Source organism: Mytilus californianus, unplaced genomic scaffold, assembly GCF_021869535.1.
Source record: "Mytilus californianus isolate M0D057914Y unplaced genomic scaffold, xbMytCali1.0.p SCAF_7, whole genome shotgun sequence".
In the NCBI taxonomy this organism is placed as follows: Eukaryota; Metazoa; Mollusca; class Bivalvia; order Mytilida; family Mytilidae; genus Mytilus; species Mytilus californianus.
Window position 1 is genome coordinate 104,010,925 of NW_026262723.1, and position 244,734 is coordinate 104,255,658.

The 244,734-nt window shown below is 32.5% G+C and overlaps 7 protein-coding genes and 2 pseudogenes across 10 annotated transcripts; 6 read left to right on the plus strand and 3 right to left on the minus strand.

Annotated features, from left to right (window-relative positions):
- Positions 1-15,491: 15,491 nt before the first annotated feature.
- Positions 15,492-49,089, plus strand: LOC127709792 (nucleolin-like). Its single transcript, XM_052215432.1, has 11 exons — positions 15,492-15,584; positions 22,807-22,926; positions 24,056-24,116; positions 27,881-28,399; positions 29,503-30,195; positions 30,728-30,766; positions 31,252-31,387; positions 40,864-41,009; positions 41,863-41,992; positions 42,375-42,532; positions 47,409-49,089. The coding sequence occupies exons 1-11, from the start codon at positions 15,543-15,545 to the stop codon at positions 47,585-47,587; spliced, it is 2,223 nt and encodes a 740-aa protein (XP_052071392.1). The 5' UTR covers positions 15,492-15,542; the 3' UTR covers positions 47,588-49,089.
- Positions 49,090-70,918: 21,829 nt separating this feature from the next.
- LOC127709796 (eukaryotic translation initiation factor 4E-like) lies at positions 70,919-89,538 on the plus strand. Its single transcript, XM_052215439.1, has 7 exons — positions 70,919-70,964; positions 79,223-79,431; positions 81,772-81,835; positions 82,423-82,536; positions 83,295-83,434; positions 84,390-84,444; positions 85,157-89,538. Exons 1-7 carry the CDS (start codon positions 70,941-70,943, stop codon positions 85,214-85,216), a joined length of 666 nt encoding a protein of 221 aa, XP_052071399.1. The 5' UTR covers positions 70,919-70,940; the 3' UTR covers positions 85,217-89,538.
- Positions 89,539-102,970: 13,432 nt separating this feature from the next.
- LOC127709603 (toll-like receptor 3) lies at positions 102,971-104,726 on the plus strand (annotated as a pseudogene).
- Positions 104,727-116,515: 11,789 nt separating this feature from the next.
- LOC127709604 (toll-like receptor 3) lies at positions 116,516-118,588 on the plus strand. The gene has a single exon (XM_052215206.1). It carries the CDS (start codon positions 116,516-116,518, stop codon positions 118,586-118,588), a length of 2,073 nt encoding a protein of 690 aa, XP_052071166.1.
- A 765-nt stretch (positions 118,589-119,353) lies between these two features.
- Positions 119,354-121,412, plus strand: LOC127709605 (toll-like receptor 3; annotated as a pseudogene).
- A 3,355-nt stretch (positions 121,413-124,767) lies between these two features.
- Positions 124,768-151,098, plus strand: LOC127709795 (evolutionarily conserved signaling intermediate in Toll pathway, mitochondrial-like). Its single transcript, XM_052215437.1, has 5 exons — positions 124,768-124,845; positions 145,152-145,799; positions 149,351-149,574; positions 150,123-150,342; positions 150,764-151,098. The coding sequence occupies exons 2-5, from the start codon at positions 145,166-145,168 to the stop codon at positions 151,033-151,035; spliced, it is 1,350 nt and encodes a 449-aa protein (XP_052071397.1). The 5' UTR covers positions 124,768-124,845; positions 145,152-145,165; the 3' UTR covers positions 151,036-151,098.
- LOC127709793 (uncharacterized) lies at positions 134,966-137,815 on the minus strand. 4 transcript variants are annotated; one of them, XM_052215436.1, is made up of 3 exons: positions 137,750-137,815; positions 137,648-137,698; positions 134,966-137,554 (listed from the first exon to the last, which is right to left on the minus strand). In XM_052215436.1, exon 3 carries the CDS (start codon positions 137,335-137,337, stop codon positions 135,763-135,765), a length of 1,575 nt encoding a protein of 524 aa, XP_052071396.1. In that variant the 5' UTR covers positions 137,338-137,554; positions 137,648-137,698; positions 137,750-137,815; the 3' UTR covers positions 134,966-135,762. The 4 variants fall into 4 exon arrangements, with proteins under 4 accessions (XP_052071396.1, XP_052071394.1, XP_052071395.1 ...); XM_052215434.1 differs by having other exon boundaries at positions 134,966-137,698; XM_052215435.1 differs by having other exon boundaries at positions 137,648-137,815.
- A 5,027-nt stretch (positions 151,099-156,125) lies between the features above and the next one.
- LOC127709791 (uncharacterized) lies at positions 156,126-196,129 on the minus strand. Its single transcript, XM_052215431.1, has 27 exons — positions 195,947-196,129; positions 192,274-192,531; positions 191,742-191,962; positions 190,494-190,599; positions 189,336-189,452; positions 188,524-188,659; positions 187,036-187,216; positions 186,220-186,496; positions 184,022-184,208; positions 183,506-183,717; positions 182,028-182,260; positions 180,337-180,490; positions 178,412-178,590; positions 177,937-178,080; positions 177,506-177,674; positions 172,969-173,110; positions 172,259-172,380; positions 171,532-171,671; positions 170,338-170,485; positions 168,846-169,049; positions 166,597-166,800; positions 165,034-165,783; positions 164,237-164,449; positions 162,825-162,920; positions 160,833-161,161; positions 159,487-159,688; positions 156,126-157,754 (listed from the first exon to the last, which is right to left on the minus strand). The coding sequence occupies exons 2-27, from the start codon at positions 192,293-192,295 to the stop codon at positions 157,477-157,479; spliced, it is 5,166 nt and encodes a 1,721-aa protein (XP_052071391.1). The 5' UTR covers positions 192,296-192,531; positions 195,947-196,129; the 3' UTR covers positions 156,126-157,476.
- Positions 196,130-196,257: 128 nt separating this feature from the next.
- Positions 196,258-225,876, minus strand: LOC127709606 (uncharacterized). The gene is made up of 18 exons (XM_052215207.1): positions 225,673-225,876; positions 225,302-225,457; positions 222,578-222,926; positions 221,522-221,816; positions 216,447-216,573; positions 216,023-216,247; positions 214,116-214,316; positions 212,508-212,779; positions 210,088-210,211; positions 209,558-209,776; positions 206,441-206,640; positions 205,744-205,762; positions 204,843-205,043; positions 204,173-204,302; positions 202,860-202,894; positions 198,085-198,226; positions 197,664-197,878; positions 196,258-196,659 (listed from the first exon to the last, which is right to left on the minus strand). Exons 2-18 carry the CDS (start codon positions 225,452-225,454, stop codon positions 196,477-196,479), a joined length of 3,090 nt encoding a protein of 1,029 aa, XP_052071167.1. The 5' UTR covers positions 225,455-225,457; positions 225,673-225,876; the 3' UTR covers positions 196,258-196,476.
- Positions 225,877-244,734: the final 18,858 nt, after the last annotated feature.

Genomic DNA, 244,734 nt, shown 5'->3' on the forward strand with positions numbered 1-244,734 from the left:
GTATTTTTTATTATTTGATTATCTTGTTTAAAAAAAAAATTAATGATTATGTGATTATATTGGCAAAACATTTGTGATTATGTGATTACTTGGATACCCCCATGAGGGGCCTCACATATATACAAAACATCACAATAAACAAAGTTTCATTAAAGACAAGTACACATAAGCATAAAAATATTAGCACACATAATGCATAAAATAAAATAAGGCATGAATAAACTATCAGATTGAAATAAAACAGAACACAGTATGGGGCATAACACGTAAAAAATGTTACATAATCACATAAAACATGATTTAGAACAAAGCAGAGAGGTTATAGCAAATTCAAACTTCACAACTTGAGCAGAAAATACAGCAAGACGTGTATATCTACAGTTGTTGTCCATTCGTTTGATGTGTTTTGTCATTTGATTTTGCCATGTGATTAGGGACTTTCCGATTGAATTTTCCTCGGAGTTCAGTATTTTTGTGATTTTACTTTTTCTAATAAGTATGTATTCACGTTATAGCAGTTAAAAGGACAAGGTTCACTTTACGCCAAATATGGCTTTGAATTTCAACTTTATCATTAAATTTCAAAATGGCCATAATTTGGTTCATAAATGTGTCTTTTATTTTCAAAAGCCTTAATTTTACTACTAGGTTAAACAAATCTCTACATTAGACGGTACATTCTAGTCTTCAATGGAAATCGACCTTATGCAAGGGCCCCTACACATGTACATTTGTAAGACTTTGATTGATTTTGGGACACTCGAATACGAAATAAAAGATGAATTTTGGTCTGTTTTGTAGATTTTCTGATAACAGATCAATTTTCTAACAGTTACAGACTTTCCACAGAGATCTTTTCAACTCTAAAAAGGTCAACAGTTGTATTGATATTCATTTGCATAAGGTCGAATTCTATGCGATGCAGCTCATATATTGCAAAAGTACAATGATTGTGTGCATTTTTTCGGACCTAAAAGCTTTAAGAAACCCTTGGCCGCAACCTAGGATCCAAAATATTCTGTAGCAAAACGTTGCCAATGATGATATTGAATCCCTAGACACAAAAAAAACTTTCTGGGTCAGAAATGGCGACCAAAGTAAATTATGTGAAAAACTGTTAAGAATTATTGAAAATTTGTCTGACGTTAAAAACACAAATAATGCATACAATTGTGAAAATTGCTAAATTTTGAAGGTGAATTTCGATTAGCGGCAGTTAAATTTATATTAGGAACCTATTATTATACTAAGTATAATAGTCCCAGTAGGAACGCGGTTTTTTAAGCACGTGGATATTCGAAGTGTGGAGAGGTTTTTTGTTATTTTATCGTTTCTTAAAATCATGATATTATATTTTTTAAAAGTAGATAAGTAAAAGAGACCGAAAGTCAAAGCTTTGAATTAGGAACATAATTACGGGATGAGTAGACCTAAGTAGTGCAGTCGAAGAATTCTAATGAAAGCTGTAGCCATGTTTCCCCTTTGCCAATTTTTCAGGGGAAATGGGGGGGGGGGGGGCTGGATCGATCTTGTTCCTACCTGGAAAAATTGGCATGATCCCTCCCCTCCCCCCCCCCTGGCCCCTCATCGTCATGGCGGGGGACAAGGATCTGGCCTATTCCCCCTAGTAGCACGAGAAGCTCATGTTTCCCCGTTACAGTAACGTCAGTGGAAAATTGTAATCCATGATAACATCCATTCTCCTCCGTGAACCCTTAAATTAAATATGTGTCACGTGACATTCTGTATAAAAATGAGGAGATGTGGTATGATTGCCAATAAGACAACTATATCCACCATGCAGATAGTTAAAATGAAGTGGAAGTAAGCAAGTATAGGCGGTCCTATTGGCCATCTTACGGCCTTCAACAACAAGAAAAACTCATACCGTATAGTCGGCTATAAAAGAAAGGAGAAGACGTAATTACGGACCAATGGTCAAACCCGCATGGCACAGTCTAGTTGAAGCCCACATGAAGAAAAAATGTGGCCGGATGGTGAAAGTTGTAGGAATGTTGGAGACATATAAAAGTTGATATAATCTCTCTCTTGTTGATCAAATTTGATGACATCTTAGAAATATATTAATGTCTACTTGTTTAACTGTCCATGTTGTTGTATCTTTGAATGATGAGGTAGTCTCAGTATTTGCTGTAAAAGTTCTGGTTGTTGTATCTTTGAATGATAAGGTAATCTCAGTATTTCTGTAATAGTTCTGGTTGTTGTATCTTTGAATGATAAGGTAATCTCAGTATTTGCTGTAATAGTTCTGGTTGTTGTATCTTTGAATGATAAGGTAATCTCAGTATTTGCTGTAATAGTTCTGGTTGTTGTATCTTTGAATGATAAGGTAATCTCAGTATTTGCTGTAATAGTTCTGGTTGTTGTATCTTTGAATGATAAGGTAATCTCAGTATTTGCTGTAATAGTTCTGGTTGTTGTATCTTTGAATGATAAGGTAATCTCAGTATTTGCTGTAATAGTTCTGGTTGTTGTATCTTTGAATGATAAGGTAATCTCAGTATTTGCTGTAATAGTTCTGGTTGTTGTATCTTTGAATGATAAGGTAATCTCAGTATTTGCTGTAATAGTTCTGGTTGTTGTATCTTTGAATGATAAGGTAATCTCAGTATTTGTCGTAATAGTTCTGGTTGTTGTATCTTTGAATGATAAGGTAATCTCAGTATTTGCTGTAATAGTTCTGGTTGTTGTATCTTTGAATGATAAGGTAATCTCAGTATTTGCTGTAATAGTTCTGGTTGTTGTATCTTTGAATGATAAGGTAATCTCAGTATTTGCTGTAATAGTTCTGGTTGTTGTATCTTTGAATGATAAGGTAATCTCAGTATTTGTCGTAATAGTTCTGATTGTTGTATCTTTAAATGAGAAGGTAATCTCAGTATTTGTTGTAATAGTTCTGGTTGTTGTATCTTTAAATGATAAGGTAATCTCAGTATTTGCTGTAATAGTTCTGGTTGTTGTATCTTTGTATAAGGTAATCTCAGTATTTGCTGTAATAGTTCTGGTTGTTGTATCTTTGAATGATAAGGTAATCTCAGTATTTGCTGTAATAGTTCTGGTTGTTGTATTTTTGAATGATAAGGTAATCTCAGTATTTGCTGTAATAGTTCTGGTTGTTGTATCTTTAAATGATAAGGTAATCTCAGTATTTGTTGTAATAGTTCTGGTTGTTGTATCTTTGAATGATAAGGTAATCTCAGTATTTGCTGTAATAGTTCTGGTTGTTGTATCTTTGAATGATAAGGTAATCTCAGTATTTGCTGTAATAGTTCTGGTTGTTGTATCTTTGAATGATAAGGTAATCTCAGTATTTGCTGTAATAGTTCTAGTTGTTGTATCTTTGAATGATAAGATAATCTCAGTATTTGCTGTAATATATAGTAATGTCTGCATTCAAGCTCCACATTCATAAATGGTTTATATACAGCAAAATTCTCAGCACCCTTCAGTGTAAAGTTCTGTCTCCTGTAGATTTATAGGTCCATAATTCTGTTACATTCAAGTACATATTTGCATCTATTGTAATGAGACTTCGATGTAATATATACCGTCGGAAGCAATGACGAATAATTCTTAGAACCTCTTGTGTACTTGTGCTATCTTTAGATGCCCGAGATATTATCTTGTCAGCCAAAAATAAAGTTAAAGTCAGCAGACAATATAGTTTTGTGTCATGCATGGATGGATACCCCATATCCTTTGTTTTTCTATAATATAGTAACATTTATATACACCCTGAGACAAAAAAAGAGAAAAAAACTTTTTTGTGCTTTTATTGATTTTGCTAGAGCATTCGATACAGTTTGGAGATCTGGTCTTTGGTCAAAACTCGTATTACATACGGTGAATGGGAAGATGTATAATACTATATTTAATATGTATAAAAATGTAAAGTCCCGAATTTTCAGTGATGGTGAATATTCAGATCACTTTCCATGTAATGAAGGTGTACGACAGGGAGAAAATTTATCTTCTATACTTTTCTCTATTTATCTATATGATTTGGAAAGTTTTTTTCAGAACAAGAATATAAATGGTTTGAAATCTTTGTGAGATCAAATAGAGAGCGAGATAAATATGTACTAGTATTTAAAACTGTTTGTTGTACTGCACGCAGACGACACTGTACTTATGTCAGAAACACACGCATATCTACAAAAACAATTAGACGCTTTAAAAGAATATTGTGAGAAATGGAAATTGAAAGTCAATGTCCAAAAAAGCAAAATAGTAATTTTTTCTAAAGGTAGACCCTACAGAATGTTATTTTTAAATATGCTGATATTGTGTTAGATATTGTTGAAGAATTTACATATCTTGGTGTATTATTTTCAAGAACAGGAAGTTTCACAAAAGCGAAAAAGGCACAAGCTGAAAAAGCAGCAAGGGCTATATACGATATTTAAAAAAAGGGGATATTACATAATTTGAAATGTCAACTAGAAACTCTCCAAATGCTCTGAATTACAGATTATTCAAACGCAGTCTAAATTCGAAACCTACTTTGATATTCTAGATAACAAAAATATAGCTTCTTTTTGTAGATTTAGAACTTTGAACACAAAAATTCCTATTGAAATTAGAAGATGGCAAAATATTCAGAGAGAAAATCGTATTTGTACTTTATGTAATTCCGGTGATATTGGCGACGAGTTTCATTGTGGTTTAGAATGTTCGACAATAGACGAAAGTGGACAAACGCTGTTTAAGCATAATCTTGTAAAAAGACCAAATATTTTAAAATTTCAAGATCTCATGAATAGCAGCAATCCGTATGAACTGAACAAGCTGTGCAAATTTATACGAATAATTATTAAATGCCTATATATAGAATCTCCTGGGTAACCACTTTATGTCTCTACTTAATTTACATTTGTACTTAAATTTTACAAAATTGAGAATTGAAACGGGGAATGTGTCAAAAAGACAACAACTCGACTTAGGAGCAAAAACAGCCCAATGCCACCAATGGGTTTTCAACACAGTTTCTCCGCACCCGGAGGCGAGCTTCAGCTGGCCCCCTAAACAAAAATGTGTACTATAGTTCAGCGAAAATGCATGGCTGTCACACTAAACTCCGAAACATATAAATGAACCAAAATTTAAAAAAATACAACAGACTAACAAAGGCCAGAGGCTCTTAACTTGGGACAGGCGCATACATGCGGCGGGGTTAAACATGTTTTGTGAGATCTCAACCCTCCCCTATACCTCTAGCCAATGTAGAATAAACAAACACACATCAATACACACAGTAAAACTCAGTTTAAAAGAAGTTGCTATGTGTGTTAATTTGTTTGTATGTGTCTCTATACCATTGTACTGTTTTACGAGAATAAAGATATATATAAAAACAAAAATAAAGATATATATATATTCATAACGGATTAACGTTCCCTCCGAAGTTTCGGGTGTTTTGTTTGTTTACGAAGTGTATACGAAGACCAATTTTAGTCGTATTGTTATGCGGGAAAGAGGGGGCAGGACAGACTAAGGCAGTTGCCTCCCCTCTCCCGCTGAAGGTTAATGTTGTCGTCGCTCTTGTGTTTACATAGTCTCTGTTCGCTATCTTAACTACGACAATTTGGGGGACTGTCGTTCGCGTTCTTTCGAGGCCTCCTGGTGAATAAAACAAAGATATCTATATATGTTTATTTCGAGTCCAACCATAAGAGTAATCAGTCAAAATACATTGATATGAAATAAGAGTTTGATTCTTAAAATGAACTAGAATTAACAATCATCAAAATACTTTATTAATTAATTAAAATAGTTTATCATGATATTTATGGTAACTTTAATAAAGAAAGATTTCTATTATAAAATTGTTACATTAAAACATTACTAAGGTAACGTTTAATTTTTCATTTAACAAAAATTATAAGTTTACGAACCTGGTGAATAAAACAAAGATATCTATATATGTTTATTTCGAGTCCAACCATAAGAGTAATGTTTGATTCCTTATGGTTTCCTATTTTAAACCCTAAGAACACGTGCTGGTTGGACTTGTTTTATTCACCAATCAAAATGACTTTTAGAATACTTATTTTTATAAGAACAGTTTCTATTGGTTAGATCTCTTTTACCTTATTCACATTTTTACATAATTTGGGGTTACTATTTTTAATTACTAAATACCTTGTTTTTATGACCATTAGGGAAATCCGATTATTTTGGTTAGATAGAATTCTATGTGAACAATAGAAAAGAATTAATATATTTGCTAAAGGAAATACTTCTAAGAGTTTAAGCTGTCAAACCTTATTTATATTCTAAGTGACAAATAGGAAGAATTTCACATCAAATACTTATATATCAAAAGTTACATAACATTATAGACTTTCTAATTATATCTTTTTATACAAAAAGCTTTATACAAGAATTAGTTATTTTCTACAATTCCATAGAAGATTCACTTAGTTTTATATGAAATATTAAAATTTATTTCTTTAAATATTTTACCTCAATTTACCATCATTATAGTATCACATATATATATCACGCCTGGTAAACCATCAAATCTCAACTAAATGGTTAAGCGAGAAAAAAGTTACTGGCACTTCCTGTTGAGCTTTTCTGGTATGAAATATCAAAAATATAGATAGGATAGGTCGACTTTTCGTCAATTTATTGTCAATCTGTGAATATTTTTTTAAATAGGAGAATGTCATGCCATGAATAACTAAGTGAGAGCTTGTCTCGTTTATTACTCGGATCAATATAATATAAAATGACATCGGAATCACGTTTTCCCCGCAGGTAAGTGAGGCCAGCTCAGTGAGTTTTTGACAAAATGACAGTAGCTAACGTATACATCAGTATATATTAGTGTTTTTCTTAATCAATATGAACGCATAATAACAGTTTTTCCTATTTCTGTACGAATATGATTTTGATAAGCTGAAATTGCTATTAATTATGTTAGATTGAGATTGTCTGGTTGTGATTTTCTGGAACAATGTTGAGAGCTTCTGTTGATTAAAATTTTCAACTAGCAAATTACCGTCAAAATTCACGAACCTTCTAAATAGTGATTGTCATTTCAACTTGTTTCTAGTTTTGACGTTGTTTTGTATGATCGAGCCTTGTTTGTCTAATACAGATACTAAAGAGTGGTGATTTAGTCTAGAAAACGAGATGGAAAGTCTAGCGCGGAGTGTGAAGATTTAAAGTCTATATATATATAGCTAAAGATGCAATGTCCAGCGCTGGAGAAGTAAAGTCTAGTGCACAAGATGTAAAGTCTGGTGCTCAAGATCTGAAATAGAAAAGCAAAGGATATGGGGTATCTATCCATGACACAAAATCCGTACACGCACAGCAAAAACCCCAAAAGCAAAAGAACAGCACTTTTATTGCTGTTCTTCATCTCAAAGTCACAGTGAGGCCTTCAACACGGAGCAAAACAACGTTCACCTCACTGCAAGTTTAAGACGTTCCCTAGCACCGGCTTGAGCGTAGTTCTTTGCAAAAATATATCGGATAGACTTTGTAAGATGAAACACCACCTCATCGGGCCAGGTAAAAAAGAACATACTAGAAAGTAGAAACTAGAAAGTAATTTATAGGTATCAAATGAAAGGTGAAGGCCTGGTGATCCTTGTAGAACATATTTTGACTGATAATTTTGAATAAAACAAAAAATGTATGAGTGAATTCTTAAAATTGAGGGCAAATATTGCCTGTTTCTCAGATATGAAGTACCTGGTTTGTTGAATCAAAAGTTCAGGTATAACAAGTACGGTTTGATATGTAAATAACGGTATATTGATCTCGCTGCCCCCCCCCCCCCCCCCTCCTTAATGTTTGAGAGTGAAAAAATAACGTGGAAAGGATTTGGGGCCAAAAATAGTGCATGGTGTGTGTCTTATAAAAATTTTAGTACACAAACTGGCCTAAAATTGAGAAAATGATGTGGCACACATATAGAAGAAGTTAAAAGTCTAGCACTATATATATACCAAGTCGAGAGCTGTAGACATAAGGTGGCAACACACAGTTAGGAGTTTGATTTCGCATTTTTGGCTCTAGTTAATTTTTCAACTTTGAAAGTTATTGTGCAATACAATTAATTATTAAATAGCTGAAGAATAATAAAGTCTTCAAAGAAGGTTTATATGAACTAAAGTCATCAAGATATTTTGTTTACATGTTTTATATGTCATTTTCTATTTGACAGTCCGTTTTTCACATTCGTACCGGTTATAGGCCTATATAACCAGAAATTTTTGAAGTGTTTTCCAATAAACTCTTTGCGCTCGAACTTTTCAATACAATTTTATCGAAAAATGAGGTGAAATGCATGTTTTATTTTACATCTTGATAAATAAATGTCAATGGTTTCAGAAAAAGTATCGTTCAAATGGATTGAAATTTTAATTTGGGTCAAATTTTTAGGACATTTGTGACATTTTAATCCCCCTTTTTGCAATAATTTGTATCAAATAAATGAAGATTGTTGCCATGGTTACACCAAAAAGAGATTACATTTCACCATTTTAACCTGTTGAAAATGCTGTTTTCATACATATGCATATCATAGTACATGACATTTGTTTTTAACAGTAAGCCTTATTTGTTAGAAAGGTAGGGAGTGGGTAAAAATTATGAGTGTCATTTTAATTTTTTTCCTAACTCTGTATTGCTACCTAAAGTCAAACGCTGGGTATGTAAAGTCCAGCGCCAAAGAAGCAAGTCTAGCGCTGGAGAAGCAAGGTCAAGCGATGGAGATGTAAAGCCTAGCTCTGTAATTCTAAAGTCCAGCCCTGGAGATGTAAAACCCAGCGATGTAGTCCAGCGGACAGTAATAGTGGACGACTTCTCCAGCGGTGGAACATTGCTTATACGGCTCTGAAAGTTTAGATCTACAGACTTAACATCACCTGCGCCGGACATTACACGTACAGCGCTTGACTTTATATCGACAGCGATTGTCTTTATATCTTCTGCGTTAGATGTAACATCTCCAGCGCTAGACTTTCCATTTCAAAACCACTACATAAAAAGATTATGAATTTTGACAGTCGTATCCGACACTTCGCTAGTAGAAAGTTTTATTCGACAGAAGATCTCAACTTTGGTCCAGAATATCACAACCGATACCAGACAGTCTCAACCCATACTTTTAACTTATCCAGCTAAATAGAATCATTTTCGTAAAGAAATAGAAAAAAATGTTATTAAACGTATTTATTTATTAAGAAGAATGTTTATATACTGATATATACGTTAGCTTTATTAACGAATGTCAAAAACATTTAGAGAGCAACATTTAAAACGTCCGTGTTTTTCAACAAATGGTCCGGGTTTTTTGAACAAGAAAGAAGACATGCATTGGCTTAAAAGCTGACTTTTTCAAGTTTGTAACTGTAATTTAGCAAAGGACAAGGTTATATATTCTTAATGATTCACAAAAACATAGTACTATGTTGATCAAATTCAAACCTTTTCAATTTAATAATAACTTTCTGTTCTGAAAACATTTTACCATAACCCTGCAGTATTACGTTACATACGAAGTCGATGTGTCCTTTTTAAAACGGTCTAAGGAACCGCGTATACAGGGACTCATAATTTTTTTCAATTTCATTTCATGCTACCTTTGTTTTAACCGTCAATAATATTTTACGATTGATATATATTACAGTGACGAAAAAACATAGGAGCAAGAAAACTAAGGAAAAGGAGTAAAATTCTGACGAGACGTGGCAGCTGCGTACTGGAACATCCTGCACAGCCAAACGGACATCCCGCTTTGGCAAGGGTTTAACTGCCGGTCGGAAGAGGACCTAAGTGACCATATTTCTATTCCCCAGTCCCTCTTGGAGGTAAACAATTTTAGGAAGGTTTGTCATAAATCATGTCAGTACCGAAGAACTGACTACTGAGCTGATGATAAACTCCGGGACTTATCCAATGAAATCCAAATCGGTACACTAACATGAAGATTTCTGATTGCAAATGAACGATGTCAATTTATGAAATTTACGTGCTAATACAGCATAATCAAACTGGTTTAATAGATATAGGAAGATGTGATATTAGTGCCAATGAGACAACTCTCCATCCAAGTAACAATTTATAAAAGTAAACCATTATAGGTCAAGGTACGGCCTTCAACACGGAGCATTGGCTCACACCGAACAGCAAGCTATGAAGGGCCCCAAAAATTACTAGTGTAAAACCATTCAAACGGGAAAACCAACGGTCTAATCTATATAAAAACGAGAAACGAGAAACACGTATGAACTACATAAACAGACGACAACTACTGTATATCAGATTCCTGACTTAGGACAGGTGCAAACCTTTGCAGCGAGATTAAACGTTTTAATGGTACCAAACCTTCTCCCTTTTCTGAAACAATAGTATAACATCACAACATAGAAAGATACACTATAGATTATCAATTGGAAGGCTTAACTCAATCAAAAAACGTAAATGCATTGTTTCGTGCTTTGAAAAGTATTTTATTTGAACCTTTACATTGTTAATGTTTATTCTTTTAATTTCTGACAATGGTGCTTCATTACTGTGTGACCAAGCATACCAAACGCTTGACCTAACTCCTATTGACAGTAGGTGCATTTGAAAATTTCCGTTTCTATGACGATAAAACATATTACCATCAAGACAAATAGTAAATGAAACATTTAGGATATATTTTCTGTTAAAAAAACACACATATGTACCCGCTTTACACACTACGTATACGTACGTACGTCTCAATCCAACATGTCTGAACTCACATAAAAATTGTTAACATCATGAAATATTTACTGTATGAAATCCATATCGGTACTACACTAACATAAGGATTTCTGAATGCAAATGAACGATGTCAATTTATGAAATGCACGTGCTAATACAGCATAAATGATTATCAAACTGGTTCAGTGCATTGTGACGTGCTTTGAAAAGTACTTTATTTGAACCTTTTCATGTTTTTTTAAACGTAAATGCACATTTTAAACCATAGGAGAAGTTTGTTTTTCACTCGATAAAACAAGGACGCACTCGAAAAAACACGGACTGCTCTCGAAAAAACACGGACATATAAAAATGAATTTACTCTCCAAAATGCCCTTTTCAATGCAAAAACAAGAATTTTTGTAAAGTAAAATTTATTTCATATTTTATACTAGTATTCCATTTTGATTTCAAAAATTTTCTGGTTTGGTGCTCTAAGAGTTATATGGGACTTTACTTCAAATTTGAGTAAATATTTCACAGGCTGTACCTTAACTTGAGTACGCTTAGACTGATTTACTAGAGACTTTATATAATTGCTAAGGGAACAAACTATAACATAAATGTAACATTTTAACATTTTTTAATAGTATGGTGTTTTGTTTTATTGATTAACTTTATTTCCAATGGATATTAAATTCCCCTTATTTTCAATTTTCAAAGGCTACTTTTTGCACGTATATAGGCAAAATGTTGTTTGGACTGTTGCCATAGCAACGCACATTATACATGGAAATTAAAGACATCATTTTACTCATCTACCCGTATTCTGATTATAAAGGACCACAAAAATGAATTTTGTCACATTCATGATTCTTCCATTGGATTATAGTCAAATATCTTTTTTTTTGTTTTGTTAATTAAACATCAAGTTTCCATCCGGAACAATATGTATACATTTAACTCATCGTTCATTCTGTAGACCTTCTTTGAGTTTTTGATAATAAAAAAATATCATCTGCATATAACAAACTTAAGATGCTAGTTTAATTAGCATCACCAATTATTAGTGGGTGAGTATTTGCATGGTTTATGTCATTAACAAGGCCGTTTGTATAAAGATTAAATAACATGGGCCTATAAAGAACATCCACAAGTTTTTACTACAAGTCCATATAAATTATTTGCTTTAGCCATTTTGAAATTTAATTCTACATTTAGTTTGTATGTAGTTTTATAGATTAAAAAATAGCACAGTGAGAGAAATTTTTAAGTGATAGTTTTTTTTAATTCTTTTAAGCCAAGCGAGTAAATATACGGACCAAGCATGGTGGAGGGCCTCATATCACACTAAAGGCCTGGTTTTTTTACACTGTTTTTTTTTTAAATCAAACTAGTTACTGGTTAAAAACAACCTGAAATATGTTTAAGCTTAAACCATAAACATGTTAAAAGGGAGAAAAAAACGCAACGGTTGAAGAAAAATGTTTAAGCTATAAATCATTTTGAAAATATCTAAAACATGCTTTTGATCCCGGTTGAAATGTTCTTTAACCATTTAATCGCATGGTTAAGACCGACCCGTCAAAAAACTGTTAACCATAAAAATGTTTAAAACCAGGTTAATGGTTCAGAATAAAAAAAACAAGCCTAAACTTGTAAATGGTTAAAAAAAAACCTGCTATAAACCATAAGTATGTTCAAGAGAGAAATAAAACACAACGATTGAAGAAAAATGTTTAAGCTATAAACCATTTGAAAATATCTAAAACATGCTTTCGATCCCAGCTGAGATGTTCTTTAACAATTTAACCGCGGGGTTAAGACCGATCCGTCAAAAAAACCTTTTAACAGTTAAAAAGTTCAAAACCAGGTTAATGTTTCAGAATTAAAAAAAATAGGCCTCTAATATTTATTATTATGTAAATTGAACATTTGATCTTTCTTGAAGAGTTTGTAAAAGAACTGCTCAAAACGTAAAGATAGTACAATGCTAGTATGCATGTTAGGCTGATTGGTCTGTAGGAAGAGGAAGAGTAATAGCTGGCTTAATTTCCCAGGGTTTCTTAGGAATTTTACATCCGATAGTGCCATTTTCCATTCTGTTGGTATTTCCCCTTTCTGTCATATGTTGTTCATCATTACCGCTATAGCTTCTGTGTTCATCCCCTGCATGCTTGAAAAATTCAGCAAACTGCTGATCCGGGCCTGGGGCATCCCTATACGATGGCGGTATATAACGCGGCTTCTACCTAGTCTTTGCTGATTTCTCTATCAAAGCCATCTCTGTGTTGGTCTGTTCCACTACCTGGGGCGAACGATAATAGGTCGAAACGTCTAAGATAAGGGTGATACTGAAATGTTTGCAATTGGTTTATCGTTGAGCTAATTGTGTTTTCTCTCTTTGTTATATATATCTTTATTTCTCAACAAACCATTTACAGTGGAATGGTACAGAGAACACAATATTAGTAACAAATCAACATATATGAGAGAGATGTCAGCCCGGATCACACAACACCTTATCAACAATTTTGATAAATTTACAGAGTTTCGAAAGTATCGATTTTTTTACAGGTCATAAGATCTCCACATTTAAGTGTATTTGGACGTTTTGAAAATTTTTCTCGGATAAATAAACGTCGAATGTTGGCAAATTTTCTGCATGACATTATGTAATGAAATTCGTCCCCAATTTCATTCAAGTCGCAGAATGGGCAAAATCTTTTTTCACGTTGGATATTTTGCCATCTTCCTTGTTCAATGGGTAGCTTGTGATTTGTTGTCCTAAACTTGCAGAGTTCAATTATTTCGTTGGTTTCTAAAATATAAAAATAACTTTTAAATTCAAGTTTTTGTTTGAATAGCCGGTAACAAAGTGATTTTGACGAGTTTTCCATTTCACTATGCCAATTTTGTTCATATTGATCTTTCATACTTTGAACAACTGTTTTTACCAACCATCCCTTGTTCATAAAAGTTTGTGTGTTCCATACATATGTCAATCCACAATTACTAGTATTGAGTATACTCGTTATACTCGATAACCATGGAGACCTAGTCCAGCCCTGGCCTCAGTGACTTATTTTCAACTTTTTTTTTTTTTTGTCACTGACAAAAAAAATAAAAATTGAAAATAAGTCACTGAGGCCAGGGCTGGACTACATGGAGACCCTACATTATTGACAATTTTCAATTGGTAAATCAGTTTGTATGTTATAGAGGACAGTTTCGAACTTTCACCCTCAATTAATTTTGCCCAAAATTATAGAATTCTTGTTTTTATTTGTATTTCGAGAGGAAACCTTCCAAGTTCGCCATATACCATAAAAGACCGTGTTGACGATTTAAGTTGTAAAAGCATCTTACAAAACTTTAAGTGAACCCTTTCAATGATATCGTTGTTACCTGTTCCCCATATTTCGCAACCGTACAAAAGACGGCGGGCATCACCATTTTATCAAATAGGTCTAACTGTATTATAATAGACATATTGTGTAATCTTTCTAGCTTTAAAACCTCATACATGGATTTTCGGCTTTTACGAGAGGCTTCTTCCTTTGCTTTTTTTTTAAAGTTTCCATTACGGTTAAGTAGAACTCCCAGATAGTTAAAATCTTTAACTGTCTCTATTATGTCTCCCCTATACCTCTTTTGAAATTCCCGTATTATTTCATAAAAAACACAGATAGAATAAAAATTTTACTGAAGGTATTTCTTGTCCAAATTGAATGATTTCCCCCCCTTAAGGATGTACTTAGGTGAGGTTTAGGAATTTGTGTCAGATGTTCGGACTCCTTGGTTTTTTCCTTTAATACAGGGTAAACTATTTTGCCCCATAACCCCCATTTTTCTTTTCATTTAAGACTTCAATAGCTCATTTCAAATGTAAGCAGATTCTTGATTTATTTTCTTTCGATTTGAGACCCAAATAATACCAATGCAAATATAAGGTCTTTTCCCGCCATTTAAAAAACAAATATCTCGAAAAGGAGCTCCATAACATATCAATATTTTTTGCTTATTTTGATCCTTAACTAATGCTCTTATGACTTATAGTATCAATTTTTTTTTGATTTCACCTTAGTACATCCTTGAATACAGAAATTTCTGCAGTTTCTTGCAAACCAAGGAATTGTATATTTAATATACAATTCCTTGTGCAAACTTATGAAATATTTATATGATTTACATTTTTAGTGAAATCAAGGATTTGTATAGTATGGTTTATAGCTTAAACATTTTTCGTCAATCTTACTATACAAATCCTTGGTGAAATCACTGTTTAAAGACAAAAATAAATTTCTGAACGAAGAAATCATATGGTTATATAGGGAAAAATTGCACTTAATTTTAATATTCATATACAAATATTGATTTATCGGTAATGACCGTGATGTCTTAAAAATATTTCATAAACAGAGACATATACAATATGTGTTTCATATGAATTCATAGGGGGATTTAGGATTGGTGAAACACTTTTGACCCTAGACTGTACAAATACCGACTGTAAATCGTTTATCGGCATATTTCAATGAACTCCATGTGATGAAAATCTCAGTGATCATCGGTTTATCGGATTGTTTTTATGTTTTTTGTGCTGAAAACAATTATGTTTCGTTCACATCCAAACCACATAGAAACTTAGCAGTTTCCATTCCTTGCAATTTCTTTAATTTTGTTTTGTTGTAAACTTTGATTAATTTTTTTCTATCGGGACGAAACGACCTGTGGCGAACAGGAATATTACGACGGAATTTGGGACGAAACGAGCTAGTTCGTCCCCAATACACACGTGTAGAAGAGCACATGGTGAAGCACACAAAATGGTTAAAAAGAATAATAAAACGCAGTCATTAAAATCTAAGGTAAAAGAGTTCATAAAGGAAGTTTATAAATCAAATACGAATGGAAACAAGTCGCCACGACGTGACTAATTCAAAATAACCATGTTTTTTGAAACTCAAACTTTTATTTGCACAAACCCATTTGTCAATTACATTAAATGGTTATGAAATGAAATACAAACAATAACTGACAATTGTACAATTAGCTGATTTTTTGTAAAAGATAATGATATTCACTTGTGATTAATAGAATAATAGTGAACATACAGGTTTGAATCTATCGTCAACAACCTGAACAGGACTTGGGGGTTATCCCACAGGCACTTGTCTCTGATTTTTTTACATATACACCTTAATATAACACAAGGTACCCAACTCACATTTCTGAGAAATGACACTCTGTGACAAACTTACTTTATATTTGATTCCACGGCTGTATATCCCACTGAAACTTGTTATGTTGTAACTCTAAATTGAATTGTCTACAAAAGGATGTACATATGACAGGCTTATTTCTGCTGTCAGAATCATTCGTAGAAGGCCTTCCAAGTTGATAACTGTTCAGTTTTGGTGTTTCATACTGATGAATGTGTTTTGTTTTACCTTTAAGGGAAGCAATGCTATCACACTTCACCTACCTGAAGAGTAATCATTCCATTATGACTTACAACACATACCCTGGCTTTTGCATAAAAAATTCCCAATTGGGATAAAAATTCCCAATTTGATGGTCAAGGGACCCATGTAAAAACAGCTGGTATCATCCCTGAGTCCCCACAAATTACTATCACCGGTGAGCACTGCAGCGCGGCGTGAACTAGCTAGAAGGATCTGGGGGCATGCCCAGAAAAATTTTGAAAAATTTTGATGCAAAATCATGCATTCTGCATGTTCTGAGAGCTTTGAGAGTCATGTTTGGAAGATACCAAATATATAAATTCTATAGGTGATTAGTAATATTGAACACAATAGTATCAGGTCCGTTTGCCCCTGGGTCTGTTCGCAGCCTATTTTTATTCAAATACCGATTGAATTATTATATGTTTTTTAGATACATTTTCATTAAATAAATTTAGGAATTTCAAAATGAAATTTTTTTGGGGGGATTTGATTTGATAAAGACTGTATAGACCATCAGGCAAACCAGTTGACGATTTTCTGCCACAGTAGACTTTGAACTTTGATTACAATTGTGACTGTTATAACTAAAACACGATTAAAAAATTTTTCAACACAAAACCAATAAAAAGGGTGCGAACGTGAATTTGGGCGAACGTACCCAGATTCGAACACAATATATGTTTTCTTCATTTATTAAATCAATCTCTTGTAAATACAACCACGGTCTGTCCTTGGTCCAAACATTGAGATATTTACGTTCTCTAACCTCTTCATCGTATTTGTGTTTTGAAATATGTCTGTTTTAAGTTGATGCCGGTATTTTAATCGGCTTACCGGCTGGGCACCTTTCACACTTCAAAAACGACACCATCATGCCATGATTGTCAACATTCAAATATTGACCAATCAAAGAAGCTGATACAAAATGTATTTATCTTCAATACTGTAAGCGATAAGTTTAAGGGGCCTCGTTATAAAGAGTAAAGGGGCAGTTCACCAGGATACCAGGTTAGCCCCGTCTGTTAAAAACGACTGGATTTTTAGGTACGCGGACAGTGACGAAATACAAATACACGTCAAACCATTGTAAATTTCCTAACACAGAGAGTTGATTCTTCTGTCTTTGGCCTTAAAGAACTGGGTAACTGTAGGTTGAAGTATGCTAACAAAAAAAAATAACGGTAATGAAATTGAAGAGAATGTATTTGTTCACTCCTAACCGGGCCAACTTTTCCACAAAACTGATTATTAAACAAGAATTTGTCCATAGTACACAGATGCCCCACTCCCACTATCATATCCTATGTTCAGTGGAAAGTGAAATTGGGGTCAAAACTCTAAATTGGCATTACAATTAAAAAGATCATATCATAGGGAACATGTGTACTAAGTTTCAAGTTGATTGGACTTCAACTTCATCAAAAACTACCTTGACCAAAAACTTAAACCTAAGCGGGACAGACGGACGAATGGACGGACACACAGACCGAAAAACATAATGCCCTAGGTTGGGCATAAAAACAATTGTAATGGGCAATAAATAAAGGATAATTTGACCATCGGAATGAAAATATTTCTATTTAAATAAAATTAGTGAAAAATCTTCGGAAACAATGCACAATTAACTATCTTTTAAATATAACGTCTTTTGCTTTTTATTAAAAATAATAATGTTCACGAAAAATGATTTGTATTGAAAAAAAAAAAACAGCGTAAATGCCGACTTATTTCCGATTTTTATCGTGAAAAATAGTTCTATTCTTTTTATTAAAGTTGCAATTCCTAAATATCCCCGTAAAAAAATCATTCTTCCTCAAATAAGATATCATTTACATCAGCGTACTTTCAGACTTGTGTATGATTCGAATCTAAAATACACATAAAAGGTCAATCGATTTTTAGATATTGTTTATACAACTTCCTAAATATTCCTCAAATAAATCATTCTCATTTTATTTGAAAGAAAATTCTGCTTCCAAATTAGATAGATCGAAATTAAACGTTGAAAAAACCAAATGCAAAATTGAATTGTCCCACAGCTACATCAAGTTATTTTAAGATCTCGTAGCTATTTTTAGTTCTGTCAAAGGTCATGATCCCAATGGTCACGTTGTACGTAGTTATACTTTCCAAAAAATAGACGATCGTCGGTGGTAAAAATATTATATTTTAATAGTTAAAAAAATGGCACGTACCGAGTTGAGTCTTTGTTGAAGAACGATCTGATAGACGAGTTTGTCTTTACGACTTTCTGCTTGTTGCTCACAAGTTGAGACTGACGATGTTTCTTTGAAGGCATAGTTGTATTTTAATGATTTAAAATCTATTCAAAAGTCAATATTTATACACTCTTCCGCTGTGACATTGAGTTCTGGTGCTGAGATCAAAAATGCCGACCCAAGCCTAAAACACACGCTGACATATCAAATTTAAATTCAATTATGATGTTGACAACAAGGTTAATTGTCTTAATTACCTAGTAATTATCACCTTAGAAGTCTTATACTGTAATTGATTATAATGACATGATTAACCTCGGGGCAATCATCAGGTGTCATGACAGTGATTTTCCTGCCTTTAATTTGGGTATGAATATCGGCCCCGTTCCCAATTAGAAAAAACCTAAATTTTCCCCAAATGAACATGTAAAATTCCCAGTTCAATCAAGTTGTAGCGGGAAGATAATTGATAATTTTATCGTTAGTATGATTTGGTTCAAAAAATAGGTTGTTGTACTGTTCCCGAAGAAAAACACGTCCGTAGACAGATTATCATCATATTTCGGGAAACAGTTTAAAGTTCTGCATGGTTCATCTGAAAACCGGAAAAACGTCAATAACCATGATCTAAATTTTCAAAGGAAACAATTTTAATTCTATGAAAGTTTGCTACTACGGTCAATTATTTTTCTTCCAATAAAAGTATTGAAAGTATGATTACTATTAATTTCGATTAAAAAAACATTGAGCATAAATTTATTCTAAATTTAGTTTTTGTCTCCATAAAATGCGCTTAACTGTCTTTGTTAATTTTTTGGTCTTTGATTTATTTATAAATTGCGGCAAAATGCTTTTTTCGCTGTTCAGTACATTATTTTCTTCTGTTAGTTGTGATGATAATATCAATTAAACAGTCAATCAAGCTACGGAAGTGCATGAAATGGTATTAATTAAATTCATGTACCATAGACATGATAGAAAATATAGCAGTCCATTTACACTCGGAATTCACAGGAATAGAAACGAATCTTTAATTATCTCCTTCTAATTTTGATGATTATTAAAAGTGGTTAAATCAGTTGTAATAATTTAAATGTGAATTGTTCTACTAGTCTGTGTAGTGTATCCACATTTGATGATTCTTTTTGTTGTCATCATGGAGAGTATTGGATAGTACATGTACCTTCCCGTTTTAGTATATACTTTTTACTAATATATGTATGCATATGTTCTCATGGCCCATTCATGTTAAAACTTGTCCATTCAAATTTATATGAGGGAGCCCTTGGCTCATAGAGACTAAATGTTTCCAGATCACTGCATACAGACTCTTAATGGAGATGATTAAAAATAAATTGTTTTGTCTCTACATTTTATTAGCAAACCAGTTAATTCATCATGAAAAACATCTGGAAATGTCCAAGATCACATGATATAGCTTCATTTATTTTAAAATTTTCTGGTGGGGGGCATGCCATCAGACACCCATAGCATGAGTCCTGCCAATGGCAGAACTTGACGGGCTAGCAGAGTTGAGGGAGGACTTTAAAAAAAAAATAAATAGCCCTCTAGGCTAGTAAAGGAATTTAGTAAGAGTCAAACCCTGGATATGTATTACCGGTAACATGCATCAAGAAAAAAAATTTGATATGTTCAGAAAATCGGAATCCTAATAGATAACCTCATTAAGATATGATGAAAACAATGTTTTATTTTTTTTCCCAAATAACACGTTATATATGACACATTTTTATACGACCGCAAAAAAATTTTTGTGGTCGTATATTGGTATGACGTTGTCGTCGTCGTCCGGCGTCGTCCTGCGTCGTCCGAAGACACATTGGTTTTCGCACTCTAACTTTAGTTTAAGTGAATGGATCTTTATGAAATTTTACCACAAGGTTCAATACCACAAAAGGAAGGTTGGGATTGATTTTGGGGGTTATGGTAATAACAGTAAAGGAATTAGGGGCCAAAAAGGGGCCAAAAATAAGCATTTTTGTAACTTCCAGACATAACTTGTGTGTTAGTGTATGGATCTCTCTGACATTGTACCACAAGGTTCCATATCACTAAAGGAATGCTGGGATTGATTTTGGGGGTAATTGCCTCAAAATTTTAGGAATTAGGGGCAAAAAAAGGGGCAAAAAACAAGCATTTTTCTAGTTTCATGACAATAACTTGTGTGTAAGTGTATGGATCTTTCTGAAATTGTACTACAAGGTTCCATATCATAAAGGGAAAGCTGGGTTTGAGTTTGGGGGTAATTGCCCTAAACGTTTAGGAATTTGGGGCCAAAAACACATTTTTTTCTAGTTTCCAGACAATAACTTGTGTTCAAGTGTATGGATCTCTCTGAAATTGTACTGCAAGGTACCATACCACAAAGGGAAGGCTGGGATTGAGTTTGGGGGTGATGAATCATAATGGGGGTTCAAAAAATTTTGGGGGGGGATTTATTTTTTTTAAATTTTTTTCCTTTTTTGTTTCTTTTAAAATTTTCCATTTTAAGTTGGTTATTTCTGATTTATATTTAAAATCAAATAATAATGATATGGTAGGAGATACACACCAAACAGGATGTGTAAATTATTATATAATAAGTATTGTGCAATAGCAAGAAATTTTCAATTGCACAGTATTGCACAATAGCAAGAAATCTTCAATTGCACAGTATTGCGCAATAGCAAGAAATCTTCAATTGCACAGTATTGCGCAATAGCAAGAAATATCCAATAGCACAATATTGCGCAATAGCAAGAAATTGTCAATTGTACAGTATTGCGCAATAGCAAGAAATATTTAATAGCACAGGATTGTGCAAAAGAAGATACTTCCTATAAATTGCTTATTTCTTGACCAATTTCAATGGGGTTTTATTCTTGATTTCATGGGGTTCTTTAATATGCTGAATCTAACCGTGTATTTAGTTTTTGGATTTTGGGCCCCGTTTTTAAATTGGTCCACATTGAGGTCCAAAGGGTCCAAAATTAAACTTTGTTTGATTTCATCAAAAATTGAATTATTGGGGTTCTTTGATATGCCGAATCTAACTGTGTATTTAGATTCTTAAATTTTGGTTCCGTTTTCAAATTGGTCTACATTAAGGTCCAAAGGGTCCAAAATTAAACTTAGTTTGATTTTAACAAAAAATGAATTCTTAGGGTTCTTTGATATGCTGAATCTAAACATGTATTTAGATTTTTGATTATGGGCCCAGTTTTCAAGTTGGTCCAAATCGGGGTCCAAAATTAAACTTTGTTTGATTTCAACAAAAATTGAATATATGGGGTTCTTTGATATGCTGAATCTAACCATGTATTTAGATTTTTGATTTTTGGGCCCCGTTATCAACTTTGTCCACATTGAGGTCAAAAGGGTCCAAAATTAAACTTTGTTTGATTTCATCAAAAATTGAATTATTGGGGTTCTTTGATATGCTGAATCTAACCGTGTATTTAGATTCTTAATTTTTGGTTCCGTTTTCAAATTGGTCTACATTAAGGTCCAAAGGGTCCAAAATTAAACTTAGTTTGATTTTAACAAAAATTGAATTCTTAGGGTTCTTTGATATGCTGAATCTAAACATGTATTTAGATTTTTGATTATGGGCCCAGTTTTCAAGTTGGTCCAAATCGGGGTCCAAAATTAAACTTTGTTTGATTTCAACAAAAATTGAATATATGGGGTTCTTTGATATGCTGAATCTAACCATGTATTTAGATTTTTGATTTTTGGGCCCCGTTATCAACTTTGTCCACATTGAGGTCAAAAGGGTCCAAAATTAAACTTTGTTTGATTTCATCAAAAATTGAATTCTTGGGGTTCTTTGATATGCTGAATCTAACCATGTATTTAGATTTTGGATATTGGACCATAATAGGTGAATGTCCAATTTAAAATTTTTAAGTTCTTAGACCACATTCAATCTGTGTTAGAAACCTATGCTGTGTCAAATATTTAATCACAATCCAAATCCAAAGCTGTATCAAGCTTGAATGTTGTGTCCATACTTGCCCCAACTGTTCAGGGTTCGACCTCTGCGGTCGTATCAAGCTGCGCCCTGCGGAGCATTTTATTCCCAATTGGCTAGGGTCCAGGCCCCATTTGAAAAAAGGTAGGAAAATCACTGCATGAATGTAATTTAACTTTCTGATAGGAAATCGATGACACAAAAAGGCAATTTTATAGTACATTGCAAAAACGGCACAAGGGCGTTTTGGAACAAGGCGGCAGGGCAGATTGGCGCGGTTGAGTGCACCAAGGGCGCAGCGCCCTTCTATTTTGGGCTAACGAGACCACTGTATCTAATATAAAAATAAGAAGATGCTAATCTTCTCTCTTCTCTAAAAAAAATATTTTTAAGAACGTGACTTAATTTTTCTGACATTTCTCTTTCATAGACACCTCCAATATCACAGAGAACAAGACAGAAAACTAAAGATTATCCTAAGTCAGCTCCTCCTCCAAGGAAGAAGACAGCCTATGAAGATAGTGATGGTAGTGATAGTGGTGAGGATCAGGTAAGACAACCTATGAAGATAGTGATGGTAGTGATAGTGGTGAGGATCAGGTAAGACAGCCTATGAAGATAGAGATGGTAGTGATGGTGGTGATGATCAGGTAAGACAGCCTATGAAGATAGAGATGGTAGTGATGGTGGTGATGATCAGGTAAGACAGCCTATGAAGATAGTAATGGTAGTGATAGTGGTGATGATCAGGTAATACAGCCTATGAAGATAGTGATGGTAGTGATAGTGGTGATGATCAGGTAAGACATCCTATGAAGATAGTGATGGTAGTGATAGTGGTGATGATCAGGTAAGACAGCCTATGAAGATAGTGATGGTAGTGATAGTGGTGATGATCAGGTAAGACAGCCTATGAAGATAGTGATGGTGGTGATAGTGATGGTAGTGATAGTGGTGATGATCAGGTGATCAACAGATATCTGTCAACAAATTTTGTTTTATTACTCATCCCCAAGGTCTATCAATATTGGCCAACAAAAATCTGGTAAAATCTCTGCTGGACCAACAAATAAGTCAAACAAAATGTCCTGCAAAAAGTTTTGAACATGAGTTGAATTATTACAGGTAGAATAAATTCTTAACTGAAAATCATAGCCAAGAATTACTTTACATGATGGCAATGGTTTCGGAGTTAACAACCAATTTGAGACAAAGTTGAACTCGGCTTACAATGTATATAAACATGGTGAAAGCCGTGTCGCTGTCCTAGTGTTAGGATGTCAACATTTCAGTTTCCAAAAAAGAATCTTTCTGGCCATAAGGAATAATTGTTTTGACAAACTTGGCTTGATAATGCATCATGGAAAGAAGAAAACCTCTTCTGATTTTGGGGTCAATAGTTCAAAGGTTGAGATTGCATTGCTATTGATAGAATGAATTTGGGCAACAATTTATAAAAATATGCTATACCTATAAATTGTAGGATTAACCATCCCCTTACTGAAAAGCCAATGACAAATAGAAAGAAGAAAGCAATATACTTTAGATAGAAGTCTACTTTCTCAGGAGAAAATTTTTAAATACACTCCAGAATACTACAGTACTGATTCTCTAGTTCAAAATTTTTCTTGAGCATATTGTACAGATGAAATGCTGTAATATGGAAAATTTATTTGTAGGATTTGTTGAAACCTACCGATTTGTTTCAAAATGGAAAACATGAAAGTAATGAAGATGCAGGTAAGTTAGGCCACACAATTTTAATTTAGAAGTGTTTTTTGTTGTTTCGGGAAACAAACAATATGTAAGCAAATAAAAAAAATAATTTCAGAATGCAGTCCTAATTATCCTATTTTTATACGACCACAAAAAAATTTTGTGGTCGTATATTGGTATGACGTTGGCGGCGTCGTCGTCCGAAGACACATTGGTTTTCGCACTCTAACTTTAGTTTAAGTGAATGGATCTTTTTGAAATTTGACCATAAGGTTAAATACCACAAAAGGAAGGTTGGGATTGATTTTGGGGGTTATTGTACCAACAGTTAAGGAATTAGGGGCCAAAAATAAGCATTTTCTAGTTTCCAGACAATAACTGTGGAACGGTGTATGGATCTCTCTGAAATTATACTACAAGTTTCCATACCACAAAGGGATGGTTAGGATTTGCTTTGGGGGGTTATGGCTCAAACCTTTTAGGAATTAGGGGCAAAAAAGGGGGAAAAACAAGGTTGTCCTGGTTAATGGACAAATACTTTAGTACAAAACATAATTTAAAGCAGTGTAAGGGAGATAAATCAAATACATCATTGAAATTATCTCCCTTACACTGCTTTTAAATTATGTATAAAGTAATGGTTAATGAACAATAAAGATAATTTAAAACAGTGTAAGGGAGGTAATCCAAATACAACGTTTTGGTTACTTCCCTTACACTGCTTTTAAATTATGTTTAAAGAAATGCATATTTATAAAGGAAGACCAGTAAAAATATCTGCAAAAAAATCCATATGAAAGATTTGACACTATATTTTTAATTCTATTATAAAATAGATTAAGTTAGCACTATGGTAAATTTAAATGGGTAATTATGGTTGCCAACTCCATTGGAAATTTGAATTGAGATTATGACCATATCTTGAGGGAAAGAATTTTTTTGGGGAAAAAAGGGGGGGGGATAAAAAGAAATTGTGGGGGGTCAATTTTTTCTCATTTCAGATTTCAGAAATTAAAAAGAATTATTCTTCAAATATTATTTTTTTTTCAAATTTCAAATATTGAAAAATTTCAAGAAGTAATCTTTAATTGCACAGTATACGTATGGCGCATTAGATTTGTAAAATCTTTGATCACATTTATTTATTTGTTATGCCGAATCTAACAGTGTATTCAGATTTTTAATTTTGGGTCCAGTTTTCAAATTGGTCTACATTAAGGTCCAAAGGGTCCAAAATTAAACTTTGTTTGATTTTAGCAAAAATTGAATATATGAGATTATTTGATATGCTGAATCTAAACATGTATTTAGATTTTTGATTTTTGGCCCAGTTTTCAAGTTGGTCCAAATTGGGGTCCAAAATTAAACTTTGTTTGATTTCAACAAAAATTGAATATATGGGGTTCTTTGATATGCTGAATCTAACCATGTATTTAGATTTTTTATTTGTGGACCCCGTTATCAAATTGGTTCATATTGAGGTCAAAAGGTTCCAAAATTAAACTTCGTTTGATTTCATCTAAAATTGAATTATTGGGGTTCTTTGATATTCCAAATCTAACCGTGTATTTAGATTTTTAATTTTGGGTCCTGTTTTTTAAATTGGTCTACATTAAGGTCCAAAGGGTCCAAAATTAAACTTAGTTTGATTTTAACAAAAATTGAATTCTTGGGGTTCTTTAGTATGCTGAATCTAAACATGTGTTTAGATTTTTGATTATGGGCCCAGTTATCAAGTTGGTCCAAGATAGGGTCCAGTATTTAAACTTTGTTAGATTTCAACAAAAATTGAATATATGGGGTTCTTTGATATGCTGAATCTAAACATGTATTTAGATTTTTGATTATGGGCCCAGTTTTCAAGTTTGTCCAAATTGGGGTCCAAAATTAAACTTTGTTTGATTTCAACAAAAATTGAATATATGAGGTTCTTTGATATGCTGAATCTAACCATGTATTTAGATTTTTTATTTGTAGGCCCCGCTATCAAATTGGTTCATATTGAGGTCAAAAGGGTCCAAAATTAAACTTTGTTTGATTTCATCAAAAATTGAATTATTGGGGTTCTTTGATATGCCAAATCTAACCGTGTTTTTAGATTTTTAATTTGGGTCTCGTTTTTTAAATTGGTCTTCATTGAGGTCCAAAGGGTCCAAAATTAAACTTAGTTTGATTTTAACAAAAATTGAATTCTTGGGGCTCTTTGATATTCCAAATCTAACCGTCTATTTAGATTTTTAATTTTAAGTCCCGTTTTTTAAATTGGTCTACATTAAGGTCCAAAGGGTCCAAAATTAAACTTAGTTTGATTTTAGCAAAAATTGAATTCTTGGGGTTCTTTGATATGCTGAATCTAAACATGTGTTTAGATTTTTGATTATGGGCCCAGTTTTCAAGTTTGTCCAAGTTGGGGTCCAAAATTAAACTTTGTTTGATTTTAACAAAAATTGAATATATGGGGTTCTTTGATATGCTGAATCTAACCATGTATTTTGATTTTGGACATTGGACCATAATAGGTAAATTAAAAAAATTCAAGTTCTTAGACCACATTCTTTCTGTGTCAGAAACCTATGCTGTGTCAAATATTTAATAACAATCCAAATTCAGAGCTGTATCAAGCTTGAATGTTGTGTCCATACTTGCCCCAACTGTTCAGGGTTCGACCTCTGCGGTCGTATCAAGCAGCGCCCCAGCGAAGCATTTTATTATATTATTGACTTTTGTCTCTGGTGTATATAATTTTACAACAGGTTACCTACTCTGTGAAATCTGTGGTAAGACATTCTTTTGTATATAATTTTACAACAGGTTACCTACTCTGTGCAGTCTGTGGACATTCTGGTACTCGGTCAAGTAAGAGAAACTTAAAAAAAGCAAAATCAAGCTTACAATCGGTGCAATTTGGGGAAAATATTAACTGTTTTCTGATGATTTTGTTATTGTGTAAAGAAAACATTAATCAGTTCATATTTTTCCCAATGGCACCGATTGTAAGCTTGATTTTACTTCTTTAAGTTGCTCTTACTTGACAGAGTACAAGAATTTCCTACCACAGTGTAGGTAACCTGTTGAAAAATTATAAATTTAGGAGTCAAAAGTCCGTAATATGAAAATGATCTATTGGTGTGAATTAGTTTTAATATCAACAAATGATACCTTTCCAATGCTTACAACATTTGTTCCGCCTATAATTTTCTTTGGGTATCCTGGAAACCCGAAAGTTGTAGAAGTTAAACACAGAATAGTTTTGTTATCACCAAAACCAGATAGGACTGAACAGTAAATAAAACAAATATAGCAAACAATCTGGGTATCTTTGTTTCAAACTAGTACAAAATACTCAATTTTAAACTGAAAATTTACATAAATGAAAGGTTAAAATTTAAGCATGCCTGTAATGATAAACTACCTACCATGTGGATGGTACTCTCCAGGACTGACAATCCATCAACAAAGGAGATAACTTAGTAGTAGTAATATAAACAACAGATAATTTAGTAGTTGTAATATAAACAACACATACAGATTTCAATGTCGGACACATTTCTGGAATTTGTGTTTGGTGTAAAAAAACATCTAGAAATAATTTTATAAAGATATCTATTTGTAGAATCTCTTTGCTTTCATATATAATAGAAACTACCCAAAGCTTATAATTTTGTCCTTTTATAACCCCCTGTATATGACAGCAGTTTTAAACACAATTGCATAATTTTTGGCTCAAGGCATCTAATGCTGCCCAGTTTAGAGGATATACATTGTAGAATTATATTTTTGTATTTTAGAAATTGAATTTAAACACAAAATACCACAGAGAGGAAATACACCTGCAGCACAGAAAACTCCAAAAGTTCAACCAGATTCTGGAAAGAAACGTAAAGAAACACCTGTCACAGCTAAAACACCCAAAGGCCAACAAGAAAACAAGAAAGCTGCAGCTGGAAAAACTCCAAAAGGCCAAGGAACCCCAGTTGTAGGGAAAACTCCTAAAGGCCAAGGAACACCAGTTGTTGGGAAAACTCCAAAAGGTCAAGGAACCCCAGTGGTTGGGAAAACACCAAAAGGTCAGCCAAGTACAGCATTGAAAACCCCATCTGCAGGGAAAACACCTAAAACTCAACAGGTTGTAGTAAAGGGTACACCGACTGCTGGTAAAACTCCCAAAACCCAACAAGTTGGAGTAAAGGGTACACCTCCAGCTGGCAAAACACCAAAAGATCTTAAACTTAAAGAGCAGTCCTCACCTACAGCTGGGAAGACTCCACAAAAACAAGACAAAAAATTGTCAGCAACAACACCAAAAGGTAAACAATTATTACGAACTTCAAAATTTTAAGAACTTCAAAATTAAAGTTCAACTTACAATCAGGAACATTATGTTTTCTGGTCTGTGCTTTATACGTCTGTCATTCTGTCTCTCCGTTTATTTGTCTGTCGCGTATCAGGTTAACTTTTTGGTAAAGGTAGTTTATGATGAAGTTGTAGTGGGATCAACTTGAAACTTAGTACACACTTTCATCATGATATGAACTTGACAAATGTTCATTATGATGTTAACTATTTACAAGGAACATGATAATGTGGGTGGGGCATGGTGTCCTGTGGATTTAAATGAAAAATGGCAACTATGATCCATATCCCCTCACCAATGTCCTGTGGATAGTATTGATATAAGACTTGAATATGTGATAATGAATTTATTTTTCCAAATCCTCATTGATAAGATAGTGAGAGGAGTTCTAGTAATAAAATATTCAGGTTTTTTCACCACTAGAGATGATGCCCATTGAGGTCATAGAAAATTTCTGACACCATCTGTTGAATTCCCATTTGTAGTAAAAGCTGTGATTCTATTATCAACCTTTTATCCCACTTTCTTTACAATCTTTCGCTATATACTGGATACTGTATATGTTTCAGCCTTTTTTTAAAGCTGTAAGTGTGAAATTTAGGTCTAAAAAAGGCAATGAGCATAAACAACTATTACAGTGTTTATTAGACATCAAATATCATTATAAGTGTGAAAGGAGTTTTACGACAATGAAATTTTCAGTTTTATACATATATATACAATTTTTTGTCCAAGATGGCTCTTATACTACCTTGTTGTCTGTAAGATGGAATTAGATATCTACTTATCACATCAATGCTTTGTTCATTAGAACTTGCTATAAAGGTCACCTCAATTCAGCAAAAATCTGTCTTATAACTCTTGTCAAGTCTTCTTCTAATTATACCTAAACATTTTGAACTGTAATCCAAAGGTCACCTATCTTATAAGTTCAGATTTCTCTGGCCCAGAATATGAACTGTATTTTAAATTAAAAAATGGTCAAATTATATAAAAATGTGAGCTTCTCAATATTTGAACAGCCCTGTGAAAATTTAATTATGTTTGAATTTTTAGGTGGGAAAACACCCAAGTCACAAACTCCAGCTCAGAAAACACCAGCTGGGAAAGCTAAAAAGAAAGAGGAGTTGGAGGATGATAATGAGGACGATGATGATGATGATGAAATGGAGGATTTTGAATTTGATGATGATGATGATAGTGATATAGATATAGATGAGGACGATGATGACGAGGACGATGATGACAGTGAAGATAATGAAAGTGATGGCACTAAACAATCTTTACTGGAAAAGTTCAAACAACAATTACAAAGTAAAATGAAGGATGGGGAAGATGATGATGATGATGATGATGAAGATGATGAGGATTTTGATGAAGATGATGATGATGATGAAGATGAAGATGATGAGGATGATGATGATGATGATGATGATGAAGAAAGTTTTGATGAAGCAGAATTAGAAAAACTGTTATTGGAAAAAGCTATGGCAAATGTAAAATCTGGAAAGAGCACAGATACAAAATTGACAAAGTTAAAACAAAAAGTAGACTCTGATACTGATTCAAAAATTGAAAAAAAAAACTCTAATGAAAGTAAAAAACAAACAATGGGAAAGAAAGTGCAATCACAAAATAAAGTGACAATTTCTAAAAGTGAAACAGCATCAAGTGGAAACAAAAATAAATCTCTAACAGAATCAAGTAAAAAGGAACCAAGTAAAGAGAATGAGATATCAAATATTAAAGGTAAGTTTGATGAATAAAGCCTTCTCACAACTCATCAGCTGAGGTTACTTCTAATTACATATTAGTTATTGGGCTGTTCTTGGAATTTTTGTAACTTTTGACCTTAGGTCATTTTGGGAATGAAAGCAAGTAGCTACATGTATGTCCACTGTTCATGAAACACTTAAAACAAATTAACAAAGTTGAAAACAATAATTAAGAACTGGACGGAGATATAAAATAGGCACACTTACCAAAAAGTACAACCACAACAACAAAAAAGAAGAAAAACAAAATATAGAAGTTAAGAAAAAACAGCAGCTTCTACTTGTGAAAGAGCGCTTTCCCATAAATATGTATGAAGGGTTGTCACTTGGAATAAAAGATGTTTGTTACAGGGATCAGTTTTCAGAATTAATATGCTTGAAAAGATGAAATATTTTTGTTCAAAAGTCTCTCAAGGAGTGAACTATCCATTATATAAAAAAATCATCTTTAAATAAACATAATATTTCGTGATATGGTGAAATTTTCTCATTTTAATTCTTTTCAGGGACAGAAGTTTATAGCAACCAGAATGCTGAAAGACGGGGTAGGTTTTTTTTTTGTGATTATATTGATTTAAATAATTTCAATATTCCTCAAACATGTCAAATAATGGAATATTCTGACAATGTTGTCTTACAGGTGTTTATAATTTTTCCTTGTTTACAAATCTGAATAAAATCTTAACTTTGGAATTCTTGAAAAGTCAGTTTTAAAAACAAGACCACAAGACTTAATGTTTCCTCCTTTAGGAAACAATAACAATATTAAGGGTGGTGTGTTTTCTGGTCTATCTGTACATATGTTCAATATTCTGTGTGTCTTGTTTCATGTTTATAGTTTTTGGTCAAGGTAGTTGGTAAGGTGTCATTAGATTAATTCTGTATAGTGAATAGAAAGAAATATCCAAAGAGTAAATCACTGAACCATGTGTTAGTGTATGATTTTCGATTGCAAAAAAAAATAAACAACCAATAAGATCCTGCAAGACCTAGTATTTTGGTTGGTCAACTGTCTGTTTTCTTTTTTCAGCCGAAATGGACAAGAGAACTCTGTATGTTGGAAGATTTAAGTCTTTTCCAAATGAAGAAGATTTAAAGAAACTGTCGAAAGACATCCAGAGTGTTAGAATTAGACGGAGTTTTCGAGCTAATAGACAAACCTTTTGGTAAATTTATCTTGTAAAAGACCTTACTGTAAATTCTGAAATGATTGCAAGGTTTTTATTAATGTCAATAATGTGACTGAGTGAGTATCACAATAATAAAAATTTGCATTCTGACATCTCATACAAATATCAGTATAAAGTTTTTACTGAAATTGCAATAATTAAGTCTCCCAAACGAAGTTTGGGAAGACTTATTGTTTTTATACGACCGCAAAAAAATTTTTGTGGTCGTATATTGGTATGACGTTGGCGTCGTCGTCGTCGTCGTCGTCCGGCGTCGTCGTCCGAATACACAATAGTTTTCGCACTCTAACTTTAGTTTAAGTGAATGGATCTCAATGAAATTTTACCATAAGGTTCAATACTACAAAAGGAAGGTGGGGATTGATTTTGGGGGTTATGGTACTAACAGTTAAGGAATTAGGGGCCAAAAGGGGCCAAAAATAAGCATTTTTGTAACTTCCAGACATAACTTGTGTGTAAGTGTATGGATCTCTCTGACATTGTACCACAAGGTTCCATATCACAAAGGGAATGCTGGGATTGATTTTGGGGGTAATTGCCTCCAAATTTTAGGAATTAGGGGCCAAAAAGGGGCAAAAAACAAGCATTTTTCTAGTTTCATGACAATAACTTGTTTGTAATTGTATGGATCTTTATGAAATTGTACTACAAGGTTCCATATCACAAAGGGAATACTGGGATTGATTTTTGGGGTAATTTCCTCCAAATTTTAGGAATTAGGGGCCAAAATGGGGCAAAAAACAAGCATTTTTCTAGTTTCATGACAATAACTTGTTTGTAAGTGTATGGATCTTTATGAAATTGTACTACAAGGTTCCATATCACAAAGGGAAGGCTGGGATTGATTTTGGGGGTTTTCCCTCAAAATTTTAGTAATTAGGGGCCATAAAAGGGCAAAAAAAACATGCATTTTTCTAGTTTCAGGACAATAACTTGTGTGTAAGTGTATGGATCTTTATGAAATTGTACTGCAAGGTTCCATATCACAAAGGGAAAGCTGGAATTGAGTTTGGGGGTAATTGCCCTAAACGTTTAGGAATTTGGGGCCAAAAAGGGGCCAAAAAACAAGCATTTTTCTAGTTTCCAGACAATAACTTGTGTTCAAGTGTATGAATCTCTCTGAAATTGTACTGCAAGGTACCATACCACAAAGGGAAAGCTGGGATTGAGTTTGGGGGTGATGAATCATAAGGGGGTTCAAAAAATTGGGGGGGATTTTTTTTTTCATTTTTTTTCTTTAACATTTTCCATTTTAAATTGGTTATTTCTGATTTATATATAAAAGCAAATAATAATTATATGGTTTGAATAGGCATACATGTGAACCTCCCGACGGGAGTACAATAATTCCGTTTTCAGGGGTCTCCTCCCGACCTCCCGTTGAAGAGGAAAAAATCCCGTGTATGAAATTTTTCATGAATGAAAAATTTCTGCCCAACATATCATCTCAGGCATCTGGTGTAACTGACATTACCTGAAGTTATATTTTACCTGTAAATCAATTAACATGCATAATTATATGACTTCAATTGTCAGCTTGGGTGTCAAACATACTGGTAATCAACGATTTTTACCTCAGGCTAACTGCCGTTGTGTAACAAAAACTGTGTATTTATTGGGTTACTTCCCTTGATTTATCCTGTTTTAAGTTACTTTCCTTTTAATAATGAAAATTTTTAAAAGAATATAAATAAAATATAAATTGAACAAATAATCATAAAAGGATGGTTATTAAATGATTTTAAATGTCTTAGGACAAATAAAAAAATAATAATTTGAAAATTATTTGAGGATTCTATACTTCCTTTCAAGGCTTAAATTGAAATTTATATAATAACTATGACCCTAATTTTACAGATAGAATGATTTTCTGAGTTTGCAAATAAAAACTATTTGCAAGAGAAAAAAAACAAAAAAAAAACATATTTGCAGATAGCTAAACAAATGTTCTGGTTGCAATGATTGTTTTTATACGACCGCAAAAAAATTTTTGTGGTCGTATATTGGTATGACGTTGGCGTCGTCGTCGTCCGGCGTCGTCGTCGTCGTCGTCTGGCGTCGTCCGGCGTCGTCCGAAGACACATTGGTTTTCGCACTCTAACTTTAGTTTAAGTGAATGGATCTCTATGAAATTTTACCACAAGGTTCAATACCACAAAAGGAAGGTTGGGATTGATTTTGGGGGTTATGGTACTAACAGTAAAGGAATTAGGGGCCAAAAAGGGGCCAAAAATAAGCATTTTTGTAACTTCCAGACATAACTTGTGTGTTAGTGTATGGATCTCTCTGACATTGTACCACAAGGTTCCATATCACAAAAGGAATGCTGGGATTGATTTTGGGGGTAATTGCCTCAACATTTTAGGAATTAGGGGCCAAAAAAGGGGAAAAAAACAAGCATTTTTCTAGTTTCATGACAATAACTTGTGTGTAAGTTTATGGATCTTTCTGAAATTGTACTACAAGGTTCCATATCACAAAAGGAAGGCTGGAATTGAGTTTGGGGGTAATTGCCGAAACGTTTAGGAATTGGGGGCCAAAAAGGGGCCAAAAATAAGCATTTTTCTAGTTTCAGGACAATAACTTGTGTGTAAGTGTATGGATCTTTCTGAAATTGTACTGCAAGGTTCCATATCACAAAGGGAAAGCTGGGTTTGAGTTTGGGGGTAATTGCCCTAAATGTTTAGGAATTTGGGGCCAAAAAGGGCCCAAAAAACACATTTTTCTAAATTCCAGACAATAACTTGTGTTCAAGTGTATGGATCTCTCTGAAATTGTACTGCAAGGTACCATACCACAAAGGAAAGGCTGGGATTGAGTTTGGGGGTGATGAATCATAAGGGGGTTAAAAAAATTTGGGGGGGGGGGGGGGTTTCCTTTTTTTTCTTTTTTTCCTTTTTTTTTCTTTTAAAATTTTCCTTTAAAGTTGGTTATTTCTGATTTATATTTAAAAGCAAATAATAATAATATGGTAGGAGATACACACCAAACAGGATGTGTAAATTATTATATAGTAAGTATTGTGCAATAGCAAGAAATTTTCAATTGCACAGTATTGCACAATAGCAAGAAATCTTCAATTGCACAGTATTGCGCAATAGCAAGAAATTTTCAATTGCACAGTATTGCGCAATAGCAAGAAATATTCAAAGCACAATATTGCGCAATAGCAAGAAATTGTCAATTGTACAGTATTGCGCAATAGCAAGAAATATTTAATTGCACAGTATTGTGCAAAAGAACTTCGTATAATTGCTTATTTCTTGACCAATTTCAATGGGGTTTTATTCTTGAATTCTTGGGGTTCTATAATATGCTGAATCTAACCGTGTATTTAGTTTTTGGATTTTGGGCCCCGTTTTTAAATTGGTCCACATTGAGGTCCAAAGGGTCCAAAATTAAACTTTGTTTGATTTCATCAAAAATTGAATTATTGGGGTTCTTTGATATGCCGAATCTAACCGTGTATTTAGATTCTTAATTTTTGGTTCCATTTTCATATTGGTCTACATTAAGGTCCAAAGGGTCCAAAATTAAACTTAGTTTGATTTTAACAAAAATTGAATTCTTAGGGTTCTTTGATATGCTGAATCTAAACATGTATTTAGATTTTTGATTATGGGCCCAGTTTTCAAGTTGGTCCAAATCGGGGTCCAAAATTAAACTTTGTTTGATTTCAACAAAAATTGAATATATGGGGTTGTTTGATATGCTGAATCTAACCATGTATTTAGATTTTTGATTTTTGGGCCCCGTTATCAACTTTGTCCACATTGAGGTCAAAAGGGTCCAAAATTAAACTTTGTTTGATTTCATCAAAAATTGAATTCTTTGGGTTCTTTGATATGCTGAATCTAACCATGTATTTAGATTTTGGATATTGGACCATAATAGGTGAATGTCCAATTTAAAATTTTTAAGTTCTTAGACCACATTCATTCTGTGTCAGAAACCTATGCTGTGTCAAATATTTAATCACAATCCAAATGCAAAGCTGTATCAAGCTTGAATGTTGTGTCCATACTTGGCCCAACTGTTCAGGGTTCGACCTCTGCGGTCGTATCAAGCTGCGCCCTGCGGAGCATTTTATATAGAATATGAAGTAAAAAATTTAAAGAACATACTGGAAAAAAACAATGTTAGATTGAACATGTAGAATATAAAGATGGAGAAACTTTATAAGTACAAGGGTACTATAAACATAATAAATTGGATGGAAAGTTGAAGAAAACACACTTTAAAAGACCATTTTTACAGCACACGGTTACATTTACAACAAAATTAATGTCGATTAAAAACCTCCTGATCTGAGTCCTAATCTCCTGACCAAAATTTCCAAATCTCCTGATCTGAGTTTCACAGTCCATCACATGTATGAATAGGTAAATTGAAAATTTTTAAGTTCTTAGACCACTTTCATTCTGTGTCAGAAACCTATGCTGTGTCAAATATTTAATTACAATCCAAATTCAGTGCTGTATCAAGCTTGTATGTTGTGTCCATACTTGCCCCAACTGTTCAGGGTTCGACCTCTGCGGTCGTATCAAGCTGCGCCCCAGCGGAGCATTTTATTGCTCAGTTCTTATTATTATTATTATTCTTCTTCTTCTTCTTCTTCTTTTTCTTCTTCTTCTTCTTCTTTTTCTTCTTCTTCTTCTTCTTCTTCTTCCGCCGCTTTTAAATTTGAACTTGTCCGCACCCGTTCTCCAAAACCGCTTGTCAGATTAACTTAGGGTTTCACAATATGTAAGACTAACATGTCTAGTGGTGCAATCAGGGTTTTGTTTGTGCAATGGGGTTTATAAAGGGGTACTTTGAGGGGCAAAAAGAAAAGAGGGTTTTACTATAGAACCCTATGGGATTTTATTTTTTTAAATTTTCAAATGATTATAAATTGAAAACCGTTTGTGATAGAAACAATCTTTTTAATTGAAAATGTTCTAAATGATGAAGTCCATTAAATGAAATACAGGGTTAGTCCCCAGGGGTCACCCCCACCCCCTGCCATTTAAGAAAGTTCTAATACCTTGTAAATGGTCAAGATCCCCACCCCTGAACCATATATATTCTGGTTTGTCATGCTAAGATGGTTTGATTGATATACAGGGTTAGTCCCCAGGGGTCATCCCGACCCCCTGCCATTTGAGAAAGTTCTAATATCTTGTAAATGGTCGAGATCCCCACCCCTAAACCATATATATTCTGGTTTGTCATGATAAAGCACATGAAATGAAATACAGGGTTAGTCCCCAGGGGTCACCCCCACCCCCTGCCATTTAAGAAAGTTCTAATATCTTGTAAGTGGTAAAGATCCCCACCCCTAAACCATATATATTCTGGTTTGTCATTCTAAGATGGTTTGAATGATATACAGGGTTAGTCCCCAGGGGTCATCCCGACCCCCTGCCATTTGAGAAAGTTCTAATATCTTGTAAATGGTCGAGATCCCCACCCCTAAACCATATATATTCTGGTTTGTCATGATAAAGCACATCAAATGAAATACAGGGTTAGTCCCCAGGGGTCACCCCCACCCCCTGCCATTTAAGAAAGTTCTAATACCTTGTAAGTGGTCAAGATCCCCACCCCTAAACCATATATATTCTGGTTTGTCATGCTAAGATGGTTTGAATGATATACAGGGTTAGTCCCCAGGGGTCATCCCGACCCCCATGCCATTTGAGAAAGTTCTAATATCTTGTTAATGGTCGAGATCCCCACCCCTAAACCATATATATTCTGGTTTGTCATGATAAAGCACATCAAATGAAACACAGGGTTAGTCCCCAGGGGTCACCCCCACCCCCTGCCATTTGAGAAAGTTCTAATATCTTGTAAATGGTTGAGATCCCCACCCCTAAACCATATATATTCCTATTTGTCATGTGTCGAACATTTGAATGATGTATACGGTCAGTCCCCAGGGGTTCCCCCCACCCCCAATGTTCTGATATCTTGTAAATGGTTGAGATCCCCACCCCTAAACCATATATATTCCTGTTCGTCATGTAATGAACATTTGAATGACGTATAGGGCCAGTCCCCAGGGGTTCTTCCCCACCCCCAATGTTCTAGTATCTTGTAAATGGTTGAGATCCCCACCCCTGAACCATATGTATTCTGGTTTGTCATGCCAAGATGATTTAAATGATATACAAGGTTAGTCCCCAGGCATCACTAATGCATATAACTTTACTGGACCAAACCAATTTTCACTGGAAGTTGCCCAATGTCAGGCGACCCTGGGAATTACGAATTATGGGAGCTTCGTTTGGGAGACTTCGTAACAGCATCCTGTTACAATCATTTCTTGTTTATCTGTCATTTTTGTTCAGTCTTGCAATTATAAATGCATGCAATAATTTCTGAATTTACAGTATCATTCGACCTAAGAATTTTGTTTGATCCTATTCTGTACATATCACCATCATCAGCATCACTTTGAGCCTGAATATTAAACACTTATTATTTATGGTCAAGCAGTGATGCTACATTAACATGTGATTAAAAGATGGTACATGGTATCTTGGATCATTTACTGTCAAACATCACATTACAATGTTATTTCTGTTATTTATGCTATAGTTATGATTTCTTTTTAAGAACATATCGCACCCCAGAAATGTTACTATAAACAAAGATTTACAATAAGTTCAAAATTGTTACTGTAAACGAAGACTTACAATTTGTTCAAAATTTGAGGATTGAAAAAATCTACAAACACCATCAGCTTCAGAACTTGATAAAGTTATGATCCCAATTTGAACTGTTATTATAAATGGATATAAGAATATTTAAAGAATAGTTGTAAGCTCTACCTGACCATTGGTGATTAAGTGTTAGTGAATGGTTTGTGGTCATAGTTCACATTTAGGATTACTTACCACTTGACCACTTGATAATGCTATAAAACAACAGAACTTATCGACTATTACTTAGGCGCAGAAGCTTGTTCAGCAATACTAATTTAATAGCTCAATTTTTTTTGTAGAAAGGCATACATAAGTGTATATTCCTACTGTTTTTTTTTATTAAGTTGTCAGTTTACTCTCTCTCCATTTCTACATACTGTAGATTCATCAAAACTCTTATAAACTGGCTTGATAGTAATATATCCAAACTTCATCTCTTTCCTTAAGAGTTCAAACAACATAGTGCTTTGAGGTAATTATTTAAGTCACAAAATGATGAGTATGCAATGGTATGTGTATAACCATACCTGTCAAATAAACTATATTATATAAAATTACATTAGTTGTTAAGTTAAATAAAATTGAGAATGGATATGGGGAATATGTCAGAGAGACAACAACCCGACCAAAGAGCAGACAACAGCCGAAGGCCACCAATGGGTCTTCAATGCAGCGAGAAAATCCCGCACCCTGAGGTTGTCCTCAGCTGGCCCCTAAATAAAATTGTGTACTAGTTCAGTGAAAATGGACGTCACACTAAACTCCAAAACATATAAATGAACTAATATTAAAAAACATACAAGACTAACAAAGGCCAGAGGCTCCTGACTTGGGACAGGCGGAAAAAATGCGGCAAGGTTAAACATGTTTTGTGAGATCTCAACCTTCCCCCTATACCTCTAGCCAATGTAGAAAAAAGAAACACATAGCAACAAGCATCACTGATAAGTTTTTTCTAGAACTATAGTGTGTTTGGCTTACAAAATTATAAGCCTGGTTTTTTCATTGCAACCATTACATTTCATTGTGCACAAGCACTTTCATTTGCTCACCTGGACCTTTGATCACCTGGACCAAAAAGAGTTACAGTCAAAATTTAAGTTTAACTGAAGTCGTAGATATGTATAGATATCACTATTATCAGCATCACTTTGAGCCTGAATATTAAACACTTATTATTTATGGTCAAGCAGTGATGCTACATTAACATGTGATTAAAAGATGGTACATTGTATCTTGGATCATTTACTGTCAAACATCACATTACAATGTTATTTCTGTTATCCATTAAGACATTCAAATTGGCAGGCACTAAAAATTCAAAAATTATTGTCATATTTTGATTCTTTATAGAAATTTACAAGGAATAAGTGTTATATTTATCACATTCAGGTTTTTATGCCCCACCTATGATAGTAGTAGGGGCATTATGTTTTCTGGTTTGTGCGTCCGTTCGTTCGTCCAACCATCCGTCTGTCCCGCTTCAGGTTAAAGTTTTTGGTCAAGATAGTTTTTGATGAAGTTAAAGTCCAATCAACTTTAAACTTAGTACACATGTTCCCTATGATATGATCTTTCTAATTTTAATGCCAAATTAGAGTTTTGACCCCAATTTCACGGTCCACTGAACATAGAAAATGATAGTGCGAGTGGGGCATCCATGTACTATGGACACATTCTTGTTCTAAGCTATTATTAATTTACCATAAAAAAAATTTAAGGTTTAAGTTCATTTTCTAAAGGTAGAAAATATCTCATTTTAATTTATTTGCTACTGTTAAAAGGCTTGTATAGTCCGCGGTTTTATTCTCCAAAATTGAACCTGCCAGCAGGGGTGGGGACTATAGAGTACAATAAGCAAGAAATAAGAGAAAAAAATCAATTTCGCAAGGTGGTTTATTTTCGTTCCGCCATGTTTGTTATTGATATTGTAGAGGGCGCTCTTTTCATTTTTCAAACTAATAATTTTACCTAATAATCCATATTAATAAGTTATTATTATTCAATATCAAATTAATATTGATAAATTCAAAAATTAAACGCTTCATAACAAATTTCTCGTTTCTTTTCAATCATTGCTTATAAAATAAACTGGTATCTGCTTGAATGAAACTGTACAAAAAAAGTAAAAAAGACAACCGTAAACCAGCTTACGATGTGTTAATTACAAAACGTAATCAATTATTATACGTTCCGTTTTGGTGTTTCATACTGACTAATATGTTGTTTATTAGCTTATAACCCTTCAAACATTAATGTGATAGATATATTTAACACTATTGTACATCAGGATGGAACTGTTTTACTTTCAAAGTCGTATTATATTGATATCTAGTATGTACGGATTTCAACTCTCACCATTTTTTCTCTTCTTTTACACCTGCTTTTCAAACTTCCAGTTTAAACATAAACAAGTTTCTTAATTGTTTTTTGTGTGATTTAGACTTATTTTAACAATCGTGAAGGCTTTTAGAATCATTTACAAGCAGTTTTAGCTTCTGTTTGTTGATGGAAAATAGGTTTTTCCAAGAAAATACCGCATACAACCACACACGATTTGAAATTACCGGAGTTTCATTAGACCTTTTCTAACAGTTACAAAAAGTTTTTTTACCAAAAATTTGTGGTGAGAAGGGGGTGCGGACTATGTACCAGTGCAAACTATACAAGCCTGATTACGGTAATTAAAATCATAAACAGTTGAACAGTATGTTGGTAGATAAATCTTAAAATTAAATGACAATTTTTCTTTTCTTTTAGTTATGGTTTTCTTGAGTTTGCCAGTGAAAAGTTAGCTGAGAAAAACTTCAGTCTATTAAAGGATATCAAAATTGATGGAAATGAAATATTTGTGGACTATGTTGGCAGTAAAAGTTTGAATAATAAGTCGTTATACAAAGATCAAGGTATGACCCATTGCAAATATGATATATGTATTAAAGTAATGTTGGCCTCTTATTATGGGTGTAGATTGTTTCTATTAAAGACAGTTGTTGTTCAATATATTATAAGGGCCCTGTAAAGAAAATTTTGATGCCCTATGGATTTCCTTTTTTTTTTTGTCTGTAAGCACGTTTATCTGCTTGTCTGTTCATCTGTCCTTCCAAAATTTTAAACACCATTTCTCCTACAGTATGGTCTGGAACCCCCATCCAATTCAGTAGCACTTTTTCAATTTTGAGCAAGCAAATATGGTTCTATGTCTTCACTCCCGATTTTTAGATTGGATAGAATTCTGAACTAGTGGTTAGTAATTAAACCATATGAAAACTGATGAGATATTTAAATGAGGTGTAGAAACTATAAAATACAATTTCAATTGTTTGACACCATCTTTTATATGTTATATGCCCTTAAATGAAGCAATTAGGTTTTCAAAGAAGAGTCAATTTTTATACGACTGCAAATTTCATATGTTAGTATGGCTATGTTTGCAACGTCTTTGTTGTTGTCCAAACACATTTGGTTTCCAGACAATAACTTGAATATAAGTGAATGGATCTGTATGAAATTGTACTACAAAGTTCCATACCCCAAAAGAAGGAAGGTTGTTTTTATGCAAACCAATTTAACAGTATGTTAAACTTGCTGAATACATTTGGATACACAGTGACAGTAAACCTTATTACTCATTGTTAACAAATTGATACTGAAGCTTATGCCAGATCAAGGTTTCACCATGTCAAAAGAATGATTAATTCAGCAACCTAATTTCATATGTAATAAAAAACATTTGTTGATTATATCATTCTACTTTAGGTACCCTTGATCCATTACGATTATATGTCTCTGGGTATAAAGTTGGTACGACAGAACCTCAGCTGAGAAAACTTTTCCCTAAAGCCACAAGAATAGACATTCCTAAGAGAAAGGATGGTAAACACTTTGGGTAAGATTTTCTCCAAGCAAACATCTTAAAGCCAAAATTTAAACTCTTTTAATTTCATTACTTGATCAGCATCATACTGTAGATGTCCTAGGTAAGCAAAAAAAAATCTCACTTAATTCTAAGGCCAATAGCAAATTAAACAAACTATGACAAAAATAGTATTTCCTTAAAGATCTCAAATTACATATTTTTGCAAGTCAGAAATTTTTGACTGAAATGAGCCAAATATCAGAATATGAATAGCCTGAATATGGCAAACTGTGGCTGTTTATTTTTAAACTTTAGAAGAAATTGAATAAAATAATTTAAGGAAATAAACTTACAATTTTTTGAGCAGGATCTATCAATACCTAATATTACATGTATATATTTTTCTTCACAGTTACTCCTTTGTTCATTATTCTTCTGTGAATACTGCTAAATCGGCTTTTGAAAAAATACAAGGACAAGAATTAGATGGCTATAAAGTGTGTGCTTATTTTGCCAGAAATAAACCTACATTGGAAGCCAAGAAAAGGAAACTTGACACAGATGTCAAAGGTACTAATTGAATTATGAATTACGTATAAAAGAAAATGGTGATTTTATGTTATGTGTTGTTATATGATATGTCCAAGAGATATATTAAATGGTGGATAGGAATACACTGTTTGTTAGTCATATTTTGGTTTGGTTTTTTGTCTTGAGGGCGATGAAAGTGGCTGAAAGCAAGACATAGGTTTTGCTTTTCCAGCGGCGACAGCAGAGGAGAATACTTCTTTTCTACTTAAGTCACTTTGAAAGGAACTACTTGTGATAGATCAAAGATAATTTGTATAAAGTTGCATTTCTATCAGTACATATCAGTTTGACTTCTATTTCAAGGCCCTGCCCCTTAGTTCAAGGTCCAGCAACTTTCAATTAAGGTAGCACAATACAAAGATTTTTTCACCCCTAATCAGACAACTTTAAACTGATGTAATTACTCTGATATAGCTCTGAAATTGATAAACGAGAAACCAATGGAAAGAAGGAAGATTAATCTTTCAAATGGTTATAATTTTTTTGATGTCTTCAACATTTGATAAAAATATATTCAACCTTTGCCTACAAACAAAATACAATAGGTGTTGTTATTATAATTATTAATTGATAACAGGTAAAATACAGTAAGTATTTTTAAGCACTTACTATTACTCTTGTTATTCATTGAATCCCAAAATTTTTGAAAGATTCTTGTGCAACACAGTTTGACCATTAAAACCGTGTCTCAGATTTTTCCTATTGTATTTCATTCTTTCATAAACCTTCAATCAAGTTTCTAACCTTTATTCATAAGAAATCACTAAATTTAATTGGCTGTAAAATGTGTTCTATTGATGTTATTGTAAATCTCAGACACCGTTTTGAAGGTAACTGGTCAAAGAACAACATGTGCTAAAATCAGTCGTATAGGGGCACCCTTCTAGGAGCTAATTTCATTTAAACTACATTTACATGATGAAATGTATGTGTCACAATTGAATAAATAAGGATTTTCCTAATTGAACCTCATTAACTTCAACATAATTCACATATTATCATGGGGATACTTCAGGATTGGCCTTTAATTATAAATCAGTTATGTTTTGACCAGTAAGAAAACATTCCATCTCAGCAATTCTAGATATATAAAGAAAATGCACAACTTGTGCTTCAAAAATCAGATCTGAAGAGGGAAATTTTATCACAATTGACCTTGATCTAAGTCATTTGCTACTGATATGGTCAACGCTCCGCCCACCTGGATGCACATCAACTATTGATAATCTCAGAAGTTTATTTAAACATTGCATTTGTTTTTTCTATTTGGATTTTATTCATTCAATACAAAAAACAACTTTTAACATTTTCCCAAAAAGAAAGTTATGCATGTGTACATATAATGATCAGTTGGTCAGTCTAGAGGATTCATGGGAGATTTCTAGAATTATTACTGTATACAATGAAATATGGTGTTTAGCACATCTTCAAAGTAGATTTTTTTTATTTTTGTAGTATGAAAAAAAAATGATTGTGTTTTGTTTTAAATTTTTTAAAATTGATTTATATTTAAACATTCTTCTCTAGTTAATCTTGATATTAGAATCAGCATTAACTGTTGCACAATAATAATATTTGTTTAATACTTGTATATTTATATTTTAGTTCCCTCTATAAGCACCAAATATTTTTTTTATGCCCCCGCTGTAGCGGAAGGGGCATTAAGTTTTACCCTTGTCTGTCTGTACGTCCATCCGTACGTCCCAAAATTGGTTTCTGTTCTCTTACTTTAGTTTGCCTCAACCAAATACTATGAAACTTATACACAATGCCTATTACCAAAAAATACAGATCATATTTGAATTTGGGTGGCGTCACTTTTACCGTTCTAGAGTTATGCCCCTTTACAAATGGAAAAAATCCTGAATTTTTCGTTTCCGTTCTCTAACTTAAGTTTGCCTCAACCAAACGTTATGAAACTTATGCACAATGCTGATTACCACAAAACACAGATCAAGTGTGAATTTTGGTGGCGTCACTTTTACCGTTCTAGAGTTGTACCCCAAAGACATTTGATTTCCGGACAATAACTTTAGTAAATGTAAACAGAAATCTTTGAAATTTAAACACAAGGTTTATAACCACAAAAGGAAGGTTGGGATTGATTTTGGGGGTTATAGTCCTAACAGTTTAGGAATTAGGGGCCAAAAAGGGGCCCAAATAAGCATTTTCTAGTTTCCAGATTATAACTTGTGGAACGGTGTATGGATCTCTCTGAAATTATACCACAAGTTTCCATACCACAAAGGGATGGTTAGGATTGGCTTTGGGGGTTATGGCTCAAACTGTTTAGGAATTAGGGGCAAAAAAGTGAGAAAAAACAAGGGTGTCCTGGTTAATGGACAATTAAATAAAAGTACAATGTTATGTTTGTATTATCTCCCTTACACTGCTTTTAAATTATTTAGCCTGGCAGCTCTAATATATATATGAATTTATTTGGAATTTTATTCTCTTCTTTTTTCTATGCACCCCTTATCTACCTTTTTTTCCATAACTGTTATTCATATAGCTGGTCAGTGGTCATAAAGCTATTAAATGATTCTATTGATTTCCACAAAGCACTGCCCACATGTTGTTATCTTGTATCAGTCAGACACGTGCATTTGTTTACAAAACTTATTATCATCAAAACTCATTAACAGTGTTAGATAGGAAAATATATTTTTCTTCTGTGGTTTTGTAATATTAAGAAGTAACAAAAACAGCTGAAAATGAAATTTTGATAAAATTTTGATGTTTTTGTATTGTACTACCTAAAGAAATTTTCAATGTGAAGTTTTCTGTGTAAGTTAGTTTGATAGGGTCTACTTGTGATAGATCAATGATGTTTTATATAAAGTTGCATTACTATCAGTACATATCAGTAAGACAGCTATTTTGGGGCCCTGCCCCCTAGGTCAAGGTCCAGCGACTTTCAATTAATAAGCAATTTTCAATGTTAAGTTTTCTGCTTGATAAGTTAGATTGATAGGAACTACTTGTGATAGATTAATGATATTTTATAAAGTTGCATTACTATAAGTACATATCAGGGTGATGACTATTTCGAGGCCCTGCCCCTTAGGTCATGGTCTAATGCCTTTGAATTGTTGCAATGTTGCTGTCCATCAGATTGGTTTTTTCGAATTTTCTGCAGACAAGCAAGACATATTTCTATGTCAACAGTTTATTTTAAAAAAAGGGTAGGGGGGATGGTCAAAAGACCATTGTGAAAAGAAAATAAACTGATTTCATTTGAAATTGCATTTATTTAATCATATGAAAATTTCCTATGGACTTTCTACATTTTGTAATTGATGAGTTATATTAGATCCTTTCCAAAATCAGATAACTTGACAAAAATGTATAAGATTTTGCAGAATTTAAGACAATTAAATTTCTTGCATTTCCCGGTTTATGCATACTGGTTGAAGACCAGTTACCTTCACCATTCATTTTTAATATGCAGCAAGGGACACCTATCATAAATAAGGCATGCTGCTATTATCTCCATACAAGGATTTAGACAAGGAAATACCAAGTTTTGCGTTTTTTAACTCATCTTAAGATACGCCTGCAGGGACATGACATCATCACTTTATTCATTCCTTGATTGAAGAAAACTTATTCTGTTTAGATTTAGTAATATCAAATAAAATTGAGAATGGAAATGGGGAATGTGTCAAAGAGACAACAACCCGACCATAGAGCAGACAACAGCCTTGCTTTAGAACACATTACTTTCATAATAATAAGAATGGTTTATAAATTTGAAAATCAAATTCTATGCTTCTCTTCAATACTGTGTTACTTGTTGATTTTATTTGACATAAATTCACAATCAGTTCAGATTTAGCAAAGGAAGAAGAACTTTGAATTAAAACGGACCCAATGGAAAAAAAATATATAAAAAAAATTTAAATTTATAAAAAATTGTGAAACTTAAGTAAACAAATATTTTAATAAAACAATTCCTTTTGAAGAACTGACTAAGTTATTTTGATTATGATTGACAAACCTGTTTGAGTATGGTTAGTTTTAGAGGAAAACAATCGCAAGAAGAATCATTTAAATAGTCATCTTAGTCAAATTAAGCAGGACTGTTTTGACAGTGATATCAATTGAAATAACAGACGTGCAACTTCACTTACAAAGATGATTTCAAAATTTGAAATATTGTCAGGTGTGAAAAATAGAGTTCAGGATATGAAAAAGATACCTATAGAAAAATACTGCCTTGGTGATCACATGGTAATAACTTGAAAGGAGGTCATGAGTTTGATCCCTGTCCAGAGTCAAACAATAGATTTGAAAATTGGTATTTGCTGCTTTTCAGCTAACCAGGCAGCTTTTAGGGGTAAAGGCAAAGACTGGTTTACTCGGAGTAAGAATAATGTGTAGGTTGATATGTCTTCCTTGAAACTATTAACCATGAACTTAAACGCGACCTACAGTTGCGTACATCTGCATCATTTGGTCTCTGGTGAATAGGTGTCTCATTAGCAATCATATCACATCTTCCAATTTTATAGTACAAAGTAGGGTTCATATTCATATCACATTAACATATTCTTGTCCTGATATGCATGTAATATTTGCCACTGGACGTTAAATACCAGCCCATTCATTTGTCCATCCTATTACCAACTATAACTTTTGTCACAATAAACACATTCTTCATTTATTTATCATTCAGTTATGGATCCTTAATATGGAATATTGTATTAATCATTTGTTAATGAAGTTACTTCCATAGAAAAATTGTTGAGATGTATGAGTATCAGACAGGAGTCACACAGGTTTGTTTACATGAAATCTTAATCCCACCCCTTATCATCATTACTTATATAGATACAATAAAATTTCTTTAAAGGTCCACAGGTTAAAAAAGCTAAAGTAGATGATGAAGATGATGATGATGACGATGATGATGACAGTGAAGATGATGATGATGATGATGACGATGATGAGAGTGAGGGAGATGAAGATGAAGAAGATGATGATGATGATGACGATGATGACAATGATGATAGTGAAGAGGGGAGTGAATAAATGGATTAAAGGATTAAAAGAAATCACCTTCTCTTTTGTAAATAAGATCATATAGTATGGCAGAGCATTGTTTTATAATTTTAATGTTTGAGTTTATCCAGAAATTCTATAAATAAAAAAAATGAAAAACTGATGTAGGGGGCGAGAGGTAAGGAAGTTCGGGTTTCTTACATATCATCAAATGGGATTTTAATTCAAAATAATTTATACTGTGGATTCATTTATTTTTAGTGGATACCAATTTTTGTGGATATTTTATTTCGTGGAATTGCCAAGGTTTGCTTACAAGCCTTTTTAAAATGTGTTGTACTTCATTGAATTTGTGGTTTATAGACATAATATTGTCATGTGACCGTGACATCATCAATGTTTTTTCATTATTTACTCCTTAAAAATGGAATTTAGAATTAAATTATAAGGAATGACTAATATTTTTTCTGTCTATTTGAAATAACTCCAAAAATGTGGTGCACACTTTTAAATAACCTGCTACATGGGTTATTCAGTGTGCACAACATTTTTGATGTTATTTCTTCATAGACAGAAAAAATATTACAGTTATTCCTTATATAAATTATTTGGAATAGTATATCTACAGTAGTACTTTTAAGTTGGAGATCAAGACTTGTCTCCATGACCAATTTTCAACTTTAACTTTTTTTTTGCTTAGCTGTTCATAATGTGATTTGAATAATTCATTTATAAGAGGCTATATGTATATATCAATATAAAGGTAACTACCAGAACATATATATACATTTCAATGTGTTTTTGTTTAGATGAATTATATTGTGCATTTTCCTATTTATGTTGATTGGAGTTTTTAACGACCTTGACTGGCTATACAGCCCTCACACGGTCGGTTTATTTCCTATTTTATGCAATTTTCTTTAGAGTCTTTTTCTCAGAATGTTGGTTTATGGATTATGCCTTTAAGAATGTTTTAAATCCTTGATAATAAATAGTCAAATATTTTATATATAAATACAATTGATATATCAAATTTACCAAATGACAAAGTCAATGTAAAATTTTAAATAGAAAAAGATGAAACTATTATGAATATCTAAAATCATATTTAACTTTTTGACATAATTTTATCAGTTGTTTTTTTGTTTTTTTAAGGCATGTTGTGATTGTTAAAAAGAGTAACAAGATCTTTTAATTAACTTATACATTTGTTTTAATTATTTGAATGAACATTAATGCTTAGATTGTAGATTCATTGTCAAATGAGTGATTCAGTTGTCTTTGAACCTCTAATTGAATCATTTCACTTTTTACCTATATATTATTATATATGTTGTCAGCATCTACCCAATACAATGTATCACATTTTTTAAGTTTAATCTTTTCAGAGTTCTTTAAATTCATTTTAAAAAACTTGATCATGATTAATGTTTAGATGCCATCAAAGAATATCACTGTTTAGATCATTGCCAATTTCCTTCTTCATAATAAATATTATCATAAAATATCAAATAAAATGTTACATACTCTCAGTCTGGTTTATTCAGTATAACACACAGAACAAATGCTCCACGGGGCACAGCTTGATACGACCGCAGAGGTCGAACCCTGAACAGTTAAGGCAAGTATGGACACTACATTCAAGCTTGATACAGCTCTGAATTTGGATTATAATTAAATATTTGACCCAGAATAGGTTTCTGACACAGAATGAATGTGGTCGAAGAACTGAAAAATTTGAAATTGGACTTTTACCTACCCGATATTTTACATATTATCATTTCTCATTAAAAAAAAAAATTTTTTGTCCCAAGTGTAACGCGTTGCGGGGGACATGGAAATACCGGGTGTCCGTCCGTCCGTGTGTCCCTCCGGTCTTGTTAGCACTCTCACGGGTACAATTCTTGCCAGATTTTTATACGACTGCAAAAAAATTTTTGTGGTCGTATATTGGTATGACGTTGGCTGCGGCGTCGTCGTCCGAAGACACATTAGTTTTCGCACTCTAACTTTAGTTTAAGTGAATGGATCTCAATGAAATTTTACCATAAGGTTCAATACCACAAAAGGAAGGTGGGGATTGATTTTGGGGGTTATGGTACCAACAGTTAAGGAATTAGGGGCCAAAAATAAGCATTTTTGTAACTTCCAGACATAACTTGTGTGTAAGTGTATGGATCTCTCTGACATTGTACCACAAGGTTCCATATCACAAAGGGAATGCAGGGATTGATTTTGGGGGTAATTGCCTCCAAATTTTAGGAATTAGGGGCCAAAAAGGGGCAAAAAACAAGCATTTTTCTAGTTTCATGACAATAACTTGTGTGTTAGTGTATGGATCTCTCTGACATTGTACCACAAGGTTCCATATCACAAAGGGAATGCTGGGATTGATTTTGGGGGTAATTGCCTCCAAATTTTAGGAATTAGGGGCCAAAAAGGGGCAAAAAACAAGCATTTTTCTAGTTTCATGACAATAACTTGTGTGTAAGAGTATGGATCTTTATGAAATTGTACTACAAGGTTCCATATCACAAAGGGAAAGCTGGAATTGAGTTTGGGGGTAATTGACCAAAAAGCTTAGGAAGAAGGGGCCAAAAAGAAGCATTTTTCTAGTTTCCAGACAATAATTTGTGTTCAAGTGTATGGATCTCTCTGAAATTGTACTGCAAGGTACCATACCACAAAGGGAAGGCTGGGGTTGATTTTGGGGGTAATTCCCTCAAAATTTTAGGAATTAGGGGCCATAAACGGGCAAAAAAACAAGCATTTTTCTAGTTTCAGGACAATAACTTGTGTGTAAGTGTATGGATCTTTATGAAATTGTACTGCATGGTTCCATATCACAAAGGGAAAGCTGGGTTTGAGTTTGGGGGTAATTGCCCTAAACGTTTAGGAATTTGGGGCCAAAAAGGGGCCAAAAAACAAGCATTTTTCTAGTTTCCAGACAATAACTTGTGTTCAAGTGTATGGATCTCTCTGAAATTGTACTGCAAGGTACCATACCACAAAGGGAAGCCTGGGATTGAGTTTGGGGGTGGTGAATCATAAGGGAGTTCAAAAAATTTGGGGAGGGATTTTTTTTTCCTTTTTTTTCTTTAGAATTTTCCATTTTAAATTGGTTATTTCTGATTTATATATAAAAGCAAATAATAATGATATGGTTTGAATAGGTAAATTAAAAAATTTTAAGTTCTTAGACCACTTTCATTCTGTGTCAGAAACCTATGCTGTGTCAAATATTTAATTGCAATCCAAATTCAGTGCTGTATCAAGCTTGAATGTTGTGTCCATACTTGCCCCAACTGTTCAGGGTTCGACCTCTGCGGTCGTATCAAGCTGCGCCCCAGCGAAGCATTTTATTATAAAACTTATGCTATAGGCTAATATCAGCAATATCTCGGACAAGTTGTATAATGGTGGATGATCGACTTTTTATGCCCCCGCCGTAGCGGAGGGGGCATTAATTTTTACCCTTGTCCGTCTGTATGTTCGTACGTCCCAAAATTGGTTTCCGTTCTCTAACTTGATTTTGCCTCAACCAAATGTTATTAAACTTATACACAATGCTAATTACCACGAAACACATATATCCAATTTTTGTTGAAATCAAACAAAAGTTTAATTTTTGACCCTGATTTGGACCAACTTGAAAACTGGGCCAAAAAACAAAAATCTAAATACATGGTTAGATTCAGCATGTCAATGAACGCCTTAAGGCGAAGTATATGTAATTGCATGCCTCTAGCAGAATTTGGGATAAAAAACATGTGTCAATGGTTACGCGAGTTATCTCCCTTACTCAAAGAAAGGAAAAATGGGCACACGAAAAAATAAATGACCCTGCGGTTTATCATGAATCCAAACAAATATACTTGTGCTGTTTCAAAACTTCAAAGAAATTTATCAGAAGGACTCCAGTTAGAAATCTTAGTATCCTATTGTTAGTTATCCTGACTCTATTACCACTGTTTTTATTTTAGACACGCAGGAGAGGGTACACAATACGACTCGTGTTTATATAAACAGAAAGTAAAAACGCCTAACAACAAAATTATAACAAAATAAAAGAATAAACCAGTGACAATTCTGCTTCTATTCGTACCAAATTGATTAAAATCAAACCAGAATTGACCCCACAATATTTTTTTGAAAAGCCGTAGTTTTGAATGAAATACACACAATAGCATAAAATTGTAGGTTATGAATAATGATATGACATGTGAATTTGTGTGTTGAACTAGAAAGTCGTTGACGTGTTCGTTTTTTATGCAATTGAAAATTTTAGGACATGATTATACGACCGCAAAAATTGAAAATTTTTTGGTCGTATATTGGTATGACGTTGGCGTCGTCTCCGGCGTCGTCCGAAGACACATTGGTTTTCACACTCTAACTTTAGTTTAAGTGAATGGATCTCCATGAAATTTTACCATAAGGTTCAATACCACGAAAGGAAGGTTGGGATTGATTTTGGGGGTTATAGTACCAACAGTTAAGGAATTAGGGGCCAAAAATAAGCATTTTTGTAACTTCCAGACAATAAATTGTGTGTAAGTGAATGGATTTCTCTGACATTGTACCACAAGGTTCCATATCACAAAGGGAAGGCTGTAATTGATTTTGGGGGTAATTGCCTCAAAATTTTAGGAATTAGGGGCCAAAAAAAGGGGCAAAAAACAAGCATTTTTCTAGTTTCATGACAATGACTTGTGTTTAAGTGTTTGGATATTTTCTGAAATTGTACTACAAGGTTCCATATCACAAAGGGAAAGCTGGAATTGAGTTTGGGGGTAATTGCCCGAAACGTTTAGGAATTGGGGGCCAAAAAGGGGCCAAAAATAAGCATTTTTCTAGTTTCCAGACAATAACTTGTCAAGTGTATGGATCTCTCTGAAATTGTACTGCAAGGTACCATACCACAAAGGAAAGGCTGGGATTGAGTTCGGGGGTGATGAATCATAAGGGGGTTCAAAAAATTTAGGGGGGGGGGATTTTTTTTTTTTTCTTTTTTTTTTCTTTTTTTCCTTTTTTTTTCTTTTAAAATTTTCCATTTTAAGTTGGTTATTTCTGATTATTTATATTTAAAAGCAAATAATAATGATATGGTAGGAGATACACACCAAACAGGATGTGTAAATTATTATATAATAAGTATTGTACAATAGCAAGAAATTTTCAATTGCACAGTATTGCACAATAGCAAGAAATCTTCAATTGCACAGTATTGTGCAATAGCAAGAAATCTTCAATTGCACAGTATTGTGCAATAGCAAGAAATATCCAATAGCACAATATTGCGCAATAGCAAGAAATTGTCAATTGTACAGTATTGCGCAATAGCAAGAAATATTCAATTGCACAGTATTGTGCAAAAGAAGATACTTCCTATAAATTGCTTATTTCTTGATCAATTTCAATGGGGTTTTATTCTTGAATTCTTGGGGTTCTTTAATATGCTGAATCTAACCGTGTATTAAGTTTTTGGATTTTGGGCCCCATTTTTAAATTGGTCCACATTGAGGTCCAAAGGACCAAAATTTAACTTTTTTTGTTTGATTTCATCAAAAATTGAATTATTGGGGTTCTTTGATATGCCGAATCTAACCGTGTATTTAGATTCTTAATTTTTGTTTCCGTTGTCAAATTGGTCTACATAAACGTCCAAAGGGTCCAAAATTAAACTTAGTTTGATTTTAACAAAAATTGAATTTTTAGGGTTCTTTGATATGCTGAATCTAAACATGTATTTAGATTTTTGATTATGGGCCCAGTTTTCAAGTTGGTCCAAATCGGGGTCCAAAATTAAACTTTGTTTGATTTCAACAAAAATTGAATATATGGGGTTCTTTGATATGCTGAATCTAACCATGTATTTAGATTTTTGATTTTTGGGCCCCGTTATCAACTTTGTCCACATTGAGATCAAAAGGGTCCAAAATTAAACTTTGTTTGATTTCATCAAAAATTGAATTCTTGGGGTTCTTTGATATGCTGAATCTAACCATGTATTTAGATTTTGGATATTGGACCATAATAGGTGAATGTCCAATTTAAAATTTTTAAGTTCTTAGACCACATTCATTCTGTGTCAGAAACCTATGCTGTGTCAAATATTTAATCACAATCCAAATTCAGAGCTGTATCAAGCTTGAATGTTGTGTCCATACTTGCCCCAACTGTACAGGGTTCGACCTCTGCGGTCGTATCAAACTGCGCCCTGCGGAGCATTTTATTTATATTTATATAAAAAGTAAGAAGATACCAAGGGGGTAATCAACCACTTGTGCAACATTTACAAGTCCAAGAACAAAGACAACAACCAAAAAAAACATCACACAGAAACTAAGAATTGAACACTTATCTCAGAGTGTGTAAAAACGCTCCGTTTTCAACTTTATCCACAGGTGCAGAAAATAAACAGGTGTCTTCTATTTCGTGCGCAATTTTCTGGGAAAGTAAAATCTAAATTTAGAACCATGGTTGAAACTGAAACTACACATGTATGATAAACATAGTTGTTATTTCTTCTTTATCAGATCCCAATTTTGAAGGGATAGCGAAATTTGTTTTCTTTTATTGTGCTTTTGTGTTATCAATCAGAATAAGGGAATGCAATTTTCAAGTCAAATTTTTCTTCTCAAATCTCAATTCAAGATTAAGACTGAATAGAGTATAAGGTAAAAGGGCGGGGGTCAAGAAAATAATGTGACACTTATAAATGCAATTTAATATTTTGTGGAATGAGAAGTGACTTACATTTTGATACCATTTTAAAGACTGAATTGTATCAATTTTAATAAACTTTGCAGAAATACTTCTAAATTCTACTACAAGGGATGTTAAAGGACCTTGATTATCCATGAGGATCTTGTACGGTCAGCTCTATTCTATCACCTAGTTCAAAATTTTACAAGCATTCAGGAGCCTGTGGTTCAGTGGTTGTCATTGGTTCATGTCTGTCATATTTGTTATTGGTGAAATGTTTTCGTATAAATAAGCCGTTTGTTTTTTCTCGTTGAAATTGTTTCACATTTTTCATGTTGGGGCCTTGTATAGCCGACTGCGGTATGGTTTTTATACGACCGCAAAAGTCGTACATTGGTATGTCGTTGTCGTCGTCCGAAGACACATTGGTTTTCGCACTATAACTTTAGTTTAAGTGAATGGATCTCTATGAAATTTTACCATAAGGTTAAATACCACAAAAGGAAGGTTGGGATTGATTATGGGGGTTATGGTACCAACAGTTAAGGAATTAGGGGCCAAAAAGGGGCCAAAAATAAGCATTTTCTAGTTTCCAGACAATAACTTGTGGAACGGTGTATGGATCTCTCTGAAATTATACCACAAGTTTCCATACCACAAAGGGATGGTTAAGATTTGCTTTGGGGGGTTATGGCTCAAACCATTTAGGAATTAGGGGCAAAAAAGGGGGAAAAACAAGGTTGTCCTGGTTAATGGACAAATACTTTAGTACAAAACATAATTTAAAGCAGTGTAAGGGAGATAAATCAAATACATCATTTGAATTACCTCCCTTGCACTGCTTTTAAATTATGTATAAAGTAATGGTTAATGAACAATTAAGACAATTACAATTTAAAAGCAGTGTAAGGGAGGTAATCCAAATACGTTTTGATTACCTCCCTTACACTGCTTTTAAATTATGTTTAAAGAAATGCATATTTATAAAGGAAGACAAGTAAAAATATCTGCAAATGTTGCATCTTTCTTTTTTTTACAAAAAAATCCATATGAAAGATTTGACACCATATTTTAAATTCTATTATAAAATTGATTAAGTTAGAACTATGTTAAATTTAAATGGGTAATTATGGTTGCAAACTCCATTGGAAATTTGAATTGAGATTATGACCATATCTTGAGGGAAAGCATTTTTTGGGGGAAAAAGGGGGGGGGGGGTTAAAAAGAAATTGTGGGGGGTCAATTGTTTCTTATTTCAGATTTCAGAAATTAAAAAGAATCATTCTTCAAATATTTTTTTTTTCAAATTTCAAATATTGAAAAATTTCAAGAAGTAATCTTTAATTGCACAGTATGGCACATTAGATTTGTAAAATCTTTGACCACATTTATTTATTTGTTATGCCCAATCTGAATGTGCTTTAGATTTTTAATTTTGGGTCCAGTTTTCAAATTGGTCTACATTAAGGTCCAAAGGGTCCAAAATTAAACTTAGTTTGATTTTAACAAAAATTTAATATATGGGGTTCTTTGATATGCTGAATCTAAACATGTATTTAGATTTTTGATTTTGGGCCCAGTTTTCAAGTTGGTCCAAATTGGGGTCCAAAATTAAAGTTTGTTTGATTTCAACAAAAATTGAATATATGGGGTTCTTTGATATGCTGAATCTAACCATGTATTTTGATTTTTGGGCCCCGTTATCAAATTGGTCCATATTGAGGTCAAAAGGGTCCAAAATTAAACTTTGTTTGATTTCATCAAAAATTGAATTCGTTGGATTCTTTGATATGCTGAATCTAACCATGTATCTAGATTTTGGATATTGGACCATAATAGGTAAATTAAAAAAATTTAAGTTTCCGTTCTCTAACTTAAGTTTGCCCCAACCAAATTTTATGAAACATATACACAATGCTTATTACCACAAAATAAAGATCAAGTTTGAATTTTGGTGGGGTCACTTTAACCATTCTCAAGTTATGCCCTTTATAAATGGAAAAAAATGCAAAATTTTTAGTTTCCGTTCTCTAACTTTTTGCCTCAACCAAATGTTATGAAACTTATACACAATGCTTTTTACCACAAAACACAGATCAAGTTGAATTTTGGTAGCGTCACTTTAATCATTATCGAGTTATGCCCCTTTATAAATCGAAAAATTGCAAAATTTTTAGTTCCCGTTCTGTTACTTAAGTTTGCCCCAACCAAACATTATGAAACCTATACACAATACTTATTACCTTAAACCTTAGATCAAGTACAAATTTGGGTAGCGTCGCTTTTATCTTTCTTGAGTTATGTCCCTGTATAATGTTGTATGCAAGTGGGGGCATCATCTGTGTCCATGGGGACACATTCTCCATTTACTATATTATATTATATTAACAATAGGCACAATTCGTATGGTACTGCACTAGGTGAATTTTTTTGCATCATACTAGATACATTCTCATAACATCGCCCTTGGTACATTCTAATAGCATTACACCAGTACATTTATAGCATTACACTATACACAATGCTGTAACATTACACTATACACAATGCTATGGCATAACATAATGATCCTGTAGTAAATGCACTAGGTACATATCAATCTTTAAGTATCATATTAGGTGTATGTTTTCGTCTTGAATATGAATAAAATATGTGCTACGGTAAGTTATACCAAAAACTCTGATCTGTTCCATTTTGTTAAAATTCATATGCGGGTTCTTCTTTTGACCTTATTACAGCCATGAAAATTCTCATATGCAGATGCAGTTTTCTTATTTTTTGGAAGCTGTGCATGTGGATATTTAACAAATAATTGTACACAAAATATTTTCCTTTGTTACTGAAACTTTACTCAGCCAGCAAACATTATATCATGCTTTGTTGTTTAGTTTAAGAAAAGGGGAAGCGATCTAGACAGGAACTTTTGTAAAACTATGTCACGTGCATGTGTGAACCAGACAAATAAAATGGGCTTTGATGTAGACTATATTGCGTGCAATACATCGAATAGCACCGGAAATGGTGGCGATGAAAAGATTCAGAAAATTAGGTTTACTTTTTTAATACAAACATGCAGAAATAAGATTTAGAAAAGACGTGTATATGCGAACCAATTAATTAAATATGTATAGAACCATTCTGTCAACGCTGTGTTAACCAGAACAAAAATAACATTTAAAATAGACGTGTATATGCGAACCGATTAATTAGATATGTATAGAACCATTCTGTCAATGCTGTGTTAAACAGGACAAATTCAAACTCGATATTTGATTCATTAGGACAATACAAGATGCGGAAACCTATCTCATTTAGAAAAGATGGAGTTAAAGCCTACAGTAACCTTTTCTCACTTGCAGTACATTTGCCAATTTCGATTTTTTTTTGCGGTAAAAATAGCCTTGAAAATTAGTCACTTTATTTCCTTATCAATTGATTAAGCTTGAGCATTTGAAATAATAAGAAAAAATGGTTGATACACACTCATGAATTTGTTAAGACAGTGTACAGTATAATAGCGTTATAGCGTAGAAGTTGTGATGATGTTACTGTAGACATCAATAAAGTCACAGAATATTTTCAATTTTTTTCCGCTAAAAATCAAACTTCCCCATGATATTGCTTGAAAACTAGCACAGTTGCTAAGGACTTTCTTTGCACAAATGGATTCGTCGTTCATTTTTAAATCGTATATTATTTTTTTTTTAAATTCTGTGGACCAACAAAAAAGAAAATCTTGATAATGTAAAAATATCTGCTGATTTTTATGATTTTCCTGATGTATCCTTTTTATTCGCCCGTTTACGGGACGTATTATGGTATATCGTTGACCGTCTGTCCGTCGTGAACATGTCGGATATTACCTCAAAAACGCTTTACCCAATTTGCATAACACTTTGGTGAATTATATATATCTATTGACAAAAGCTCCCTTTCGTTTTTCATAAATTTGAGATTTTACATTTCAGAGAAATGGGGTTTTATTCATTATAAAAAGGGGGGTTCCAGTTTTCGGACAATAACTAAAGTCTAAATAATGCTTTCTCCAATTTGCAAGAAACTTTGGTCAATTGATTTTTATAAATTTTAGATTTTACGTTTTCGAGTTATGGGGTTTTATTCATAAAAAAAGGGGGATTTTCCAGTTTTTTTCGGACAATAACTCAAAAATGCTTTCAGCAGTTCTCATGAAACCTTGGTGAATTGTTTATATCTATTGATGTAAGCTCCCTTTTGATTTTTATAAATTTTAGATTTTTCGTTTACGAGCTATGGGGTTTTATTCATTAAAAAAGGGGGATTTTCCAGTTTTTATACGCTCGTTTACGGGTCGTATTATGGTATACCGTTGTCCGTCCGTCTGTCAGTCCGTCCGTCCGTCGTCAACATGTCGGACAATAACTCAAAAACGCTTTAACCAATTGGCATGAAACTTTAATGAAATGTTTATATCTATTGACGTGAGCTCCCTTTCGTTTTTTGTAAATTTTAGATTTTCAGTTTCCTAGTATTGGGGTTTTTTTCAATTAAAAAAGGGGGATTTTCCAGTTTTCGGACATTAACTCAAAAACAATTTAACCAATATGCATGAAACTTTGGTGAATTGTTTATATCTATTGACATGAGCTCCCTTACGTTTTTTTTTTTTATAAATTTGGGATTTACCGTTTCAGAGTTTTGGGGTTTTATTCATTAAAAAAGGGGGATTTTCCAGTTTTCGGACAATAACCCAAAATAATTTCACCAATTTGCAAGAAACTTTGGTGAATTGTTTATTTCTATCGACATGAGCTCCCTTTTGATTTTTATACGACCGCAAAAAAATTTTGTGGTCGTATATTGGTATGACGTTGGCGTCTTCGTCCGAAGACACATTGGTTTTCGCACTCTAACTTTAGTTTAAGGGAATGGATCTCTTTGAAATTTTACCATAAGGTTCAATACCACAAAAGGAAGGTGGGGATTGATTTTGGGGGTTATGGTACCAACAGTTAAGGAATTAGGGGCCAAAAATAAGCATTTTCTAGTTTCCAGACAATAACTGTGGAACGGTGTATGGATCATTCTGAAATTATACAACAAGTTTCCATACCACAAAGGGATGGTTAGGATTTGCTTTGGGGGGTTATGGCTCAAACCGTTTAGGAATTAGGGGCAAAAAAGGGGGAAAAACAAGGTTGTCCTGGTAAATTTAAATGGGTAATTATGGTTGCAAACTCCATTGGAAATTTGAATTGAGATTATTACCATATCTTGAGGGAAAGAATTTTTTTTGGGGAAAAAAGGGGGGGGGGGTAAAAAGAAATTGTGGGGGGTCAATTTTTTTCTCATTTCAGATTTCAGAAATTAAAAAGAATTATTCTTCAAATATTATTTTTTTTTCAAATTTCAAATATTGAAAAATTTCAAGAAGTAATCAATTTTTGATGAAATCTAATAAGGTTTAATTTTGGACCCTTTGGACCTCAATGTGGACCAATTCAAAAATGCGGCTCAAAATCGATATGTTTAAACAGTGGAATAATATAAATAACACCATATCTTTGATTGATGATAAACAGTTTATAAATTTTAGTGATTGAAGACAAAACAGTTTAATAATTTTAATGTAATTATAAATAGAGAATATCATATGGCTTTTTCAATATCACATCCGTATCAACCCGAGACACCAATATCATCCCAAGAGCTCTGCTTGAGGGATTATATTGGTTGAGGGTTGATACGGTGTGTGATATTGAAAAAGCCATATCATATACACTTTATTATATACATGTACCTCACGTAAATGTTTTTTATGTGACATGACGTCATACATATAAGGGGATTTGAAATGACGTCATACAGTTAGAGGTTTGACATGACGTCATACAGGTTAGGGGTTTGATAAAGCCTTTGCAACAGTGACTGCAATCGATGACATGACGTCATGCAGATTAAAGGTGTGATAAAGCCTTTGCAACCGTGCTGATATCGATATCATCACGGGTGGCTGATACAGCACGCTTGCCAATGACTGTATTACACATACAATTTATCTGTATTTACTACTAAGTATATAATAAAGCATATTAAAGAACCTGAAGATTTCAAGACTTTGAATTAAACTACATTGAAATTGCTCAAGAAATAAGCAATTTATACAAAGTATTAGAAAAGTATTGTTTTTGGCCCCTTTTTCCTAAACATCAGGGTCATAACCCCCAAAATCAATCCCAACCTTCCTTTTTTGGTATGGAACATAGTAGTACAATTGCAATAGAGATTCATAGGCTTATACTCAAGTTATTGTCCGGAAACCAGAAAATCCTAGTTTTTTAGACCCTTTTTGGCCTCTAATTCCTTAACGGTTTGGGACGTAACTCCCAAGATCAATCCAAACCTTCCTTTTGAGGAATAGTACCTTGGGGTACAACTCCATAGAGATCCTTACACTGAAACAGAAAAATGCTTCTTTTTGGCCTCTAACTCTTAAACTGTTAAAACAATAACCCCCAAAATCAATCCCAACCTTCCTTTTGTGGAAAGGAACTTTGGGGTACAATTTCATAGAGATCCACACACTTATTCTCAAGTTATTGTCTGGAAACCAAATGTCTTCTGAGGACAACACTGACAACTTCATAACATTATAGGAATGCAAAAATGTTGCTGTCGTATAGAATAGAATAGAATAGAATATTTTTATTTCCCAAATTACAGGGCCCATAAAGGGCATAAAATCAGATACAATTGATTTACATAATTGGTAACAACAACAATAATAGTCACTTGAAAATTTATATTTAGTATATTAGCATTGGTCAGAATTAGAGCCAAAAACCACATATATTGTGAATAAAAGAATAAAATTACATTATATGCATTCATTCTCAAATCATTTACTTGACTTAGTGTCAATATGCATACCTGATCTCCTTAATTCAAAACAGTCACAAATATAACAGCCCAGTTTTTCCATAAGAGTTACATTTTCTTGAGTCAAGAGCCATAAAAATTTAGAAGATAAATAGATATAAAAATAGATAAATAGACTAATAGTTAAACTGTACTTAATATAAAAATTGTATGATTGCCAATGAGACAACTATCTGCCTGAGTTAAAATGAAGTAGTAGTAAGTAATTATAGGCCACAGTACGACCTTCAACAATGAGAAAAACTAGTACTGTATAGTCAGCTATAAAAGGTCCCAACATGAAAAATATGAAACAATTCATATGAGAAAACAAGCCCTAATTTATAACAACAATTTACGAAAAAAAACAAACATAACAAACATGAACCAATTATAACCACTGTATTACAGACTCCTGACTTGGGACAGTCACATATAGAATGTGGTGGGGTTAAACATGTTTGTGAGCACTCAACCCTCCCTAGAACCTGGGACAGTGGTGTAACAGCACAAGATAAGAACAAACTGTAAAATTCAGCTGCAATTGGCTCAACTCATAAGATTGGTACAAGGCACAACAACGACAACGAACATAAAAACAAGACACATAGCACAAAGCACATAAAAAGAGTTTTTTGCAGTTACTGAAAGCTAGTTCAAAGCCAATAACAACACATAAATAATTCTTGTTCTCCCAGACTTAAGTATCAACCAGTACACATCCGATGGATTTAGTGTAAAGATGTCATAACCAGTCAGAGAAATGCATGCATTTGTTCAATGTCAAAATATAAGTATACAGTATTGCCAGGATGTAGGATCGTGAGTTTGAATAACTACATATATAGCAATATATATTTAGTTGTGTTTTAATTTAAAAAAAAAACAAAATCAATTTTAGTACATTGTACCGATAAAACAAATATTTTTAAATTTTACTACTGTGTGAATTGATAAACTAATTAGTTTAAATGGATTAGGTTTAAATTTACGGGTTTTATAAACAACATCACCGTAAAAAATTAGGATGTTATATCATGTTTTTGATAATACAGACAAACTTTCTAACCAAATCTATAAAACTGATTTTTATAGTTTGTTCTTATGTTGTACTGTTACACCACTGTCCCAGGTTAGGGGGAGGGTTGGCGCCTTCAAACTAGGTTAACCCCGCCACATTCTGTATGTGCCTGTCCCAAGTCAGGATCCTGTAGTTCAGTGGTTGTCGTTTGTTGCTGTGTTACATATTTGTTTTTCGTTCATTATTTTGTACATAAATTAGGCCGCTAGTTTTCTCATTTGAATTGTTTTACATTTGTCATTTCGGGGCCTTTTATAGCTGACTATGCTGTATGGGCTTTGCTCATTGTTGAAGACCGTACGGTGACCTATAGTTGTTATTTTCTGTGTCATTTGGTCTCTTGTGGCGAGTTGTCTCATTGGCAATCATACCACATCTTCTTTTTTTATATTTGGTACAGGTTGATTTACCAGTTATACATAAATTATGTTTATTGAAATCTAAAATGTGACTACAGACACTGGCATATCGAAATTAAGTTGTGAAATAAACACACCATAAGAAGGGGCCATCACTGTCCAAAAATGGTAAATTAACAATGGGGAATGAAAAATGTCATAAATTTTAGTATAGAGTTTAAATATCCAAATCTAGAAAAAGGACACATAATGCTGCGTGATTTATTTAAAGAAGGTTTCTTTGGGTAAATTTCAACAGTAAAATTAGAAAATTCTTGATTATTTAAAGCAAAATTATCAAGGTTACGCCCGGTAAGTGTTTTAAAATTTTCAATTTCATGTAATTGAGACAGATCTTTAATGAGTTTGGCCATTAAACTGATTCATCACAATACAGGAACAAGTCAGCTACTAAAAGCAGAGGCGGATTTAGAGGGTTTTCCAGGGGGCCCGGATCCCCCCTTTTGTGGGAAAAATTTGGTTGATTATTTAGGGAAACACTGAAACATGACTGGAGCGGGCCCCCTGTTAGGCAGTCAGTGGCCCCCCCCCCCCCTCTTTATGAAAATTGCAATTAGTGCCTATGGGAATACCTACAACCTGTCATTAAACCTTATTGCAGAAACACTCACCGATATTGTCAAAGAGAAAATTTACAGCTTTAATAGTTTCATCGCAGTTCCAGTAAGAAAATCGTAAAATATTTCCCTTTTTCATTACCGAATAAGGCTTGATAAGAGTTGCAGCAAATAAATCTACCAGATTTTTCATAGGACCATTTAATTAGATAAAACTTCTGTTTGATATGATTGTGTGGTAGTGCAGTGTACAGACAAAGAATCATAACTTTACATTAAACAGCTGCACATAACAATACACTTTATCCCTATTTTTCATATGGTTTCATTGCTGGAAATAATTCAATTTTATGACACAAGAGAAATGTCTGACGCTTAAGTGCAAAAACAATTATTGAATGACATCTACCGGTATAGGTCATGTGTCTCAGATTTTCAAACAGAGAGAAAGGTCAATTGTTACATCCTTTTAAAATTGTGAGCCGATGGCAGTAAAGAAGAGAACTATTTAATGCTTCAAACAAAAGTAAATTATTGACCTGTCAGCTTTCTGAACGATAGCAACACCAATGCCTTATTCTGTTGTGCCAAATGTTCACTTTTAGCTCACCTGGCTCAAAGGATCAAGAAAGATAATCTCATCACTTGGCGTCAGGCATCTTTCACCTTTGTCTACTAACTTTTGCAAAAATCTTCTCCTGAAACTACATGGCCAATTGAAACCAAATTCAGAGAACAACTGAGGGTCTTTTCATCATTAAATTTTCATTCATTGATAAGAAAACATTGGTGAAATATAGTAATTCTAAATTAAAATGTCACTCTCAGTGTCAAGATAGCTTTTCTTAAACTGATTTAAAAAATATTTAGTTTATACTTTTTGTCGAGCCTGTGACTTCTGTCGCAGAAAGCGAGACATAGGGATAGTGATCCGGCGACGGCGGCTTTAACTAACTACTTAAGAGCTTAATATTTCAGAAGGTAGAAGACCTAGAGTCGGTTTTACAAAAAATACTTACGACTAAGGCCGTGTTCACATTGAGCTAAACTCGGTGTGGTGTAAGTGTACTCTACACTTGAACTAAACTCTATTACGTTCCCATTGATAAAAATCAATGTTTACATGTAGTTTAAAACAGGTTTTCACTACACGCAGTCAATAGTCAATGTAGGCCTTGTGTGGGTTAAGTGTTCATAAAACTAGATATTAAGAACGTGGATTTTATTGTGAATATTTAAGGAAGTTACAAATATTGAAAAAAAAGTTATTATAATAATGATATGAATTAAGTTATTTACCTATTTATATGACAAAAACTAAAAAAATGTTCCGTTAAAAACAGGATTAAATTCAATTGGACCATTTGATTTTCAGTGGGAAAAGGGGGGGGGTGGTTGTTGCTGATAGAATATTCATTTTACACACCGGTTGATAGTACGGTTTATTTATTTAGCGCGACAATCATTTTCATTTTTTGTACACAACTATATTTCTTGCAAAGTCCAAAATATTCATTTCCATCATGTCTTGGACAAGGTTATTTTTACAGTAAGTACCAGTCCAGACTATTCATTTCCAAAATCACCCCATGTGTAAATGTGGTCACTTGGATCTTCTTCCGATCGGCCGTAAAACCCTTGCCAAAGTGGGGCGTCCGTTTTGCTGTGCGGGATGTACAAGTACTCAGCCACGTCTGATCAGAATGGAACATTAAATTTGATGCCTCGTGTAGAGAGAGTGTCAAGATATCTGCACGTTAAGAAACTTTGCAAAAATTCTTTGAGGAGTCCGTATGTGGCCTGTTGCAAGGCTAAATTTCTGTCCCTATCAAATATATTCTCAGTTTTCAATGGCCTCTATTATAGGACCTAACTATCGTATTTATTGTGAATTTATTCTCGTCCTGACTATGCATGAAATATTTAGCCCTGGATGTTAATCAATCAACAATCAATCAATCATTTTGAAAATCCTTTTTGGGGCTATTGTTACGTTGTTTTAGTCTGCGTAATCGTGACAACTTTAGAACTCTCAAAGTTTTCCAAATCAAAAGAACGATTTGCTTAAGGTACACACCATTCATCTCCGTGGGACAAACCCTTTGTTTTATTACTTTAATAGAAAAAAAATGCAATAACCGTTTACAGGATCATTTTTTGAACTCCATGCTGAAATTACTCCCTCCTCCCCGCCCTTTATTTTCAAGGAATCAAACACTTTTCTCACTTCCCTCCTGAAACAAATATATTTTTTTCTTTAAAAAGTATGAATTTAAACAATTTATCTCACCTCACCCCACGCCCGGTCTCCAAAAAAATATTTAGAATTGGTTTACGCCTTACTGGTACAAAAATGTACAGAGGAATTTTTAATTCAATTCTATGTAAAGTACTAGTAAATGTAAATTACGTGTACATGTTGTACACTGGTGTGAACGTTACAATATTCATATACAGGTGATTAAAACCGATGTACAGATGAGAACAAATTTAATGTGAAACCAGTGTTCATTACATGAAACTAATTGTAAACAGGTTTACAGTACGCAACGTTTGGTGTGAACACGACATAAGATTGACGGAAATCATGAACAATTCAGTATACTTACGATCAATCTTAGTCGAAAGTTTTTTTGTGAAACCGACTCTTGGATGCTTCATACTCTGTATATAGATGCCTTCCGTCTTTCATATGTCCAATGTTCTTGACCTCATTTACATGGTTCAGTGACTACTTGAAAAAAAAGGTAACGTTTTTGTAATATCAATTTTACTCTTATCATGAGTAAAAGGATAACTATATAAGGTCCTCATGCCTGTCAGACAGTTTTCACTCGACCTCGACCTCGACCTCATTCCAAGGATCAGTGAACAAGGTTAAGTTTTCGTGGTCAAGTCCATATCTCAGATACTATAAGCAATATATCTACTATATTTGGTATATGGAATGATGGTAAGGTGTACATGTCCAACTGGCAGATGTTATCTGACCTTGACCTCATTTTCATGGTTCAGTGATTAAAGTTAAGTTTTTGTCTAATGATCTGTTTTTTTCTAATACTGAATGCCATAGGTCAACTATATTTGGTGTATGGAAATATTTTACGATGTACATGTCAGTCTGACATGTTTTATTTGACCTTGACCTCATTTTCACGGTTCATTGCGCAATGTTAAGTTTTTGTGTTTTGATCTGTTTTTCACGTACGATAAGCAATATGTCAACTATATTTGGTGTATGGAATGATTGTAAGGTGTTTATGTCTGTCAGGCAGGTATCATCTGACCTTGACCTCATTTTCATGGTTGATTGGTAAATGTTAAGTTTTCCTGGTAAAGTTTATTTCTTAGATACTATAAGCAATTATTATAGGTCAACTATATTTAATGCATGGAATGATTTTGAAATGATTGTAAGGTGTACATGTATTTCTGGCTTGGTTTATCTGACCTTGACCTCATTTTCTTGAATCATGTTAAGTTTATGTGATGCATGTAGTAAAACTTTATATTTAGGACTATCAACATAAAATCAATGGTCAGTAAATGTTTCATGGTAAAGCAGGCGAGAAATTTCAGCGTGTGCACTCTTATTTTGAAATAATAAAGAAAACTGTGCGGATTCTTAAAATATATGGTTTCTATATACTTTTGACTGTAAAAAGGAAGATAATTTGCTTCTTCCAGTTTAAAAATGTAACTTCCGGTTTTATATGATGGCTTTCTTTACACTGATTCCAAATATATATAGTTTCTATATATAGTTTTGTTTCAACCGAGGGAGATAATTATCTACTTCCTGTTTACAAAAGGTTACTGTCTGTGTCAATTGATAGGTTACTGCATGCTGATTCGGCGAAAAAAAATTGGTGTCTATGTACTTTTCACTTGAATAAGTGCAAAAAATGATTACTCTGGTTTGCCAAAAGTCACCCATCCCTTTGAAAAAGATCCCATGCATGGCTTTATCATGTACCAGTATGGAGTAATAATCAATTAACATAAAATTTAAGCTTTTCAGGTGCATTAACTCCTATAAGATGTCCCTGGGTTGCTTCGGACCAAATGCAGCATATGTTCATTTCCATAACCCAAACATTTTGCATTAGTTCTATTGTATCTATGTTTTATAGTTTCAGAGGAAATGTGCTCACAATCAATGGTCAAAATATAATACACGACCTTGACCGTTCACCTCAATTTTCAAGTAATGGCTCACGGATATTAAAACCAGAAGATCTTGGGTCTCTACAGCTTACAGCGTTACACCAAGTGGCAACATACTGCTTAGTAAAGGCAGTTAATTTCATTGATGTCACCAGATCGCTTTGGTCAATATTGACCAACAATTTCTGAGGATGTCATAAACAATTTGATAAAAGAATTTTGTTGATATTTTTTGGGGGTTACAGAGAAGATACAGACAAGATCTACAAAATAAGTCAAATGGTCTTAATCATCCAGTGACTCCTTATTGGAATAATTGCTCCTATTTAAAATGACATTTTTTTTATGAAAAAAATGTAAATTTGAAACTTGTAACTGTGAACATGATTTCTTGTAATTTAAAAGAAATTGTTATAGAATTTTATTGACTTACTAACATTGACAAAAATTAAGCTCATTTTATCTTCTGGAGAAAAAAGTCATTAAGTTCATTGAGGACTTTTCAGTAAGTTTATTTTCCTTTCTTTGTGGTTCTGTTCCGTTGAATCATTGTTAAAGCGTATACATTTCTCAGAATGATGGATGTGTGTTTGTGTGTTTAAAATGACATCTCAGTTTTTAATAAACTTACTTTTTACACTTTGTGACTTGGATGGAGAGGATGAAATTTGAAAAAAAGGCATGACAGGAGTTTTTAGTAAAAAAAAAAGGCAGAATGAGCAACTTGGCAACAAAAAAATGCAGGATGACAATTTATGTAAAAAAAGTCAGGATAAACTAACAAAAAAAAAAAGGCAAGACCGAATAGAATGAAAAATAAAAAGGCAGAATGTTATTCAGGGTTATATCTGGTCTATATACCAGCTTTGATAAGTGTTTGGTATAACTATAAATTTTTACTTCGTACTATGAACATCAAAATTATTTATTTTGTAGTAGTATTTCCTTTCTCTATTGGTACTGTACACGTATACCTAACAACAAAATTATTTTCATTTACCTGTGTTTAAAGTCATTGCAAATGGATGGTATTTTTGTTCGAGCATATTGTTTTTCTTTTATTGTTTAACATTTCTTACCTATATAACATGTTACTTTTATTATTCTTCCCTTAGTTTATTTATTTTGTATTCTAAATTATTTATTTTGTAAAAATATTTCATTTCTCTATTGGTACTGTACACGTATACCTAACAACAAAATTATTTTCATTTACCTGTGTTTAAAGTTATTGCAAATGGATGGTATTTTTGTTCGAGCATATTGTTTTTCTTTAATTGTTTAACATTTCTTACCGATATAATATGTTACTTTTATATTCTTCCCTTAGTTTATTTATTTTGTATTTACATTGTGTCATAGGTCAAATTTATTTGTTCAGTGTATGTTCAATGGTGTTAATATGTCCTTTGATTGAGTTAAGCTATTTCAGTTGATATTTTATAGTGTGTCGATCTTTCTATGTTGTGATGTTACACTATTGTTTCAGAAAAAGGGTGAAGGTTTGGTACCATTAAAACGTTTAAACCCGCTGCATTTGTTTGCACCTGTCCTAAGTCAGGAATCTGATGTTCAGTAGTTGTCGTTTGTTGATGTGGTTCATAAGTGTTTCTCGTTTCTCGTTTTTTTATATAGATTAGACCGTTGGTTTTCCCGTTTGAATGGTTTTACACTAGTAATTTTATGGGGTCCTTTATAGCTTACTGTTCGGTGTGAGCCAAGGCTCCGTGTTGAAGACCGTACTGTGACCTATAATGGTTTACTTTTATAAATTTTGACTTGGATGGAGAGTTGTCTCATTGGCACTCATACCACATCTTCTTATATCTATATATAGGATAAAGATTACAACTAAAAAAAAATGAAGGACAAAATTTTTCATCCTAGCCCCCCATAAAAATCAAATGGTAACTCCCTAAATCTATCATGGGCTGAGATTACTACAACACGTGTGTTAGGGGGCAACCATTTAACTTCAATGGGGGTGGTTATGTTTTTTTTGTCTGAGTCAGAAATTTTTCTTCTTCAAAATTTAACACTATAAGGTATGGGGAAAATATGGATTCAGAATATTTTTTTTTTTGTCATCTGCTTGACCACAATATTTTTTTCCCATCAAATTGGGGATCAGAATATTTTTTAGGAAAAAAACATAGCCCCCCCCCCCCTCCCTTGAAGTTAAAATTAATGGTCGTTCCCTGATACACACCGAGTATCCCGATCCGAAACTGCGGAGGGATCTGAATCTCGCAGGAAGCAATCATAATGAAAAGTTTGTAACGGTGGACCGATTCCCATGGAGGAATTATATGCTCTTAGGGAATCGGATCCAAATTTTACCTACCTACCGTTACAAAGTTTTCATTAATTGCTCCTCGGTGTTCGGATCCCTCCGTGGTTTTCAAATCGGGATACCCGGTGTGTTGTAGTTATCTCAGACCTTTTCGCTTAACACTTTTAAGGCCACATTTCTCTATGTTGCACAAATATGTTATATTGTGGGAAATTTTCTTCATCAGAATAACCGACATGTGACTAGAAATATTAATCAATTAAGGTGTTATTGGTGTCTTCCGCCGTCTTGGATTGTATAATAGCAGAACACAAAAGGTCTAGAATTTTAATTAGGTCAGCAAATGTCGTTGCAGGAATGCAGCTTACTAATACGAATTTTCATTTAAATGAACAAATTATTGTGATCTAAGGTTATAATCACTCATAATTTTTACAAAAGTGGAATATTTTTGCTGTATTTCATTTTTTTTTAAACTTTGTATATTAAGGATCTCATTAAGGGGGAGGTAACTCAGAAAAAGTATGATTGAGGGGGGGGGGGGGGTAGGAGGGGTCCTGATTCCGAAATCCCGGGCTTAAAAACATGGAATCCCGAGGTCCCGATTATAAAAAAAATTAAATCCCGACATCCCGAAATTCGAAAAAAGAATTCCCGGATCCCGAAAGGATCAATCCCGAAATCCCGAGCTTAAAAACACCCGATCCCGGAGTCCCGATAAAGGTCCTACCCCCCCCCATTGTGTCATTTTTTTCACAACCTGTAGCCAAGGATTTGTATACTATACAAATCCTTGCTGTAGCTGAAAAACAAGCTTGATGTCAGATGACCTATCATTGTGTACAAAGTCATACCACAATATATACATTTTGGAAATGAAGCTGATATTCAAGTTAAGATGGAATGGCGGACGGTTTACAAATTTCAAATACAGCAAATTTGGTACATATTACAATAAATCTTATATTTTTCAAAATTAAAATTAATTTTGCGAAATAGGCGCACCATAAATATTAAAGGTTACGGTTATGTCCCCCTGATTTAGGCTTGCTGTTTCAATTTCTCTAACAAACTGCGTTTATTTAACTTTTAAATTCTTAATAAAACAAATTATTCACTTTTTTGTAAAATAAAATCCCTTTTATAGGTATTAATTGCGTATTTTTGCCAAGAAACTGACATAATGCAATATTCTACACAGCCTCGTTTTCGATGCCGGTAAAACCATGTGATTAAAAATCCATATTGGATTTCAGACAACATGGCATCTGTTGAACCTCAAGAGGTACATAACACGTATTTATAGTTTTATAAATGAAAAAGGCATTGTCAAAAGTTCCATAGAACATTGCTAATGATTAAAGAATAAGTCTGATTCCCAGATGGTTTGATAACTCTTCCTATCAGCTGAACCGGACAAAACAAGCTAGGCCATAGTGCAACATATTCATGTAAAAATTTCCAAATTTTGTCAACACGCACGAAGGCAAAGCCTTTTTAAATCATTTCATCAGTGGTAATTGAATTCTTAAATTTCCCGAAAAAGTTTTAGAATGATGGAAGATAAAATTGAGAGGAACAACATTGTGTTATCACCTTGCCAGTTCTGCCAACTTTTAATAATGCAAATGCGTGAGATTTGGCCAAAATCGTAAAGATCAAAGAGAAAAAACAGTAGATCAAAGGAAAATGCTGCCAAATAGGCATGAAAATGCGTGAGTCTCGCGCTAAATGCGTGATACTTGGCAGCCCTGCCTTGCTCTTTGTGTAGCGGTCCTTCCCAATTACCTAGTAAACATATAACTGCCCTTCATTAGCTGCACTAGTGGAGTATTAGAATTATAGTTATCTCGTACCATTGTAATCTCGTACCAAGGTCAACTCGTACCACTAAAAAAAACCTCGTACCAATGCAAACTCGTACCAATGCTAACTCGTACCACGGTAAATTCATACCATTGTAAACTCGTACCAACTTATTTAAATGTATTCAAATGGTGTTTAATGATGAATATATAGTTTAATTTCACTCAATACCTCTTAAGTCTGTAAAATAAATATATACTGAAATTACACTGACCAATTTATGCTAATTTTCCTTGTCTAATTGGATAGAGAAAACCGTGGCAGATTGGCTTTGTTGTCTCCCTTGAACAGACCCTTTTTTTTACTTTTACTGACAACTATTTGATTTAATTTTTAATCATTCCAAATAAGTGACATTGAATAGATTTGGGTATTTTTCTATTGTTTCTAAAAGGAATTTTATTTAATGAGAGAATTTATTACTTGTGTTTTAAAGGTTTAAAATTGGTTATGACCAACAGTCAGAAAGTATGAAATTTATTTTTATACAATATTCAGTTCATTGTTGCACAAAATCATGATTAAGACCATGCTTTAATTCATATAATCAAAAGGTCATTATAATTTTCCCGATTTATATACATGTATAACACCTGTAGCCGAAGATACACCTCGCTCCAGCAACAGAGGAAAATAACTGATATCTGAAAAGGCACCTGAGATCACCCTCAGTTTCAAGTGGGGTTCGTGTGGCTTTTAATTCCAAGCTGTTAAATTATATAACAACAATCAAAATTTAATAATATGATTAACAAGTTGACTAGTTAATAATAACCCAATAAACATACAATCAAAGGAATTTAATATATCAATTAGCATGGTAATTAAGGAATTACATTCGTATTTTTGTCTAAGTTTTCATTAAAATCTGGTATAAAATTCAAGTAATTCAACTTTTTTATTAAGATTACAAAAAAAAATCATAAAACATTCGTATTTTTGAATATATTTTTAATGGTACGAGTTTGCAGTGGTACGAGTTCTGAATGGTACGACTTCCCAGTGGTACGAGTTTACGTTGGTACGAGTTAACTTTTTTGGTACGAGTTTACAATGGTACGAGTTAACTTGCTTCCGAGTATTACTTTAGCTCAGTTTGTAGAGCGTGGATTACTGTACCAGGAGTTGGGCTGATCCAGAATTTTTTGATCCCCCCTATTTTATAATTTTATAGTGTAAATCATTTTATAATTTATTGTCTGTAAATCTAAAATCATATATATGCCTAGTGCCTATATTTTTATGTCATTTTACTTTATTGTGTCTGTTTATTTGGATCTCCTGTACTAGGCGATCACAATACTGGTATACCAGTATATGAGTATTGGCTATTTCTCAAATCATGTCTCACCGGAAAAGGTCGTCATTTATGCACACCCTTATTACGTCATTTACCATATAGAAGGTGCACCTGTATCCCTGCACTATTTAAGTTTCAAGCATCTTCAGGATCGCCATTCTGCAGGGTAGTCTTAGAAAATTATTTATGTTCCGTAAATACGTAATCTGAAGGGATAAAACATTCAATTTCTTCCTTTTCTCCAGTCCTTTCATATAGAAGGAATATATATTAAATTAAGTTTTGAACATTTTGGGATACTTTGATAATTTCCCAGCTTTGTTTGAATCAATCCATAGTTTAAAAAATGCATTTGATTTTATTATATGACAATTGACATGCGTGAGCTAAGACTACTTTGTAAATGTACATTGTAATAGTCCCAGGTATGAGTAAATTGTAAAAAATAATTGCTTCCAATCATATTGCTAAATAAACATACTAAGGGGGCATGTCCCTTACACGAGTATAAATAAAAAGGCTAATTATTGCTAAATAATCAAATCTGTGTAATATGAATAATTACTTTTTCAATTAATGTCCAGATGTACAAATAACTATGCTAAAATTTCACTTTTAAGCAATGATGAAAAATTTAAACAGAATGGTAATTTGATAAATATTTAGAAAAATTATCTATTTGATAAATAGTGTGAAACCTTTCCATAGGAATAGTTTGCTCCTCTTAAGATAAAGACCTCTGAAAATTTGAGACTTTATTTGATGGCAATTGCTCTGCAAATATGAGTATTTATGCTGAAATTTTTTTTTCATATTATTTATTATCATGATTACTACTTGTGTATTTTGTGCTTCAATATGATAAAATTGTCATGTCATATTTCATTTATTATGTTTTGCCACCTGATATTTATTTTTTCAAAAACGCAATACTGGAACAAAATTTTTATTCCAGTATTGCGATTGCCAAGTACAGGAGATCCGACAATTTCATTCCTTTTATCTTGTATAAATACAATTAGTATTATAGAAGACATGCAAGTCAAATTTTTTTCTTAATAATAATAATAATAATAATATTTTATTCAATAAAATATCAAGCATATGAGTTAATACAATACTCAATATATACGATACATAAAGACATTACTAACACATACTAACTTTGTAAAATATAATGGTATTTTATGAGTGTAGATAATCTTTAACTGCATGGAAAAAATTTGCTGATATTCTTAGGAAATATTTATGGATTTTGCAAAATTTACTGGATTTCCACCTATTTGTCTAATCAAATTATTGTCTTAAATCTAGAAAAATCTGGAAATCCAGTATCTTCCATAGGGTTTGAGAAATAAAAAAAATTGTTTGGAATTCCAAAATCTTCCATAGGAGGTGGGAATCAACTATTTCTGGAATAGCCCATTACAGGATAGAAACCAGGATGGGACAGTTTTGAATTTTGGCAGTCAAATCATGTTAGCCGGCTACAATCGTAGTGGACAAATTCAGAAGTTTTAATTAACATCCTTGTACATTACTTTCCTTTGGTCAGCATCATAAATGACATTTTGACCAATATCAGAATATCTCAATAACAGTATAATAGTATGCAACAAGCATTTTTCTTCAGCTGAATATACGATGTATTAAGGGTTGTGTACCCCAGGGCTCGTGCTATTGGGCAACTGGGGCAAAGAAGTTGCTTTCATGTTTGTTAAAAAGGATATCTAGTCGCTCCGGTGTTCACAACAGTCGCTCTCCACATCAAAATTTTTTCATTTTTACCAATTGATGAAATGGTTATTTTCATTTATAAATGAATTCAAAGCCATCGACAATTTATTTCATAAAAAAACTTTGTGAAAGCATTGACTTTGTAGACTAGTCGTATGCCATTTCAAAGAAACAAATATTTATGCAAACAAATCAGTATTTTCTTTGACATCTGACACTCTTAGTGTAAATCAATAATATGATTTGTTACTACTATTAACAGGGGTTTAAAGTGGAAAAATCAGTTTTGCTAGACAAATAATAATATTCCATCATCGACACTTGTATTTTCATATTTATGAAAGTCCATTTTACCCATTTAATAACACTGAATAACCCTTATTTCTCTGGTCCTGAGTAAAGATGGACAAAAATGAATGCACAGAACTGTCAAAAGTTCAGCAAGGAATGGGGTAAATGAGCAAATATGGATTTGATCAAAGTAGGAGATATACAGTAATGGAACGCATTTCTTTCAAAAGTCCATAATCAGTAACTGGAAACTAATTGCCATGGACATGGACATGGCATCATTTTTGTTGGTAATTTATTAAGTAAGATGGTTCCTGGCAGAAACTTTGAAATAAATTATGAATTTGACGAAAAAACCTCTATATGCTGATATACATTTGTACTGTTACAGTACTGTGCCCAAATAAAATTACCTGTAGCAATACAAAGATCACATAAAAACATAGGTACAATGTATGAGGTCGTTCTGGCCCAGAGTCGATCATTCCTAAGTACATCTGGCGGCCCTAGTCCTTCTGGCCCCAAGTTGATCCAGCCCCATATTAAAATAACAAATAATTACTATAAAAATCAGAGGATTTTGTGACACACATGATTCATGGTAAGTGGAATTTGCACATGACAAAAATTGTTTAAATTTCGTTTTTACACCAGTTAAAAGACTTGTTCAGATCTGAAAGTCGTTTGAGAAATTGCTGATTAATGTTTATGGTACTAAACTACTGTAATATATGTTTTAGTAAATGCATACACAATAGTCTTGAAACAACTAATAAAATCATAATCAACATACATGCTTTATACTGCATAATCATCCATACTCATTGAGGGGGAAATGTTGATTTGGATATAAAATTTTACATTAAAAGAAAATTGTAGTTTTGAATATGCGTCAAAGGCACATTTTTTATGATTTATCGTCCAACTTTGCTAATATTATACTCAAAATTCATTAATATGTATGAACTACAAGTCTAATATTTTTAATTTTCATCCCTTGTAAATATTTATTTATTAATTTGTGGCCGGATCGACTTTAAATATGAGTTGGATCGACTTGGGCTGGAAAGACTTGGGACGAATCAACTTGGGCAGGATTGACATGAAAGCAAAACATACATGTAGCAACATAACATGCTCCTTGGGCCTGACAATGACTCCTTATCTTTTTTGTATCCAAGCATGTTCATGCTCATCAAAATACCGGGCAAAAGGTATCCAAAGGAATCAGAGTTCGCGAAAATCGTTGGTCCTGTCTGTCCTGACCGCCAAAATGAGTCTAGGACCGGTATTTTGATTGCTAGCGGCGGTCCTGATGGCCAATGCAAAAACGGCCGTTGCAGTGCATATGTCGGCACGTTTTTTACATCGGTCATCAGATGTACCCACGGCTAATTTCCAGTTTTCGAGAACTCTGAGGAATAACTGTAAATTACTGATGAATGTAGTTTCATCTTCACCTTATATAGCTACATGTAGGATCAACATAATAATTTGAGTACAATAGGTTTTAGTTGAGCCTGTAACATTTATGTCGCTAAAGCGAGACATAGTGATCCTAGATTCCGGTGATGGCGGCTGCTGCCGAGGCGTCAACAATTAGGTTCACTCTGTGGTTAAAGTTTTTTTTGTTTTACATTTAACATTCAGATTTAATCTGAGGTTAAAGTTTTTCAGTCATCAATAACTTTGTCAGACTATCATGGAATTTTGGAAATTTGGACAAACTTGTTTGTAGTAACTATTCGTTAAAAAAAAACCGTATGATAGTTGGAAAAATTACAGAGAAAATTCTATGTAAGACTCATACTACATATACATGTACCATGTGTACTGTGACATTGCAAACCTCAAACATACAATCTGTGAATGTCAGTACTAATGTACAGAGTCTTCTTATGGGCAACATTGATGTACAGAGTTCCCTTCCTGGGAAAATGATTAATAATTTACAGATTTCCCTTACTGAAAACTTGCAATTGTCTGTGCCGGTTTATAATTCCTATTTGGGAAAATTTGAAGGGTCAATGTCCTTAAACATCTGCAATCAGATGGGAATTTACAGGGTTTTAACCCATTCATGTGGATATGCAATCCACTAATGAGTCATCAAGGTCACTTACATTTATAATTGATAAAAGGGTGTAAGAAGCACTTGCTGCTGATTTGCAGCATAAAACAAAAACTTCTACGAGCACTAGCTCATCAGGGTCACAACAAAAAATGTAACGAGTATTGGTACTTCAGGGGTCACAACTGTTACTTTGACATCTACACCTACAAATGTATACATTGTTCATGTATATAGATTGTTGGAAACTTTTAATCGTACCAAATAAGGCTCAGACTTCCTTGACGAGAGTTAGGCTTCCACTTGAAAGAATGATTTTAAAAACTACATTCAGTAGATAAGGAGTTTCAGTCAAAATGGGTTTTGAAAGCATTCAAAGCTAAGGTCGCTGAAAGTTGTTTTAAACACCACCACAGTGATCATGTGACAAAAGTATTATGGCTTTTAATCTATGTTTTTTGTTATTTGTTATGGGTTACATCTCCCTCTAGTCATTAGAAACATCAGCATGTGCTGTACATCATATGCGTTATGTAATACAGTCCGTGTAAAACATTTTCAGTTCTTATCCTCATTACTAAAATCTAATAATAAATAAAACCTGTTCATTTTAACAAATGATCAAATATTTGTGTGAATGCAGATATTTTCCATCCTTTCAGGAGGTTTTCATGTATACCATAATGATATTAATTCTTTTTTTAATCATTTCTGTCAGAAAATTATCACTTCTGAAAGTTTTTTTTTATTGTTAATAGAAATAGGATGTGGTATGAGTGCCAATGAGACAACTCTCCATCCAAGTCACAATGTGTAAAAAGTAAACCATTATAGGTCAAAGTACGGCCTTCAACACAGAGCCTTGGCTCACACCAAACAGCAAGCTATAACATGTATAAAGGGCCCCAAAATGGCTAGTGTAAAACAGTTCAATCAGGAAAACCAACGGTCTAATCTTTATAAAAAACGAGAAATGAGAAACACTTAAGTACCACATCAACAAACGACAACCACTGAAACAGGTTCCTAATGTTTAATTGTAGAAGAATCTCAAAATTTAGGTCTTTATTGTTTGATGTAGTTAAAAAAAAAATTTGGTTCGCAAGTAGGACAACATAAGTTTTTCATTCACAAGTCTAGAAATGATTGTCATGCCCAGAAGGGATATTCTTGTCAGGTCACAGTGGTTGGTATGTTGGTACATCTGATATCAAGTATTTAACTGTCTTACAAGGGATTATAATATGCTATACCACCTGAGTCTTAGCGGAAAACTAAGGGTAAGATGAAAATGTTTTAGGAGGCATTTTGGGGGAATGACATTTTTGACACAAAGTAATCTTGACAGCCAATCTAACGTATGTCTATTCAGCATGTTCAGATTTTTATAGCTCTTTCATACATCATGTGTACATATTTTTCTATTAAAATTATGATTCATATTTATACATTTTAATTTACCATTTTTTTAAGGTCTTGCTTTGACAAGCTCATAAACCCTTAAAAGACCTTATATTTATATAGAATAAAAGACTTCCTTTGTCCGATTTTAGTATCATTTGCAACAAGTACTAATTTCATATGGGTTTCTCCTTTGAAAGTGGTATAAAATTGCAGTCATGGATTACTTGAAAGTTAAAGTAAGTTAAAAGTTATTTTCACTTACAATTATTGAATTCTGGATGCATCTATTTTTTTGTTGGATACATATGCACATGTACATGATGTAGGTACAGAAAAAATATAAAATTTCAATTAAATCATTTATTTCTAGTTTTGAAACATCAACTTTTTTGGAATTTTGAAGGTACAGATATTTGTTACAAATGTACCAACCAAAGAAATGAATCCACTATTTTTGTTTCTGGGGTCTAAAATAAGATTTTTACATTTGAATGCTATTTTCCCTCTGTGGGATAGATTAAAATGCAAAGGCCCTTTGAACTTGCTGAGAAGACAAGGCGAAAGGACTGAATGAAATATAACTTGATTTCTTGTGCTTGAAAAATAAATAAAAAACTACAACAGTCAACAGGTTAGACATTGCTTTCACTTTATTTCTTTAACGAGAAACTGCCTTATGTTTTTGTATTTCTTTACTTTTAAATGAAAATTTGTAACATGAAATTGATATGGAATGGAAAGTTACAGATGACAAGCAACTGTGAGTACAGCATTATACCATGGAATTGAGGTCTTGGAATTTTTTTTAATTCATTACTGACCAAGATGGACTAGGTACTCATTCTGAACAATAAGATATACATTTATATTTCAGGAGTTACGGAATGACACAGAAGAACAAGTTGATGAAGTAGAAGAAGTTGAAGGAGAAGAAGAAGATGAATCTTTATCACCAGAACTCTTAATCAAACATCCACTTCAAAACAAATGGGCCTTGTGGTTTTTCAAAAATGACAGAACGAAAGAATGGACAGCGAATCTAAAATTGGTTACGGCATTTGATACTGTAGAAGATTTCTGGGGGTAAATTATTAGTTAAAATTTAAGATAAAACTCAATTTTTAGTATAAGTGAAAATAGATTTTATATAGTATAGAGTATTTGTTCAAATTGTTTTTTATATAAATTTTTGTAAAATTTTGAACAGATGTATCATGTTATGGAGGGGTATTTGCGAAAAATACCAGTCAAGGGACGGTGAAATTTCCCAAGCCGCTAGGCGAGGGAAATTTGTTCCCAAGACTGGTATTTTTCGCAAATACCCCTCCATATCATGATATATCTGTTTAATTACACCGAATAGATTTTGATTGAAACTGTCTGTACATGTGAAGGGAAATCGTAGTACCACGGGTATATGCGTTAGTGCTGTCTTTTTGTAACGTCATGGTATCTATGTGTGTAAATGTCATTGTTATTCCATCATTAAATCGTTCATTTGTATAGAAATTTTTTCGCCTGTTTATATGTATATTTCTGACAGTTTTCGGTATAACTCAATCAATAGTGCTTAACCATGTTGTCAGGATAAAGTTAGAAAGGTTCCGAATAATTTTGGTGGGAATAGGCTCGTGAGGGTAAAAAAGGAATATCCAAAATGGCAAATACCACGGCAGAGAGGGGAATTTGAGGCAAATTCACCGGCAGTGGTGAAAAAAACAGGCAAATTCGTTTGAAATGAGGAAAAAATGCTAGAATTTGCGAAAAATACACTGGCTAACAACCAATCAAAATCCGGCATTCTTATATAAGGTGTAATTATAATTAAAATTCCATGTTTAGAGAAAAAAAGAAGTACAGTTATGAAAAGATTTTATGCACACAAGTGATTTTATAATACTATTATATACCGCTCCAAAGGCGGGGGGAGTATACAGGTTTACCCCTGTCTGTCCATCTGTGTGTTTCTCTCTGTCTGTGTTTCCATCCATAAACTTCCTGATAACCAATCACTTATCAATTAAAGGCCATGTTTGAAATTTTTGTCCCATTTTTCTGAGGATCTACAGATCAAAGCTTTGTAAAATTTGGTATCAAGCTTTTTGTGAGCATGCTACATGTATACTCTATCAAGCTTCTTGTGAGCATGATACATGTATACTCTATCAAGCTTCTTGTGAGCATGCTACATGTATACTCTATCAAGCTTCTTGTGAGCATGATACATGTATACTCTATCAAGCTTCTTGTGAGCATGCTACATGTATACTCTATCAAGCTTCTTGTGAGCATGCTACATGTATACTCTATCAAGCTTCTTGTGAGCATGCTACATGTATACTCTATCAAGATGTAAAAAAATACATATAGGGAAATATTTTGCAAATTGTAATTATTTTTTAGCTAGAATTAGTAATCTTATACATGTTATATGAATTTTCAAAGATTGTTCTTATTTGCATGTACAGTCTTTATACTGTGAAAACTGCATCTATATCGTGTTTTAATCGGTCATCCAACATGTCCAAACAAAAACCAAAAAAAATAATTTGATAGTGCATTTTTTTTTCATTAATGAATGTCAAATCAGTTTTAATTACATGTAGCAGGAATGTAAGAATTACATTAAATGTAAAGGAATTTATTTTGAAGTAAAATGAACGCATGAATGCACTGTAAACAAAATAAATATTAAAGTAGTTAGTTTGTTAATTAAAATGCAAGTCACAGGTTATTTTTGTGTCAGTAAAGCATGAAAACTTAGAGAAAAGGTATATATAGTAGGATCTAAAATAGAATTTATCTGTCAGAAATGGTTGTGTTGTGACTGGGTTGTCAACATTTGATGGATTATACCATTTAGTATGACATGTCTTCTAGCCCAGTAACCTATAACCAATTTTTTTTTTCTTACACAATGATAAGGAAATCTTGCAATCAATATTGTCTAAATATGAATTATCATAAAATACTGATATTGGAGTCCTTTTAACATGTTAAATGATAGAAGGCTAAGGAAAATACTTGTTTTGAACAGTTATATTTATTTATTAGAATTTCAAACTTTGCCAGACACACCCAGAAAGATGATTATGCATATAGACCTTGACATCAAAAATTAACAGGTCATATCCACGATGTTCAGGATATCTGTATAATTATTGTAGGCTTATTCACATACTCTCCTTCCTCTGCCCTTTGGAAAAAAGGAGATAAAGAACTATGAGTAGAATAAAAATATAATCATATTTCTGAGTTTGAAGCTCAAGTTTGAAGTCAAGTTTAACCTTTAAGGTTGTTTGGTTATGTTAAAAGACATTCAAGTTAACGATTGTTATAAATTTCACTTGGACAAAGAGTTTTGTATATAAAACATAGATAATTTATTTTGATTTTTAACATGTACAATGTTGATGATTTTAGATTATATAACCATGTACAGAAAGCAAGCAAATTGCCCTCAGGCTGTGATTACTCATTATTTAAGGTAAATATTGAAGGAAAAAGAAGTTATATCCTTGTTAGCTTTTATTGCATGTATAATGTAAGCATTTTAACTCTATATGTTGATATATCTACCAACCTGTGATATTATGTGAACATGTGCTTACCTGATCAGATAACATTGTCTGTCATATATGCTGATCTGCATACTATCATTAGAAAATTCATTTAAACATAAAAAATAAATACATTCTGAAAATGGACTACTTTGAACAAAAACTTTGTCTGGATGGTCCTGAGAGTAATCTGAGACTTGATTCACCACAAATCTAGTAAACAAAATGTTGGTGCCAGTGGAAAATTGCAAATGTTATTTATGGTTCAATAGAGTGATCTCCCTTTGCCAGCTTCTTAAGAATCTAGTTTGTTAACCTAAACAGCCACTTTTACAATTGCTTCCTATTAAGACAAATCACAAGTACAAGTATTTCTGGAATGTATTTATATGTGGTCCTCACAAGGATGATTTCAATTTGAATTAGGCTGTATAGTTTAAGGTATGTTTGCCATTGATGTACTTATTTGAATTATCCTGAATTTACGAGTAAAAATTTTTCCATTTTTTTAAAGGATGGTATTCAGCCAATGTGGGAAGATGATGTTAATAAAGATGGAGGAAGATGGTTAATAAATTTAGAAAAAAATAAACGATCAACAGATTTAGATAATTTTTGGTTGGAAACGGTAGGTATTTTAATACTTGGACTGGTCCAATACCAGTTAGTTTCAGAAATGAACAGATTTACATTCATGTTCTTTAACAAAAAGTCTATTGGTAAATACTTTAAACAGACAAAGGGTTACCAAATGTTAAGTATAGTACCGCAGACTCTTAATAAAAACTGTCCTATTCATCAACTTAAAACTAAAAGATGGACACTGTTGTACTGATTTCGACTTGATATTTGGGGCATCTGTGGTTTGGGCTTTTTACTTGCGGCATTGGAATACTGTTCTTTTATTGTTTATATTTTTGAATAAACTAAGCATCTGAAATTTTCTAACAAAACTAACAAAAAGTGCAAGTGCATGGTATAGCTGTTGCTTGCCAGCCATCTGTCATCTTATTGTCCACTTTCATCTTGCTTAAAAAATCTCTGAAACATACTTGACATTCGTGATCTTTAGTTGGGCTTAGAATTAGATTTTTTACCATGCTTCATTAAATGCATGTGTCTTGGTGAGGAAGATATAAAGACAATCATCCAGAAGGGATCAAGTTTAGATGACCTTTTGTGCAAATTTTTTATCAACTGTTCATTTCTAGTGACACGCTGGCACTTGAATTAGAATATTTTTTATCGGAAAAAGATTGACACCCATTGAATTGAAATCTCACAGTTATATTGATTTGATGTTTCATTAACTTTATAAGATAAAGTAGGGGGTTTTCTGAAATCATTTCGAAGTGACGATTATCTAATATTTAATTTTTATTTCAGTTATTATGTTTAATTGGTGAAGCATTTGAAGATTTTAGTGAAGATGTTAATGGTGCTGTTATTAATATTAGAAATAAAGGAGACAAATTGAGTTTATGGACGAGGGATAGTAGGCGACAGGATGCTACCATGAAAATAGGGTGTGTATACATATAAAAGTCTAGCAGTGCTTTAAATTTGTAATGACTGATCAATTTTTTTGATTGATTGAGTAAACCCTTTGCACATTATACATTAGAGCGATGATATCACATAAACTATTGATCACTTGATAGCAGTGGATTGAACACTAAGAAACCATTACCAGGGATTTTTAATAGATTGAACACTAAGAAACCATTACCAGGGATTTTTATTTGATTGAACACTAAGAAACCATTATCAGGGATTTTATTTGATTGAACACTAAGAAACCATTATCAGGGATTTTTATTTGATTGAACACTAAGAAACCATTATCAGGGATTTTTAATGGATTGAACACTAAGAAACCATTATCAGGGATTTTTAATGGATTGAACACTAAGAAACCATTATCAGGGATTTTTAATGGATTGAACACTTAGAAAACATTATCAGGGATTTTTAATGGATTGAACACTTAAGAAACCATTATCAGGAATTTTTAATAGATTGAACACTAAGAAACCATTACTAGGAATTTTTAATAGATTGAACACTAAGAAACCATTACTAGGAATTTTTAATAGATTGAACACTAAGAAACCATTTCTAGGAATTTTTAATAGATTGAACACTAAGAAACCATTTCTAGGAATTTTTAATAGACTGAACACTAAGAAACCATTACTAGAAATTTTTAATAGATTGAACACTAAGAAACCATTACTAGGAATTTTTAATAGATTGAACACTAAAAAACCATTACCAGGAATTTTTAATAGATTGAACACTTAGGAAACCATTACTAGGAATTTTTAATTGATCTCATTGGGGCAATTGAAATAGATTCTTTATGTTTACTGTTATTAAAATAGTTTTCTCTACAAACACAGTTGTAAAGCTAAGCTATTCATATTTTAATCATGGGTGTAATTGCTTCGTTAAAGTTCCACATTTATCTTTTTATTGCAGAAGAAAATTAAAAGAGAGACTACGAATACCAAACAAATTAGTAATAGGATTTCAGGTAAATTATGTAATTTTGAATTTATGACATATTTGTCGTTGGAACCTAGCTGCTGCTAATAACTACAAATACTTTATTTAGTTTATTTTGTTATCTCCCCTCATAATGCATTTAATAACACAATACTGTAAACAAAATGACCGCTTTAATATAAATACAAACATGAAAAATATAAAATATTTACCAATTTAAAAGAAAATTTGATATAGACAAAATTGAATTATTTGATGTTTCAATGTAATTGTTCAATTCCCTAATTTTGCATTTAAAAATCCTACTGAACATTCAAGACGTCTGCCACCACCAAACAGCATACTTTTTTCCGATAAACTGCAATAGATACAATGGTACACAGAAGAACAAAGACATTATACAATGATACAAAGGTACATATGATGATAGCAAAACATGGACCAAACCAAACATGACAAATGATGTTGGCCATTTTGCAACCAAAACTCATAATCGTCTCAGTGTAACATTCATAGAATCTTTAAGACTTGTTGGTTGTTCCTACCCAAGTGACGTCAACTAAATGCTCAAAGTCAAATGGTAATCCTTATTACTTAACACCATTGTGCATCTATTACTTTTTTTATTTATTTAGTAAAACCAAAAAAAAAATAGGAACCATCTTTGATTGTTACCATATTCAATTTCCTTTTCTTTTTATTGCTGTAGTTTCAATATGTTTTGTTGATGTATATTTCAGGCACATAGAGACACCATCTCAAAATCAGGATCCACAGCAAAAGATAGATACAGAGTATAACAGTAGCTTTTCCGTGGAGGAGTGATTGTTTTGTGTGAAAGATGACAGTACATCTCTTTATAGATAATATTTATTATACTGTAAACCAAATGTTGATTTAATTGTATTTTATGGAAGATAAAATGTATCAATGTCTTTGTTGTTAAACAGTTAATGTTTATATGAGGAATGACAAACTGAAATTTTATTGTTTAAGGTGAAATGGATCTCTGGTCTCATTCCATACAATGAAAGAGAAGGATTGATAGGTTGGCAAAAAACCTAATTTTTATGACATTTTATATAAATTAAATTTAAAAAGGATTATGACTTCAGTGTATCTCACAAATACAAATGATATGATCAGAGTAGGTATAAAAAATATGGGAGATTAGAATCACTGGTTTATTTTGTATGACCAACATGAAACAATATAAAGAATATTGAGTAGATTAAAATTTAGTATTTAAGAAATTTCTTTGCGTCATATTCAGTATGCATGGCATCCATGTTAAAAAGAGTTCACACCTTTCTTGTTTTCCATTTTCTCTTGTTTTATTAGCCTTCTTTCACATCCTATGAGAACACAATATTTCAGAAAAAAAAACAGAATTTGAAATAACTGATTTTTAGATTAAATTGTTATTAATGCATACCTGTATTTTCTGTAAATTTAGGATTTAACTAGACATTTTTGAAAGTTTCAAGCAACAGGAAATAAGGTGAAAAAACACATTTTCAAAATATGCTTCATCCCTGAATTTTATGCTGCCTGGAAACCTGCAATGGCTGCCTCCAGTTTCATAATAAATATATGCAGAATGTAAGATATTGAATTATCAGATTATCAATTTTAAACAAGCCATAGATTATAGACAACCTTCATTTGGACTTTTTCATTTTAATTTCTGTTTTCTATCAAGATATACTTTTTGTTGGTGTTTTTAATTTTAATCGTGTTTCCATATAAGATCGATCATGTGTTTGCTACTGCAGTTAATGTATATATTTGTCTATAAAGAGATGATTGTGTAAGATACGTGGATTATAAAGTCATGTATAAAATTATCATTGGAAGAAGTTACATAATGCTTGTTATTTAAGGATACAGTGAAGTGGTACATTCTCTTTTTAAGTGCCATTTGAAACTGCATTTATTCATTTCTTCATTTAAGAATAACTCTTCCTATTAACAATAGGTTATTTAGTTAGAGTGTTTTTGTGGAATTATTTATTATTAAAGATTCTTCCTTTCTGAAATTTCATCTAATTGTGTGTTTTTTTTTTTAACTGATTCATTTTGATTTTAAGTAAGTCAGTATTTATCTTGTTAGATTGCACATAAATGAGAAAGAATGTTGATCTCTTTTAACTTTTTCGCTACTTTATCATTAACGAGTTTGTAAAGCCTGTTTCCAATGTTATAACCTTTTTTCTAAAGAATTTTTTTTAATAAACAGGATCTTTCCAATCTACTTATACATTTAATGCTGGAACAGCCTTTACAACTTATAAATTTATGATATTCAATATTAAAGATAAAAGTTTTAGGATCTCACAATCATAAGTAAATTCTTTTTTCAATTTTCCACTTCTTCTGTTTTTCTTTTTTCTTTTCAAAGTTTTCGAACTTCATTCATAGAAATATGTATTTTCCCTCAAAGCTAGATGGTATGCACTTTAAACTTAGTTTTGTTGTATTTTCACAACTGCTATTTGGGCATATCATGCACTAATAATGCAACTGTTTATGAAAATATCTGACAAAATCTTCTAGTATACACTGTTTGATTGACTTTTATAAAGCATTCATTATTAGCATTTTAGGAGGTAAATTTCTCAGAAATTTGATTGCTTGTGATAATGAATATATGTGTTATGTAAAAATCAAGCGTAGAAAATCAAATGAGTTCATCGATATTTGAGTTATATCATATTTTCATGTCACTTCGCTGTTAAAAATATTTTGTTCATTAATTTGAATATTGTATTTTTATTTGTATATTATGCTGACATATTTAATCAGTCGTGATGCTTTTTAGTTTGTATGTGACAACCTTTAGAAATAGGACTGTTTATCTTGTAGCTTTGGTTAAATGTTTATTTTTTATGTCCTATAATGTCCATCTAGCATTAACATGGCACTGTTTAAAGGCAATTTGAAATATTCCCTGTTTGTTAGTGTCCCAATCTTTTTAATTGACTGGATAGTTATATTTAGGCTTATGAATTTCTGGGAACCAGGTAATTAGGGTCTACAAAATGAAGTTAGTGGAAGTCTGAATAATATTAATTGAAAAAGCAACCATGTATTTTTGAAACTATGACTAAAACATGGGCATGTGATAATGGAGGTCCAAGTGGACTTTGAAACAGCAGCTTGTTACAATCAGTACTTGTTGTTTTTATTTTATACCTGGAATGTTGGAATTTAATACTTTCTGGTATCCTGGCTAACCATAGAATCTTTATCTAAGAGATATTGACATGTTTTTTTTTTGTAAAGATTTCATATTTGGTTGAAGTTCCAGGTATAAAATAATTCTGGAAACATAAACTATTTTGAATGTAATATTTACATTTATATTGATATCTCAATAAAAATGTTCTACTTCCTTAAGGAATATAATTGTCAAGAAAATTTTTGATTTGTAGGACTTTGTTTTTGGTGTTCAACAGTAACGATGGAACAATAATTTTGTACATTCATTGTAGTATACTGTAGTATTTGTATAAAAAAAGCTTTGTTGAACTAATCAGAAAAAAAACTGGTGTTTATACAATTCACAGGAAGACCAGAAGTATATTTTGTTTTTTTTTCATTTTCTTTCTTGGTTCTTTATTTTACTGGATAGAGTGGCAAGTTTAATTCTCAAATATAAATATGTTTACAAATTTGAGATGAGAGAGAGAAAAAATTATTCAAAAAAGCATTGACATGATCTATTATGAATGATACTTTTGAAAAGTGTTAAACATGCAGTGTACTGAAGGAAGAACAGAAGATTGGTTTGGTGTCAATGATTTATAATTATTTAACAATTGCCTTTTGAAAAAATGAAAAAAATCATTTGATTTATTTATTTTGTTATTGTTTTGGACATTCAGTTGGTAGTATGCCTATTTTTCAACAGCAATTATATTACATTTATAATAAAATAAAGTATCATTCTCAGTTCTCTATGATGGGTAAAATTAAAACCAGCAATTTAAAGGGGATGTTGCTTCAAACATGAAAGTATGTTAATATGTGTAATATTATAAAACAAATTGGTTTTGTTTTTTTGATTTTATTATTGTAATTATTAATACACTTAAGCTTTCTTAAGTAAGGCACTTTAAAGCCAACTTATATAGACATATTTCTTAGTATGGACAAGAAATGTAAATATTATTATTTCTGTTGGTGGCTGCTGAAGGGTTTTAAATGCTTTCTTTGAATATCACACATGTTTAAAAGAACATGAACTGATCTCAATCTGGTGATTGGGGTAAAATAATAGAATAGTTGAATGTATTTCTTCCAGAGTTTTTTTCTACAATATTTTCCTTGTTTGTCATGACAGTGCTATTGTTATTCTATGTTGAGAGTTGTTACTTGTTAACTGTCAAACATACAGATACTCTGTATAAAACTGTAGTGCTTTGTTTACATTACATTTTGGCATGTTTATATACAACAATGATATTTATTGATCACCATAACAAGCCTTGGAGATCTGTTGATTATCTATTCACCTTGATGTGCTATGAAGAAAATAATGGTCAGACAACACAAATAAACCATGTGCTTTAAGGATTTGGTGTGACTTAAACTACTATTTATAAGTTATATTAAAGTTGTTATTTACAACATTTGAATTGTTTACCGTCTGGTTAGTTTCAACGTTGCATAATTGTGTTTTGAATACTGTGAATTCATTATTATTCATGAGATATCAATTTTGGTGGATTTCATCGTTATAGATGAACCACGAATTTAAATGTTCAACGAATTACAAAATTTCTATAGATTTAAAGCAGACTTTGGCAAAAACATAAAGTCAAATATCCACAAAAATACAAATTTTTACTCAATCCACAAAAATTGATACCCATGAAAACAACTGAATTAACAGGACATTGAATATTTGATGACGATTGTTGTTTGTTCTCTGTTTTGTAAATTTTTCCCTTCCATATATACCCCAGAACATTAGATCATTTGATAATATGGATGAAATGTTCTGTAAACATTGCATTGTTTGTATGTTTTGGAAATTATTGTATTTTGTGTGTGGAAGCATGATGATACTGAGAAGCTTGTACACCAAAATATTTGTAATAAATTAAATTGAAAACTTGCTGATGTTTCTTCTTTTATTTTACTCCATATTTAATAGTTTAATCACTGCTGTTTTGTGATTTCCCAGTTTTTGAAGATCAAAAAAAGTTTGCATTTTTGTTGATTGGTCGTCAGTGCTCTTTAAACATTTAGATTATTCATTTGAATATCCTATCCACGATAAACCATATATCCCTTCAGCTTGTTAGTCCTCTTTCAAAATACTTCCAGAGTTACCCTATCTATAGACTTAAGATGGCCATCAGTCTAAGATGATGAAGTTCACTCTATTTTTTGCTTTCTTCGAATTAGTCCCCTATCGACGAAATCAAAGGGGACTTTAGGTTTGTACTCCGTCCGTCTGTCTGTCTGTCCATCCGTCAGTCCAGCAAATCAGTTTTCCACACTTTTTTCCTTCGTGCTTGAAGATATTGATTTGATATTTGGTATATTGTTTTATCATGACAACATACAGATCAAGTTTGATTTTGTTCCGGTCTGATGATTTTGTGCAGAGTTATGGTCCATGGACTTAGAAAATTCACTCAAATAATCAGTTTTCCGCACTTTTTTATACGACCGCAAAAACAAATTTTGCGGTGGTATATTGGTATGTCGTTGTCGTCTGAAGACACATTGGTTTTCCCACAATAAGTTTAGTTTAAGTGAATAGATCTCTATTAAATTTAACCATAAGGTTCAATACGACAAAAGGAAGGTGTGGATTGATTTTGGGGGTTATGGTACCAACAGTTAAGGAATTAGGGGCCATAAAGGGGCCAAAAATAAGTTTTTTTGTAACTTCCAGACAATAACTTGTGGAACGGTGTATGGATCTCTCTGAAATTATACCACAAGTTTCCATACCACAAAGGGATGGTTAGGATTTGCTTTGGCGGTTATGGCTCAAACCATTCAGGAATTCTGGGCACAAAAGGGGGAAAACAAGGGTGTCCTGGTTAATGGACAATAACTTTAGTACAAAACATGATTTAAAGCAGTGTAAGGGAGGTAATTCAAATACATCATTTGAAATACCTCCCTTACACTGCTTTTAAATTATGTATAAAGTAATGGTTAATGAACAATTAAGACAATTTAAAAGCATTGTAAGGGATTTAATCCAAATACGTTTTGATTACCTCCCTTACACTGCTTTTAAAATATGTTTAAAGAAATGCATATTTATAAAGGAAGACCAGTAAAAATATCTGCAAATGTTGCATCTTTTTTTTTTTTACAAAAAAATCCATACGAAAGATTTGACACCATATTTAAAATTCTATTATAAAATAGATTAAATTAGCACCTATGGTAAATATAAATGGGTAATTATGGTTGCAAACTCCATTGGAAATTTGAAATGAGTATATGACCATGTTTTGAGGGAAAGAATTTTTTTGGGGGAAAAGGGGGGGGGGGGGGGGGGGGGTGGGTAAAAAGAAATTGTGGGGGGTTAATTTTTTCTCATTTCAGATTTCAGAAATTAAAAAAAAAATTCTTTAAATATTATTTTTTTTGGCCAAAAAAAGGGGGGCTTGGGTTAATACGCAACAGCATAGTGCATTGCACAAAAGCAAAAAAAAGGGGGGGGGGTTAAATTTTTTATTTTTTTTTGTGGGGGGAGGGGGGGTCAATTCGCAACAGCAAAGTGTATTGCACAAAAGCAAAAAATTGAATATAAATTCAAATCGTATAACCAATTCTAAGTTCTTTGACTACAGTTATTCTGTGTCAGAAACCTTTTATGTGTCAAATATTTAATTACAATCCAAATTCAGACCTGTATCAAGCACGAAATGTGCGTCCATTTTTGCTCCAACTGTTCAGGGTTTAGACCTCTGCGGTCGTATCCAGCTGCGCTCGGCGAAGCAATTTATTTCGTCATGCTTGAAGATATTGATTTGATAATTGTTATATAGTTTTATCATGACAAGTTACTGATCAAGTTCGAATTTTGTTCCGGTCTGATGATTTTGTGCAGAGTTATGGTCCTTGGACTTAGAAAATTCACTTAAATAATCAGTTTTCCACACTTTTTTTCGTCATGCTTGAAGATATTGACTTGATATTTGTTATATAGTTTACAACATGACAAGTTATAGATCAAGTTAGCATTTTGATTTGATTTTATTTTTGGTGTTTTAACGCCAGTTTTAAGCACCGCTTTTGGGCTATTTCGTGGCGGCCAGTTTTTATTGGTGGAGGAAGCCGGAGTGCCCGGAGAAAACCACCGACCTTCGATAGGAAAACTGACAATCCTAGTCAATTAAGATTGGAGTCGAGTGCACCCGCACGAGCGGGGTTCGAACTCACAACCTCAGTGTTGACTGGCTAGTGAAGTTAGCATTTTGTTCCAGTACAATGAATTTTTAACCGGTAGGGTACTATGTATTGCCATGCAATACTCTCAGAATGCTTGTTACTATTCTTGTGTTGTTCTGCCCTTCTAGTTCGTCTCAACTCATCTCTATCTAAAACCATAGACCCAGTCAATTATATCCAACATGGTCGCAAGATACATTTATTGGTTTAGAAATTATGTCTACAAGTAGAACAGAAAAGAACCATTTTAAATGAAAAATAAAAATTCCCAAAAATCAGCTATAACTCGAAACAAACAAATAGACATATACATTCATGGAATAGTCCCACAGGAAGTTGGAATGCATGAGAGAGATCCACGTTTAATGGTAGCACAACTTATTAAGATGTATAAATGACATATTTTGATAACGTAACATGATAAAATGTTCACAAAATGTTTGTAAACCGCTTGTATAAACCTGAATCCTAGACCATGATATTTACTTGTCGGTTAAGGAATTTCTAGCACACAGTAATACTATAAAGTATGGATGATCAAGACTTTATTCAGTTAGATTGGACAGAACCCAGTCAACAATCATTAAGATAAGCTTTATATTTTACAGTAATACATTTTAATGCTCCCTGGAAAAAAATTAAGAGCATTAATCCATTGCCATGCAAGTTTAAACATATTTCATTTGCTTAAATATGCAAAAGGGACAAGACACAAGTTAATTCAACTTATAAAGTCTTCTCCCATCGCTTTTTTGTCCACCTGTGTCCAAAACAAAAAATTTCTGTATGAAATTGAGTATGCCTTGCTTGATTAAAATGAAACTGGCATATAAACTAAGAGGAGAAATCCTTTCAGTTCAAGGTCACTTACTAAAAATTGAACAATTTGGGTAAAGTAACTTGTTTTTCTCCATTTTGAATTTGCCTTTTGAGTTCTAAATTTTTGTTATTGCATTTTTTCCCTTCATTGATTGGCATTAAACTTGAAGTTGTACATATGGAAGATATAGGGAAAGGGAAAAACTTGTTGATTTTGGGGTCAATAGGTCACTGTTACTCAAAATTGGAATTTTTTTAAACAATTGTTTTTTGTTGGTTACTAATTTTAATACCCCACGCAACAAAGTTGCGAATGGTATAATGTTTTTGACCCCTCTGTATGTCAGTCCAGTTCTTGTCATCGCAACTCCTCTGAAACCACACACAAAAATTTCATGATACTTTGTAGATTAAAAGGATATACTATGAAGATGTATATATCGACAGGAAATTATGATTCAATATCTTTTTAAGAATTATGCCCCTTTGAATTTCGAATTTTGCCCATGATATACTACTGCAACAGTTTGTTAGCGCATCTCCTCTAAAACCACACAACCGAATTTTATGAAACTTTGTAGTTAATGAGGACATATGTAAATGTGCATATCCACAACAAAAATATATCAGTTGACTACAGTAGGAGTTATGAGTCTTTGGATTTAGGAATCAGGTGAGAATTTGTTTGCCCAGTGACAATGTGGAGGCATGGGGTAAGTGAGTGTGCTCACAAAGGTTGTTAATTCTATAATAAAAGTTGTTCAGATGGAAGATACAGAGAAGGGAAGAATCTTATTGATTTTCAGGTCAAAGGTCAAGGTCATAGCTGCAAAAAGTAGACTGAAAATAACGAAAATTCAGTTAGAAATTGTTGCTTCTGTGTGATGTTATTAGGTACACTTGTTGGTCTTTAATAAACCTTATACAATATTGAGAGTAGAAAAAGGTAGGAAGCAAATCGATTTTAGGTCAGAAGTCAGGACCATTAGTCCTGAGGATACACAATTTGCAGTATGAAATTTTTCACAATTGTTATTTCTAATTGAAATCTCTTGAATATGTCTTCATTTTTCTTAAATATTTTTTACTAAGCATGTGCCTCCAGACCTGTTGGGAAAGACATTATCATAGGAATCCCTAACTTAAAAATAAGGTCCTGAAGAGGTTTTTGTATATCAAGAATTATAATTTGACAGTTATATAAAGATTATTAACAAGATTGCTACGCCATAAAAGAGGAATTAAATTGTGGGTCATAATGTGTCATTGCGGATCGATAGTCAAATACAAATAACGGTATAATTTTGTCAACTACACATGATGGCAAATAATCCTACAAAGTATGCGAGCTTTCTGTCAAATGATTTCAGGGGAGTTGTGTTCACAAGGTGACACTAAATACAATACTAAAAAAAAGTCAAAAGTCACATAACTCCCATACAAATGATAGTATAATATGGTCAACTACAATTGGCAAACGATATCACCAAGTATGATAGCTTGCTGTCAAATGGTCTCAGAAGAGTTGCATTCTCACAATTGTCAATAAAACAGTCAGTCCCACAACACCTGTAAAAATAGTTGATTTACAATGTAGAAACCAATCCAACCAAATATGTACCTTAAATGATTCTGTGCCTCATATTGGTCAGTGTCCTCACATTGAAAGAGGTTAAGGGCATACGATACAGTTTTGATCCCGTAATGAAATTTTAATGAAAATTGGCATATAGGCTATTTTTTACCTGATTAAATCAAATATGCAATAAAAAATATACCATCATGTGCTACTTTTTGAGTAAATTGAGGTTGAAATTTCAGATATTTCCTCAAAATTTGGATTTGTGGACGTATTTTCCCTTTCAACAGAAATACATTACTTTTTTGTTTTAAAAGATAAACACAAGCTGTTTTTTGTTAAATTATTTGTAATTTCTGTTTTATATAAATGTTCTATAAATTTGTAAATTTTATTTTTACAAATAACTCAAATTTATCAAATGTTCATGAATGTAGAAAAAAAACGTCATTTTTTCCTGTATATTTATCAAATTTAAAATAATTGCACTATTGACTTTTTCATGAAAATTGGTACACATAATCTTCATACGTAATCAAACGAAATCTCATTTTAAAAAAGAAGGGTCCATGAGCTCGTTTTCAAGTTAAATCAGTTTGAATGATAAAAATAGTCGAAAACTGCATCTTTTCCCGATAAGTCACAGTTTGACGTCGCGAAAATAACAATTTACGTTAGCAACGTCATTACTTTCCCTGTAACTGTATCGTATGCCCTTAACCCTTTCGGCGCCAAAACGACATTTTTGTCGTTTACCGCTAGCACGCCAAAACGACATTTTTGTCGCTTTTTAGCAGAACCCACAAACCATTAAAAATGTATATAAAAACATCATTTTACTGCCGAAACCATAATAGGTTTGAAGAAAAATATCTGACTTTGTTCTGCTATACAAGAATAACCCTAAAAATCACAAATATATATTGAATTTTCCTGGTTGAAAACAATCTTTTTTAGAGGTAACGTGCAAATTTTTACACAAGCTATACTCCAATTATAAACTTTGTATGCCTTTATTTATTAAATTAACTTAGTGAAATTAGTTCACATGGTTGACAGTAAAAAAAAACAATTGTTATTTTATTTTCAAATTGTAACGTTTATCCGAATGACGTCATCAAAACTGGTGCTGTGTGTGACGTTTGTGCATAGCCAGAAATTAGTAGTACTTTTTCTAATTAATATTCATAATATGTAAATGAGAATTGTACCACGTGATAATAGTTTGAACTGGACTGGCTTGATATCATTAAAATCTTTAAAACACGGATATTATAAGTTGCCCGTCACAGGGTCCTTGTTTATAATCACTCTGATATTTCCGTAAAGTTGTCAGGCGGTCAAAATCAAAACAATGAACGCGAATTTAGTGAAATTTTCGTGTTCGTGATTTTATTCTTCTTGAAATAGAGGCATTTTAACTTTACGTGAGAACCTAGAGTTCAACGACTACACATACAAGGTTTGGACTTGCTTATTCTTTGGACATTCAAGTTTCAAGTTTCACCCCGGCAACCTGTATTTCTAATGACCTTGTTAGCCAATTTTCAACACGAAGTTTGCAAATTTGACGTTTCAGCCATTTTAGCCTGTATTTTATACTGCAATGTTAAAAGCCTCTCGCTTCGATTTTTAAAATAGCTCAGGAACCTTGATTTTTGCAACGCCAGTCATTATATTTCGTTTAAATGGTGTATATTGCTGTGTATATTTATTTTCTGCCCCGGCAACCTGTCTTTCACTTAAATCAAAGTTAAAACAGACATTTTTTTCTAAATTCCCTATCATTTCAATATAATTTCCGTGACCCGTATCCGATTTCTTTAGTATAATATTCAAATAAGCAAAGTGGCGTTGATTTCTGGATATGGCGTATAAAAGTGACAGGTACTTGAAATTACTGGTAACGTTTTGTAGTAAAACCATTGTATTTTTACTGATTTTCTCAATGTGAAGTGTTACAGATTGCAAATCGTTCGATAATTGATATCACAGTTTGATTTCTGTAAATATATTCAATAAAAACTGCTTGTTCAAATTTAGGAGGCTAGCTCGGCAGATAAAGTCGGTCGAATTCTGCAATATCTTATATTTTACCCAACATATTTCTTGAGAAACTTTTCCATTAACTGTTGATGTAAACATATGTTGACTTCATTAGTATTAAAATACCAAAATATTAAAGTTATTAATAATTTCGACAATGTCTTTTAAAACAATTTCTGCGAAAAGCAAAATCATACCCTTAATTTTTTATTTATCATTCTAATACTTGACCATGGCATACAATTTATATACTCCGCCTTAATTGTCCATGCGTCCCACTTTGTTGTCAATTCAATGTTTGAAAACATGTTCTATTTTTAGTTAAGATCGTGTTTTGAATAACATATCCTTTATTTTTTTATTTACTTTTTGTCTTTTGTCATCGTGTTAGGTTTTTTTTGTGCTTGGTCCAATTCTGACAAGTCACACTTTTTTTCAAATATGTTTTGCCATTTGTTCAAATGTTATACTGGTATATGACACCGACAGTTCAAGGTTAGAAGAGGGGATCAGCGCCTACAAAAATATACTGAACTTTTCCAAAGCCAGGAAGAAGCCTTTGGCCAAGTGGTTGTCGTTATAACCCTTTGTTTGTCATGTTTGTTTTTCGATCCTTCAATGCTAAAAGCTTAACATGTCGTGAACTTTCTCATTCTAATTATTTCACATTGAATTACATGAAGGACAGTCTTGCATACATAAAAGAGAGACGAAAGATACCTTAGGGATGGTCAAACTCACAAGTCGAAAACACACTGACAATGCCATGGCAAAACACGAAAACTGACCAAAAGACAATTAAAAGTACACACAAACAATAGAATACTAAAAACTGAGAAACACGAACTCAACCAAAAACTGGGGGAGATCATATATACAAAACTTTTGTTGAAGGCAGTTCGACGACCCGTAGTTTATAGCCTTGTCCTGATGTCTTTGGTGGCTATAGGTGTCTCATTTGTAACCATACCTAATATCATGACTTTCATATCATAACGGATTTTTTCAAAATAATACTGGTACCAAAAGAAAATTATGAATTGTTTACTTTCACAACCAAAATTGTTTAACAGTAGCTAAAGAAAAACAATATATAAACACGGACGACAGTGCATGATTCTATGCAAAAGTTAAGCTTAGCCTAATACTAGTACTGAAAATTCAAATCCAACAAACAAAATTGATATACGAACTTTTTTATACAGAAGTTATTAACCACATGTAGATTTTTACAGTCCATCTGATCCATTAAAACTATTAAACTATTGTCAGCATTTTGAATCTTTTTTTTTTGTTTTTGTTTTTTTTGTTTTGTTAGTAGGAAAGATTAAACAAGACTCTAATCTAACTACTACGTATGACTATATATGAAAAAGATCAAGATATAATCAATAGAGCTAAGGAAAAGAGATACAAGTATACAAAATATAATGGGCCCATTCTTGTAATTCCGAGACCACAGTGTTGTAAGAAATGTTTCCGTTTGGCTTACAAAAATCCAAATCTCGAGGGAGCGAACATTTGCTGCGCAAGGTCCTCATCGTGATCATCTAGTCCAATAGTTTATTTTTAAATTTTATGTGAAAAGCTTTCCTCATGGTGGAACCTGAATATTGCATATAACAAAGCATTTTTTTCAGTTTTAAGAACATACAAGAAAGGGTTGATTAATTCACGTAATTTGAAAATGTCCATTCTTGTAAAAAGAGTTTTATTTCAAATTTTTCAACTGAAAAATAAAGGGTCGTCTAAAATCGTCTATTCTTCACACAAGTGCATTCTTCTATCTAACTTTATCGTTATACAAGGGATGGGATATGAGGACTGTTTCAACCCGGCACCATTTATCTGTGTCAGTCAACGGCGGATGTTTTCACTCATGTCACAGTTGATTTATTGTCCCAGTCGTTGTTTTCGTTAATATTTGAGTGTTTTCTTTTATTGTCCAAGAGGTTGTGTTCGTTAATATCCGACTGCTATATTTTTTTTAGGAAATGAATTCCGATAGCAAATTTTAGTAGTCTCTGATAATTTATTCACAGACTATGTATACTTTATCCTTTTAGTGTTTGAAATATTGTATAATGTCCGACTATCTTTTAAGACTGTAAGACCTCTATATATCTTTGTTAGTTGTTTTTGTCCTGGAGTTAAAATCTCATTTACATCGAGTCCGCATCTCTGTTTAAAATCGGAGAAGGGTTTTTGAAGTAACCAGTTTGTGATTATGTTTGTGCAAGTATTCAAAAACTTAAAGAATCAACCACAGTCGAAAGGAAAGTACGTCGTCCATAATTATGATTGGGGTAAACTATTGATACCAAAATACCTCTTTTATTTCGTACTTCAAACTAACCATGTACTAGTTTTGAAAAATAGATACTACATCATAAAGTAGGAAGCAATGAAAAAAAGATAGTTACAGCATTTTGGGCCATATCGATTTTTACCGAAATTACTAAAAGAACTCTTGCCAAAAGAGTGTGTTTCTAAGATTAGATAGTTTCTTCTCATCATCTGCCTAAATCACACCATTGAAAAGGGGATTCATATCAGACTTTCAATGTCAATGATCGCAACAAGAAATAGAAAATAATTTTATCGACAGGCCTCATTTAATGACAAAACTGATTTAAGTCGGACATTTAACACAGCAAAGGATTTCTTTAACCTGTACCTATAATTGTGTTCATAACACTTAAATATTATCTGTAAAAATCAGCTTACTCATAAAAGGGTCAAGACAGTTTGAACCACAGATCAAATTAAGACATTAAATGTTGCATAAAAAATACAGATTAAGCGAAATTAATGGAACTTCGCATGCCTTTGACATGTTAAATATTGACTTGAATACAAAAAAAGTAAGAGATCAGTTTAGGCTATACATAAAAAGAAGCAAAATTGATGCTAAAAGTTCACTACTACTGGTTTAGTCATACAAGTGACATTCCTCAAAACCAAATCGGCAAATAACAATGAAGGGTAAGTCACACAATTGTAATGCAAAAGTAAACTTATTTCAGATTATACATTATCAGAAAAAAGATAAGTTATTGTTGTGAATATTCATGAAATATTTGCCGCTGAACGCAGTTGTCATTCGATTTATTGATCAATCAGTTAAGACTTTGATGGTTAAATCATAAATCATTAAAATGCTATATACTAGTATCCCGATTTTTGTGGTGATGTATAGTACAAAGTGTTAAGTCGGACTCTTCATCTACGTTGCTTTATAAAAAAAAAGACCCGTGCCAACTATATGAAGATGAGAACACTGCTCGTCTTTTGAATCCCTCGATGATATCAAATCTTGCATGATCCTTTATATAAAAATACAGTAATTGAGCTATATTTTCTTCAATATATCTTTATTGTTTGTAATATTTATCATATTATAAAAACCTTTATCTAGTTCCATATTCATCGTGTTTGTTTTTTTTTATAGTTTTCTAGAAAAAGAAATAGAAATGTAATAAAATAACTTCGATTTCCAACCCAAAAATAAAAAAAATCACTGAATATACGCAAGGTCCGCTACGTGTACTCAAATTAAAAGATTAGTCCCGAGGATGTTGCATTTCCCCGAATGTATGAGATGTCCAATTAATCGATTAACTAGGATAACGTGCATGTGCTTGTAGGTAATGTGTTGACGTTACGTTACGTATCGTTCATAGTAACGTCATTCAAATATGTATGGCAACGTAATGTTCAATGTGAAAAAACAACGTCTCGGCGCTCAAAGGGTTAAAGTAGTGAGAGCAATATAACGAATGGATTAGTCAGGTTACCAAATATAAGAGGTCTCATTAAATTAGTCTCAGAGGTGTTGCCTTCACAAGGTGTTGTAGTTAGGAGATGACTATTTGATTTTTTTTGGGGGGTGGAACAATTTTGGCGGATTGATCATTCATTTTCAACTGTTGCTACGCATGCTTATTTCTTTTCAGAGACTTCGCTGCGCGAAAATCGTTTTCACTTTTTTACCCAGTTGTTTCCTGGAGTCGGTTTCACAAAAAAACTTACAACTAAGATTGATCGTAAGTATACTGAATTGTTCATGGCTTTCGATCAATCTTAGTCGAAAGTTTTTTTTTGTGAAACCGACTCCAGCATGTTGTGTTGTTGAATATTAATTTTCATCCTGTCTAAAGCAAGTTTATTTATTTTCAGCTCTTACCAGGCCAGGATATATATTTTCAAAATCCTCCTTTCCCTCCCACTTAATCCACGAAAAACGGTAAAACAATTAAAGACAAACAGCAGTCCACAAAACACAACACAGAAAATTATAGACTGGGCAACATGAACACAACCAAAATCCGTCACGGGTTGATCTTGAAATGATAGTATGATTGAATTTATAAATTGCCCCCTTATAGTAGTTATTGTCCTTTAATGACAATTCTTTTTATGAATATTACCATTTTTCCAAATTATCTTCAAAAATAGATATACAGAGACTGAAAAATAGAAAAAAATATCAGAAATTAATGATTTACAAAAATTACAATATAACCTAATCAACAAATTGAAGCCACTATCAGTATGGCATGTTTTTCACTAAATGAGCGATTCCGGCTTCTTTCAAATTTGTTCCTTGTGATGCATCCATCATCTCTTGATGTGTAGTCTGTGTTGATGATATATTACTGTCCTCCTTTCCAGTTGTTCGGTCGCTGATATTTACTGGTGTTTGCTATGTGTTTGTTCCGTTTTAAGTCCTCATATATTTGAACTAAGAGGTAAGGGTTGGTGTTTACTTTTCAAGTATATGTTTATTGAGTTGGTAAAATTTGCCGGATTTCTTGTTCATTGCAATGATATAACAATTTTTGGCATTGAATTTCATCCCCCTTTTTTAGTCCATTCTTCTAAACTTTCTACATCCTGCTGTAGATTGTTATGGTATTTTGTCTGTAAAGTAAACAATCGTCTGCTTATATCCGGACTGGTGATTTTACTGCATCTGGTAGGTCTTTGATGTGTCATGGAAATAGTATACGGAATCCACTCAGACAATTTTTGAAGATTCTTCCTCTCGTGCAATCCTGGGGATCCATTTGGCTCATGGTTAGTTAGTAGGTTGTCTCTGATGTCATATTGGTGAAGTTTGTTGAGAAGTTATTTATTTGATTCTGTATCAAAAGCTTTTGAATAGTAAAGTATTGGCAAATCTATTACTCTGCCTTTGTCGAAGAAGCATACCGGCGGATTGTAACTAGAAGCTGAGTTTCGTATACGTTAATTACATACATTAGCAATGCTGTAGAGTTGAAAGCTGACCGCTAAATATGGTGCTAAATCTTCCGTACATTCCTTGAGGAAAGAGTGGCAGAGTCTTATTTTCTAATTAACTCTGCTATTCCATTTTTTTCTGGTGATAATCTATGTGATAAGATTTTTTTCGGATATATTTGTTGTTGACATTGTGCCATGCGTATCTTTTGTAAATGCTAGAGCTGTCAACGCCGGTTAACCGGTAAACGATCGTAAACTGATTAACCATCAGGACTGATAATAAACACGTTTTCTTTTGGTTATTATGCTTCAACACTTTATTTCTTTTGGTCTTTATTGTGAGAATCACTTTACATGATATAGCGGACAAATATCGTTGATTTATTCTTGCTTATAAATAGCTGAGTTTTGTCCCATTTACAGGTATATTCTGATTTTTTTTATCAATAATAAGGTATATTCTGATGATTCAGTGAAAATAGATGAAATCCAAATTTCAAGTAAAACTATTCAGGAGGCCTCTGCATCTCATGCGAGGAAAGCTAAGTGTAATATCAGTATTTTACTGTGTTGCTATTTTTATGCTTATTACATTCATCATCTCATCATGCAGCTTTTGCTATTAGTCTTTTTATACGTTTTCTATGTTTGACAAATTTGAAGAAGCTTTTACTCAATAGAATACAAATGAGGAGAATTCGGTCAAATATATTCGTATCCCTCTCAGTTTTGTATTCTGTACAAGTCTCGAAAATAGGGTTTCCTAGACGATTATGCGTTCAATAGTTCACCTCTTTCAAGTCTGCATATGGATGTTGCAAATTTCCATTTCGATCGGGAAAGGTTTAATCCACAGACTATTTTTTCCTTGTCACCAAATCAAAATAATGACTGGCTTTTTCTTCCAGTCGACATGTTTTCAAGTTTTTCATATAGTGAAATACGCACTGTTCGAATTAATTGTAAGAGTTTTTCCAAACTACAGTGTGCGACATTTACACCATTAAAAAAGTTGCAAAAGCGGTTTTCGAATAAAAATGAGATTCAACACATTGATTTAAAAGGCATTCCGAAGGATTTAGTAGACTTGCGTTTGAATGAAAATCTTCTCCCAAAGGTTCCGGAATGGTGTACGAAGGATAGTGGAGGTGTCAGTTTGGTAAACAAATTAGAAAGTTTAGATTTAAGCGATAATAACATTGGTGACATAAGAATAAAAGTTTTTCTATGTTTGCCAAATTTGAAGAAGCTTTTACTCAATAGAATACAAATGAGGAGAATTCGGTCAAATATATTCGTATTCCTCCCAGTTTTGTATTCTGTACAAGTCTCGAAAATAGGGTTTCCTTTGCAAAACATAGAAGATTATGCGTTCAATAGTTCACCTCTTTCAAGTCTGCATATGGATGTTGCAAATTTCTATTTCGATCGGGAGATGTTTAATCCACAGACTATTTTTTCCTTGTCACCAAATCAAAATAATGACTGGCTTTTCCTTCCAGTCGACATGTTTTCAAGTTTTTCATACAGTGAAATACGCACTGTTCGAATTAATGGTAAGAGTTTTTCCAAACTACAGTGTGCGACATTTACACCATTAAAAAAGTTGCAAAAGCGGTTTTCGAATATAAATGAGATTCAACACATTGATTTAAAAGGCATTCCGAAGGATTTAGTAGACTTGCGTTTAAATGAAAATCTTCTCCCAAAGGTTCCGGAATGGTATACGAAGGATAGTGGAGGTGTCAGTTTGGTAAACAAATTAGAAAGTTTAAATTTAAGCGATAATAACATTGGTGACATAAGAATAAAAGTTTTTCTATGTTTGCCAAATTTGAAGAAGCTTTTACTCAATAGAATACAAATGAGGAGAATTCGGTCAAATATATTCGTATTCCTCCCAGTTTTGTATTCTGTACAAGTCTCGAAAATAGGGTTTCCTTTGCAAAACATAGACGATTATGCGTTCAATAGTTCACCTCTTTCAAGTCTGCATATGGATGTTGCAAATTTCCATTTCAATCGGGAGGAGTTTAATCCTCAGATTATTTTTTCCTTGTCACCAAATCTAAGTTTTCTAAACTTAGACCAAAACTTTTTCCCTAAAAATGAAACAAAGATGCAACAAATATTTTCACCTTTAGTAAGGCAGAAAAATTTAATAATATCCTCAGCAAGTCTTCATATTCTTGCAAAAAATGTCTTTCCGTATTTAAAATCACTGGAGACATTGACTCTAAGCTCAAACAGATTGTCAGATTGGAATGATAAAAGTGCAATATTTCGGAATATGACGTCTCTTAGAAACCTCAACTTGAAAGATAATTTCATCAAAATTATAAATAAAAAAACTTTCCCTGCAGACCGTTAAAAGTTCTTGATTTGAGCTATAATTCTTTTGTATGCACTTGTGATTAACTATGGTTTACAGAATGGATTAAAACATCAAAGTAAAGCTTCTTAGTTATCCAACGCTCTATAAATGTAGGGCCCCACCCGCGCTTGATGGAACCTTATTTCAAAAGTATGTTAACTCTTCTAAGGAGTGTCCCCCATGGAATCCTATTTATACCATGGTGATTATCTTGTTATTGTCAGCTACGGTATTAGCATTGCTATTTGCGATAATAATAAAGTGTCAAACAAACATTAAAAACTATTTATACCTGTGGAGAATCAATAACAACAGAAGAAAAGGTTATCTCCCCTTGCAGGATGCAGATGATTTCGAATATCATGCATTTGTTGTAGATTGATCTTTATTGTGATGCAGATCGCCATTGGGTTCACCAAAAATTTCGAAAGAAACTAGAACAAGATGAAGGAATGAAACTTTGCATTCATCATAGAGAGAGAAATCGGAGAATCAATTACTTCAAATATCAATAACTATCTAGAGAAATCATGGACAGTGGTTGTTATTTTATCAAATGATTTTGCGAAAAGTGAATGGTGTCAATGGGAGGTTGATGTCGTTCAAGAGAGAAGATGACGGCATGGAAGGGATGTATTTTTATTGATTATGCTTAAAAACATTGACTCTAAACATATGACGAATCAACTCAGAGCCCTTCTAGACAGTGCATCAAGTCTGAAATATCATGTGCGCGTAGGCGAAGAACTGTTCTGGACGGCAGCAGTAGAAAAAACTTAGAAAGCCTTTGGGGCATCCCCCGACAGCACTGTTATGATAACTGTAACCAATCTGAATAAGAAAGTTAAGAAAATGGTTTACAACCGTGTAACACTTTTATTTCTTAATGTGTTTACTGTGATGGTTATTGGATTAAAGATTAAATTCAAATGCATTGTGTATATGTGTCATTGGTTATGCAGATTTCTTCATGAAATGATATTCATTGAAATGGTAAACAAAAACATGTATATTTACAAACATATCTTTATTGAACCGTGTATTTTGAAAAATAATGAAATAAGCTTTACTATATTCCTTCTGGTGACCTGTTGGTCCTAACTTCTATATCAATTGGTCTCTGGTATCGAGTTGTCTCCTTTACAATCTTATAACATTTTCTTTTTGTCCCCGCGTAACGCGTTGCAGAGGACATGGAAATACCGGGTGCCCATGTGTCCGTCCGTCCGGTCTTATTAACGCTCTGACAAGTACAAGGTTGCCAATTTTTTATAAAGCTTTTACAATAGGTTAATATCAGCAATATCTCGGACAAGTTCTATAATGGTCGACGATGGAATATTTTTAAAAGAGTTATCCCCCTTGGAAATACAAAACATGTGCAACGCTGGGGATATTGGATTTTATTTATATTTATTTAAGCATTCAAAGAACATTCTATAATTATTTCCAAGTTACGTTGAGCTACTCGTTGAAGCTACATAATGTAAAGTTGATCTTTGATGATTCTTCTGACAGTTGATAATTTATTTTATGATTTCTGTTTTCCTATTGCAGCTACCAGTTTACCGTTTATCTTCCGGTCCCCGCAGCACAATTCATTTCATTTGAATTTATCTAAACAATTTCAAGCCTTTTATCCCGGTCGTAAATCGTACACAACCTACATATTGATTTGTTTTCGTCTTTAATATGCATACAATATTTGCCGTCGGACGGAAGGCAAGCCAAAATCAATCAAATAATGCAAAGGACCAAGTTCTCTGTCATTATGGGAATAGATGTTCACTTTTAAATAATAACAAAAAATCTACTGTATCAAAGTTTTGTTGCACATTTAGAACAATATTTCTGTGGGAATTCTTTTATTAATATAACAGAATCGGTAGGGACAAAACCAATGAGAAAACGGCATGTATACAGTAAATCATATGAGTCTCGGGATACACAAGATAGTTAATCATTATAATTTCATGAGATTGGTGTCTCATACCTGTATGACGGACCGTTAAAAAAGACGGAGAATATCAATGTAACATTTAAAACTCAAACCGAAGATAAACTGACAAGAACGGGTGATTCAATTTTGATATTATTTAAGATTTTATAATTGCATAATTGTAACTTTACCAAATTGGATTAATGACTGTTTTCACCATTTATGTTATATGTTTTTCTATTTCTTGAATTCGAGGAACACAACTAAGGTTTAAGTGTCAATAGTTTAATATTCTGTCTAAATCAACACAAAACATGTGCCCAATAGTTTGAAGGTACTGGAACCCCATGTCAGTCCCCACTTTACACACATTTTGTCTTCACCATGTCTTTAATACATACTCATTTAACGCTTGTTTTATTTCAATCTATGAACAAAGGACAAGGTTCACTTTAGGCCAAATATGGCCTTGAATTTCAACTTTATCATAAAATTTCAAAATTGCTATAATTTGGTTCTTAAATGGATCTATTTCAAAAACCTTATTTCTTTTTTGAAATAAAACTCTTCATGAGAGTACATTCTTGGCTTCAGAATCAGCACATTGTAGATAAAATGTCAAAATACGATGATTTTGTGCATTTCTGGACCTAAAAGCTTGAGGAAATCCTTGGCCGCAACCTACAATGTAGGATCCAAACTGTTCTATAATAAAAAATTGCCAATGATGATATTGAATACCTAGACACAAACACTATCTGGATCGTGGGTGGCGGCCAAAGTAAATTATGCAAATAACTGTTAAGAATCATTGAAAATTTGACCAAAACGGACGTTACAACACAAATAGTGCGTACTTAATGAGTCAATACTTCGTCATTTTTATTTTGATTTACCAAAATTATGTTATTTTGTGTTAACAGTAATATCGCAACTATTTCTTAGTGAATTTTTTAATTTTTGGCTGATTAAAAAAACATAAAAAATTTAGTGCCAATTTTAACATCGTGAACCTTCTCCTTTAAGTATTGTAATTATTTTATTTTACTCCCCTTTCATTGTCCCCTTATCTCATAATGTATTGATATATATTCCATTAAACTTATGCTATAGTTCTCTTTCACTTATACATTTTTGTTATTAAAATTGGTATATGTACTTATAAGGATGGTTTTAGAACAATGATAACGGATTTCGTCTTGGCATTAACACAATATATCGAGTGCCCTTAACAATTCACTATGCTTTCTGTATTTAATAATAATGAAAAGTAAATGATGATTCACAGAAAAAAATAAATAAAAAATGTTAATCATTATCAAAATTTGAATTTATGCGTATAAATTAATGAAATGCATTATATAGATATAAGAAGATGTGGTATGAGTGCCAATGAGACAACTCTCCATCCAAGTCACAATTTATAAAAGTAAACCATTATAGGTCAAAGTACGGTCTTCAACACGGAGCCTTGGCTCACACCGAACATCAAGCTATAAAGGGCCCCACAAATTACTAGTGTAAAACCATTCAAACGGAAAAACCAACGGTCTAATCTATATAAAAAAGGAGAAACGAGAAACACTTAGGAACCACATCAACAAACGACAACTACTGAACATCAGATTCCTGACTTAGGACAGGTGCAAACAATTGCAGCGGGTTTAAACGTTTTAATGGTACCAAACCTTCACCCTTATCTGAAACAATAGTGTAACATCACAACAAAGCAGCTTAACTCAATCAAAAGACTTATTAACACAAGTGAACATACACTGAACGAATAAATTTGATCTATGATACAATGTAAATAGAAAATCAATAAAATAAGGGATGAATAATTAAAGTAACAGTATTATACCGCTGTGAAATGTTATATAATTTCAGAAAAACAACAACAACCTTGAACAAAAATCCGCCATTTACAATAATATTATACACAGGTAAATGAAATAATTTTGTTGTTAGGTATACAGTTTAAATGGAGAAAGGAAATATTATTACAAAATAGATAATTTTGATATTCATAATACGAAGAAGTGAAAATTTATAGTAATACCAAACACTTATCAAAGCTGGTATATAGACCAGATATAACCCTGAATAAGTAAACATTAAATAACAAAAAAGCATTACAAATAGTATCAACAGGTCAAATTAACAAGAAAGTACGATTTGAGAGTCCTCGCAGTTACTGACAGCTAGTTAAAAGCCAAAAAACAATTAATAATTAAAAATCATGCATCAGAGACTAAAATCAACTAAAACACATCCCAAGGGTCCGTGTAACACTTATCAATTCAAAATTTTAAAAAGTTTTCAAATTTTAGATTTTTGGAATTTTGATCAAAGTATAAAATATCAAAATTCCAAATTTTTAAAAATTTTTGAAATTTAGAAATTTTCACCAAATAATTAAAATTTTAAAATTCTAGATATCGTTTTTAAATTTGATGGTTTAGGTATTTGATCAAATTTAAAAGTACTAAACGTAACGTGCGGTTGATTATTTCGCTTTTTGAAAGTTTGATTTTTTTTATTTCTGATTAAGATATCAAAAATAGAAAACGGGCCAAAAGAGGGGTACCTGTAAAGTGCGAAACGGAATAAAAGCGGAACGAAACGAAACAAAATGAAAAGAAACGAAACAAAATGAAATGAACAGTTACTGTTACTTAAAAGTTAATGTATAAAATAAAACCAGAGGCAGACAGTTGTAAGCGGTGAAAAATTGGATAACAAAATAAATATTTCTCAAAAGCGGAGAATTCATTTTAAAACAAGAAACACGGCTCTGATTATGACCATTCTTAGTTAGGAATAAAAAGCACGAAATATATCAAATCATTTTTAGTTGCAAAATAAATAGTTTAAAAGAAGAAGTCGTTTATTTTTAAACAAAATGGACATCACATGAGATAACAGTATCCTGAAATTTTTAAGGTTTTGCATCTATTGAAAAAAAAAATCTCAAACCTATTTAAACCTGCATCAAACAAGTTGATTTACGTTTAAAAAAATCTCTAACATAAGCTTAGCGTTTGAGATAAATAATTCAGAACTATTTGTTTTTCCCAGCGCCTATCATTTAGGAGTAACAGTGAAAAAGTAACCAACTCGCAGTAGGCCAAAAAGTATGGGAGGGTTGAGTATGTATATATTTTCTACTGAACTTTAAGCAATAAAATGGCTCAATACACGTGTATTTCTCAAATTTGATTTCAATTTTTTTTTTTTTTTTTTTTTGCTTTACGACTTCTTACTATCTGCAATCATGTCGGCAGATGAAATCATTGAATGTACATTTTGAACGATCATCTTTAACCTTTTATCAACTATTTCGGTTGTTATAAATTGTTGGCCTATATATATTCGGCTTTGAGCGTTCCTGATGAAGTAGATTCAGAAAAGCGCTAAGGACGCATGCAATTTTTAACGTTTTGTTTTCATTTTTTATCGATTGCATGCCGATCATATATTGCCTTGTATCATTGATGTCAGTTCTAAGTATTGGTACGGTAGGAATACTGAATTCATGGCGTTTCAATGCGTTGTGCTAGCCTCGAATGTGGGAGGTTGTTGATATCTTTTTAACACTGCTACCCGCTATACACGCTGAGTTTAAGGGTAACATCAAATATTAGACAGTAGCTTGGAGCAAGGATACTGTTATAAGGTATCTACATAAACTCATCATAGATATCAAGGTGGAAATTTTGTATTTGCGCCAGACGGGCGTTTCGTCTACAAAAGACTCATCAGTGACGCTCGAATCAAATAGAATTAAAAAGGCCAAATAAAGTCAAATAAAGTAAACGTTAACATCAAACTCATCGTTCTGGTTTTATAAAAGCTGAATACATTCATACCATATAAACGTATACCATAAACATTATTTTCAGCCTGCATATTTATGTAATAGTTGCCGCTGTACATTAAGCGCCCATCTATTCATTTGTAGGTGTCGGCATTTTGAAATCGTGATTTGAAATAAATTTTTAAAAGTTCGTATCAACGATAAATGGTAGTCACTAAATATGACTTGGATACATTCACGAGGGGCTTCAATAATGGTACATTTTTCAGGTGCGGATCAATGAATTTGAAAAGGTAGGGGTCTGGTCAGGGAACGACCATTTCATTTCAAGGGGGGGGGGGGGGGGGGGTGGGGGGTGGGGGTATGTTTTTTTCCTAAAAAAATATTCTGATCCCCATTTTGATGAAAAAAAATTCTGTTCAAGCAGAGGATAAAAAAAATATTCTGAATCCAGATTTTCCCCATACCTTATAGTGATAAATTTTGAACAAAATAATTTGATTGATAGCGTTGAAAAACTAAATAAAAATTTCTGACCATACCCCCACCCCCTTGAAGTTAAATAGTTGCTCCCTTAGACAACGTTTTGACTGATGCTTGTACAAAGTACATGCACTTATCATATATGTAGCTCCATCAGGGGTCCTAAATCCGCCGCTGTTTTTAAATAGCGAATGAAAGGAAACGGGATTTTTTTGTATTAAGGGATAGTTCTGTATTTGTTATTTGCGCATTTTTAAGTTATAGCACGACAATCAACTGTGAGCAAAGTACAAGTACGCAGCGATGTCTAGTCAGCATGAGGCGTGTAGAAAGAGTGCCAAGCTCTCTTCACGTTAAGAACCCCTGCAGTAACTCGTTGGTTTGTTGCAAGGCAACATTTCTGTCCCTATCCAATATACCCGCATTTTCCAGTGGCATCTAAATTTGCCGATCTTCATCCTGAACGGACTCTTACAGGACCTACCTATTGTATTTATAGTTAATTTGTTATCGTCCTGAACATGCATGAAATATTTTCCACTGGCAACCAATAATCCATCATTTAAAATAGGTCGTTTTTATACAAATTACAAAGAAACTAAGGTTTCACTCCCTCGGGCAAAGTAGCCCATAGATGGATTCAAATATTCAGTTTTCAGCGTTCCGTAGGTAAATGCTTTGTTTAAAATTCAGTGTTTTACATTTTCCTGGTTGTTCGAGAGCAACATTGGTGTATGGCCAAAATGAACATTAAAAATAGCAAAATCCATCGGGAAGAGAGCGTAGCTGCGTACTTGTACTTTGCTCAAAGTTGATTGTCGTACGATAACTGAAAAATGCGCAAATAACAAATACGGAAGTATCCCTTGATACAAAAATATCCCGTTTCCTTTAAGTCGCTATTTAAAAACAGAGGCGGATTGAGGGGACAGGGGCCCGCCCACCCCTAACGGAGCTACATATATGATAAATGCAGATTCCTTTTTACAAGCATCGGTCCTAACGTTGTCTAACTAGGCCCCACATTTTTTTAAAATTCATGCATCCACACCTGAAAAATGTACCATTATTGAAGCCCCTCGTGGAGGTATCCAAGTCAAATATTGTGTCACCTTAGTGACAATATTTAAATTTCCGATTCCCAAATATATTACCATCTCGATTGGTCACTTCAACTTCACAATATGTTTATCGTTGATATGAACTTTTTAGAATTATTTCAAATTACGATTTCAAAATCCCGACACCTACAAATCGATACTAGTAGATGGGCGCTTAATGTACAGCGGCAACTATTACATATATATGCAGGCTTAAAATAAGGTTTATGGTTTACGTTAATATTGTATGAATGTATTCAGCTTTTACAAGACCAGCACGATGAGTTGGATGTTAACGACTAGATATATTTTAACAGAATCCTGGTTTCAAGCTACTAATATTTGATCTTACTCTTAAATTCAGCGTGTATAGCGGGTAGCAGTGTAAAATAGATATCAACAACCTCCAACATTCGTGGCTAGCACAACGTTCATTGCGACACCATACATTCATTATTCCTACCGTATCAATACTTTGAACTAAAATCAATGATAAAAGGCAATATACATGTATGCATGATCCTCATGCAATCGATAAAAAAGTAAATCAAAACGTTAAAAATTGCATGCGTTCTTAGCGCTTTTCTGGATCTACCTTCATCAGGAACGCTCAAAAGTCGAATATTTGAAGCCCAACAATTTATAACAACCGAAATAGTTGATAAAATGTTAACTGAGATGGTCGTTCAAAATTTACATTCAATGATTTCACCTGCCGACATGATTGCAGATTGTAAGAAGTCGTAAAACAAAAAAAAAATGAAATCAAATTTGAGGGACAACACATGTTTTGAGCCATTTCATTGCCTAAAGTTCAGCAGAAAATATAAACATAATTAACCCTACCATACTATTTGGCATACTGCGAGTTGGTCAGTTTTCACTGTTACCCCTAAATTATGGGCGCTGGGAAAACCAAATAGTTGTGAATTATTTATTTGGAATGCTAGGCTTATATTAGATTTATTTTAAAAATAAATCAACTTGTTTGATGCCGGTTTAAATAGAAATTCATAAAAAATCAAACATTCAAAAAGCGAAATAATCAAACTGCACGTTAAGTTTAGTACTTTCAAAGTTTTATCAAATATTTAAACTATCAAATTTAAAAACGATATTTAGAATTTTAAGATTTAAGTTATTTGGTGAAAATTTCAAAATTTAAAAAATTAAAAAAAATTTGGAATTTTGATATTTGAAAACTTTAATCAAAATTCCAAAAATCTAAAATTTGAAAACTTTTTAAAATTTTGAATTGATAAGTGTTATACGGACCCCCAAGGATTTAGAATTTTAACGTCATGGACAGTCAAAGAAGACAAGACTTGTGCAATGCCAAAATAAATGTATCGACAGGCAGTAGGATAGTTATGAGTTAACCTCTTTATAGATAAAAAATTATGTGTGTCTTTATACATCCCGTTTGAAAAGAATACAAATTTAGTTAATGTTTTAATTTGCTGATGACAAAATCGATATTATAACTGCTTTGTTTATTTCAAAATACAATCGAGCCTACAGCATACTTAAAAGTGTTTAATATAACTACAACGAGTTTTATCTCTGTAATCAAAGAGAGACGAAGAATATCAAAGAGAAATTAATGTTTTATTGACGCAGAAATTTCTATCATAAATTGAAATTTAACTCTGAAGACCTATGATATATGTGAAGTGTGTGCATACATTTTTAATCAAATTGAATCTATCATTTTTAAAAGCAAGCTGTATTGAATTAAAACGACCGGTAGATTAATTTCAGTTATCAAATGGATTAACATGTAAATGCTGTGCAGTATTTGTTTTAAAAGTTTAAAAATTATTTAATTTATACAGATTTTTTCGTTGTATCAGACATGCAAGTATATGTTATCGCTTCGAGTTGTAGCTTCCTATTTCAAAATGCGGTGTCGGCTGTTGGAAATTATCAGACGAGAAAAGAATACTTTAGAGTAGAAAAGAATAAGAAAATTAGGTCAGTGATTCTCACAGCCGTAGGGAAAATGTCTGAAAGTCAATGTGCAGCATTTTGTTTGACTTTCAGTGACAGATGTTGAGATTACTTATATAAATTCGACTCGAGAGTGTAAACTTGATCAGTCCGGATGCTGTCATACGAATTTTGACAAAGAATCTAAATATTATTTCTCAAACTATGATAGCTCGTACATAATAGTAAGGCATAATAGGCTTTAGATGACAAAATGTAAACAATTCAAAAGAGAAAGTCGGCAGTCCGATGTACTGAATAGTTTTTGTCAACTGCTTTGGAAATCTTTTGGAAGTTTGTCCTTTTTCTTTAATACATATCGAGTACTCTTAAATCGTATTTTCGTCTTAATTTGACCTGTTGATACAATTTGTTATGCATTTTTGTTATTTAATGTTTACTTATTTTGTGTTATATCTCGTCTCACTATTTTTGACATAATTATACCACCTTCGATAAGTGTTTGGTATGACGACAAATGTTCACTTCTGTTACCGTACTATGAACAACAAAATTGTTTATTTTGTGAAAAGTATTTCCGTACTCCATAAAATAGAAAATGGAAACGGGGAATGTGTCAAAGAGACAACAATCATCGTTTGATCCATGTATACATTACAACACAATTATTTTTATTTACCGGTTGTCTTTCTGATACTGTTTTAAAGTTCATCCCTTTTTTTAATTTGGTATTTACATTGTGTCATAGATCAAATTTATTCGTTCAGTGTATGTTTAATTTTTTTTGTTAATATGTCTTTTGATTGAGTTAAGCCATTTAAATTGAAATTTTATAGTGTGTATTTCTATGTTGTGGTGTTACAATATTGTTTCATGTTAGGGTGAAGGTTTGCGCCTGTTAAAACGTTTGAACCCGCTGCATTTGTTTGCACCTGTCCAATGTAAGGAACATGTTGTTAAGTGGTTGTCTTTTGTTGAAGTGGTTCATAAGTGTTTCTCGTTTCTCGTGTTATATATAGATTAAACCGTTGGTTTTCCTGTTTGAATGGTTTTACACTAGTCACTAGCCAAGGCTCCGTGTCGAAGGCCGTACTTTGACCTATAATGGTTTACTTAGAAATTTTAATGATGGGTTTAAAATACTACTGACGGGAAAAAAATGTACAAACATATTCATAATCCTGCTGCTAGTCAAGAACCTTGTGAGTACTTGTCTGATGTCTAATCTAAGTGTAGTTCTTTCTTATTTGAGCGTGATCAATGTCGGATCCAGGTTTTCAGAGGTTTTCTGTTGATTTAAGCAATATCTGATTTAAGTTGTAGATTGTAGATTGTAAATTGACATCGAGATGTCGATTTATTGCTTTCTTTGTTTAGTTTCCATCGAACATCAAGCTATAAAGGGCCCCAAAATTACTTGTGTAAAACAATAAAACAGAAAAACCAACAGTCTAATCTATACAATAAACTAGAAACTAGAAAAACCTATGAATCACAGTAACAAAATACAACCACTAAACAACAGGTTCCTGACGTAGGACAGGAGCAGAAAAATGCAGCGGGCTTACACGTTTTTACAGACGTCAACCTTCACCTTAACCTGAGGCAGTAGTGTAACATTACAACTTATCATAAAGAAAACAAGGAATTATCAAAGATCTTTCAACAGCATCAAGTTTTGAATAAAGGCCATATAAATGACTAATACTAATTCACAAATTGAATATCCGGTGATGAATTATGAACGAATGAGTGACAATGTGTAATACAAATTTTAAAAAGCCAATAACAGCCACAATTGAACTTATTGTAGTTTTTATTATGATGTTTTGAAGTGTATAACTGAGTTGTTTCCTTGTTGAAATTACTTATAATGAGGAAATTATTATGATAAAAAAATATTGATGTAAAAAAGCTAGATTTCAATAAGTCAGTGAAAAGGTCGTAATGATTCAACCGTCGTTATCAATAAAGTTAATTCATCGTATCTTCTCACCAAGTGCCTCTCTAAATATGCAATGAGTAGTTCTATTTGAATTGAGTTTCCGACCAGTTTGGAACCGTAATCAACTGCTTATTTTGAACAAGGTATGTACTCTTTGAATTAATTTCTGGTTTTATTTGTGTTTTCCTTTCACTAAATTTTGAATAGTAGTTTCTAATTTCAATTGCTGCAGTGTAAGTCGTCCAAATGATTATTTTCAGAAACCAATTTTTATAAGGTGTTCGAGTTCAAAAAGTTCAAACAGGCATCGAAATAATAAATTGTTAAATAAGGCTGATTTCTCCGAAAACAATGCAAAAAGGAGTTTAAATGCAATTATACAATACAACTGACTTAAAAATTCAAACAAACAAATAAGTTCAACAAGGACACCAACAAAAAAGTTTGTATAGTTGATAGTTTTTGGACAAAGACGCCGAATAAAAATGTTTTGTAGTTGATAGTGCAAACGGTATATGATATAGTAGACATTAAGTAAAATAAAAATACATGGTTAGACAACGTGAAAACAACACTATAAAAGTCTATTGCGTGTAAATCGCATCGCAGTACCCACCTGCATCAGGAACACCTAAATTATAAAACCCGACAGTCTACATACCTGATCTCGTCAACAGTCGAATGACCAAAAGAAACATGAAAGCACGAAGACAAATTTTGGAAACACTGTAAAGACACACAACTTCAGAACTTAAAGTATATAATTTAAGACCACATAAACAAAGTAGATTTTTATAAAGGATTTTTTATGTACTATTTGGTTATAACTTATTTGATATTTTTCAATATTTATAAATGTTATGGCAGTATTTATTTTTTGTACAATTACTCTATAACAAAAATATGTTCGGAAGTGATGTGCATGTTGTGTATTCTATTATATTGTTTTATATTGTTCTTTCTTGTTGTATTATATGTTACTTTTAATGGCAAACTGGTCCGTTTTTATTTATTAGCTTATATCTGCCAAATGTTGTAAATTATTGGTTGTGTTACATTTAATAAATTTACCTTTTTTAGAAAAAATCCCCAAGTGCAATGAAATTACAAAAAAATCTTAAATACACTTTTAAGTTTCCATTTATCATTATGATGTCTACTTTGGATTTGATGTTCTCCGAGTCGCATTTCAGATAATTGATGCTTACCAGCATTTATCTTTTATTCATATATAAGCTTCTAAAACTTTTTATCTTGCGAAATAACATTTATTATTCGGTCTCTCTTTTTTTGACAGGTTACTTTTGAAATGAGAATATACATCCTATTTGTGTTTACGCTTGGTTTCCTAAATATAAGCAAAGGTTATGTAATGCAACAGAAATGCCACAAGAATTGTAAATGCACAATTAGGAAACACGAAGCTGTTTGTAGTGGACGAGATTTGCATTATATGCCACAATTTCCAGATAAAATAGTTTCTGTTATCATGAGCGGAACAAATTTGACTTATATAGATAAAAATGGATTCCAGAATTTGACCTACATCAGACTGAAAGATTTAACATTAAACAATAATCTTGTTACGTTCATTCATGAATATTCGTTTGTAAATCTAAAATTTCTGGCTAGTTTGCGTATTTTTCAAGAAACACATTTAGATGTTAATTTAATAAAGGTATCCGTTGGGAAAATGAAAACAACAAATCTCCGATCTTTGTATTTTCAAAAAAATGACTGGCTTTTCCTTCCAGTCGACATGTTTTCAAGTTTTTCAGACAGTCAAATACGAACTGTTCAAATTAAAGGTAACAGTTTTCCCAAACTACAGTGTGCGACATTTTCACCATTAAAAAAGTTGCAAAAGCTGTTTTTGAACAAAAATGAGATTGAACACATTGATTTAAAAGGCATTCCGAAGGATTTAGTAGACTTGCGTTTGAATGAAAATCTTCTCCCAAAGGTTCCGGAATGGTGTACTAAGGATATACGAGGTGTCAGTTTAGTAAATAAATTAGAAAGTTTAGATTTAAGCGATAATAATATTGGGGATATAAGAATACAAGCTTTTCTATGTTTGCAAAATTTGAAAAAGCTTTTACTCAATAGAATACCGATCAAAAGAATTCGGTCAAATATATTCGTATCCATGCCAGTTTTATATTCAGTACAACTCTCGAAAATAGGGTTTCCTTTGAAAAAAATAGACGATTATGCGTTCAATAGTTCATCTCTTTCAAGTCTGCGTATGGATGTTGCAAATTTCCATTTCGATCAAGAGGAGTTTAATGCACAGACGTTTTTTTCCTTGTCACCAAATCTAAGTTTTCTTAACTTAAACAATAATTTTTTCCCTAAAAACGAAACAAAGATGCAACAAATGTTTTCACCTTTAATAAGGCTAAAAAAGTTAATAATATCTTCAGCCAATCTTTATATTCTTCCGAAAAATGTCTTTCCGTATTTAAAATCACTCGAAACATTGACCCTAAGTTCAAACAGATTGACAGATTGGAATGATGGAAGTGAAATATTTCAAAATATGACGTCTCTTAGAAACCTCAGCTTGAAAGGTAATTTCATCAAAATCATAAATAAAAGAACTTTCCCTGCAGACATACTCAGATCATTAACAGTTCTGGATTTGAGCTTTAATCCTTTTGTATGCACTTGTGATCAACTATGGTTTACAGAATGGATTAAAACAACCAAAGTAAAGCTTCTGGGTTATCCAACGCACTATCAATGTAGGGCACCACCCGCGCTTGATGGAACCTTATTTCAAAAGTATGTTGACTCTTCTAAGGAGTGTCCCCCATGGAATCCTATTTATACCATGGTGATTATCTTGTTATTGTCAGCTACGGTATTAGCATTGCTATTTGCGATAATAATGAAGTGTCAAACAAACATTAAAAACTATTTATACCTGTGGAGAATCAATTACAACAGAAGAAAAGGTTATCTCCCCTTGCAGGATGCAGATGATTTCGAATATCATGCATTTGTTGTATATTGTGATGCAGATCGCCATTGGGTTCACCAAAAATTTCTAAAGAAACTAGAACAGGACGAAGGAATGAAACTTTGCATTCATCATAGAGATTTTGAAATCGGGGAATCAATTACTGCAAATATCAATAACTATTTAGAGAAATCATGGAAAGTGGTTGTTATTTTATCAAATGAGTTTGCGAAGAGTGAATGGTGTCAATGGGAGGTTGATGTCGTTCAAGAGAGAAGACGACGGCATGGAAGGGATGTATTTTTATTGATTATGCTTAAAAATATTGACTCTAAACATATGACGAATCAACTCAGAGCCCTTCCAGACAGTGCATCAAGTCTAAAATATCCAAATGACGTAGGCGAAGAACTGTTCTGGACGGCAGCAGTAGAAACACTAAGAAAGCCTTTGGAGCATTCCCCGACAGCACTGTTATGATAACTGTAACAAATCTAAATATGAAATTTTAGAAAATGCTTTACAACCGTGTAACACTTTGATTTCTTAATGTGAGCATTTTAGAAGTATTTACTGTGATGGTCATTTGATTAACGATTGAATTCAAATGCATTGTGTATTTGTGTCTCTGGTAATGCAGATTTCTTCATGAAATAATATTCATTCAATTGCTAGATAAAAACATGTATAACTACAAATGTATCTGGTTTTAAGCCATGTATCTTAAAAAAAATGAAATAAGCTTTATTATTTTCCTACGGTGAGCGATTGTTGCTAACTTCTACGTCAATTGTGCATGTTGTGTATTGTATTATATTATATTATATTGTTCCTTCTTGTTATATTATAAGTTACTTTTAATGGCAAACTGGCCCGTTTTTTATTTATTAGCTTTTATCTGCCAAACGTGATAATTATTGGTTGTGTTTCATTTATCAAATTTCACTTTTTTTAGAAAAAATCCCCAAGTGCAATGAAATTACAAAAATTTCTTAAATACACTTTTAAGTTTCCATTTATCATTATGATGTCTACTTTGGATTTGATGTTCTCCGAGTCGCATTTCAGATAATTGATGCTTACCAGCATTTATTTTTATTCATATATAAGCTTCTAAAACTTTTTATCTTGCGAAAAAACATTTATTATTCGGTCTTTCTTTTTTGACAGGTTACTTTTGAAATGAGAATATACATCCTATTGATGTTTACGCTTGGTTTCCTAAATATAAGCAAAGGTTATGTAATGCAACAGAAATGCCACAAGAATTGTAAATGCACAATAAGGAAACACGAAGCTGTTTGTTGTGGACGAGATTTGCATAATATCCCACAATTTCCAGATAAAATAGTTTCTGTTATAATGAGTGGAACAAATTTAACGAATATTGATAAAAATGGATTCCAGAATTTGACCTTTATTAGACTGAAAGAATTAACATTAAATAACAATCTTATTGCGTTTATTTATGAACATGCGTTTGTCAGTTTAACATTTCTGGATAGTTTGCGTATTTTTGAAGAAAAAAGATTAAAGGTGAATGTAATCAAGGTATCCGTTGGGAAAATAAAAACAAGAAATATTCGATCTGTATATTTTCAAAATAATGACTGGCTTTTCCTTCCAGTCGACAAGTTTTCAAGTTTTTCATACAGTAAACTACGCACTGTTCGAGTTAATGGTAACAGTTTTTCCAAACTACAGTGTGCGACATTTACACCATTAAAAAAGTTGCAAAAGCTGTTTTTGAATAAAAATGAGATTGGACACATTGATTTAAAAGGCATTCCGAAGGATTTAGTAGACTTGCGTTTGAATGAAAATCTTCTCCCAAAGGTTCCGGAATGGTGTACGAAGGATAGTCGAGGTGTCAGTTTAGTAAATAAATTAGAAAGTTTAGATTTAAGCGATAATAATATTGGGGACATAAGAATACAAGCTTTTTTATGTTTGCAAAATTTGAAAAAGCTTTTACTCAATAGAATACCGATCAAAAGAATTCGGTCAAATATATTCGTATCCATGCCAGTTTTATATTCAGTACAACTCTCGAAAATAGGATTTCCTTTGAAAAAAATAGACGATTATGCGTTCAATAGTTCATCTCTTTCAAGTCTGCGTATGGATGTTGCAAATTTCCATTTCGATCAAGAGGAGTTTAATGCACAGACGTTTTTTCCTTGTCACCAAATCTAAGTTTTCTTAACTTAAACAATAATTTTTTCCCTAAAAACGAAACAAAGATGCAACAAATGTTTTCACCTTTAATAAGGCTAAAAAAGTTAATAATATCTTCAGCCAATCTTTATATTCTTCCGAAAAATGTCTTTCCGTATTTAAAATCACTCGAAACATTGACCCTAAGTTCAAACAGATTGACAGATTGGAATGATGGAAGTGAAATATTTCAAAATATGACGTCTCTTAGAAACCTCGACTTGAAAGGTAATTTCATCAAAATCATAAATAAAAGAACTTTCCCTGCAGACATACTCAGATCATTAACAGTTCTGGATTTGAGCTTTAATCCTTTTGTATGCACTTGTGATCAACTATGGTTTACAGAATGGATTAAAACAACCAAAGTAAAGCTTCTGTGTTATCCAACGCACTATCAATGTAGGGCACCACCCGCGCTTGATGGAACCTTATTTCAAAAGTATGTTGACTCTTCTAAGGAGTGTCCCCCATGGAATCCTATTTATACCATGGTGATTATCTTGTTATTGTCAGCTACGGTATTAGCATTGCTATTTGCGATAATAATGAAGTGTCAAACAAACATTAAAAACTATTTATACCTGTGGAGAATCAATTACAACAGAAGAAAAGGTTATCTCCCCTTGCAGGATGCAGATGATTTCGAATATCATGCATTTGTTGTATATTGTGATGCAGATCGCCATTGGGTTCACCAAAAATTTCTAAAGAAACTAGAACAGGACGAAGGAATGAAACTTTGCATTCATCATAGAGATTTTGAAATCGGGGAATCAATTACTGCAAATATCAATAACTATCTAGAGAAATCATGGAAAGTGGTTGTTATTTTATCAAGAGTGAATGGTGTCAATGGGAGGTTGATGTCGTTCAAGAGAGAAGACGACGGCATGGAAGGGATGTATTTTTATTGATTATGCTTAAAAATATTGACTCTAAACATATGACGAATCAACTCAGAGCCCTTCTAGACAGTGCATCAAGTCTAAAATATCCAAATGACGTAGGCGAAGAACTGTTCTGGACGGCAGCAGTAGTAACACTAAGAAAGCTATTGGAGCATTCCCCGACAGCACTGTTATGATAACTGTAACAAATCTAAATATGAAATTTTAGAAAATGCTTTACAACCGTGTAACACTTTGATTTCTTAATGTGAGCATTTTAGAAGTATTTACTGTGATGGTCATTTGATTAACGATTGAATTCAAATGCATTGTGTATTTGTGTCTCTGGTAATGCAGATTTCTCCATGAAATAATATTCATTCAATTGCTAGATAAAAACATGTACGTATAACTACAAATGTATCTGGTTTTAAGCCATGTATCTTAAAAAAAATGAAATAAGCTTTATTATTTTCCTACGGTGAGCGATTGTTGCTAACTTCTACGTCAATTGTGCATGTTGTGTATTGTATTATATTATATTATATTGTTCCTTCTTGTTATATTATAAGTTACTTTTAATGGCAAACTGGCCCGTTTTTTATTTATTAGCTTTTATCTGCCAAACGTGATAATTATTGGTTGTGTTTCATTTATCAAATTTCACTTTTTTTAGAAAAAATCCCCAAGTGCAATGAAATTACAAAAATTTCTTAAATACACTTTTAAGTTTCCATTTATCATTATGATGTCTACTTTGGATTTGATGTTCTCCGAGTCGCATTTCAGATAATTGATGCTTACCAGCATTTAGTTTTATTCATATATAAGCATCTAAAACTTTTTATCTTGCGAAAAAACATTTATTATTCGGTCTTTCTTTTTTGACAGGTTACTTTTGAAATGAGAATATACATCCTATTGATGTTTACGCTTGGTTTCCTAAATATAAGCAAAGGTTATGTAATGCAACAGAAATGCCACAAGAATTGTAAATGCACAATAAGGAAACACGAAGCTGTTTGTTGTGGACGAGATTTGCATAATATCCCACAATTTCCAGATAAAATAGTTTCTGTTATAATGAGTGGAACAAATTTAACGAATATTGATAAAAATGGATTCCAGAATTTGACCTTTATTAGACTGAAAGAATTAACATTAAATAACAATCTTATTGCGTTTATTTATGAACATGCGTTTGTCAGTTTAACATTTCTGGATAGTTTGCGTATTTTTGAAGAAAAAAGTTTAAAGGTGAATGTAATCAAGGTATCCGTTGGGAAAATAAAAACAAGAAATCTTCGATCTGTATATTTTCAAAATAATGACTGGCTTTTCCTTCCAGTCGACAAGTTTTCAAGTTTTTCATACAGTAAACTACGCACTGTTGGAGTTAATGGTAACAGTTTTTCCAAACTACAGTGTGCGACATTTACACCATTAAAAAAGTTGCAAAAGCTGTTTTTGAATAAAAATGAGATTGGACACATTGATTTAAAAGGCATTCCGAAGGATTTAGTAAACTTGCGTTTGAATGAAACTCTTCTCCCAAAGGTTCCGGAATGGTGTACGAAGGATAGTCGAGGTGTCAGTTTGGTAAACAAATTAGAAAGTTTAGATTTAAGCGATAATAACATTGGTGACATAAGAATAAAATAAAATTTTGCGGTCGTATATTGGTATCACTTCGTCGTCGGCGTCGGCGACAGCGTCAGCGTCGTCCGAAGACATTTAGTTTCCGGACAATAACTTTAGTATAAGTAAATATAAACCTATGAAATTTAAACACAAGGTTTGAAACCACAAAAGGAAGGTTGGGATTGATTTTGGGAGTTATGGTCCCAACGGTTTAGGAATTAGGGGTCAAAAAGGGGCCCAAATAAGCATTTTTCTAGTTTCCAGACAATAACTTGTGGAACAGTGTATGGATCTCTCTGAAATTGTACCACAAGTTTCCATACCACAAAGGGATGGTTAGGATTGGCTTTGGGGGTTATGGCTCAAACCGTTTAGGAATTAGGGGCAAAAAGGGGGGGGGAACAAGGGTTTCCTGGTTAATGGACAATTTACTGTCAATTTTTTTTTAGAAGTTACTATTAAATGCTGATGAAGGTATATTATTTTTAGAAGTTACTATTAAATGCTGATGAAGGTAATAAACAAAAATTTAGGGGGGGGGGGCAATTTTTTTTTCCTCAAAAGAAAATTCTCTTCAAATCAGTATTTTTTTGAAGGGGGTGGGGGTAAAAAAAAATTGTTTTTCATCAAGATTTAAGAAATTGTCAATTTTCCAAAGAAAAAAATTGGGGGTCACAATTTATTTTGCTAATTCTTTATATATAGTCTGAAAACAGATTTACTAAGTATAATTGCGCAACAGCACAGTGTATTGCACAACAGCAAGAAATTTTCAATTGAATATAAATTCAAATCATACAACCAATTTCAAGTTCTTTGACTACATTTATTCTGTGTCAGAAACCTATAATGTGTCAAATATTTAATTACAATCCAAATTCAGACATGTATCAAGCTTGAATATTGTGTCCATTTTTGTCCCAACTGTTCAGGGTTGGACCTCTGCGGTCGTATCCAGCTGCGCACGGCGAAGCAGTTTATTTTATTTTACGTATGTTAAAAAAATGTGATCGATCTATCAAAGCAAAAATGAGACTAAGCGCGCATAACCTCGAAAGAGGGAGATATAATAAATTAAATTAAATTTCTAGAAATGAAAGATTTTGGAAACTTTTTAAGTGTGTTTGCAAAACAAAATTAAAGACGAAAATCAATGCATGTGTCAGTGTCAATATTATAAAAGGGAAAGAGAAACCCTTGAGGCAAATATCTAAAATCTATTTAAATTTTAAAATTATCAATAATGATAGTGTGAAATCCAAATTATTAGCTTAGCAGCACCCCAGCAGTGGGTCTTTGCAGATACTTAACGTGTGTGTTCTTCTTATATGCCTCCTTATATTTCTGATGATCACCATGATGCAGTTAACTTTTATTCAGCCATGGAAGTATTATATAATACAACCTATTGATACCATAGTTGGCATTATATTTAATGTATTATTATACAATGCACTTTGTATTGGAATTTACCGATTGTTATAATTGATTTTGTGCTAAGATCAGTGCGGATCCAGGAATTTGAATTTTGACAAGCCAACGTTTGGGGTGATACTTGTAAAAATTCTATGCTTTTATCATATATGAAGCTCCATAAGGGGGCCCCTGCCCCATCCCCCCTAAATTCGCCTCTGGTGTTAATAAATATTGGCAGAGACATATGTACACATGTCATGTATATATGTCTCTGATATTGGTCTATTGTCTATTGTTTTTTAAAAATGTTTGCTCTAACCATTTACTGTTATTGGCGTATATCAGACTATAAATATCATTAGTCGTTAATTATATTTGGACTAAATTTGTTCAGATACACCTGGGACTTTATATAACATAATTGGCCGAGGTCTAAATATCAAAGTTCCGGTTTAGCACGTTCCTCTCCGGACTTCGTTTCACAATTACAAAAACAGTGCTTCTTCCGGCTTGCAGTCGGTGAAATAATTTAGCAGAAGAAAATTTAACCTTCCCATTTAGTTGGGTTGTTTGGTATGCAATGAGTCCCTTCATCAATTCAATAAGACTATGCATGATTAAATGCCAGGAATATAAACATTGAAGTCGATATGAATGGCACATACACTGTATTCATGAAAAATGCAGCAAGTTCTCAAAAAAATTAATAGCTGATTTACTGAGACGTTAAGGGAAAACGGTACTATTTTTCTGCCATAGGCATAGGCGACAATACTAACATTTTCTAAATTTACCACTTTTTATAATAAAAACCTGGATAAAACATTTATGTGTGGTGTTAGTACTTTATTATTCTGTTTTAAAAATTGAAGCCAAATAGTATAAATTGAAACCAAATATCATGACCAACTTCCAATGGAGCTTGTTTATGTCATCCATGCCCACCGTCATTTTACACCAAATTTATGAAATGTTAGAAGTCTTTTGAATAATTCTCCAGAGCTCCAGATAAGAATTCACAAATTGGGGTTTTTACCCACCATTTTTTTTTTATGTAATTGGGTGATAAAGTTTTTTAATTGCATTATCAATTCCAATTCACCCCTCAAGCAAATATCAAAGTGGGTTTTTCACCACCAAGCTCCTTAATGTATTGGGTTTTTTCATCAACACAATATTGAATATTTAAGCATGTTATCCTGATCCTGATCCTAAGGTCAATATTATGACACAACTGTTCTCTATGTGCTGGATTTTTTCATCCTGGTACTTAATTTCTCCGTTAGTATTTTCACACGGTACTTATTGGTTAATTTGTTAGGCGCAGGATCGGGGGTTTTCATTTTAGTTATAATGAAAATTATTATGTTATAATCACATTATATCAACCCCAGATGTGTTTCCATCTTAAATGTGTTTCTCTCTTTGTATATGTGCATAGCTGTTTTATTTGGTTTATTCACTGACGAGCAATTGTACGTTTAATTTGTGTCCCGTTTTAAACATTCTGTCAGTTTTGTATTTTCTCAAAACTTATGTAAACTGCAGCTGGTGTCACTAGTTGGACAATAACTAATTACCTTTCTAGATCCCATATGATCACCCTACAGTTTATAGTTGGGGTAGGTGTTGCTAAGTGTTTAGATTTTTATGTAATATATGTGAAATTTAGGTGCTGTAAGAAAGTTTTGCCAGTCCTTTCACCTATTTGCCAGATCTACTTTTTGATAAAAATAAAAAGTAGTTCCCAGATTTAAGATATACCCCAAAATCTTGAGATTTATAGGGTGGTTTAATGATGGAGACCACATTCAACTTAAATTTACAAATAATTCTTCAACATCAAGTAAATAAATGACAATGTTATACTGCACTTGCCAATAAGACAACTATCTTAAGCATCCAGAACAATTAGACCAAAACAAAGAAAGTGTCAAGCTGCATAATTTGACGTAAAAAACGGATATGTGTATTCATTCATCAACTAAAATGAAAAAAATAATATATAAACTGTTTTTGTTTAATTCAATTTACATAAATCTGGGTTAAGTTGTCCCTTATCAGAACTTTTTGGTTTCCGATGCTTTCCAACTACATATCATGTCATAATTGATTTGGCCTTTCACTTTTTCCAACTGATTTCGTTTTTGACGAAACCCCGTGTTTATCGTTCTATAGCAATGTTCTCGTTAAGGTTCGCAAACACTCCCATGGGTTCAATGGACGCTTCCTAAAATCACTAGCTGAGTCTTGTTATCATCATAACTTTCCCTCAACTATCAAAAAGAAGCCGAAAACATGCTTCTATTCGATATTTTTATCGGACCTTTACTGTTGTTTTAATTCATTGTATGTTATGATAAATCCCGAGCAATTCGAAAAAATATGACAGCATGTCACACGCTAATTGGATAAACGTCGAGAAGATCGAAATGTTTTCATAAACACGTGTACCTTTCGAGCAACGGAAAATTCCAACAGGGACCCATTACAGCTACTTGATGCAGGGCTCTATTTTAAAAACGAAAGGACATTTTCAATTATAAATATTATAAAAATAAATGTAAATAACGCAAATGATAGCGAGTAAAAGCGTTAAGAACTCATGGTTTTGGCATATAATTGGGTTTTCCTTTGAATTAATTGGGTTATTGAATCCTGCAATGGGCAATTGCATTGGGTTTTTATACGACCGCAAAAAAATTTTGTGGTCGTATATTGGTATGACGTTGGCGTCGTCGTCGTCGTCGTCTGGCGTCGTCGTCGTCCGGCGTCGTCATCCGAATACATATTGGTTTTCGCACTCTAACTTTAGTTTAAGTGAATGGATCTTTTTGAAATTTGACCATAAGGTTAAATACCACAAAAGGAAGGTTGGGATTGATTTTGGGGGTTATGGTACCAACAGTTAAGGAATTAGGGGCCAAAAAGGGGCCAAAAATGAGCATTTTCTAGTTTCCAGACAATAACTGTGGAACGGTGTATGGATCTCTCTGAAATTATACTACAAGTTTCCATACCACAAAGGGATGGTTAGGATTTGCTTTGGGGGGTTATGGCTCAAACCGTTTAGGAATTAGGGGCAAAAAAGGGGGAAAAACAAGGTTGTCCTGGTTAATGGACAAATACTTTAGTACAAAACATAATTTAAAGCAGTGTAAGGGAGATAAATCAAATACATCATTGAAATTATCTCCCTTACACTGCTTTTAAATTATGTATAAAGTAATGGTTAATGAACAATAAAGATAATCTAAAACAGTGTAAGGGAGGTAATCCAAATACAACGTTTTGGTTACTTCCCTTACACTGCTTTTAAATTATGTTTAAAGAAATGCATATTTATAAAGGAAGACCAGTAAAAATATCTGCAAATGTTTTCATCTTTTTTTTTTACAAAAAAATCCATATGAAAGATTTGACACTATATTTTTATTAATTCTATTATAAAATAGATTAAGTTAGCACTATGGTAAATTTAAATGGGTAATTATGGTTGCCAACTCCATTGGAAATTTGAATTGAGATTATGACCATATCTTGAGGGAAAGAATTTTTTGGGGGGAAAAAAGGGGGGGGGGGGGATAAAAAGAAATTGTGGGGGGCCAATTTTTTCTCATTTCAGATTTCAGAAATTAAAAAGAATTATTCTTCAAATATTTTTTTTTTTTCAAATTTCAAATATTGAAAAATTTCAAGAAGTAATCTTTAATTGCACAGTATGGCGCATTAGATTTGTAAAATCTTTGATCACATTTATTTATTTGTTATGCCGAATCTAACAGTGTATTTAGATTTTGAATTTTGGGTCCAGTTCTCAAATTGCATTAATGTCCAAAGGGTCCAAAATTAAACTTTGTTTGATTTTAGCAAAAATTGAATATATGAGGTTCTTTGATATGCTGAATCTAAACATGTATTTAGATTTTTGATTTTTGGCCCAGTTTTCAAGTTGGTCCAAATTGGGGTCCAAAATTAAACTTTGTTTGATTTCAACAAAAATTGAATATATGGGGTTCTTTGATATGCTGAATCTAACCATGTATTTAGATTTTTTATTTGTGGACCCCGTTATCTAATTGGTTCATATTGAGGTCAAAAGGGTCCAAAATTAAACTTTGTTTGATTTCATCTAAAATTGAATTATTGGGGTTCTTTGATATTCCAAATCTAACCGTGTTGTCGTAATTTCTACTTTTTGCTATGTTTTTGTATAGTTATAAGCAAATATATACGACGGAAACTCTTTAAATTGACTAACTACAGTGTTGTCTGTCTTTCATCAGGCCTATGTTCTCCACGGTAATATTGGTAGCGTAAATGAATAATTCGTAGTAAAATAATATATTTATTACGGCACAACGCAACAATGTACAGACTAAACTATCGTAATATATTTAACATGTAATTTCCAACATATTCTCAAGATACTTGTCTATAAATAATTTGTCATGTAAATTTGCATAAATAGGCGGAGCTGATCTCAATAATAATATTTCGCATGTGTTTTTGGAACTAGGATAAGGAATTGCCAAACGATATGTGTATAGTAAATAATTTAGACCATGCGAGGCATACAGCTATCTGCGCTGCTTCTTACCTCTAAAGGAACCACCCGGGATCTTTGCATTTGCCAAAATGTAAACAGCAAAGACTGAGGAATTTGACCTTTGCACTGGTATTTATTTTTAAAATACCGGAAGTAAATATTCTAAGCCGGAACAGAAATGAAACGTCAAACGCTGACAAAAACATGGGAGTCCTCGACTCAAAATGATCCTTTCTTCGTAAGAAAATAGGTAAATCTATTTAGATAAAGCATATATTAACTTTAGCTTATGCTTCTTGTGTAGTTTTGGATCCATACTTAGAATATTTACCAAATGGCTGCGCTTTGAACAGTACATGACGAAATTGCGCCATTTTTGGCACTGATAATATAGTTAATAACTAAAAGTGTAACGTACGCTTTCTGTGCATTAAAAAGTCACAGAAACTATAAATACATATTATCACATTTTACACTCTCAAAACATAAAACTGATATTAAATCATTAATTGGGAACCACAAGTGCACATTTACAACACTGCCCCTCCCTAAGAATTTATTTCGTCCTCGAAATATTGAAGTTCATTTTAGTTTATAACAACGAACTAATGCGCCCGATTAAAGAATTGCATGTATAAACAAACTAATGCGCCTGTTTATGAGTGTTAAAAATGATTTCCTTACATTGAATATAAAAAAATATTTAAATTTTCAGTTCATGTGCACTCCTCCCTTTCATCATATATAGAAATGTACTCATAAAAATACAAAGAAAAATCAGAACATATTTATATCATGTGTTACCATAAGTAAAAATATTAAAGTCATTTAAAAACGGTATCCTTTTCTGGGTAACAAGTCCTTCTTATAGGATTTATTAACTTTGTGTGCAAATTCTTTCCATACTTCCACACTTGACTTCGGCCGTATAACTACACTTTTTAGTTTCTTCTTAGTTGGACTGGGACTTTTATTCATTGGTCTTTTAGTTGTATTATTGTTTGTATCCTGGAATTTCTCTTGTAATCTTACTGTTTCCTCATCTGGATTATTCCAAAGCTCTTCGAAACCATCTAATGCATGCGAACTGCGTGTGCCATATTTTGGTAAATTTTCATACTCGTCTATTGTTACGATCATTGAATTAAGATTTTTGACTTCTTCTTCTTTCTGGTCAAGTCTGGTTTGTAACCTCTTAATGAAATCTGCCAATTTGTTAGTTTCAATTTTATGTGTCTCCCTTTCTATTTTTAACTGCTCTTCCAACAGGCTTACACGCTGCGGAAGATCTTCATCTGTTTGACAGGAGTTGTCTTTTGGTTTATTAATTACTGTAATATCATCTGATGAGTAGTCGTCGTAATCTGGAATAAAGTCTTCTTCTTCCTGAATTTCTGCATATCTTACGGCTTTTTGTAAAATATCTTCCTCTGTAATGTTGGTTGGGTCTTCCATGGCAACCACATCTGACAAAGAAACTGATTCCTCAGTTTGTACAACCATTCCTTGTCTCGGTATCGACTCTGCCTGCAATATTTGAACGTCTCCTCTTTTATCATGGGTGAAGGTCACATCGTAAGGTTTACTGGTTCCAATACATTGTTGCTGACTTAGGTTCTGCTGTGAATTCATCAATTTATGTTTTTGTTGATCGAAATGCTTGATTAGTTGAATATTGTTTTTGGCTCTATACTGACAGAGGGTGCAGTGGAACGGAACAGATTCTAGTGACGTATGATGTCTAATAACATGCCATTTAATTACTTTCTTTGAAGAAGTTTTAAAAGAACACAGATTCCCATTACAGGCAAACATGCTTTTATCTGCAATAAAATATATCTTTTGTATATATATATATATAAATATATATAATGAGAGGAATAAGCTTTATATTACTTTTGGCTTAATGGAGCTCTGGATTTTGTGTACCCAAATTGGAGGTTGTTGTGTAGAGTATGGTTTTAATCGATCATGATGTATAATTTCTGTTTTCTTCTGGTTCCGAATTTTGTATACAACAGGGCTTAGTATTTCCATCACCACATATGGACCTGACCATGGGGCATCTAACTTTCTATAAAATGTATTGCTTTTGTATACCAAAGACCCCACTGTAAATTTATTTTCGACCAGCCGAGTATCGTAGTCTTTTTTCTGACGTTCTGCTGTCAGCTGTAAACTTTCTCTAGCTGTTTTAAATACTTCCTCCATCCTGTTATGTAGTTTTGAAGCATACTCACCAACACTTAAAGATTCATGTTTTGGTAAGGGGAATAGAATATGATTTGGCAAATTTACCTCCCTTCCGAACATCAAAAAGTTTGGAGTGAAACCTGTTGCTGGATGTGGAGTGCTGCGATAAGCAGCTAGTAATAACCCTACAAATTGGTCCCAATTCGTCTTGTTGTTATTTATAAAACTTCTCAACATTTTTTCCAGGGTTTGATTGAATTTTTCTATAAGTCCATTTGATGATGGTCGATAAGGTGTGGAGCGAGTTTTCTTTATCTCTAGTAAAGTGCATATTTCTTTGAAAAGGTCAGACTCAAAGTTTCTACCTTGATCAGTGTGTATTTCTAAGGGAATACCAAATCTACCAATGAATTCATGCACTAGTTTCTCTGCGACCTGTTCTGCTTGTTGGTTGGGAAGTGGATAGGCCTCCATCCAGCGTGTGAAATGGTCACCGATTACTAAAATGTATTGATTGCTACTTTTTGTTTTTGGTAATGGGCCGATCACATCTAAAGCTATTCTGTCCATTGGGTGACCCACTATATAATTTTGCAGAGAGGCCCTAGGTTTTTTACTTTTCTTAAACCTATTGCATACAGGACAATGTATTATATGGCTTTTTACATCAATTCCCATACAGTACCAGTGAAATTGGGATTTCAGCTTTTCAATAGTTTTACTCACCCCCATGTGAGCTCCAAAAATATGATCATGACACATTGTTATAACTTCTTGTCTTAGGACTTTAGGTACCAAAATTTGGAGACTAGATGTTCCTGTAGAATGTACTCTTTTTTGATAAAGTACCCCTTCTACAGGTACTATGTTATTAAAGCTTAACCAGTATTTACGTATAGCTGGGCTATACTGTACAACTTGGTCCCGAGTAGGGCAGGAACCGGTGTCTTTCCATTCATGGAGCCTACCTAAATCTGTATCCTCTCTTTGTAGAGCTTCAATTTCTTTAGAGGTGTACCCCGTGAACCAGTTTGACACATTTACCTTTGAGGAGGGAGTATCTTTGGTCTGACTCCTTGTAACTGTACGTATTGAGTCAAAATGCCCATGAATAATTACCTCACCTTTACTAAGGTTACCTATATCGTCTACCTCTGTCCTAAAATTATCCCAGTCATGCCCTGTTTCTAGGCATTCTTGACAAGTTGCGTCAGTTTTACCTTCCCTTAAGTGGCTACATCTGTCATCTTCAACGTTTTTCCGAGAAAGAGCATCTGCGTTCTGGTGTTTTTTACCTGCCCTATGTTGGATTTCAAAGTTATATTGGGATAAAACCTCTAGCCAACGAGCTACTTGACCTTGTGGATCCTTGAAATTGAATAACCATTGCAAAGAGCCATGGTCTGTTCTTAGGACAAATCTAGCCCCCAACAAATAATGCCTATACTGATTTATAAAGGTGATAACAGCTAAAAGCTCCCTACGTGTGACAGAGTATCTTTGTTGGTGTTGATCTAGTTTCTTCGACCCGTATGCAATTACCTTTTCTACACCATTCTGAATTTGCGAAAGAACAGCCCCAACACCGACATTGGAAGCATCAGTGTCCAGTATATAAGTACTCGTGTCGTGGGGGTAAGCCAGTATTGGCGCAGTACATAATGCTGACCTTAGTGTATCAAAAGAAGACTGACAGTCTGAGTCCCATTTAAACTTTACCTCTTTCCTGGTGAGCTTGCTGAGTGGGGCTGCTATCTCACTAAATTTGTATACAAATTGTCGGTAGTAGTTACAGAGCCCTAAAAATTGTTGGACTTGTTTAACTGAACTTGGTACTTTCCAATTTTTTACGGATTCTATCACGGCCGGGTTTGGTTTTATTCCCTGATCGCAAACTATATGTCCTAGGTATAAAACCTCTTTTTTAAAGAGATCACACTTTGATGGTTTTAATTTTAACCCTGCTTTTGACAGTCTACCCAAAACTTCATCTAGCTTTTCTATATGGTCTACCATATCTGACGAGTAGATGATAATATCATCAATATAAATAAGAAGGCTTTTCCATTGGAGACCTCTAAATATCAACTCTACGCATCGTTGAAAAGTACTAGGGGCGTTACATAACCCAAAGGGCATTTTAACATATTCAAATAATCCATATTTAGTTGTAAATGCAGTTTTTTCTCTATCAGCCTCCTCAATTTCAACTTGCCAATAACCACTTTGTAGGTCCATGACAGAAAATATTGACGCCGACGCCAAACAGTCAAGACACATATCAATGCGGGGCAACGGGTATGCATCTTTGACACTTACGTCATTGACTCGTCTAAAATCTATACACCAGCGTACTGTTTTGTCTTTCTTCCGGACTAACACCACTGGGCTAGCCCAACTGGACTTAGAAGGAGTTATTACGCCTGCCTCAAGTTGGTCCTTAAGGTATTTCTCTTCCTCCCCCTCAAAAGCCTTTGGAGTTCTCCTAAGCGGTTGTCGAACTGGGATTGCATTTCCCGTATTAATGCGATGTTTCACGATTGAGCATGTGCCCAGTTCAAGCTTGTTTTTAGCGAAAGCTTGTTGATTTTTTATAAGAACTTCAGCTAATTTTTGTTTAAAAACCTCATCTTTAACATTCTCACAACTCTTCTCATATAGATCATTAAGGTGGTCTGGTAGCTTGGGAATTTTGGCCTTATTCTCCAGGCTATCAGCCCCCTCAATATCATCACCTGTATAGACTTGTTGGATTTTTGGAGCCTGACTCTTCCATTGATAAGGTATTCTACGGCAGGACAAGTCCCCTTTTTCATCTCTCAGATTGCATATGTCAGACGAACAAACTCTATTTACCAACCGGGAATTTCTATCATTACATAACTCCGCATCCTTATCAAGCTCAACCACTTGCTCAAAGTCAATAACAGGATGCATTTCCCCCAAAAGAACATTCTTCTTCAATTTTACGGGAAAATTCTCCAAATTTGCCACCCTTACTGGAATTTTATCATTAAAGGGATCCACAAGACACCGGGCAATTAAAATGTTACTGGCCTCTTTATTACATGGCTCCACACTTGCGTATCTAGTGTCAATCAATTCAGATTGGTGACCTTTACCCTCCAGTATAACCTCACTGTTTGCTGGAATTGTTATGGACTCTCTTACAAAAATTCTTGAGATATTATCAGACCTGCGCATAACTTCACAATCAACCCATGTACCCCCCACCTCTATTCCCCGTCTGGTATTGATGGTGATATCAAATTCATCTATGATATCACACCCTAATAAAACATCATCTCTTATTGAGGCAACGTAAACCTCCCAAGGAAATGACAAGTCTCCAATTACTATATCTACTACAGCAACTCCTTGTGTTTTCATTTTCTTTCCTGCTTCGGCAACAACTAAACTCCTTTTCGCCTTTTGGAGTGTAGGTCTTGTCTCTTCAGAAAATCTATCCAGTAAGGACTCATTGATTACAGTTACCTCTGCCCCTGTATCTATAACAGCTTTTGCTGGCTGGCCTCCTATAGACAATGGAGCCTTTATCGTAACTGCACTAACTCTATCAATAACTACCTCAAACTCTGTGTCCTCTTCTGAGCCATCAAAATGCTCTATGTCAATTGTGTCTGATTTCTTAATATAACCATCATTATTAGGCAAGGTCAAGGTATTTAGGGTCTCTAAATTTTTAATTTCTTTATATTGTTGGATTTTTGGAGCCTGACTCTTCCATTGATAAGGTATTCTAGGGCAGGACAAGTCCCCTTTTTCATCTCTCAGATTGCATATGTCAGACGAACAAACTCTATTTACCAACCGGGAATTTCTATCATTACATAACTCCGCATCCTTATCAAGCTCAACCACTTGCTCAAAGTCAATAACAGGATGCATTTCCCCCAAAAGAACATTCTTCTTCAATTTTACGGGAAAATTCTCCAAATTTGCCACCCTTACTGGAATTTTATCATTAAAGGGATCCACAAGACACCGGGCAATTAAAATGTTACTGGCCTCTTTATTACATGGCTCCACACTTGCGTATCTAGTGTCAATCAATTCAGATTGGTGACCTTTACCCTCCAGTATAACCTCACTGTTTGCTGGAATTGTTATGGACTCTCTTACAAAAATTCTTGAGATATTATCAGACCTGCGCATAACTTCACAATCAACCCATGTACCCCCCACCTCTATACCCCGTCTGGTATTGATGGTGATATCAAATTCATCTATGATATCACACCCTAATAAAACATCATCTCTTATTGAGGCAACGTAAACCTCCCAAGGAAATGACAAGTCTCCAATTACTATATCTACTACAGCAACTCCTTGTGTTTTCATTTTCTTTCCTGCTTCGGCAACAACTAAACTCCTTTTCGCCTTTTGGAGTGTAGGTCTTGTCTCTTCAGAAAATCTATCCAGTAAGGACTCATTGATTACAGTTACCTCTGCCCCTGTATCTATAACAGCTTTTGCTGGCTGGCCTCCTATAGACAATGGAGCCTTTATCGTAACTGCACTAACTCTATCAATAACTACCTCAAACTCTGTGTCCTCTTCTGAGCCATCAAAATGCTCTATGTCAATTGTGTCTGATTTCTTAATATAACCATCATTATTAGGCAAGGTCAAGGTATTTAGGGTCTCTAAATTTTTAATTTCTTTATATTCTTGTTTATCTTTTTTACTGTTATCCCCTTTAATCTCTAAACTCCTGTCACACTCACTTACTTGGGCTGAGACTTGGCCAACAGACCCAGCCCACTGTAGTTTAATGAATTCGTCTGATTTTGCATAGCCAATTGTGACTGATCTCTATTGTTCCACTTTCTATCCCTATTCCCTCTAAATGGACAGTTTCTTCTTATGTGCCCCTCTTGATTACAGGAATAGCAAATAAATGAGTTATCATTTGGTGAATTTTTGCCATTTAATTTATTATAATATCCCCCAGAGTCTCGGTTAAAATTACCATTTCCTTTTTTCTCAGATTTTAGGACATTTAATATTTCCTGTTGACCTTGTTTTACCTCTTTAATTGCAACCTGGTGTTCTTTTCGCAACTCATCTAATCCAGATTTTAACTCAGAATGAGTAACATACTGATCTTGCGTCCTGCATACCTGCAAGGTTTCAGTTACTTCCTGGCCTGCCACGTCATCACCCGCGTTTACCTGTCTTACTTCGTATTTTTTCCCAACATTCTTCCTGCAACATTCGAGCCATGAAACTTGATTAATTGCCTCTTGCAAGGATACTGGCTTTTGTATGAGAACCTCATACGCTACTGATTGGTCTGGCAGACCTTTAATAAAGTGTTCCGTTTTGAAACGGTCCAGCAAACTTAAATCATTTACTTCAGGGTATGCCTTACCAACTAGTCTCTCCACACGAGTTGCATATTCTTGTATGCTTTCTTTCTGACCCTGTTTGATAAACTGCAAATTGGTCCTATACGTCTCTGGTAAAATGTGATCCCCAAATCTCTGAGACATTGCATCATGTATTTGTTGTATGTCTCTGTGCAAGGAAGCAGGAAGCTCATTTACGAATACCAAGGCGTCATCTCTAAGACTATTTAAAATGAGCTCCTCCACTTGTCTGTCGCTGGACCATTTGAATCTACTACTCAATAGCCTAAACTGTGTCCAGAAGGCCTTGAAATCTCCCTTACCATTAAAGAATGGGCTTCTAGGTTTTGGTTCTTCCCTTTGCAGTTGCTGAACATGACTACTTACTCTTATAGGATTTGTGCTAACTGGACATGATGTATAAGGGTTATTAGTACTTGTATTAGCTGCTAGCTGAGGGGCTGTTAATACCTGGTTATGTTGTTCAATGGATGTACTATTAAAGTCTAAACAGCTATTTTGACTGAAGTCATGCATATTGGCGTTATTTTTAGCCACATGGTTACCCCTTACCAGTTGCGCTATATTTTCCTGATTTAACTTAACTTGCGTACTCATCTCAGAAACTTGCGTGCTCAACTCAGAAAAATTATTATTTTGATTTTTCAATTGTCTTTGAATGTCCATTAGAATGGCCGTAATATCAGTGCCTGGCAAGCTTGTACTTGATTCAATATTTTCCTGATACACACTGGTATAGTTATTGTGTAGGGGTGTGTGTATAGGACTTACCATTGGACTGGATGGACTTGAGATTGACATATTGTCTATTTCTTCCGTACCTAGGTCTATCAAATTACCTGATTCTATATTTTCCTTCTGTGTAATAATTATATTCCTCCCCCCCTTTCCAAAATTAGGAGTTGGAATTTTTCTATTTCTAAGATCCATGGTACCCTCCTAGTTATTTCCCCAAAATATGGCAATGGAAATACTTATTCCCTTATTTAAAGATAGTAGAAGCTAATTGCACCTCTATTTCTCTATTAAATAATTGCTAGGAAGCTAAATGCACCTCCTTAATAAATATTTTCTTTTTCTAGGAAGCTAAATGCACCTCCTTTATAAATAAATATTTTCTTTTTTCTTTCTAGGAAGCTAAATGCACCTCCTTTATAAATATATATTTTCTTTTTTCTTTCTAGGAAGCTAAATGCACCTCCTTTATAAATATTTTCTTTTTCTAGGAAGCTAAATGCACCTCCTTTATAAATAAATATTTTCTTTTTTCTTTCTAGGAAGCTAAATGCACCTCCTTTATAAATATATATTTTCTTTTTTCTTTCTAGGAAGCTAAATGCACCTCCTTTATAAATATTTTCTTTTTCTAGGAAGCTAAATGCACCTCCTTTATAAATAAATATTTTCTTTTTCTAGGAAGCTAAATGCACCTCCTTTATAAATATTTTCTTAATTTTAGAAGCTAAATGCACTCCTATATTTTCCAAGATATTCTATTTATTACAGTATAATGTATAGAGCTAAATGCACTCCATACACAATATTTGTCACTTAGTGTGTTCCATATAAATTAATATTTCTAAAAATAGACGTGCCAAAGTTCTGAAGACGTGAGTACTAAACCGCTGCCACCATTGTCGTAATTTCTACTTTTTGCTATGTTTTTGTATAGTTATAAGCAAATATATACGACGGAAACTCTTTAAATTGACTAACTACAGTGTTGTCTGTCTTTCATCAGGCCTATGTTCTCCACGGTAATATTGGTAGCGTAAATGAATAATTCGTAGTAAAATAATATATTTATTACGGCACAACGCAACAATGTACAGACTAAACTATCGTAATATATTTAACATGTAATTTCCAACATATTCTCAAGATACTTGTCTATAAATAATTTGTCATGTAAATTTGCATAAATAGGCGGAGCTGATCTCAATAATAATATTTCGCATGTGTTTTTGGAACTAGGATAAGGAATTGCCAAACGATATGTGTATAGTAAATAATTTAGACCATGCGAGGCATACAGCTATCTGCGCTGCTTCTTACCTCTAAAGGAACCACCCGGGATCTTTGCATTTGCCAAAATGTAAACAGCAAAGACTGAGGAATTTGACCTTTGCACTGGTATTTATTTTTAAAATACCGGAAGTAAATATTCTAAGCAGGAACAGAAATGAAACGTCAAACGCTGACAAAAACATGGGAGTCCTCGACTCAAAATGATCCTTTCTTCGTAAGAAAATAGGTAAATCTATTTAGATAAAGCATATATTAACTTTAGCTTATGCTTCTTGTGTAGTTTTGGATCCATACTTAGAATATTTACCAAATGGCTGCGCTTTGAACAGTACATGACGAAATTGCGCCATTTTTGGCACTGATAATATAGTTAATAACTAAAAGTGTAACGTACGCTTTCTGTGCATTAAAAAGTCACAGAAACTATAAATACATATTATCACATTTTACACTCTCAAAACATAAAACTGATATTAAATCATTAATTGGGAACCACAAGTGCACATTTACAACACGTGTATTTAGGTTTTTAATTTTGGGTCCTGTTTTTTAAATTGGTCTACATTGAGGTCCAAAGGGTCCAAAATTAAACTTAGTTTGATTTTAACAAAAATTGAATTCTTGGGGTTCTTTGATTTCCTGAATCTAAACATGTGTTTAGATTTTTGATTATGGGCCCAGTTTTCAAGTTGGTCCAAGATAGGGTCCAGTATTTAAACTTTGTTTGATTTCAACAAAAATTGAATATATGGGGTTCTTTGATATGCTGAATCTAAACATGTATTTAGATTTTTGATTATGGGCCCAGTTTTCAAGTTGGTCCAAATTGGGGTCCAAAATTAAACTTTGTTTGATTTCAACAAAAATTGAATATATGAGGTTCTTTGATATGCTGAATCTAACCATGTATTTAGATTTTTTATTTGTAGGCCCCGCTATCAAATTGGTTCATATTGAGGTCAAAAGGGTCCAAAATTAAACTTTGTTTGATTTCATCGAAAATTGAATTATTGGGGTTCTTTGATATGCCAAATCTAACCGTGTTTTTAGATTTTTAATTTGGGTCCTGTTTTTTAAATTGGTCTTCATTGAGGTCCAAAGGGTCCAAAATTAAACTTAGTTTGATTTTAACAAAAATTGAATTCTTGGGGTTCTTTGATATGCTAAATCTAAACATGTGTTTAGATTTTTGATTATGGGCCCTGTTTTCAAGTTGGTCCAAGTTGGGGTCCAAAATTAAACTTTTTTTGATTTCAACAAAAATTGAATATATGGGGTTCTTTGATATGCTGAATCTAACCATGTATTTTGATTTTGGACATTGGACCATAATAGGTAAATTAAAAAAATTCAAGTTCTTAGACCACATTCTTTCTGTGTCAGAAACCTATGCTGTGTCAAATATTTAATAACAATCCAAATTCAGAGCTGTATCAAGCTTGAATGTTGTGTCCATACTTGCCCCAACTGTTCAGGGTTCGACCTCTGCGGTCGTATCAAGCTGCGCCCCAGCGAAGCATTTTATTAATTATTTGTATTGCGTGATCACGCAAATACGCAGCTTATCTGGAGCACTGAATTCTCTAGAAAATATTTCAATAGGTTTCAAAATTTATATTTTAAATATACACACTGCAGTTATTCATAGATAAATAAAAAAATATATTGTACCCTTATATCCAATCACAGCGCTCCTAAGTTGACTTCCTTCACCTGCCTTGGGTAGGATACATTTTTTTGTACATGTCAACTCGTACCTTCGGCAACTCGTACTCAACCAACTAGTACCCTATTTTTACCCAACTCGTACCCAATATTTTTTTTAACATGATAGTGTTTCATTTATAAGGTTATATTTAAAATTTAATTGTTATTATTATTTTGTAATTGATCTACTGATAGGATTTATATCTAAAAAAAAATCCTCAAGTTTGAATGATCTATAGAGTATTGGAAAATGATATTTTAAACTGCATATTGCGATTGACATGTGATTTTTATACGGCCGCAAAAAAATTTTGTGGTCGTATATTGGTATGACGTTGGCGTCGTCGTCGTCCGGCGTCGTCGTCCGAAGACACATTGGTTTTCGCACTCTAACTTTAGTTTAAGTAAATGGATCTTTTTGAAATTTGACCATAAGGTTAAATACCACAAAAGGAAGGTTGGGATTGATTTTGGGGGTTATGGTACCAACAGTTAAGGAATTAGGGGCCAAAAAGGGGCCAAAAATAAGCATTTTCTAGTTTCCAGACAATAACTGTGGAACGGTGTATGGATCTCTCTGAAATTATACTACAAGTTTCCATACCACAAAGGGATGGTTAGGATTTGCTTTGGGGGGTTATGGCTCAAACCGTTTAGGAATTAGGGGCAAAAAAGGGGGAAAAACCAGGTTGTCCTGGTTAATGGACAAATACTTTATTACAAAACATAATTTAAAGCAGTGTAAGGGAGATAAATCAAATACATCATTGAAATTATCTCCCTTACACTGCTTTTAAATTATGTATAAAGTAATGGTTAATGAACAATAAAGATAATTTAAAACAGTGTAAGGGAGGTAATCCAAATACAATGTTTTGGTTACTTCCCTTACACTGCTTTTAAATTATGTTTAAAGAAATGCATATTTATAAAGGAAGACCAGTAAAAAATATCTGCAAATGTTGCATCTTTTTTTTTTACAAAAAAATCCATATGAAAGATTTGACACTATATTTTTAATTCTATTATAAAATAGATTAAGTAAGCACTATGGTAAATTTAAATGGGTAATTATGGTTGCCAACTCGATTGGAAATTTGAATTGAGATTATGACCATATCTTGAGGGAAAGAATTTTTTGGGGGAAAAAGGGGGGGGGGGATAAAAAGAAATTGTGGGGGGTCAATTTTTTCTCATTTCAGATTTCAGAAATTAAAAAAATTATTCTTCAAATATTATTTTTTTTTTCAAATTTCAAATATTGAAAAATTTCAAGAAGAAATCTTTAATTGCACAGTATGGCGCATTAGATTTGTAAAATCTTTGATCACATTTATTTATTTGTTATGCCGAATCCAACAGTGTATTTAGATTTTTAATTTTGGGTCCAGTTTTCAAATTGGTCTACATTAAGGTCCAAAGGGTCCAAAATTAAACTTTGTTTGATTTTAGCAAAAATTGAATATATGAGGTTCTTTGATATGCTGAATCTAAACATGTATTTAGATTTTTGATTTTTGGCCCAGTTTTCAAGTTGGTCCAAATTGGGGTCCAAAATTTAACTTTTTTTGATTTCAACAAAAATTGAATATATGGGGTTCCTTGATATGCTGAATCTTACCATGTATTTAGATTTTTTATTTGTGGACCCCGTTATCAAATTGGTTCATATTGAGGTTTGTTTGATTTCATCTAAAATTGAATTATTGGGGTTCTTTGATATTCCAAATCTAACTGTGTGTTTAGATTTTTAATTTTGGGTCCTGTTTTTTCAATTGGTATACATTAAGGTCCAAAGGATCCAAAATTAAACTTAGTTTGATTTTAACAAAAATTGAATTCATGGGGTTCTTTGATATGCTGAATCTAAACATGTGTTTAGATTTTTGATTATGGGCCCAGTTTTCAAGTTGGTTCAAGATAGGGTCCAGTATTTAAACTTTGTTTGATTTCAACAAAAATTGAATATATGGGGTTCTTTGATATGCTGAATCTAACCATGAATTTAGATTTTTTATTTGTGGGCCCCGCTATCAAATTGGTTCATATTGAGGTCCAAAGGGTCCAAAATTAAACTTAGTTTGATTTTAACAAAAATTGAATTCATGGGGTTCTTTGATATGCTGAATCTAAACATGTGTTTAGATTTTTGATTATGGGCCCAGTTTTCAAGTTGGTCCAAGTTGGGGTCCAAAATTAAACTTTTTTTGATTTCAACAAAAATTGAATATATGGGGTTCTTTGATATGCTGAATCTAACCATGAATTTAGATTTTTTATTTGTGGGCCCCGCTATCAAATTGGTTCATATTGAGGTCAAAAGGGTCCAAAATTAAACTTTGTTTGATTTCATCAAAAATTGAATTATTGGGGTTCTTTGATATTCCAAATCTAACCGTGTATTTAGATTTTTAATTCTAAGTCCCCTTTTTTAAATTGGTCTACATTAAGGTCCAAAGGGTCCAAAATTAAACTTAGTTTGATTTTAGCAAAAATTGAATTCTTGGGGTTATTTGGTATGCTGAATCTAAACATGTGTTTAGATTTTTGATTATGGGCCCAGTTTTCAAGTTTGTCCAAGTTGGGGTCCAAAATTAAACTTTGTTTGATTTTAACAAAAATTGAATATATGGGGTTCTTTGATATGCTGAATCTAACCATGTATTTTGATTTTGGACATTGGACCATAATAGGTAAATTAAAAAAATTCAAGTTCTTAGACCACATTCTTTCTGTGTCAGAAACCTATGCTGTGTCAAATATTTAAAAACAATCCAAATTCAGAGCTGTATCAAGCTTGAATGTTGTGTCCATACTTGCCCCAACTGTTCAGGGTTCGACCTCTGCGGTTGTATCAAGCTGCCCCCCAGCGAAGCATTTTATTTTTCATGTTAGTATATATATAATGAATACCTTTCTAATCCTTTTGAAACCATAAAGCAAGCAGTGAGGATGGTGATTGTTTAAGTATATTAACTCGAAGGACTTTGATGTTCAAAGTGACGCATTTATACCGATATTTTTGTTTTTATATACAAATGTACCTCTCTGTTTATTTCTTATTAAACAAATCCATTCTATTATTGTAGGTCTATTATTCATTAATGATCACTGATTAGTATATATTGTATGATTATAATTATTTATTATGCATATCAAATAAATTGCCGTTCAAACAATTTCATATAATCAAAAATTCTAAGGACTAATGATTAGCATATGATTAGCTTTGATATATTTGAAACAATTATGATTGCATCATATTACCAATCAAACTTTTTTATTCATATGTTGCTATATTATGATATATGAAAGAAAATAACAACTACTATTTATATAATTTATGGGTACGAGTTGGTAAAAATAGGGTATGAGTTGGTTGAGTACGAGTTGCCGAAGGTACGAGTTGTTGTGTACCCCCTTGGGTACACAAAAGACCAACCTAATGCTGGGAAAATGTAATAGTACCGTTTTCCCTTAAAAGACTATGAAAACTTAGAAAAATGGCAATTTTCAAGGCTACTTACTTTTCTACCCCTTAAAAAATTATGGTTCTTTGGAAGAAGTTGTTCCATTTTCTTTTTTTGTGTGTTATTTCAAGTAAAAAGACTCTACTAAGAAAATTTGTTTTTAGCACTATCTAATGATTACTCAATTGAGGGGTGTTACTCATTTGGGGAATAGTTCCCCATTTCACGGATGTCCCCAATTTGTCTATATGGCCAATATTTTTGGTGGCCAAGTGTTATGTGATCAGGCAAACGTGGAAAAAATTAGTAGGCCAGCTGAAATTTAAGGGCCATGGGGTACTTGGCCCCTGCAAATTTTAAACCCTGCTGTGCCTGTTTTTTTTTTTAGACAAGTCAAATTTTCAAACCATAAACCAGCCAGCCAGGTAATAAAACACAACTTGTCACAAAGATAAAAACACACAAACTAGCACCTGTCCTAAGTCAGGAACTTGATGTTCAGTGGTTGTAGTTTGTTGATGTGGTCATAAGTGTTTCTCGTTTCTCGTTTTTTATATAGATTAGACTGTTGGTTTTCCTGTTTGAATGGTTTTACACTAGTCATTTTTGGGGCCCTTTATAGCTTGCTGTTCGGTGTGAGCCAAGGCTCCGTGGTGAAGGCCGTACTTTGACCTATAATGGTTCACTTTTACAAATTGTGACTTGGATAGAGAGTTGTCTCATTGGCAATCATACCACATCTTCTTATATCTATAGACATACATACAGCATGATGCAAATTTTCAACATTAATAAATTTATTGTTGTCCAGAAACTTTATTATTGTGATGTGATCAGGCAAATATGCGGAAAAAGTTAGTAGCCCAGCTGAAATTTTAGGGTCATGGGCTACTTGCAAATTTCAATCCCAGCTGTGCCTGTTTTTTAATTTTTTGTTTAGTAAAGTCAAATTTTCAAAACATAAACCAGCCAGACAGGTAATAAAACACACAAACTTGTCACAAAGATAAAAACACTCAAACTAGACATGCGTACAGCATGATGCAAATTTTTAGCATTAATAAATTTATTGTTGTCCAGAAACTTTATCATTATTTATGATTGTTGAGGGTGAATCACAATAAAGTTGACATTTACAATTGGTCTTTGTTATATATGTTACCTGTTCAGCGAACAAACATATATAAAAGGAAGCCAGTTTTCTGTTTTTAATATTGGGCAATGAATCCTTTAATTTTACGCAAAATTTTAACCATCTCAAATAATTTTTCAATACCAGTGAGATAAGTGTTCCAAAAATGGCCATTTTCAGACGTTATTGGGTAAATATGTAGATGTGCATGTTGCTAGGATATAGATGATTTACAGGAAAGTCAGCTATACCAACTGCTAAGCAGACATATTTAATTTTTTTCCGATTTGAACATGTTCATATATAATAGTTTTTTCTCCATTCATGTCCTTTTCTTTACATGTATTCATAAGTATTTATTCAGCATGAAAATATCATGTCATGTTTACAATTTTTATTCATTTAAGGTTTGAATAGAAATATGTTGAAGATTACTGAACCTATGCAGTGCATTGCCAGACTTGTTATAAAAAGACAGAAGTTGTTGTCCACATTGTACCATTCATCTGCACCCAGTTGTAAGGAGAATAAAGATATAATCTCAACAGATAAGGAAAACATTCAAATCATTAAAAAGGAAAGTGATACAGGACTGATGAGGCCAAAATTTGAAGCCAGCCAAGACATTCAAAGCCCACCTGCTCCTGATGAAGATCAACCAAACCCAAGGGACAGAAAAAATAAAATTGACATGAGATTCATCCCTAAAACATACACCAAAACTCCACAGGCAATACAGTTTACCAAGAAGTCAGCATTGATATTTGATAGTTTAGAATCTAAACCTAAGACTTTGCAAACATTTAAGACAGCTTGTAATATTTATTTAGACAAAGAAGGTCTTTACAGAAGAGGTCATGTAGAGTTTATATATGCTGCCAGAGATAAATTGAAAGAATATAATCTTAGCTATGATTTAAATGCATACAAAGCTTTAATTAATGTATTTCCAAAAGAGAGATTAAAACCACGGTCAAAAATTGAAGCTGAATTTAGACGCTATCCCAAACAACAAGACTGTGCAATTGATGTCATTGATACAATGGGAAAAAATGGTAAGATGCTTATTGGTCTGAACGTCATTTTTTACCATACATTGATATAGATATGCAATTTTGTTTGGTTATTTGATATTTTCTTTATATATCAGAACATCAGGAGTATTCTGTTTTTGTGTAACATTATTACATACTGGTAACAGAACACAGATCATGAAATCATGAATGCATCACCTCTGTGATGTAATAAATAAAGATTGTGTCATTTTCAGATCATGTTACTGGTGGTTCAAATAATATCTTCTAATGTCTTCTCATTAGTATGAATTAAAGGTGATGTGTGGTATACACCAATGAAACATCAACAACCGAACATCATAAAAAACAAAAGTTAAGATAAATAAAGGTCAACAAACATGTCCCAAGTCAGAAGCTTGTAGTTCATTGGTTGTCGTTGGTTCAAGTCTGTCATATTTTTTATTTCTTAATTGTTTTGTTATAAATTTGGATTGTTACATATTTTTCATGTTGGGGCCTTTTTATTTATAGCCGACTATACGGTATGGGTTTTTCTCATTGTTGAAGGCTGTACGGATGCCCATAATTGCTTACATCCACTTTATTTGAACTTTGGTGGATAGTTGTCTCATTGACAATCATACTTCATCTCCTTATTAGTCCCCTACCGACGAAGTCGAAAGGGGACTTTAGGTTTGCACTCCTTCCGTCTGTCTGTCTGTCTGTCCATCCGTCAGTCCGGAAAATCAGTTTTCCACACTTTTTTCCTTCGTGCTTGAAGATATTGATTTGATATTTGGTGTATTGTTTTATCATGACAAGTTACAGATCAAGTTTGAATTTTGTTCCGGTCTGACGATTGAACTTAGAACTTAGAAAATTCACTCAAATAATCAGTTTTCCGCACTTTTTTTTGTCATGCTCAAGATATTGATTTAATGATTAGTATATAGTTTTATCATGAGAAGTTACAGATCAAGTTCGAATTTAGGTCCGGTCTAATGATTTTGTGCAGAGTTATGGTCCTTGAACTTAGAAAATTCACTCAAATAATCAGTTTTCTTCACTTTTTTCATCATGCTTGAAGACATTGATTTGATAATTGGTAAATAGTTTTATCATGACAAGGTAAAGATTAAGTTATAATTTTGTTCTGGTCTGATGATTTTGTGCAGAGTTATGGTCCTTGGACTTGGAAATTTTACTCAAATAATCAATTTTCCACATTTTTTTTCGTCATGCTTGAAGATATTGACTTGATATTTGTTATATAGTTTACACCATGACAAGTTATAGATCAAGATAGCATTTTGTTCCAGAACAATGAATTTTTAACCGGTAGGGGACTATGTATTGCCATGCAATACTCACAGAATGCTTGTTTTTATATATGTACAGCCTTCAACAATAGACAGATGTCTACACAGTATGTCCAAGAAGTTGTGAATAAATTTAGCAGAGACAATACCTGCCACCAACACCAAACTCTCCAAATACCAAAACACATGATTGTATTTGCAATATTGTATAGACACCTGTCTGATGTTGAAGACCTTATGTTTATCACTAGATATCTTTTGGTTTTTTGTGTTTTTTGGTTGCTGTCTCATTGATATCACTACAAACCAGTAAAAGTCTGAAATGGCCTATATCTGTACTCGACTGTACTGATTTTTACTCGACCAGTCTGAATTGGTCTGAATTTTACTCGACATTACTCGACCCCAGTCTTAACCATACTCGACTGTACTGATTTGTACTTGACCCTTATCTTTGCCATTGAAAATAGTCTGAACTATTACTCGACCAGTCTGAAACAGTCTTAACCCATTCTCGACCTGTACTCGACCTATTTTTTTCAGTCTAAACCATACTCGACCAAAGGTCTGAACAATACTCGACCAGTCTGAACCATACTTGACCAAATAACCTCTACTTTTTCTAAATTTTAACTGTAAAAATACATTTCTTTTTAACTGACATGACAAAGGCCACAATAAAATAAAGATATATTATAAAAACAGATTTTTACATTCTTACATGATTCTCAGATTTATCGAATAGAGATAGTTAAATCAAATTATCTTATATAATAATTTAATTATATTAATTTTAAAGATTATTTAAATTCAATTGAAATAAATTTTTACTGTAACTTTGGAACACATTTCCTTTTTTAAAAGTTTATCACAGGATTACTATGGAAGTTCTATTATCATGATTATATTAAATTCTTGGTTTAACAAAACAAAAGTGTCTTTTTATAAATTTATTAAGTTGCTTTATATGCTATTTTATATATATTTTAATAAAAAAAATGTTCACTGCATTATTAACTAAACTCAACTGACACCATAAATCTATACGAGGCTTAAGTTAATGGTGAAAATTGTCCAGTAACCATAAAATATATCTGAAACATTCAAAAAATTTTGAATAACATTGAAAATATTAAACACAATTCAGTTTTGAGATTATTTGATCAGCTTGTTTTATTTTTATTTTAAAGGTGATATATATGTATGTATATAAGATTAGTGTTGATGAATATGGTGATGAAGTTATATTATGTTTATTGTGAAATTTTGGTTTCAATGCTATATTGAATACATTTCTAATTTCAAATTATTGTTGAAATTTCTAGCCAGGGGAAATAGCTGTTGTTAAAAACAGTTCCTAAATTGATGAAATACAATAGATAGATACAAAAAATAGGTCTAGTTTGGTTAAGACTTGGTCGAGTATGGTTCAGACTAGGTCGAGTATGGTTCAGACTAGGTCGAGTATTGTTCAGACTAGGTCAAGCATGGTTCAGACTAGGTCGAGTACAAGTTCAGACTGCTAAGTATGGTTCAGACTACAGTCGAGTATTATCAAGTAAATTTCAGACCAATTCAGACTGGTCGAGAAAAAATCAGTACAGTCGAGTACATATATAGGCCATTTCAGACTTTTACTGGTTTGTAGTGTATATGTACCCCATATCTCCTTTTATTCATACATGTAATAAGATATGACATATTCATACTTGCGTAATCCTATTATATGAACACCTGCTAATTTCATGAGAGGAAAGAACTTTGAATTTCTTGAAACTGTGATTCATAATTTTCAAAGTATCTGCAATAGCAAATACAAGTATTTTGGGATGATAAATTTTAATAAAATCTTTGTATCCTACGTTGTCTTGGTTTTTTTGGTTTCACTAGAAGTAAACTTACTTTTCACACAATATTGTCCAATTTTAAAGCATTTTAAAATTGTTTGACAGGTAAATGGTATGTTTTTTTTTAGTTTGAGCCCTTACTTTGCTGTGCTCACTCACCAGAAAAAGCCTTATATTATAATCACAGTGGATATTTTACACAATCAGTATATATATGCAGAAAATCTGATAATCATTTCTTACTTTGTCATGCACTTGTGACCCTCTTCCCATTACTAACTGATGTCAACTTTCAGATATCTATAGTCATTTGTTTTTTAACCAATGGAACATATTTAGGCAATATTGTGAACTGAACTGGTGAATTACAAAGAAACTTTACTTTAATTTTGGCTTAAACTGTATATCTTCATTGTATTTTCAGGTGTTATTCCAGATGTTCAATTTTATAATCTGATTATATCTGTATTTGGAGAGTACTCACATGTAACCAGAAAGCTACAGCGGTCAATGTATTGGTTGCCCAAATTTAAACATGCTAATCCATGGCCGATTCCCAAACTTCTACCAGATAACAGAATAGAATTAGCCAAATTAGCATTGAAACGTATGGCCTTTGACATCAACAATGAACTTACTGTGTGGAAAGTAGGTGTAGTAATAGAATGCTATACATGTGTACAATTATGTAACAATACTTTTACACACAAAAAACATGTTTTTGCTATACAAGTACAAACACTTATATATATTAAAACATTTTATTATGGTTTAGTTTAAACATATTTTATTTACTCAAGTAAACCATACTTTTGAAGTATGCTCCAAATTACAATATGACAATACAATGTTTTATTATGGTATAATGCTATCCTTAAAAATTTGTCTCTGGTGGAGAGTTGTCTCATTGTCTGTCATACCGCATCTTTTTATGTTTATATTGAATGATTAATTTTGAATTAAATTTACAGCTGAAATGATTGCATTGTATGTGAACCATGAATTACTTGTCACATTTCCATTCTTAAGAGAGGTTTTTGTTATTGTCAGTTAGTCCAGTCTGACTAAATGTCTAGATTATGTTTGCTTAATACACTACCGATATATATACTAAAATTTAGCATGTTGTACAGCCTTATAAATCCAAAATATTCAGTTATCCATTGGGTGAGAATTTTAAATCACTTATTTTTCAGACAACTGAAACAGAAGAGAATCCAACTGAAGATACATTTATTGTTAGTGCACAAAGTGCAAAACAAAGGGAGCTTATAAAGAAATTGTCTCCAGATAAAGCTGTTTTTGTAGATGGTGGTTACAATGTTTACCTCAGAAATGTGAAGCAGACATATTTTGTATTAAGAGCTGACCCTGAACCTGAGCCTGAAGTTAAAGAGAAAGTGGATGAAGAGGAAGGTATTTTCAGTTTTATAATCCAATAATATTCAATTAGAGTGATAGGGGTTATGTTCATGAATTTAAATACATGTAAACTTGTAGCCATTCATAATATTACTATATTATTTTAAAATATTTCTTTGCTTAAAAAAGGAAATGTAAGATCAGGATAATATGATAAAAAGCAATCATAATGATAAAGTAAAACTGTGTTTCTTCTATAAGTGGTTCATGGCTATGTAGATAATGGTGTTGACATTGACATCCATGTAAAGGTTCAGATTTTATTCATAAACAAAATTGGAACATATTACCATAATATTTACATTTTTTATTGAATATTGATAAACTACTATTCCTTTAACATTTCTACCAAATTAATCATTTGACTTTATAATTACAATTATGATGTTTAAATCAGTTCAACATTTTTTAATAGATTTATTCAACTGGACAACCATATTTGAAGAAGAAAAGCCATCATCAATTGTACTAAAGAAGTCAGTACATGAACAGGAAGATGGTGTTATTTTAGGAATGTGTATAACAGGAAGTTCTACTCGAGATTCTCTAGTGTCATGGATAAGATACCTTCAGGATTCAAATCCAAACTTAGAACATATACCTGTTGTATTTACACTTAAAATAGTAGGTCAAGGGACAGATATTGTTAAATATGAACAAAACCAAAAACAGTCAAGTGCTAGCTAAAAAATAAAGCAATCTTGTTATGTTATGTTCTTCTTGCATACACTGATAAAGAAGTTGGAGAAAGGTCTGATTTCTCTTCTTTAAATTGGAAATGGTGAATTATAAATTGAAGTTCTTAGTGAAATACAAATTTGAAATTTTAGATGGATAGGGAAAAATCCTAAAAAGTATTTTAGAATTGAGTTTTATCCAAACCATGAAATGAAATTAGTTCATGTACACCTGCATGTGGTTTTAATTTGATATATTATATAAAAGACTTAAGAAAACAACCATCCAGCAAACCTAATAGGTATCGGATCACTATAAATGACAATCATGCACACAAACAACACAAAATTGTATGGTACAATGGTTTCAACAAAGATACAAACCAAAGCACTCAAATTAATTCAGAAATTTAACAAGATCATGTTTTTCTGCAGTTTATGATATTGCTATATGAAATCTACTTGGAAGTACATCTGCCCATATTAAAGTGATAAAAAGCATGATGACTATATCAGTATATTAAATTTTTGTTTCCCTGTGAAGAAGGTCTTAAACTTTGAGACATTTAGATGCTAATCTGGTGACAGCATTTACTATTTTTTTTTATAAAGCTATATATTTCACATTGACATATTCTGATAGGGTTCATCTACCCTTCAACTCGTTTAATGGTCCATTGGTTAACATTAAGTTTTTCTGATAAGTTCAGGTTCTCGGATGTTACAATTTGCGTTTCCTAAGGCATGGACAGAAGTTGTGTCCTTGGATTGATTGATTGATTGTTGGTTGCGTAAGTCCAGTGGTTGTGCCCTTGGACATATTTTTTGAAATAATGAGCAAATATATTTACAGTATAGGGGTAAGTTCAATATAATGACGAAAAGGACATTAATTTCTCCACATTCATAGTGGATCAAACAAAAATCCATTTGAGTGACAATATCTTCATGTTGCAGCCAACAAATTTGCCTCATATTTTGCTTCTGAAGTTGAAGCATCCAAATGTTTAATATTGGATCCTGATGTCAAGCAATTCAGACAAAGAAGAACTAGGCTATATAGAAACCACTTCACCACAAAGCACTAACCAATGCAATGAAGAAGTTGCTGACTTAGGACTACTCAATCCTCCCCAATTTCATCTCAGTCAGTGGAATAGATAGAAGAATGGAAAGTTAAAGTTCACAAAATGCACTTATAAGATTAGTATTACAGACAGTAAACAGAAATCAAGAGTTTCTGAAATATATTCTCCAAGCAATTTATCTGTTGATATATAAATCACGCTTTCTTACACAATCATATGATCAGCTGTACTATGGAGTTGGTGACATACGTTAAAGTCAATATGTTATATTAATCGATGCCCACATTAGCATGAAGTGAATTTTACTTTCAACAACCATAGGTCGTCTTTTTTTTCCTACAAATGAGTCTTAAATGTGCAAGATTGTCATGTTTTTTCCAACTATGAAGGCACTGATGACATCCCATCAATTTATTATGCCTGTCAATGATAGTAGAGGGTATTATGTTTTCAATTCTGAGCATCCATTCCTCTGTTTGTCCATCTGTCCTGTAGTTGGTTAAAGTTTTGGTTTAAGGACTGTTCAAAGTTTTTGTTTGACAGTCTATTGTCACATCAACTGGAAACTTAGTACACATGTTTATTATGAAATGATCTGTTTAATATATACAATGTAGATCCAAAATAAGGGTTTTCAACCAGATTTCACAGTCCACTGAATTTGGAAATTAATAGGTTAAAGTTTTGGTTAAATGAAGTTTGTGTTCTTATCAGCTTGAAACCTAGTGTGCAAGTTCATTTTGAAATGTACTGTTTATAAATAAGAAGATGTGGTATGATTGCCAATGGGACAACTCTCCACAACAGACCAAATGACACAGAAATTAACAACTATAGGTCACTGTACGGCCTTCAACAATGAGTAAAATCCAAACCGCATAGTCAGCTATAAAAGGCCCCGTAATGATAACTGTAAAACAATTCAAACGAGAAAAGTAATGGCCTGATTTATGTACAAAATAATGAACAAAAAACAAATATGATGTACAGCAACAAACGACAACCACTGAATTACAGGCTCCTGACTTGGGACAGGCACATACAGAATGTGGCGGGGTTAAACTAGTTTGAATGTGCCAACCCTCCCCTAACCTGGGACAGTGGTGTAACAGTAAACATAAGAACAAACTATAAAAATCAGTGGAAAAGGGCTTAACTCATCAGATGGATACAAAGCAGAAATACATCTAACAAAAACACAGAGTGGTAGTGGCAGGGTACTTATACATCCCCACAACAAAAAGACTCTTAAGTACAGATCTGAGAGTACTCGCTATTACTGACAGCTAGTTCAGAGCCAATAACAACTAATAAAAAAAATCATGCTTCTAAGACTAAACTATCAATCAGTACACATCAAACATCCAAAGGATTTAGTGTAAAGACGTCATTAACAGTCAGAGAAAAACATGACCTTGTGCAATGCCAACATACAGGTATTGACAGATTGTAGATCCATTAATGTGCATACGTATATAAAAGTAATATTTAGTTTGATTTTTATTTGCTGATAACAAAATCAATATTAATACCAATAAAAACAATATTCAAAGATCTAATTATAGTGTTGAATTGATAACCTTTTAGAATAAGTTCATCCATAGGATCCATAAGTTTACCCGGATCGTATCTAAGTTTCAGGGCTCAGTAAAAAACATCTTCATGAAAATAAGAATGTGCTATCCCTTTAAAAATAAGTTTTCTACAGGAACAAACAAACTTCCAAACCAAATCTTTATATCTATGAACAAATTTAGTAAAGGTTTTAAGTAATTTGTGGTAACGAAATTCCTGACTTAATAATTTTCAAGTTACACATAAATTACGTTCATTGAGTATGTATATGCAAAATTAGGGTCTTGACACAAATTTCTTGATTCTCTGAACATGGAAATGTATAGAGTTAGTACGAAATGATGTCCTATGGACACAAACTCTTTTTTGACAAAACAAAAAGTCTCATACAAATGTCAAGATCTGCAAATTGTTCGACTAAGTCTTTTCCAAAAGAGAGGGGGAAAGATACCAAATGGACATTCAAACTCATAAGTCGAAAATAAACTGACTACGTCATGGCTAAAAACGATAAAAGACAAACAGACAAACAGCAGTACACAAAACACATAGAAAACTTAAGACTGAGCAACACGAACCCCACCAAAAACTGATGGTGATAGGTTATATTTAAGCCAAGGTAAAGTCTCAAACTATAAATATCTGAAGGGGTATCATATGGAAGTTCAAAAATATGTTTTACTGTCTGTTTTTTTAAGATTATTTATTTCACTGATATTTTGATCAGTGGTATTTCATAATATTGTACAACTACAACAATAATACACAATTGTTAGAATATTTCCATTTGTGTACAATTTCTTTTTTTCTAGTAGGAGTGTTTTTTTTATTCTTGACAAAAAACTTAGACTTGTACTGAGTTTGTAGCATATGAGTCAATATGGACATATAGAATATTTTCCTCATTAGCATCGCTAATATTTGAATCCCCAACAGTCAAATTAAGAACATCTTCTGTACATGCTAATTTATGTCTAGAACCAATAACAATAGATGTAGTTTCAGTAGGATTGATATACATTTTATAACGCCATTCTTTTTTTTTTCTAAATCGCCCACAATGATATCTTGTATGGTATGAAGACTGCAACTCATGCTATGAATGGTAGAATCATCTGCATACAAGTCTGAATGAGATGCATTTATATATAACAGGCAACTCACAAAAAGACAAAAGACAAAATATTAATGAGAACATCAGATTCAGCATAAACACGTCATAAGCAGCTTGAGAAAATGCATGAATTCATGCAATGCCAAAATATAGGTATTTGTGGGATGTAGGACCATATGTGTTCATTACTGGATAGCAATTTTACACCATTCAAGAAAAAATAATGTTAGTACCGATTAAGAAAATATTGTAAGATCTTGCTACAATATAAATTGATAGCCTTTTAAGAATAAGTTTATTGGAAGCACATGAATCTTATCACTACGGAATGGAAGTGTTTAATGTCATTGCGAACCAATGATACTAGTATAGTCTCATTAGAATAGGATGTGATTACCGTTTGTAAGATGTCTACAGGTAATTTCGAAGCCAAATATTTGTATCTATGAAAGAATCAGTTTATTAATCTGCAACTCTTTGAAAACTAGATTCTTCTACAGGGCATAAAGTTGTACACCTGTCATATTGTTTTTTTTTATCAGAGTGATGTCGACTTTTCATACTAAACTTTTCCATACTAAAATATGGACTAAACCACTTCTGCTTATATTATTTGCAGTTGGAAACGACAGGTGACAAACGTCTTCCGTAGAATACTGGAAAATTAAAAAATATATATCCTTTTTCATTTCGTCCATTTCTACATCGGGCATTGTTGTGAATATTATCTAGTATAACTGGGTTGATTGCAAATTAAGAGCGGCAGTTTCCTTTCAAATTTGTTGCCAATTTTATCAAGGGTTTTATTTTAAGTTATACGCATAAATCGGCATGATCCATAACTTACATCACATAAATAGTAGCAAAACGATCCTAGTTATAATTATATGGTCGAAGGCAGATTTAATTAATCATTTACTTCTTAAATTTTTATATTCTCAACTCTATTGAGCTTTAATGGTTTGTATATAAGGTGTTCAATAGCGCTAAACTTGATGGACATCTAGAAGCCAGTAGTTGATCGACCGATAACTTTGAATTTCGACCAATTTGAAGGGCAATGTTGGGGAAAGAACATTGTGAGGAAAGTTATGTGGTTGTGTTTAGATATACCTGATGCTTTATTTAATCTTCGAAAATTTATTGTTGACGGATTTGTGATACCCGGTTGATTTAGAGTTCAACATATGCATCGATACTTGTCTATTACGGAAGACTACATGATATCTAGATGTCTTTAGGTATTTGAGTGTCGTTTAATTGATGACATATCATCATATATCCAACATCTCTTTTTATACGAAATTAAACATAAAGAAGAAAGACCACAAGACACTTTATTGATACAAAATCATCTTTAACAGGCAACACATGAGCTCATGCAACATTTAGTAAAACGATGATGATATAAAAGTGCAACAAATTCTATATTAGATGGCAATGTTTTTCGTAGACTGAGAACTAAACATATACCAAGTTGATGACCATCATTTGATCGAAATTAAAACTATTATCAAAAAAGTAGTTACACAGTTTGCAAGTTCCTTTAATACTTGAGGACCTCAAATAAATTGAATAACAAATTATAATATAATAAATATAAATTATAAACATGAAATTCTTTTTTTATTCAGCATAATGTCTATATCATTCGTTTCAACTGCCTTCTTATAACGCAAGTTTTAGATCAATTATATTAGATACTAGTATTATAGTTATTACAGACAATACATCTGTGCTGATATGTAAACTCATTGACGTTGACAATTTATGTGAATTAAATGTTCACTAATGTTAAAACCTTCCGAAACACTTAGCAAAAAACATAGGTCTTAGTAAGATTTGGGACAACTTTTTGGGATATTGGTTTTTAATGCATTTTAACATAATGATTTAGTGTCAAAGTATTTAAATGCGAGCGCCACTGGTATGACTTGTGTAGACAAAACGCGCGTCTGGAGTACTAAATTACAAAAACCTAGTATGTGTTATTAGTTACTATACATTCACCAAAAATCTAAGATTACTTCAATTGAGAAATAACGTTACCATTTCGACTGCTTCAATCAGACCGTTTGTCTCTCTACAAATGGAAACACACTTGAATTTTGAGAAGGTCTTTTTATAGAATATATCATATGGTCTGGGTTTCTGCTTTTTTTACGGTGAGCTTACAATGCAACTAAACAGTATCAGTTATGTAGCATGGTTTTCTATAGGTATTTTTAAGTAGTCAAAATCTTCACGCTATATAAGAGTATAGAAAATTAAAATACGAAATGAAACAGCCGCTTGATATCAGGTTCCTTATATTGACCAACCAAAATTTTAAAAAAGTGTATAGTTATACCAGCATATTTATTAAAATAAATGAAACTGTTTGCTAATTTTACATTATCAAAGTACAAAACACTGGGGGCTTTGTTCTTCATTTATGCCGTGAAAGATTGAAACAAATACTTACAAAAATTTTCACTGATTTCTTTGAAATATGAAAATAGATCGAATAGTTATACTTAAAGTGGGAGACAATAGCTAGGCTCTGGGTGCATCAAGAATAGATTGTTCCTAGTCTTTTCAACCAAGTAAAATACATATACAAGTTAGAAAAATGAACACATATAGATATGCAGATGCGGTAAAAATGAAATTAAAAAAACTTTAAATTGTCTCATCAAACAGATATATCATCACCCATTGAGGAATACGCTCCATTCTGATCAATACCTCTGATGAAGAGGAACAGATTGAGGTTTGAATTACTTTTCAGTTTCTCAGTAAGCTGTATATTGAGAAAATCATTTGTAGTTTCCTGCCACTGTATGACATCAGCACCGCCTTGTGTTGTTCCTGCAGATACTTCATATACCAGACTCTCAGGGTTTGAAAAACAGTCCGACCAACTGATAGTTATCTCGTCATCTTTCTTTACCGTTGTTACTCTGGATCCTTCTGTAGCAATGATAAAATGAAATTAATTGAATATTGAGAGCCATATCAGAATCCCAGAATAAAGCAACTGTTGTTGTTGAGGAAATTTGGTAAAAATGATGTTTTGGCGGAAGGTGTGAAGAAAAAACTAAATATAAATCAAAAAAGAAAATGTATCTGAAGTTAACAAACATAACTGAACTACAAATGCCATGAAACGAAAGCAACATATGACTAGAGCAAAGAATGAAAAAAGAATAATCACCAATAGATTTATAGTCACAATGACATTAAAATGAAAATTTACTAGTCCTTAATAAATTTGGTACAGTAAATGTCAAATACTAACTATATTAGATGACATACTGTTATTGCAATTTTTCAACTTTAGAATTCATAGCTAACACATAGCAGCAACGAATAATACTTCATCAGTATATCTAAAAAATCAAATATAAGACATAACGAGTTGTACTGCAGTAGTTAGTGTGATCTTTATTCATTTTACAACGTAAATATCCTTTCTCCACGGAGTCTGATATTTTTTACCAATTAGATCGACAACACGAATATTGCCACCTATCTAATCTATTACAAAACAACAACCAAGTCTGTACATATTCACAACGAAACAGACATATACATACATACTTGTAGGAATATTGAACTGTGAACACAACTAATCTGGTCTAGGTCCAAAAAAAAATAAATGGCTGAGCCCAAGAGTGTATTTCACTTTTTAAGGCGCCGATTATAAGTTTTTTTTTAATTCTTCAAGCCTTCTAACAAACATGTTGCTGTATAAGCTAACTATATCATATTTTCTTGGAAATTACAAAGTTATATTTCAAAGATGTGTCTTATCTATCATTTCATCTACTGGCCAGGTGGTAACATATTAGATGAAACTATCATATACTGTCCAACAATGAAAGTTATTACCTTTGGGCTTTTAGTTATCGAAATATAAAAACAAGAGGCTGTCAGATTGACAGCAAACCGGATTTTCCTGCATGAAAATGACATTTGTAAATCTGGACCCCCAAACAGGATCAAGTAAAAAATAAATGAATTTTTGTAGGGTTCAGAACTGGAAAGGCCAAAATTAATCTAAGTATTACTTTTCGCTACTTAATGGTCTACAACTCAAAAACGATAAAAGTTAAAATCATGAAATTCGAACTTGACCTTCATTTAGTCACATGAAACAACATATTCAAGTTATTGCACGGACAACGCTCTAAGTATCACTTTTTGCTACTTAAGGGTCTACCACTCTACAACGATAAATGCTAAAATCGTGAAAATCGAACTTGACCTTCATTTAGTCACAGGAAACAACATATATAATTTGAAAAGATTTCGTCAAAGCGTTTTCAAGTTATTCACGCCATCACGTGTTGGTTGACCGTTCTGGAATATCTGTTTCACAGATGACGACTGATATGTTTCAATTGTTGTAACCACAATCCATCTTTTCCTCGAATGTGACCTACATAATCAGACTTATCACCGGGTTTGTACATTCTTGAGCAACACGACGGTTGGCACATGTGGAAAAGGATCTAATTACCCTTCCGGAACACCTGAGATCACCCTAATTTTGTTCCACTTGCTTGACTTTAAAGTGTTTTTCTTCAAGATTGTTAATTTTTCAATGTCATGGCTTAACCATTTATTGTAAATGGTATTGTGCTAATAAATATTGTCTGTTGTCTATTGTCTATACATGGATGAAAGAAGGTGTACGTACCTACAACCTCTGGAGTTGATGTGTCAACCGTAATGTTTGTGTAAACTTTATTACTCCTGATGTACATAGAACCAGTAGCAGCAACACTTGCGGAATAAACTGAAGCAGGTAAATCTAGCCCGGCCATCACCATATAAGAAACTTGTTTATTGATGTCAAGTACAGAATTCTTTAAATGTATTGTTTCTCCGTCAAATTGTACCTATATATAAGACAGTACAATAGCAGTCACATTAAATTATTCTGAATTTGATTAAATTTTACAGAAGATTGATTTATTTATTTTTCACTGTAAATTCAAAAAACGTTTATATATAAAAAAAAAAGCCTTAACGTATATACAGAAGTATACAGATTTTGCAAAGATTTAAAGATATTTACGAAAAAGATGAAATTATATCGTGTAGAAAGACAAATCTTTGCGTCGAAACAAATGACCTTCATCAGTGCCAGTCCTATTCCACAATGAAAGATCTAAAACAAACGTGATAGAAACATCCATTAAATATATATTTTCTGGCTAAAGCATTGTTTCCGCGAAAACATAACATTAAAGTTGATAGCAATTTTATTACCAAATTTAAAGAATATTAAAATGGAATCTTCGACTTAAATGGTATGTAGCAATGGTATAAATATGGTATCTATGATGATTGTATCTATGATGTGTTTAATGGATAACGACCACATGTAATAAAAGAACCATGCATGTAATATTATTAACGTTGCTGCAACTTATATATATATATGGTTCGTCGATTTTCGATTTAGTAGCATAAGCTTTTATCCTGGAATAGAGCATTAGAAAGTTTCTGTATTTAAGACGTAATTCATCAACAAAAATGAATGTCAGGTTTATATAATACCAGAATTGTCAGTTAAATCTGAAAAATTTGTGTAAGGAAACAATTATGTTTTAGAGTGAACAAGGCAGCAATCCTTATCTTTTTATTAAACTTTACACAATGTACCCCACAAGAAAAAATCGTCACCCAATTTCATCGATTTTATCAGCAATTGAACTTTTAACGATTTAAAAAAAATATTAATCAACCAAGTTTATTTTTTATCAAATCGTACTATATATTTATTCTTTTAACCTTCTATGACATCTAAAAACTGAATTTGATCATTTTACTAATTTGTGGAAATACAATGTGATAAAAATGGCCTTATTTTTTTTTGGTCTGATATCTAGTTTAAAAAGGGTCGGTATTGTAAGTCCTGATTGGTCTAAACTCAATTAACGCGGACCTTTACATAATGTAATATATTGACACAAAACGTAATACGAGTCAAATTCGTGCATCCTCTCCGCTTTGTCCTTACATACGAATGATACTTACGACAAAGGACATAATACCATACTGATCAGTGAATCCTGACCACTTCATCCTAACGGATGTTTTATCTTGTTGATAATAGTCTCCTGAACTATATTCAGTGAGTGATTGAGGAATGATTGTTATCACAGCATTTTCATTTGAGGGAGGAATTTCAGAGATTGTAACACCATCGGATGTAGCAGTAGAATATAAGCCTGCATTATTATGACATCTAACAGTATTATATACTGTTTTTTGTGATAGAACATCTTCATCAAACGTGACGGTTGCAGACTTTAGTTCTATTGTCTTTTTAAACGATTGCAGTTCATTGCCATACGGTTGAAAACCTAAAAAAAGATCAAAGCAGGTTTTATTATATTTCTTATTCTATTGATTTTCAGTATTGGCAAGTTTTTACAATAAAAGAAAAGTGAAACTTAACATGTATTTTATGAGATTACTAAAGGGACTGACATTTTGAGACGATAAACGTTGTCATGGTTTTTAGATCGCAGAAACTAAGATACGATCCATGTATCTTATTGGTCCTTTGAATAAATTTTTTTTTTCGCAAAGGGTCTCAACATAACATTATAGTAAAAATCTATGAATATTTTCTTGATCGTTACTAGTAACGATTTTTATTCTAATCGTTAAATAAGGCTAGCTTTTTCATGAACATGTAGTTCTGTCAAGTTATATTTCTTATGTTCCTACAACAAGTCGTTACTAATCATTATCGGATTGTACAAAATGTTCTGAACCTGAATCGTTTGATATGTACGGATTGATATTTTAGTCTGGTAGAGCATGGGTTATTCGTTAGTTGAAATTGGGTATTGCACTAACTTTGAGTAACTACGAGTAATTTCGTACTTTTACGTCGGTACTTTGTGTCTTCTGTCTATTTGTTAGTTTCTGTTTTATTTTTGTTGAGTAAATCACTTTAGATATTTGAATCAGTTTCATTTGAAACATAACTACATCGATATATCTTGCGCTAAAAAATGTTTTTTTTAGAATTAATACAATAAACATGTATAATTAACTGTGGCCTCTTTCCGAATGCTACCATGGGAACCAGTCAACCACCAGCGCCACATATCCTGTGGTAGTTATATGAACTAATCTTAAATTTTCATTTTTTAAAAATTTTTATTGACAAAATATTTGGTGGTTTTTTTTCAACAGAACCATCGTGATTCTTATTGGAACTTATTTTTCCTTCTTCTTATTGGGTAGTTTTTTTAATTCGCACGAGGCAGACTTCATTCAGTTTTTCTAGAAAATAATGGAAAGCTAGCAGTTTCCTTAAATGTCTCGTTCTGTCGTAGAAAAATCCTTCAATGATTATTAACTTTTTAAATATTTGGTCACTTCGATGATTTATCTAATTGAACTTAATTTTTGGTCACTTCGATGACCTATCCAATTGAACTTGAAATCAAGAATAGAGGTGATACAGCTAGGTTCCCTTCATTCCTCTTATACCAATGACGATCGGTTAGAAGCTAAACTTTTTAAGAGATATGACTTCACTTTTATATCGTCAACTTTCTATATTTTATGCAGTATGTATCCCAAAATGTAATTCGATATTCCAGGGCTTAATACTGCAACATCTAATTCAAAATAAGAGTTGTGTTAAAAAGTTCTTCGATAATGTTCAGTAAACGTATTGGAAAGACTGTTCAACTTAAAAGACAATATCGGTACATTTATGGTTTTAAGGGAAATCATTTTCCTGAAATGAAAGTATATATATTAGATTAGATATTTATTGAAAATTGTCTATAAACAGTTATTACTTTGGATTTATTTAGGCATGCGTTGTTGATATAACCAAATTATAATGAAGACCATTTTTCTTTTTTCACGGATTCTGTAATTTTGTCTATGTTCGAACAAATTGATTATGTCAAAGTTTTTATTATAAATTTTATTTTTAGTTTGAAAATACTACAGCCTAAACTTCAATGGAATCAATGCAGCGTGTTTATATCTACTCACCAACAGCCCATTCACAAAAATTTATATTTGACTCGGAATCACTAATATCCCAGTACGCTGATATAGTATTGGAGGTTTGTCCATCAATGTCATCTCCTAAAATGTATTCAAATCGTTCGCAAGATTTTTATTTCAATCTTATAGGTCTGAACACAGAGAAATGAAGAATATCGTAATTATTCAATTAAATATTAAATTGAGCCTCAATACTAAATAAAATTAGATGTCTCTGGCCCACAGATTTTTATCACCGAAAATATCTAATCGATGCTTAGAATATCAACCTTTTTATAATTGAATGATGGTTTAAGTTTTAAGTTAACTGAAAATTTTACCCGCAAAATTGCTTCCAACTAAAAGTGATAATATATTAATTTCTTCGAATGTTATGCAAAGAAACAAGTTTTATGGAATCGTGTAAACAAAAGATTAGTTGTTTCATTTTTTTAACCTCATTGCTTGACAAACGATAAAATGCATACAGCTCCAATCGATATGTGTTTTGTAAAAACTAACACCTCTGTCCTTAAAAAATGAATATTCACTACAACAACAATTTCTAAAAGCATTCAGTTGCAGAAGAAATGCGACATGTCTTGGAAACTATTTGTGGTATGTTCCATCAAGAGGGAGGGGAAAGGGGGGGGGGGGGGCAGAACTTTGTTATTGTGACTGGGAGATTGATAGATTAAAAAAAAATAATAGCGCTATAAAATCAACATAGCTAAAACAAAAGTGCTTAATATGCGACAGGCGTTACCTGTGAAAGGGGACGAAGTCTGTATGAATTATTTTTTTTTTTAATTCAAACATATTTTAACTTCAAAATCTGTTCAAAAAGAAACGGAAATACCCTTACGTTTCCGATTTCGGTTCTGTTGTTCGGAATTTTAGTTGTGACGTTATTTATGTTATGACGTCATATTCAATGTAAATAAAGAAACGCTATCAGGTAACGTTTTTTTCATATCAAGCCATTCAAAGAATTATTAAAAATGGAATTGGTATTGCGTTCCTTCCTATATTTTACTAGACTGATAAATATATATTTTACTCAAAGACTCGTGCAAACGAGACCGGAAAAAGGAATTAGAAAAAAGAATTAAAAAAGTCTGAAAATAAAAAAGATAAAAAAAGTTAACGATTTTGAGTTCATTAGTAGAATGAAAATTTCGGGATATTTTCCCGATTTTTTTTTTTTTATTTTTTTTTTTTACTGATTTTCTACCGTAATAGGGGACTTCGTCCCCTTATTAAGAAAAGTATGATTTAGCCAACAAATGCTAAGTGCTGAATATAGGGCCCACTGTTCAGTAATCGAGAAGGGATATCAATAAATAAACAGTTTTACTCTCTTTTAAATGCATCGAATAAATCAAATTATTCCGAAAAGTATCGATATTTTTACTTGCCTGAACCATCGTGAACATAGGCAATGACAGGTGGTGTCAAGTCTATGCCAAAACCTGTTGAGTAAGTTATTCCACGAAGGCCAGCGGCGTTGACAGCGACTACTGTGACATATATTTTGGATAAATGAACTAGTGTAACGTTGTAATTGTAGGCAAAGTTATTTATGCCAACACTCTTAAAAGGTTGTATTTCTGCATTTCCTTTCGTGTTTCCTAAAAAAATTGAAAATCGATAAAAGTAATATTGAAAGTAATACAATATGAAAACAAATAAATGATGCATGGAAAAAATATCCATCCAATCCATAATCCCCCGTCTTTAAGTAATCACGTTTTCATAGATTACCAACACCACATATATATGTTCATGCGATTCCCTAAGTTTTTGTTTGTTGTCTTGAGTGGTCTCTTTTTAATCGTTTTTCTTAATTTCAACATCGGTAAGCTACAGTCGCCTTAAATTATATCTGGTTATGAACATCTTGAGCTTAAAGACATGTACCCTTTGGACAGTTTACTTTCCTCTCAGAAGGAATAAGACATTAATGTTTTTATTTATCAAATAATGATAGCTTTGCTGCGTAGAATTAAAAATTTTCTAAATATAATGTTAAGGTTAAATCAAGGAAACAGATTGAAATATATCTAATATGAGCAGCAATAACGGCGTTTCCTTGATTTAAAATGTTCCAATTTTCCACGAACAATTCATTCATGACAAGGAATATACCGACATTTGTCCATTCCGAATATGTAAACAACACAAAATACACATACAATTCGTTTCCGACACTCACCAATAGCCCAAAGGTATTCGGTAATTGGACTTTCCGAATCAACAAAGTTCCAAGAAGCATGTATCGATGTCCAACGATGAAGTCCTACTGTGTGTACGTGTACAGCTTTTTCACCAGCACTATTTGACTTTTCTTCTACTTTTTGAATCTTAACATCGTCAACTAGGAAACCAATATTTCTGTTAAGATTACTAATTTTTAGTTCACTTGTATCTGCATTAGCCCTGAAGTAAAACGTTTGAAGGTGCCATGCTATATTTGATTCTTTTTCTTTAGTGAAAATATGAAATGCATGTTTCTGGTTACAAAACTCCACAGATCCTTCTATATTAGAAATGACAGCACCACTTATTGGTGTGTGGCTAGTTACAAATGATACCTGGTATATGACATTTAATAAAAGATTTTGTATATTTTGTTGTATTGACCCTTTCAAATAAATAAAAGATCGTTCGTCATAAGCAACATTTACATCAGACTTAATGGTTGTTACACAACTATCTTTTATCCAAGATAACGGCTGATAACAGTTATCGTTATCACATAAATTATAACCAGAAACGTCTGTAATGTTCATAAAACAACCATTTGTTTCTTCAAAGGACGGATTTATCAATAGGTTTTCAAGTGCATGTGAGAATAACATTGGTAAAGGCGGTGTTGTCTCTACTGACACACCAGTAGAAACAGTGATAGCCGTTTCATGCCCAACTCCATCTACAGCTAGAAGTTTACTATAGAGTACTTTTCCTGAAAATATGAAAATATAGAATAGCATTATATAAACATTTAGATATTTCAGAAATGCTTAAAGGGACAAGATGTTTTCAGTTTAAAAAGAATTAAAATATTTTGATTTTCAAATCTCTAAGGAATCTTCTAGGTTTTTTTTCTCTCCGAATAGTGTATGTATTTCTTATTCTCCCTTGGTATGTTCCCCCACTTTTATATTTGTTTTTGTAATTATATTGTCCCATTTCTAACAATACATTGTAAATAGTCATTTCCATTGCCTTCTTATAACCGTTTTTGTTAACTTACACAGAAATAGAGAATTATTAACAATAAAGAATTTTGAGATTTACCCAGTCAGATAATTTGACAAGAAACATTCACCACCTGCTATTATATAATGCATAATCACCTGATATGAATCATCAATGTACTTTATTAAGAGTAGCATAGTGTGTTCCACTAATGGAACAGGAACTGCTGACCTTCCGAGCCAATTGAGTTCACCCCCGGATTTTAGTGGGGTTCATATTGATCAAACTTTCTGTGTAATGTTTTGTTTTTGTTGTTGGTCTTTTCGTCGTTTTTCTTTTTAGCCATGCAGTTGTCGTTTTTTTTAACTTATGTTTGTGATTACCTCCTTGGATTCTTCTCCATCTTGTTATTGAAAATAAGATTCAAGAGATATGCAAACATTTGATTATACACATAATTATGGGTTTGGGAGACTTGTGTTAGCATTGTGACACATTATGATTTGATAATTACATAGTTTACAAACGTAGCAAATAGGAAATAAAACTTTATTGAGCAAAACAAGATTTTTCTCACCATTATTTAAATGATTCTGTATCCTGGTTGAAACTGATGTATGCATTCCAACATTTTTATTCGGCAGAATATCACAATCGTGGTCATTTTGAGTTGCTCCTACACACCATGAATATCTCACTATTCCTGATCCAGTGTCTGTAAATCCATGCCATGTGGCCGCCACTATGTCTGACTTGTTTTGATAATTAATATCATGGAGGCCTATATATTTAAAAACATATGAAAGATATACATTTGGCTTAACCGAATATAGCTGACAAGCAGTATGTTGTATTTGTTGTTTACTATCCATTTTACAAGAATTCTGTAATTTAATGTTTTATTCATTTTCTGATACCTTTTAAAAGCAGTCAAGGTTTTCATTAACAATTTTTGAAGGTATATTTACCGGTTATTTACCGCGAATTTAGGAGGAATCATATTAGAGACAAGCCAATGATATTTATACTACAAGAATGCCCACATTGTCTTGCACATTAGTAATTCAAAGTATCAGAAAATGGGATGTGGGTGTATGATAGATTTAGAATATGGCACTGGTTACAACTCATCACTGTCAAATGGCTGACCAAATATGAAGTCATTCTGTTCAGGAGTACTGAAAAAATGTGATGGATATTTTAAGTTGATAAAATAGGCGGAAGATACCAAGGCGTCATTCAAAAGTCGAAGAAATAATTACAACGTAATGGCAAAAAAACACCACATAGAATTCCAAAGATTGAGCAACACGAACCCATCTAAAAGCTTGGGGTAAACTCAGGTGCTACTCAAGAATAATCCGTTCCTGCTCCACATGTAGCACCAATCGTGTTGCTCATGCAAGCATAAATCCATCGTTTTATTCGATAATGTCACAATCGAGGCACACATGACGGGATTATCTGTCACGACAATTTGAACATATCCCTGGTCATCTGTGACACAGATATTAGTATTACATAACGGTTAACCAACTCGTGATGAGATTCGTTAAACTTTTAAAGGGTTGACTTCAGTCATTAAGTACCCTTGGTTCAATAGCTTCATTGTAAGCAGCAACCCTTTTTCAAGGAAATCATGACAGGAAACCCAAGCTCTAGAATACCGTTTAAACTGGAAGATATATGCTCAATATGCATATGAAACCTAGTGAAAAAAGTGTCGACAAACAGGAAGTAGGTGTTCACACGTTACAACTCAACACTACCTGCTGACCAAATATGAAGCCATTCTGTTCATTAGAACCTGATAATATGATGACGGAAACATTTGTTGGACGAATTGAATATTTGGACGGACTAGGTGAACGCAATATAGTCCCAACTCCTAGATTGTGGGGATAATTTTAGGATAATTACGCATGAATGATACAAAATGGTATTTACATTCTTGGTTAAGATTAGATAAAACATAATGGCTTTGCAATGATCTAATGTATTAGATATGGTAAATAAAATTGTACCTAATTAAAAATAGTTTTATAGTACCCTGAGACATTACTTTTGGAGGTTTTTCTAACCAAAATCAAGGAATGTCAAAGAAATATTTTAATTGCCTTAGTTAATAGCATACAATGCATATGTTTATCGGAGACATTGGAACTCAAATGTGATATACCATGTGAACAAATCATCAAATAGACAACAATTCAAAAAAAGAAGAAAAAGATGAGGAAAATATGCACTTTCGAAAACTGTCCGGGATGTCCTAGAAGATAAATGGATTATAGAGGCCCAAAGCTTTAAAAATTTAAGTGTTCGTTATTACTTAAGAGAACTTATAACAATCCTTTAAATATTCGTTTTTCTAGGCAATTAAGATCATTGCATAAGGGCAAAAGCTGTTACACGTATCTTGAAATTATGCACTTTCTATTATTTCCTTGTTCTTGTGAGTGATCATCCTGCTGTAGGGGCCTGTACATACTTCTTTTTACTGTATATTACTTATACGAGATGGGATATGAGTGGGCAAAGGGTGGAGTTTGTGCGTAAGTAAAACTGGTTAATCCCCATCACATTTTGTGCACATACCAAATGAGGATATCTGGACTTGTTATTGTTCATTGGTGTTTGTCTTTCTTGAATATCTGTTTTTAGTTATGTGTTTTTGGGTGGTTTTGTGCTGTTGTGCTGTTCGATATCTTTTGGTTATGCCTGTTATTGTTTTTTTAATATCATGACAACTATTATCAATAACAAATTATTGAGATTAATAAGTAAGAAAATTTAAATTAAACTTAACAAAAAGAATCAGATACTGACCTAAACCATCATATATGACTCCAGATACAGGTGGTGAACTATCAACCATGATCCCGTCTGAATATGCTACAGTCTGTAGTCCAGAGTAAGAACGAGCTATAATATTACTGAAATAACGGACACCGGGTATCATTGTTAACCGACTTATGTTGACAGCATACACTGACGAGTCGATGTCTAAATCAACTTTATGCAAGTCAGCACCTAAAACATTTATCGTTCAATAGTCATACTCTAATATAATCAAACAGTAATGGTAAACGATCTGATGAGAATTAATCCAATTATTTCCTGAAAATTATCATTTATTGCATAAAAAGCATAAGGTTTTTAAATATTATTTTATCAAAAATGTTAATTTAAATTTCCACTTTTAACACTGTTTTTCTTCAATGTGTTACACATAAGAATGAATGCCTAATTTGAATGTATTTGAACTGAGCAGGATAATGATTGACTTTGATTAAAATGTACTCATATCATAATTTTGTGTTATTATTTTTCTTAAAGTTTACCGTGCAAAACAATATTTACTACGATTAGGAACAATATCTTCAAGCTTACACTTTTCAACCAGTAGTACTTTTTTAAACTGTATGTATTTTTTCATTAACAATGGAACACTTAACTAACACATAAAACAACTGCCCTGACTACATAGGTAATATTATGTTCATGATATAAATTATGCCATTATACTTCATGTAAGGTTAAACTTTCAGGTAAAATTCACAGTTGGCGTCTTTCTTTTTTCTAATTTGTGTGAGCATGCATGTCAGTATATATTTGCCCACCAAAAGGTATGATTTTTGTCACATGGCTCATTAAAAATGAAACATTAAAAATGATCTTTTTTGATTTCAATAAGATTGGCATCAGTTAATTTAAAAAATGAAAAAGATAGAGCAAACATCGCATTGACATTAAAAAACATAAAATATTGTAGCAACATTTGGGTCTTTGCAGATACTTGTAGCACGAGTGTAAAAAGACCCATTAAATGTCTTATTCTGATTTGTATCAATGACATCACAGTCCTAAATTATTCGGAGAGCTTATCTACGTTTAGCCCATTGTATTGCATAACCCTTTATCGTAGAGAATTGTTGTCGACAATGTGAAGGTCAAAAGTCGGAATATATATGGAGGGGTAACTAGTACAGGTGCGATCAGGTGGCTAAGACTTGAACTCTTCAATATTGGATTCTGTAACACATATTGTAGTTGAAAAGTTAGATCGCAATAGGTGTTGTATATGTAGAAGAGATGACAGATATAAACTGATCTTTGCAGAATGGATGTAATTTAGATATCAGTGATTTAGTATGATAGATGTTGCCTCAATTGATGATACGTATTTAACCTTAAATACTTGTATACCTGTATGTACATACACCTGCTATGATTAAAGGTAATGATTTGTGGAACTGTATAATTCAAGAAGTATACTAAATATGAAACATTTCAAGCATCATACAATCATATACTATACCTCCTTTAAAACTGCTCATATAAACATTGAACTTTTGTATACTTCCACTCTTAGCTGAAAACACATTTTTCCAACTAATGGTAAATAGATAGCCAGGCTTGATAAAATCCACATCACTTTTCCAGAAGAGCGGTATCTTCTCAACTACCTTCACATGCAAGACATATTGAATCGTTATAAAGGACATAACTTTTTTTTGTAGAAACAATAACCGTGGTTTCTTTTCATCTAACAAATATAGTTTAACAATATAAACAGAGAATAAAATAGTATGTATCATTTACAAGACTGGCAGTAATACCCGCGCTTGGTCTCACTTTGTAATTAAAAGAATAAGCTAATTATGTAGTTCAATCGAAACAAAATTAAATTTGCATCGGCATTGATAGAAAGTTATAGCAGGTTCCGTATTTGACTATGGATAACACGGACTGTATTCACTGCAGATCTTCGTTGAAATGTTTACATATATGAATCGGAGGACAGACTTCTTTTTTTAATTACGTATTCAAAAAGAAAAAAAATCATACCAACATTGCATATTAAAGTCTTTATCACAAAAAGCTTTCTCTGGTTATGTTTCTATGAACAGCAATCATAAAAAGAATTTTCTGATCTGCTGGGAATCTCGCGAACGTTGACGATTTACTCATTTGTATAGTTGTTTTGTGATTACTACGCTCTTTTTTGATATTGTCAGTTTGTTTTCAATTTATGAGTTTGCATATCCCTTTGGTATCTTTCGCCTCTCTTTTGAAATGATATAGCCTATATTTGTATGTCCTAAACCAAAATATCAACCGAATAGAAGTTCAGAGTGTGAAAGTTTACTGTCAAGTTTGGTCCATTCTAATTATTGTATTATCTGCAAAAATAGATTTGCACATACGTGTAAACGGCATTTTTGGCTTTTAGAAACTTAAGATAAATCTCATTAAAGATAAATCATAGGGATGGATAAGTACAAGTTGTATAAAGAATTCGGTAAATTGTAGAAGATTTTACGTTGTGAATCTTATGTGGCATACACACTGTTACAATCCAATAAATCCTTTCAATGAAATAATATTTCAAAATCTTCATCACTGAATAAAGATATACATGCTCCAATTAATGAATACAAGATAAGGGCATCTGAACGTTTTTTTCTGGTTAGACAGGTTGATAATATATCTACTCTTGAAAGTTACATACCGCTGTTCCTCTATGATTCTTGATTGAAATTGGTACAGCTAGAACAGTAACACCATCTGATTTGAATATTGCATATTTGCTACTGCTGTACCATACTCGAACAAATACGGAATAGGTTATTAACTCTGACAACTTCTGACCTTTGAATAAATTAGTGAACATTTATCATTACATGTTAAGGATTGAATATAATCAATACGAAATTTATCTTTATCTAATTAGTCTGTTGTCTTTGATGACTTAAATTATTTAACTGCATCTGCAAGGTTTTTAAGTCTCAAGGTAGTACGCTATTTTGGGCAACAGAAAATAATTACAAAACGTAAACTTTATCTTCAGATTGTACAGTTACTTAGATTTGGGAACTTATTTGATTATTTTACAACAAATTACTACGCTTTTTCATTCTATAAATGATAAATGAATGCGAATCTTTATAGGATAAACTGTAGAGAGAATTGAAAATGCCACTGTTTTCTTGTTTATTCAGTTTTAGTAGCAATAGCCCTTTTCAAATGAAATTGAATTTGATTTCAAAAGGCACATATAAAGTATCATCTTGGTATTAAATTGTACACTTTTTTTTGTTTGCAAAATATAATTGACGTCTAGTCACGACATAATTTAATACTGAGCTCTACTGTCAGGAGATGTGGACACTGCATGTAATGCCTAGATAATTGTTGAATTTTTTAATTACTATGCCTGATGTATTCACAGAAAATACCTCTTGGTAAGCAGTCAGCAGCCTCCATAATTTGTCCAGAATGATGCCACAGGGTTTCTGTTGAATTATCAATAACATGCTCAGGTAAATCCGCTGATGTAAAACCTATTCCCCATTCATACCTGCATTTTGTAATAAATTTATATTTGAAGTAATTCGTTTCATTTTAATGTACCATTACGCTTAATAATAGAACAAAAATTAGATAGTTGACTAAATCTAAATTAGTCCTAAAATTTATATCTATGTATAGCCGTGATTTGGATTATAAGAAATCAAGAAAACAAAATGGAAACTAATAAATTTAAAAACTATAACCTCTTTGGTTATAATGTAACTATATATATACACAATTGAAACTTTTTCGAACACGAAAATTACTTTGTAACATTCTTTGTTAGAAAATTCGACAGTAAATATATGTCACATGACATACCACTTTCTAAATGTAGCTAACAAAACGTTTTACAATTGTACTGCTATTCATATTGCAAACGGAATGATTTGGTTAGACTTTCCTATAATGAAGCAGAAGTTCCGAAGAGCATGTCGTATTCATGTAGTCTAAATATGCAGAATATATTTTAACTAACAGAAAACCTTAGTATCTAGTAAAACAAAATTGCTTAGCTAAAATTTTTCAAAACACTGCACATTTATATCTATTACAGATATCAATATGAAATTCCTTCTACATAACTTAAACGTACCAAAGTGGCGGTAATCCTTGGTTTTTAACAATAGTCCACTTTGCCGAAAGAAAAGAATTGCTGGGAGTAAACTGAATATCGTCTTGGTTTGGTCCGGACAGATCGATGGTATCTAATACAGTTATCAATGTATCTTTGTTATCTGTAAAAAGATTGGATAGCTAAAATATACATTTTTAACACTTTGACAGTTCTAAAAACGTAGATGTTAACGTTTAAAACATATCTCCTCAATACACGAATTAAACTACCGCAATGACCTTGAGACAATTTGGTCTTCTTCTGCATACAGTACTGTCTTTTAGTTTCAATTTGTATATTTTATAAACCTAATTATTGCATTGGTTAAAATGAAATACCGTATTTTCCCAGTAAGATAAAAACCGAAAACTTCATATGTGAAATATATCAGATAATTTCATTCACACTGACGTCATACAGCAATTAACGTTGTTATCAAAACGAGATGAGAATGTGTAGACAAAGATATTTAAAAGTCAAAGGTCAATGTAATAAAAACAATACGTAGTCCAAGATTCAAATATCGAAAAATATTCGAAAACAAAATATTCAACTCATGACCGAACAGCACTGACGCATTAGTGAATTAATGTGTTGTTCGGTCACTCGTTGAATATTCTTCTACATTTGAATTCTTGGATATAAACATTATCGGTACCAATTTATTGCACCAGATGCGCATTTCAAAAAATAAATGTGTATTCAATGATGCTCGAGGCCAAAATCCAAAACTTATTTAAAGATTGAAGAGCTGCTGAAACCAAAAAGGAACAAAAAGAACAGCAGAAGCAGGACAAGTAATCAGAGCTTTGCATGATATACATACGTTCCTTATTTAAAGATCGTTTCAAAAATTTTGAAACAGCAAATGTAAATAACACAATATCCGTATTTTTTTTTTATCAGTACCGAACAACTGGCTATTGGGTTGGTGATACCCTGGATAAGTTATTCCATTGTTCATTGTTCCATCATCTTACGTATAACCTATTTTAACTGCTATCAATCTAAAATTACTCCTAATAAACCAAACGTTAATGTGATCGTTGTCCTTTTTATACATTGGTATTACAATAACTCATTGTTATAGTCTTTCCAAAATTTAAGAACGAGGAACGACTTTTCCTTTCCCTGGTGATGATGTTCCGTTGGCTGTTTTTTATGAAGTTTACATTCTTCATTAAGTTTCGTATTCGTCTCAAGAAAAATAAATAATGTAATTCTTTCATGAACAGTACACTTTTACAACAGAGATATAAATGAAACAAAATGAAAATCACAATTAGAGGCACAAAAGGAAAGGGTTATGAAGGAGCAATAAAAGCCGCAAATCAACGAGACTGAACCAAAAGAAAATTTACATACAAACAACAGAATAGAAAACAAAAGACAAAAATTTGAAGATTTAGCAACATGAACCCAATGAAAATAAGGTGTAAACTGAGTCCCCCCGGAAGCGTCACCAGTTCCTGCTTCACAAGTGACATCCGTCATGTAATGATAAGACTGATGATAAGTTATAATATGTGATAATGGTTCATAAAATAGCGGATTTGCAAATATATCTCGTCCAACCGCATGAAAATACCAAATTTATACACTATGAGGATAGGTAAATTCTCTAATCCTAAGAAATGATCGAAAGTGCAAGTTTAAAAAAATAAACTCAGTACGTCAGAATGTGATCACATATAAGTCATTAAGATAATTGTTTCAATTTTATTGTAGTTTTAGGTTTACGAATAAAAAAAAGTAAAATTAAAAACCAATTGTTCAAAGAACAATTGAAGGTCTTTCCACATCAATTTTCTAAATAATTGATGAGAAGATAATTCTGGTTTACTCAAAGCTACTATTGGCGTCCAATCATAGGTTTCTTCATACTGATTCAATAAACATGGTTTCTATAGACTTTTGCCTGAAATAAGGGAGATAATTGTCAACATCCGGTTTAGAAAATGTCACTTCCGGTCTCATATGATAGCTTTATTTACACTGATTCCAAAAATATATGGTTTACATATACTTTTGCCTGTAAAAAGGGGGATAATTGGCTACTTCCGGTTTAGAAAATGTCACTTCCGGTCTCATATAATAGATTTATTTACACTGATTTCAAAAATATATGGTTTATATATACTTTTGCCTGTAAAAAAAGAGATAATTGGCTACTTCCGGTTTAGAAAATGTCACTTTCGGTCTCATATGATAGCTTTATTTACACTGATTCCAAAAATATATGGTTTATATATACTTTTGCCTGTAAAAAGGGAGATAATATGCTACTTCCGGTTTATAAAATATCACTTCCGGTCTCAAATGATAGATTAATGTCTGACCATTCAAAAAATATATGGTTTCTATGTACTTCTACATGAAATAAGTGCAAAAATGACTACTTCCGGTTCACTCAAGGTCTCTTCCGGTTGACATTTTTCAAGGTCATATGTCACCCAACATTTTGCAAAAGATCTTATGGCTTTATCATGTACCAAAATGAAGTAATAATCAATTTACCTTAAAATAAAACATTTCAGGGGCAATAACTCCAATAAGATGTCGCTGGATTGTCTCAGACCAAATGTATCATATCTTCATCACAATATAACAAACATTTTGCACTTGTTCTTTAATATATAACATTAAAAATATCGGAGAAAATGCAAAAACAAGCAAAAGACAAAATTCAGAACATGACCTTGACCTTTGACCTTGACCTCATTTTCGAAGTTAGGATCCAAGGACCTTAAATAAAAAGACTATAGGTTTATACAGCTTACAGTTTATGAGTAACAAAAACATAACGACAAATTTATTTGATAAAGGTAAATAACTCCTATAAAATTTCATCGAATCGCTTCGATCCAAATTAGCCAAAAATTCCTGAGGATGTAACGAACAATTTGTAAAAAGAATTTTGTCGATATCTTTTTTTGTTACGAAGGAGATGCACACAGATGATAAACAGTGAGTAGGGAGATAACTCTTACAAAGAAAATGGTTCGGCTTAGCAGGGTAAAATTTAAAAGCGCATAAACTATACGATACAATATGAGAAATATCTAAGCGACATATTGCGAAACAAACATTTATCGCAAGAACAAAATTTGGCGGAAGAAGAAAAAAAAATAATAATTATAATAATAATCAGAACAAATACAATAGGTCTTTCCACAGAAAAGTGGAAAGACCTAATAACAAAAATACCGAACTTAATTCGGTAAGTCCCTTATCAAATGGCAAAATCAAAAGCTCAAACACATCAAACGAATGGAAAACAACTGTTATATTCCTGACATGGTACAGGCATTTCCTTATGAAGAAAATGGTGGATTAAACCTGGTTTTATAGCTACCTAAACCTCTTACTTGTATGACAGTGGCACAAGATTCCATTTTTTGACAACAATGTGTGAACAAAACAAACAGACATAATAGGTAAAAATGTCAAAAATAGGGATACAGCAGTCAACATTGTGTTATAATCTTAATCACTATAAAAAAAAGACCTGAGCGATTTATTATTTCATTCCTAGCTTTAGCTATTAACTTTCTTCATTCGACTTCCTAAGTACCTGCTTTAGTAACTCTTTTATCCTTCACCTTTTCTACTTTCCAAAACCATAAAGCTGCATTTTTCTCACAATTTATCAAGCATTTGCTTATACTTTTATTAGGTATTATTAAATTTGTATGTGCTTACTAAATGTAATAAAACTGTTATCATTCCGATGTTAATTCTATTGACAACATATCATACGGTTGGCGGACGTGCTTTTTAATAGACAGTCGTCATGCATTCTTATGAGAACCAGTTGTACTCCTCTTCTTTCTCTTCGAATTATTTCTTTATTATTTTGAGGCAGAGTTTATAAAGGGGTTCCCAAGGAAGCATCATCGCTAACTTTACGGTCCGCTTTGTTTATGCTACACTCTGAATGGTGTTTTGTAGCTACGCTTAATGCATCTATCTTATTGAACATGGTACAAAGGGTACATCAGGTTCAGATAAGTCTGCTTCATATCTGGATTTACAACTTAAAATTGACAGTGACGATAGGTTTGAAACTTAACCTACAAAAAAGACGTGCCTCGGAATTTTTGACAGTATAGGTACCAACAGGATGAGCAGTAACTTGAACAAGGGAATAAAAGAAGGCACATAATGTTATCAAAATGTGCTCTTAACTCCGGAAAGCAACATGATGTACCTCCGTTAGCCACAGTTGTTGGGTGAATACTAGTAATGTCTGAAAATGGACATCATTGACTGTTTTTATAAGCTGAATTTGTTTGAATAAATACATTCAGCCTGTTTTTAATTAAATCAATATAATCAAGTTCATTATTGCGGTATCTGCTAATATTTTTTTTAAATGTCCATTTATTTGTAGGATTTTTACGGGTATTTTTAGCGCTCTGATGTAAAAATACGTTAAGCGATGCTATTATTTGCCAACATTTTTCTATCAGTTTAAAAGCGTTGAATCTTAGATATCTAGGCAGCCACAACCTACCTGCTGACACATCTGTGCATGCGTTCCCAATAAGATGACAACGTTTATCCTTTGGTGAACATACACAATGACCAAGGCATGTCTGAGCCGTGCAACTTCTTATTAAATCTAAATAGCCTCCGGATATAAGTTGAAATTTATGATGTATCATTTGACTTCTTAATCCGACCTGTAATAAGTGAAAGTCATTTACCAAAGACATTTGTTTTACAATTCAAATATAACAGATATCTATGAAATGACTCTCAAATGACATGGTGCGTATATTTCCGTACATGTCGTTATTTAGGAATTACTATCAATCCAATTAAAAACGGATTGATTATAACATGATTCTAAGAGAGTTTTTAAAAAAATATGTTCCTGTTGACATATATCAAATGTGCGTGTATGCCAAATTACCACAACTTATTTTTTTTCAAATGACCTACTTTATTTACAGCCCAAGTGCTGATATAAATATGATCATAATTTTTCAGCTGCTGGGTTGATAAAATAATGAATTGAATAGGACCATCATCCAAATGTTGAATGCTTGAGTCATTGTGAAAATACTCCATTGGAGATCCAGGGACCTGAAATAAAAAGCAGATCAATAATTTCGCTTTTAACAGTTTGAATACAATCTAAGAAAGGGGTAAATATAAAAATACCAATTGAAGTAATGAAAGTTAAAAAAACCTTCCGGTTTAATACCAAAAGTGTATATTGTACATATAAAATCAAGCAAACTTCAATATCTTTAACTTGAGCCAAAAAAAAAAACGTTCTCGTTAGCCATTAGCTAAAACATCATGTTTCATTTTGATTATATAATAATTTGTTTAAACCTGCCAAAATGGTCATTTAAGTTACACCACGAACATAACTAACATGATGCATATATACTACGAATACACAAGTTACCTTGTTTAAATTGTCACCCATAAAATTATTGCCAATGGACGCAAAATACTTTTTAATGCCAGAGTGAAGGTCTTTAAATCCAATCAAAGATATTTGAAGACGATATTCTGACCAATTCATCCATCCTGGAGTATGGCGTTGTAGGTTTGCTGCGTGGAACGTACTCACGGCAAACATACCTTTGTTTAAAAAAATTAAAAGAATGCTCAAATTCGTGTTTCAACATTAACTGAATTTTATGAGCAAAAATAACATAAAGGACAAAAAGTATTTCAAACCCCGAACACGAAATTAGAGCGATTCATAATAATGATACATTTCATTATTACAAATTTTATCCTAAGTGTTATAATTGCAAATTTTATAAATTAAGGTGACAGTAATGTACCAATGTTAAAATCTGGAAAATCGATTAGGGAGAGACAAATCAAGGTAAGAAACTAAAAATGAGGAATTGGGTGAAACATAAAGGAGCGAAACCGCGTGCGTAGACAGGGTAAGCATCTCCTGCATCACCCGCCAAACGAATTAACACTCAGTAAAACGCCACAATCGGGAATAGTACCCAATCGGTACAATAACAAGTAAGACGACTACACTGGTATCTAAAGACTCCAAAAAGCATGTTGCTAGTAAGTGATACTGAGTTAGATACACGTATTTTGTTTTGCCAGTCCAAAGTTCTGCCCGACTGAAATGATGACCCGATGGTAGTAATAAATTTTGCTGCACCAGATATACATTTCGAAAACTAATGTCTATATAAGTGATGGTCGATGCCAAAATATTTAAAAATCTAAAATCTAATACAAACGCTGATATAACTGTATATAACCGAAAGTATAGACAAACCAGAGCTATGAATGAGGAAGATAAATTCCTTAATTCAAAAATGATTTTGAGTTTTATAACAATGAAGTTCAATAAAATAATTTCCGTATTTTCATGCCACCACCGAAGAACTGAGACACTGGGTTGGTGATACCATTGTGGACTAACAGTCCAACAGTTGAAGTATCGACCCAGTGGTAGTAATAACAGAAACAAATTTCAATACAGCAATATCTGTATTTTCATGCCAGCATAAGTATATAAAACAATGAATGAGGCAAAATGGGATAATGCACATACTTTTAGTTTTTATATTTTGATAGAATATAACATTTATCATTCAATTTATAACTTCAGTATAAAAAATATGTTTATCACTCGTTCTTCGGCAATTGTTTTGCAAAATTTTTATACATATACATGTATTTTGTTGAAGTGTATATGGGACACATACTAAGATTGTTTCGTCTTTATTGCTTATTATCACTGTCATCCGCTTAGTAGCCGCATCTTCGACATTGGTAGTATTTAAATGTTTAAATTTGTTTGTAAATATACACTGATGAAGGTTATTCAGAAATAGTTGTTGTTTACAAGGAGGATAACATCCAACCTAGTTGATCTACCTTGATATGTATACTGTATAAATCAGTTAAATGTTCATATAAGATTCACTTTTTAATGTTTTTGTAGCAATACTACTGTTAAATGTGATGGAGAGGGTTAGTGCCAAAACAAATGTTTAACCCCACAATATCATTCAGGTGCCTGTTTCAAGCAAGGAGCCATTAATCCAGTGGTTGTCGTTTAATTGTTTTTCGTTTATTGTTGTATATATAGAATTATAACTTAGGCCATCGGTTTTCTTTTTTGAATGGTTGTATTTTTTTTATCCCAGCTTCTTTCTTTACCTTTCTAAACGGTATGAGATTTGTTTATTTTATTAAGGCTATACGGTAGACATCGGCAAACATTTTGAGATAAGTTTTAATATCATTTATTTTAATTTTTATTTTACTTCATTATGTAAAGTTAAACCTATCTAAAATAAACGTGATTATAGCTGTGCTCCACATTATAAAACATATACATACCGGATGTAGGTGGAGTGGTATCTACCAGGATACCATCCGATTCAGTTTCTGTGCATATTTGTGCACCATTACATACTATCAGATTCATATAGTAGGTATCACCGTCATGTAAATCAAGGTCTGTCATGGTGTATTCTCTAACTACACCACTAACCTGTAAACAGTTCATTCATTTACAAACTAGTTATGAAATAGCAAAATGAAATTTGCAAATCTTAAGACTTTTTTAATAAAGGTTTTCAAAGTTTAAATTTTGTGTTTTTCTTGTTCTGCAAAAAAGTCTTGTATATATCCAATTACATATAAACACATTTTTTAACATAAACCCGAGAAAAAAAAAGGTTCCGAGGCAAAATTTCGCTCATGCTTTAATTGATCACCAGTTGAGACAATAACCCAATTTTGATTATACTGCAACTGTGCTATGTACGCAGTCAAATTTCATTGACAGTATATTCATTTGTGATATACAAGCACTGGCCGTATATCGCCTAACTTGATTACAATACAGATCCTGTGTCCAAGCTTTGCTGACAGGGATCTGACACCAATCCGTTTTACTTTCGGATCTGGTAATTAATACATCAGCCAATGAAATTTCAGCTTTCACATTTTTGAAGGTGTGTGTATAAATCCGACAAAACCAGAGGATCCCGAAAGGTCTTTAAAACAGAAAGTGAAACGGAGCATTTTCAGATCCTTGTAAGCAAAGCTTGGACACAGGATCTGTATTTTAATCAAATTGTATATCGCCTTGTTTGTGTGTATATCGGTTAAGTTTTATTTATGACCGTCAATAAAAAATACAGGTCCCCGGAACAGTATATCAAAATTGATGGTTTTTACACAAACTATTTCATTTGGAACAGTTTTAAGAGCAGCAGTATAAAGAGAACAACCATACATTGTCCCAAATTGTCAAAAATTGTAAGTTTAAAGGGTCATACCTCCTTAAAAAAAAAATTGAATCATAATTTCCAATAATTTCTGTCGATATGCATATCTACATAGTATGTTCTTATTATCTACAAAGTTCAATGAAATTTTGTTGTGTGGATTCAGAGGAGTTGTGAGGATAAACTGTTGCAGTAGTAGATTTAAGCCAAACTTCTAAGTTTAAAGGGGCATAACTCATAGAAATCTTTTTCTGTCGATATGCACATCTACATAGTATGTTCTTAATATCTACAAAGTCTCGTGAAATTATGTTATGTTGTTTCAGAGAAGTTGCAATGATAAGAACAGGACTGACGGACAGGCGGACTGGCAGACGGACAGGTCAAAAACCTTATACCTCACGGAACTTTGTTTCGTAGGGTATAATAAAAGGAATTGAACACAAGTGAAATCTGCAGATTGATCCTCATACGAGACGACTTACTCGCTTACGTTTATCCTATATTTTATGTCATGCGCCATTCAAGTTTTTCCACACAAAACATGATTGCTTTAAATGTACTGAAATTCTTGCAGATTATACTATTGCATTATAAGGAAGGAAACCAGTGTAAAAAATCAAACCAATTTTTCATACCATGTTGCATTGTCTATAAACGACATTATCTTTTAAAAATAAACGACAAAATTAATAAAACGAAAATACGACTTTATCTTGACATTCTTCTTTGTATACAATATAGAAAAGAGTGTGTTTACTTTGTTCAGTATCGATTTTCTTAAAAGATACAAACCATTAATGAAGTGGCGTTGAATTCCCCATTTGTATGAGATGATATAGATAAATACTGTCTCTGTATAGAGGACTGTGCATCTTGAACGTTCCAACGAAACCTTAATGCAGACCTTAGGACTGTAGATCTTTCAACAATTGACGCCAAATCATTTGACAGAGAAGGTTTTTCAACTATATCTGGCGCTGATATGTCAATTATAAAACCGTTTGATGTTAACTCTGAATACAAGTCTGAAAGAACACGTATATTCATACATTGTATATTAAACTTCAACATGCAACATAAATACGCACTGCAGAAGGAAAGAACATTTATTCAGGCATTCAGCATATCATGCCACAACTTTGGAAATCGAGATTAAGTAATATTTAAAGCGTGTAAAGGGTAATTAATTGGATTTAATCTTGTTCAAGCTTTTGAACAACACTTACATTTTTTACACTTTCGATACATTTTAATTTAACAATTACTACTAACCTACATATAAATCTTTCAAAGACTATCAAACATAGGGTATTACACCAGTAGTTATTCATTTACCTTGAATGCTTATAAAAAAATCATCAGGAATGTTTAATGTTTATTACAAAACATGACTGAATTAGCGTATTATATGCTAAAAATATTTTAGACCTTTAATGAATACTTTACAAGATTCTTGCGTTGTCATTTCTAACATATTTTTTATGAGCTGAATTAATTAGTGAATTTTGCAATAACTGTATATTTAACCTTGCTTATTTTGTATGTTCTTGAAAACGTTACTTTTTTAAATTGTCACCTCGTGTTTAAGGGTTTTAAGGTTTGGAAAATCTAAACGTCGTCTACCTAAAATTTTGAACAACAACACTAACGAAATACAAAAAGTTACTTCATTTTCATGAGAAAACGACAAAACTTATAAGTCATAAGTAGTTTTGCCCAAAGTTCTATCTTCCATTTTTTGTCCTATGAATTGGTTTAGTTATTAAAACGTCATGATTTATTCAACAAAACGGCTATTAACGGCATATAACGTTCATAAACACGCTAGCAAATTTTTCGAAATGGAACAGTATCGACTACATTATGTAAATATTAATATGATAAACTTGAAACACATTTCTATATTGTTTCCGTAGTTTAGTAGATAGGACGTTAGAAATTGAACCTTTATGATAGAAACTACTGTTTAAATCACGACAACCTATAATTTTTCTCCCAAAAGAAAAGAAATTGGATCATATTTGCCTTGCTAGTCATAAGTAGAGTAAAACAGTGAAAAAATAAAACAATGACAAAATTAAAATAACTTTGACCCAGGAGATATTATTTGACTTCTATAACACACCTTTTCGATAAAAACTGCTAAATATTGTATGACAATTAAACAATAACATTTTTAACAAAGGTCTCATCAATGTTCAAATAGTGAAAACAACATATACATGTATATGTTAACATTCTGAATACCTAAAACTATTGAATAACCCAACCTGCTTTGTTGTAAGCGCGTATGGTGATGTAAATACGTCGACCCAGGGGTAAAGGAATGGGTAAATTTGTCAACAAAACCATGTCACTGTGCGGTAACATATTTGGTGGATATATGTCTGCTGATCCTGGAGATGTTCCTGCTCGAATCACATAGTATTCTATCTCAGATTGAGCGTCTGCGAACCCAAACCATTTCGCTGATAAGTAATTCCTACAAATAATGCAATAACTCTAATCATGTATAAATGTATGATACAAGATATTATATTTGAAAAAAAAACGTTTAAAAGAAAAATGAAAAAGAAAGTAAAAACATACTGATTCTTTGAATTTATTTTCCTAGTGTTATTTTTTTTATTTTCTTAAGCTTGCAGAAATTGTTCAAAATATTCTGAATTTGAGGTAATTATCCCATGCAATAAATCCATTTAACAATGATTTTATCATTGTTCTATATGCTGACGTTGTTTAAAAAAGTATGCTACATATACATTGAAAAAAATGCTCTGATTAACCTTGCTGATTGATATTCAATATCATGATCATCTGTACCATCTTGTACAACTCCTGGGACAGGAGGACTGTTATCTATAACAACACCATCTGATGTCGCTGATCTGCATAAGTTTCCAGTATTACATGCAGTAACGGTTGAATAGTATGTAATACCTGCTTCTAAGTTTACATTGGAAAGAGTAAAATCTGAAAATAATAAATAAATGTCTAAAGATAATTGAATAAATAAAAAAAATGTGAATATTCTTTGAAAACTGCTTTTATGCAGATTTATTCATAAAGAAATATTACTAAAAATATATAAGATATCAACACGAGTATTTACTTAAGGACGCATTCCCTTATGAATATTTACCGGTCTTCCAATTTATGCAAACACTACGTTCGGCGGAATCAATCAATCAATCAATCAATCACTCAATCATTTCACTTTATATTTTACTAAAGGTGTCAAGTACCAAAGTAGGTACACGCTACAGAGCAACATTAATAATTCTAAAAAAACATATTATGGATATATTCTGATTATCTGTATATCTCGTCTAACCCTGCTACATTAATAATTCTACAAAAACATATTCTGGATATATTCTGATTATCTGTTTGTCTCATCTAACCCTGCTACATTAATAATTCTACAAAAACATATTCTGGATATATTCTGATTATCTGTTTGTCTCATCTAACCCTGCTACATTAATAATTCTAAAAAAACATATTCTGGATATATTCTGATTATCTGTTTGTCTCATCTAACCCTGCTACCTATTATCTCATATTAGTGTATAATCGTCGATAAAAGAAGGGGTAAAATATACCAAGGGAGAATACAAAAATGTTAAGTCGACGAAAAACAGACCAAACTATGACCAAAAAGAGAAACAACGAAAAGACAAACAACAGTCAACAAAACAAAACGATCGTTTTATTCTTTTCATTTTCTCTTGTATCCCACTGCGTTATTGATTGAAACATAAAACACTTGATATGCCATAATTTGAAGGATTATAGACATATCCACCCTCCATCAGAAAGCTAAATACAAAAGGAAAGCACAAAGTCGTCACAAAACAGCATACTGCAGATGTGAGATAATTTCACCTAATTGACACTTGGTTCCACTACACTGATTCTTATAAAATCAATAAAAAGAAACGGTTCGAATTTAACTGAACCAGATGCACCCATAAATAACCTTTAAATGATACTCGATGCAAATATATTGATAGTACTCCACAAAATTAGACACTAAAGATTGTACTAATAAACTTTTGATTTATGAATTATTTGCATTCCAATATGGTGCATATACAGCCGTGTCAGTATGTGACAGAACGTCATCCAGTTGAAAAGAACGAAATCTAGGTTTAATGACAATAAATTTAGATTTATATGCATCGAAAAGAAATATTCGTCAAATACATAAAATAACAACGTCGACATTACAAAAAACGTTTGCTTTTCATTTTGTCGTTGAAACGATGGGATATGTCACAAATCAAAATTCTTACTATTGCTTAAAAGGTTTAATTGATTAGATTTTCCATTTCAGTTTGATTTATCGTTGAGAATGACCACAGTATTTTGAGTAAGGATGGCACCATTCATGTTGCTGACAAGCATTCTATCTAGTTTGATATTCAAGATGTTTAACATCAAAACAGTTACAGTTGTATGTATCTTTTCTGAACTGATATCGAACGAACACACCATTTAGATTGTAGAACTCCAAGACAATGTAAACGGAGAATTAAACTACCTGATTATTATGTAGTGATTATTTTCGCGGAGTTTAAATTTCGCGATTTCTATAACTAAACCTTTTTGCGAGGTGTTATTATCACTTTTTTCTTGTTTTTCTGTGCACGTTTTTATAGAACGAATATACGCAGATTTTATCTGAATCTCAAAAATAGTTAAAAATAAAATCCCTTGTGAATATTAACCGCGTTACATTATCTCATTCTAAGACATTGAATAAAACAAATTTTTAAACATTGAGCATTAAACCTGTACAAAGGGCAGCCATTTCAATTACTTAGTTATATTACCTAGAATAGTGACGATTGAAAAAAATCTCAAATATCATAACAATTTATTTCAAAAGTACATAGATCATTTTTGTGCCGAATATGTTTTATTTTCAAAATTGTAGTATTTATTATTTTGCACAATGAGTGAGTAACATCTAAATTACCTGCATGTATTCCAACAGTTTGTTGTGTCATCAAATCATTACAACCAGGACATGTCCCAATGTTTACGATGTAATATTTGATGATGGAATGTGGATCATGGAAACCTTCCCAGAAAAATGACAGCTGTGTCATATTTGTTTGGTAATCGATATCTTTCTTATCTGGTCTTGATGTATCTTTTCGCCCGTCGTACACATGCCCAGTAGATGGTGGCGTTATGTCGTAAATGTAGGCCCACGTTGATTTGCTAACTGATAGGTGTGCTCTATTGAAAGCCTAAAATCAAAATATAATGTGAAATAGATTGCTATGTCGTAGTGAAATATTCCTCGACGTTTATAATAGATAGAAATAGTTTCAGAAATAGACTGTGGTCAAAGTTTTTTTTTAATGTACAGCTTTGTCATCAAAAGTTTAGAAAAGCAAGTTATTGTACTAACAAGTGTTTAGAATTTCATTCAAAACACATGTAACTAAAGCTTTGTAAATACGAACTCCTACCAAAACTAAAAAAATAAATATCTGGTACTGCAGAAATGTAAGCAAATCACGCTTCTGACGAGACGTTTATCTGAGCATTAAAGACCGTTTGTTACCCTTTTAATAAGCGTTTATTAAATTGAAGTAAGATTAATGGTATTTATCTTATATCTATTGGGAAATTATATATTGATATCAGCAATTTGAATAATAAATCTGAATTTTAAGCGACAATACACAACTTTTATCATTTGCAACTCATACATTTCATATAATAAAAAATGATATTTCAAAATAATAATGTAGATTATCAATTTAAGAAACCATTGTCGTACCTTAACTGTGATGAAATATGGATATCCTTCAATGATATCGTAACTTCTATCTTCTAACGACATATCACAATGTTGTAAAGTTTTAGAGAATGGTATAACGTCGTCCTGACCAGGAAGTGACCCTATTCCCCACATATAGTAATGAATTCCACTTTGAACATCATAAAAGACACCTTCCCAGCTGTTTAAAAAAAAATGTTTTTGCATTTACAACAAAAAGTAATTGGGGAAAAATATAAAACTTTGTTACAGAAATAGTTTTTTTAAGACCCAATTTACGCAAGTCTAGATATCAGATACATTTGAAACACCAATACATCAGGTTGAAGCCTATTAAAGAACATTAAAACAACGTAAGGCAAATTGCACACAGAAACAAAGAAAAACTTTGTTTAACCAGCTGGATGATGGTTCAATATGAAAAAAATCCCCCAACAAACCCAAACAGAATGCAGCGGCGGGTGCTCCAGGGGTCCACATGTATAAGGGAGGTTAAACTAACTAACGACGACTCTGAAATGATTTTAAAAACATAAAATATAGAAGATCCAAAGGGGACCATTACAGATCATAAGTTGAACAAAAACAGACTAAGACTGAGCAAGACGAACCTCATCACTTATTATAAAGGGAGGACTGCCTTACCCACTGGACCCCCAGACCAATGTTCCGCTATTAGTATCTAATTGTGTAGTATATCGGAGAAACTGAAATTCGAACAAGGAAAAAAATTTCTTTTAATAAGAAATCAATTCGGAAGTGAAACAAGGTTCGTGCAGATATGTTGATGCTCCGTTAAGAGAAGATTAGAAAACTGAGATGTCTAGTAATTGCATCAATCCTTAAACAGAATATGACCTATCAGTATTTATTTCAAGATTTGGTATATATCACAATGAAAACACTTTTTGTGAAAAAAGGTAAGGCTGGTTGTGATCTTCATTGTAGACAAAGGGGACAATTTCAATGTTATACAGAAAACCATCTTAATTGTTAGCAATATTCTAACAAATACCAAAACACCGTTAGACGATTGTTATATTTTTAGATAGTTCATCATCTAACCAGTCCTTCTGTGAATAAGTTTTTTCATTGCGTTCTGGTACCCATAAAACTAGAAATTCAGAATTATAAAGATAGTGCATAATTTTTCAAAAGTCACCCTTATATATAAATGTATTAATCATTTGGTTACCTATATGTTGGTATTTTGTGAACATGACAATGTTTGGATCCTGAAATTTGCAATAGATGCAGTAATTTAAGGCGACAGTAGTTTACCGATGTTTAAATCTCGAAACGGATCAGGAAAAGACAAATCATTAAACAGTATATCTAAATTGCTTTTCAACGACCGAATCAATACCTTTGCTGTTAAGACTATACATGCCGGATAGTATCATCCGAAATATTCGACATTAAACATTATTTATTACGTATCTATATTCCTAAATATTTATTTATATACTTAATACAAATTTCATTTACCAAGCTTCTATTTCTGTCAGATTTGATAAAAGTCTACCACTGATTGTTATGGATTTACTAGATAACTCTGGAGGTGTTGTATCAATAGTTATAGGATCTGATCGAATCTCTGTGCTTCGGTTAACAAAATCATAAGCTTAAAGGAAAAGAAAAATATGTTTTCATACACATGGTAACCAATTCGTCTTTCGAATGTCAAGAAAGAAATGAACAATCCTTGTGTCTTGACTTTGTCAGAGCTAGGTTAAATTTTCAGCGTAAAAAAACCATCGTTACAACAAAAATATATGTTTCAAATACACTCAAGCAAATAGTCTTGCCACTGATTTATATAGCTCAAAATTAATTGCTTTTCACAGGACTATTCTTCAACTTCCTATCCCTCACAAACGCACATCTTTCCTCTCAGGTACCTTGTAAAATGCACCATGTCGCTTGATTGAAGCTCCAAGGTTGCATAATTGTAAGTATGCTTAAAACTCGATCTCACGAACTTAAATGAACAACACAAGTCATCGTGACAGATTGTGTCACAGTATTTTTTTTTTATTAATTTGTGCCAGCACTTGTATGGGTGGTTGCTATCTGATATATAAAGCAGTTTATCGAATATACCTGAGTGCAGTGATGTTTAATATGTATATGTTAAAATGACGAATCTATAACTTTAGTGTTTGTTGTTATTAATGTTCGCTAAAAATGTAAAATAAATTCCAACCTGTCTATTTACTAAACCGTGTCCTGTATTTACGTAATCTTATACAAGATGAAAAATGTCAAATAAATTTTATAATCTTGATATGACTGATTACCTGTAACAGTAACAAAATATTTATGACCATTTTGAAGCTGTAGATCATGGAATGTCACATGGTTTGTCAATTTAACATTTTTATTATCGACAATGTCCACACCTCCAGCAACAGAGCCTGAAATATATGTATCAAAATCAAAACAAAATAAAGGTTTAGCTAGCTATAAAACCAGATTTAATCCACCATTTCCTTTATAAGGAAATGCCTGTACCAAGTCAGTTATATGACAGTTGTTTTCCGTTCGTTTGATGTGTATGAGCTTTTGATTTTGCCATTTGATAAAGGCCTTTTCGTTTTGAATTTTCCTTGGAGTTCGGTATTTTTGTTATTTTACTTTTTACACAAAATTCATAAACAAACTTTTCTTTATACCGTTTTGAGATGATAAAATTGTTATTTTTTTTTAGCAAAGCAAGACTTGTTTACCAAGTTAGGAATATGGCAGTTGTTATCAAATAGTCCGTTTCTATGTATGTTGGCGTTTGTTTTATGTAGCAGTTCGGTGTTTCTGTTGTTCCGTTGAATTCCTCTTATAGCTGATGTGTTTCCCTCGGTTTTGGTTTGTGACCCGGATTTGTTTCAGTTAAATCGATTTATGACTATCGAACAGCGGTATACTACTGTTGCCTTTATATACCTTAGTTAACCATAGTAACACAAGGATAAAATAGTAATAAAGTATGTAACAACAAACGTTATAAGCGTGTCTACAACGAAATATGCATGAGTATAACAAAATGTATAGCATATTTGAATTAATTATGTTTAAGATGGAGAAAATATATTGATCTGTCAAAACTAGAACGTTATAGTTTGCATCTTTTCTCTATTAGGTTACAGATAAACAGCTAAGGGCAAACGATACTGTTTTAAACAAGTTCTTTTGAAAACGAGTTTGCATATCGATTTATTTTGAACGGAGCAAGATATATAATAATTAAACGACAAAATAACGTTATTACCTATTGGATCATCTTGATTGTTTTAAGTAATACTCGTGTATTTCTTTCCAACAGAAACAAGTTCTTTTGAAAACGCGTTTGCATATCGACTTATTTTGAACGGAGCAAGATATATAATAATTAAACGACAAAAGAACGTCATTATCTCTTGGAGCATCTTGTTTATTTTAAGTAACACTCGTGTATTTCTTACCAACAGAAACTAAGTATCTTGATACTCCAGATGAGTGCGATGAGTATTTTGCCTCTTCCACGTCTATAAACGAGTCCCAGGTAATTAATATATCGGACGAGGTTGTCTACATTATATAAAACAATATTAAAAACAGTATATGATAACATTCTATTCGTTACCGTGTTAATAAAATTAAAATTCGGGCTATTTTGTTTTTTTTAACTAATAAAACATTCAATGAACTGAACATTTCTTACAAAAGCGAAAACTTTGATGGTAGGAAACATAATCTTTAGTGATGTTTCTTGTTACGGCTTAGGGAGATAAGCCATGTCTTTTGATTTTATTATTCCTTGTGGCATCCCAGATATTTTTTGATTTTTTGGTTTTCAATATTTTTCAAAATTGATTTGGTTTTCTGACAGTTTTATTTCGAGCACCAATATAAGTCTTTTATAAGAAACGCAAATATTGTGGACTAAATTATATGCCCGGTAGGATTATTACAACCCTATTAGCTTGTTCCAACATAAGTCCTACCGTACATCTTGCATACATCTGCGATGAGCATTCACTTCAGAGAAGCAAAATATTCGATTCAGAAAATCCTTTGATTTACTGCGGGATTCGTTGTTTTCAGTGTCAAAATATGTATTCAAAAATTTCAGTTCTGAGGCAAATGCTGTTAAGCATTAGGCAAATTGATTATCTTAAGGCTAAGTTAAGATTCCTTAAATGATATACTTTGAATATACATGTCCACATTTAGATTACGGTGAATATTCACAATCTTTCGGCAACAAATTGATCAATTGAAACGCATTTACAATTATAGTTCCTTGACACAAAAACAGGGTGATCCGAGATGGAATTTAAGAAGCCAGATTTATCCAAGGGAGAAATTATTTTCTTTGGCACATCAGTTATATTATACAAATAAGAACTTGTTATGATTGCCAATGAGACAACTTTCCAGCAGAAACCAAACGGCGTTAAAGTTAGCAACTATAGGTCACCGTACGGCTTTAAACAATTAGCAAAATCAATTACACATATAGTTAACGTACTTAAAAAAAAACATTTCCATAAATTACACCCCTTTCTCCCTTTTGACAATCTGGATCTACCTATTAAATATTTCATATACAATCATGCAAAATTACATGCCACTAATCTAAGTGCGCTGAAAACTAACTGCAGTTTTCATGAGAATTCGTCTACCATCTATCCAGTAACAATTATAAAGAAAAGGCGAAAGCTCTATACCTGAAATAAAAACTGTGGATCGCGACCTATCCAGACATTTCCAGGTTTGGGAGGTGTTAAATCTACTGCTACCCCATCACTGCATGTTGTTACAGCGTCTAATGATTCTCTCCATTTTTCATGTTGAATCACTGTCTCTGGTGCATGTATACAGACTGCATAACTTCTTCCGTGAATCAGATATTCCGTTTTGTTGAATTGTACATTTATGTACCTTTTATCTATTAATGAATTTAATAGTTTGTACAATATTTGATATAATACTAGTATTTTTAAATATGATCAATTTATTTAGAACTTTGCAAATCTATAATTTATGAACTTGTACTTCCTTTTTTACTAGATGCAAAAAATGTTTTGAATTTATATTATTATTCATTTTATGTCGGAGATTTTTTTCCGTAATTCAGTTTGATGATATTTCCAACTTCATGACTGAAATCATTTATGAATTTATTAATGTTTTGTAAATATTATAATACTCCCGTTTCTGTATTTATAAACTCATGTTGTCTTAAACATTGTAAATTACCTGTTTGGCCACATTGTATCATATCTAGATGCGAACATGGGTCGGATATAACAATATCTGTATATTTCTTATAAAAAGTGAAAGCATTATTGACTTTTACTTCAACAACTGCCCACTGATAGGATGAATGTCTTAATGTAGGCCATACAGCGGATAAAACATTCTTGTAAGGTGTGTAGTCAACATCAGTGTGAGTCCAAGATGTATCTTTTCCCAGATAGATGTCCTTTCCAATCCCGTTGTTATGTTTACTTTCATCTAATTAGAAAAGTAAGTTTAAATAAACAACATCATTAGGGTTAATTAAGTTGGATACACACAATTCCAAAAATCTAATAAAATTTGTTGTTTTGACAATCCGAATCGTTAACAATATTTCTACAGGGAATTAGTATAACAATTGTCATCGGTCATAGTTGTTTGGAAAGGACAAACATAAATTGCTATTGTAAAATCATGTCATGTGTATTCTGTATATACTTACGACTAGTTTGACACATGTAAGCAGTCCTAGTCACAAGTCATGAACTTGGTTAGGGATTGTCTGTACTTATATCTGAGAATTTCATCATTTAAAGAATTTTGTATTGACGGCATATTAATGCACACGTATTCTAGACTAGGAGTGATTTAATTAGAGTTTAATATATGGTAATGACACTTTTTTATAGTTTATGACCGTAAATATGTGTGCATTTGGTCATTGTTTGCTGTGATGTTTGTTTTATTGTATTCTTCCTTTACAGTGAAGGTAATGTTGATTCACATACATAAGATATAGTTCTGGAACTATCAAAATATCGTGTCATTAATCTCATCATCATATTGGTAACATTTTATATCCCATTTTATTATAGAAACCATGAAAATACAGTTTGGTATTTGGTATCGTTAATGTAATTGATCAGCAGAATTTGTACAACTGGTATACTTAAGCTTACGGTAGATAACGATGGGCGTAAAGTGATGAACATAAAACAATCGATAAGTCGCGTCGGTAATGAAGCGGCTAAAGACGATTCACGAAACCTTAAATACTAGCAATTACCCTTTACGGAACTTAAAGGCGTGCCGCAAGTAAATTATCCAAAAAGAACAATAAAAGACGTAGTTTTAAAAAAAATCAACGATTTGGTGTGGTGTTGTGTGTATTGATGTATGTTTGCGCAAATTTATCGATCGACGTAAGTACTCCAATTTTGCATCTGCAAATTTAAGCGAAAGATACCAATGGGACATTCAAACTCATAAGTCGAGAATAAAACTGACAACGCCATGGCTAAAAAAGAAAAAGACCCACAGACAAACAACAGTACACAAAACACAACATAGAAAAAGAAAGACTGAGCAACACGAACCCCACCAAATACCGGAGGTGATATCAGGTGCTCCGGAGCACCCGTCGTGCTGCTCATGTAAGTACAAACCCTGTGATAAGTCTAAACCGGTGGGTCACATTCGGATAAAAGGGGACGGGATTGTAGTTACGACAATTGGAACATATCCGTCGACATCTGTGAAACAGATATTCCATAATGGTCAACCAACTCGTGAGGGCGTTCATAAAATTTACGTAAGTTGGGGGATGTCTTATCTCATTGAATAAATAAAAAAAACTGTAACATTGTATAGGTTGTATAGTAGAATTAAGAACATTTATATGTTTCTTTCATCATTTTTTAATTCATACAAAATCTCAAAGACTAAAAGAAAAACATCTTGCCATGATGTTCTGTCCCTCAATAACCCACATTTTGCAAGTGTTTGTATCTCATAACTTGAATTTGACATTTAAAAACAACCTAATATTGAGGATCTGCTTCATATAAGGATAATATTCATGCAACTGCCAAAAGTAGTCGACTTAAAACTAAGGTCAATGAAAAACGTGACGTTTTCAGTTGCCCACTTGTCAATTTTCCATTATTCAGTAGTATTATTCCCTGTGCCCGATCGTTTGGCGTTAACCCATCTTAATTTGTTACTGACATGCATGTTTACATTATACAGATTTTATTCACAGGGTCTTCCTTATAACGCAAGATTGCTTCTTCGTGGTTTTGAAGAACAACGACCGATATCGACAATAAACGCGTTTTAAAATCACCATGACGATTTCGTTGACCGAACGATATGTCTGTGTTTAAACCCATAAGAAACAAGCGAGGTCATAGATTTTTAGTTATATTAAATGTTGTCTCATCTTTAGATATTCCGATTATGTACTATTCTCCAAGTTCATGCGTTAAATGACCTTTTTAGAATGACCCTGCTCTTTTGAAATCCTCGGTGGAACATTGACCATGATATCACTTTGACTTACACGGCGGGAGATGCGTGCATATCAGAACAGTTACCTTGTCGAAAAATCGGATAGTGAATTTACTTAATGGATTTAAGATATTTGAACATAGGTTAACTTATGTTGCTTCTAATGACGTATGTTAAACAAATTTATATACCTATGTGGAGTTATTATCTTTCAGAACGTCAGGTCTTTCTTTTGAAGAATCAACCCGGACGATACCAAGTTTCAATGAAATTTGCTTCAAGGCAGAAAATAATGACCTGTGTAAGGTCATTATTTTCCTTGATTAAAATGCAAACAATAATTTTCTTAAACATTTAATTCGTTTGATAGTATCGCGAGCTATGGATAAAGACATAAACATTCCTGTCATCTGTTTTTAGACTGAATTACAAAAAAAAGTCGTGAACGCACATTTTAACGTCTGAAACAAATAATGTGAAATTTTGTTAATTTATCGCTACAATAAAGGGACAATATTTGAGATGAATTTGATAATGCAAAACCCTTCATAACACTAATATAACAAACCAGATTTAACAAATTCATGTGTAGGATTTTGAAAATCGCATTGAGTCACACTGTATTGGAAATCATGCCTTGACCTATGGATATTCGTTTTTCGTGTTATATGTACATGTATCAGTATTTCGTGCTCTATTCGTGTCACTTCTGAATTTATTACATCTATAGGTACCTATACCTTTTACTCTATCAAATGATCAAATGGCCACGTGCTTTATGATAGGGTTTGGGGGGGGGGGTATGATATTTAATTCTGACTAAGTTCTCTGTTTAAAAAAATGTCATTCAAAAGTGAAAACAATAATTCTGAACAGCTCGTTAAAAACTGTTGAATAATAATCTGCTTTTCCGCGATGAAAATGTCACGAAAAAATAGAAAAAACATAGCATCCCCCTTTCTTAAAATAAGTTGAAAATAAATTACTTACAAAGTGACTTGTATTTTTCATACACCGTAACAATTCATTTGTGTCTTGCTTCATGCATTTAGTGATATTTCTTTGTAACTGGATAAAGATTGCTAAAGCTTATTATATCTAGATTAATAAGTGAGTTTTATTTCACGTTTCAAATGAGCCGTAGGGCATATTAAAACCAGTACGGATCAGAAAAGAATATCCCACTTTAGTGTGGTCGGTAAAATATGATGAAAATCTTGCAAATCTTTGCAGAAAATAATATTTTTTTACGGTATATAAGTCAGATAATGCATATTTTAAGGTTTTTCTTGTCGTATAACACACCGAGTATACGACAAGAAAAACCTTAAAATATGCATTATCTATAACAGAAACCTTTTGAATAGGTTTAAAATTCACTTTAAATATAAAAATAAACTACCTGATTCTCCAAATGCATCAATAACAATTCTAGGTGTTATTTCAGTGTTTCCATCTACCACTGTAACATTGCATTGTTTTACATCACCTGATATCACAGACCAAACTCCTGCTTTATTTGTCCCTTTGACATTTATTTGCTTACACTTGCTAAAATCTATTTTGTCTGACAACGGAATGTCAAAACTGAGCTGAAGTAGAAACAATATGCATATTTTTATACATGAAAATCTCCTATTTAGGAACAAGGTCAAAGTTTGCATAAAACCCAAAATGAACACTGACCGAAAAGGATGAATGATTATGGCCTGTATTGTAGCACAAATATAATGTGTGGAGGAATATGCATAGCCCTTTAAAGTTAACAACCAAAAACACTAAAAAGGGCAACTGCAATTAGTCGTTGACAGTTAATGCCGAAATGTTTATTTTATAATTTCAATTCACTAAAAACTAACATCATCTTTCAAAAATCCGTTTTACAATATGAAAACAAGCGAAAGAATATGACTGGAACTGGAAAATAATAAATTATAACTGTCTTACATGAGTTTTGTTTATCTTCATAACATTATTTACTACATTCCATTTTTCATACAATCCACCCACATATTGTCCGTCACTTATAGCCCATTCATATGTTCCTATAGCATTTAATGCCTCAATCCTGTCTTCTGTATCAGGGTCATACATAGCTGCAAATACAACTGTCATCTGAAATTAAAGCGGACCAAGATTATAGTTTCTTAAAGTACGATGGTTTCTTAAAAATGCAAGAAAAGCAAATAACTTTAAATGATTTTTGCAGTTTGTTTTTATGTTGTGCTGTTACTCCACTGTCCAATGTTATGGTGAGCATTTAGCGCTCGCAAACATGTCAACCCAACTACATTCTTTAGGTACCTGTACACAGGCAAGAAATTCAGTAGTTGTCGTTGTTTCATGTCTGTCATAAATAAATAATATATTCGTAAATAGTTTAAGGCCGTTAGTTTTCTCGTTTGAATTGTTTCACACTTTTTATGTCGGGCCTTTTATAGCCCACGGTATGGGTTTTTCTCATTGTTGAAGGACGTACCTTGACTTATAATTGCATATATATAGTTTATTAAACTCTGATGGATAGTAGTTTTTTTTTACATCATACCATGTCTCCTTATTTTTATATTTAACAAATTCAAAGTTTGACTGCCCCGTTTAAAATATAATTATTTTGAAAACATTATTTTTATTTTAATCATGTTTATTTGTCGAATATAGTTCAATAATTTTTTTCGGTACTTAGTTGAAACTTCAAATTGTTTTATTGATATGAAGAATGCAGGCATTTTCGTCGTTCATGTGGTTTTACACATGTATTGCCAGATGCAATTGAATATGTAATAAATAATGACAGAATATTTGTAAATCCCATTACGAATTTATGTACCTACTCTGATTCAGTTATCTCGTCAGTGATTAATGCCGTGTTCTAATATCTATTTTTGTTAAGAAACTTGGTTTATTGTTATCCCTCATAAATAAATAAAAAACGATTAAAGTTTGGGCTTGTGTGCGTAGTAAAAGACTTATGACAATCTATAGATGTTTATTTCTAAAATCTGGTGATGTTTATTTGCGATTTTATTTGTATTTACCCGTAAGCTTCTTGCATTAATGTATTTAGGAAAATATTGACAAGTAAAGGATGACAATCTATTATGAGATTAAAACTTAACCTTTTGACTCTCCAACTGAACATTTATAGAACCAGTGACAGGATAACTTGGTATTACAGTTACGCCATTGCTGCTTATTTCTGGGAAACATACATCATCAGCACACAGTTTTATCGTAAATCTGTATGTCAAACCAGGCTGTAGATCTAAATCAGTCACTATCACATGACTTTGGGTTCCTATGTAACTAAAGTCCCTGAATTTGAACCAAACTTCTGAAAGTATTTTAAAAAAAATTGAATTCAATATTCCAAACGCATTGAGACATAACCATCAATTTAACTTAAAATCATTATTTTCTTTTTACTTAAAATAATGAAGTGACTTTTCGGAGAGTCTCAACAATTTTTATATGAGACGAGAGGAACAATGACAAATCGTTAGAAGTAAAAATTTATTTTATATTACTCCAATGGCATACCTGCAACTGTAGATCTTTTATCGATGCTCCAGTATGCACTTCGGACAATGTGTTTTAAATTATTTGGAACTTCCCACTTTGATTGCAGAGTTGTTGTCGATATCTGATAGTCAATGTCAATTTCACAGCTAGGAACAATATCCTGAAAAACATTATAAATATTATAAAGATAAACGAAAAAAACTTAGAACATAGAACATAGAATTCCAAAGTATGATGTGTCCCTTCCTAAATAGAGGTGTTTGTATCTGTGTTAGTCAATCGTTATAATAAGATGGACTTATCAATAAAAGATAAGAATAAATGTTTTTTGTTTGCGGTTGCAAGAGGAGAGTTATAGATACTTTCTTGTCGTATACCACATCGAGGGGTGTCAAGATTGTTCAAATGAAAGCTTTCTTTTGTGCAATCCTGACATCCCAAGGTGTGTTATACGACAAGAAAAACCTTAAAATATGTATTATCTGACATATGTACCGTCAAAAATTATCATTTTCTGGAAAGATTTGCGGAAAATTGTATCCCATTTCAGCGATCACATTAAAGTGGGAAATTCTTTTTATGGTTTAGGTATGACCAAGCCTTACGGCTCAATTATAAGGGGAAATAAAATTCACTTATCTAGATATAAATGTTAGTTATCACTGTCCAGTTAATCACAATTGTACTGTAATTACATGAAGCAAGTGTTTCGGTATGTGAAAATACAAGTCACGCACTTTGTAAGTAATTAATTATATTAACTTTATAAAAGGGGTGTTATGTTTTTTCCCCTGGTTTTATGACATTTTTACAGCAAAAACAAATTTTTTTTTCAACAATTTAAAAGGAACTAACATTTTTTCCCCTTAAAACATTGAGAATAAGGGTAGAATAATATATATACAATTTAATTTCGCATAATTGTGCGTAAAATCCGTGTTCTGGTACTAACATTCCGATCTAATAAATGAAGTAAAGGATTCTTTCTGTACAAAACCTAAATGACATTTTTAAAGCGAAACACAAATTATTTTTTCAACAATTTAAAAGGAACTAACCTTTTTTTCCTTAAAACATTGAGAATAAGGAGAGAATATTATACAATTTAATTTCGCATAATTGTGCGTAAAATCCGTGTTCTGGTACTAGCATTCCGATCTAACAAATGGAGTGAAGGATTGTTTATGTACATAACCTTAAAAGAATATTCAAGATAACCCCCGATTGACAACAACACACGATTACAATTAAATGATGTTTTAAAAAACTGTAGTTTGCATTATAATCGGGGAAAATAATAACCTGACACGTATTAGATACAGAAGAAAAGTAACATGTACCATGATGTTTAGAGATATTTAGTCTTTAATAAAATAGGTATTTTGGGTTAAAACTAGCGCTTCTCAATTCTATCAGCTGTAAAATTATTGCGTATTCCTTTGGTACACATCAGTGGAGTAGGAGTTGATTGAAAAGTGGAGTAGGGGGGAGGGGACAACTTAAAGTTACAAGCAAAATAACAGACCTTTAATCTATATTTTCTATCATAATAGTCTCAAAATCTAGAATTACGTTAATGTCCTTTTTCGTAGCCAATTTATATTTTAATAAAAAAAAATTGCCAAAAGAGTGTGTGGGGGGTGGCTTATAGTATTGTTCATACCTTTGCAAGTTTGTAATGCAGGTATGGGCCCTTTTCCTGGCTCTTATGCACCTGCATTTATATATACCCCTCCACACCAAGAAAGAACATACGTACAAACAAACGTGTTTTGCCTCCTCCCTCCCCATACTGAAATTAGGGGCCATTGCTCCCTTCCCCGGCTCATACCCTCAGCTCCACAAAAATTAACAGCAAAAAATATGAATAACAGATTTAAGACACTTTAAAATTCAACGACGTATACAAATGAAATAAGAAAGAGTAATCAGACAAACGTAAATACAACATGTATAGATATTGTAAAAATCAATAAAATAAAGAACAAAATATATAAATATAAAAAAAGAAGCTGTTTCTCTTTTTATGGGGAATAATTGATTTTGTCTCGTTTTAAAGTTTTTGATCCACTGATTTTGGAAATTATTTTTTTTTTTTTGGTTTAATTTCATTCTTATTACAGTAACGTGATGTTCGGGTAGACCCAATTATTGATCACGTGACACACTATTTTTTCATGTTCCACCCCATTATCCAAAATGGGTGGTACAGTCGAACCTCGTTGTGTCGAAGTCGAAGGGACCAGACCAAAGTATTCGACTCATCCGAGGTTCGACTCATCCGAGGTCGAGTGTGTCGTCAAAATTTAAAATGCAAGAAATACGGTATGAAATTTGCGTAAACTAGATCATTGACTTTGAACAGTGTGCCTTTTTTTCGATATGACACACTTTATAATTGTGTATGCAATCGCCATTGTTGGTCCTTCATAATAATCAAACACACAAGAACAGATACAAATCATGCACAAATAAAACCAATAGTCTTCACACATATTTATAAAGGTCAGTCACTATAAATTATGAAATCATTCGCGGAACGAAATAAGTTCTGAACGGTCTCTGATGAGGGTGTCTGCTGTACATTAAATTATCATGAATTTATGATAATTGTCTTAATCCTTTATTTATTGTTATTAATGAGTTTTAATTCTAACGATTGATTTAATCTCGGCTAGTGTCATTTAAATTCGTTTCGTTTTTATCTCATGTGAAATATGTTCAACACTCTAAAGTTCCGCTTGTACAATCAACAAAGGTGTTAATTACCGGCAACTATAAACATGTCAATTTAACTGTTATACAAACAAGTATGTTTACTCAGCTTTAATCTCTTTTGAAAATGATTAGGTTACATAAGAAATACATCCGATTTGAGTTCTTATCATTAGGTCTGCATCTTTGGAAAATTCTTACTTTCGAACTTCGAGACATCGGGGTCAATTTACATTAATTTTATATTGACGGGACTATAAAATTTACTCGACATAACCGAGTATTCGAATCAACCGAGTTCGACTCATCAGAGGTAATTATGCATTGATCAAACGGGAATTTTACCGGGACCGAGAAATTACTTCGACTCATCCGAGTTTTCGACACAACCGATTTCGACACAACGAGGTTCGACTGTAGTTTATTTGACGTTGAGACTGATTTGGTGCTATCACAATTGGACTGAAGCAAATTGCTTGAACATGAAGAGGAAAGCGGAAATCCTCTGTATAGTTCGATTTAGACGATTTAAAAGATTTCAGCTTAACTGCTAAGCAAACAAAACCACGAGAGGTTTGTACATGGAAACATTTTTATGGTTGCAGTTACTCTTGCAGTCAGTAACATCGTAGACACTTTATTTAATTTCAGCATTTTGGGACATAGTTAGCTTTTTTATAAATATAATTTTATGAACACTTTTCATATAAATTATATTCACTAAACAAGGTAATTAGGTCACAAGGAGTACGATAAATTGACTATGAACTCACTGAATGCACGAGTGACTCTATTCATAAAAAGTGTCCATGTAACTTCATAAAAAGAATCGGTGTATACCTTGAAGCACTTTTCATTGTACTCTTTAAAAGAATGACCTATCGTTCTGAAAGAAAATAACTCCATGTAGGTAATAATATTTTTTTTGAATTATGGGTTAGACCATACTTGGTTATGTTTTATGAATATTTAAAGCCCGAGGCGGAGCCGAGGGTTTTAAATGTTCATAAAACATAACCAAGTAAATTGTCTGACCAATTTAGAACATAATTATTCAAACCTTCAAGTGACATTAAAAAAATCGTCCTTTCTAATTGTAATAATAAGACCTTAATATGAGTTCACTTTAATTGTTAACATTGTTAATAAAAGGGATGTAAATCATAAATTTAATGGTCATTTCAACAGGTGCAATGTAATAGCACTGATATAGTGTTTTGAGGACAAATAGGATGAATTGTTCAAAAATGGAGTTTTTTCTGCTTCAGGTAAATATTTATAGAAAATAAAAGGATATGGAGTAAATGTACATGGGACAAAATCGCACACAATACATAGAAAACATAAAAAATTATCAATGAACAGGGCTTTTATTCCTGTTCTTCATCTTGACAGTTGATTTAGGGTCTTCAACAATGAACGAATTTTACCTTTTTATATCTCAAATGATTTCATTTTGAAAAGCACATAATGTTATAAAAATTACCTTTTCGAAAAAGTATATTTGTATATTAATGATAAAACTTAATAAAAAGATAAAATTACTATCCTTCCGACATCAAATGCTTACTTTTTTATTGACGAATGTATTGTTTTTTTCCAAATTGCCTTTGCCTTATAGATCAACACTCATTGTTTTTTTTTACAAAGCATTGACGTTAAGGTCTCGTTTAAAAATTTGATTAAATATTATTTTATCTACATGTTTAAACCCCTTTTCATATTTTTTGTGTGTTCTATATATGTACCATTATATAACTTTTGCAATATTCAAAACTCAATTTAAGATGTTTTATAATTCTATTATCTTATTTTCATTTAAAATAATTTGACAAACAACAGTATTCATGATTTTTTTTTCTTTTGCTGTTTTCCTATGGAAATTGCCTCGGGGGTTTGTAACACACTTCGTTAGTGCAGTTAAGAGTTCACTTTCATAATTAATCTACAATGAAAAGTCATTCATGTATAGGATTTTATAGTGCATGGAAAGCCATGTACTATGAAAAATAGAAGGCAAAATACCGATTTTCCATTGGACGAGAAGGGGTGAGTATGTTCTAATATATGTAACTTACACGGACGTGATGACTTGCATTCAGTACAATTATATCTGCAAAGAAAGTTTACAAATATTAAACACATATATTATGAAAGACAATTACCATCATAATTAATTTTATTTATCAATTTATTCTTCGATGTAACATGGCAATTCGTCTTTACAGCTTTTATAGTCTACATGTATATATCTTATTGATAGGTGTCTTTTTGTATTTAAGTTCCTTCGTACTTTCTTGTTTACAAATTCGTCTTAGATTTCAATGACGATAAAGCGCATCGTACGCACGAAATTTACAAAGTGTTATTTTCATTTAAGGGCTTCGGTAAGGATTTTCCTCATTGTTGAAGGCTCTTTGCTTATTATGGATAATTGCTACATTGGCAATCATATCACATCTCCTAATTTTAAAATAGAAAGCTTTTGTTTATTGGTTGAATCAACAAGAACGCATTGATAATCAAATAAAGATACTAAACTTTTTAAAAGAGGTAGCGTCCCTCGTCTGGTTCATTATGGATGGTATTCCCCTTTATAAAATTATTTTTCGATTATCCACACTCCCTTTTTCTTAGCGTATCATTTGTATTATATGACTGTTAAAAAATTAATCTTAGAAATATCATGATAATAATAGAAAATGTCCCGTTCTATCACATATGTTTAAAACCATTAAAACCATCAGAGCCGGCTTTCACTCAATATATAGTATTCATATTATTTACCGGAACCGTACAAAATTTTTGTCATTGGGTGTTTTGTAACTATATTAAAAAAGATGTCTAATACTTATCACTTATCTTGAACATACATGAGCTATTTACATATAACATTTACCAAAGACGCGTTAGGTACTATTTCTTATATGTCCTTTTCATTTTTTAAACAACAATCTGCCAAAAAATGTTAAACTTTTTTTTATTCATCTCTCAGAAGTTAGTTCTGTAAAATGCGTACACAACCTTTAAAGAATTCGTACACTAGAAAAATAGACAAAGACACTACAAGATAGGATAAATAAAGATTAGAAATTAACTTACATGTGAGTTAGAAGAAAGAATGTCAAGCATAATTGCATAAAAACTCAAAAGAAACTGAAAAAAGTATGAACAATTCTCTGGTTTAAGTAAATGATGGAGTTACGATATTTTCAACATTTCCTCAATATATTGAGAATTTTAATACTAAGTAAATGTTGCAAAAATGACAAGGCTAAATATACTTCTACATTTCAACAGTAAAAGTTGATTTTTCTCCTAGTTTATCTCTCAGAATTTTCAAAGAAATGTAAAGTTAATATTAAGAAAGATAAATTCTTTCCAGACAAACCGGAACATAAGGGTCCATCATTAATGATAACTCCTGAAAGTCCTGTTTTGTTGTTAATAATCGTAACTCCATCAGATGATTTCCTGACAGAACCAGTCGTCGTCACAGCTTCAACTGTTGTATAATATGTCTACAAGTAAACAATGTGCTTGGTTACACAAAATAAGAACATCTATTCTATTTTTTATTCATCAATATATCTGCGTTGCGTTGATTGGCTGCTCAAGTCTTTCATAATATTTTAACAATTCAAATTTCACAAATTAGATGATAAGAGCTCATAAAATAAGAACTTTTATAACAATTTGTATCAATAAATATTAGGAAGGTAAGCAATATTATTCCAAATGCTGCATTTCTTAAACTGTTTCAGTTGTTTTACCAAGTGATGCTTCAAATACTAAATGAGGATATAATGCCTTTAAGGAAATATTTCTATATTTTAAGGAAAACATCACGAAGAATATAGTGCATACAGAAGGCTTCTATGTATTATGATTTTGTATTTAACCTACTAGTATTGGTTATAATAGAAATTAGTTTATAAGAAATAACATTTCCAAGCCACAACAAGTCTGCTAATGCTTCAAAACTGTACACAAAAAAAAAATGGAAATTCCTTTAAAAGTTCAACAGAGTTTATTGTATACATTTATCATTTTGATTTTACCTGCAAATTTGAAAGTGACAAGTTTTTAAATATGAATTGATTGGTTGAATCATCAAGGTTGTTTTCCGTAGCTATGTCACAACTCCCTTTCACGCTTCCAATGCAAACTTTGTAATGAAGCTGTAAGTGTGGATGGAAAAATCCTTTCCATTCGGTGGCCAATATATTGTATGCTACAGAGAAATCTATTTCAATCAGGTCCTAAAAAGAACAATAATTGTAGCTGTTCTCGAATATTTTGTAAGTACATTATATATATTCACACATTGTTGTCAATATAATTGAATTTTATACGACTGTCATATAATTGAGAGGTTCAGCTAGCTATAAAACCAGGTTATATCCACCATTTTCTACATGAGGAAATGCCTGTACCAAGTCAGGAATATGACAGTTGTTTTCCATTCGTTTGATGTGTTTGAGCTTTTGATTTTGCGATTTCCTAAGGGACTTACCTTTTTGAATTTTCTGTAGAGGTCGGTATTTTTGTTATTTTACTTTTTTATATCTAAGTTCATCTACAAAATTTAATTTTAACAAATTGTGGTAATCCTGCCATAAGTTTACAATGCATTACTTTGAAGAAATTATTTTTACTAAAATGTCCTTCGTGACTTTAAAAACTTTTAACGAACACGAACCGTTTTACGGTTATACATAATACAATTTTTATAAAAATACTGTGGTAATTTCTATACTTATTGAAGACATCTACTACAAAAGGAAAAGGAGTCAATTGATCATAAGAATAACAAATTCCGAGTTTTAGAACTGTTTCGGCAAAATTCAAAAAAAGATAACTAATATGTTAAAAAATTAAGAACATTATATATATGGCAACTAATTAGTCTGACGTATCAGGTAAGGCCTCGTTTTTTGCATTTTAGTGCAAGGTACAGACACAGTCATTATTTATACAGCTGGCAATAGGAAAAGTTAAAAATTATCAATTTTCATAAATTTTGACAACAAAACGTCATTCAGGATACTTATTGTCTACGTAATATTGTTTTGTCCAAATACGATCATTATGTTTTTTTTTAATTTATTTTGGCTGTCATCTCAAATATTGTAGCCGACGGATAAATTATTGAAACCGGGAGTCAATTTGGAATAGCATATAGTACCTATGTATAAATTTGCGTTGTAATCCTAACACACACAAAAAAAATATTAGTATTAAAATTATATTTTGTTTCTCCAAAAAAAAACTAAGTTTCCACCACAACTTTTTCCCAATTTCTCACAAATCAATTTTTGACACCGGAAATCAACTTGTAATAGCATTTTGAACCTATGTTTTGATTTTTTTAGTTGAAATCCTAGCAAAACGTTTTTCCAGAAAAATTACAACCATTGTACCCAAGAAAAGAAATAGATATTCCTCTGAGAAAAAAATATTGAAATCGGTTGGATAATCTTCACATATCATAAGATATAGAAGTGTGGACATTCATACAAAATAATTACTATAGGGAAGTCACGACTAGGCAGCTGACCTTTAATTCAACACAATAGTGTGTATTCGAAAGGATATCCGGTTTATCTTACTACAAGGTCAGTGTCGTTGTCAAGGGACTCTGAAAGTCCGAAAGTACTCTCCACCGTCAAATATCCAGAGCCTTGATATAATTAGAAGACAAGGATGGGAAATATATTGCAGTGGAAATGGATCCTCGACATCTGTAAATGCTGTCTTTGTCCAATTAGCTAGAAGTGTTCCATCTTCAAACTTCAAATTAATCTGAGAGCCACTAAATGTTGGTGGTGTAGTGTCAATTATGACCGGGCCGAAATTCTGTTTAAAAATAAGAATAATTAATAACTAAAGGAAACAGACACGATGCAATGTCCAGCTAGTGTAATTAATAATAACTTAATAATTCAATGAAAGTCTTTGATTCCAAGGTATTTCAGCAAGTGTCACGAAAACTAAACTTATATTCTTGAACATGAAATTGAAGTCAAGGTCAGATTATCGCTGTTAAAACATTAGCAATTCTCGTGGTAATCTTTAGTCCATAATTTATGTTAAACGAGATAACACATTTTACTTTATTCTCTATTTTACTTTTTCTTAATGGTGATGTTATATTGGCTCCTTCTTGTGGAGTGCTCATTTCTCAGTTGGTTCGATAGGAGTGTGTTTGCTGTGACTTCTTTTTTTTTTTATCAATAAGTGAAATATCATCTCACTTAGAATCTCTTACATCAAAAATAAAGATATCATAAATTTGTCAAATGCCGCTATCGATCGATCTTAGAGTGTTGGATGTTTGGCATGATTTTATATCTGTACTTTTTTTATCCTATCAGTATCTGAGAACATTCTTTAAACATGTATTGTTCATTATTGTTATGTGTGCAATTGTATTTTTGTTATTTGTAAAAACATTAGAATAGAGGCTATCCCTGTACTGATTTTAATGAAGGTTCTAACGTACATTTTGTTAGTCCACTGAGTTTAAACGGGAGAGTATAGAAATCTAAAACAAAAAATCCAGTTTCATCAAACCGTATTGTAATTTGCAAGTCGTATGAGAGCAAACAAGGTAAACGATGATCTTTTATCATACCTTAATGTTTTTTGTCATTAGGGAAAGAAAATGTTTTTATATAAAACAAAGTTTAATTCATATAAAGATAAAATGCTCCGCTGGGGCGCAGCTTGATACGACCGCAGAGGTCGAACCATGAACAGTTGGGGCAAGTATGGACACAACATTCAAGCTTGATACAGCACTGAATTTGGATTGTAATTAAATATTTGACACAGTATAGGTTTCTGACAAAGAATGAAAGTGGTCTAAGAACTTCAATTTACCTATTCAAACCATATCATTATTATTTGCTTTTATATATAAATCAGAAATAACAATTTAAAATGGAAAATTCTAAAGAAAAAAAAGGAAATAAAAAATCCCCCCCCCAATTTTTTGAACCCCCTTATGATTCATCACCCCCAAACTCAATCCCAGCCTTTCCTTTGTGGTATGGTACCTTGCAGTACAATTTCAGAGAGATCCATACACTTGAACAAAAGTTATTGTCTGGAAACTAGAAAAATGCTTGTTTTTTTGCCCCTTTTTGGCCCCAAATTCCTAAACGTTTAGGGCAATTACCCCCAAACTCAAACCCAGCTTTCCCTTTGTGATATGGAACCTTGCAGTACAATTTTAGAGAGATCCATACACTTGAACACAAGTTATTGTCTGGAAACTAGAAAAATGCTTGTTGTTTGCCCCTTTTTGGCCCCTTCTTCCTAAGCTTTTTGGTCAATTACCCCCAAACTCAAACCCAGCTTTCCCTTTGTGATATGGAACCTTGTAGTACAATTTCATAAAGATCCATACACTTACACGTAAGTTATTGTCTGGAAACTAGAAAAATGCTTGTTTTTTTGCCCCTTTTTGGCCCCAAATTCCTAAACGTTTAGGGCAATTACCCCCAAACTCAAACCCAGCTTTCCCTTTGTGATATGGAACCTTGTTGTACAATTTCATAAAGATCAATAGACTTACACACAAGTTATTGTCCTGAAACTAGAAAAATGCTTATTTTTTGCCCTTTTATGGCCTCTAATTCCTAAAATTGTGAGGGAATTACCCACAAAATCAATCCCAGCCTTCCCTTTGTGGTATGGTACCTTGCAGTACAATTTCAGAGAGATTCATACACTTGAACACAAGTTATTGTCTGGAAACTAGAAAAATGCTTATTTTTAGCCCCTTTTTGGCCCCTTCTCCCTAAGCTTTTTGGTCAATTACCCCCAAACTCAATTCCAGCTTTCCCTTTGTGATATGAAACCTTGTTGTACAATTTCATAAAGATCCATACACTTACACGTAAGTTATTGTCATGAAACTAGAAAAATGCTTGTTGTTTGCCCCTTTTTGGTCCCTTATTCCTAAAATTTGGAGGCAATTACCCCCAAAATCAGTCCCAGCATTCCCTTTGTGATATGGAACCTTGTGATACAATGTCAGAGAGATCCATACACTTACACACAAGTTATTGTCATGAAACTAGAAAAATGCTTGTTTTTTGCCCCTTTTTTGCCCCTAATTCCTTAAATTTGGAGGCAATTATCCCCAAAATCAATCCCAGCATTCCCTTTGTGATATAGAACCTTGTGGTACAATGTCAGAAAGATCCATACACTTACACACAAGTTATGTCTGGAAGTTACAAAAATGTTTATTTTTGGCCCCTTTTTTGCCCCTAATTCCTAAACTGTTGGTACCATAACCCCCAATCAATCCTTACCTTCCTTTTGTGGTATTGAACCTTATGGTAAAATTTCATTGAGATCCATTCACTTAAACTAAAGTTAGAGTGCGAAAACTAATGTGTCTTCGGACGACGACGACGACGACGACGACGACGCCAACGTCATACCAATATACGACCACAAAAATGTTTTTGCGGTCGTATAAAAAAGGTTATTTATAGTTATATATAGTCATAAGAATTGGTTCAATCGCAGGTGTTTCTGCTCAGTAGCACACAGTTCAACAGTCCAAATTCCGTTACTGGGATCTCTATAGGAAACATAATATCAATTGGCCTATACTGCTTGCAAGTAGTATATAATCATTATATTTTCAATCAGTACACTCTTTTTAACATCTTTTAAAGAAATTAAAGTAAGCATTGAAATACGAAAAATTAAACATAAAATAAATTATGAGCTGTATTGAAATTGATTATTTTACCTGAATTCCTTCAACTCTAGATTTGCTAACAGCTTTGATAATGATATGAAATAGTGTTCCTTCTGTCAGATCAGGATAATTTATTCTAAAATGTCTGTGATGCTTTGTTGAACGGAAAGGTAAAATATCTGGAGCAGAATTGCTCCTTGCGGATGACAGTCCTATCTCATAGTCGTAAATCAGCTGATCGTCAATATTCGAGTCCCAAGTCATACTGAACTACAAGACATAATGTATGATAATTGAGCAGATTTCTAGAGTTCAATATTTTCTATAATTTATGTAATGTCTTTTCAAAAAATCACATATGCCGAATTTCTTGCATTTGTAGTTGTTTTTTAATTCACTTCACAAAGTCAAAGATAAATTAAAAACATTGACATGAACTTAATGCCAGAACCTAAATCATGTCTGGGATTAATTGTACGAGATGAATTTGGTTCCAATACTTATAAGAAAAAAGGTATTATATGTCATTCTTATATGTATATATCTAAGTTTAATAATTGAATTTAATACAAGCTGCTTACCTTTGACGATCTAGGTAGCACAGACAGAAATGAATAATCAAGAGAAGGAATTTGCGTACAATCTATGCCTGTATTTTCATTCTCAGGAAACAACTGAATGTCGTCCACCATTGTGGTGACAGCACTAACAAAAAAATCAAATCATCGTTGATGTTGTGATCCAGCCAATATTGTAGCTAGTCTGACATTTTTTCTGACTTCACTTTCAATATTATTTTTTATTTCCCTTTCCATCATTTTACTGTAAAATTTCTATTTTATAGCCCAAAGATAGAGATTTTTGCAATATTGATGCAATTTTTTTGGATATTTTAGACAGGGTCAGATTTTTTTTAACATTTCTTTTCAGAAACATTTGCAATTTAATAATTTTGACTAGAATGGAAAGGGAATTCTTCAAATGAGTAGTATATCTTTTACATCCATTAATGATAATTGGCTTCATAATTTCCAGAGAGAAGTATTGACAATGTACTTTCTCAACAACAACAAAAAAAAAACTAATTCTTATCTAAATTGGTGTTTATTCTTCATTAAGAAAAAATACATTTTCTGTATTCAAATATACATTATGTTTTGTTATAAATTATGCCTTTAGCTTTCTTAATTGAATTGTTTCATATTGTCCTTTCGGGGTATTTTATAGCCGACTATACAGTATAAGGTAAGAGTTATGAAATTTTGTTTATTGTAACTTAAATAGACCTTAATTATTGATTTATGTCAGATGATTATGACACTGATTTTACAGGTGAAATAAAATCTGCTTGCATTTTTCATACATATTTTATCTTTTGTCTTTTCTTATAAAAACATATAATTAATCATTCAGCTTGCACACAAAATTAACAGAATAAATGTTTGTAGTGTAGATCAAAATAAATTATAGGTATACTATTGAGGTCAAGAATTTGTGTATTCAATTAGAGTGAAGTTGATTCCAATCAATACTTACACTTTTGAGTGTAATTGTTTGAAAATCATGACAGTTGATAATCATACTAGTATTGTATCAGTACTCTTACTTGACTAAGAAAAGGATTGGAATAATAGCACTTCAAAAACGTGTGGGAATTAACTTTGATATCAATACACATCTCTTTCCAAATTTTATTCAATAACTTACAAGAAAATTGATAAAATACTTTCAAAATCTTATCAACTGCCTAAATTTGATAAATCACTTTTTCACATTAATTAACAAATGGCAGTTTAATATAAATTTTGATTTACAAAGGAACTTTATGCAAGTGTATATCTAAAATAAAGTAGCTGTTCGACCAATATTTTCTAAATTTAAGGGCAAATAACATGTCAAAAGTTGACAGTTGAGGTTTGAAATGGTGTATAAAAATTCTGCAAATCATAAAAACACATAATTAGTTTCTTGATATGTCTTCGACTTTGAATTCTGCATTATCTCAAAATCCGTAGTGATCACATAGATACCGCATGGCTGAATCAAAAAGGGTTTATTTCAATTTTTGATTATATTTCATAGTTCCTTTCAGCTTAGTTGTTCTAACATCATTGAAATTTGATAGATGTCTGTACTCATTTATATATGACCCTACTTACTACTTACAATGCCTAAATGTTTTTACATTCATCAAACGTGATATTTTAATTATCGATATATCGTCATTTTAACTCGTACGCCCACAACATTGAGTTGTAGAAGTCAAATATATGTAAAAGCATCAAAATAAAAAAAGCGACCAGCAAAACACCTTATGTAGTGTTTTAGTAAGGCCTTGGTTAGTACTTAATTGTGCAAAAACCTATGTGTAAAATTTTAACTTTAAATCGATTTCTTAATATAACCGTTTGCCTTACGATACAGGTCTGTATTAAAAAGTTCAGATTATACCATCCTATGCATTTTCGATAATAATTACATAAATTTTTTTTCCCAATTTTCACGAGCCTGATCATGATTCTCATCATTCATCTTTCTCTGTTATTTTACTTTTAAGTATACAAAATAAAGGTAAATGCTTGTTCTTTTGAAAGTTTTATGTTGTCTAATCGTAATAATTAATTTTTTTTCCTCTAAATTAATGTATATATGATTATTATTCGAGATAAGAACTATAGGTAAGCATATTTTTAAATTATGTATGTCATATCACAAGTCATGAACTCTTGTCAAAAGTAATATAGTTTGCGATATTATCTTAATGTTTTTGTTATTTGGATAATGGCATAAGTTTGCTGTTTCTCTTAAATGTATTTCTAGAGATTGAATTATTGTCGAGACAACTGTCTGTTTTGGAAAGCTGTGCGTTTCCTTCTAGATGTCTTTTGGTACCTTTGTCATTAGATTGCTGCCTCTTCGACGGATACCCCATATTACCCTTAATTCATATATTCATTAATTGCGGTACTATTTTGTTAGAGTAGTCATGTAAAGTCCACACCTGCAAAGAGATGTATCGTTAATCAAGCTCCTAGACAAATTTTCCCCTATAAGCCATATGTTGTTCCTAGCGTCAGTGACGAGTCTAGGAGCCGTCCTGGCTCCATCAAGAACTACATTCTTTACTCCAGGTTTTTCTGACGTGATGGTAACACCGTCAGAACAAACAGCACCAGAAGCGTCGTTTGCACTGTTCATGGCTATAACGGTAATGTGATATAGTCCTTCTTCTGTAGCATCATAACTTGCAATTGTATCATAAGTTTCTATACCCTGGCAAAAGGAAAAACTGATAATTACAAAAATTCATCATTTGGCAGTTATAACTAACACATCATTTATTATTATTTTATTAATAGATATTTTGTTTTTATGTATGGTATTGTATTTGACATGATATTTTCTTTTGACATTATATTTCAATATTCTGCAATCTGCTAGAAATTTATTTTAATGTCTGAAGACAGTTAACTTATATTTCGGTTTGTCATGAAAATATATTTATACCTTAATATAAACTGATGCCGTTCTTCTATAACAAATTGATAATCAGTTGTTTAAAATAGCCTGACTCGTACGCTAGTTTTATATAAAACTGTGGTATATATCTTGGACAACGAGCAGTCAGTACACCTTGGTAGTAAAATATTATTCATTTTGTATTTGTTTTGTATATGTTTTGTTTTCTTTATTTCGATTTTTGTTACATATTATAATGCACAATGAGTAGAAGCTGAATTATTGCACCAAAATAAAGAAAATATTTTTTTAGTCAATTTGTTTGTGTTTTGTCCTTTTCCTTACTTTTTAAACTATGTTACATAGTATCCGGCCATTTTTGAGAAGTTGTAGTATCTTGAAATACGATATTGCCATCCCGTTTCAAAAACACAAAAAATAAACAAGATGTGCATATTACAGAATTGATATTAAATAATCCGTCATTTTAAGGGCATACGATACAGTTTTGATCCCACGGTGATTTTTTTACGAAAACTTGCATACAAGCTATTTTTCACCTAGTCAATGCAAATATGTAAAAAAAAATATACCTTCATGGGCTACTTTCAGAGATAAATAGGGTCGAAATTTTAGACATTTACTCAAAATTTCGTTTTTAGGAACATTTCTATCCTTTGGATAGACATACCTAACGTTTTTGTTTCAAAAGATAAACACAATAGGATTTTTGTAAAAACATTTTGAAAATCTCTTTTATATAAGTATGCTCTAAATTTGTTAACAATTCTTTGGAAATGATTAATTTTTATCAAAGTTTCAGGATTTTAGGAAAAAAACGAAATTTGTTACTGTATACTTATCTTATTTTAAAAAATCTCATCGGTGACTTTTTCATAAAAATTGGTACAAATAATAACCATACGTAATCAATCCTAATGTCATTTTAAGAAAGAGGGATCCATGAACTCGTTTTCAAGTTATATCAGTCTGAATGCTAAAAATCGGTCGAAAAATGCATCTTTTCTCGATACGTCGCAGTTTGACGTCGCGAAAAATAACATTTTACGTTGGCAACGTCATTACCTCCCCTGTAACTGTATCGTATGCCCTTAAGGATTTGAGATATTATATTAATTGGATAATATACCTCAGTGCTTGAAATTAAGTCTTGTTTTGTCCAACAGTAATTTGCAATAATATATTTGTAATATTGCACACCACTCTCAGGGTCAAAGAATCCATCCCAGTGGAAGTCCAAGTGATAATCTTGTTGATAATCTATCTCTGGAAGTTCATATAACCCGTCATGAACAGTTCCAATCTGTGGGGGACTTGTGTCTATTGTTATCTAAAAAAACATTACAAATTGATATGAAATATTTGTATATTCCATCTCCAGGAAATGCTAATTACAGGACCGGTACAATTGCTTTAATTTGATAAAGATACTCATTTATTTCTCGTGTTTTTCAGAAAACATTCTGTATACATTTTTTAGTTCAAACTATACTTCTTCTTCTTCTTTCGGAAGTCCACCTTATTTGCAGGGTCACCGCATTAAAAATATTTTAGTTTATATTTTTAAAGATGTGTAACTTTAAAAAATTGTTATTAGATTAAGATATTTTATCTGTGTTAGGGTAAAATAAAATAAAATAATAAGGATAAAAAGGATAAAAGGTAAAACTTGTATATACACTCTACATCACAGACTGACATAAGCTCAAAACACTATATTTTTAAAATTGATAAAACTTTAATTACTGCGTTCAAAGTGTCCAATAGTATAAAAATGATTAATGTGATAAGGATTATTTATGTCAATATGATGTTTTGTATACATCAATGAGAGCAACCAAACACCATTAGGACAACTGAATGTTTATAATTAGAGACAGGCACATAAACGTTAGTCGGGATTAAGATAGGTTCTTTCCATCTTAGACCCGCTTCTTCTTGGTATCGACTTACAAGAGGTATGTGAAATAAATAGATAATACCGTGAGGCTTTATCAATTTCACCCCCGTATCAATCTGACACACCAATATAATCCCAAGAACTCTGATGATGGTTCATACGATGTGTGATATTGAAAAAAGCAATATCATTTTCACTTTATTTTATACCTTATAATTGATAAGGCGTGGATATATCGATGACGTGATGTGATACTGATTAAGGGTTTGATAATGCCTTTACAATCGTGACTGCTATCGATATCACAGCGGATGGCTGACACAACACGATTGCTATTGATTGTATTGAACATACCATTTACTACTTCTGCTGTTGTATATTAAGATTCATTTCATATAGCAACGTGAAAAACAGTACAGAAAGACACGATCTTATGCAATTCACATAACAAACCTACCAGTTTATTCCTATTTTAAACTATAAATAAGTAAACTTGTGTTCATCCCAAAAACCCTATTTGCAATGAATGATGCAACGTAGTATTGATTTTACGAAATATAGAAAACGAGATGCGAGTATTTTATTCAAATTTCTAATCCAAACAAGAATAATCTAAAAGAAGTGAACATCTCTTTGTATTACAAGTTAAGCATCTTTTCTAAAACAAACATTATTTTCGATTAGTGTTTTAAAAATCACAACAATAATTATCTAAACTGAAATATTAAAAAGTAAAGGTTTATTAACGTAGCTAAGGGTTTGGATAATTTCTTTGAAAACTGTTTACTTAATTTATATGCTCTTCATCGTATATGATATATTTCTTGCGTAAACCATTATTTGCAAAATAAGTTAATTTATACATTCCAATTTATTTTCCGTAGAAGAACCATCTTTTGAGGCAGCGCTTGACTACCTATACATATCAATTCTTATGTACACGGTTTTATAAATGTAATTTCAGGCCAATAAAATTTATAATATTTTTTCAATGAGATAAAAGAACAGTTTCAGTTTTACCTCCCTTTTCTAGGTTTTCTTTTGATTACATTCAATGTGTATCTTTGTAAGGTCTTCGTTTCCCACAACTGTCTTTAATCAAGTAATGTTTGCTTTAAAATACTAGTTTAAAATACCTTTGTTGTTAAAACTGATGTGAGCATGGCTTTGTTGACGACTGTCACTTCTATAAAGTAGTCGGAATCGTGCACCCCTTTATCATTACCGGGTATCAGTCCTGCTCCGTTTACTATATCTGGCTGAATATGGAAATGTCTGTGAAAGCATCCATGGAATAACGTACAATAACAATCGGGTCCACGTGTAGAACTTTGATATTTGTCTTCACAGAATGTCATGTTCTGAAAAAAATGGTTACAATTGGCTATTAAGGCTTGTAATTTATAGAAGGTAAACGGTCATATAAGCTGCATGTAAACTACTTATTCGCAGATTGAATATGTGTTCATATTATGTATCTGCTTTGGTGCCTAATTTACAAGTAAGAGAACGCCTTGCATTGTTATTATCCGAAACTTGTATAGGTGAATTTATAATTACCGAAACATCTCCTTGTGCTGTCACATGAGAGCTTCCATGAATTATGTCTGATCCGGTATAATTATCATACAATTTCCAATGTACGCTATAAATTCCACTGTGATAATCAAATGTGTCCCATTCAAACCTAAACAAAAAGTATTGATATTAAATAAAAGGTCAAATATAGTTAAGAATAAACATTATGCTAAAACAGCGAACCAAGTTAGAATAATATGGCATGGGACTGCCGCAATAATTCAGTCTGCGTCCAATTTCAATGGAAAGACCTTTTGACTTTGTTCTGATTTAAAATAAAATTGAGAATGGAAACGGGGATGTGTCAATGAGACAGCAACTCGACCAAAGAGCAAAAAACAGCTCAATTCCACCAATGGGTCTTCAACACAGCGAGAGAATCCCGCACCCGGAGTCGGGCTTCAGCTGGCTCCTAAACAAAAATGGGACTAGTTCATAGAAAATGGACGTCACACTAAACTCCGAAACATATAAATGAACCGAAGTTGAAAAAAAAAACATACAAGACTAACAATGGCCAGAGGTTCTTTTTCTTTTCTTCCTCCACTTTTTTTTAAATGTTGAGCAGTAAATGCGCTTTTGATACTTTTTTTTCTGCAAAGGTTTGTCACTCTCTTTAGACGTTCTGTTCAATTCGGACCGAAACAATCCGGTTGTATGTAATAAGAGTTATCTCTCTTTTTAAGTTCTGCATAAATGGTTTGTCGGTGTAACTCATAAACAACAATCCATAGACACCTTCAGTCCTTTAATATGAAGTTGTACGGAAAATTTACTTCAGGGTCAAAGGTCAAGGTAATTTTCTTAATTTTGAACGTTGCCTGCTATCGCAATTCCTCAAAAACATTAAAAATATAAAATGATGGTTATGTCAAATTGGAAGTTACGAGTTAATACAACTCCGAAACAAAAGTAAAAGTAAAAGTAAAAGTAAAAGTCAACTATTTTCTCTCCTTTGAAATTTAGAATACGCTAGTAGGATAACTTCGTCATCATACATTGGAGTCTTTTGATTTAAGGTCAACCGAAAGTGAGTCTTGTGTAAACCAAAATTAGCTGTTTTTGCGCTTATTTCGTGTAATAGAACATAGAAACTATCATATGAACCAAAAATAAACCAAATGTTACAAATTATCTCTCTTATTCTAAGCAAACTTATATAGAAAACATATATTAATATATGCTATAATGACACCGGCAGTAGCATTTTGTACACCAAAAGTAGCCTATATTCGTATCAGTTTGTGTTTATTTATGTTCACAAAAATCTTGGATAATATGTTTGTTATCATGTTAATTTAAAACTTTTTTTTATCAATTTCTTTGAGCAAAACACGCGATTCAGGAATTATGAAACCAACCAAGCCTTAATTAATCTAAGTTACATGAAGTTACATAAATACGACAGTAGTTTACCAATGTTCAAATCTCGTAAATCGATCAGGAATGCACAGTCTATAGCTTTCAGAAACAAAAACGAAAAAAAAATCTGAAAAGTGCCGATAGAAAAAATAATTCTGAACCATGTCTGAGAGCGAAGCCATGTACGTTTGCATACGATAGCGTCGCAAACGAATGAATGTAATACAGCTGGCATGATTCTGATTGGGACTAATGGTCTACCAGTACGGTTCTCATGCCAACAGTAAATAATAAATCAAAATAAAATATACAGTTGCTTTGAATTTGCTTTCTTAATATTTAGGAACAAATGTGGCAAACTTACAGGTTTTGATCTACATACGCAGGAAAAAAGAAATATGTCCAACGTAACCTGAACAAAAAATATGATGTACACAAAGAGAATTTGAAAAACCAAAAAGAACATTTAAAGATTCTTAAATACCGCACATGTGCAAGATCAACTTTTTTCTTTTTTTTTATTCAACAACAGTATTGCACACGCTGTTAACAATTACTCCACTGACACAGCTATCTCAGTGAAGGTCCCTGTTTCATTAGTACCAGAAGTTGAGGTATTCTTCAGGTAGATAAACTGCATATTGTTAGTCGTTTACAAAATATTAATATAACATCAATAGATACATAATTCTATTATATTTTAATAAAGTATTTATATCATCTGTCGTTATTTTCGGAATTTCATAGTTCATCCGAGTTTGGGATGATTTATAACTTATTACCAGTTTCCATGTGTTTTCGGATAACGGTTTATTTTAATCAATATCGAAAAAGATTGTAATTAGCTTTTTCTACATCTTTATTTAGGTGAGACAGTTATGATTTGAAAGATTAATAGTCATACGGTAATCGAAAAACAACTGTGCTGTGTTTTTTGTAATGTATATACATCGTACCAGATTATATAAATATTGCAATGTCTATCATGCATCATAATTATATAAATACAAAATTAGATAATAAATTAATTAATACACAAAGATAACATTACTAACCATGTTATCAGTTCATACAATTCAAATACACCTAAATATTTTTTCTAATATACCTTTTCTTTCATGGTTAAAAAATTTGTTTTGTAGAATGAGCCTATTTCTAAGCTCAGTTTTAAAAACAGAAAATACATTAATATTCTTTGTTCTAAACTCTGACAGATAGTGTATTTTGTGAATTGAAAACATAATCACTGTAAGAAAAAAATTAATACCATAGTATTCTATATCACTTATTTTGTAACCCCAAATCAAATTTTTTAGGGTTAAAATGTGTGTTCCAAGTTTAACTTTTTCTAACAGATTAAATATTTCTTTCCAAAATTTATCAAGAAAGTGGCATGTAATAAAAAAAGTGTTCATAATCTTCTGTAATATTACAGTGATTACAGTCTGAGTTTGGGCATATTTTCCATTGTTTTAATAAAACTTTGTTTGGAAGAATACAATGTAAGAGTTTCCATCTGAACATTTTTAATTTATTTTCTTTCAAATAATTATGAACAAATTTTAGTATATTTTGAGCTTTATTTTCTATGTTCTCAAAAATTAGTAGTCTCTTCCATTTGTAAAAGCCAATTGGTATTTCTTTATCTTGTTCTAATAATATTTTGTAAATTTTACTTGTTTCTAATTTATTTATATTTTGTTTAAAGTTATCTTTGTCATAAATATACAAAACATTATCTGTTAGTACATTAGTTGTTCTTGAACAGTTTTCAGCTAATATATTAACCCATTCTTTTGGTATAGCTTTTTTTAATTTTAAAAATTCAGTAATCCAGTTTGTCTTTTTATTACGCTTTTGTCTAATAAATCTTTCTGTTATATTTCTAGATTCATCAATGATATCATTTATGTATATTATGTTGCTATCTATCCAGTTTTGGAATAATAATGTTTTTTCCTGAAATTTTATCCACTGATTTCCCAAAATAACTTGTTGTCGGATTAGTGTGTTGTTTTTTTTGGGGTATTTATTATTTTTATTATTATTTTTATTCTTAATCCAAACTTTGATTATATCAAGATAAAACTCTGGTAGTTTTTTTTTATATCTGGTATTGAATTTGCACTATCCAGGTTCATTTGCAATATAAGAAGATTGTTTCCGAATTTGTTTAAATAAAATTTTGGTATTACAGTCCAGTTTAAAAATTGCTCTGCATTTAATCTTTTAATCCAACCTATTTTTATTGTTTCTATGTATTTCTCTAAATTAATCATTATTAATCCCACATTTAATTCGTCATAACTTAGTACAGAACGTTTAACCTTTTCTGTTTTGTTATTCCATAAAAATTCATATATCATTTTTTAAAACTGGTTTAAATACTCTTTATCTATGGTCGAGACAGATGCTAAAAATGTAATATTAGGAATAATTAATGATTTAGTAACTGTGATCTTTCCTATCATGGTTAAGTTTCTCTTTTTCCAATTAAGAATAATTTTTGCTGATTTTTCTAAAAGTTTTTCAGCATTTAATCTTTGACACTCTTTGTTATTATGACCAAAATATATACCTAGGCTTTTTACAGGTATATTTGTCCAGTTAATATTTTTCATGTTTATCTTTGCAGTTTTTTTGTTTCCCAAGCCAAACACCCTCAGTTTAAGCTCTGTTTAATTTCAACCATGACAATGTTCCAAATGTTTCAATCATATTAAGAGCTTTTGAAATATCTTGTTTTGTTCAAAGAAAAAGAGTTGTATCATCTGCTAGTTGACTAATCTTTAATGTGTGAGTTTTACCATCAAGTTTAATTTCAAAGCCTTTGAGGTCGTGGTCTTGTCTGATCCTACTTGCTAAAATTTCAATATATAGAACTTTAATCCATTTCAATATTGAACTTTTGAATCCAAATTTTTGTAAAGCTAAAAACATGAAATCCCACTCTAAAGAATCAAAAGCTTTTGAAAAATCTAAGAAAAGTAAAGCTCCCTCTATGTTGAATGTTTCTGCAAAATCAATGATATCTTGAATTTGTCTAATGTTATATCCAATATATCTATTTTTAACATACCCGTTTTGATCCCCATGAATAATTTGTGGTAATATTTTACTAATTCTTTGTGCTAATGACTGAGCTACAATCTTTGTAAGATTAACTTTACTTGAGGTAATCTGAACCGTAGCATCAGAAACAAATAAGGAAATAACAGGTCCCGTTTTTCAGTTATGTTCATTGCGTTGAATACTCAGAACGTCTAATTAAAACAGGTCAGAGGATGCCAGAATAGTCGTCTGATCTGTAAAAGTGCCTATTGTGTCCTATTCCTGATTGTGACAATTTGAATAAGTGTGAATTTGTATTGCAATTAATGAAAGAAAAGCAGTAAATTCTGGCTTTGTCAAATAACCCCGTCTTGTTCCTTTTGGAGTTCATGCGTTTCCCCCATTTTGTCTTTCTTACATCGGATAAACTAGTCATGCTTCCAATTTGACATATATTTATAATTTTAAAAATTAAAACAATTTCTTAGTAGACAATTTAAGAGTTGATAACATCTCGATACAGCTTATCCGATTTATAATGCAAAAACTTGAAGTTAAACTTATTTTTAGCATATAAACTCTAAATAACAGAAAACGTATTTTCATTTTATGATATTCAGTATAAAAACACATGTAACACCTACAAAAGTGATGAAAAATCTTCCTGACGATGAACATATAATTCTGTTTTGTTGTCATAGGTCAACCAAAGTCTTGTGATTTCAGGAGCTGTAGTATCTTTGTAAATTGTTGTTGTATCCTCTGTAAATTTTCCAACTACGTCAGTAGCTTTTACACTAATATCTAATTTTTGCCCATCTTCCCATATTACATCCAATACTTTACCCTCCTGTAAGATGTCTGGTACATTTGTATAGCCATCGGATGATTTAACATCAGGTCCACTGACTGTATAGTTGATGTCAAACCTGATAACACCTGAGTATAAAAGACTTGTATTCAAATATTTAAAAAGGGAATAATATTAAATATTGAATCAGAGTGAACCATCAAACCTCCTGCGTGTGATGCTCATGTCTAGTTAACATGCATCAGGAACACTCAAGGTCGCATTGCCGTTAATGATATTTTCGATTAATCCTTGAAACATTGTAATATTGAACCAGCTGGAGCGACATTATATTCCTTTATTGGCATTTATGTGATAGTCTTGTATTCAATTTAATAAATTAAATTTCTTTTTCATAATTCTTTTCTCTGTTTTCTCTCTGTTTTCCTTCCTCTCTTTCTCTCTCTCTCTTGTTGTTATTAATATGTATGATAAATCATAAATGCTGTATACAACATGTAACAAGAAAGGATCTTAAAAAAAAAGAGAAAATGTCTAAGATTTACATTATTTAGTTACAGACTAAATTAAAAATAAATTACAAAATCTATTATCAACTACGATTTTTCTTTAAATAATAAAATAAAATCTCGAGAACATTCCAAGACGGACCTCTGCAAGGCATGTATATTTGTAAAGATACTAGAGTTTTGAAATCAGTATTAGATATTAAATCAACGCTGGTGCTAAAAAGGAAAGATCTTTTAATACCTAAGTCAGATATTCGCATCAGACATTGTAGTGCATTTTTTATGTTTACCCAAAGTAATGGAATATATGTATAACGAGCGTATATAAAAATCATACAAATTCATGAAGTGTAAATATAATCCTGTAATTGATAGTATACCTCTGACATTTGTCAACCAGTCCACAGTTCTTCGTCCAAACCTGTCGTCATAAACTGCATCAACATGACTGCTGTCTTCTATCTCATTACACCATTTGTAAATGTCATGTCTTTCATTCCTAAATCTTCCCGTCCATGTCACAGTCAAACGACTGGTATCAATTGTTACCCATGTATAATTTGTACCTACAGCACTTTCTGTAACAATGATTCTTGTACCAGGAACCTTTTCGACAACTGACTGATTATCATATAGGAATACAGATCTTGTTGACTTGTGGTTTCCGGCTCTATCAAAGGCACTTAATATCAAAGAAAACATCCCAGGTGTTGTTAGATTTAGCTCACTCTGAAAGGAAAAAAAACATAAAATTTTCTGAAGACTTTTAGTTTGTTTTAATGTTTCTTGAGAACTTCAAAATTATTTAACACAGAAATACTAGGCTGGTGCCGTCCACCAGCAGTTACCCCGTTGATGGAAACACACATCCTATCACGATTTCCTTGATAGAGGATTACTGCTCACAAGTAAGCTATTAAACCAAGAGTTCCAAGTGGTGAAATTGAAATCACCTCTTCGTAAATTTTTCGGACGCCATAAGGAGTTGGTTGGCCGTTATTGAATATCCGTTTCACAGATGATAGCGATATGTTCCTTATGTCGTAACTACAGTCCTGTCCCTTTTTCCCGAATGTGACCTACCGAATTAGACTTATTACCAGGTTTGAACTAACATGAGCAACTTGAAGGGTGGCACATGTGGAGCATGATCTGCTTACCCTTCCGGAGTACCTGAGATCACCCCTAGTTTTTGGAGGGGTTCGTGTTGCCCAGTCATTAGTTTTCTATGTTGTGTTTTGTTAACTATTGATTGTATGTTGGTCTATTTTTTTCTTTTTTAGCCATGGCGTTGTCAGTTTATTTTCGACTTATAAGTTTGAATATCCCTTTGGTATCTTTCGCCTCTCTTTTAAACACTAGGCTTCGCGCGTTTCGTCTACACAATACTGATCAGTGGCATTCACATCAAAACAGTGTTGTTTTATGTGAAAAAATAAACGTACAGTTTTATCGCTGTTAAGCATAAGTTGTATTTGTTGAGTTTTTTTTCACAACAAGTTAATAGCTTAGTCACTAAACAAAAATGAAGTTATTAAACCTATCAACATAATAATTTTTATGATAAAAATATAGATTAATATTTGATGAGTTTAGACAATTTTAAGAATATTGCTCAACGATTGTATGTTACTTCTATACGAAAGTATAACTATTTAAAATAATTTATTCAACCATGTTTTTCTATTTTTTGTTTAAGATACTAAATATGTATGCAAAAATCTTAAAACAATCTGTTACCTGACTTATTTACTGCCAATTGATCTTAACTGAAATACCATTTACATTAGAGGGATACGAACACGCAATAAAAACCTCATTCAACCCAATAACTAGATTCGAATTTGCCTCTCTATTATGTTAGTACTACGTCAATTATATATTGTTTTCCCGACCATCGGAAGACGAGATTTTGTCAAGCCAAGCAAGTATCTAACTACCTTTTAACGTTATTCAATGAAATACTTATGATTTTCCAATTGTATACATTTCATTCTGAATATAGATCGATACTAACAAAGTCCAATTTATAGTGTCCCAATATTTGCCTTTCAGTTTAATAATAAATTTTACGCCTGGTATCTGTGATGATTTTTTTACACATTGGGTCGATGCCACTTCTAGTGGAGGTTTCGATGGTATCACCAGCCCTGTAGTTAGCACTTCAGTGTTCACATGAATTATCGTTGATATGGTCATAATAAAAAAATAAAACTTACAAAACTTTGGATTTTTCGAAATTCTAAGGATTTTCTACCGCAAAAAGAGATTACCTTAGCTATATTTGGCAAATCTTTCGGAAGATTCATTTTCGTACTTTATTTGGTCATTTTAATTATTTTTATTTGAGCGTCACTGGTGAGTCTTTTGTAGACGAAACGCGCGTCTGGCATACACAATTAACAGCCTGGTATCGATGATGAGTTTATTTCATGTTATTTGTGTATATCTTTTATATGTTTTGCTGCACAAATTTTTAGACTGGTATAATTGTTTCCTATTGCTTAACAGGGACCACATATTTTAAATATAATAGAAATAAGAAGATGTGGTATGGGTTCCAATGAGACAACTCACCATTCAAGTCACAATGTGTATAAAGTAAACAATTATAGGTCAAAGTACGGCCTCTATATAAACGACAACCACTGAACAACCGGTTCCTGACTTAGGACAGGTGAATCCATATTTCTTTTTAGATTTCCATCATATGCATGATTACGATTTCTATGCATGTGACATTTATTTCTAGGTTAAAATTCACCAGTTACGGTCGTGAAGTCATGAAAAGGAAATAAGCATTCTTGGTTTTATATAATAATAACGGTGAATATTATATACACAGTGCAAATAAATTGACTACTTTTTTATACACTTTTTTCATTCTACTACATAACGTTTCTTAATTAGTAGTTATGTGTGGTTGTTATAATAGAACAACACAGGATATTATGTTTGTGTTAATTTCTTTTACTTTATCAACTTATGATGTTGGTCTTTTAGATATGTCTTAATATTGTGTACGCTTTTTAGCGAAAATGCTCTTTTGTTTTTGTCTTAATGTATCAATGGAGGTAGCTTCATTTGAATAGATTGATTATTACTTGAAATTCATTTGCTGATGTTCTATTGGATGACAGTAATTTATTGTCTTCTTTCAGAACATTGCCTTTGGGATGTAGATGAAACACTTCATACTCATATCCTTCTATCCCCGACAAATCATCGTTCCACTGCTTCCAAGAAAACGAAATCATATTCTGGAAAAGATGATATTTACATATTAATGGTATCAGGTAACTAAAATAATGTATTGAAAAAAATATTTAAACAAAGGGAAATACTTTTTCATGTATATCAGTAATACAGATGTGTGTCAAACAAGGGGAGTTTTCCTGTTTATTTTTATCGTATGAAGCTTTTACAATTATATTTTTCATATGCATAATTTTAACATGTTTAATCCATTACCAACCTGATCAGTTACATCCTGCAGTACTTCTATCAGTGGGATAGTGCAATTGAAACCAAAAAGATGGTAGCAAGAATAATAAGGAGTAATATAATCCCACTGTACGGTATAACTTCTTGATATAGTCTTCCCAGTCAAATATGTCGTAAAATAGGTGGATGTTTCCCGGTTTATATATTTGAGGTACCCACCATTACGAACTTCAATTTTAAATACCAATCTACAATATGAGAGATCTTAGTATTAAGGTGTTTTTTGTAAAATGAGCGATGATCCTTTCTGTTTCGCAAATTTTCAGATTACAGTTGATAAACGGTCTTTGAGTTTACAATGCACACTAACCGTTTGAGTGCTGGTCTTGAAAATGAAAGTACGTAACTGAAAAGTTTCTATCCCTCCGAAAGTTTTACGGAAGCCGTCCTGATTACGTTAACAAGTAAGTAATAATTGGATTAAAGCTGACGACGGATATGTTCAAGTTCTGTTGGCTTCAATTCTGTTCTTTTTAATTGATTGAGACATCACGAAATTGTCAGCTATGTTTTATGTTTACAGGTACCACTTGTGGAGCAGGAACTACTTACCATTCCGGAGCATCCTTGGTGTTTGGTTGCGTTCGTGTTGCGCAATCTTATGGTTCCTGTTTTAGTATAGTAATTTAAACAAAATAAGGAGATCGATGTTATATGATTACCAGTTAGACAAACATCCACTAGAAACCAAATAATGTGGATGAAACAGCTAAAGTTCACCGTATTGCCTTAACAATGTGCAAATTATCAAAGAAGAAATTGGTTTTTACTAATTTTTTTTCTCAAAAACGTCATCCTTCCTGTTTTTTGTCATATATACTATATGACATAACACTTTTTATGCACCCTACGCACTTTCTGGTTTTGCCTTCATCGGGAAAGCTCACAACTTAACATTTGAAAGCCAGGGGTGTATAAAAACGTAGAAACATTAGGAGCTGTATAACCAAAAGTCACCTATTAGAGATTTCCAATAAAATGACATACGTGCGTAACTCGACGTACGGACCTAATGGGACTGGTTATTGCCAAGCATTGAATTTGATTAAATACGTCGCTCAAGTTTAAACAAAGTATTCCAAGACTTTTAAAATCAAACACTGGAATTTTCGTCCATATAAAATAATTTTATCATGACGGAAAATGATAGAAATCTTGCATCTTTATTATTCACGTGGTTTTCTAGATTGCCGCCCTTATTTTCACTGACATAAGATCACGTATAAACACACGTATCACATACCTATCAAACGTACTATTTGAGTTATTTTTACTTTGCAGATGAACGCCCCATTATACTTTTTTTCTGTCTTTCTTTATAGTTTATCTATCTTTTTATTATATTTGATGCGGGGAAAATATTTAGAAGGATTTAGAGTTTGTCAGAATCTGCCTCTTTATAAAAGTTGAAAATTGAGATAAAACTATCGCTTCCATTTAATTTCTAAACAAAAGTATTTTTCATTTATTATAAAATGTATTGATAAAAAATCCCTATATATGTTGTTTTTTAGAATTCAGGTGTTTACGATTAGTGATTGTTCTGTATTAATTTGTTTAACGGGAATGCTATCGGAGTTCAAACACAAAAGACATTTCCAGGCAATTTCTTTTTATATTCCTTGAAGTAAATTAACTAAGAGTATTTTATCCATTTTATCGATAAACAATTAAAAGGGGGTCACCGAATTCATGTTTCTGAATAAATCATTAACGGAAATGTGTAAGGTAAGTAACATTGAACAACATAATATAATAAGATTTCGTTTCCAGATGCGGATCCAGGATTTTGAAAAGGGGTGGGGGATATAGGCAACGTTAGAAGTGGAACAAAAAATAGAAGTATTAATAGATGTAGGCCCATATATATAAGTGTTCGTTGCATATGTATTTTACATATGCATATTTAGGACGAGAAGATGAATATGAACCAGACTTTGTATTATATCGCAGGAAGTCCTTTTAGACATGTCATCCTACCGGGACACATGATTTTGATCCCGGACCGACCAATCTTTGCTCTAACTCCTAAATATTGCGTGCTTGGCAGAGAGGCAGCCAATTTTCGATTTGAATTGGGCGAGGGTCGAGCCAAAGACTTCCCGCACTCGAGCAGTGTTGTAGCTTTCATTGACGCAATAAGGCAATCGCCTCACCAAATGTTTGACCATTAAAAAAGAGAGATAAAGAGAATTATATACCATGTACGTCATAGTATAAAGTATACTGAGTGACGATGGTTCAAAACGTTGACTGCTTTACTCTTGACTCACTCATTCCTCATTATTAACGTCTTGAAAACTTTCATTCATAAAATGAACAAGGTAGATGCAAATATGTTTTTTAAGTAACAGACAAAGTATACCTCGCAAAAACTGATTCAAACAAGAGGTTATAACTGTGAAACTGATATGATGCTTGATTTTTTTCTGACAACGAACTTGTTACTTTTGGTGGACAAAGTATTCAACAGACACTTGGCATTCCTACATTTTATGTAGTACTCTTCTACCTTGGTTAATATCAACAAGACTTCATAGTTCACCCAGTTATTATCATCCATACATTTTGACAAAAGCTTAATGTATAAAGTTGAAAGACATAGTGGATCTTAAACCTAAAATCCCCAAATCTATACAAAAGCATTTTAGAGGATGTCATACATATAATTTTGTCAATTATTTTTGTTTTGATCAGGACCTGTCTGTAACTTAATACTGAGAATTAAACCTTTAACCAGCAGTTTCATTGAAATATATTGATTTAATGCGCACAAGAAATATTATTTCATGATAAAATTCCACAAATCAGGATTTTTCATAGACAAGATCTTTTTGCCAGTGTGTGACCTATCAAGAGTATGTTCACCTACACCTATTTTGCGATTCATATTTTCAATAAACCGTCCACTCCCTATTGGCATTGACGTCTTTTCGCCAAGGTGAGGCTTGGACTGCCTAGATTCAAATCATTTGCCTCACAAGAAATAAAATTCAAGTTACGCTACTGTCGATTGATTGATAGTTAGTTGCTTAACGTCCAGTGGCAAATATTTCATGCTTAGTTAACGTGTATACGTAGAGAGCATGCCATTCTCTCTACAAGAGGCATCGGATTTAACATCCCCACTCTGACCGGACGGGGCTGCGTACTTGTACATCCCTCACAACCAAACGGACTCCCCAGTTTGGCAATGGTTTAACTGCCGATCGGAAAAAGACCAATAGTTACCATATTTCTATTCCCCCGATCACCTTTGAAGGGTTACTATCGAGGCGAGCGCGCGACCAAAGAGACAGCTATGAACACATTTGCAACAAGAATGTGTGGCCTTAAGACACCGTACCCCTTCACACGATCATATTTCCATGTTCAGTGCACCACTTAATCCGGGTCAAACTCTTATTTGGTATATAATTTCAAACGTTTTATATTTTGAACAGAACGGAAGAGTGGACAGATGCACAGACTAGTAAATATAATACCCCCTTGCTATCACTGACCTTTGACAAAAGTATCTTGAAATAAATTATAGAAGGATGCTAAAAAAAAAGAAGAAGAAGAACTAGTCGTGTACACCTTTTATTTTCCGGCGTGTTTGAAACTCTTGTTTTAATCTTAAAACTTTCAAATAAAAAATGAGATCATGATCTCGCTTCAGGTTCCATTATTTTTATTTTTTCAAACTTAATTTTGATTTAGTAGCTTTGAGAGATAAACATATGGGTCAAGTGAAATGACGAAGTAATGATCGGTGCATTTGATTACCGGTAACTGAATTAATTATTCCCTTTAAAGGTTGTTGTCAATGAAATCATCCCAAATTTAATAACGAAATATGTAAAGAATTAAAATAGTAGTTTGTGCTAATTTTTAAATAGCATCTATTCCAACAAAGTATGTGTATTCAACGAGCCAAAAATTCATGCAGTCTATGCTCCCCTCCGTCATCCTTCAATGCAATAGGCCGAGATACGGTCAGATAGGTTGGTTATGTCGAGTAATGTCATTTTATTGGAAATCTCTATTAAGAATAGCCAAATTCAGAGTTTAGAAATGTATGTTATAAATCATGTTAGTTCCGAGGCACATGCTTCTGAACTGCTGACATCATCGAGTACTTACAGTCAACCAGCAGCGTTAACGGCTCAGAGCCAGAAATTGAAATTACATTGCAATGGATAAATGGCATGCGTCCGAAGTGCTTTTCTGGATTTACCTGTATCAGGAACGTTCAAACCTACACATTTGAATGTCAGTGATGTAAAAATACATTAAAACGTTATCAAAATTTTTTACCTATCCATTCAATTATAACTGCAATAAGAATTGCATAGCCGAAAAATATCAGTTTCCCAGTCAATTGTGATATAAGAGTTTAAGGTGTCAGTGCATATGTTTGCAATATTTACCAAAATTTAAACCATTTAATAAAGGTATTGAAAATAAAGTTTACCTGTCACTGTGACTAAATGTTATCATTGAAATAACGCTGTTATTCGCTCGAGTTCTGGAACATATGTAATTATTTCTAATGGGGAAATCTTCTGTAGCAGGGCAGCTGTATGTTTCAACAGTGCTATTTTCAGCTTTAACATGTAAAGAAATAACATATTTGACTTTTTCCAAATAAACGAATACATTTAATTCACAAGAGAATAAACATATAAAATGACGCTAAGATTAGAGTGATAACAACATGAAATTGATAATGCAAGTACTATCAGTAAATATATTCTTATAATTACAGATTTCCTCTAACTATCTGATTAACATCCGGTTAGGTTTAAAGCATAAAAATGAAACTTTTAATTTGAACGGTCAAGCTAACAAAATAGAAATTGCGCCCTTAATTGTACACTAAGAAAGGGAATATTGACCAGCCAAGCTTACAAAATATAAACATAGCTCTTTATTATTAAAGTTTAACTTAAAGCAACATAAACGTGAAGCTTTTTATTAGGACAGTCAAGCTTGCAGCATATAAATGGCGCTCTCTATTAGGTATTGAACAGTAAAACTTACAAAAAATAAAGGAGTTCTTTTAAATGTATTATAGAATGTGAAAAGGATACATTGAACTTTTTTATAATGTGAACAAAAGGAAATATGGGTTATATGTCTTACAACGCAAATCAAAGACACAAGATGTCATTAGCAGGCTTATGATCTAAATATTTTCCATTCAATTCAATTGTTTTCTTATAAGTATTATAGATACATGGATAAGTTTTGATTCTTGAAAAAGAAACCATGATCCCCGAGGTCGAATCGTTTGTTTTTCATGAATCAACGCTTATCCATTGTGTCTCTAACTTTAACTGTTGTGTTGACGTCTTTTCAAAATTAAAGTCTTTTCTTAATTAGAAGGTATTGTTAGTGAGTTTAAATAACGATGCATTGATAAACCAAAGTTCACAATGAATTGTTTAGAAAATACAAATATAACATAACACGTCTGTCTTTTAATTATAATGCATCGGAATAGTATCCGTAATTTACAAAATAAGATTTATTCGAACTTATTTCTAGGTTTATGTAATAAGTATGTTACCGAAATTTCTAGCAAGAAACCTAGTTCTAGGCACATCACGATTTACTCGCATAGGGATTTGCGAATAAACATTTATAAAGATATGTAGTAAAACAGATGAAATCATACTATATAGTTATAAAACAAAAATGGACAAATTGAATGTAATCATTTTCTTTTTAAATAAGTGAAATAGCCAATAATAATCCAAAAATAAACAAGAAAACACGCTTTTATTACAAAAATATTCACAATAAAAAACGGAAAAACTAAAGAATAGGGACGACAAAGAGAAAAAAGGGATTCGAACCTAAACCGACAAGTTTCTACTTCTAACTTGACTCTATAACTCATTGATCTTTACCTCGCGGCTACCAACTTACAGATAGAGGATTGCTCTCACAAGGAAGCTATTAAACCAAGAGTTCCAAATGGTGAAGTTGAAATCATCCCTTCTTAAATTTTACGGACGCCATCACGAGTTGGTTGACCGTTATGGAATAACCGTTTCACAGATGATATCGGATATGTTCCTTATGTCGTAACTATAATACCCGTCCCTTTTCACGAATGTGACTTACCGAATTAGACTATTTACTGGATTTGTAATAACATAAGCAACTCGACGGGTGCCACATGTGGAGCAGGATCTGTTACCCTTCCGGAGCACCTGAGATCACCCCCTGTTTTTGGTGGGGTTCGTGTTGCTTAGTCTTTGGTTTTCTATGTTGTGTTATCTGTACTATTATTTGTCTGTTTGTCTTTTTATTTTTGGCCATGGCGTTGTCAGTGTGTTTTCGATCTATGAGTTTGACTGTCCCTCTGGTATCTTTCGTCCCTCTTTTATACAATACGATTGCCTATTATGTATATATAAAGGTACAAACCCTGTGTGTCCGTTGTATCGATGTGTATCAATTTAGACTTATTTATATTTTTTCGTTTGGGCTTGTATTATAATTGCCTTCTGGTTTATATGATTCGTTCATCATATTTCGACTCTTTTGGAAAATGTTGTTTGTGCTGTATTTACACCCCTCTACCAAGAAATTTGTTTTGCATGCACACGTATAAAAATTGCGGTTTTTATCCAACGCAATCATAGGTTTGAACGTTGTTTTCAATTTAGACTTATATATACATATATATATATATAAAATAAACATATAAATTGCAACCCATTGGTATAGAAATTGCAACCAATTGGTATATAAATTGCAACCCATTGGTAGCCGAGAGGTTACATCGATGTGTTGATGTAAGTCACATATAATATATTCAAGGAGGGGTTCGCTTTACAGTGAAGGCATATACAAATTACAAATTACAAAAGTAAAAAGGTAATTTATTCCATATATGAACAGAAATCAGTCAATTAGTCAATTTAATCCTAATGAAATTGGGCACACAAAGGAAACAATTGATTCAATTTGGTGAGTCCATTGTAGCGACAGATTTAGGAAGCGTTGATTCTAGAAAAAGAAACCACGGCAAATGAATAGGCTGACGTCACGGCAATGATTTAAATCAGAGTTAATACGGGAAAAGGTTCTGTAATTAGGTGTGTGTATTGTTTTAGACATGCATTCAATGATTATCTACCTCTTAAATATTCAAGCATCATCTGTCCATACACGATACCATATTTAAAATCGGTCACATAATGGTTTTCTCCACTTGGATCGTGGGGTGGTGGTATGCCAGAAGCTACAAATTTTCCATCAAACTGTATTTCTGCTACATTCAGGTCGTTCTTGTTAGTGAATCTTACAGGCTGTGGGCCAGTGTCACTTGGGTCCAAAGGTGTTGTTACTATTTCATGTGCAGGATTGTGAAGCTTGATCTCCGCATAAAGAATAGACGGCTCTTCTGTGACTATAATATAAATATATACAGCAATAGATCCACCTCCCCCTTGATATATATTCTAGAGGTTTAAATAGTATTTTTGCATTAAATAATGAATATTCCTTGAGAAAATGTAAAATATATTCATGAAACAATTACCAATTAAGTTTAACTATACAAGCTGAAAACTACTAAATTTGTGGATACGTTTAATTGAAATATCTTTGAAAAGAAAACTACAAAACTTATTTATATACATTGTGACATTCAACTAGTAATTAGCACCAAAACAAATCGTAAAATCTAAATTACGGAAAGATTGCCGCATGAAGAAATGGCAATTTTAGAATTAGCAGATTTATCAAAATTTTTAATGATAAATAAAAAATAATCCTGAGGACTACTGACAAGAACTGGGCTGTCAAATTGACAGCATACTGGATTTTCTGCATTTTGAAAGCACTTTCCTTATTTTACCTGCCACGTTTTGTGCCTATTTTCCAACCTGTCAAGGACCATAACTTCTGAACGGCAAAGGTAAAATCATCGATTTGAAATTGACCTGCATTTTGTCATTAGAAACAAAATATTAAAATTTGAAAAGCATTGGTTTAACTGTTCAAATATTATTACACGAAAACGACATAAAGTGCAATTTTCAAAATCTATCAAAGTCCAAGTAGTAATGACTCATAAACGGTAAAAGCGAAACTCGTCAATATTCAACTTGGCCTCCATTTTGTAATAACAAACACCATATTAGATTTTAGAAGCATTGGTAGAACAGTTAATAATTTATTGCGCGGAAATGCAATTTGAAAATCTATCAAGGATCATAACTCCTGAACGTAAATATGAAATTTGTCATCTTCATTTTGTAATAATTTAACAACATAGCATAATTTGAAGCGCACGGGTTGAATGGTTTATAAGTTATTGCATGGAAACGACATAACGTGCCATTTTCCAATCAATCAAGGGTAATAACGCCAAAACGATAACAGTGAAAAATCGTCAATATTAAACTTGACCTCTGTTCTGTAATCATTAACAACATAATAAAATTTGAAATACATTGGTTGAACGGTTATTTACACGAAAACGACATAAAGTGCCATATTCCGATATGATTTTGTGTGTACATAAATCAGAATCAGATCATATCTTTTCTAGTTTGAATTGTATTTTATGTTTTCCTGTTGGAGCTTTTTATAGCTGGTTAAGCAGTATGGGCTTTGTTCATTGTTAATGCCTTAAAGTGGCCTAGTCGATAACATCTACGTCACTTGTGCCTATGGGGGATAGTTATCTCGTTTGCGTTAATACCCAATCTCCTTATTTCATATTGAGTACAATTAAAAGGTTGAACCGTGACAGTCACAAAGATGTTCAAAGAAGGAAATCGCCAATCAAAAGTTTAATTATTGTTGTCTACTCTGTAAACAAGTTGAACCTGAACCTTTTAAACCGACTTACTTCAAAGAAGTCAAGTTATATTAGAAAAAAAAACTAGGATAAACATATCGGCCTATTGTTTCCGTATTTGGTTGTTATACAGTGGACAGAGATATTCATTGTCTGTTTTTTCTATTTCGGATTACGGAAGATACCTGTATTTTCCAATTGATATTGAGAGGAAAGATGACAAATTATAGATAACTTGCATCAAAGAGCAAACGAGTATTAGATTACGGAAAAGGTAGTCAGTGATATGTTTGATTTGATGGACACTTTTATATGCTTTGGCTACAAAAAGTACAAATTTAATTTAAAAATTATAAGCATGTTCTGAATTCAATTAAATTTATATCATTAATATCTTGTTCTTGAAGTTGCTTCCAGGTGAAGAAAAAATATATGTTTGCATATCATCATATCTTGAGGCAAAACTTCATAGTTTAATTGTTATCTAAATAAACATGGAAATGTGATGAAAAAATCAGAAGGACAACCTTTATACGATCAGCCTTTAAGTTATACAGATCATTTTTTACCAACCCAGCCTAAACCCAACACTATAGAAGTAGACACGTCGTTAACTTATGTAAATAGTAATTGTACAAACAATATTTTAGATTTTAATGATTATGTGCAGAAGAAAAAGAAAATTTTGGGTTTTAACTGTAAAAATAGCTTAACTAGTTGTCAAATCTTCAAAGAGATGAAGGAAGATGTAGATATTTATATACTTTCAAAAACTAGGTTGTTTGATTGTCAGCTCAAAATGTTGAATGAAATTCACTTCACATATATAAGAAAGTTGTTAGACTCTGATGACCCACTGCCTCCAATACAAATGCCGAGAGGATATGGTGGAATAGCAATATTGTGGCGAAAAGAGCTAGATCCCTTAATTTTACCTTTAAAAGCAGAATCTAGTAAAATTCAGTGCATTGAATTAGAATGTATTCAAAACATCATTATTGTTTCTTCATATTTGTCGTGCAAAGGACCAACCACAAGTACACAAGAGCTACTAGAATGTATAGACCAATTAAATGAGATTGTATGTACCTATTTGAATACTCATCAATTAGTTATAGGAGATTTTAATGAAGACATAATTAACAGTGTTTCCTCGCAAAGAAAGAAATATATCATTGACTCTATGCAAGACCATGAGTTATGCTCAAAGTAAACTGGGCTCACCTTCATACATTCCAATGGAAAAAATGCCACTGACATTGGCCTTATTCTTTATCAAAACAAATACGACGGGAACATATTAGATATATAGAAACTTAATGTAACTTCAAATGTCTCGGATCGTTATCCTCTGTTATTGTCTATTTTGCATCATCAGGAAAACTCAACGTTATAGAAAACTCTGAAAAACCAACAAAAACTTTAAATAAAAGAATAAAATGGGACAAAATTGATACGGAAAAATATGCAAGCCTCGTCTTCGTAAAAATTAAATTGTTGACTTACAAAATCGAGAAGACCTTGAGAGCTGTTCCATTATATCAAATAAGATCACAATTAAAGCAACTAAAATTATTGCTCCTAAATCAAAACAAGGCAAAAGGAATTTACAAGTAATGAATGAAATAGTCCGTAGAGCTATCAGCAACAAGAAAATTGCATTTTATAACTGGAAAGTAACGGAAGTGTTAATGATCTGAACAACCTTTTACATGAAAAAAAAAAAAAAAAAAAAAAAACAAACAACTATTGAATTGATGATACAATGTCGTTCAGAAATAGCAATTAGAAGAATACATGAAAGGCAAACATTTTAAAGCAATTGAATCCAAAATCAGACACTAAACCTTTTTTAGAATGATAAGAAACAAAGGAGGGAAAATGCCAAAACATATAGATGAACTAAATGTCGATAATCAAGTATATCAAAGTGACAATACATAAATCAGAAAAAAAATCAGTTCAACCAACAGTTGAAGAGAACATAAAAAAAGCAAGACGCACATTTATATAGCTTGATGGGATCAGGTCTATATGGAACCAATGGATTGGACCCTGAAACAATACTGTCACTAGTTAAAACTTTTGTATTACCAATTCTAACTTATGGGCTAGAAATCTTGATTCCAAAAGGCAAGTCACTAACAACTCTTAATCTGTATCATAAGAAACCAAACATATACTATCTTTATCTACTATTCAGTCTAATATAGCAGGTCCAGTCATATATATACTCTCCGGGTATGATGCCTATTTGAAAATTTGTGCCATCATTTGGGACCAACACTAGAAAAACTTCCCATGAATAGAGACTAGCAGAAAGGTAGCTTAAACTAAAATCCTTCAACAGTAATAGTTCACTGATATTAAAAAGCTTTGTTTACAATATAAGATAGAAAAATAAAGGCAACAGTAGTATACTGCTGTTCAATAGTCATAATTCGATTAAGTAAAAACAAATCTGGGTAACAAACTACAACCGAGGGAAACACATCAACTATAAGAGGAAAACAACGAAACACAAGAAACACTGAACTTCAACAAAAGCAAACGACAACATACATAGAAACGGACTGTAGATAACAAATGCCATATTCCAGACTTGGTACAGGACATTTTAATAAAAAATGGTGGATTGAACCTGGTTTTATGGCTAGCCAAACCTCTCGCTTATATGGCAATGTTAAAAATACCGCTAAAATAACAAATCTACGTGACAGGAATACAGTACAAACAAGCGCAAGAACACTCAGAACAGAGAAATACACAAATAAATAATACTAACCACACCCGCGAAATCGCGGGCATTTAGAGCGTGGTTGAAAGTATGTAAACTGTTGTAGGATGAATTTTTGTAAAAGATTTTATGACTGGAGAATTTCAGGAAAGGTATCAAAAGCATTTTAAACGTGAACTGATGTCAATATAACATTTTGAATTTTTCACCAGTTCAAAATATTGGATGTAAATCTTAGGAATGTCATCGCAAAGGTCAACTATTTGTAGTAACATGAACGCATAAGTTTTAGGAGGCGAGTTGCTTTGTCACCATGCTTCTTGTTTCGTTGTGCAGAAGACAGAATAATCGATATGTTAATCTTTTCAATTTCAGTCACTCAAAACGGATTCCACTAATGAAATCAGATTATTATGTGATATTTGCAAATAAGATTGGAATTATGAATAGAGCCATAATAAAATACTCAATAAACAATGCGATTTGTTCACAAAACCGTCATATTTTACTGAAATCTGGAAATGGAATCAGACTTAATAAGGTGTTGACTTTTAAGGAAGCAAATTAATTCTAATATGAGGTGCTTATTACGTCATATGAATAGAGCCATAATAAAATACTCAATAAATCACAACAACTATAAATCGACGACGTCACAATGCGACTTGTGCAGAGATCCCAAGAAATCGGATTTTTATCGCTTCCAGGGACCGAAGGAATGTTTGATACCGGTTCCAGCAGCTCAGGTACCCAAAACATTAAAATTCCAATTTAACGACCCAGGCCATGTGAAAAGTTTCAAAATCTATGGCTTGCATGAATTATTTCTTAAATAATACATGATTATGTACCGGTTCCAGGGGTCCCAAGAAATTGTATTGTTATCGCTTCCAAGGACCGAAAGAATGTTTGATACCGGTTCCTGTAGCTCAGGTACCCAAAACATGTATGTAATCAAGTTACGCTCGTAGAGCCATTATAGAATACTCAATAACCACAACCACTATAAATCGACGACGTCACAATGTGATTTGTGCACAAAAACGTCATATTTTACTGAAATGGCGTCAGACTTTTCAGTGGGAAACTTTACTTACGCTCGGGATAATATTCCAATATAATGACCCAGGCCATGTGAATAGTTTCAACAAATCTATGGCTTGCATGAATTATTTCTTAAATAAAACATGACTATATACCGGTTCCAGGGGTCCCATGAAATCGGATTTTTATCGCTTCCAGGGACCGAAGGAATGTTTAATACTGGTTCCTGTAGCTCAGGTACCCAAAACATTGTATGTAATCAAGTTAGGAATTAAGGGTTGTTTGTAAATTTACCAAAATTATGTGTAATTTTAAACAGTCCTAAACGAAAGTCTTATCTTTGACTTAAAAGTCCGTCCGATAACGGAAACAATATCCGGACACCTTTATTTTCGTTTTCCTCCCAAAATAATCCAAACGGAATAATCATAAGCGAGGATGACAAATGCGACTATGCATGGTACCTATAGGACACAGAAGCATGATGATTAATCTATTGTTGAAGGAAGAGAAGCGACACACAAAATGAAGTCTTCGCATTAAATAGTATAGATAATAGTCCCTTACAACATGTAAACCGCAGAATAACAACGGACACCTCCCATGAACTTACGATAGCACACCAGGACACCACAAACAAAAACTGCGCGTTACATGAATAGATCACCGCCACAAAAAGTAAATATTGAAAACTTTCAGGACAATCCGCAAAAAAAAAATATAAATCTTATAAAAACAACAAAGTGCAGAATAACTGTGCCAACAAGATTCTCGATGATTCAAAGATATACACAACTTTTCAATATATGAACTGTCAATATACCATCGGGAAAATACATCCATTAATTACCACTAAGACAGCATAGGATAGAAACATTGTAAGGATTCCTACAAGAATCAAAATTGCATTCGATAAGAATAAATTTAGTCCAACATGTAATCTAAGTAACAAGAGTCCTGCACTTTTATCATATTTTCTACTGCCGTGAGAATCACTTGAAATAGACAGGAAAGGATAAATGGATTTAATAGTTGATAGAGGTAAAGAACTTTTGGCAATATTTTGCTTTGCAGTTGGTACAGATTTATTTCAACTGATGTTAATCTTTTCTATTATGCTATTGATAAACAAGATAGTGATCTTAACCATAGTATTGCTGAACAGATGGAAGTAGTGTATAGACAGCTTATTAATAATCTGCGTATAAAGTGATATGAACTGCTTAAAAACAACAAAAATGTGACAAGACAAACAATCTATCATGTCGATGAGTAAAGTTAAAGCTTTTTTTTATTGTATGCTAATGATCAGAAAGTGAATCGCCAAAGGTATCTTCAGTATCAATCAATCAAGTAGACATTTGAGCAGACAGATGATAAATGTTAATTATTATATGGGTGCATACGGATTACAACCAAAAGTTTACAATATAATAGGTATTAACTGCATACAAGCGCTCCTAACTTCAGAGTATTATAAATAAAAGCGGTATTAGACAGGAAGTTATGATGATGCTTAACATACATTTTTTTCATAAATCAGGGAAATAATTTTTTAACTGATCATTTGCTGTCTTTTCCAATTGAGTAAAAATAATTTTTGGTTCTTAAATTGTTTATTCAGGAATGTGATTTAATAATGCCCATCGAAATATTTATTCAGTTATACATGACGTACATACCATTGTGAAATAGAGTATATTTGCCGAATTAGAATCTTACTTGTATTACACTGACTTCCTCCGAAACCAGATGTACAATTACATGTTTCTACTATTTCATTTGTACAATATCCAGGAAAACATCTCGTGCTATCGGCACGCCAGGAACATGCCTCTGTAAATAAATTCAATGGAGAAAATTTTACGTTTAATTCTATCATAGATTTCCAATCAAACTGTTCTAAAACAAATGAAACAGAAGGTAATGAGGGCCAATCAAAAATCTTAAGTCCTATACCAAAAATTAAAAAAATGACGAAAGGACAAACAGCAATTACAAGCATTACACAGAAAACCAAAGGTTGAAACCAAATACGAACTCTACCATAAACCGGAGGTGAACTCAGGTGCTCCAGTAGATACAGCAGTTTCTGCTCCACATGTGGTAGACGACGCTCATACAAGTAGAATTTCGGTGATAAGTAGCACTCGTATTTTAAAATGTCGCAGAAAATTACGGGATTGTAGTTACAACAAGTGGAGCAAAATGCGTGATCATATGAGACATCGATATTCCATAACGGTCAAATAAATTATGATGGCGACCATCATACTTTCGAAATATTTCAACTTTTCCACTTGGAAATTTATGCAATAGCTCCCTCGTAATTAGTAATCCTCTATCAAGAAAACCGTGCTGAAAAATGCAAACCCTGGAATATCGTATCAACTGGGAAATACATGTATATACCCCATTTGCATGCGCTGCCAAAATACTGCTTGATTCATGTTAAAGCTTTGAGAAGAATTAAGCAATCAATGCTCTGTTCCTTTGCTTTTTTTTTCAATTGCATGTAGTGATTTTGTGTCATTGTTGTCACCATATCCTTTCAATTCCATTGTATCAATTAAATGTGTCCCTCGTGCTGTATAGTTGCCATAAATAGTTTTCCTGCGCTGTACATTTTGTACAGTAATGTCGCATTGATTTTTGAGATTACTTCTTTTATAATGTGCGCTTCTTCGATTTCTCACTTTCAACGAGTTTGTTTATTGAAATTTAGTTTGCAGTACAACTTGATCACAAGTATATTTCCTTTTCATACGTAACTTCCTGCAAGTTATCAAACATTTTTCTTGATACAGTCTGTGGTTGTCTAAATGTTTGTATTGTTTGTGTTTTATAGTGAGATTTTCGGGCAATTTCTGACAGGATTTGGTAGGTTTCGTTACTAAACATAACTTACTACCTGTTGATATCATACCCATAGTTGTGTTCTCCAATGTACAGATTAAGATTGAAACATCTAGCAAAGATTTTCGCATATATCGTTGCTAAGGGGCGTCTTCAGTTTACAGTGATGTGAAAGTCTTTGCTCCATGTAAAAAACCTCAATGTGACTTTGAGATGAAGAACAGCAAAAAAAAGCGATGTTACATTGCTTTAAGATTTATTCAAGTTCACATCGTGATTTTATGTCCTGAATGTTATAAACCATATCTTCTCCATTCGATTATGAATAAATGCATTTGGTAACCGGATGTGTGTTAATGACATTTTACTATTCAAGATCAATCTACGACATGATAAATATAATCAAATCAGTAGGCCAAAAACTTGCAGCGAAAATAAAACAACCAGAATCGTATGAACTTCAATTGGACAGACACCATATGCGTCTATTTGTAGGGATTTAAAAAAGGAAGCTCAAAAATCTCTGCATTTACCACCAAAAGGTCATATTACTATCGCTAGGTAGATTCTCAGTTCTTAGAATAGCGCTTCGGTCGCATCAAATTTATAAAATGTTACTTCATTTTCTACTACTATGTCAATACCGCTGCTGGTGGACTGGGGGAATCATCAGCTCATTGGTAATTCTTTTGATACTGACAAGATTCATTGAATACCTTCCTAAGTTTTCGGTTGATAAATTGAGAATTATATATTAACTAAAGCTCTAACTACCTCTGGCAAGGTAGGTCTTTAGTGGAATTGTCTATTCTTTTTAGCACCCATTTAGTCTAATGGTTCCACAAGTATAAAAGTATTTAAACATCATTGGTTTTCAACTAGTTTTTCAAGAGCGAGCATAATGAATGTCAATCCAGAAAATTTACGAAGTATTATTTCCGTTTACTTTCCGCCCAGTGGTTAAGGTAATACACTGGCATGAATAAAGGTGGATGGGGAGTCTTAATTAAAATCCATAGATTATTTTAATAATTTGTCAAAATGTAGTTTTTATCATGCTTTTTTCCAAAATATAATAAAAAGTATGGGTCACTGGACTTTTTTTTGACGCTACAGGTTTTGCAATTAGTCAGATTTTGTATAGATTATGCATGGAAAATCCAATTGTGTGTGATAAAAAGAAAACTACACCATAGAATTTTAAAATAAAATGTGAGAAGATAGCTCTTATAACATGCTTTCAGATAAGAAAAAGAAAAAATGGGGTCACCGGACTTGTTTTCTTACTACATATTAAAATAGGTAAATTCACAACACTTTCTATTATAAAAATTACTTTATCTGAGTTGTTTCCCCTTATGTGGCAAAATTGATAAAAAATGAATCAAACAAAAATATGATAAAACACATAATGTTCTATATTAATATGAAAAGTCTTACACAAGAATTACATACTACTCTCAAAATTTGCACATTTCATTAACGAACTAGACCAATTGTTATCTGCTACTTCAAAATCCAAGATGGAGGAAGACACCTGAGCCACCTTAAAAAATACATTTTGATTGGATTTTTCCAGTTTATAATTTAGCAATTCTAGTAAAACGTAAACTAAAATTATGTTAAGTCATAAGTTAAGACCTTTAATGCTTCCCCGATCTGTGTGTTTTGAGATATGCTGTGTTAGATGTATTAATGTACATCATGTGCATTAATCCTATAATGTATTCGTAACTTTAATTATCCCGTAGAACAATTATATCCAAAACAAATATCTATTTACCTAAACTTCAGATCGTTTATCAGATATATCATAAAATTCTCAATATAAATAAGAAGATGGGGTATGAGTGCCTTGAATATGATTAATATAAGATAAATAGCTTAAACAGCACAACTCCATTCAGGAATTCACCAAAAATGAGCATTACTGTAAAAATCCATTAGTAATTGAATATAAAACAGTCTATGTATTCTAACAAACTTATTTTTTTAAATAAACTCATTGATACTTTATAATTAATGTTCTTAATTTCAGTTAAACTTGTTTCAAATTTGTTTAAGCCTCAGTGTGAACGCGGCCTTAGATCGATAATGTACAGCAGGAACCAGACCTATATCAATAGTTTAATACGGAAAGCTTCGCGTTTTCAAATTTTAATTTGTCTGTAAACTGCGATTATTTTCATTGTTGACGTCTATCCGTGAGTAAGTTAAATAATAAGACGAGGAGCAGGAAAATAGTTAGCTCATTCTTATTTATTCTTTCGTAAACTTTAAGATTAAAAAAATACAAAATAATTATTTACATACTTTCACATTGTTTCATCACTCCATCATGATGCCTTGTATATCCCCGCCATGTTAGCTTGTCTTTAATCTCATACATGCAGTATTCACAGTGGTTGTCACTAGGCGTGTTGCATCTTCTATGGTTACAGTTGGCAATGTTAGGACAAACTATCAATCAAATGAAATACGTTTACTTTTAAATAAGAAATATTATAATCATGTATCTTCTGTATGATAACTTCCATATGATAATCTATTATCATGATATTTATTATTGCCTACTGTTGTTAGGATTGATCGAAAAACAGATTTGGCCATGTTATTTAGTCATTACCTATTTTGGATGTTGACTTACCATATTTCGATTATCTTTGGCTATCAATAATAATACCAGTCAAGTCAAGGCCAATAAAAACAGCGGAGAAATTAACCACTGTACGATGGCATGCAAGATGTGTGACAAAAATAAATTAATAAAAAAAAATCGTTTTTTAAAAGAAAACATCGCAAATCATATTTCATGGAAATTCAATTGAGAATTTGATACTGGATTTTGTGTTGTTGCACCTGTTATGGCAGTAACATTTTAAGATTACGTGAATAAAAAAAATTATCAATACAAATGAGAATAAAATTGGCACTGTCTTGTATGTTAACACCCTAACCACAACAATTAAATATTTTGATCATATTTTAGTTTTATATTTTAAATATGATACTCAAATTTGATGAATAACATAAGTGACAAATGTTTGTAAAAATCTTCTTGTAGAATCTATGTTTTAGAACTTAAGAAATTTCGTCAGGTAAAGTTTGAACCTTAAAGAATACGAAACTTCTAATATTTGCACCAAGGTTTCCACATTCATGTCACTTTTCGATTATAGTCTGGTTTTGCTAAAGATCTTTAAAAATAATGTATGAAAAATCAAATTTTCATATGTGGTAGCTGAGTTTGTACTTCTTCTATTTCTTACTGATATTTGGTCTTTAAAAGATATATGGATTATTGGTATAATTGTTGTTTGTCTTTGATCGTTTTGTATTGTTTCTAGTATTGATTTCGTTCGACTTACTTAAGCAGTGCCCAAGATATTGATAGAATCCATCTTTACAACCAGTACAATATTCTGGCGATGAACAAGTACCACCCCCACGATCTCTAATGACGCCGCTTCTGTATATTATTCTGTCTGATGTATATTGTTCGTTACAGGCATAATTTAGTAACGTTTTTCCATTACATATTGCTGAAAAGAAATTGAACATACTCAAAACGATTTTCATAATTTATACCA

Excerpts from the sequence above, each read along its gene's own strand:
- LOC127709793 (XM_052215436.1), bottom strand. The coding sequence starts at position 137,337 with ATGGATCTTAGAAATAGAAAAATTCCAACTCCTAATTTTGGAAAGGGG.
- LOC127709792 (XM_052215432.1), top strand. The coding sequence starts at position 15,543 with ATGGTTAAAAAGAATAATAAAACGCAGTCATTAAAATCTAAG. Across the intron at positions 15,585-22,806 it reads CGCAGTCATTAAAATCTAAG|ACACCTCCAATATCACAGAG; the intron begins GTAAAAGAGTTC and ends TCTCTTTCATAG. Across the intron at positions 42,533-47,408 it reads ACTTGACACAGATGTCAAAG|GTCCACAGGTTAAAAAAGCT; the intron begins GTACTAATTGAA and ends ATTTCTTTAAAG.
- LOC127709606 (XM_052215207.1), bottom strand. The coding sequence starts at position 225,454 with ATGATTTCGTTTTCTTGGAAGCAGTGGAACGATGATTTGTCGGGGATA. Across the intron at positions 222,927-225,301 it reads CATCAGCAAATGAATTTCAA|AGTGAGCTAAATCTAACAAC; the intron begins GTAATAATCAAT and ends TTTTCCTTTCAG. Across the intron at positions 212,780-214,115 it reads ACTTAATTTCAAGCACTGAG|GGTATAGAAACTTATGATAC; the intron begins GTATATTATCCA and ends TCCTTTTGCCAG.
- LOC127709796 (XM_052215439.1), top strand. The coding sequence starts at position 70,941 with ATGGCATCTGTTGAACCTCAAGAG. Across the intron at positions 79,432-81,771 it reads ACTGTAGAAGATTTCTGGGG|ATTATATAACCATGTACAGA; the intron begins GTAAATTATTAG and ends TGATGATTTTAG. Across the intron at positions 81,836-82,422 it reads GTGATTACTCATTATTTAAG|GATGGTATTCAGCCAATGTG; the intron begins GTAAATATTGAA and ends ATTTTTTTAAAG.
- LOC127709795 (XM_052215437.1), top strand. The coding sequence starts at position 145,166 with ATGTTGAAGATTACTGAACCTATGCAGTGCATTGCCAGACTTGTTATA. Across the intron at positions 149,575-150,122 it reads ATGAACTTACTGTGTGGAAA|ACAACTGAAACAGAAGAGAA; the intron begins GTAGGTGTAGTA and ends CTTATTTTTCAG. Across the intron at positions 150,343-150,763 it reads GAAAGTGGATGAAGAGGAAG|ATTTATTCAACTGGACAACC; the intron begins GTATTTTCAGTT and ends ATTTTTTAATAG.
- LOC127709791 (XM_052215431.1), bottom strand. The coding sequence starts at position 192,295 with ATGATACAATGTGGCCAAACAG. Across the intron at positions 178,081-178,411 it reads TGGGTGACAATTTAAACAAG|GTCCCTGGATCTCCAATGGA; the intron begins GTAACTTGTGTA and ends TTTTTATTTCAG. Across the intron at positions 164,450-165,033 it reads CGAATACCTTTGGGCTATTG|GAAACACGAAAGGAAATGCA; the intron begins GTGAGTGTCGGA and ends CAATTTTTTTAG.
- LOC127709604 (XM_052215206.1), top strand. The coding sequence starts at position 116,516 with ATGCAACAGAAATGCCACAAGAATTGTAAATGCACAATTAGGAAACAC.